At 43.9% G+C, this 288,358-nt stretch overlaps 1 protein-coding gene across 2 annotated transcripts; it reads left to right on the top strand.

The window, feature by feature from the left end:
- Positions 1-55,829: 55,829 nt before the first annotated feature.
- On the top strand, positions 55,830-269,564 carry RHBDF1 (rhomboid 5 homolog 1). 2 transcript variants are annotated; one of them, XM_075319073.1, is made up of 19 exons: positions 55,830-56,007; positions 140,629-140,767; positions 162,854-162,984; positions 165,524-165,634; positions 176,030-176,243; positions 176,329-176,535; positions 180,072-180,194; positions 180,848-181,014; positions 187,632-187,883; positions 210,407-210,518; positions 223,925-223,999; positions 234,878-235,039; positions 240,537-240,640; positions 242,580-242,643; positions 246,415-246,509; positions 246,798-246,873; positions 248,489-248,589; positions 258,196-258,349; positions 268,648-269,564. In XM_075319073.1, the coding sequence occupies exons 2-19, from the start codon at positions 140,654-140,656 to the stop codon at positions 269,065-269,067; spliced, it is 2,682 nt and encodes an 893-aa protein (XP_075175188.1). In that variant the 5' UTR covers positions 55,830-56,007; positions 140,629-140,653; the 3' UTR covers positions 269,068-269,564. The 2 variants fall into 2 exon arrangements, with proteins under 2 accessions (XP_075175188.1, XP_075175189.1); XM_075319074.1 differs by lacking the exon at positions 165,524-165,634.
- The last annotated feature ends 18,794 nt before the right edge of the window (positions 269,565-288,358 follow it).

The raw sequence follows: 288,358 nt of genomic DNA, 5'->3' as shown, positions 1-288,358 counted from the left end.
CACCACCCGATCTCCGCGCTCCCACAACGGCGTGGACCACTTCAGCGCTCTCCCTGTGAGCAGGGACTGGACGAAGGCTACCTTCGCCTTCTCGGTAGCGTAAAGAGTCGCGGACAGCTCTAAGTAGGTGGTAACTTGGTTTATAAACCCACGGCACTCGGAGCTGTCCCCGCTAAAGCGCTCTGGAAGCGCAAGGCGAGGAGACCTTCCGCCCAATAGCACAGCCTGGGTAGCCGCCTGGGTGGCGACTGTCGTCAGAGCAGTCTTGTCGGAGGAAGACTGCTCCACTGCTGCCAAACGTGATTCCAACTGCTGCACATAACGCAGCAACTGCTGCTGCTCTTCAGCCATAGCCAGACCTTTGGCGCGACCGTAATGTTATGAGGGGGACCCGGGGAAGCGTGCCAAGATGGGGAATGGACAGCTTCCACCGGTCAAGGTCCACTGTGCGGTGTAAGGGACCGCTGCTATGGTGGGTGAAGAGTGAGCGGGTTGCTGCTAGCGATCGTCTGGAATGTCACAGACGATCTATGTACACCGGTCTGCCCTAACCCGTGTGGGTTGTATGGCAGGGATCACACGGCTCGGTGTACCTGTTGCACGGGGAAGCACAGAGGTGCCCACGCACGTGTGCCAGTGGAAGTCACGAGAATATGGCACGAGGGTAGCACAGAGGTGCCCACGCACGTGTGCTTTCAATAACCAGGTGAGTCCAGTGGAGACTCGAGGAGCTCACCTGGGACAGGAACACGGCCTGTAGAAGGAGCTACTGCCGGAGCAGCAAGGCAGGGACACGGCCTGCAAACCAGGTGCTGCCTAAGCAGCAAGGGCCAAGCCCACAGAAGAAGATAATGCCTGAGCAGTGGCGTGGCAGCACGCTGCCAGACATCCAAACATAGAAGGACGGTCGCACGCCGCCATGATGGCAGGAGGAGCTTTTAAGGAGGTGTAGCTCCAGCCAAGGGCGGGCGCGAGGCGGAGATGACGGACTTGACCCAATCAGGATCCACGACATCCCAGCCTGGCCAGTCAGGATTCACCACGTCACCAGCCTTGTCATCAAGCCGTGTGACGTCAGTGGGCGAATCAGGATCCACCAAGCATAGCACATGCTCACCCTCCTGCCTCTGGGAAATAGAGGCGGGATCCTCGGTCTCACAATGTGTAGAGATAACGGGAGTCTCACTGCTTCCCTGAGCAGCAAATCTCTGCACATTGCGCAACCTCACAGACCTTCGAGGCTGCTGAGCAGGAGGAGCTGTGGCAGGCAAGGAATGGGAGACCGCCTCATTTCTTGCAACAGGAGTACCACTAGGTGTCACCCTTGTGCTGCCTCTCTGAGGAGGTTTCTCCTGCACTCTGCGCAGTCTGGCAGACCTTTGGCGCTGCGGAGCAGGAGCGCTCGTGGCAGGCAAGGAGACTGTCTCATTCCTTGCCACAGGAGAGCCACGAGGTGTAACAGAGAAGGGTCTGCACTGACGAGTTGTGCATCAATCCTCTGTATGTAGAAGTTCCTCCACTGCTTCTGCCTCCTCAACCTCGTCTGAGTCCTCCACCTCCCCCCCCAAGCCTGCCTGGTCAGGCCACCAGCATTGTAACTGCGCACAAGGAATCCCGCACACCTCCTTACTATGCTGGCAGCAGAGCTCAACGGCATCAGGCGGTGTTTACGTTGAAATGTCTGGGAAATAAGAGTCACACAGCTGAGGAGTTTTGGTCAGCTCTGGAGAGCGAGTTTCGTAAATTGTTGTCTCCACTCAACCCAGGCTATATATGCATATAATGTGGACTGGCAATAGGTGTGGGTGGGGCCAGGTTCACAAATGAAAGGCTACATGCATACCTTCTCTCCATCTAGTATAGATTTTTTTAGGTTTTTGCACCCAGTTCAGACTCAGAATGATGTTCCAGACGTTATTTCTTGATTGATTTGTAGCCTTTCATTTGTGAACCTGGCCCCACCCACACCTATTGCCAGTCCACATTATACGCATATATAGTTTGGGTCTCAGCTTCCCTTACACGGTAAGTTTTTTAACTGCATGAGAGGACACACACTAGCTAGGGACCCCAATGTAGAGAAATACTTTGGCATAGTGTTGGGGCTCTGTTGCATGGCAGTAATGCAGATTCCATTTTTCATACTTTTACTCTTACATATAGCTATTGGATTTTTCATGTCAGTATTCACACAGAATTTTCTGCTTTTCATATATTCCCCTTACATAATCACTGGTGTGCATTCCTTCTCTCCATATAGTATAGATTTTTTAGGTTTTTGCACCCAGTTCAGACTCAGAATGGTGTTCCAGACGTTATTTCTTGATTGATTTGTAGCCTTTCGTTTGTAAACCCGGCCCCACCCACACCTATTGCCACATTATGTTTAATCTTTCTTTATTAAAGTAAACAAGAGAATTTACAGGAAGAAAAAAAAGAAGATTCAAATCCGTGATTACTTCATGTCAACTTACAGAGAAGAGTTTAAGCCACATCCTAATTAACACCCCTTCTCTTACTAACTATCATAAGGCACACATATGACATGTAACTGTGCCGCCCTGGCAAAACCAGGGTGTCACAGAGGTCTGCATCCATGTTTTTGGTGCAGATCTCACACTCCCTTGGGGAGTTTCCCACACACAGAAACACACCATCCAATCACGTCCCACTCACCCCCTCCCCAGGAAAAGGGAGGGGTGGGAGGAGCTTAGAAAGAGCAGAGCAGAGTTTAGTTTTCAGTCAGTCTGCAGGAGGAGAGAAGTCTGGAAGCAGTGTGGGGCTGGGGAAAGTGGTAGTCAGGGCCTCAGAAATAGGCCAGCCGCTTGTGGGACCCGAAGTGGACCGGGAGAGGGTAGTGGCCCCCCCTGGTGCCAGCTATCGGGACCCAGTCCGGACCAGTGTGCGAAGCAGACACAGACCTCGGGCAGGAAAAGAGCACCTGAATTACACACACAGATGTGGGACCCGTCCTCACAGCAGCCGGCCGTGGGCACCAGTTACCAGCAACTTGGTTAATTCCTGGACTCGTGTCCGTTATTGCTTTATACTGTGAGTACTCCTGCACCACCCGGTCCAAGCCGAGGACTGCACCCGTCACTCCCCAAACCACCACTCCCAATTGGGCCCCGGGACTACAACTCCCCTACCCATGGAGGGGATCCCACCTTGCTGCCCCACACCATCAGTCCCGGGCACGGTCCCCAGAGGCAGCGGCGGTGCCACCACCTTATCACCGCAACCCATGGGTGGCGTCACGGACAATTTCCCCTACTTAATCCCCCTTTTATTGTGGAGCCTGGGATCACAGACCGGGTCACGCCACCGTACACCTACAAAAGTGACCCCTTGGCCCGGATCTGAGTACCCCTTATCCCTGGGCGACACATAACCACCTTTTATAATACAGACAATCTCCTTCCAAATGAGAACTACACCTCAAACAAAGCGAGGCTACTGCCGAAAACAAAAAAGAAGAGGAAAAAATTTGAAGATTTAACGAATACCAGAGAGAAAGGAAAGTAGCAAGGAGGAAAGATAAGGAAAAGAAGAGAAGGAAAAGGGGGAGAGAAGAGCAACAGAAAGAGAAGGAGGAAAGGCATGGTAGAGGTTACTTCCCCAGTACTCGGGCCGCTACATTGGACTAACGTAACACACGTCATGCGTTACCAATAAGGTTCTGAAATGGTAGGGAATCAAGAGCCAGGGTCCAGGGTGTCCAGATCCTAAGAAATGTATCCACTGAGTCATTGGTTTCTGCCGTTAAGGACTTCATCCTGTGGATGATGGCCATCTCCGCATACCACTCCCTCACAGATGGCACCGCAGTCGATCTCCAGTATTTCGGGATCACCATGCGTGCCGCCGTAAGACAGTATCTCAGAAGGCCTGCTTTCTGTGATTTAAGCGATCCCGAGAGAATTGAAAGCAGCGCCACCTGAGGGGACCCACCAACTGCTCTCCGCAAATCACAGAGTATGCTTTGAACACAGACTTCCAGAAAGGTTGTATCACTGGGCAGTCCCACCAGATATGCAGCATTGTCCCCTTTCCCCGTCCGCACCTCCAGCAGCTATCTGAGACCCCGGGAAATATTGCGTGTAGAGTATCCGGGCACCTGTACCAACGGGTCAGAATCTTATAATGTTTTTTCCTGTGCTGCACAGGCGATGGAAAATTTATGAGTGAGGATAAAGGACTTTTTCCAGTCCTCCTCAGGAATGGAAGTCCCCAAATCTCTATTTCACTTCTCGATATATTTAAGGTCTCCCATGTCCGCCTCTGTAATTAGGAAGGAGTAAACTAGAGATAAGAGATGCCCGGGAGAATCCTCCCGCAAAAACAATTGTTCAAATTTTGTGGGCTGAGCCGCAAAAAGCCCAAGTCTGTTGTCAACCATCATCATTACCTAAGTTGAAGGTATTCCAGCGAAGCCATTGGATGCCGACCCTCTGGGAGCAAAAGGTCCGAAAAAGGGGGTACTTCCAAACCGTGCAAAGTATGGGCTATCCGTGTGTCCTCACCCCTCCTCCAACATAAGAAACGCTCGACTCCTATCCCTGGGGGGAACTCTGAGTTAGAGAAGAGCAGTGAGAGTGGACCAGGACCCCTTGAGAGAGATCCCCGCCTGCGCTCAACGTCCCAGACCCTCAGTGATGCCCTAAGAAACTCCACCTCCCCATCTATCCGTCTCCTCTTCGACGGTGTGATCCACGGGAGGAAGCGCAGGGGTGTTTTGGAGCAAACCTGCTCCAGAGTCACCCATTGTTTAGTGCTCCTATTAAATTGCCAATCCATTAGTCTCAGCAGAAGAGACACATTGTGGTACTTTTTAAAGTGTGGCAACCCTACCTTCTCCTCTCCCTTAACTCTACTCAACACTCTCCTCCCCACCCAAGAGCTCCTCCCTCCCCACACAAATTTGTTAATAATTGACTGTATTCTGGTAAAGAAAAACGATGGTAGTGCTATAGGGACCGTTTGAAAGATATATAGAAAACGAGGGAGAACATCCATCTTGATGACATTAATAAGTCCAAACCAGGACAGTTTCTGTCTATTGATTTGTTTAAGCTCTCTTATAGTGTGTTCCAAAAAAGGGAGGTAATTGAGGTGAAAAATCTTGGTACTGTCCCGTGGTACCACCACCCCCAGATAAGTCAGGGCCGATGTCTGCCATCTAAAAGGAAAGTTGGATGCAATATGATCTACTTCCCTCCCAGGCAGAGTGAAATTCAAGACTTCTGAGTTATTACAGTTAACTTTAAAGTTGCTTATATGTCCAAAGTTCTTAAATTCCTTAACCAAGGAGGGAAAGGATATGTGAGGCTATGTAATGCATAGGAGAAGGTCATCTGCATATAATGCCGCTTTACAATGATGCTCTCCCACCTCTTTCCCTTTTATATCTGGGTTCTGTCTAATGGCCAAAGCCAAATGCTCTATTACAAGAACAAATAGGAGGGGGGATAAGGGAAAACCCTGTCTGGTACCATTTTTTATGCTAATTAGCGCGGACAAGGACCCATTTACCTTTATTCTGGCAGTCAGTGTACTATAAAGGGAGGCCACTCCTCTAAGGAACCTGTCACCTATTCCCACCTGTCTCAAGATGCCAACATGAAACTCCAGCTGACCCGGTCGAAGGCTTTCTCCGCATCTATGGAAAGTAAACACACAGGTAGTGTCTTTGCCTTCGGCCGAGCCAGCACAAGAAACGTCTTATTCGTGTTGTCTCTTGCCTCTCGGCCCCCCACAAAGCCCACCTGGTCCGTGTGTATCACTTTTGGGAGCAAAGGTGCCAGTCTATTGGCGATAACTTTTGAAAAGAATTTGACATCTATATTAATCAATGATATGGGACGATAATTGGAGACATTAACCGGGTCCTTCCCTGGCTTCAGAATTACACATATATGCGCCTCTAAAGACTGAGGAACAAAAGATGCTCCAGCAGGCACCGAGTTAAAGACCCGTGTCAAAAAGGGGGCAATCTGTTCCCTAAAAACTCTAAAAAATTTAGTTGTAAAACCATCCGGTCCCGGGCTCTTACCTACTAGGGTGTCTCTGATAACAGAAGATATCTCCTCTTCCGTAAAATCTGACTCCAGCGTCTCAATTTCTGTTTGCGATAGCCTAGGCAAGGCAGTCTGCTGGACATAGTCCTCGATCTTATTATGGAGTGCCGTCGGTGACATATCAGTAAACTCACCCTTTATGTTGTACAGTTTCCCATAAAAGGCCCGGAACTCTTCAGCTATTTTAAGCGGGTCCTGAATCATATGTCCTCCTCTGTCCTTAATTTTTGGGATACGATTTGTGAGTTTCCTCGGGTGAATAAACCTGGCTAATGCCCTTCTGCATTTGTCTGCATATTCATACAGTGCTGGCCAAAAGTATTGGCACCCCTGCAATTCTGTCAGCTAATACTCAGTTTCTGCTTGAAAATGATTGCAATCACAAATTCTTTTGTATTATTATCTTCATTTATTTTGCTTGCAATGAAAAAACACAAAAGAGAATGAAACAAAAATCAAATCATTGATCATTTCCCACAAAACTTCAAAAATGGTCCAGACAAAAGTACTGGCACCCTTAGCCTAATACTTGGTTGCACAATCTTTAGCCAAAATAACTGCGAACAACCGCTTCCGGTAACCATCAATGAGTTTCTTACAATGCTCTGCTGGAATTTTAGACCATTCTTCTTTGGCAAACTGCTCCAGGTCCCTGAGATTTGAAGGGTGCCTTCTCCAAACTGCCATTTTGATATCTCTCCACAGGTGTTCTATGGATTCAGTTCTGGACTCATTGCTGGCCAATTTAGTAGTCTCCAGTGCTTTCTCTCAAACCATTTTCTAGTGCTTTTTGAAGTGACTTTTGGGTCATTGTCCTGCTGGAAGACCCATGACCTCTGAGGGAGACCCAGCTTTCTCACACTGGGCCCTACATTATGCTGCAAAATTTGTTGGCAGTCTTCAGACTTCATAATGCCATGCACACTGTCAAGCAGTCCAGTGCCAGAAGCAGCAAAGCAACCCCAAAACATCAGGGAACCTCCGCCATGTTTGACTGTAGGGACCGTGTTCTTTTCTTTGAATGCCTCTTTTTTTTTTCCTTTAAACTCTATGTTGATGGCTTTTCCCAAAAAGCTCTCCTTTTGTCTCATCTGACCAGAGAACATTCTTCCAAAACGTTTTAGGCTTTCTCAGGTAAATTTTGGCAAACTCCAGCCTGGCTTCTTTATGTCTCGGGGTAAGAAGTGGGGTCTTCCTGGGTATCCTACCATACAGTCCCTTTTCATTCAGACGCCGACGGATAGTACGAGTTGACACTGTTGCACCCTCGGACTGCAGGGCAGCTTGAACTTGTTTGGATGTTAGTCAAGGTTCTTTATCCACCATCCGCACAATCTTGAGTTGAAATCTCTTGTCAATTTTTCTTTTCCTTCAACATATAGGGAGGTTAGCCACAGTGCCATGGGCTTTAAACTTATTGAAGACACTGCGCACCGTAGACACAGGAACTTTCAGGTCTTTGGAGATGGACTTGTAGCCTTGAGATTGCTCATTCTTCCTCACAATTTGGATTCTCAAGTCCTCAGACAGTTCTTTGGTCTTCTTTCTTTTCTCCATGCTCAATGTGGTACACACAAGGACACAGGACAGAGGTTGAGTCAACTTTAATCCATGTCAACTGGCTGCAAGTGTGATTTACTTATTGCCAACACCTGTTAGGTGCCACAGGTAAGTTACAGGTGCTGTTAATTACACAAATTAGAGAAGCATCACATGATTTTTTAAACAGTGCCAATACTTTTGTCCACCCCCTTTTTTATGTTTGGTGTGGAATTATATCCAATTTGGCTTTATGACAATTTTTTTATTTTTTTCATTGAAGACAAATTAAATGAAGATAATAATACCAAACAATTTGTAATTGCAAGAAACTGAGTATTATCTGACAGAATTGCAGGGGTGCAAATACTTTTGGCCAGCACTGTATAAGTATCTCTGTAAATGTACCCTTTGTGCATAGTATTTTTGATCTAAGAGCCCCCTAAGTTCCTCCCAGGATCCCACCAATTCAGCGTACAGCGAGGCCGATAAGGATTTTTTATGGGACGCCTCAAGGTCTGTATTCGCTAAACCAAAGAGGTAATCAGAGAGGCCCTCTAACGTTTAAGTCTCGATCCATGCTTTATTATTATACCACGCACCAAACATTTAAGGGCCTCCCACTGTGTCGGCAAGGCCGTCTGGTCCTGAGCGTGAAATTCCAAGAAATCACTCATCACCTGTCGTAGTTCCGCTACACATAAGTCGTCTTTAAGTAGATGTTCATTAAGACGCCACGTCCATGGTCGCCGCGAACCGTCTGGGGGAGTGAGTTGGACGAACACCGGTGCATGGTCCGATAGACATATAGACCCTATGGAGGCCTGGGCATGCCATGGCATGGCGTGTTGGCTAATCCACAACATGTCTATACGGCTGTAAGATGAATTAATTGGGGAAAAATAAGAGTAATCCCTCTCCATGGGATGCAGTGCCCTCCAAATATCAACCAATTGTAATGCTTGCAACTTTTTCCCTAGTGTCAACATCCTTTTTTGTGAAATAAAACGCCGCCCCGAGGAGGTATCAATTGCTGGTTCAAAGGTGAAATTAAAGTCTCCCCCAGCTATTAAAAGTCCCTTCTGCAAATTCCGCCAGCCGAGACAGGAGGGAAGAGCATGCCACAGTGGGTCTGGAGTTGGGTAAATACCAGTTAGCTACGGTATATACACCTACACCAATCTGGAGCTTCAGAAATATAAATCTACCCTCAGGATCCACCAAAGAGTCGATCACAGAGAACACCAATGACTTATGAAGAGCAATGGAGACCCCCCCGGATTTAGCAGTTGGGTTAGGGCTGTGAAACCGTGTTGTGTAAAATCTATCCCTAATAACTGGGACCTGGCCTGCTTTAAAATGTGTCTCTTGTAATAATAACACCTGAGTCCTCTGTTTATGCATAGCATAAAATATTTGCGCTCTCTTTTGCGGCACATTCAACCCTTTACAATTAAGGGAGCCAAAATTAAGTTGCGTCATGCCAAGCACTGGGGTCCCACACCTAAGGATAGGGGTGAAGAAGGGGAAAGAGATATGACCAGAGTAAGGAGCAAGAAACGCAGCAAGAATCAAGAAAAGATTAGGCTGTGAAATAGAGAAAAAGAAAGGGAAAACAAAGATTACAAACTGTAAGCCCAGCAAATGCGGTAATTCCTGGGTATTGCTTTCAAGCGTCACTCAATCCGCAAAGCGTAAACCCAAACTAGGCGTGTGCTTTCCAGAACGGAAGCGCCAGTCCACATTATACGCATGAGAGAGGGGAGCCAGCACGATCTGAAAATGGCATGCATCATATAAAAGGTGCAAATTCACAGATTTATTCCAACTGTACTGTAATATAAATGAGATTTTTAGCAAATAATTGATCAATTCTTTGAGCCACCCCTGCCAACGTCATGGCAAATCTCAATAGGGGGGTCCTACTCTATATTCTGTATTTCATGTGCCATGCGGCCTCCTAGATAAAGTTAAAAGCAGAACCATAATGGAGCACACATACCTGTAACCTGTATATAGCCGCTTCTATGTTGCAAAAGAGGCAATTGTGGATAGAGGCCAGCCCAGGTCCCAGCATGTGGAGCAAGCTCTACACATACCAGGACTATATCAGAACTGACCCTCCCAGTACCAGACTACCTGTATATATAACCGCTTCTATGTTGCAAAAGAGGCAATTGTGGATAGAGGCCAGCCCAGGTCCCAGCATGTGGAGCAAGCTCTACACATACCAGGACTATATCAGAACTGACCCTCCCAGTGCCAGACACTATACGCATATATAGCCTGGGTCTCAGCTTCCCATACACGGTAAGTTTTTTAACTGCATGAGAGGACACACACTAGCTAGGGACCCCAACCTCTGTATATCTCTGTATATCTGTGTCTCCTCCTCCTTTTGCTCGTCCAGCTCTTTTGTTTTCACATGACTATATATGTGCTTGTCACTTTTCCATGTGTTTGTGGTATCTTGTGAGTTGTTTGTCACCTTTTGGACACCTTAGAGGGTGTTTTCTATGTGTTTGTATGTGTTTGTGTTTGCCTGCCATTGTTTTCAATGGGGTTCGAAGGTGTTTGTCGAACGTTCGTCGAACGTTCGCCGAACTGAGCTGCCGTTCGACGAACATAACCGAACTCGAACACTAGGGGGGTGGCTCAACACTAGTGATAATCATCAAACCTAAAAAAACTATATAAATCTGGTATTGCTGTAATTGTACTGACCTGAGGAATAAAGCCGCCTAATCAATTATACTGCAAGGTGAACGGCATAAAAAAATAAAGCCAATTCTTCAACTATTGCTGATTTGTTTATTCTGCCTCCCAAAGATCGCAGTACGGCGCGGCTCATATTTATCCTGAGCTCTTACACCGGTGATTACATGTAAATCTCTGAAAAACGTGATTCAGACAAAATTCCCAATGGAAAATTCACTGTAATGAGGCAGAGGGAGTCACTTTGAACTCCTGCCTGGCTTGTGGTGCAGCGGTGTCCATCTTTTTACTCTTTTTAGATGTGCACAAAATTGCAGTCATCAACAGTTTTGTTCACCTTTGAAAAGACGGACACCATTGAACAGAGGCCAAACAGAGTCCGGAGTAACTCTACTGCCTCATTATAGTAAATTAATCCATTGTGGTTTCACCAGAATCGCGTTATTTGGAGCTGTGGATGGAAACCCCTATATGAGCGCTCAGCATAGAGCACAGGATAAATGTAACCTGATCCAAAATGTTCTATACCCAATTTGCCCTCAAATACCATTCAAGTCAACCCACAAAAACACAAGTTCCCAATCAGGCCCATCATCTGTTAACAGAAATATAGGGGAGTTCCACGTTACTGGTAGCACAAAGGCTCTGGAATAATGCTATGGCCCCCCACCTCAAAAAAGAAACCCAGCAAAATCTACTCTCCAAAATCCAAATGCCCCCCTTCATTCTGAGAACCACAATTTGCCTAATCCACAGTTAGCATCCACATTTTAGGCATTATCGTAGTGAGGAACGCACGCTTAATTTACGAGGTACAGGTCTCCATAAGCATGAGCAGCGCACAATGTATGGGCACTACAATGTACAAGACAATTTTTAATTCTGCAATATTCGCTGTGTCTGACACCATGGGTGTTTTCCAGAGACTAAAGGGCCATTTACAAACTGCGACATCGCTAATGATATATCGTCGGGGTCACGGTGTTTGTGACGCACATCCGGCGTCGTTAGCGATGTCGCAGCGTGTAACACGTATGAGCGACCATAAACGATCGCAAAAGAGGCAAAAAACGTTGGTATATGAGACGTCGTTCACTCATCAAAAATTGTTGCCTATTCAGTAGCAAGGTTGTTTGCCTTACCTGCGGCAGCACACATCGCTATGTGTGACACTGCAGGAATGAGCAACAACCTCGTACCTGTGGCCGGCCGCAATGAGGAAGGAAGGAGGTGGGCGGGATATTCATCCCACTCATCTCTGCCCCTCCTCTGCTATTGGACAGCTGCCGTGTGACGTCGCTGTGACGCCGCACGAACCGCCCCTTAAAGAGGAGGCGGTTTGCCAGCTAGAGCGACGTCGCAGGGATGGTAAGTCTGTGTGACGGGTGTTAGCGATGTTGTGCGCCACGGGCAGCGATTTGCCCATGATGCACAACCGATGGGGGCGGGTACGCTCGCTAGCGATATCGGTACCGATATCACAGTGTGTAACGTACCCTTAACTCGTCACTACACCCATCAATGAATTCCCAGAGGGGTGTAATTTCCAAACTTGGGTCACTTGAGGGGATTTCTTCTGTTCTGGGGCTCTGGAAATGGTGTTCACAAACTATTCTAGGAAAATCTGTGCTCCAAAAATCAAATGGCACTCCTTCCCTCCCAAGCCCTGCGGTGCAGCCAAACACTGCTGTACAGTCACATGTGGGGTATTGCTGCATTCAGGAAAAATTGTGCAACAGATTAAGTTTTTTTTTTACCTATTCCCCAAGTGAAAATTGGAAATGTGGGGTTAAAACAATATTTTAATGGTGAAAATGTAATTATTTTTTCTACACCACTCCATAGTGTAACATTTTGTGAAACACCTGTGGTGTGAATATGCTCACTGCCCCCTACATGAATTCATTGAGGGGTGCAATTTGTAAAATAGGGTCACTTGTGGGAAGTTTATGTTGTTCTGGCACATCACGGGCTTTGCCAATGTGATATGGCACCTGCAAACCATCCAACTTAATCTGAACGGAAATATGGAGCTCTTTCCTGTTTTCACTTTATAGTGGGCCTCAAAACTAGTTTTCACTAACATATGGGGTATTAGCCTACTCAGGAGTAGAGGTGAGTGAAGCGGCCGAGGCTCGGTTTGGATTTTCCGAGCTCAACTGTGTGAACGGTTGTCATGATACAAACTTAGGGAATTTCCGGCGTGGGGTTAAACACACACCAGACAGGGATTTTTACTAAGACAAACAAGGGGCACACCAGGGACACAATAACAATGGTGGTCCCTGATGCTAGTGAGAGGGAAGATGAACACCTCTTCCACTTACCTGCCATTGTAGCCTGCATTCCTAGCCAGTGCCTAAACAGGTTCCTCACCTGTCACCAAGCAGGAACTTAAAGCCCTGAGACGTCTTGCAGTAAGCCCTAGCTAGTGAATGGAAGGTAAGGATCACTAGTCCCACTGCTGCTCTAGAACAACACACCAAGGGACTGTAAGACAGACAGGGGGGAAAACAACAGTCTAACTCCAACAACTAGACTGCAGTCAGGCACCAGTACTGCAGCCTACACCGCTATCAACAGCAAATACTCCAGCAGTTCCTTCCACTTCCAGGCCTAGAATATAAATGAATGAGAGAATAACCGTCACCCTCTGCTGGAAGCAAAGCATATATAAAGGGATTAGGAGTGGTACCAAATCGGAAACACCTGACCAGGAGTCAGAAGCTGCTGGCAAGGAAAACTGACATTAATCCTTGTCATACCCAAAAAAAGAAAACACGTTTAATATGTAGAGTCTCAGATGACAATGAGAGACTCTAGTCTTGATCTTGGCATTAGTCTCAAAATACAGAGATAAGGCTGTGAGAACAATTCGACGAACCCAGCCAAACCCATTGGATTCAATGGGAAGCAAAAGAAAAGGCAAAGACAACGCCTTTAGGGGGGCTCAAAAGCTACCAAAAAAACTCAAACTATCTTACAGTGGAGCCACACTGTTGGGGCACAGCCATTAACTTCCCTGACTATTAATATAAGAAATTTGGATAAGTGACAGGAATAGGCCTGTTGTTCTGAAATCCCTGCCACAATAGACAAGGCAAAACTTGAAGACGCATTTTGGAGTCTCCCCATTTCCAAAAATTATGGGCAGACAGCAGGACAGTGGCATCAATTGTCCCACATTACTATTCATTCCAATGTTATACTATGGGCAGTGCTGATCATTGTTTTTTGGGGGGTTTTTTCATGCTGATTCAATATGAGAAAATAATTGCGGCATGCTGTGATTGGCGGTGTGTCTTGGATCACACGCATCCAATGCAAGTCTAATGGGTGAATGGGAAACATCAGACTGCACTCAGATGTCAGAAAATGGAGAAATTAAATTCCCCATCTTCTCCACACATGTGATCTGATTCTCGCATGTGAGAAAATCAGATCACAGTAAAATGACACTTGGCTCACGCTCGCAGCAGGGTCAGAACTGAGTATCATTAGCATATAGCATCCAAGTTTTTTGCATTGGATGCTATACTCCAGTGTGACCCTGGCTGTACAATGTAAGCCTATGGACTTACATTGCAAAGTGACTTCCGACTCATGCATAGAATGAAAACTGAACATGGACAAAACAGAATTCATCATCTTTCCTCCTCCTCACTCAACCCCCCCACCTAACATATCCATCAATGTCAATGACTGCTCACTTTCCCCAGACCCACGTGTTCGCTGCCTGGGAGTAACTCTAGACTCTGATCTCTATTTCAAGCCACACATTCAAGGCCTTTTCACCTCCTCTCGCCTCCAACTCAAAAATATTTCCTGAATCCTTACATTCCTTTCCCAAGAAGCTGCAATAATCCTACTGCATGCCCTTGTTATCTCCTGCCTGGATTATTGCAACCTCCTGTTCTGTGGCCTCCCTTCTAACAGTCTCGCACACCTACAATGTATTCTAAGCTATGCTGCCCGACTAATCCACCTGTCCTCCCACTACTCCCTGACCTCTCCTCTCTGCCTATCCCTTCACTGGCTATCCATTGCCCAACGACTCCATTTCAAAACCCTAACCATGACATACAAAGCCATCCACAACCTGTCTCCTCCCTACATCTGTGACCTAGTCTCCTCATACTTACCTGCACGTAACCTTCGATCTTCACAAGATCCATCCAAGATTTCTCGCGTGCCTCCTCCATACTCTGGAACGCCCTGCCACAACATATCAGACTCTCGCCTACCTTGACAAGCTTCAAAAGAAACCTGAAGACCCACCTCTTCTGACATGCCTACAACCTGCCGTAACCCTCTGTCTGATACAGCACTACACGACAAGCCCTCACCTATTGTATCCTCACCCATCCCTTGTAGACTGTGAGTCCTCGCGGGCAGGGACCTCTCTCCTCCTGTACCAGACTGTGTTTTGTATTGTTTATGATTATTGTACTTGTCTTTATTATGTATACCCCTTTCACATGTAAAGCGCCATGGAATAAATGGCATTATAATAATAAATAATAATAATAATACTGGACAGTTCATTGTCATTCACAACTTTACACTCCAGCTAGTGGGCACATATTTTCCAGTATGTTACATTTTCACTTTGCATTAACAGACACAGTTCCACTTCAGTCTGGGTTGCGTCTGATCTAACTGGGCTGGTGAGTCCCAGTGCAACACAGTTCAGCATTACAGTGTACACCGTGACAGTCACCTTCTCTTCCTGCAGTCTCATGTCCAGTCTCCTCATGGGTACTATAATGACTGGAGTAAATCTTTGCACACCCACAAGTCAAGTGGGACACAACTCGGTTGGTTAACTATGTCACACAGCAGTTGAGGATAACTTGGTAATTTGACAGTTAAGGGCTAGAAGTAATGGTTCCATGCTCTGGCTTCTATAATTTGGAGCTACTATGTTCAAGGATCGGTCACTAGTTACAACGCAGTTAATTCCCTGTGTCTCTGGCCACTCTCGAAATTCACGCTATCTTGCCCACTGTCTACTTTGCTCCATTGTCACAAACCACACACTTTATGCAACTTTCAATTAACTAAAAGTCTGTCACGTTCACTCACTAGCGCTTCCCTTACTGTTTCTAGAATGCACTTTCCCTTTCCCAGTCAGTTGACCCCTCCCAGGGTGGGCTAGTCCCAACACAACTGTTTCTGCCCCTTCTGTCTGTTGCTAGTCAGACTTAACCTTTCACCTAGTTCTATACAAACCTTACACATTATATATATGTATATACATATATGAGAAAAACGGGTTTAAGCCGCGCTAAAGAAACGATATTTCCAAGATGTTAAATTTAAGATCTCTTTTTTATTACAGTTCCAACGCGTTTCAGAGACATAAACCGTCTCCTTCTTCAGGGAAAAGAGAAAATGTACACCCAGTATGCAGACCAGTTGGTTATATAGGAGTCCATTAAAAGCCACGTTGATCACAGTGACGTCAATGCTCTCATGGTAACAGAATGACTCATGAGCACGTGAAGACTACAACGAAATCGTGTTAGTTTTTTTTAAAAATATATATATATACATGTATACAAGCATCTGACTTTTTCACATCATAAAAATGACTGCAAAATAAAAGATAATGATGAATAAAAGTGTAAAAATAAAAATTATTGAAACTATTTGGTTTTTTTCTAAGCGCGTAAATGTGATGGTAGACATAAAAGACCACTGTTAAATGTGGTACTAGAACCCCAAAGAAGGAGTATTTCCCTGAGTCCTAACTCCAAATAGCTCGTAACTATCCATTACTCTATGGCTGACTGCTTGTTGAAGGGGAAAGAAACAAACAACTATTGAATAACCCCGTAGTAAGGGGTTAAAGGTGTAACAGCATAACGTGCAAATACGCTGTGTATATGGATGTCAAAAACACCAAAACTACAGGTGTTAATGTGTAGTATAAATGTGTCGGTTTGATAAAGAAATGTGCATTTGGAATTTGTGCAAAAAATGACTATTTGTGTCAGTTTAATAAAAAGAATGTGCATTTGAATATCATAAACTAATGATTTAGAAAGAACGTGCGTATATAGATACTGATAAATCAGAAACAAAACTTCCGAGGGATTCCTAGAAAGCAAAGGCTATGAACTTATAGTGAAAGAAAAGTGCCTGCGCAGAGACACTAAGCTAGTTCTTCAATGAGAACCAGGGTGAACTGAGTTCAACCCGTGGGAAAAAAGGGGGAGGCGCATGCGTGAAAAACACAGTGAAGGTAACTCGGGTGCAAATGCCGCACCAACATCTTGAGTGCAGGAAACAGACATACAAAATATGAAAGAGTGAATGAAAATTATGATACGAAGATTAACAATCAAAACTTGTATAATTGTAGATCACTTAGATGAAAAATGTACATACATATGTACAACATAATGAATGTACATGTTTATATGGAAAATATATATATAATTATATAAATATATATAAAAATACATATATAGATGTAAAAAATGTGAAAAGGACATATGTATCCATATAAAAATTCATGTATAAAAATATAAAAATATATATATATTGGGATTAAATCATTTATAATTAATATTTGATGATTAGTGAGGACTGCCATTTAAATGAGACTAAGTCCACATAACATAGAAACGCGCTGGGATAAAAACTTCAATTAAAATCCAACATTCATTAAAGTTCTAATAATTATGCATAAATAATAATAATATTTAATAATCATATGACATCATGTGTATAAAAATATATATATAAATGTGTAAAAAATTCATGTGAGGAGAAATTTATGCTGATCTCCTTGAGCATCACATGAAATTCATCAATGCATATATGGAAATATATTTGCCCATTACTGAAAAGAGCAATATAAAGATATATAAACTAAAATTTATGGATTTAAAATGTAAAAATTGGTGACAATTAAAAAGGATAACTCATGATATTGTTGCCCATTAAAAACTGATGGCTAGCAGTTAATAAAACAGATCTACAACTTCATTCAATCCAAAGGGGGTTAGAGTATTTAATTTGTGGATCCAAAAGGTCTCCTTGCGACTAAGCATCTCTGATCTATTGTGAATCAGGGGACTGATCTGCTCAATTGGGGTGATCGTAAAGTCCAGACTTCTGTTGTTCTGGACTGTGCAGTGTCTGGACAAACTATGTAGGAGAAAGCCAGATCTTACATTGTGGCGATGAGAATTTAGCCTATTGTGAAGGGCTTGGCTTGTTCTGCCCACATATAACTTGCCGCAGGAACATTCTATAAGATATATGACGAAATTTGATAGGCAGGACATGCGGTCTTTTATTTTGAAACATTCATCTCCATTTGAGGAGCAGAAAGAGGTTCTATTGTGACGGATGCTTTTGCAACAAAGACATTTCTTGGATCCACATCTATATGAACCAGCCACGATACAAGATTTGGGTTGCGTCCTTATGGATCTTAATCTGCTGGGAGCCAGGATGTTTTTGATCGTGGGGGCCCGCCTAAAAGTAATTCCTGGGGTGGGGGGTAAAATAGATTTAAAAAAAGGATCATTTTGCAAGATCCCCCAATGTTTGGAAAGGACATTTTTAATTGCTCTATTGTCACTACTATACGTAGTGATTAAATTAAACCCTCGATCTTGTCTATTCATTGGGATTATTGCCCTAGGAGTCCCACAGTCTCCAGGCAAAGTGGGGATATCTATTTTTCGTTTCACCAGGTCTGACTGTTTGAGACCTGAAGATGCTTTATAAGCTTTCTTCACCAGTGATTTTGGGTAGTTTTTCTCTAAAAAACGGTCTTTTAAAATTTCCACTTGGTTCTTAAAATCAGCATCTTGGGTGCAATTCCTTCTAATTCTTTTATATTGGTTAAGTGGAATGTTATTTAACCATTTTTTGTAATGTTCACTATCGTAATGGACATACCCATTTGTGTCCACCTTTTTGAAGAAATTCTTAGTATATAATTTATTATTTTTATGATAGATCGTTAGATCCAAAAAATTAATTTCATCAGGATGGACTGTGGAAGTGAACTTCAAGCCCCACTCATTGGTATTCAGATGGTCTATTAAGAAATCCACATCAGAAAAACCCCTATCCCATATAATGAATAGATCATCGATAAATCTTTTATGATGATCTATTCATTATATGGGATAGGGGTTTTTTGATTCACAATAGATCAGAGATGCTTAGTCGCAAGGAGACCTTTTGGATCCACAAATTAAATACTCTAACCCCCTTTGGATTGAATGAAGTTGTAGATCTGTTTTATTAACTGCTAGCCATCAGTTTTTAATGGGCAACAATATCATGAGTTATCCTTTTTAATTGTCACCAATTTTTACATTTTAAATCCATAAATTTTAGTTTATATATCTTTATATTGCTCTTTTCAGTAATGGGCAAATATATTTCCATATATGCATTGATGAATTTCATGTGATGCTCAAGGAGATCAGCATAAATTTCTCCTCACATGAATTTTTTACACATTTATATATATATTTTTATACACATGATGTCATATGATTATTAAATATTATTATTATTTATGCATAATTATTAGAACTTTAATGAATGTTGGATTTTAATTGAAGTTTTTATCCCAGCGCGTTTCTATGTTATGTGGACTTAGTCTCATTTAAATGGCAGTCCTCACTAATCATCAAATATTAATTATAAATGATTTAATCCCAATATATATATATTTTTATATTTTTATACATGAATTTTTATATGGATACATATATCCTTTTCACATTTTTTACATCTATATATGTATTTTTATATATATTTATATAATTATATATATATATATTTTCCATATAAACATGTACATTCATTATGTTGTACATATGTATGTACATTTTTCATCTAAGTGATCTACAATTATACAAGTTTTGATTGTTAATCTTCGTATCATAATTTTCATTCACTCTTTCATATTTTGTATGTCTGTTTCCTGCACTCAAGATGTTGGTGCGGCATTTGCACCCGAGTTACCTTCACTGTGTTTTTCACGCATGCGCCTCCCCCTTTTTTCCCACGGGTTGAACTCAGTTCACCCTGGTTCTCATTGAAGAACTAGCTTAGTGTCTCTGCGCAGGCACTTTTCTTTCACTATAAGTTCATAGCCTTTGCTTTCTAGGAATCCCTCGGAAGTTTTGTTTCTGATTTATCAGTATCTATATACGCACGTTCTTTCTAAATCATTAGTTTATGATATTCAAATGCACATTCTTTTTATTAAACTGACACAAATAGTCATTTTTTGCACAAATTCCAAATGCACATTTCTTTATCAAACCGACACATTTATACTACACATTAACACCTGTAGTTTTGGTGTTTTTGACATCCATATACACAGCGTATTTGCACGTTATGCTGTTACACCTTTAACCCCTTACTACGGGGTTATTCAATAGTTGTTTGTTTCTTTCCCCTTCAACAAGCAGTCAGCCATAGAGTAATGGATAGTTACGAGCTATTTGGAGTTAGGACTCAGGGAAATACTCCTTCTTTGGGGTTCTAGTACCACATTTAACAGTGGTCTTTTATGTCTACCATCACATTTACGCGCTTAGAAAAAAACCAAATAGTTTCAATAATTTTTATTTTTACACTTTTATTCATCATTATCTTTTATTTTGCAGTCATTTTTATGATGTGAAAAAGTCAGATGCTTGTATACATGTATATATATATATATTTTTTAAAAAAACTAACACAATTTCGTTGTAGTCTTCACGTGCTCATGAGTCATTCTGTTACCATGAGAGCATTGACGTCACTGTGATCAACGTGGCTTTTAATGGACTCCTATATAACCAACTGGTCTGCATACTGGGTGTACATTTTCTCTTTTCCCTGAAGAAGGAGATGGTTTATGTCTCTGAAACGCGTTGGAACTGTAATAAAAAAGAGATCTTAAATTTAACATCTTGGAAATATCGTTTCTTTAGCGCGGCTTAAACCCGTTTTTCTCATATATGTATATACATATATAAAATATCCCTTCAGCACGATCATTACGGGGCCGCTGCTTGGAACCACGCTGACACTCACATGCTTTACAAGGAGTTGTGACTGGCACAACTTCATCAGGTGAGTGTTTCATCTTTACTTTCTAAACGGTTATTGCCGGGTAAGACCCTATTTGCGCCTTTTGTTTCCTCATTTCTAGCAACCTTACACATTACTATGCCTTACACCATATTATACCTTACATTATACTTGCAAATATTACACTATACAATCACAACATACATTATCAATGCTTACCACATTCTACATCACAATACAATACATTACAATATTTACAAAAGACGCAATACATTATTCACACTACACACTATTGATGTGATGTGTCTTTAGGGGTTGGAACATGACAGCCTCAGTCCACCACTGTTACACCAATTCCACTTAATGAATTAAGTTTTTAACTGTCTCAGAGTCAAACTGGATTCCTACTTTTCTTATGAGAGGGAGCAGATTTGTGCCACTTTTTCTAAAAGTTGTTTACAGTTCCCCCCTCTTCATACTCTGTGCCCACTTTTTCAACTTTTGGGAAGCATGGTGTAAGAATCAAAAATTGTGCAAGATTTATGAGTTTTGTGGCTAAAACAGTTTGATAAATGTGTGATGTTATGTTCTATGGAGTTCTTCACAAGTCCATTTTTACTTGTGGACAGTTGGTGCACTTAAAAAAAGAGAGACATGCCCTACTCCGGTGGAGCAAACTGACTGATTTCTTATGGATCTGTTTTTAGGGATGCTTGGGACACCTCCTACTGATTTTTTTAGTGTATGAGAAGAACAGATTACACATGGATAAAAGAGATGCATTGACTGCAAATGGTTGAAAAATGCATTAACTATAAAATGATCTGTTTTCTTTTGTGGATACAAAATGGACTTTTACATGTGAGTAAGGCCTCCTTCTGATCAGCCTCCTTGCATTTCTATACTTTGCCATGTGTGTCATGGCCGGCATGTTAATGTTTGCTTGGCATACTGGTTAACATGCGCTTACTGACGCAACTGTGGGTGTGTAGGGTTTCCAACAGAGACAGCTGAATTGTGCTGGTTTTAAGACTCCCTTCAACTAGTATTTGACCAATGGCTGTATGCAGCGGCGGACTGGAGTGCCTGGGGCCCACCAGGAAAAATCAATCTTGGGGCCCACCAGCACCATGCAGTTATTGTACTATATATAGCAGGGGTGGGATTCAAATTTTTAACAGGTTATCTGTAAACCCTGCCCATTTGAAAACCACACCCATTCTGTAACCACACCCATTCTGTTAGCCACACCCATTTTCACGCAATTTCCTCAACCAAAAAATACAAGTAATTTAAAGTAAAATCTCCTTCCTCTTCCTCTCCTGTCCAGCATCAGTTGTTCCAGTCACTGTCAGTCTTATTGTATTAAATGATTTTTCTACAGTTTTTAAAAATTATTACTAAAGGAGCCCTGCTAAAATTGGAATGGACGACCTTCCCCATACAGATCCCATCCCATTATGGCCTCTTTCCCCTGCAGATCCCATCCCATTATGGCCTCTTTCCCCCTACAGATCCCATCCCATTATGGCCTCTTTTCCCCTGCAGATCTCATCCCATTATGACCTCTTTTCCCCTACAGATCCCATCCCATTATGGCCTCTTTTCCCCTGCAGATCTCATCTCATTATGGCCTCTTTACCCTGCAGATCCCATCCCATTATGGCCTCTTTCCCCTGCAGATCCCATCCCATTATGGCCTCTTTCCCCAGCAGATCACATCCCATGTGCTCCTTTTCCCATATAGCTCCCATCTTATGTGGCCCCTCTCCCCATATAGCTGCCATCTTAATGCAGCTCTTCTCCCAATATAGCCACATATAGCTGCCATCTTAATGCGGCTCCTCTCCCCATATGGCCACATATAGCTGCCATCTTATGTGGCCCCTCTCCCCATATAGCCACATATAGCTGCCATCTTAATGTGGCCCCTCTCCCCATATAGCCACATATAGCTGCCATCTTAATGTGGCCCCTCTCCCCATATAGCCACATATAGCTCCCATCTTATATGGCCTCTCCCCATATAGCCACATATAGCTTCCATCTTATATGGCCTCTCCCCATAGTCACATATAGCTGCCATCTTAATGTGGCCCCTCTCCCCATATAGTCACATATAGCTGCCATCTTAATGTGGCCCCTCTCCCCATATAGCCACATATAGCTGCCATCTTAATGTGGCCCCTCTCCACATATAGCCACATATAGCTCCCATCTTATGTGGCCTCTCCCCATATAGCCACATATAGCTTCCATCTTAATGTGGCCCCTCTCCCCATATAGCCACATATAGCTGCCATCTTATGTGGCCCCTCCCCCTGCATCTTCGGGTCACTGAGCGCTTATCTGGTCCAAGCACCGGTGGCCTCTTCTCTGTCTTCCGTCCTCCTCTGCAGCTCTCTGCACACTAAGAGTATGTGCGCACTAGGTGTTTTTTGTGCGTTTTTGGCCGCAGAAAAATGCACAAAAATGCACCCGCAGTAAAAACGCGATGCGTTTTTACGTTTTTGGCTGCGTTTTTGCTCACTGCTTTTTTATGCGTTTTTTATCAGTGAACAATGCCATTAAAGATTGTTGAAAAAAAGATCTGATGTAATTTCCTTCTTCAATATGTTCTTCATTCTCCACTAGTGTATGCAGGAGAGCAGGCAGCTGCAGAACTACAAGGCTCAGCATGCTCCATCCAGGACTGTATGCAGGAGTTTTTGCCCTCCAAAAAAATGACGTGGACTTCGCCATATTTTTGTATGCTAGCCAGGTACAGCAGGCAGCTATGGGCTGCCCCCAACCCCCAGCTGCCTATTTGTACCCGACTGTGAACCAAAAATATAGGGAAGCCCTTTTTTTTTATTTCATGAATTTCATTAAATAATTTAAAAAAAAATGACGTGGGCTTCGCCATATTTTTGAGTCCAGCCAGGTACAACTAGGCAGCTGGGGATTGGAATCCGCAGTGCAGGGTGCCCAAGCTTTCTGGGCACCCCCTCTGCGAATTGCAGTCTGCAGCCACCCCAGAAAATGGCGCTTTCATAGAAGCGCCATCTTCTGGCGCTGTATCCAACTCTTCCAGCTGCCCTGATGTCGGGTGGCTCGCTGGGTAATAATGGGGTTAGAGCTAGTTGTATATTATCAGCTGGCCCTAAGCCCGAAATTCATGGTGTCACGCCAATATTAGACATGGCCACCATGAATTTCTAGTAAAGATAAAAAAAAAACCACAACACACAGAAAAATATTTTTATTAGAAATAAAACACAACACAATTAGTGACTCCATCTTTATTGAAATAAAGAACCCCCCCTCCGCAGTAATCCTGGGTCAAGGGTCCCGTGCCGTCCAATCCGGATCCAATATCAGCTGATCGGTTTGCTGGAAGGCAAAGCGATCAGATGATGTGTCAGGATCAAGGCCTGAATCACATCACACATCAGCTGATTATATAAAAGCCGTTTATACAATCAGCTGATGCATCAGTGCAAAAAAAAAAGAAAAAAACCCCACACACTTCTGTGCAGACTCCTGTCAGACCGATCAATGCAGGACCCGGCGGTAATCAGCTGATAAAGTCTCCTGACGGCATCAGCTGATAGTTTAGCCGGCCGGGTAGTAAAAAGCCGGCGTCACCGCTGTCACTATCACTGTCAGCTGATTCCATCAGGTGACCGCAACAGGTGATCAGCGCCAGGTCCTGCAGCTATCGGAGGTGTCCCGGCCGTCTGCACACAGCCGGAGCCGCGGTACCGGGAGCGGACATGGCACCGGGAGGCTGCAGATAGGTGAGTATGAGGGGCCCCTGCTCACTCCCTGGGACCCCGCACCCCCCCTCCAGGGCCCCTGTACACCCTTCCTGGGCCCCTGCACTCCCACCCCGGGGCCCCTGCTCGCTCTCCGTGCCCCCGCACCCTCCCCAGGGGCCCCTGCTCGCTCTCCGGGCCCCCGCACCCTCCCCCCGGGACCCCTGCTTGCTCCCCAGGCCCCCGCACCCTCCCCTGGGGCCCCCGCCTTCTATACTCACGTGCTGCTGCAGTCAGTGGGGTGACGCCGGTCCGTCTTCCTCAGCGCGCAGCGCGATGCTGCCGGCACCTGCACAGGAAGGAAGCAGTCATCACTCTGAGACTGCCTCCTCCTGCAGTGTCGTTGCGGAGGTGAGTCAGAGTGGCACTGACAGTGACAGCAGGGAGAGCGGGGAGATCGCTCTCCCTGCTTGCCGCTCCAGAGGGAATAAGATTGTCACTAATCATATCGGCAATGTGCCGATATGATTAGTGAAATTACCGGCCGGGGGGGCCTCTCACACACATCCATAGGGGCCCAGGAGGGGTAGGGGGGCGGGGCCTAGGGGGCATGGCCATCAATAGCAGGGGCCCATCGGGGGTTCTCCCGACCTCCTGGTGGGCCAGTCCGCCCCTGGCTGTATGCTTTTGAAACAATTTGCCAGGAGCGGGTGAGTTCAGTTTTGGTAGTTTTAACACCCAGACCCAGTAATAGGATGGCAACTTTTATCAATAGCATATACTGTAACTAAGAGGATGCCAAGATTTGTATGAGCATGTGTGACTGACGATGGCCTAATAACGTGTGTAGAACTCATGCACAAAGAGACTGTGCTACATTTCTTCCTTACTTACGCAGTATATTTAGGACCTACATGATACTGAACTGCCCCCATGAAAAATTCCATTTACAACATTAGGCATCATACTGTATGGGGAGCTGTGGGGATATCATACTGTATGGGGAGTTGTGGAGACATCATACTGTGGGGGTGCATCATAATGTGTGGAGGAGGATGTACTGATGGGACATCATACTCTGTTTGGGGCACTGGGGACATTGTATGGGGAGCACTGTGGGTATCATAGTGTGTGGAAATCTTATGGGTTTTACCAGGAGCAATATATCTATATATCTGCATGAGGTTAGGAAAGTTGCTTACTGCCAAATAAAAATTGCCATGTCCCTCTTGTCTTTCAAAATTAGAAGTTATTTTCTAATAAATCAGTACTGTGGCTACTGAAATGTCCTAGCCAGGCCCCAATTGTATATTTGTTGTTGGGGGTGAGATATATACAAAGTGCTTCCATCCTACTACATGTGGCAGCCGATGAATCATCCTTGAAAGAATTCTCACACTGTGAGTCAGGGAGATAGAGATCACATTCTCTGACTGAATCCATCTGCTATCATGGAAGCAACTCACTTTAAGAAGATGGGGGTGGGTACAAAGAAAGTTGATAAGTTTACTATGAATACTTTTTGAATTTTAATGTCTTGCTCCTTCAACTCTCTCTCCCTCTATATACTGTATATACACACACATATGTATGCACACATATATACACCTATGCACACTATACGTATCTATTATCATTAAAGTGCATGTAGAATATATAATATGTATGATCACTGCATGTTTATGACAGCTATAGAGAAGTGGTGATGAACACCAGGGAATCAGGCCAGGTATTGTGATCTGAGCTCCCTCCATGGTTCTGTTTGAATTAGGTCCAGCACCGTGATTACATAGGTCAACCACTGCTATTAAATGTCCACCTATTGGTCACACGCAAGCTAATCGGCGGTCATTTACCTACCCGTTTAGACATGCAATGAATGATCTACCATGACGAGACCATCTTTTGTTCATATGATTGTTCTCGGCAGCACACATCCTGCTTACACAGGGCAATGTGCTGCCTAGGATGATGTTTTTGTGACGCCCTGGCCTATCAGCTCGTCACAGGGTATTGTGCAATCTGCCCTTCTGCGCAGTATCCACCCTCCTTGGTTAACGGATCCCAGTCTTTTGGTGTTGTTAACAGCTTGTCCAATCAAAATCCTAGGAACACTTCCCACTTGAACCTACCGGACACACCATTGGGGGGCCTGAAGGGAATAGCGCCGCCCACATGGGGGTTGGTGAGGAGAAAGTGAGGACAGTGACAGTTAAGAGTTGAGAGTGAAGGAGAGAGGAGGAAGTGGCTCTCGTGAGGAGAGGCCACGGGGGAGAGCTCCTGTATACTAGGTGGCAGACATTGGTCTGGGCCTGGCAGAAGCTGGAACCCCGGTCACAGGGGACAGTGTCAAGGGGCACGGACTGCCGAGGAGGGCAGCCGGTGGCCTTGAGCTATCACCGGACAGGGGCCAGGGCATGACGGGGTACGTGGACCCCAGGCCAGAAAGTAGCTTCACGCGTTCCAGTAATTTACCCGACGGGGGTGAAGACTTCAAGTGTCATCCCCAACCCGCTCCAAAATCGGGGTACTACCACACCGATGGGATAGGACTTTCCCACTACAGTCCAAAGAAATCCTATGCGTGAACCCTGAGAGCAAGCTCACTCCGTTAGCCATACAGATTAGCGGGACCCAGAGAGTTTCATACCAACGGGTCCAATCGAGACTAAGGTGCCAGGGAACAACAACACCAACACCAAGGGCACGGATCCAGGCGTGCTCCCCGCAGACTACCATGGTGCTCAGAACTTTGGTTTACAAGTTGTCGGTGTGCTTATTCTGGGACTGAGTGAGTACATTGGAAACCCCCGCACCTATCCCCCAATGGCACCCAAACACCATCCATCATCTACAGGCCCCGAGACACAAACCCCCTACCCACGGAGGGGTTAAACATCAGGCTGCCACACCAACGTCACCGGGCTCCCCAACGGCAGCGGTGGTCCCTCACATTACAAAAAAATATCACAAAATCCCCCTGTACATAACTCCCCCCATTCTTTTAATCGAGTGGCCCCGCGACCCCCGGGTACGGAGACCCCTCGAGCCACAGCGGATCCGGATCTGAGCGGTGGCAGCAACATGGCTGCTTGCACGGGGGCGGTACATTTTTTATTTAAGACAACTAAAAAGTTCTAAAATCTGACGAATGAGGAACAAGCATTTTTGTTGTACCTCGAGTGTCCTATTTAGATGACCTGATTGTAGGGTACAGGGGTTTGTAAGGATGCTCGGTCATCTGCCTGTCTAATAGCAGCATAACTCTTCTGCATGCAACACCTACATTCTTATTTCTGCAGAATACAATTGATAAATATCATGTTAAGGAAGTTCAACCAGAATTTCCCTACATTCCACCAGTAGGACTAGCAGATAGTGGTTTTTTTATCGTTAACCCTCACTTTGTCAGCTAAAGCAGAACAATTGGTACCAGTTCTGCAGCAGAATACCTATGCTTTTAGCTTCTAGTTTATCTCTTCTTAAGCCTGCTTTACACGTTGCAATTTCGCATACGATATCGTATGCGATTTGCAACGCCCCCATCGTATGTGCGGCACGTTCAATTTGTTGAACGTGCCGCACATACGATTAACCCCCGTCACACGTACTTACCCGTCCATATGACCTTGATGTGGGCAGCGAACGTCCACTTCCTGGAGTGGGAGGGACGTTCGGCGTCACATCGACGTCACGCGGCAGCCGGCCAATAGAAGCGGAGTGGCGGAGCTGAGCGGGACGTAAACATCCCGCCCACCTCCTTCCTTCCGCATTGTGGGCCGGGAGCCACAGGACGCTGGTAAGAGTTGTTCATCGTTCCCAGGGTGTCACACACTGCGATGTACGCTACCCCGGGTACGATGAACAACCTGACGTTCAATCCATGAGGAATGAACGACGTGCGTGCGATGAACATTTTACCGTTCAATCGCAATCGCACGTACCTGTCACACACTACAATGTACCTTACAATGCCGGATGTGCGTCACTTACGACGTGACCCCGCCGACACATTGTAAGATATATTGCAGCGTGTAAAGCGGGCTTTAATAAGGAAGAAGATCAATGAAAATCTTCAGCTTTCATAGTGAAGGTGCCTCTACCTCGAGGTTATAATGGATATCCTATAAGAGGAAGAGTGTGAACGCCTGACATTCTGTGATTGATGACAGCGCTTTTCTATGTGTGGTGCGTGTATGGTCGCCTTGTAAATAAGGGAAAACACATAAGAAGGAGAACCTGTCACTAGAATTTAGTAGAAGAAAACAACCCAATGGTGATGTAGAGCTTTGTAATGTCCTTCAAAACAAACCCAACTATGTTAGATAACAAAAGAAGACACTACATAGACAGACGTACTGACCACATGTCTTAGTCATTGAATTTAGTTTTTTTTACTCAGTTACATTGCCTTAAACAAACATTTGTAAAAGCATGGCTCATTTTAAGCCAGGTCCACATGTAGTGTAAGTGCTGCATTTTTTGGCTGCAACTTCTTTTTGTGCAGAAAATCTGCGGTATGTAAAGCCATGTTCACTGTGCGTCTAAAGACATTGTTGAACTGTACTTTTTTAAAGAGGTTTTTTGTAAGTTTTCTATGGGAAATACAAAACATTGCGTCTTCACCAAAAACACAGCAACTAAGCAATATTAAGGGCAGATTCTCATTGCATACTTTAGCGCAGACTCCTTTAGAAAAAGATGAAAAAAAAGTAGCATTTTTGCATTTGAGAACATGGCCTTACAAAGCTCACTAAGTTCGAGAATGGTACTGTAATTACAGTAGATGATACCGTTATACCATGCTACTAAATTGTAGACCACGTAAAGTTAGAGTGAGGTCACCAAGTGCGGAGGAGCCTAGAGCATAAAAGTCACAAACGCTCTGTTCACTCAATAACCGTAGGGTTCCAAACCTCCACTGGCATCACCATCAGCCCAAAATCAGGGAGATTTATGGCATGGTTTTCAAGGCCGACCAGCTGCAGCATGTTGTATATCACCAAGTAAAATGTTTTGGATGCAATGATAGCCAGAGATTAGTCTGGAGACCACATGTGCAACGCTATGAAGAAGTCTTCATGAAGGAAGAGGTATGGTGTGGAGTGGCATAATGAACGCTGGACAGCTCCAGTCTTCCTATAGGTACACTAATGGAGGAGCTACTGCTACTACCATTTCTACATAGAGTCCCAGAAACAGTTTTCTAACTAGATAACATCGGGCTGCATGTTGAATGTGCTACTGTGAGCAGCCTGTGTGGTCTAGATGTGCTACCATGACCTGCAACACCCTTGGACTTATCTACTATCTAAGGCCCCTTTCACACATCAGTTTTTTGCCATCAGCTGGATCTGTTTTTTTCTCATTGATTTCTATTAGCGATGGATTGTGAGGGATGGCCTGACATTGCATCTATCGTACGACGGATCCGTCATAAAATCTGTTTGCGGCCGACGGAAGTGTGGCGCCCCAGGACCTGGTCACCACAACAGCATTGCCCCTCCAAAGGGTTAATTCTGAGCCTGGAGGCAATTGGGAGGTCTATTGGCCAGTAAGTTCAACATCCAACGCAGTTTCTCCCTCAGGCCAGCAGGGGGGGCTCTGAACCTGGAGTTCCAGGGAGCATTCCTTAAGTCTGACCTGAGGGAGGAGTTAGTGTTCAGTCTGTAGAGAGAAAGCAGAGAAAGCAGACGCAGAGTAGTGCTGTCCTGCAGACTGGGGCCTGGAGCTGGAGTAGCTTGGCCCAGTGAAGCAGGAAGAGCAGAGAGGCACAGAAGAGACTCGGACATCGGAGTCTGTAGCCACCAGGGCCTAAAATACTCCCTGGTAGCCGAATCCGAAGGGCAGGAGAGCTGCAAGCACCTGGCCCATAAACAGCCCGAAGGTACAGCTGCATCACCAGGGCCCGGTGTGGACTCCAGCAGAGAAGCACCAGAGAGGGCCTGCACAGCCTACCACACAGGGAGAGGGACGTGCCACCGGTCCCAGCAGCAAGAGGGCCATTGCTAAGCCAGAGAGCAGGGTCCTATAACAGTAAAGAAAGAACAGGAGTAGGCCTCATACTCATCTGGCCAAAAAGATACCTCAGTTACTTCCAGGCCGGCCGGAGCCCTCTACCACCTGTAACGGTCTCCCAGGACTAAACTGTTGCCAAGTAAAAGAGGAGAAGGTAAAGAGACTACTGTTTGTGACTGTTTCTTTCACTGCCTGTCGGCCCTGCACCGTATTATTCACACAACATCACACCATAGACTCTCACGAGCACCAACTGTTGCCCTGGGGCACCGCTCCACCATCTGCCATACCACCAGCCCCGGAGGCCTCATACAGCAGCGGCAGCTTAATAGCCGCAAACCACAGGTGGCGTCACAAAAATACAAACTTTAATCAACCCCACTGAAGCCATATTAATTGACCCCACCAGGGTACGGAGTCGGGCCCAGCCACCACTGACTACCCCCGGACTAGTCCGGCCCGGCACCGGGTGTCCAATAGCCCTGGGATGGGCGAGTCAACCTTGGCGTCACGAACAGGATTTCGTGCCCGGTCCCACCGGGTACTGTGCGCCTGCAGAAACTGTGCTTAAAAGACTGTATTACTGTTTGAAAACTGCCGCCGCCATTAGCCTCGCTGAGCGCAGGAAGAAGGGGGGCGTGCCTGAAAAAGAGCGCGAAGGGAGCGCGCCATCGGAGCAGAGGGTCGTTAACCCCGTGCTACCCGGAAGAGATTTTGAAAAGTGAACGGAGCCTGGCAGGGTTCACTAAGGAGGAGGAAGATATCCGACTCAGAGGGAGAGCAGGTGGCTGCCATAGCCCGAGACGCCGCAGCACCAGCCGAAGCAATCCCAGTCGCTGTCGCTCCAGCCCCCGCTGTAGCGCCGGTAATGCTGATCACAATGCCGTACATCCCGGGAGCAGAATGGCTGCCGCAGTACTCCGGGGAGTCACATACCCTGAGCGACTTCAGAGAAAGGCTGCACAGCTTGTTTAGAGTATATCCTCTGACTGAGAGCCAGAAGGTGGGCATATTAATGGGGCAGCTAGCCGGCGCGGCCCAGCGTGAAGTGAAGTCCTGGCCTGACACAGATAAAGGGACAACGACCCAGATACTGGCTAAGTTAAAGAGTACTTTTGACACCCGCACCGCAGCAGAAATAAAAATGAGATTCTTTGGGTGCAAACAACGGGCCACAGACAGCATACGGGACTATGCCTTAAACTTGCAGGAGGCCCTGAGAGCAATTAAACAGGTGGACCCAGAGAGTGTACGTGAAGAAGACAAGCTCCTAAATGAGCAGTTCATAGAAGGGCTCCTGTCAGACGCCCACAGGACACCCGGCAGGGAGCCACACTAGACTCTTATATAGTTTTATTTAAGTTTGTAACGTTTAAGTAATGCGCCTCCCATAAAGGGATGAAATGTTAACATGTTATATTTTATTTTTGTTTCTTCAGTCCGGGAGTACTGAGTTTAACTAAGGGGGAGTGTAGCGCCCCAGGACCTGGTCGCCACAACAGCATTGCCCCTCCAAAGGGTTAATGCTGAGCCTGGAGGTAATTGGGAGGTCTATTGGCCAGTAAGTCCTATAACAGTAAAGAAAGAACAGGAGTAGGCCTCATACTCATCTGGCCAAAAAGATACCTCAGTTACTTCCAGGCCGGCCGGAGCCCTCTACCACCTGTAACGGTCTCCCAGGACTAAACTGTTGCCAAGTAAAAGAGGAGAAGGTAAAGAGACTACTGTTTGTGACTGCTCCTTTCACTGCCTGTCGGCCCTGCACCGTATTATTCACACAACATCACACCATAGACTCTCACGAGCACCAACTGTTGCCCTGGGGCACCGCTCCACCTGTGGGGAGCAGGACCATCCGAGCTGCCATACCACCAGCCCCGGAGGCCTCATACAGCAGCAGCGGCTTAATAGCCGCAAACCACAGGTGGCGTCACGAAAATACAAACTTTAATCAACCCCACTGAAGCCATATTAATTGACCCCACCAGGGTACGGAGTCGGGCCCAGCCACCACTGACTACCCCCGGACTAGTCCGACCTGGCACCGGGTGTCCCATAGCCCTGGGGTGGGCGAGTCAGAAGCGATGTTCAGAGGAACGTTTCATGTCACCGTTGAAAAAACGGACAACGCTGGATCCATCGCCATCCGTCGACTTTTAGAATGGAAGCCTATGGGCGCAGGATCCACACTATGTTTTTTTAAACAGAGCATGCTCAGATGTGGTAAAACAGTGTGTGGCTGAACAAATCTCTCTCTCTCTTTTTTTACAGGATCCGTCGCATCAGTTTTACCACAATATGAGTCAAGTCACAATACGGATTGTGACTGATGTCAAAAGACTGAAATGTGAAAGGGGCCTAACACATCTGGGACCCCAGTAGTCTGCAATTGAAAATGGAGCTGCCAGCAGTAAATCTTGATGATTTGCCTGTCCAAATGCATTCAGAGTGGAAGAACAATCCTCAGACAACCATTAATAACCTCATTGATAGCAGCCAATAAGCGTAAGTGCAGGGATTTTTGCACATAGCACTAAGGCTATGTGCGCACGTTGCGTACTAGCCTGCAGAAATTTCTGCAGCGATCTGAAGAGCACATGTGCGCTTTAGATCGCTGCAGAAATGTCCGTAGTGAGCGCCGATTCCATGCGCTCTGCCTGCAGCTCCTGCCATAGACAGAGCAGGAGCTGCCGGCAAAGCGCAGGAAAGAAGTGACATGTCACTTCTTTTTGCGCAGCGCTTCGGCAGTAGCCGAAGCGCTGCGCACTGAGACGCCACGTGCGCACGGCCCCTGCACAATCTCCATAGACTGTGCAGGGGCCGCAGGACGCATGCAGTTACGCTGCGCTGCAAAGCGCAGCGTAACTGCATGAATTTACGCAACGTGCGCACATAGCCTAATACTCTGTACTGAGTAAATTGAGATGTTTTGAAAATATTGTTTTTATTATTTCATCATTTGAAAACAGCAACATGTCTGTCCATGATGTGATATATAGAGAAACACTGAGGCAAAAACCGACATAAAGTCATAAGAAGACAGAGGTACAATAAAAATGTATATATTTATTGAAATTGAAAAAAAACACATGATGAGCTTACAACAGGAAAAGGCACTGCACATTTGTACACAGAGAAAGTACCCACAGGGAAGCCAACCAATCATATAATTGTGTGCAGGTAAATAATGAATCTCATAGAATATATATTTACATAGCTACATAGTTACATGGGTTGAAAAAAGACCTAGGTCTATGTAGTTCAACCTTCCTCCACCAATTATATATTTTGTCATTAAAGGGAACCTGTCAAGTGCAATGTGCACCCAAAGCCATGAGCAGTTCTGTGTGCATATTGCTAATCCTTGCCTAACCGTCCCTGTATACACTAGCATAGATAAAATGATCTTTAGAAATAGCATTTCTAAAGATCTTTTATCTTATGGTAATGAGGCGCGGGGACTAGTCCCAAGAGTGTTACATCTGTAGTGACCAGAAAAGCCACTACCAATGTGTGTTCTGTATTATCTATGTGATTACATTTGTGACAACTATTCCCCACCTTGGGAGGAGGTAAATTATTTATCGTTGCGCTGCCCTCTACTGCCTTGCTTTGGTATTGCAATTGATTTGAAAGCAAGGAAGTGGCTGTTGGGGGCGGAGCTTGAGGAGGCAGTTTAAAAGAAAAACCGGTGAAATGCGGTTGAGTTGCTGTGATGCAGAAAAAAGAGAGACCTCCATTGAGATATGCGGGGAGTGTAATTATCACACTATTCGGAGCGCCCCGTTTCTGCAACAACAGAGTACTGAAAAACGCAGTTAATCCAATAGCTAGTGACATCCATCCTCCCAAGGCCGGGATAGGAAAAACGCTTGAACTAGTCCACTGTGTAAGAGATCTCTTTATTTATTGCTATGAAATGACTGTCTATTGGAAATGGAAAAAACAACTTTGATTGACTAAAGATTGATTACAAGATTTAAGTAAAGTTCCTCATTTACGTTTTCACGGAATCCTTGGTGTCTGTCTTCCTTCAGCGGCCTTATACCTGGCAGATATCACCACAACTCAGTCTCCTATCTCTGTTATTTTTCTCTTTATAATTTGCCACCTAACCTAGGGATTTGCTGAAGCCATCGGAGACACCGTGACCTGAACATCCTCTGAGGTAGTAGGCCCGGCCTCTCACAAGGCGGTGCGGCAAATTACAAGTGGTGTCACGAACAGGATGAATCTTATGTGCCTGCATGTACTGCTGTACACCAGATGAGGATTCACTACTGTCATCATATGTGAAAATACGCCTCAACGGTGAGTAAAAAAAAAAACTATACACACCTGTATATTGACAGTGAACAAGTGAAACTCACAATGGCAGACGACAATGAGAATGAGACCCTTTGCAACAGCAGTTCTGATAAAGCCTCCACTGCATTTATGCCTTTCACCATGCCTTATTATTTGGGAGCTCCCTGGATGCCACATTATAATGGGGAAACAAATACATTACGAGACTTTAGAGAAAAAATGACTGCTTTTTTTCACCTGTACCCCATGACAAATGAACAAAAAGTAGAAATCCTGAGTGGTCAACTCCAGGGTGCACTTTTGAGAGAAATCAAGTCCTGGCCCAGAGCTCAGAAAAAGACTGTAGAACAAATCCTGGAGCGGTTAGAAAGCATATTTGAGGTCCGCTCCGCATCTGAGTTAAAAATGCGTTTCTTTAGCAAAAAACAAGAAGTTAATGAGTCTTTACGAGACTATGCTTTATCCTTGCAAGAAGCTTGGAGGGCCATCGTACACATAGAGCCCCAGGAAGCTAGGATTGCAGATGAAGTACTGAAAGAGCAGTTTATTGAAGGGTCTGCCACAGAAACCCTACGCAGTCAACTAAAAATGTTAGCTCTCCAGCATGCAGATAGTTCCTTCCAGGAATTCAAAGAACTAGCTATTCAGATTTTAGGAAGGGAATTTCGCCCATCGACTAAAAAACTTGAGCTATCCACCTTTGCTAGTGATACATTAGTTCAATCTTTGCCTAATTGTCCAAGTGGTAGCGCTCCGCTATCGCAAGCCGCCCAAACGCAGGCTCCAAATGCTAATACTATGATGGACTTACAGAAACAAATGGCTGAGTTAGCTAGCGGACTAGCTGAGGTCTGCAAGAAAATAGAAAGACTAGAGGTTCCACTACTAGAATCTGCTCCCAGAACCCAAATGGGACTCCCTACTAACCGCCTAACAATAGGTCCCGAAAATGTTACTTGGTTTTCAAAATATGTAGGACCTCGTCCAGAAGTGACCATTCGCATCAATGAAGTCCCATTTACAGCACTGTTAGACACAACAGGGAGTTCTGGTTATAAATGTCCCAGAAAGACCAGATACCTCTGTAATCCTAGGTATGAATGTCCTGCGCAACTGCTATGGTGAAATGTTAGAGGCTCTTCACAAATCTGTACCTACGGCATCACAAGCACAGCAAAGAGTATTGCAGAGAACTATCAAAGTGTTGTCAGCACAGCAGCAGTTCAGTAATCCTCGAGGTGAAATCTGCCGTGCCCGCATCTGCGATGTACGTCCTGTCATTTTGCAACCCAACACTGAAACTATGCTGTGGTGTCGTGCTCGACCAGGGATCCAAGGACAAGACTATCATGCCCTAGTAGAATCCTTACCCATGGCAGAACATCCTACGCTTATGACCGCAAGGAGTCTCGTTACTGTATCTGCAGGAAGGGTACCAATTCGTATGCTAAACCTAGGTGACACTGCAGTGGAACTGAGAAGGTACTATCCTGTAGCTCAATTATCCATAATTTCCTATCAGGATGTAGTGAGCCCCACTCGAAAAGAAGTCCGACAGGCGACTCAAGTATTGGAAGAAAACAATGAAGCTCTGGAAACTCTGTGGTGGTCTGACATACATGTAGGAGAGGTGACCACCCCATCTAAACAAATTGAAGAAGTACTGAAGCTTGTTCAAGAATTCCACCAAGCCTTTAGTAAATATCCTAAGGATTATGGTAAAGTACGAGAGATAACGCATACCATCCCCACTAGTTCTCATCCTCCCATTAAAGAGCGGTACAGACCTATTCCACCGGCCTTGTATCAGCCTGTAAAAAAAATGATCCAAGAAATGAAAGATGCAGGAGTAATCCGAGAAAGCCACAGCCCCTGGGCTGCACCTGTAGTTTTGGTGAAGAAAAAAGACGGCAGTATCCGATTCTGCGTGGACTATCGCAAGATAAATAGCATTACCCATAAAGATGCATACCCATTACCTCGCATTGAAGAATCACTAACAGCTCTAGGGTCTGCTGCATATTTCTCCACCTTAGATTTAACATGTGGATACTGGCAAGTGCCTATGTCGGAGGAAGATCGTGAGAAAACAGCATTTACCTCCCCAATGGGCCTCTTTGAGTTTAATGACATGCCTTTCGGACTCTGTAATGCCCCAGGAACATTTCAAAGGCTAATGGAACGTTGTTTGGGCCACAAAACTTTTGAGACTGTTTTGCTTTATCTGGATGATGTCATTGTCTACTCCAAATCTTATGATGACCACTTACAGCACCTGGCAGAAGTTCTCCAGATTCTCATTAAACACGGCCTCAAAGTCAAACCCTCAAAGTGTCACTTATTACAGACCCAAGTACGCTACTTAGGACATGTCGTGAGCGCTGAAGGAGTAAGACCTGATCCAGACAAAACCGCCGTGGTCAGGGATTGGCCCACACCCACTACCCTGAAAGAAGTCCGGAGTTTCTTAGATTTTACAGGCTACTATAGACGCTTTATACCTAACTATGCCCAAATTGCTGCACCACTGCAAGAGCTTTTACGTGGTCATCCACAAAAGGAAGGAAAGAAATTCATTGTTAACCACTGGACAGAAGAGCAAGAAGTGGCCTTTCAACAGCTCAAAAAGAAGCTTACCACTCCACCTATTTTAGCTTATCCAGATTACAGCAAGCCTTTCCGTCTTTATACCGACGCCAGCCTAAAGGGGCTAGGAGCAGTCCTAAGCCAGAAGCAAGAAGGAAAAGAACGGGTAATCGCTTTTGCTAGCAGATCTCTTAAAGGAGCAGAACGTAATGATCAAAATTACAGTTCTTTTAAACTAGAGTTTCTCGCTCTCGTATGGGCCGTTACAGAGCGGTTCAAGGACTATCTAGCTGCTTCTCCATTTATCGCCTACACTGACAACAATCCTCTTGCTCATTTAAGCACAGCTAGACTGGGAGCTTTGGAACAGAGATGGGCGTCAAGACTTGCTAACTACGACTTTGTCATCAAGTATCATGCTGGGAAGTCCAATGAAAATGCCGATGCTTTATCCCGATTACCAGACACTTCAGATCCCTTGCCAGATGAAGATCACTGGGAAGAAGTGGAAATGCCGAACTTCTATGCTCGATTTGCTCAACAAAAGGTGGCCAGTGCCTTTTTGCAGGAAACGACTGACTCCTACTCACAAGGAGCTAGTTCAGAACCCCTACTAGATGAAACTAGATGGATACAAGTACAGACTGAAAGTAGAGTTATTGCTGAAATTTCAGAATTCTTGATAACAGGAAAACCTCCCGGGAGAATTCGCAGAGGTGATGCTGACCCTGAACTTATTCGTCTGTGGAGACAACGAAAACGGTTCATTGTGAAGAAAGGATTGCTGTACCATAGTAGCATGGATCCCATCACAGGTAGTCGTCTCCATCAAATTGTGATCCCAAGGAGAGATGTAGACATGGTTCTCACTGCCTATCATGATCAGTCTGGTCACTTTGGAGTGCAGAAGACAGAGGCCACAGTCCGTCGTCGATTCTATTGGATTGGCATGAGGGGAGACATTGAAAAATGGTGCCAGGAATGTCACACATGTGTAACTAGGAAAAAAATGAAAGCTGATCAGAAAGCACCACTGCATCCAATTGTGAGTCGACGTCCATTAGAAATGGTAGCCATTGATCATCTGAAAGTAGGGCCCAGCAGAACCGGCCATAGCTATGTCCTAACCATCATTGATCACTTCACCAAATTTGTAGTGGCCGTCCCTGTGAAAGATCTAACTGCTAAAACTACCGCTGCTATCCTATGGAAATCCTTCTTGCTACCTTATGGGTGCCCAGAGAAGATTTTGACCGCTCGAGGCTCAGCCTTTGAATCACAACTCTTCCAAGAAATGTGCACTTTCTACAATTGTCAGAAGCTCAGAACTACAGCATACCACCCGCAGTGTAACGGGCTTTGCGAGAAGATGAATCAAACCATCCTGAATTTGCTAAGAACTATTCCAGTTCACAGAAGATCTGACTGGCCAACATTACTCCCAGAGCTCATCTATATATATAACAACACCACGCAATGTTCTACGGGTTATACCCCATATTATCTGATGTTTGGACGCCAAGGAAAACTACCAGCTGACCTTGCTCTAGATGTGACCATCTCAGATGAAATTAATCCTCTGCCTGCTACTGATTGGGTGAGTGACCATCAAAGACGCCTGGTGGAAGCACAAGAAATCGTAGATGTCCGTATGGAACAAATTTGCAACAGACATCAACATAATTTTGATAAACAAGCAAAAGCTACACCTTTGCATGTTGGTGATAAGATCTGGTTGAGAAACGATCATTGTACAGGAAAACTAGATACACAATGGGAGAGACAGCCTTACATCATCCAAGGAATTCCATACCCAGGGAATGACATTTATTGTATCCAGAAAGATACCCAAGAACCCAAGGTTGTTCATAGGAATAGACTGAAACTCTGTAAGTCTGAATACCTCTATCCTGATTCACTGCCTGCAGACGAGTTGTTTGAGTATGAACCCTTCCCTAAGCCCAGAAGATCCCAAAGTTCATCTTTTCCGGAATTTGATATAAATGACCCGTTATCTTGGTGTTTTGGTCCTATGATGTCTACCCGTGGACAAAGACAGACAACTCCTGATCAAGAGTCTCTCCCTGCAAGAAGAACTAATCCCAGAACTGACCCTGCAGAGATATATCCTGATCCTATGGAGGAAACTACCCTTGTCCGACGCTCTCAAAGGATCAACAAAGGTCAGTTGCCAGCGAGATATTTAGACTAAAACTTGTAGAATGATTTTTACATTTTTCCTGTTTTCTTCTGAAAAAGACTATTTTTTTCCAGTTTGTTAGTTAATTTTTACTTAATCTAATTTTTGTTTTGTTGGTTTTAACACTTTGCTGCATCCATCCTTATTGAAACACTGGGACTAAAAAAAAACCAACAAAAAAACAAAACAAAAAACAGCCGGTGCAGCCACGTTAATGGACTGTGTGCCCCGACTCTGCACCCGGGGACCAAAACACTTACACATTTTTACACATGGCTTTAAGGCTGTTATTCAAGTTTTTAGACAGGAAGATTTCTCCATAAGAACAAGCTATGCTACCTCCAAAGAGACTCTGGTGTTTGTGTTTATTTTGTTAATTTTTTGAGTTATTGAAAATGCTACAAAGTTTTTTGTTGCACTGAAATGCATGTTTATCTGATGTTACGGTATTTTCATGATTATTAAGTGCCCTCAAAGTTTTTACAGAGAGTAGGAAGAACATTACTCTATTCCTAGTACCTCAACATCAACCATGGTACATATTTTGCAGTTATTCGGGTTTCCACCTGTATCTTAACGGGTTTGCCAACCTGAGACAGAATCCCTTCTAGGAATTCCGATGTAACCTATGGGGAGAAGTCTTGAATGGACCCCATAGATTTGCTATAGACATAGGGTTCTGCCCTAACTTAGCGCCCCACTGCAACTCACATGTTGCTTAGTTACTAAGTCTACACCCCACAATTGGGAGGTGTAGACACTGGTGCACAACCCGCTGTTGAGAATTGTGACTAAAGTAGCACTTTGGCTCAAATTTGAAGGTGACCTGTGTTATGGTATAACAGATATCTATGGTGGCAAACGCCGGGGACGGCTCTGTTTAAACTAGGGGGGTATATGTAGTGACCAGAAAAGACACTACCAATGTGTGTTCTGTATAATCTATGTGATTACATTTGTGACACCTATTCCCCACCTTGGGAGGAGGTAAATTATTTAGCGTTGCGCTGCCCTCTACTGCCTTGCTTTGGTATTGCAATTGATTTGAAAGCAAGGAAGTGGCTGTTGGGGGCGGAGCTTGAGGAGGCAGTTTAAAAGAAAAACCGGTGAGATGCGGTTGAGTTGCTGTGATGCAGAAAAAAGAGAGACCTCCATTGAGATATGAGGGGAGTGTAATTATCACACTATTCGGAGCGCCCCGTTTCTGCAACAACAGAGTACTGAAAAACGCAGTTAATCCAATAGCTAGTGACATCCATCTTCCCAAGGCCGGGATAGGAAAAACGCTTGAACTAGTCCACTGTGTAAGAGATCTCTTTATTTATTGCTATGAAATGACTGTCTATTGGAAATGGAAAAAACAACTTTGATTTACTAAAGTTTGGCTACAAGATTTAAGTAAAGTTCCTCATTTACGTTTTTTACAGAATCCTCGGTGTCTGTCTTCCTTCAGCGGCCTTATACCTGGCAGATATCACCACAACTCATAGTCTCCTATCTCTGTTATTTTTCTCTTTATAATTTGCCACCTAGCCTAGGGATTTTCTGGAGCCATCGGAGACACTGTGACCTGAACATCCTCTGAGGTAGTAGGCCCAGCCTCTCACAAGGCGGTGCGGCAAATTACACATCCCCCGACTAGCCGCCCTCTTAGCATGTTAGTACGCCCACAGGGGTGTATTAACATGCTATTCAATGCAGCATCACGAGCAATGACGTGCGTACCTGTGTTCGATGTGTTCTTTTTCTAAAGATCCCTTTATCTATGCTAGTGTATACAGGGACAGTTAACGGCGCTTTACACGCTACAATAAATCTTAAGTGTCGTAAGTGGCGCACATCCGGCATCGTAAGTATGATTGTAGCGTGTAAAACCTCCGTGCAATTGCGATTGAATGAAAATCCGTTCATCGCATGCACGTCGTTCATTTCTCAAACATTGAACGTGCGGTTGTGCAATGTTCCCGAGGCAGCACACATTGCAGTGTGTGACACCCCGGGAACATTGACAGCTTACCTCCGTCCGTGGCTCCCGCCGACAATGTGGAAGGAAAGAGGTGGGCGGGATGTTTACGTCCCGCTCATCTCCGCCCCTCCGCTTCTATTGGCCGGCTGCCGCGTGACGTCGCTGTGACGCCGAACGTCCCTCCCACTCCAGGAAGTGGATGTTCGCCGCCCACAGTAAGGTCGTATAGACGGTTAAGTACGTGTGACAGCTTTTAATCGATTGTGCGGCGCGGTCAAAAAATTGAACGTGCCGCACATACGATGGGGGTGTATCACATTGCATACGATATCATATGCAAAATTGAAAGGTGTAAAGCAGGCTTTAAGCAGGGTTTAGCAATATGCACCCAGAACTGCTTGTGGTTTTGGGTGCATATTGCACCTGACAGGTTCACTTCATTTATCAAGTCATTTATAACCGACAATGTTGTGTATACTAAGGAAATCATCCAGCCTTTTTTAAAAGCTGTTATAGTATCTGCCATTACTACCTCTTGTGATAGGGCATTCCACAGTCTGACTGCTGTAACTGTAAAGAACCCTTTCCTATTTAGCTTTTCTTCCATTCGCAGTGTATGCCTCCTAGTCTTTAGTATTGTCTTTGGAAGAAATAAGTCATGTGCCAGTCCTTTTATATTGACCACACATGTATTTATACATATAAATGAGATCTCCTCTGAGACGTCTTTTTTCTAAGCTAAACATATCTAACTTTTTCAACCTGTCATCATATGGGAGGCCTTCCATTCCTTGTAATAGTCTAGTTGCCGCCTTTGAACTGACTCTAACTTCTGAATGTCCTTTTTAAAATGTGGAGCCCAAAACTGGATCCCATATTCTAGATGTGGCCTTACAAGTGATTTATAGAGGGGTAACCATACATTGGGGTCACGGGATCCAATCTCTCTTTTTATACATCCTAAAATCTTTTTTGCTTTAGCAGCTGCTGCTTGACATTGAGTGCTGCTGCTCAGCTTATTTGTGATGAGAATACCCAAGTCCTCTCCTGTTCTGTAGTCCCGAGTTTACTTACATTTAATGTATACGCAGTTATAAGATTACTCCGTCCTAGGTGCATTACTTTACATTTATCAACATAAAATCTCATTTTCCAATTATCTGCCCATTCTGACATCTTATCCAGATCTTTTTGTAATATTGTACTATTAAGATCAATTTTTAATATCCTGCATAGTTTGGTGTCATCAGCAAAGACTGACACTTTACTATCAATCCCATCTACAAGGTAATTAAGAAAGAAATTAAAAAGAATCAATACTACCACAGATCCCTGCGGCACCCCACTGCTGACTATAGCCCATTTAGAGAATGTACCATTTGTGACTACTCTTTGTTTCTTATCTTTCAGCCAATTCCTTCCCCATTTGCATATAGTTTCTTCTAATCTCTGCTTCTAGAGCTTTAGTATAAGGCTATTATGTGGTACAGTATCAAATGCCTTTGCAAAGTCTAAATAAATCACATCAGCTGCATTACCAATATCCAGATTTGCCTTTACCTCCTCATAGAACCCCAGCATGTTGGTTAGACATGACTTATCTTTCATGAATCCATGCTGTCTGTCAGTTATTATATTATTTTCTGCAATATATTTTTGCATGTCATCACTCAAAATGCCCTCAAAAACTTTGCATACTACTGATTTCAGACTTACTGGACGGTAGTTGCCTGGATCCACCATCTTATCTTTCTTAAATATCGGTACCACATCAGCAATCCTCCAATCCTGAGGCACCAACCCTGTTACAAGTGAGTCTAAGAAGATGAGATACAGCGGTCAATTACTGAGCTCAATTCCCTCAATATTCGTGGATGAATGGCATCTGGCCCAGGGGATTTGTCAATGTTTAATTTACTCAGACGCAAGTGTACTTCTTCTTGTGTTAAATTAATTATATCAGGTGGTGAACTTTGATTTTTGACTTGTTGAATGATCCCTAGAACAGTCAATTCCTTGGTGGACACTGATGAGAAGTGACTGTTTAATATCTCAGTCTTTTCTTTGTCCTCTATAATTAACTTGTTATTATATTTTAAGGGTTGGTACCATCCTTTGTTTTCCTTTTGGCATTAATGTATTCATAAACAAATTTGGGATTTATTTTAATGGCTTTGGCGATTTTTATTTCAGTAGCTAATTTTGCTTGCTTGATTTCTTCTTTACATTTCCTATTGAGATCTTTATACTCCTGAAATGCTATTTCTGTATTTGCAGCCTTACAGATTTTAAACGCCTTTGTTTTGTTTTATTATATTTTGTACTGTCTTATTTATCCATAGTGGTTTCCTTTTATTCCTGGACATTTTATTACCAGAGGGTATACCTTTTTTACAGGACACTAGGAGTATATCCTTAAACTTACCCCATTAATGTTTGGTATCCACAGTTACCAGGAAATGTTCCCAATCTACACAATTAAGCTCTTCCCTTAACTTGTTGAAATTAGATTTCCTAAAATTGCAGGTTTAAGCATTTCCCCTTTCAAATACTCTATTGAATAATATGTTGAAGCTTACCATATTATGATCGCTGGTGCCCAAGTGCTCCCGGACCTGTACGGACCTGAAATTGTATCTGGTCTATTTGACAGGACCAGATCTAGCAGATTATCTCACCCTGTCGGTTCACCTACCATCTGAGAGAGGTAATTTTCTTGAATTGTAGATAAGAACTTACAACTTTTAGCACAACCAGAAGATTCTATGTCCCACTGTATGTCTGGATAGTTGAAATCCCCCATATAAGAACCCGATTATTATTATTAGCTGCCTTTTCAATTTGTTGCAGCATTTCACCCTCTACCTGTTCAGGAATGTTAGGAGGCTTACAGCAAACTCCAATTAGCATTTTTCCATTATTCCCTTCCCCATGTACATTTACCCATACTGATTCTACATTGTTGCAGCTCCCCTCAATGTCGTAATTGAGCACAGGTCTTAGGTTAGATTTGATCAATGTACACACCCCTCCACCTTTTTTTGTCTTTCTTGTCCTTCCTGAATGCAGTGTAACCCTCTACATTTGTCACCCAGTCATGGCTCTGATCCAGCCATGTTTCCATAATGCCCACCACATCTTAATCCATGGTTGACATGAGTCTTCAATTAATTTATTTTATTTGCAATACGTCTTGCATTTGTCAGTAGACATTTAATACTATTAACACATTCCTTACCCCTTGCCTCCCTACTTTCCTTGCATGTCCCTTCCCCCCTAAACCTATATTGACCCCTACTGTCTCACTGTCTCTATCTGCTCTATCCCCTTATTTGCTCCATTACCCTCCCTCCCCCAGATCCTAGTTTAAAAGTTCCTCCATCTGTCTGTCCATTTTCTCCCCCAGCACAGCTGCACCCTCCCCATTGAGGTGCAGCCAGTCCCTACTGTAGAGCCTGTGGCCGACTGAGAAGTTAGTCTAGTTCTCAATGAACCCAAACCCTTCCTTCTTGCACCCATTTCTAAGCCACATATTTATCTACCTAAGCTCCCCCTGTCTTTCTAGTGATGCTCGTGCACTGCCCCGCTGGCTCGTCGGTGGGTGGCTCGAGCTCTCCACGGACCCGGGGGTCACGTCGCTCTGAAAGGGGGTTGGCGCTACACGCAGGGACTTCGGTGGGAAGTTCTATGGCCGGGGCCGCAGTGGTTTGTAGGGGATTTAAGTTTGTGACGCCACCCACGGGTTGTGGTGAATGGATGGACACCACCACTGCCGTTGACTAGGCCTCCCGGGGACGGTGTTGCGCAGCTTGGTGTTGACCCCCTCCGGGGGTAGGGGAGTGATGGTCCTGGGGGCCCAAGGGAGGCTCTGAGGTGGGGGAATGGATGGTGCTGGCGTGTCGGTGCGGTGCGGCGCAGTGCGTGGCCTGAAGGCACTGGTGTACTCACTATGATACAACACACTGGAGTCTCTGGTAAACCAAACGGGATGATGAACGGTGCCCGCAGCCGGCTGCAGCTTCCCCTTAACAGGTTGGTGGTTTCCGCCTTTCTCCTGTACCTCTTCAATGTGAATGTTATGACTCCAATGCCTACTCTACGGTAGTCCGCTCCCCGGCTTGCTGGGTGCTGAGAGAGCCCTGTTTGCCTGCAGACGCTGGCTCCTTGGGTCTCTATGCCTTGGCGGTGGCTTTACCCTAATGGTTGGGCTGCTGTCTTCAGTTGGGTCTTGTGTGGGAAAGGTCCTAAAGTCCAGTCCTCAATCAGTTGATTCGACTTAGCCTAGTTGTTTCTGGGCCTCATACTGGGTCTGAGTACCCCTCCTGGTGCTCCGGTTTCCAATCGGTTCCCCGGTTCGGTACCGGCGGGCCACCGCCTGACCCCGGTCCCTATGGTTCCACGGCTGTAATCCCAGCTCCTGCAGGCGGCCACCACCGTCTGCCTCCTTGCCAGAGGTGACTGTGCTCCAACCCAGACACAGGTAGACTATGGCAGGCCTGATCACAGGTCTGCCCTTGAACTTGACTGCTCCCGTCCACTGTCAAGGCTAATCTACTTAGAAATACTGATTTTCCCACCTCCAGGCCTGTGAACTCCTTGGTGGGCAGAGCCAACCGCTTGGCTCCACCCCACTGGTGTGGACATCAAACCTAGAGGGAGGTGACAAGGGTTTTGAAGTTTGGCTGCTGTCACCTTTTTAGGGAGGGTGTGTGTGTGCGTGGGACTACCTGGGACGACCTGACTAGTCCAGGGCGTCACACTCGTGGCACCAGTATTATTTCTGAAAACACCACCTTGGAGGTCCTGGACTTCAGCTTGTCTCCTAGTTCCCTGTGATCATTTTTAAGGACCTTCTACCTGCCTCTAACTTTGTCATTAGTACCAATGTGCACCATGACCACTGGGTTTTCCCCAGCCCCACCCAGCAATCTGTTTATCCGATCCGCAATATGCCGAACCCGAGCACCCAGCAGACAACACACTGTTCGGCATTCACGGTCTTGGCGACAGATAACCATTTCTGTCTGTTTAATTATAGAGTCCCCTACCACCAACATCTGTCTGGGCTTTGCTGCACTCCTATTTCCCTCCTTCCTACAGCAGTCATTTTCCTGGTGGCTAGGAGCAATGTCCTGCTGTAGTGATCCTAGTCCTGGCCCTTCATTCCTAATATCAGCCAAACAGGCATATTTACTAGGTTGTGCCAGATTAGGACTAGGCTCCCTGACACTTTCCCCCCTACTTCTTCTTCTAACTGTTACAACCAGCTACCTACCTCTAGGCCCTGACCTTCCCCATCTCCACCCTCCTGCATAGCACTGGCCTCAGCTAGAGCCGCGCAGTGTGCTCTAAACTCCTCTCCAGGTTTGCAATGCTCATGGAAAAGTGGCCTTTCAGCACATATTGATACAGTACTCGTTTCACTTTGAACAATGACACAATCTTACCAGCTTCTGCCAGCATCTTCACAAGGTGTTTTGTTTTTGTTCTTGGGTTGATATGCACAAGTCTGATCAAAGCATGTTCATCACTGGTACACAAAACCTGTCTCCTTCCTGAGCGGTATGATAGCTGAACATTCCCATCTTCTTTGTAATTGCATATAATTGTTTGTACAGATGAACAAGGCACCTTCAGGTATCTGGAAATTGCACCCTAGGATGAACCAAATTTGTGCAAGCCCACAATTTTCTTCCTGAAATCTTGATTGATTTCTTTTGACTTTCCTATGATGCTATAAAAAGAAGCAGTGCGTTTCAGGTATGCATTCAAATACATTCACAAGTGTGTCTCTATATAACTCAGATGTTGCCAAAAAACCTATCAGAAGCTTCCAAAGGCATGGCATCACCATATGGGCTGTCCCATATTGTTTAAAGGCATAGTACTCTGACTTTTGACTGTGTAGAAATTAATAAAAAAAATGCTTTATACCATTCTCTCTCTCTCTCTCATTATTCTGGCATTTGACAAATATAAATAACTAGAAGGTGGCCCGATTCTAACGCATCGGGTATTCTAGAATTTACGTATTGTGTAGTTAATGTATGATTTTTGTTATATATATAGATGTTGTTGTGTGTAGTTGCCAAGTGTTTGTGTAGGGCGCTGTAAATGTTCTGGGTGTTGTCTGGGTGGGGGTATGTGAAAGTGGTGTTGTTTGTGTGTTGCATTGTGTGTTGCATTGTTTGTGGAGCGCTGTGTGTCTGTAGCGTTGTGTGTGTGTGTGGTTCTGTGTGTGTTGCGCGGTTTGTGTGGGCGTGTGTGTGTTTTGGGGGAGGTATGTTTTGTGCAATGTGTGTGTTGCGCGGTATGTGCATATATTTGTGTGTGCCGCGGTGTTTGTGTGTTGTGTGTGTGCAGCATTGTCTGTGTGTGTGTGGGTGTCTGTGTAGCGCGGTGTTTGTGGTTCCCAGTGTGTGGTGTGTTGTGCGGTGCATGTGTGGCGGTGTGTGTGTGTTTTGGGGGGGAGTTGTGCACCCCCCATCGTGGTCCACCCCCCATGCTGCACCCCCCATGCTGCACCCCCCATCGTGCTCCTTCCCCCATGCTACGCATCCCCCATCATGCTCCATCCCCCATGCTGCGCACCCCCCATCGTGCTCCATTCCCCATGCTGCACACCCCAATCGTGCTCCATCCCCCATGCTGTGCACCCCCCATCGTGTTTCATCCCCCCATTCTGGGCACCCCCCATCGTGGTCCACCCCCCATGCTGCACCCCCCATCGTGCTCCATCCCCCATGCTGCACTCCACATCGTGCTCCATCCCCCATGCTGCGCAACCCCCATTGTGCTCCATCCCCCATGCTGCGCACCCCCCATCGTGTTTCATCCCCCCATTCTGGGCACCCCCCATCGTGCTCCATCCCCCATGCTGCACTCCCCATTGTGTTCCATCCCCCATGCTGCACTCCCCATCGTGCTCCATCCCCCATGCTGCGCACCCCCCATCATGCTCCATCCCCCATGCTGCGCACCCCCCATCGTGTTTCATCCCCCCATTCTGGGCCCCTCCCATCATGCTCCATCCCCCATGCTGCGTACCCACCATCGTGTTTCATCCCCCCATTCTGGGCACCCCCCCATCGTGGTCCACCCCCCATGCTGCACCCTCCATCGTGCACCATCCCCCATGCTGCACTTCCCATCGTGCTCCATCCCCCATGCTGCGCACCCCTCAGAGAGGAGTATAATAGGAGGATTATAATAGGAGAAGTATAATGGGAGGAGTAGTCCTGGGGAAAGAGGAGTATAATGGGAGGAGTTGTCCTGGGGGGGAGGTGTACAGGTGCCCAACGTTTGTGGGGGGCGTGGCCGAGCGGGCATAGTGTGAGGGGACGTGGCCTAGCGGGCAGCGCGTGCGGGAGGCGTGGCCTAGTGGACATCGCGTGCGGGGGGAGTGGCCTAGCGGGCATCATGTGCGAGGCGTGGCCTAGCGGGCATCGCATGCGGGGGGCGTGGCCTAGTGGGCATCGCGTGCGGGGGCGTGGCCTGGCCAAACGGTTAATCTATGCGGGGGTCGGGGCGAGGCCGAGCCAAGCGGCCACTCCGTGTGGAGGGGCAGGGCCCAGGCCGAGCCCAGCGGCCAATCCGACGGTTGTGACTGTAAGGACACTGTCACGGTGACACAATTTTGGAGAAAGACAGACAGACAGACAGAATAAGGCAATTATATATATAGATGTTGGTTCCTAATTGACCTAAAAATGGGAAGGTTTGTTCTGACTTCATGTCAGATACTGAGAAAAACATGCAGATTTGTCTTTAAAGAGAGCGGATGGAAAGGTCTGGTTTCAACTGTATATAAAAAATTGGGTACAGCGGTTCAATGGAATGTGTGATAAATATTTTTTCATAAGAATTTGGGAAAGTTATGAAATGCCCTATAAATGTCTGTTCTACTCCTGATCAAAGAATCTAGGTATTTAGATGAGATTAATCTGTGCTGCAATTCAGCTACATGATATAAGTAGTGATGCTACCATTTTACTACAGAAAATTCAACACAAACATGAGTCATGTATGAGGGATTCGGAGTCGTCGAGTCAGAGTTGGAGTCAGAATCAGGGAAATTGAGGAGTCAGAGGTTTGGCCTACCAACTCCACAGCCCTGGTTACATCTCTCACAAAATTGTGTATAACATGTAATTGTGACGCTCTGGCCTATCAGGTCGTTACAGGTGCCATGCAATCTGCCCTTCTGCATGGTACCTGCTCCTCCTTGGTTACGGGTCCTGTCCATTTGGTGTTGCTAACAACAGGTATATACAAATCTTCGGGAACACTCTGCACCACACCCACCAAACACCCATTGGGCAGCCTGAGGGGAATAGGGCCACCCAGATGGAGGGATGGTAGAAGAAGGGCCAGAAGTGCCAGTTAGTGAATAGAGAGCTGAAGTGCAGCAGTGACAGTGAGAGGTCACGCTGCGGAGCTGGGCTCCTGTACTCGTCTCAGGTGCCAGACGTTGTCCTGGCCAGAAGGAGCTGGAACCTCGGTCGCAGGGTGTAGTGGCAAGGGGCACGGTACTGCCAAGGAGGGCAGTTCGGCAGCCTTGTGCTACAACCGGGCAGGGGCCAGGGCACGAAGGGGTACGCGGACCCTAGGCTGGGAAGTAGCTTCACGCAGCCCAGTAATTCACCCGACGAGGACAGAGTCTTTACAAGCCGTTCTCCCCCCGCTCCAGAATCGGGGTACTAGTGCAACGAGGGGGATAGGACTTCCCAAAAACGTCCAGAAAATCCCAAGCGTGAACCCTGAGAGCAAGCTCACCCTGCTAGCCCCGAGTAGTCATAGCAAAAGGGATCCAAAAACAAAGAGTTAAACACTGTGCCAAGGGACAAGGCTTAAGACCAACAAGCAACGCAAAATGGGCACGGACCCAGCGTGCTCTAACAACAGCAGCAGGATATTCCAGGTCTTTGGTTTACCAGGTGTCAGTGTCAGCGTATCTGGACTGTGTGAGTACGTTGTGCCCCCTTTGTCCAAAGGGGTCCCCAGCCATTCCTATCACCGAGCCCCGGGATACCTTCCCCCTGCCCACGGAGGGGTTAACACCTTAAGCTGCCATCCCATCGCTCCCGGGCGCTCCCTTTCCAAACGCAGCAGCGGTGGTGTCCTGCCTTACCACACACCGTGGGTGGCGGCACGAACACTATCCAATCCACCATATCCAACAAAACCCAACTTTTTATTTCGAGAGGCCGCGCGGCACCCCTTCGGATCCGGAGACCCCTCGAGCCACTTCGGCTGTCGCGGGGGCAGCACACCCTCGAAAAACTTGGCGTCACGAACAGGATTCGAGCAGGACCCACTAACCTTGGTGACCTGCGCCTTGAAAAGTGAAGTCCGGGAGTCCAAGTCCTTTTTCAAGCGACGTCCGCTACGGGGGCGGCACATAATCCCTTACTGAGCATGCAATCAGATGCTCAGATAGACCGGTGGTCCACCAGTGACACACTGTAGCGATGTCCCACTGGCGCACCCACACAGTAATGATGTCCTACTAGTGTCCCTACACAATAATGATTTCCCACTGGTACCCACACACAGTAATGATGTCCCACTGGTGCCCCCACACAGTAATGATGTCCCACTGGCGCCAACACAGTAATGATGTTCCACTGGTGTCCCCACACAGTAGTGATGTCCCACTAGTACCCCCATACAGTAATGATGTCCCACTGGTGCCCCCACACAGTAATGATGTCCCACTAGTGCCCCCACACAGTAATGATGTCCAACTAGTACCCCCACACAGTAATGATGTCCCACTAGTACACCCACACAGTAATGATGTCCCACTAGTGCCCCCACACAGTAATGTTATGTCCTTAGTGCCCGACTCACAGGAATGATTCCACAATAGTGCCCCCACACAGCTTGATACCCTATAAGTACCCCAACAATGTATACTGCTCCTTTGGTGCCTTCTACAGTATGGTACCCCCATAGTGCACAACTGCCTATAGAAACAATAAGAGGTAATGCCACTGGCCTCCTTACCACATCAAATGGAGCTACCTATTCAGTATTCCTACACTGGCCTGTGTAGTTTGCAATTATTGTGCCGTTCATTGTGCCAACCTGCAAGTCAATAACATATAAGGTTAGTTTAACATCATAAGCCCCAAAACATTATTCATACAGAATCCACACAGAGCCATGAGCATAGTGCAGCCGCAGGCCTCATTCAGAGGGCCATGTTTTACATTACGGACCGTTGTCCATCCGAGCTTTCTCATCAGTCAGGCAGTTCTGACCATCAGTGGTAAGTCACTGATTTTCCTCGAACCATAAACTTGTATGAAACCTGCAACACACATCCGTTTAATTTGTACGTGTGCGGTACGTATTTGTACGTACCGGAGACACGTACACACGGAGACCCATGTTATTCTATGGTAGATGGCACACACACGTAAAATCACACGGAACGTGTGACCGTGTGGTAAGTACGTGTGTGCGCTTTTCTGCACGGACGACATGTCCGTTTTTGGCCGGCAGCACGCAGGCACGGACCCGCTTTAGTCTATGGGTCCGTGCCTGCACATACCACACACGGAGTATGTTCAGCACGTTTCGTGAGTGTGCGTTTTTACACTAGCGATCTTATTTTTTGTTTTTTTTAAATTAAATTCAGTATACTTACCTTTTTTTCTGCTGTTCTCAGTCATACTTACATTGGCGTTCATTTTTTTTCTTCCCCCGGCTCATACCGCTCCCCGATAACCAGCGCGGCGAGGAACAGCTGTTGAGAGAATACGCGGCAACAATTACTTTGAATATGCCAGCCACTCATTAATCAATCTCGTATTCCCTGCTTTCCCCACCCACAGACGCCTGTGATTGGTTGCAGTCAGACACGCCCCCCATGCTGAGTGACAGCTGTCTCACTGCACCCAATCACAGCAGCCGGTGGGCGTGTCTATAATGTGCAGTAAAATAAATAAATAATTAAAAAAAACGGCGTGCGGTTCCCCCCCAATTTTAATACCAGCCAGATAAAGCCATACGGCTGAAGGCTGGTATTCTCAGGATGGGGAGCTCCACGTTATGGGGAGCCCCCCAGCCTAACAATATCAGTCAGCAGCCGCCCAGAATGGCCGCATACATTATATGCGACAGTTCTGGGACTGTACCCGGCTCTTCCCGATTTGCCCTGGTGCGTTGGCAAATCGGGGTAATAAGGAGTATTTGGCAGCCCATAGCTGCCACTAAATCCTAGATTAATCATGTCAGGCGTCTCCCCGAGATACCTTCCATGATTAATCTGTAAATTACAGTAAATAAACACACACACCCGAACAATCCTTTATTAGAAATAAAAAACACTAACAAATTCCCTCATAATCACCAATTTAATAATTCTCTGCACGGCTGTTCCTCGCCGCGCTGCTGATCGGGGAGTGGCAAGTATGAGAGAGGGCTGCTAACTTCAGTCACTCGGGGGATTAGCGGTCACTGGTGAATCCTTCACAGGTTACCGCTAATCAGTACGCGGCACACAGACAGAGCCGCGGCATGACAATGAAGTCGGGTGAAGTTCACCCGAGTTCATTCTCATCGCGCAACTCTGTCTGCTGTCAGCCGACATGTATCAACGACATTGTGCAACACACACATGGACATTCCACACGTACATTCTACGTACACATACACGGGCATTTTACACACAAACACGGACATTTTACACGTACACAAGGCTCGCATACGCCATCACACGGATGCCATACGTACCGGAGAAACGCCCCAAAAAAACGGAACACGGACCCGAAAAACGGACCGAGTCACAAGGACGTTTTTTTTGCGGAAGTGTGTTTTAGGCCTTAGGGTATGTGCGCACGTTGCTTTTTACCTGCTTTTTACCTGCTTTTTTGCTGCTTTTTCTTCTGCGCTGTTTAATGCCAAAATGGATGTGTTCTTCTATTCAAGCAAAGTCTATGGGAATTTGGGTTTCTTGTTCACACTATGTCGTTCAAAATGCTGTCTTTTTGAGGCAGAACTTTGGTCAAAAACTCAGCTTTTCAAAGAAGCAACATGTCAATTGTTTTTGCCATTTGGGTTTTGCACTGCAAAGCTGAGTTTTTGACCAAAGTTCTGCCACAAAAAGGCAGCATTTTGAACAACATAGTGTGAACAAGAAACCCAAATTCCCATAGACTTTGCTTGAATAGAAGAACACATCCATTTTGGCATTAAACAGCGCAGAAGAAAAAGCAGCAAAAAAGCAGGTAAAAAGCAGGTAAAAAGCAGGTAAAAAGCAACGTGCGCACATACCCTCAGAGAATTTGACCTGATGGAATTCTCCACAATTCACAATCGCTCCCCCATGTGAACAGCTCCATAGCCTGTAATTGGGAAACCGCTCCCCAATGTGAACAGCTCCATACCCTGTAAGCTCCATAGCCTTCTCCCCCCATGTGAACAGCTCCATAGCCTTCTCCCCCCATGTGAACAGCTCCATAGCCTTCTCCCCCATGTGAACAGCTCCATAGCCTTCTCCCCCCATGTGAACAGCTCCATAGCCTTCCCCCCCCATGTGAATAGCTCCATAGCCTTCTCCCCCCATGTGAACAGCTCCATAGCCTTCTCCCCCCATGTGAACAGCTCCATAGCCTTCTCCCCCCATGTGAACAGCTCCATAGCCTTCTCCCCCCATGTGAACAGCTCCATAGCCTTCTCCCCCCATGTGAACAGCTCCATAGCCTTCTCCCCCCATGTGAACAGCTCCATAGCCTTCCCCCCCCCATGTGAATAGCTCCATAGCCTTCTCCCCCCATGTGAACAGCTCCATAGCCTTCTCCCCCCATGTGAACAGCTCCATAGCCTTCTCCCCCCATGTGAACAGCTCCATAGCCTTTTTTTCCCCCATGTGAACAGCTCCATAGCCTTCTCCCCCCATGTGAACAGCTCCATAGCCTTCTCCCCCCATGTGAATAGCTCCATAGCCTTCCCCCCCCCATGTGAATAGCTCCATAGCCTTCTCCCCCCATGTGAACAGCTCCATAGCCTTCTCCCCCCATGTGAATAGCTCCATAGCCTTCCCCCCCCATGTGAATAGCTCCATAGCCTTCTCCCCCCATGTGAACAGCTCCATAGCCTTCTCCCCCCATGTGAACAGCTCCATAGCCTTCTCCCCCCATGTGAACAGCTCCATAGCCTTCCCCCCCCCATGTGAATAGCTCCATAGCCTTCTCCCCCCATGTGAACAGCTCCATAGCCTTCTCCCCCCATGTGAACAGCTCCATAGCCTTCTCCCCCCATGTGAACAGCTCCATAGCCTTTTTTTCCCCCATGTGAACAGCTCCATAGCCTTCTCCCCCCATGTGAACAGCTCCATAGCCTTCTCCCCCCATGTGAATAGCTCCATAGCCTTCCCCCCCCCATGTGAATAGCTCCATAGCCTTCTCCCCCCATGTGAACAGCTCCATAGCCTTCTCCCCCCATGTGAATAGCTCCATAGCCTTCCCCCCCCCATGTGAATAGCTCCATAGCCTTCTCCCCCCATGTGAACAGCTCCATAGCCTTCTCCCCCCATGTGAACAGCTCCATAGCCTTCTCCCCCCATGTGAACAGCTCCATAGCCTTCCCCCCCCCATGTGAATAGCTCCATAGCCTTCTCCCCCCATGTGAACAGCTCCATAGCCTTCTCCCCCCATGTGAACAGCTCCATAGCCTTCTCCCCCCATGTGAACAGCTCCATAGCCTTTTTTTCCCCCATGTGAACAGCTCCATAGCCTTCTCCCCCCATGTGAACAGCTCCATAGCCTTCTCCCCCCATGTGAATAGCTCCATAGCCTTCCCCCCCCCATGTGAATAGCTCCATAGCCTTCTCCCCCCATGTGAACAGCTCCATAGCCTTCTCCCCCCATGTGAACAGCTCCATAGCCTTCTCCCCCCATGTGAACAGCTCCATAGCCTTCTCCCCCCATGTGAACAGCTCCATAGCCTTCTCCCCCCATGTGAATAGCTCCATAGCCTTCTCCCCCCATGTGAACAGCTCCATAGCCTTCTCCCCCCATGTGAACAGCTCCATAGCCTTCTCCCCCCATGTGAATAGCTCCATAGCCTTCTCCCCCCATGTGAACAGCTCCATAGCCTTCTCCCCCCATGTGAACAGCTCCATAGCCTTCCCCCCCCATGTGAACAGCTCCATAGCCTTCTCCCCCCATGTGAACAGCTCCATAGCCTTTTTTTCCCCCATGTGAACAGCTCCATAGCCTGTAATAGGGAGACGCTCTATTACTGAAAACATACATATAGAACACGTACACGAGAGACTGACATCTCAATACGGCCTAAGATTATGCTTCCACTAAAAAGTAAAAAAAATTGTAGAGCACAATGTATGGAGCCTGAGGTGGAGGCTGAGGGCTGTGTAATGCGGCAGTTTAGGCAGTCCACGCTATAGTGGGCATGTGTCACCCTCAGCTGCGCAGGGCTCTGGGCCACTAGACTCGGGAAAGTTGGTGTGGAAAGTTTGGGACGTTTGGCGTGTCTGCCGCCCCCTGCTGGCGCCTCCGCACTCGCGGACACGATGAACTGGTTAGGCTGCTGTAACAATGTGACATTTATGAGGCTCCGCCCCTGTCCAAGTCCCGGCTGCCGGCGCTGATAGGTGGATGTGGAGGGAGTCCCTGCGCCCCACACTTGTGTGCACGGCAGAAAGTTACCAGCGCCGGCCGGGCTGATACTCTGCACTGTGCACACTCCTGGGATTTACACTGGGGAGCCCGGAGCCCGCTGTCTGTCCGACTGTCCGGCCGGAGGATGAGGACGACCCTGTGACTGGTGAGTGACAAGGCTGGGGGAGCCACGGATAGCATGGAGACAGAGCATGGACGGGAAATGGAAGGGGACTCTGCATGTACTGCTGTATACTGCTGGTGTACACTCACATACAGTATGTACATGTGGACGTACACACCACACAAATATATAAGATATACAGTGTACAGTGCATGTACTGGTGTATTCTGGTGGTGTATACTCACATATATACATCTGGATATAAGGTATACACACATAATATACACACCACATACATATATGAGCTATACAAATACAATTTACACCTCATGTACTGGTGTATACTCACATACTCTATGTACATATGGATGTACACACTACACAAGTATATAAGATATACACCACATACCTATATAAGATATACACACATATAATGTACTCTCCATGTACTGGTGTATACTCACATATGCACATGTAGACATACTCATCACACACACATTTTATACACACCACTTAACGCATACATACACACATAAGGAGTATAGTGGTATGTAGGCAACTGCTATATACATATGTACATGTACACATACGCACCACAAACATACACTCATAATGTACACTGCTTATATAGATGCATAATGGTTTTTAGTAACATATACACATACACACCACACGTATACAAACACTTTTACATATATGTATATATGCTACATATCCACACACACACACACGTACACACACACACGTACGTACACACACACACGTACGTACACACACACATGTACACACACACACACGTATGTACTAATATACACCACACAAATGGCTATGATATATACACCTATAAATATTGGCATAGATCACATTCATACAGACATACAATGTACATATAATGTACACATAGTCACACATGAACATATAGACATAGACAACACACACACACACACACACACACACACACACACACACACAGATAGTTATATAAACACCACATTTATACAGACAGAAACACATATACTATACACCAGACACTTAACATATACAAATCATAAATATACAGTATGCATTCACATTTATAATATGTACAATGTATGCAGACATACTTACACAATTAGACAATATATTGTAGTATACATACACTCTACACGTGCATACATACAGACACAAGTATACCATACACATAATAAACACATAGCACTCGGATAGAAACAGATATGTACACTTTATATAATATTTACCAATACATACCACTCATAATAAAACAGGGAAATACACACCAACATATATGTATACACAGACACACACACACACACACACACAAATATATGTACATATACAAAAGCATGCACTGATATTAAATATATATATATATATATATATATATATTACACTCATGCTCTATGTATCTAAGCACATATACACAAAACACCTGCACTAACTATACACACACTGAGGTGTTACCACTGAGTGTCCTATATACACCCCAAAATACATGAAATTGTGATTCACATGGGGGATGAATAACCCTGGATGCCATTTCCCCCAGTGACCGTCATTCATTACATCAGAATATACAGTGTACAGTGACAAGATAGAAGTGGCCATAGGTTTCTGTTCACGTTTCTGTGTATGTAAATATACAGTGGGTCGCACACTCATTCTTTGTGAAGGTTCTAGGTGTCGTGTTTCTCTCCGGCCTCCAGTCAGGTTATATGGACAGTTGTTACTATTCATTGTGTTTATTGGGCATGTTCCTGGGAATGTGTCACGTGCCTATTCTATGACCATTGTTTTGTAGCTGTGTGTACCCCTCTGTGTCACCACTGCTATGAGCCCTTGTGGTGGGTGATCCCAGCGCTGAATGCTGCAACCTCCCAAATAAAGTTTCATTTCAGAACTTTTCTCCCGATCTGTGGCTCTATGTGTAATATTGCGTTCAGTAGGGACTCCGGGCACAAGTGCTCCATGTACGTGTGTAGGGACTGATGCGTTTTCATGATTTGCACCAGGTATTTTGGTTGACCATTGCAAGGCTCCTCATTTTACGTGTTCTTCCTGCAGACTTTGGCCTGGATACCATGTGAGCAGGTTTTACACTACACACCGGTGTAATGATAGATAAGACCATTTCAGTTTCACTTAGGCAAAGGATTTCTCATCTTTAAACTCTGTGACCTTTTATGGCTCAACAAATACAGTATAGATATGTAACATGTGTAACCTCCTCATTTTATATATCATTAATATCTTAAAAGAACATAATCTGTGTATAAACCTGAAATAGTATAAAATAGTTGATGTTACTGTGCCTCCCACGGAAGACCTCTGATGTCACGGTGGTGGGTCATGCCATCCGAGTGGCGAAGTGGCCGTATTGGCCCGTGCAACAGGCTTTTGTGATGGGGTTAAAAATAATATTAAAAAGGGGAGAAAAATAATAAAAAAATAAAGAGTTTGTGACTCCAATTGGGATATTCGGCTGTGGTATGTCCGGGCACTGCTGAAGGTCCCCAGGAGTCAGGTGGTGATGCACAATGCCAGAGGATTGTCCCCTCACCCCCACATCTAGGGCTGGTTCCTGGGGATGTTCAGGTAGGGATGGTGCAGCAGAGAATAATTCAGCCAGAGACAGGACAGGGAGTTTATACCTTTTACTGATGCTCTGCAGAACAGTCCAGAACATTCCTTATAGCCTTCACAATGATAGTGGTCTGACCTGCCACAATGAGAGTTTGGCTTCTCTGCTGTGTGGTGGTAGTGTATTCCTCCTGCCGCTACTTCCCTGTCTGGGAAAAGGTATCTTGAAATCCTGTGATTTTCAAGACAGGAACACTCTAGATCCTTGATATCTTCCAGTGAGCAAGTGACTTGAATCCTGTGGGAAAACTCACTGTTCCTTCTAGAGGTTTCCAGAGCTCCTGGGTAATTTCACTGGTCCTTCTGAAAAGGCTTCAATCAGTCTCTCAGTTTGCCACTGACCTTGGAATTCCAGGTAGCCTAGGGACTGATACCATGCCAATTTGCAGCTGGCCCCTCCATAGGTTTCAACAGTTACCTCAGGACAGGACTGTCTTCATTTTACACTCCTCTCACACGCTCACCCTGACACCAACTCCAACTTTTTACCTCACACTAAGCTTGTCCCCTATCTCCTTCTAGGGTGCACACACAAGCTTTATCAGCTCAGGTGAACAGCCCTAGTAAGGGAGAGTGGGCAAATGTGTGTATGTGGTGAACAGCCCCAGTAAGGGAGAGTGGGCAAATGTGTGTATGTGGTGAACAGCCCCAGTAAGGGAGAGTGGGCAAATGTGTGTATGTGGTGAACAGCCCCAGTAAGGGAGAGTGGGCAAATGTGTGTATGTGGTGAACAGCCCCAGTAAGGGAGAGTGGGCAAATGTGTGTATGTGGTGAACAGCCCCAGTAAGGGAGTTTGGCCAATTGTGTGTTTGTGGTGAACAGCAGAGAAAACCAAATCTCATTAAAGGTGACAATACATGTTATACTAATTGAAATACACATGCAGCTATTATTTGTGGTGACTCAGGCACAGGGCGCCACATTACCTCTTGGCAACTGCTTAAAACAAAACTCCATCATTTTTTTCAGCACTAGAGTGGTGTATTAAATGTACGTCCCCTGACCCGGTCTTATACTCACCCTCCGGCGTCTTCATCTGTTTTCAGCGTCCGTCTGGTCGGTCTCTGGCAATTTCTGTCCTGCCGGCTGCTCCAGTGTTGCATGGAAAATACCGGAGGCAACAACTCATTACAAGTCTATGAAAGCCTCGTTCTGGCCTTGTTCTAGCTCTCATAGACTTGTATTGAGCACTTATGATGTAACTTTTGACTTCCAGACAGTCAGAAGTTACTTAGATAGATTATACCCGGCTCACTGTGGTATAAAGTTAGGTGCTCGGAGAAAAGAAGTCCATCCAATAATGAAAGAATAAGCTCCGGCGCACTTAAATGATGAACTGAGAATTTTTTTTTTATGCTTAAATATATTTATTTGTGCATAAGTCAAAAAGTGATGCAAATCCAATCCAACGTTTCGACCGTAAACTCGCAGTCTTTATTGAGGATAGGAATATCTAAAGGGAAACCATAACAGTAAGTGGTCGAACGACAAGTCGTCACTTGAGTACAATGGTAGGTAATGGGCAGGGATTCTTTGCACTTTTGGAGATAGTAGTGAATATGAGGAGTCGTTTCTGTGGCTGGAATCGGTAACGCTTTTTCCTTTGGCCCACACCCTGAACCACCACGAAAGAATAACCTACATTTGTGCGGTAAAATTAAAAATACCGTTTCCAGCCACAGAAACGACTCCTCATACTCACTACTATCTCCAATAATGCATAAGGATCCCTGCCCATTACCTACCATTGTACTCAATTGACGACCACTTGTCGTTCGACCACTTACTGTTATGGTTTCCCTTTAGATATTCCTATCCTCGATAAAGACCGCCAGTTTACGGTCGAAACGTTGGATTGGATTTGCAACACTTTTTGACTTAGGCACAAATAAATATATTTAAGCATCAAAAAAATGTTTTTCTTAGTTCATCATTTAAGTGTTCCGGAGCTATTCTTTCATTATTAGTCAGAAGTTACTGGCACAATATGGTGCCACGGGACCAGAGAGATACCGTAAAAGGATGAAAGTGGTGGAGGGTGAGTATAAGACCAGGGACAGGGGACTTGGATTTAAAGCGGGCAGCACTCCAGCAATGAACCCCCCCCCCCCCACTGGAGTTGGCTTTTAATGAATTAAAGGGGTTTTCTAGAACTTTGTAAAATTTTCAGAGAGAAGGGATTGCTATACAATAAGTATTTTTTACTACTCAAATCCTTCACTGGTCCAGCGCTGCCAGTGACTTCACCGCCCGGGTGACCGATGGTCCTGGCAGAGGCTACCATGGCAGCTCCACCCTGGGTCCTATCCCTGAGTAGTCTGACCGGTTGGAGGGATATAATGCCTTACCTTACAATCCCTTTGAAGAAACTGAGGTTGTTAGGCATTGTGTCCCTATTAACTGGACTGTCAAAAATATGTTAAAACTTGATTAAACCAGTGCGGAGAGCAAAGGAGAGGAAAGCTCAGCTGTCCTGTCACACCATGCTCCGTCTCATGCTGGCATATTACTCCCATCAGATTCTTCTAAAATCACGTTTCGGTGGAGAAGCTCTTTAAATGGTCACATTGGTACTGTATTCTGTAGCTGTTGCTGTCTGAAATGTTACCATGTTGTGTATGTATAACATCAGCCAGTGTTTTATATAATACAGCTTATTATTTTTTGGTGCTCTTTGGTTAAATTGTAGACCAAGAGCCATGACACAAGTTGGTAATAAGCCAAAAGGAGGATTCTTATGTCACATGCCGAGGATCATTCAATTTCATAGGTGCTGAGCTGCGGTACTAAAGAATGGCCATTAGTCAGTGTATGGTACTGTGGTATTCCCACTTGGAAGTTTGTAATAGCTGGTCAGTGGAAGTGCCAGATGTCAGACCACCATCAATCTTCCCTTTAACCCATCCCGAGGATAGGTGGTCAATATTTTTGTCCTGGACAGTACCTTAAAGGGTTTGTCCCACAAGTGACAATTGTCAGCCATCCACTGGGGGCTTCACACTGGGAACGGAGCCCTCTCTTCCTCCTCACTGAAGTCAAGAGTTTGAAAGGTGCACTGATGAAGCACTCGCGGTGCTGCTCCATTTAAAGCACTCTCACCGGAAGTGACTTTTCCACTGCAAGTATATGGTGCATCAGAACAAGGCTGCATAGACTTACATTGTAAAAAAGTCTCCCAGGAGACCAAGAGGGCAGTGTGACCTGGACAATCTGAAGAGTGGTGGTGACATCACTGAGAAGAGGAGCAGACCAGCGCTGGACTGTGGAGAAAGCGGCGGTAGGTACAAAGGCAGGCTTTCAGTTCAGGGCAGGTCATTAAACAGTGGCAAGAATAATGCATACTGGGAGGAGAGCTGATAAGGAGGGACCATCCTTTAAGAGAATGGATGGAAAGTTGTAGAGCATGAGAATCAGGACAGGTCTTAAACTTCCAAGATTGCTATGTGTTCAGGATGCAGGTTTCAATTGTTGTGGGGGATGAGGGCAGAAAGTTGTTGTTTCATAAGATACCAAACCATGTGCAGCATGAATCCGAGCCTGGCGGCACAATTACAGACAAGAATATGCGTCTATGAAGTGCTCCAGCGTTTCAGAAAAAATATAGCTAGAATGAAAAAAAAAAGGATCGGGACAATAGCCGATGACCAGACTAGTCTGACGCTGCCCCTGGATAGCCATTCACCCAGTCCAGGGGCAGGACAAGTCTAGTCTGGTCAAAGGCTGATGTTCCCAGCAATATCTTATAGCTATATTTTCTCTGAATGGCCGGAGTGCTTCATAAGAGAATATACCTGGCTACAAACAGGTTCTGAGTCAAGATGCTCATGGTTTGGCTAGCAGAAATCAGATGACAGCTGACATTTTCCCTTTAAATACAAAGAATCCATGTTGTTATATTCTTCAGCATTATTATTATAATTATTATTATTATTATTATTATTATTAAATTGGTTTCCACTTTCCATAAAGTGACCCTCAACTGATTTGATACTTCCAAAAAACTAAACACGGCATGTCCTCACCCTCCCCTGGTCCAGCACCGCCTTCCTGTTGCTGCTGTGGTCTCTGTGTCTTGGCTGCAGCAATATCTGCTGTTTGTTTTTTTACAATTATCCATTCTTTTGAGGACGACTGTTTGAAAGTGGAAAACTCCTGTAATACATTATTCCTCTCCTTTTTCCCCTCCTTTCCTGCCATATGTAAGTGATATTTTCAGGCTGTGGTTTGATTGACAGTATCCTCTTACGATTGTCTGTCCGTGGCCAGCTGCCGTCAGTGAACCTGTGAAGTGTGGAGAATCACTCCCATCAGATCGGCAATGTGTAATGTGCTCAGTAGTTGAGAACACTCCCATGTTCTCATGAAAGAGCGTTCTGCCATAGAACCTGCCCTGTCACAACACGCAAAGTGACTGGGAGCCCTCATTAAGAAGGTAGGAACTGATGCAACAGCTTTAAAAGACCAAAGATGTAAAAATGGCTTCCCTATCCTCTAATCCTCGTTGTAGCTGAGCAATAGTTGGAAAGTTCGGCTTGTTCTAGCTGGATGTATAGAAGGTTTCATGCATCTGCACAGTTCTGCATCACTAAAGAAGAATTTAGAGAAAATGTAAATGCAGTAGTTTCGCTGTACACTGGGTGTGTGTTTGGTTACTCAAGAATTTCTCACGAGAGATAGCTGGAGCCAGTCTTGTGCTCCCAGTTCCAGCCCTTCCATCACAAAGCAGATTCTGTTCCCAACATGCACACACCACAGTTCTTTTGCTGAATAAAGGGGTTTTCCATGGCTAAATTCTTTTTTAAGATACTTCTCTATATACTTGTCCTTAGAAGTGTTCCCGCTTCCCGCTCTGCGCCAGTGACTTCTCAGATGATCGTCATCATACAAACATGTAAGCAGAGCTGGCTGACAAGAACAGTGGTGGTGTACCCCCAGGAGAAGAGATAAATGTCTGATTGCCGTGGCCAAGCGTCCCCATAGATGTGGAATGGAGGCTATGGGCCCCGTGTTCAAGCGATTATAAGGGTCCCAGCAGTGGACACCCAGCAGGCAGACATAGATCATCTGTTCTGTGGATAAATGTCTGATACACCAAAACAACTTTAAAGGGATTGTCTAGTGATATCCTTATCAGATTGACACCCAGAACCCCCACCAATCAGCTATTTTAAGCTCAGGCGGCAGCTGGATGTAAACATATTCAGTATGTAGGGGCCGCTGCTGGGTAGTACAGAACAGCTCCTATTCTCTAGAATTAGACCATCACCAATCTGATATTAATGGCCCATCTTAAGGATACAGTAAGTCGTCAATATCTGGTAACCGGACAGATCCTTTAAAGTTGAAAGTATCTAATTTTCATGTATTTTTGCCATGTGTATTGCATAAAAAGAACATAAAATATCTCATTGATAGCTGTGCTGTGGAGCTGGTACCGCCAAACCTCCGACTCCTCAATTTCCCCGACCTCAACTCCCTTATACATGGCTCATAGTTGATAAATGTGCTGTATTAAAATGGTAACATCAGCCTTTTCATCACCATTATGATACAATATTCAAGCTGTTTAATAAATCATAAAATATATTTATTGGTATACAACTTTAGAACACAAAAAACTTTAATACAGTATTACCTTGAGTTAAGAGTGCACCAACTTACGAATTTTTCAATATACAAGCTGTCGCTCTATCTTTTTTTGCATCATGATGAGAGCAGAAATGTGAGGTACGAGCATCCACTCTTCCTTCGATTACTCGCAGTGCGGCATCGTCATCTGATACAGGCGACTCAGGATGAGGGGCCATGGACCAGGATGAGGGGCTATGTACCAGGATGGGGGGCTATGTACCAGGATGGGGGATCATATGTACCAGGATGGGGGGCTATGTACCAGGATGGGGGGCTATGTACCGGGATGGGGGGCTATGTACCAGGATGGGGGGCTATGTACCAGGATGGGGGATCATATGTACCAATATGGGGATCATATGTACCAGGATGGGGGGCCGTGAATCATATGTATCAGGATTGGGGTCATGTACCAGGATGGGGGCAATGTACCAGGATGGGGGATCATATGTACCAATATGGGGATCATATGTACCAGGATGGGGGGGCCGTGAACCAAGATGGGGGCCATGTATCAGGATGGGGATCATATGTACCATAATGGTGGAATCATATGTACCAGGATGCTACAAGCATTTTATACTCACCCGCCCTCCAATCACCTGCAGTGTGGCATCCTCATCTCATGCAGGCGGCTGATCAGGATGAGGGGCCATGTACCAGGATGGGGGATCATATGTACCTATTGTGAGCAGAGTTGAAAACATTGGTGTCTCTGCGTGAGCTGGCAATGTCTCTGCGCAGGCATGAGATTTTGCCCAGCTACGTGTATGACACAGGTAACGTCATCCACATCGTCAGCCAAAAATTAATGTCAATAGCACTTATAGAAATATATTTACTTAGAAAATTGGTGATGTGTTTAATAATTATGTCACCCGCCATATATTGTATCCTCATATGTTTGCTCTGCTCTATTGGTTCAACTTTCCAGTTAAGAACCATTATTAATATTTTATTACAAATTGGCCCAATTCATCATTGCATTTTCACGATTTTGTTTGTGTAAATACCTTTAGTGACTTTATGATTTGCAGCAAATTCTTCAATTTTTGCCTTTTTTAACATTGTCTTTTTTTTAGTTAATATTCAGTTCTTTTTTTACATCAATGTGGCTTTTTTGTGGTTTTCCACACTGTCATCATATGTGACTTTCTTTTAATTTGGCGCAAATTTCTCCAGTCCAACCCTTGTTGTGTACGGTAGTAATTTTTGAACAAATTTTGTGGGATTTTGCAAATTGTGTGATTTTATTTTTGCTCTGAGACATTGCAAAATCGGTTAAAGACTGAAATACTATTTTTATTTTGTGCAAAATTCATGAAACGTGCACTATTTTAAAGAATTTGGTGGAAAGAAACAGCAAAAAGCACAAGACAGTGTCAATTAGTGATGGGCAAATAGTAACTATTCGTGTTCGGATTATTCGTAACAAATCGCAAAGTGCTAGTCTTGAATAACAAACCCAATGCAGGTCAATGGCGAACCTGAGCATTTTTCCTGCCGTGACGAATACTGGAATAGTACTCGATATTTGGTAAGCATTATCCGAACACGAATAGTTACTATTCGCCCAACACTAGTGTCAATGTCTCCTTCTTGTTTGGCTGTTTCCATATCACATGTTCAGCGTCCACCCAATAAAGACTTAAAGAGTTTTCGTTTTGGCCTCCATCAGTCTGGTATTGTTAGCATATGTTAACATTTGTTTAAAAAGGTGTTGCCATTAGCCATTAATGGCATAGCCATAGGATGTATGTCCATAACGGACTAGGCTGGTGGGACTATAGGGTGGGCCATTTATATGGATACACCTAAATAAAATGGGAATGGTTGGTAATATCAATTTCCTGTTTGTGGCTAATTAGTGTATGGAAACTTTTCAAGATGGGTGGTGCACCATCACATTATGGGTGTCAGGTCTGAGCTTCCTACATGAACTGTGTCATGAAAAATGGATTGGTCATCGTGGGCCAGTTGAATAGCCACCAAGGTCTCCCGAACTGACCCCCTTAGACTTATCTTTGGGGTCATCTGAAGGCAATTGTCTATGCTGTGACGATACAAGATGTGCAGCATCTGAAACAACGGATACCGGAAGCCTGTGCTAGCATTTCTTCTGTGGTGTTGCTATCAGTGTGTCAAGAGTGGGAGTAGAGGGTTGCATTCACAATCCAACACAATGGGCATCAGTTTCAACACATTTTATAAGTGGTCATAAAATTGTAAATAACTAATGAATGAATAAAATTACGTTAAAACCAAGCACACCATGGTTTTTCTTGTGACATTTTCAATAAGTTTGATGTGTTACATGACCCTCTTCCCATTGTAAAAAATAAAGTTGGATCCAAAATGTCCGACTTCAAAATGGCTGCCATGGTCACCACCCATCTTGTAAAGTTCCCCCTCCCATATACTAATGAGCCACAAACAGGAAGTTGATATCACCAACCATTCCCATTTTATTTAGGTGTATCCATATAAATGGCCCACCCTGAACAACACACTACCGTGATTTGGCAATGTCGGGACCTGCCCAATGCACAACGGATAAAACAGTCAAACAAACAGCACCACAACTGGAAAAGACATGCAGCCGAGAGAGGGAATACAGTATAACACGCGTCTATAAGTAAGGAGCCCTCACTTCTCATTTGAGTTCACAAAAAAATATATATTTTTATAAAAACAGAGAACCCCTTCAATTGCACAGTCAGAGAATGCCAAGTAATATTTTGACTCCTTTACAAAACCGCATACCCCAATCTGTCTTTGATTAAGGAGTCTGGAATTCAGTTGATCCATTTTCAGGTGTGGCTTTGACAAATATTTCCTGAATGGATCAGTCTGTTGGGTTGGAAGATCTTACATATGATGTAATCTTATGTATATTTATTTTTTTACTTGACCTTGGAAAGGCCCTAGATTTGGATATATTCATGTAGACCTTTAGATTAAAGAGCTGTGAAAAAGGAAAACAATGCTAAAAAATAATAAATGTATGCTAAGCTAAGGTGTGCTTCATACAAGCAAACGTTACACTGATGTTCTCGTCTTCACTCCCTTGGCTTTTTCCCCATTTTGTTTACATTTATACTTGTGTTCAAATATTTTTCTACTTCACGCTGTGTGTGTTGTATCAGCACTATATAGTCTAAGTTGGGCAACTGAGAAAAATATGGGCAAAAATAAAATTTAGGGTCTAAAATAAAAATAAAAACTTGCATTTGCATATGTATTCAGCACTTTTGCCATGAAACCCATACAAATTTCTGATGCAAGCAATTACATTCATAACTCACATGCTTAGTGAAAGGAAGTCCACCCGTGTGCAATTTAAGAATATGTGCTCACAATCAGGACCTGCTGCGTCCTGGACGTGGCAGGTCCTGACCTGCGGGGCCGCGAGTCTCCTCCGCTGGGGAACGCAGGAGACCGCGGCTGCTCGTACCCACGATCATGGTTCAGTGCGCTGCGGTCTCTTGCTTGTGTTCTCCCTATGTAGGACGCATGCGACTCTGCAGCAAAGAATTGACATGCTGCAGTGTTGGAAAGCCGCACCGCAGGTCAGTTTTCACTGCAGACCACACACGCATAGTGGACATGGGATTTCTAGAAATCCCATCCACTGTGCTTGTATTGTACATTGCACCATTTTGGATGCAGCAAAAACACTCTACATCCAAAATGCTGCAAACACTGATCGCAGGCATGTACCCTAAGTGTCACATTGTCTTTCAGTATAAACACAGCTTTTCTGAGAGGCCACAGAGGCTGCAACACCATTAAGCAAGAGGCACCACTAACCAAACACCATGAACACCAAGGAGATCCCCAAATCAGTCAGAGACAAAGTTGTTTGGATGGACAAGTCAGAATTGGGTTCTAAAAATATATTCCAATCTCCCGATGCACCATCAAATCCATTATCATTAAATGGAAAGAACATGGTGCCCCAACAAACCTGCCAAGAGAGGGCTGGCCACCAAAAAGCCTGAGCAAGTAGGACATTAATCAGAGAGGCAGCATAGAGAAAGAAAGGTTACCCTGATGGAGCTGCAGAGTTCCAAGCAGAGACTGGAGCATTTGTGTATACAGCCACAATACTGTAAGCTGTATACTGCATAGAGATGGCCCTTGTGGAAGACTGGCCAGAATAAAGACTTTACTTACAGACAATAATTGGAAGGTTTGTTTTGATTTTGCCAAAAGACGTGTGGAAGACTCCCCAAGTGTAGGGGTAAAGGTGCTGTGGTCAGATGAGTCAAAAAGTAAACTTTTTGACCACCAAGGTAAACCAACATGGCTCATCACTCCATGAATACCGTCCCCACAGTGAAACATAGTGGCAGCATCATGCTCTAGGGATGTTTTTCATAGAGAGTTTGGTTCGGCACCACACCAATGAACTGGGGATACTGCTCAAAAGAAGCCGGATCGGGGACTAGAAGCCCAATAATTATGCATCAAAGTGGTCTCAACTCAAGAGCGAAACAGTAATTTTTGATCCAGTATTGTAGAAAGAAAAAGGTGGCACTCACCAATGCGTTATAAATGTCCTTTTTTGCTTAATCCATTAAAACTTGTGGACAGGTGGATGACATCAGGACCTGTTGAAGTGTGATCGTGCACGAAACGTTTGTTGTCCAGACGTGACCCGCATCCTCCTGCCCACATGTTTTAGTGGATTAAGGAATGAAGGACATTTTTAAACCATTGGTGAGTGCCACCTTTTTCTTTCTGTAATATTGGATCAAGTGTTCTGTACATGAACTGATGCAAACCCTCAAAAAAACCTGTGAAATTCCGGGTTGTTAAGTAGCAATAGACGAAAAGAGCCAAGGGAGTGAATACTTTTGCAAGGCACTGCACATAAACCCCCTAAATATACATACATATACATTCAGATTGTTATCAGATCCTGTTGAAGTCAGTGGGAATCAGTATGCATTAACATAGGGAAAACTGATAAAGGTATTATATGGGGCTAACATATTCACCTGGCATTCACCTTTGGTTCCCTTAGTCCCAGTGCCGGTTGTTGACTTGGTGGCTTCTTTCCCCTGCACCTTTCTCAAGTTGGTGGGTCCCCATTGCTTGGAGCATCTGGGGGTCCCCTCCTGTTTGCCTCTCAGTCTTGGGTCCATACGGTGGCAGTGTGAACCCTGTAGGGTCGGTGTCCTGTTCCGGTTCTTGGTTCTCCTGTTGCTGCTGGTGCCCCCGGACTTTTAAGGTCAGTGAGGTCCTGGATGGTTCCCTCACTGTGCAGATTTTATCAGGTCTGCCTGGAGCGTTTGCCTGACCTAGGGATCTTTACCCCGTTGGTGCTATGGTTTCAGAAGTATTTCGCCATACTCCACCGGCAACCACACACCTGGGCTCTCAGGTCACCGTCACACTCCCATGTCAGTCCAGTTACGTCCGTTCTCCCTCACTTCCACTTACTAACTGTCTAACAGTCTGTCCCCTCCCACTTGGTTGTTGTCTAGTGGACTGGATCGGCTCCACCCCTGGGTGGCCATCCATTGGGTCCAATTCTAGTCTGTCACCAGTCTGTGGATGGGGGGAAAACTGGGATTATAATGTGTTTTGCTGTTACCGGCACTGGTCTTCCAGGTCCCTGGGGGTAGGCCCTGCATCTTTCACAGGATGCAGTACCTTGTAGTTCCCTGATGGGTTCAGGGGCACTACAATAATATATCTACGGAATAATTCATCAATATTCTATAGGTAGGTAGGTGCCTGAAAACAGCTCATCTGCTGTTATCTTCTCTACAGTAGTGGCCGCTGCTGAGTAGTACCGTTTATCACTTGAATACGAAATGAAGTGCAGTACTTGTCAGCAGCCATTAAATAATGTATGGAGATGCTGAGTTCTGCTGTGTACATTGTTGAAGTAGCAATTCCACTAAGTTTTTTTATTCATTAAATAAGTGTATTTATGCATGTAATATAGTGTGAGTGTATTTATACACTTACCTGCCGCTGCTCTCCGGTGTCCACCGCCGTTCTTCTCTGCTTTTCTGTAGACTGTGCAGGTCATGCAGGACACAGCCTATGCGGGGTAAGAACGAAGTGCCATAGGCTTTCATTGTAAAAAAGACTTCCAGCTCACGCATAGAGCATAGAGTGAGATGGCTAGTCACAACTGCAGTGACATCACTGAGAAGCATAGAAGAACGGTGCTGGACACTGGGGAAACCGCCCGTAGTTGAGTATATTGATACATTCACACTACATTTTATGAACATATACACACATTTAAAGGGAACCGGTCATGTGCAATATGCACCCAGAACCACGAGCAGTTCTGGGTGCATATTTCTAATCTCTGCCTAACCGTCCTTGTATACACTAGTATAGATAAAGGGATCTTTAGAATAGGTGTTTCTAATGATCCTTCATGATATGCAAATGAGTGCAGAGACTAGTCGCAAGGGCTTTATATCCCCCGACTAGTTCGCCCTCTTAGTATGTTAGCGCATCTACAGGGGTGTGCTAACATGCTATTCAATGCCCGGCGTCATTGGCGGTGATAAGAGTACTTGTGTATGTTGTCATTGCTTCAGTGCGCATGATCAGAAGTCCTGGCACGTCTGTTCATGTGCACTATGAAGCCGGGTGTATGCGTCCGAGCTTCAGAGACGTCTAATGCGCATGATCGGAAGTGCAGGGATTTTGGATCATGCGCACTGAGCATAAACCCGGCGTCTGACGTGGTGACAATGGACACAGGTATGCCGGTCACTGTTGATGATGCCAGGCATTGAATACATGTTAACATGCTAAGAAACTGGACTAATTGGATGAAATAACGCCCTTACGCCTAGTCTCTGTGCTCATTAGCATATCATAAAGGATCTTTAGAAATATTTTCTAAATACTGTATTTATTTATTATGCTACTAGATACAGGGACGGTTAGGCAAGAATTAGCAATATGCACCCAGAACTACCACATCAGCTGCTGTTACTTGCAGGAGTGTAATGAGGTCGCAGATTGATGACCTCACTACTCTGCTGCACGGCCCAGTGATGAGGTGACGGCGCCCTGCTTTGCTCCACTGACCCTGCCTCCATCCAGCACATGGCTAATTTGCATGCTCTGCCCTTTCACATGCAAATTAGTCATGTCTGGTAGTGAAGCGACACTGTGTGGCCCCTCTGCTGCTGTGATCGAGGCCTGGTGAAGAGGAGGGGCCCATCCTGCCAGGGGCTTAATAAGTAATTACCCCGGGCCCAGCCGGGCCTCCCCTCTTCACCAGTCACGGTTGTAAAGCCCTGATTGCGGCCCTGCTCCCATCTGATATTTGATGACTTATTCTGAGGACAAGTCTTCAATGTGCAAATCCATCCTGGACAACCCCTGTAACCGTGAAAAAAAGTTTAGCATATAAGGATAGGCATTCAAGCCATTTTGGGAGCTAAGAAAACTTCCATCTGACTCAAAAACAAACACAGTGATGAAATGTCATCAATAATCTCCACCTCTTTAAAGGGGCTTTCAAGGGTGGGAAAATGTGATAAAGTAGCTGATTTCGTTGGAAATCCCCTTTAAACTCAGCCCCACTCCTTATGCCCTAGACAAAAAAATAGAGAGAATCAAGGGGAAGAATGCCCCATTCCTCTGCCAGATTTCTGAATGGCTGTTTGTTTCAGGTCTTTGCAGATGTCTCCACAGACTGACATATTTTCTTTTTTCATTACTAGATTTAATTTGCCTTTTTTGATATTTTTTTTTAATAAGACTGAGTGCTGTAAAGTGAAACATCAAAATCCTCTGTAGAAGGATCAATAAGTAATATATAAACGTAAATGTCAAGAGGCTTTCCGGGTGAAACATGTAATTTATCAAGGGTTTTTGAGGAGGGTGAATATGGCTTTAGTAACTGTATGGTGGTGAGTGCGAATATTTCTCATTAGAGAACAATGATTTGGTCTTAGGAAGGATCATGCAGGGAAACACAATGCAGGATCAGGACGTCAGCAGACTAATAGGTGTAATAGTAATCTTTTAGCACTGATCACATCTATAATTACTACTTAGCAGCTTGTTGTTAAACAAACAAGTTACTTAGTTTTACCTTTGAAGACTAGGCCATCTCTTTATGTCCCTTAAAAGATGCAGGGATCTCCAGGAATGGGATATTTCTAGTTAGATGTGAAGCCCTCTCTTTAGCAGGTATACATTCAAAGCAATTTACTGTTTGTATCACCAATAAAACCACGCAGATTACATAAGCTTTGGACACTGAAAAGTTATGTTTACCTCTGACCGACCTGCCTTTCTTACATTGGACGTAGAAATGAGGGCAGCCATCAGACAAACTAACAGGACTATTGGCAAAATGTATAAAAACATCTGTATGGTCAGCACGCAAAGTTCATCGCATCAAAAAATTCATTAATAAACAGTTTTTGCTATGTAAGGTGTACAATTAGGACCAATTTCAGATCGAGATATTCAGCATGGTGAAAAAGAACTTAGACTAAAGCGGGCTTTACACGCTGCGACATCGCTAATGCGGAGTCGTTGGGGTCACGGAATTTGTGACGCACATCCGGCCGCATTAGCGATGTTGCTGCGTGTAACACCGATAAGCGATTTTGCATCGTTGCAAAAACGTGCAAAATCGCTAATCGGCGACATGGGGGTCCATTCTTAAAAATCGTTACTGCAGCAGTAACGAAGTTGTTCCTCGTTCCTGCGGCAGCACACATCGCTGCGTGTGACGCCGCAGGAACGAGGAAGCTCCCCTTACCTGCCTCCCGGCCGCTATGCGGAAGGAAGGAGGTGGGCGGGATGTTACGTCCCGCTCATCTCCGCCCCTCCGCTGCTATTGGGCGGCGGTTCAGTGACGCTTCAGTGACGTCGCTGTGGCGCCGCACGGACCGCCCCCTTAGAAAGGAGGCGGTTCGCCCGTCACAGCGACGTCGCCGGACAGGTAAGTATGTGTGACGGCTGTTGTGCGACACGGGCAGCGATTTGCCCGTGTCGCGCAACAGATGGGGGCGGGTACCCACACTAGCGATATCGGGACCGATATCGCAGTGTGTAAAGTAGCCTTAAGAAGTCTTAAACCACACCAAGGTTGGTTGGAATGGTATAGGCCACTATATTATGTCAGCCAGCCTTTTGGGTAAAGTTGTCACAATTTTTAGGCCACTGCCCTTTCCTACATTAATTTTTGTCTAATTAACAGTATTTCCTGTGTAAATGTACCGCCCCGTGGGCTCGGCTGCGACCGCCGAGCCGCTCGGATCCATGCTCGTACTGTGGGTGGTGGCTCGAGCCTCTCACGGACCCAGGGGTCACGTCGCTTTGCAAGGGAGTTGGCGCTACACGCGGGGATTTGGGTGAGGAGTTCCACGGCCAGGGCCGCGGACGTTTGGTTTGGATTTCAAATTTGTGACGCCACCCATGGATTGTGGTGAATGGATGGACACCACCGCTGCCGTTGACTAGGCCTCCTGGTGACGGTGTTGCGCAGCTTGGTATTGACCCCTTCGTGGGTAGGGGAGTGATGGTCCCGGGGACCCGAGGGAGGTGCTGAGGCGGGGGAGCGGGTTGGATGCTGGTGCGGTGCAGCGCGGTGCACGGCCCGAAGGCACTGATGTACTTACTCTGACACAATACACTCGAGTCTCTGGTAAACCAAACGGAGTGATGAGCGGGGCCCGCAGCCAGCTGCAGCTTCTCCCGGTATAGGTTGGTGGTTTCCGCCTTTCTCCTGCACCTCTGTGTGTAAATGTTTGACTCCTATGCCTAGACATCGGTAGTCCGCTCCACCACTTGTATATGCCGTAGGAGCCCGTTTGCCTGCAGACGCTGGCCCTTTGGGTCTCTGTGCCTTGGCCATGGCTCTACCCTGTATGGTTGGGCTGTTGTCTTCTAACGGGTCTTGTGTGGGATAGGTCCTTAAGTCCAGTCCGCAATCAGTTGATTTGACTCGGCCCTGTCGGTTCGGGGCTTCGTCTGGGTCTGAGTACCCCTCCTGGTGCTCCAGTTTCCAATCGGCTCCCCGGTTCGGTACCGGCGGGCCACCACCTGACCCCGGTCCCTACGGTTCCACCGGCTGTAATCCCAGCTCCTGCAGGCGGCCACCACCGTCTGCCTCCTTGCCAAGGGTGACTGGGCTCCGACCCAGCCACCGGAGTAGTCTATGGCAGGCCTGGGCGCAGGGCTGCCCTTGGACACAACCTCTCTCCTCACTGTCAAAACTACTCTGCACTGTCAATTTGAACTTGTGTCCGTGTTTTCCCGCCTCCAGGCCTGTGAACTCCTCGGTGGGCGGAGCCAACCACCTGGCTCCGCCCCCCTGGTGTGGACATCAAACCTGGAGGGTGGTGACAAGGTTTTTAGTTTGGCTGATGTCACCTAATCGGGAGGGGGGTGTGGTGTTGTGTGTGACTACCTGGGATGACTTGACTAGTCCAGGGCATCACATAAACTCTACAATTAGGACCAATTTCAGATCGAGATAGTCAACATGGTGAAAAAGAACTTAGTCCAAGAAGTCTTAAACTACACCAAGGCTGGTTGGTTTGGTTTAGGCCATATACAAGAATTATGCCAGTGTTTTGGCTAAAGTTGTCTCAACTTTTAGGCTACAACCCTTTCTTAAATGAATTTTTGGTTAACAGTTTTTCCTATGTAAACTCTACAATTAGGGCCAATTTCAGATCAAGATATCCAACATGGTGAAAAAGAACTTGGACTAAGAAGTCTTATAATACACCAAGGCTGTTTGATTTGTTTTAAACCACTATATTATGCAAGCATTTTGGCTAACGTCACAATTTTGAGGCCACAGCCCTTTCCAGCTGAGCCCTCTCCCTTTCCGCTGCTTCAAGCCAGTTGCCAAGTTAGGGGAAAAAATGTCTAAAATGCATAATAAATGTGGCAGGTAAGTATGCAGAGGTTTCAGCTCATTACTCTGGTATATTTTTTCTTTGGTCTTTCACACCTGTGGTAGGTGGCAAATTATGTTTGTGTACAAATCCCTTTAATTAACTTTGTACCAGATATAATTTTTCAACTGTGCATCATCTTTCAGTTCTGTGAGATGGAATGGAAACAACCAGATCTCAGATTATTCATACATTTCCGAGAGAAAAATCATAGGAACTTCAGACTGCAGGGTTCTATGTCGTGATGCTCCAGAATTGTCCTGACATTTCAGGAGATCAGGTCATATGCAATAGATGGCTGTTGGCCGAATCCTGCTTTGACTGGTTGTTGAGCCAACAGCCATCTCAGCCAACTCTCCCATATACACATCAGCACTCGTTTGGCCTAGCACTCCTATGTTCTCAATGAGAAAACCAACAGCAAACTTGTCAACCAATGTGCTAATCAGTCCAAAATCTAACATGTGCGATCAACATCAGCATTAGTTGGCCGACGTCCCAAACCCTATTATGACTTTGGCCAACATTAATCTAATTTGTACAGGCATCTTTAGGCCCAGAGTGCGTTGTCCTATCTAGAGTATCTGTTGGGCCACTGGGAGAATTTATTAAGGACTGTTCCCCAGAATAACTGTTGAGGAAACAAAGTCTCAAGTTTTTGCACATGCCTTCTTTTTTTGGTTTTCCACCACTCTCGCAATTATAGAAGAACAAACGACTGAATCGGTTGACTGTTTACACTTTTTTTTTCTTATGTGTTATATAACACCTACATGATACTATGGGATAAATAGGTTCCTTACTTAATACAATTAAAATGTATGGTCTGGTATAATAGGATTCTTTATTTGATAGTTGGTTTTTTTTACTTCTTATTAATAAAATACTGGGACCGCTTCATGTAACGACAACCGTAACCTTCAGAGTAGGATGGAGAATTGGTTCTGATTATGTTGCAGATCAATCTCTAATTGTACAATCATAGTTGTTGGCTCTGTTCGCGAGATGGTATCATAAGTCATAATTGGCCACATTTTATGTACAAGTGACTATTGGAAGTTATCAGGCTTTGTTCATTATCATAAGTGATTGATAAAATATATTCCTTGTGTACATGAAGGCAGAAGCCCCTGAGTCTGTACACTCTCCATGTGGAGTCCCTGCAGGTTCAAGCCTGTTGGATTTGGAATGAATAATCTCTTACGCGGGTTCCTCAGAAACAACAACAATCTAGACAGGAAAACAAGTTCTTCCTCTGACTTTGATCTCTGCTCCCTACTTCCTGGTCTCTACGTCCTTGTAACCTAATGCATTACTGGAAGACATGGAAAGAAGATTTCAGCTGCTCAGTAGTGGAGTTGCAAGAGGTCAGCCTTGGAGAATATAGTAAAAATAAATATAGTCGTAGTTGTTTGAGGCCTGCTGTTCACAGAGTGACTCGAATGTCAGTTTCCTATTTTAACATATCTGTCTCGGATGTGCACATGGTACTGAATATATTTATCTTCTGTACATTATACAGAACTTGTCCAGATGTCTGAAGGTTATCCATAAAGAAGATAAAGCAGTCAGAATAATGATTACCAAATATACAGCTAGGTCCAGAAATATTTGGACAGTGACACAATTTTCGCGAGTTGGGCTCTGCATGCCACCACATTGGATTTGAAATGAAACCTCTACAACAGAATTCAAGTGCAGATTGTAACGTTTAATTTGAAGGTTTGAACAAAAATATCTGATAGAAATTGTAGGAATTGTACACATTTCTTTACAAACACTCCATTTTAGGAGGTCAAAAGTAATTGGACAAATAAACCAAACCCAAACAAAATATTTTTATTTTCAATATTTTGTTGCGAATCCTTTGGAGGCAATCACTGCCTTAAGTCTGGAACCCATGGACATCACCAAACGCTGGGTTTCCTCCTTCTTAATGCTTTGCCAGGCCTTTACAGCCGCAGCCTTCAGGTCTTGCTTGTTTGTGGGTCTTTTCGTCTTAAGTCTGGATTTGAGCAAGTGAAATGCATGCTCAATTGGGTTAAGATCTGGTGATTGACTTGGCCATTGCAGAATGTTCCACTTTTTTGCACTCATGAACTCCTGGGTAGCTTTGGCTGTATGCTTGGGGTCATTGTCCATCTGTACTATGAAGCGCCGTCCGATCAACTTTGCGGCATTTGGCTGAATCTGGGCTGAAAGTATATCCCGGTACACTTCAGAATTCATCCGGCTACTCTTGTCTGCTGTTATGTCATCAATAAACACAAGTGACCCAGTGCCATTGAAAGCCATGCATGCCCATGCCATCACGTTGCCTCCACCATGTTTTACAGAGGATGTGGTGTGCCTTGGATCATGTGCCGTTCCCTTTCTTCTCCAAACTTTTTTCTTCCCATCATTCTGGTACAGGTTGATCTTTGTCTCATCTGTCCATAGAATACTTTTCCAGAACTGAGCTGGCTTCGTGAGGTGTTTTTCAGCAAATTTAACTCTGGCCTGTCTATTTTTGGAATTGATGAGTAGTTTGCATCTAGATGTGAACCCTTTGTATTTACTTTCATGGAGTCTTCTCTTTACTGTTGACTTAGAGACAGATAGACCTACTTCACTGAGAGTGTTCTGGACTTCAGTTGATGTTGTGAACGGGTTCTTCTTCACCAAAGAAAGTATGCGGCGATCATCCACCACTGTTGTCATCCGTGTACGACCAGGCCTTTTTGAGTTCCCAAGCTCACCAGTCAATTCCTTTTTTCTCAGAATGTACCCGACTGTTGATTTTGCTACTCCAAGCACGTCTGCTATCTCTCTGATGGATTTTTTCTTTTTTTTTCAGCCTCAGGATGTTCTGCTTCACCTCAATTGAGAGTTCCTTAGACCGCATGTTGTCTGGTCACAGCAACAGCTTCCAAATGCAAAACCACACACCTGTAATCAACCCCAGACCTTTTAACTACTTCATTGATTACAGGTTAATGAGGGAGACGCCTTCAGAGTTAATTGCAGCCCTTAGAGTCCCTTGTCCAATTACTTTTGGTCCCTTGAAAAAGAGGAGGCTATGCATTACAGAGCTATGATTCCTAAACCCTTTCTCCGATTTGGATGTGAAAACTCTCATATTGCAGCTGGGAGTGTGCACTTTCAGCCCATATTATATATATAATTGTATTTCTGAACATGTTTTTGTAAACAGCTAAAATAACAAAACTTGTGTCACTGTTCAAATATTTCTGGATCTAACTGTATATTTAGTAATATAAGTTTTTATATTTATGAAAGGGGCTTTATGATGTTGGAAAATTCTGATCCGCCAGCTGCAGCTTACTTAAAACAACAAACTGTGCCTTACTCCATCTCCTCAGGTCCAGCTCTGAGTCTTTGCGCTCCTGGTTATTTGCAGAGATGAACATTAACAGCTCTTCCGCCAATTATTCAGTTCATACTACGGTATGCCTGAGTAGACTGAAGAAGCTTCTTGGAGCAGCTGAGATCACTGATTGGCTGCAGTGCTGCCGTCGTGACTTCAGCGCTGCACACAACTTGGAGCAGCAGCAGAGACTCAGTGCTGGATCAGAGGAAAGTGTATAAACAACAGTTTTTTTTTTTTATTCAGTATCATATGCACATTCAAGAAAGATATGTTAAAATAGGAAACTGACAACCGAACCGGAAAGCCCCTTTCATTTTTCTCATTTTTATCTATTTCCAGCTATTTACATAGATAAAAAAAAAATTACTAATGTCCACAAAATTATTTCTAATGTCTTAGAATTTGTTAAAATTAGTGATAAGCGAGTTTCGAAATACTCAGATTCGTGTAATGAGTACTGTCTAATACTCTCGTATTTATTACGAATAGCGTGTGTATTGCAAGTCAATGGCGAATACTCGCAATGTAACCAGTAATCTGAATGCCGCACTATTCGCTACTCGCACTAATAGTACAGCATTCGGGTTACTCGTTACATTCATGACCTATTCCCATCAGAACTTTGGGGGTTCTACACCGTCCACCCGTCACCCATAGATGTTTTAAGCACCAGTGGTGGCTAGTACTAAGCAGAAACTGAGCCGAATCTTCACAGTTTAGTGGCCATTGCTTGGAATCACAGTTAATGAGTCTTATATCTTTACCTACTGTATAGTTTATTTGTTATATCAGTATCTTGTTTCATTTTGACATAATTTTTTTATATACAAACAACTGTTTCCTAATATAATGGACACATAGAGCATAGAACAGGCGGCTTCAGCTACTACAGATCTTCAAAGATTTTTATATATATATATATATATATATATATATATATATATATATATATATATATATATACCTACAGTACAGACCAAAAGTTTAGATACACCTTCTCATTCAAAGAGTTTTCTTTATTTTCATGACTCTGAAATTGTAGATTCCCGTTGAAGGCATCAAAACTATGAATTAACACATATTGAATGAAATACTTAACAAAAAAGTGTGAAACAACTGAAAATATGTCTTATATTCTAGATTCTTCAAAGTAGCCACCTTTTTGCTTTGATTACTGCTTTTCACACTCTTGGCATTCTCTTGATGAGCTTCAAGAGGTAGTCACCGGAAATGGTCTTCCAACAGTCTTGGAGGAATTCCCAGAGATGTTGGCCCTTTTGCCTTCACTCTGCAGTCCAGCTCACCCCAAACCACCTCGATTGGGTTCAGGTCTGGTGACTGCAGGCCAGGTCATCTGGCATAGCACCCTATCACTCTCCTTCTTAGTCAAATAGCCCTTACATAGCCTGGAGGTGTGTTTGGGGTCATTCTCCTGTTGAAAAATAAGTGATGGTCCAACTAAACGCAAACCGGATGGAATAGCATGCCGCTGCAAGATGCTGTGGTAGCCATGCTGGTTCAGTATGCCTTCAATTTTGAATAATTCTCCAACAGTGTCACCAACAAAGCACCCCCACACCATCACACCTCCTCCTACATGCTTCACGATGAGCACCAGGCATTTAGAGTCCATCCATTCACCTTTTCTGCGTCGCACAAAAACACAGTGGTTAGATCCAAAGATCTCAAATTTGGACTCATCAGATCAAAGCACAGTTTTCCACTGGTCTAATGTCCATTCCTTGTGTTCTTTTGCCCAAACAAGTCTCTTCTGCTTGTTGCCTGTCCTTAGCAGTGGTTTCCTAGCAGCTATTTTACGTGCTGCACAAAGTCTCCTCTCAACAGTTGTTCTAGAGATGTGTCTGCTGCTATAACCCTGTGTGGCATTGACCTGATCTCTAATCTGAGCTGTTGTTAACCTGCGATTTCTGAGGCTGGTGACTCGGATAAACTTATCCTCCACAGCAGAGGTGACTCTTGGTCTTCCTTTCCTGGGACAGTCCTCATGTGAGCCAGTTTCTTTGTAGCGTTTGATGGTTTTTGGCACTGCACTTGGGGACACTTTCAAAGTTTTCCCAATTTTTCGGACTGACTGACCTTAATTTCTTAAAGTAATGATGGACACTCATTTTTCTTTACTTAGCTGCTTTTTTCTTGCCATAATACAAATTCTAACAGTCTATTCAGTAGGACTATCAGCTGTGTATCCACCAGACTTCTGCACAACACAACTGATGGTCCCAACCCCATTTATAAGGCAAGAAATCCCACTTATTAAACCTGACAGGGCACACCTGTGAAGTGAGAACCATTTCCGGTGACTACCTCTTGAAGCTCATCAAAAGAATGCCAAGAGTGTGCAAGGCAGTAATCAAAGCAAAAGGTGGCTACTTTGAAGAACCTAGAATATATGACATATTTTCAGTTGTTTCACACTTTTTTGTTAAGTATTTCATTCCACATGTGTTAATTCATAGTTTTGATGCCTTCAATGTGAATCTACAATTTTCAGAGACATGAAAATAAAGAAAACTCTTTGAATGAGAAGGTGTGTCCAAACGTTTGGTCTGTCTGTACTGTATATATATATATATATATATATATATATATATATATAGATATATATATATTTGGAAAAATATTATACAGCATATGATATAAGCAATAAAATGAAGTCTCTTCTTATAGGAAACTGCTTCATTTTAGCCTGTGCCACTGACATTAAGTAATGGCTATTAGCAAATGAAAACATGGAGATCTTAGGTGAAGCCTCTAATTAAAAGGAATAGATTACTACACAGCCTCTGTTTTGGAGGACAGGTGATCATGAAGCAGCATGTCACCTATGTCTCATGTTCTTACAGAGCGAGGCATGTATTGTCTCCACCGCTCAGGACAGGAGAGGCCGTCAGAAGAGCTGCTTCCTCTCGGCAATAAATCCGGACTCCTTTGTTAGACTTGCAGTTAATTCCGGTATAATTCAGGTCTGTTGGCAATTGTGCTGCTTATTATCCTTTCCTGGCATGTTCTTACTGCTGTAGAGAGACAGGAATAAGACGTTTGGATAGAAAGTGGAGTCGTGTAGCCAGCTTGTTTGAAAAATGCTTTGTAGTGAGTTAAAGAATAAACCATTATATTATTTGGCTGGAAAACACTGTCACTTTTTAACTGAATACCACCAACAGACTTTATATTCTAAAACCATAGTATGTTGGCGGACTCTGCTAATGCTGGATAGGGCTGGTTTCTATTTCCTATGTATGCTAAATAAATGCATAGATTGACTTCATGCCAGTTTTTAGATATTTTTCTGTAGTTAAAAATGGCACAATATTTACAAAATGGGCGCGTGTATTTATATAACCTTAGTATATGTCATAAAACCCATGTTAAACAATCAATGTCACTAGAGCAGGGGTGGGGAACCTCCTGACCGTGGGCTGCATACGACCCACGGTGACCTTTCCTGCAGCCCCCGGGAAGATTCCCAGAGACCGCAGTGCTCAGGTGCTAGCCGTGTCTTGCTGGCTGCTGGCCTTTGAAACCCTGCATGCATTACACACCCACCAACTTTGAAGGAGCCCATACTTTCTAGGCTCAACCATGCACATACTGTGAGGTCTATGAACCCCAGCATCCCCAGTGATGTTTATGATCCCCAGCAATGTATATTTCTCCCAACTCTCCCCTGTGATGTATATGCCTCCATCGTCTCCTGTGATGTATATGCCCTCAGCAGTCTCAGCCTACACAAACTGGTAAAGCAGTTGTGAGAAGCAATCAGATCAATATCTCCTAATATCACAGCTGCACCAAAAACAAGAAGCTCCAGCTGCCACACTGAGTTAATTTTTTTACTAAATATAGTAGGGTAATTTGCAAGTTCATAATTTTGTGCGGCAAGGTACAAATTTTCAAATGGCCCCTGGCAGAAAAAAAGGTTCCCCACCCCTGAACTAGAGGATTACAGTTTTGGGAAGTATTCACCAATGTTAATTAAGACATAGTACAGCACTCACAGGATTTTACTAGAAGACTCTACAGGTAAATGCCAACTGTGTTTTTTCCTGAAGCGCCCTCATTGGCACCTTCTCAATCCTTTTTGCGGCGTCTGACTCCGGCATATACATTTTTCCTAATTCTATATATAAAAGGGAAGCATCTTCCAAGCAGAAGTTGCCAGAAGGATGGGCAGGACGCTTGTAGCATTGTAGCAACCTCACAGAAGGCAGAATTTATGCACAGCAAGTTGTTTTGACAGTGCTGTGCATATGCTCATTTTTTTTTTTTACAATTTTTCAGGCAGGTTCCTGACTAAATCCGCTTAAGGCTGCTTTCACTACGTTTTTTTAACATGCGTCATGAACGTTTTTTTGCTGCAAAAGCGGATCCTGCTTTTACAGCAAAAAAACCCATGCAAACGCACGTGTTATTTTGCAGGATCCTGTCACTTTTTAAGTTTATGGGCGGGCATTGGAGTCTTGTGATCGGGAGTGACGGGAACTGAACGTGAAAAACTGGGAGCCGACATCTGACAGCTGTGGAGGTTCGTAACCAGGGTAAACATCGGGTAACTTGCTTGGATACCCGATATTTACATTAATTACGAGCGTCTGCAGCTGCTAGGAGCCGGGCTCCCTGCACACGTAACCAAGATAAACATCGGGTAACTAAGACCGCGGTTACCCGATGTTTACCTTGTTTACGAGCGTCCTCCGCTCTCAGGCGGGGGAGAGAGAGGGAGGGGGAGGGAGGGAGGTGGAGAGAGAGGGAGGGGGAGGGAGGTGGAGAGAGAGAGAGGGGGAGAGAGGGAGGTGGAGAGAGAGATTGATCACGCGAGGCTGATTTCTGTGCATGCTCAGTAGAGCAAGCAGGATCCTGTCTATCAGCATGCCAGCGTTCACATGCGTTTGCATGCTGTTTAGTCAGGATCCAGCAATTTCCAGTATATGGACGCAGCTCAAAAACGCTACAAGTAGCGTTTTTGAAAAAAGTAAAAAAACTGCAAGTCGCTGGATCCTGACTATAACTCACGCAAACACAGATGAACGCATGTTGACGCGAGTCCATTGCAAATGCATTGAAATGAAAACGCATTTGCACTGGATCCGTTTTTGCGTTAAAAAAACGTTCATGACGGATGTTAAAAAACGTAGTGTGAAAGCAGCCTAAGAAGAGGTTGTGTGTACCCTTAGTGTTTAATGTAGAAGAGATTAAGAGAGTTTTAAAAAGATGAATGGGGCATATGTCTTGTCTGAAAAGGGCTGAAACAGGGTGTACCTTAAATGTGACACCATGTACCAACACTGCAAAGTATTGATGTAAACTAAGCCACCCGGGAGGTGGTGTAAAGTTAGACAAAAGCATTTAATATGCATCAGATTTATCATCCTGCATGAGCTGCTGTGATAAATGTGGTGCATTTTCAGACTGTCTGGTGTAAGTTTACACTGTCTAAATATCAGACATGATTAGTAAATCTCCCCGCTGTGCTGAGTGATGACAGTAGAGAATTGTCAGTCTGCCCCCATCTATACAACTACCTGAATGTTATCAGAAGCTTTGTGATGAGGCTGAAGCCAATGCTAGAACCCACTGATCCGTTTATGGCCATTACTCATTTTAGTTTGAAGAACCACTTGAAGTAAAGGCCCAGTCACACTAAACAACTTACCAGCGATCCCAACAACAATACAACCTGATAGGGATCGCTGGTAAGTTGCTAAGAGGTCGCTGGTGAGATGTCACACTATAGGCCCCTTTACACACTGAGACTTTCTAGCGATCCCACCAGCGATCCCAACCTGGCCAGGTCGCTACAAAGTCTCTGGTGAGTCGCTGGTGAGCTGTCAAACAGGCAGACCTGGCCAACGACGCAACAGCGATCCGGACCTGCAGAACGACCTAGCTAGTCATTGGGGAAGTTGTAAAGCAGCTTTTTGAAAGGGAAGTCGCTAACGAAGGCGCTGTAAAGTCCCCTTTACACACTGAGACTTTCTAGCGATCATGCTGCACAGCGGGAAACAAAGGACCAAAGAATGGTCCTGAACGATTTGTAGCGATCAGCAACTTCACAGCAGGGGCCAGGTCGCTGATGTGTTTCACACACTGCAATGTCGCTGGGGAGGTCGCTATTACGTCACAAAACCGGTGACGTTACAGCGATGTCGTTTGCGATGTTGCAGTGTGTAAAGCCACCTTAAGCGACGCTCCAGCGATCCCACCAGCAACCTGACCTGGCAGGGATCGCTGGAGCGTCGCTACACGTGGAAGCATGCTGCGCCTGGTAACTAAGGTAAATATCGGGTAACCAACCCGATATTTACCTTGGTTACCAACGCACACCGCTTAGTGCTGGCTCCCTACACACCTAGCCACAGTACACATCGGGTTAATTACCCGATGTGTACTCTGCTACGTGTGCAGGCAGCAGGAGCCGGCTTCTGCGGACGCTGGTAACCATGGTAAACATCGGGTAACCAAGAAGCCCTTACCTTGGTTACCCGATATTTACCTTCGTTACCAGCGTCCGCCGCTCTCACACTGCCAGTGCCGGCTCCCTGTTCCCTGCACTCCTAGCCACAGTACACATCGGGTTAATTACCCGATGTGTACTCCGGCTATGTGTGCAGGGAGCAGGGAGCCGGCACTGGCAGTGTGAGCGCGGCGAACGCTGGTAACGAAGGTAAATATTGGGTAACCAAGGAAAGGGCTTCTTGGTTACCCAATGTTTACCGTGGTTACCAGCGTCCGCAGAAGCCGGCTCCCTGCTCCCCACATTCAGTTCGTTGCTCTCTTGCTGTCACACACAGCGATGTGTGCTTCACAGCAGGAGAGCAACAACTAAAAAATGGTCCAGGACATTCAGCAACAACCAACGACCTCACAGCAGGGGCCAGGTTGTTGCTGGATGTCACACTAAGCAACATCGCTAGCAAGTTGTGCCTCAGCAGCGATGTTGCTAGCGATGTTGCTTAGTGTGACGGTACCTTAACTCTTCTGGTTTGGTATTGTTTCCTAAGCCTTTGTCATCCATGTTTCTTCTTTGCATTTCTTAAAGCAAATCCTAAGATTCAGGTAGTCTATCATATTGAGGTGAAATGCAATAGAGGGTAATGTTTTGGTTGTGTTATAACTTTTTTTTATTTTAATACTGGACCGTTTAGGTTATCAAAGTGGTTCCTAGAGATTTACATTTCCGTTTAAAACTTGCCAATTCCTTTCAGCCAAAAAGCCAAATAAAACTGGTTCAGGATTCAGGACAGATTTTCTTTCCCCATATAATCCTAAATCGAATGCAGTATTCCAGCAGTGTAAAATTTGTTTCCTCCCAGCTCAGTTACATCTCTATATTTTCGCTCTTCACTGTAGACAGTTGGGTGATGTCTCAGTCCAGTACATGCTCTTCTGTGTAGACAGGATAGCAATCTGCAACGTTATGTGACCTACCGGATCCGTGCAGCTCCCCAGTCAGCTTTTCTCTGCTTATTCATCTATATGCCCCACATGTTGCAGAAGATATTATTTTTTCTTTATTTAAAGGGGTTTCCTAGCTTATCATATTGATATCCTCAGGATAGGTCATAAATTTCAGATCAGGTTGGTATCTGACACCCGGTACTCTTAAGCTGGTGTCACACACAGCGACAACGACAACGACGTCGCTGCTACGTCACCATTTTCTGTGACGTTGCAGCGACGTCCCGTCGCTGTCGCTGTGTGTGACATCCAGCAACGACCTGGCCCCTGCTGTGAGGTCGCCGGTCGTTGCTGAATGTCCAGCTTCATTTTTTGGTCGTCACTCTCCCGCTGTGACACACACATCGCTGTGTGTGACAGCCAGAGAGCGACGAACTGAAGCGAGCAGGGAGCAGGAGCCGGCGTCTGGCAGCTGCGGTAAGCTGTAACCAGCGTAAACATCGGGTAACCAAGGGAAGACCTTTCCTTGGTTACCCGATATTTACCTTCGTTACCAGCCTCCGCCGCTCTTGCTGCCAGTGCCGGCTCCTGCTCTGTGCACATGTGGCTGCAGTACACATCGGGTAATTAACCCGATGTATACTGTAGGAAGGAGAGCAAGGAGCCAGCGCTAAGCAATGTGCGCGGCTCCCTGCTCTCTGCACTGTGACATGTAGCTGCAGTACACATCGGGTTAATTAACCCGATGTGTACTGTACCTAGGAGAGCAAGGAGCCAGCGCTAAGCGCGGCTCCCTGCTCTCTGCACATGTAGCACAGCGACGTTATGATCGCTGCTGCGTCGCTGTGTTTGACAGCTAAGCAGCGATCATAACAGCGACTTACAAGGTCGCTGTTACGTCACAGAAAATGGTGACGGGTGACGTAACAGCGACGTCGCTGTCGCTTAGTGTGAACCCAGCTTTAAAAATTAGCTGATTACAATGGCGGTCAGTGGAAATGAATCAGCGCAGCTCTGTTCAGTATGTTCCTGGGTGATTAGAAGCCATACACCGCTCCGTTCACTGCTTACATCTGACCAACATTGAAAATACAGACAGATTGGTGGGGCCGCCGGATGTTGGACCCTCACCAATCTGGTATTAAAGGGAACCTATCAGATGCAATATACACCCAGAACCACGAGCAGTTCTGGGTGCATATTGCTAATCCCTGCCTAACTGTCCCTGTATACATGATCATAGATAAAGAGATCTTTAGTAAAAGTATTTCTAAAGATCCTTTATGATATGCTAATGAGCGCAGGGACTAGTCCTAAGGGTGTTAGTACCTGCTCTCATACTGCCCTCTTAGCATGGGGTGTGCTAACATGCTATTCAACACACTATCCTCAGCAGAGATGCTTGTACCTGTGTCCGCTGTCACCACTGATCAGAAACCCTGGCACTTTTGACCGGAAGTGTCTGATCAGGAGTGACAGCGGACACAGGTACACGCTGATGAAGCTGCCGTGAATAGCATGTTAGTACTCCACTATGGGCGTGCTAACATGCTAAGAGGGCGAAATGAGAGCAGGAACTAACGCCCTTGTGACAAGTCATTGCACCTGACAGGTTCCAAATAATGCTTATCCTACGAATAGGCTATATGGCTATTTTAATGGAAAAATAAAAAAAGTTATGGCTCTTTCTTCTAGAAAATGAGAAAAAAAACCTTGAATATTTGAAAATGGAAAATTATCTTGTCAAAATAGGGATCAGAGAGCAGTGATTATATTCAGTGACAATAAACAGTAGGTAGCTGGAGAGTTATAAATCTCCCCCCAAAAAGTCCATATTATTTATTAGTATTCGTTTATGCTGCACTAAGCAGGCAAAATATATTCCTTTAAAAAATGTCTCTTAAATGCAATTCTGTATTCCATGAAGTTAATAAATCCAACAGCCATGAATAGTTTTGGTAGACTATACTGGCGCATGGACACCTGCTTTGCATGCCTGAGGCCCACAAACTGTTTTGCTTCTAGACAATTATGGTTGAAGTAACAAGATCTGTTTTTAGCCTTCAGTGTTTGTATATCTGGAGGATACTAATAAATCGTCTTCCACATTCTATATTTATGTATATACATCTATACACTGTTGTGACTACAAATAAAATACAACCCTGAAGCCAATGTGCACTAAGCTGAAGCTTGTCATTGCTCGTCCATGAAAACGGAAAGTGGCGAGAGACGACAGTGTCACACATGGCATATGTGCATTATCTATGTATCACTGCCTCACACATTAACAAAGCAAGCATATTAGATAGGTTTTATATCCTATTTCCAGTTTAAGATGCTACATGCTAAAATGTTGCTGCATTCTGCTTGATGTTGAAAGGATACTTTGAAAAGACTAAGTAAACTTTCTTATAGATTCTTCACATTTAGGAGGCACTTGAATTGCTTACAAATTGACAGGATTTGGGTTCTGAGATACCCCCTTGACCGATCATCAGAAATGCTCATCAGACAGGATCATACAACTCTTCAGACAGGATAGCACAGCTGTACACCGACCAAAGTATGAAGCCTATGCTTTCTATTGACTCCATGTTTGGACTATATGCAATCCCAGGCAGGAGATACTGTGTGTGCTCCTGTTTGCTGAGCACTTCTCTGGGGTTTATTGCACAACTTTGGTGCTTAAATTAAGCTGCATTTACAGTGGCTTAAAGTCCGTCAGATTCTTCATTCATGATAATTATGTCAAGTGAGTGGATTGATTGATTGAAGTGTCCAAAAAACTTGTTTAAAGTGTATGAAATTGTGTAGGGAAGCAAGAAAGTCGTGTTCAACTTTCAAAAATTGTGTAATGTAAATGGAGATTATTTGCTCGCTCAACAATTTGCCTGTCAACAATGAGTAGTGATAATTCAAGTCCTAAATAAGGTTGATCATATTTCAAGGCAAGAAATAGTTCAGAAGTAGTGGTGAGTGAGCTCGAACTGTAATGTTCAAGGTTCGTACCAGAAACCTAGTGTCCTGGGCTCAAATACGAACATGGACTTAGAATTATAGAATGGTAGAGTTGAAAGGGACCTCAAGGGCCATCGAGTCCAACCCCCTGTGAGTGCAGGTTTTCCTAAATCATCCCAGCTATATGATTATCCAGCTTCCGCTTGAAGATTTCCATTGATGGAGAGCTCACCACCTCCCATCATAGCCTGATCCACTCTCTCACTGCCCTCAATGTCTGAATGTTTTTCTTAATATCTAATCTGAATCTCCTTCCTTTTAGTTTCATCCCATTGCTTGTTGTACTTCCTTATGTTAATGAGAATAGGGTAGTTCCCTCTGCACTGTGACATCCTTTCACATATTTGTAGACCACTATTAAGTCTCCTATCAGTTTTCTCTTTTGTAAATTAAACATTCCTAGTTCTTTTAGCCGGCCTTGATAGGACATGGCTTGCAGACCTTCTACTATCTTGACAATTGGGAAAATATTTTTGGGGTTTATATCAGCTGTGAATTAACATCTGGCATCAAGCACATGGGTTAGTAATGGAGAGGCTTCTATCAGACACCCTCATTACTAACCGAGTAAGTTAAAAAAACACACACCGAGGAAGAAATAGTTTATTTGAATGAAGACTCCCCCACACTCCCTCAATCACCAATTATTAATTAAAAAAATCCTTGCGGTTCTGATGTAATTCAATTGTGTAATGTCCCACAATGTTGATCGAATCATATGGAGCCTCATTCTGAGAATATTCTGAGAACGAGTCTGAATTGGTCACATGTGGTCAGCGGCAGGAACAGAATTTCTCATGCTCGTGAGATATTCCAGGTCTGCTGCTGACCAGGAGTGACCTTTGGAGCCTCGTTCTTCGAACGTTCTCTAAGTGAGGCACCATAAGTCACATGCTCCTAAGAAAATCCATGCCATGCCTGGACATCGTAGGACATTGCACTATTGGATTACATCAAAACTTTTAGGATATTTTTAAATTAATAAATTGGTGAACGAAAAAGCGTGTATGAGGGGCAGTCTTTATTCAAGTAAACTTTTTTTTTCACTGTCTGTGTGTGTGTGTTTTTTTAACTGTACACTTACCGGGTTAGTATTGGGTGTGTCTAATAGGATAGACTCCTATCTATTACTAGCCCCTAAGCTTGATGCCAGCTGTCAATTCACAGCTGACATCAACCCCAAAAATATTACCCTGATTTCCACTGCACCAGAGCAATTGGGAAGAACCGGGTAAAGCGTCAGAACTGGCGCTTGTGATATGATGCGTCACTTCTGAGGATGGTGTGACCTGGTATTTTTAGGCTGGGAAGGACTAAATAACCATGTGCTTTCTCAGCCTGTCAATTCCAACCTCCAGCTGTCTGTTGTACCTTGTCTGGTTATCATAAATGGGGGGACTCATTTCATTATTTTTTCTTACCCCAGAAATTCTACTCAAGTCCCTGACGAAGCACACGGCATGCATATGCTATTGAGAGGATATGCCAAATTCATTTAGCGGTGTGTGCCGCTTATTGAATTCAGTGCATCATTCTTCAGCTAGCCCTTCACTGACCCAATTGAAGAAAGAAACTTTGAGGTCAATCTTTATTGCTCCTTTCTTTCCAAAGCTGCTCAGCCCATTTAATATTTCATTAAAATACCATATTTATTCTAATCTGGGGCACCAAATTATTGATTATGAGCTCAACTCAAAAACCATGATATTTCATAAATATAAGGAATAAATCCAACCCAAGAGTATATTAAAAGCTTAAATAGTTTATTAATTCATAAGTTTTCAATTTACAGCAACCCTTGATTTTTGCAATTATAACTTACTGTAAATTTTAAACTTATGAATTAATAAACTATTTGAGCTTTTAATATACTACTAGGCTGGATTTTTCCTTGTATTTATGATATTTCAATTATTGTCATCTTTTGGTAAGATACAAATGGATGATCCTCTGAAAGTTTACCCAGCTTGTTATAACTAAGAAAATTCAGTAGTCTTTGGTTTTGTGTCATTTGCCACATTTTTCTTTCAAATTTACATTTAATCATGAAGGACAAGCAGTGTTATTCATTTTCTTTTTAAAGAGAATCTGTCAGCAGGTTTTTGTGATGTAATCTGAGAGCACCATAATGAAGGAGCAGAGATCCTGCTTACAGGGATGTGACACTTACTGAGCTGTGTTTGCCATTTAAATACAATCAATATTTTATCATCAGGGGATTACCACTACAGGGCAAGTGGCCTCCTGTCTCCTAGTCCAACCATAGCTCCACCACTGATTAGCAGTTCTGTGCCACTATACAATGTATACAGAAAGCTGTGGTGTGGGTGGGGTTATCCACAGCTCAGTAACGGATCTCTGCTCAACCTGCAGCAGAGTGGTATATTCTTGGAATCAGAGTCTGTCCCTACCTCATGCTGCTGTGAGATTACATAGTAAAAACATGCTGCCAGATTCACTTTAATATATTGGAGTAAAAATAAACTATTGAATATTCTTTTTTTTTTTTATTTTGTAAGCATTTTGGAACAAACTAATTATAAAAATAGTAACAATAGTTTCATACATTCATGACTGCTGGCAAATGCCTAGCCATTTTTCTGTAGTTATCAGTAATGCTACAAGTGACGTAACTACCGTATATCCAGACTTTTGGGGAATACAGTGGTGTCTCAGTATGATAATAGGCTGGAAATGGCTGTGTAAGGACAATAAATCTTCCTTTATTTACATTCAACTACGCCTCAAGAGACTTGTCACCCACATAAAACAGCTTTTAAAGGAACATGTCACCAGTTTTTTTGTGTATGAGCTAATTCCACCACCTTCTTTAGCACCTACGGTGCATTCTAAAAAGTGGTATATTATGCCCAGAACCCCTGCATATCCCGACAAAAACCCTTTTGAATAACTCCCCTGCTGTATGCAAATGCTACCGGTCTGGTCCGATGGGTGTCATTGCAAAGGCTCTTGTCCCTCCTCTTCACAGGTAATCTCTGTCATCCCAATGTGATTGATGTGGATGATGCGTCCTGTGCACATAATTTCATGCCTGCACAGGGAGATTGCGGTTCGCGCAGGCGCACTTTGGTCTGTACTGCTGCAGGCTGCTGCCGACGCATGTGCAGTTAGGTTGTCTGCACGCGAGCTTATGTCCGTCTATGTGCGAACGGCGCGTCATCCACATCAATCACATCTGGAGGACAGCGATTACCTGTGGAGAGGAGGGACAGGAGCCCCTGCAAAGACACCCATCAGACCGGACCGGTTGTATATGCATACAGCGCGGGAGTTATTCAAAAGAGTTTTTTGGAGATTTGCAGGTTGCTCAGGGCATAACATACCACTTTTTTTTAGAGTGTAGCATAGGTGCTAAGTAAGGTGTGGCATTAGCTCATACACTAAAAAACTGGTGACAGGTTCCCTTTAAGACACAAGTACTCTGAATGATCACAGACCGTTATGGAATCCAGTATATAAAAGGATGAGTAATGTATTAAGATAAAGCCAAGGTCACAGATGTGCAAGCTAAGTGATTCTTCCTTGATGATACAGCCTTCTAATAGAAGTATAATAAAGCAAAATGTATGTGGATTTATCCAGTTTACAAGTGGATCGGATGGAAATGATCACGTTAATATGAACATCATTTCGAATATTTTTCCTCCGCCTTTTTTGTCTTCATACTCCAAGGTTGATTACTTCTCTATATAGTTCACTTTACTGCAATGCTGGAAAATATTTACTGTACTTTTTTAAGCTATGTGCACACTGTATCTTTTCCAGACCAATTCCACTTGAAATCCAGCTGAATAAGTGCCCCATAAAATGAACGTAATGTACAGCAATGTCAAAAAGAGCTAGCTGTGCACAAGTTATATCTTATGTCACATCTTTTAACCACTTCAGGGTTGAGACGTGACATGCTCACTTTTCAGGATGCCTCAGCTAGGAAACCAAGTCAAGCTTGCTATGCGGCACAGTATAGAGCAAAACTACAAGTGAAGCCACTTGAGGAAAACAACAGGCAACGTTTTCCTTAGGCCTCTTTCACACGTCCGTGCCTCTGGTCCGTGTATGGACAGTTTTCTCACGTACTGGAGACACAGGCACACGTTGACATATGTTTTCCTATAGTTTCGGGCACACGTAAGTATTTTTGCACGGAACGTGTGTCCGTTACATACTTTCGTGTGCCCGTGTGCTCCACACGCCGACATGTCAGTTTTTCTCCGGCATCACAGGTGTCACACGTAACACACACGGACCACACGGATGTGTTCCGTGTGACAAGCACCGGAGAAAAGACATGTGTCTATTACAAAAAACAAACCTTTACTCACCTTCTCCTGCCCTCCTGTCTCTGCCGCTGCTGTCACTTGCTGCCGAATGCCGCTCATTATGCTCATTCAATATTCACTTCACTGCAGCCGGAAGCAGCAGCAGTGGGGAGTTGGCAGGTCCGGAGACCGCAGATCAGCACCACGGACAGCGATGCCAGGGACAGGTGAGCAGAAAGTTCCCGTTCTCCGTGTGTTATCACGGATAACACACGGAGAACACACGTAGGCCATGCACACAGCACACCGAGGGCAATAGGCACCTTTGACACGTCCGTGAAACACATGTGTGATTTTCACGGGCGTGTGAAAGAGGCCTTAAGCAGCTTTGCCTGGGAAAACTCGGCGACTGCGTTGGCATCTAAAAGACGCCATGTGAATTTAGCTTTATAAAGTATTTTGAGACAAAGTTTAAATGATCTTTATTATAAGAACTGGACACTGAAAATTTTGAAACAGTTTTTGCCTCTTCTTTTATGCTCAGATGTGTTTGATTGAAGTGGAGGCCCCATACACATCATATCAGTATTTGTGGAATCACTTGACAATGTATAAGGAACCTCTCAACTCACTCTCCACAGATATTTAGAAATTAAGGTTTGGCAATTTGCGTTTAAATGGCCGCCACATATGTTCTCTGAGAGATACGTCTCCACAATCTTAGCTGTCTGGCAGCAATTTTCTTCTATTTGTACATTTAACCCACTGAACGCTCAGCTGACCAGGACATTGATGTGTATGAGGGAGTCCTGAGAGATCCCTGTCACATGTGAGGCCGCCTCAAAGACTCTGATGACAGCGTGATGTCTCCCAGGAGCAGTGACGCTATCACTACAACATCAACATCCTGTCTGGTTTGACTTCTAGCATGTGTATGTGCGGATATCAGTGTGTTTGATCATTGGGCTCCAGGATTTCCAAGATAACAGTCTCCTAACCAAAATCAGAGCAGGAAGTGCTATCAGCATCGAGCTTTTAGCCTTAGTACCTTAGTAATATATTCCATTACAAATGTAGGAAGTTTCTAAGGTGCTTTCACGTTTCGTTTTCTTAAAAAAGTTCCTTTATAAGTAGGTTATTTATGCTACCCTAAAAGTCTGTAAAGACAATTGTATTCTCTATTAACATTAATAATGGCATAATTAAAAGGGTGTTTAAAGCTTCTGACAAAAATATCCACAAAACATAAGAAGGTGTTTTGTACGAGATTGGCCTACAAGCCAGACAACCAGCTACAGATATTCCATTGATAGTGCAGAGCAATGGAGGCTCTAATGGAGGTTTGTCTACCATTGTCTTAGACACAATGACAACTGGAACCATGAAGAGGCCTTCATGAGCGAATGTCACACCAGTTCTGCTTCTGGTATTATGGTCTGGGGATACATAATGTACTATAGCCAGACAACTCTTATATAAATTCCAAATTTCAGCATGGCAGAACATCCCTCAGACAGCTATTGAAGGTATTCCCGGAGAATGTGATAATCATGGTGCTTGTGACTGAAGTTTCAAGCTCTGTTTCTTCGGTGTGCAGCTGCCCTGACGTGACTAGTACGGTTGCAGTTTGAATGATGTCACAGGCGCTATTCTTCACATTTTCGGTGAACCCCTTTCATATCCTCATTGATAGCACATGAAGGCATGTAAGTGCACATATCTGCGCGTAGTGTTCATGCTCAATACCAAGTAAATTGAGATGTCCTGAATTTTTTTTTCTCCATATTTTCAACATTTACATATCATTAAAGTCTGCACCAGTATAGTCAATGGCCCTGTTGGCACAATCGTCCAAAAACCATTTTGCGGGTGGGTCGAAACGGAAGCCCTGATGGTACCACTGAACGGGGACAGGAACGCAGTGTGAAAGCGGCCTAATGCGGGCTTGACACGTTACGGTCTATCGTGCGATTGCACGAGCGATCACACCCGCCCCCGTCGTTTATGCGTCACGGGCAAATCGCTGCCCGTGTCGCACAAAGTCGTTAAACCGCCGTCACACGTACTTACCTGCTGAGCAACCTCGCTGTGGGCGGCGAACATCCTCTTCCTGAAGGGGAGGGACGTTTGTCGTCACAGCGACGTCACACAGCTGCCGGCCAATAGAAGCGGAGGGGCGGAGATGAGCGGGACTTAAACATTCCGCCCACCTCCTTCCTTCCGCATAGCCGGCGGGACCCGCGGGACACAGGTAAGCTGTGTTCATCGTCCTCGGGGTGTCGCACGGAGTGATGTGTGCTACCCCGGGTACGATGAACAACCGGCGCCATGTTAAATAAACAATTGTTTAAAACTCAGCGACGAGTACACGACTCACGATTTGTGAGCGATTCTGCGTCGCTTGGAGGTGTCACGCGAGACGACGTCGTGAACAATGCCGGATGTGCGTCACGAAAACCGTGACTCCGACGATGCATCGCACGATAGCTCATCTCGTGTAAAGCCCGCATTAGGGAGGTGATATATACCTGATCTTTACTCACAACCCTAAATCCAAATGTCCTTCCTCCGACTGAGCCAAACAATGTGCCTAAACAAGCAGTTAGCATCCACATGTTTGACATTAATGTAGTGCGGGGAGCCCGCTTAATTTACAGGTGCGTGGCTCCAGAAGCACAAGCTGGGCACAATGTATTTAATGCTGAAATGTATTGGGCACTACAATGGCATATTTGCACTCTGCAATTTCCGCTGTGTGTTTGGCCCATAGTGTATAAAAAGTCACTACTCCCATAGAAGAATTATCAGAGGGTTGTAAATTCTAATTGGGGGTTACTTGAGGAGGGTTTATATTGGGTAGGTACATCGGGGCTCTACAAATTGAGTCTGCAAGCTATTCTAGAACATTCTGCACTGCAAAAGTCAAATCGCGCTCCTTCCCTCCCAAACCTTGCCATGTGCCTAAAAAGTACTGTACAGTCACATGTGGGGTATTGCCACATTCAGAAGGAGTTGTGTTCCTCTGTGGCCCAGTGATTCACACTGCAGACTTTGCAGTGCTGGGGTCCTGGGTTCAAATTCCACCAAGGACAAAATCTACAAGGTGCTTGTATGTTCTCTCTGCATTTGTGTAGGTTTCTTCCAATTTTCTCCCACACTCCAAAGGCATATTGATAGAGAGTTTAGATTGTGTGCCCCAATGGGGACAGTGATGTAAAGCACTGTGAATTAATATGGCATTTGATAGCCATTTGCCCTTGTGAAAATAAAAATCTTGGGCTGAAACAGTATTTTATTGATAAAATTGCAATTATTAGTTGTTCACCACAAAATGGTATAAAATCCTTTTACTCACCTGTGGTGTCAGTTTCCTCACTGCATCATTTGTAAAATGGGGTCACTGTTCTGGCACTTCAGAGGCTCTGACAAAGTGACATGACCATTTCAGCAAAATGTGCATTGCATCTGCACTGTGCCTGAAATAATGTTCAATTGGCGAACTCCGTGGAAATTGCGTAACAAACTACGTGGTCCATTTCCTCCTGATAGCCCTTTTAAAAATTAAAAACTTAGAGCTAACAACATTTTAGGGGAATTTTTTTTTTCATTTCTACAGCCCAATGTTACACAATTCTGTGAATCATCTGTTGGTTTAAAATGCTCACTAAACCACTAGACGAATTCCTCAAGAGTTGTACTTTCCAAAATGGGGTCACATGTGGTTGGTTTCTGCTGTTCTGGTACCATAGCAGCTCTTCAAATGTCTCATTGCGACTACACTAGTTTGTTCCTGCAAAATCTGCGCTCAAATAGCTCTCCTTCCCTTCCAAGCCCTGCCATGCAGCCAAACAGTAGTTATGGACAAGTATTGAGGTACTCATGAAAAATTACAAAACCAAATGTATTGTCCATTTTCTCCTGATAACCTTGTCGAAATGAACAATTTCTTGCCAAAGCAACATTTTTGTGGGAAAAATTAGACTTAATATTTTCATGGCTCACCATTATAAAATTCTGTGAAGTTCCTATCGGTTTAAAGTGCCCACCACACATTTAGATAAACTTTTTGAGGGATGTAGTCCCTGTAGACTGTGAGCCTTCGCGGGCAGGGTCCTCTCTCCTCCTATACCAGTCTGTCTTGTACTGTTAATGATTGTTGTACGTATACCCTCTCTCACTTGTAAAGCGCCATGGAATAAATGGCGCTATAATAATAAATAATAATAATAATAATAATAATAATAATAATAATGTAGTTTCCATAATAGGGTGACTTGTGGGGGGTTTCCACTTTTCAGAAACATCAGGGGCTCTCCAAATGCGACATAGTGTCCGCTATCTGTTCCAGCCAATTTTGCTTTGCAAAAGTCATAGTGCTCCTTCCCTTTTGAGCCCTGCCGTGCGCCCAAATAGTAGAGTTCCACCACATATAGGGTATCGGTGTATTAAGGAAAAAACGCACAACAAATTGTACACTCCATTTCTCTTGTTACCTTTGTGAAAATATTGGGGCTAAAGCAACATTTTTGTGGGAAAAAGTAAAATGTTCATTTTTTCCTTTCACATTGCTTTAATTCCAGTGAAGCACCTAAAGGGTTAATAAATGTATTGAAATTTTTTTGAGCACTTTGAGTGACACAGTTTTTAAAATAGTATCACTTTTGGTTATTTTCTGTTATGTAGGCCTCTTAAGGTCACTTCAAATATGATGTGGTCCCTAAAATATTCGAATCACTGATCTTTTACTTGGGAATCAACCTATTAACACACTGAGCTATTAGGTAATGTAAAAACAGGTTGTAATTTGTAGTATACTTATGAAGAAAAAGATGTTTCCACCACCAGAAGCAAAACAATATCAATGTAGTGGAGTAAAGACAAAATCCCTTTCGGCGCTTCCGGAGGATAAATGGATTATCAGTGCAAGTTTGCAACAACTTCAAGAACAAGGGTTTATTAAGGGTTCAATAAAAAACGGACAATTTATTGTCCGTTTTTTATTGAACCCTTAATAAACCCTTGTTCTTGAAGTTGTTGCAAACTTGCACTGATAATCCATTTATCCTCCGGAAGCGCCGAAAGGGATTTTGTCTTTACTCCATTACCCACGTGGGAGCACCTGTTCAGTACTCTCATTGTTTTTCCCGAGGATTCGTGCTGCATACTGGAGGATTAATAAGAGAGTTGATCCACTACACGGATCATACTAGCGAAAACAGAAGAAATCTGCACGGTGAGTGTAAAATTCGTATGATCATACAATCTGTGTTTACATACATCTACACTTAGATTTGGCGCCCCGTTGTTCTCTTCTTTTTTTCTTTCCTTTATTCTGTAATATCAATGTAGTGATATGACAAGAATGTGTATAACTAATCATATGCTAAATAGTTACACGTCACATTTACGTAGCCAAGATGATTGTCTATAAAATTAAGGTCGTCTCACGTTCATAGATATAGTGGATGGAGAGCTATGGAGCCTGAAAGTTAAAACTTCAAAGCATTATTACCCTTTTCTCGTCATTGTACAGAACATCTATACATCCCTCACGCGTTTCAGGCACAACTGACCCTTATACTTACATTTCCTGCATGTAGAATCCCTCTGGTTACCTGTTTTCAACTTGAGGAAATAAATTCCAGGATTTATTTATACTGTGTTTTATTACTTTTTGCCCCGAAAAATGTGCTAGGGCTTATTTTTGGGGTAGGGCTTATTTCCAGAGAAACATGGATTAGGGGTACGTTTACCCCCAAAAAATCAGGAAACCCCCACCCTAAGGACAATCATATTTATCAGACCCCGGATGTCTGCATCACTTTCAGGCCCTCCTACGATCCTCTGTTAGCTCGCCCTGCAGGTGTTCTCAACATTGGTCCTCCCCGGCATTCACACAAGCACATCAGATCACATGCATACACACTTCAGATCGCACACACATCAGATCACATACACACAACATCCGGATACCGTATTGCTTCCAGCCAGGAGGGGGACCTGGGACGCAGTGCAGTGGAGCGTGAGGACCTGCAGTGAAATGCATTGAGGACCTCCAATGGAATGCATCAATGGGTTCCACTGCAGGTCCTCCATACGTTCCACCGCAGGTACTCGCATTCCACTGCGTCCCAGGTCCAAAGAGTAGTACGGTATCACCGGGTGTGTGTTCCACTCAAGGTCCTCCCGTTCGGCATCTGGTGAGTTTGTCTGCGGGGTTTTCTGTCTTCTTTCGTCTCTTTTTTGGGGGGGTCTGCTTTCTATAATGAAGTGTCCTTCAGAATTCTTTAACTTTTTTAGCTGCATGGACACTTCGTTATTGAACCACGACTAGGGCTTCTTTTCGGTGTAGGGCCTATATTTAAGCCTTACTGCGAAAAGGCTGAAAATTCCTGCTAAGGAAACATGGTATTAGGGGCAGGGAGATCTGGGACGCAGTGCAGTGCAGTGTGAGGACCTCCGGTGTAATGCATCAATGTGTTCCAACGCAGGTCCTCCATATGTTCCGTCACAAGTCCTCACATTCCAGTCCGTCCCAGGTCTGAAGAACAGTACGGTATCACCAGGTGTGTGTGTGTGTGTGTGTACCACTGCAGGTCCTCCCATTCAGCATCTGGTGATTTGAATGCCTATATTTAAGCCTTACTCTGAAAAGGCCGAAATAGGGAAACACAGTATTAGGTATACCCAGACATATTTATTCCTGAATGATGGTGCCAAGCGCTTACATTTAGCACTTCATTCAGAACAGGATTCTTTATTGGAATAAATATTTCAACCACAGTAATAAACAGTGAAGTTACGCGTTTCTCTCAGGTAGGTCTCACGTGTTGTGATGTTTTGCCAGGATCCTTCCTCACGCCCAGGTGTCCCTAATACATATAGAATACACTAACGGTTTAGCTAAATCCTTTTGTTTTTTTTTTTAATAAATCAGTGTTTTCGTTATTAGGGGTAGTAAAATAATGTAACATTACGTGAGTAAATATTATGTACAAAACTGCATATTTATGTCATTTATTTCATTTCTGAATACTCCAGCACTTGAATCATGACCTGCCAAGAGGAATGGCTGCTTAGTTTCAATAGCTTTCACAACATTTCTGGCTTTACAACATATTTTAAGCCCTCTCTGTCATTGGCCTGGCAAACTAAGGTGTCTTTACTATTTCAACACTCTGCTAGTGTTTCCCAGATAGGGTTCCCTAGAATACAGTCGTGGATTCCCTGGCAAAATACATCACTTTAAATGCAGGGTTTATAGTAAGTTTGTTCAAAGTTGCTTGGCATAGGCCGGGCAAGACTTTCAACAAGTCTGAGCCATGAAATGCTTTCTCTGGCCTCACATTGACTTTCTTTTATTGTGCTAAGTTTGGGTATAGTGTGCATTGTAGAGAAGAGTGTGTGTTTTGTCCTTGCAATGCTGGTAAAGGTTTGACAGCAGTTACATGGTTAAAATGTTGGGAATCCCCAATTTACTATAAATATAGGATTAAACAGGTACAAAAATGTTCACATTTTAGTGAAGTTCCTCTTGAAAATCATCTGGCATTTGAAGTGCTTTTAAGTTCTCACAGCGGGTGAAATAAGTCATCAATTTTCTAAGTAAATATATTTCTAAAGGTGCTATTGACATGAATTTCTCACCAGATGTTGGTAACGACCCATCCAATCCACACAGGCAAAGAAATAAAACTGTAGATGTCAATAAATTATATGTAATAATGAGAAATGGCACAGAGAAAAAGTATTAAACATACTTACTGAAATGTATTTAATACTTCATACAAATTCCATTGTTTGTGATGACCGCTTCAAGACGCTTCCAGTATGGAGAAACTAATCACATGCATTGCTCAGGTGTGGTTTTGGACCATTCTTCTACACAAACACTCTTCAAATCCTGAAAGTTCTATGAGCTCCTTCTATGAACTCTGAGCTTTAGTTCCTTCCATAAATTTTCTATTAGATTCAGGTCAGGCCATCGGCTCGGTCATTCAGCAGCTTTATTTTCTTTCTCTAAAACCATGTGAAAGTTTCCTTGGCTGTGTGTTTGCGATTGTTGTCTTTCTGAAATGCGCGTTCATCCTCATCATCCTTGTAGATGACAGCAAATTTTTATCAAGAATGTCTCCATACATCTGTGTATTCATCCTTTCTTTATTTATATGAAGTTTGCCAATGCTGTATGTTGAAAAACAGCCCCACACCATGATGTTCCCACCTCCTATGGTGTTTTTGTGGGGGATATACAGTGCCTTTTGGCCTCCAAACATGATGTGAATTATGGCATCCAAAGAATACAATTTTGGTCTCATCATACCAGATTATATTCTTCCAGTACTTAACAGGATTGTCTAAATGTTGTTGAGCAAATTTTAAACGCTCTTGAAATTGCTATTTTGTTCAGCAGTGGATTCTTGTGTGGTGAGCGTGCATACCGGCTGTGGAGGTTGAGCTCATTTCTTATTGCTTTCTTTGATTCCAGGTCTTTCTGTAGCTTCCTACAGGTGGCTCTTTGGCAACTCTTCTGATAATTATTTTCAATACTGTCTGAAATCTTGTGGGGAGCACCTGGTTGTGATTGATTTATGGTGAATGATTTTCTGTACACTTTCGGGCTATGGCCCCAACAGTCCTCACTGTAACCTTCAGTAGTTAGAAATTCTTCTGTAACCAATGCCATCAGTATGTTTTGCAACAATAAGGTTGCAAAGGTCTTGAAATAGCTCACTAGTTTTACTCATCTTGAGATGTTTCTTATGTGGCATCTTGGTAATGTGGGTAATGTGACACCTTTTTATAGGCCATCAGTTGAACCAGCTGATATTATTTTTCACTAAGTGGCAGGATTGTTTTCTAATTACTGATAGATTTCATCTAGTGTAATTAATTTACATGGACTTTTACACCTTTTTCTTCGTGTGTCAAAATGTTTTCCCTATGTCATTTCTCATCATTACACATATCTTGCTTGTGTGGATTGGGAAATTCATGTCAGTAGCACCTTTAGAAATATATTTACATAGAAAACTGGGGAAGTTTTCAATACTTATTTGACCCACAGTATATTAAAATGACCATTACTACCTGATATGTACAGAGATCCCAATACCAAACAGCACAGCACTATAAAAGTCAATCATCCGATTAAAGACCATTCTAGAGAGTGGGCCATTTATATGGACACCTAAATAAAATGGGAATGATTGGTGATATCAACTTCCTGTTTGTGGCTCATTAGTATATGAGAGGGGGGAAACTTTTCAAGATGGGTGGTGACCATGGCTGCCATTTTGAAGTTGGACATTTTGGATCCAACTATTTTTTCCATTGGGAAAGGATCATGTAACTCATCAAACATATTGAGAATTTCACAAGAAAAACAATGGTGTGCTTGGTTTTAATGTAACTTTATTCATTCATTAGTTATTTACAATTTTATGACTACTTATAAAATGTGTTCAAAGTGCTGCCCATTGTGTTGTATTGTCAATGCAGCCCTCTTCTCCCACTCTTGACACACTGATAGCAACACCACAGAAGAAATGTGCACAATCACATTATGGGTGTCAGGTCTGAGCATTCCTACATGAGCATTGTCCTGAAAAGTGGATTGGTCATCGTGGGCCAGTTGAATGGCCACCAAGGTCTCCTGATCTGACCCCCTTAGACTTTTATCTTTGGGGTCATCTGAAAGCAATTGGCTATGCTGTGAAGATACAAGATGTGCAGCATCTGAAACAACGGATACCGGAAGCCTGTGCTAGCATTTCTTCTGTGGTGTTGCTAACAGTGTGTCAAGAGTGGGAGAAGAGGGTTGCATTCACAATCCAACACAATAAGCAGTCCTTTGAACACATTTCACAAGTGGTCATAAAATTGTAAATAACTAATGAACGAATAAAGGTAGGTTAAAAGCAAGAACACCGTTATTTTTCCTGTGAAATTCGCAATGAGTTTGATGTGTTACATGACCCTCTTCCCATTGGAAAAAATAAAGTTGGATCCAAAATGGTCAACTTCAAAATGGCCGCCATGGTCACCACCCATCTTGAAAAGTTTCCCCCCTCCCATATACTAATGAGCCACAAACAGGAAGTTGATATCACCAACCATTCCCATTTTATTTAGGTGTATCCATATAAATGGCCCACCCTGTAGAAGAGATTTGCACTGGCATGTTTACAATAATGTGATTTCCAATTACATGAAATACATGAGCCTACATATAAAAGTTTGAAGTACGGAGCAGATCACATTTTTACCATTCACATAGAAAAAGTTCAGTTCTGCTTGTGGTGTTCAAATCGACCTTTCTTCTACAATGAGCTCATCTGTTAACTTGATTTGGGGTTCTGCCAACTTTCCAATCATTTGGCAATAGGCTATAAATTTGTCCCAGATCTGGAAGGGGTGTATAAAGATAACTTTTTTCTTACTGAATATTTCTAATTTATTAAAGAGGTTGACCAAAACACTAAAATCTTGATTACCGTACTTGTTCTCAATAGTGTTGAGCTAGTAGTTAACTATTCGTACTTGCTATGCTGTTAGTGAGTACTGTCCATTACTTGCATGTTTGTTACGAGTAGCGGGCGCAACGTAATTCAATGGGAAATACTCACTAAATAGCGAGTAACCCAAAAGCCGTACTTTTCGTGTGAGTAGTGAATAGCTTTCGGGTTACTCGCTACTTAGCGAGTATTTCCTATTGACTTACATTGTGCCCGCTACTCGTAATGAATATGCGAGTAGTGGACAGTACTCGGTAATAGCATAGCGAGTACAAATAGTTAATTACTCGCTCAACAGTAGTTCTTAATTAATTCCAGACAACCAATTGACTATAAATGTCAGAGTTCTGTTCAGCAGTCACATTCTAAAGTGTCACTGCATACAGCTGTCTAATATTACACAGCTGTGGGAGCGGGGAGGTGGCTATCAGACACAGCCACACACGACTCTCTCTGCCTTCTGTATCATTATATACACGATGCTGAACAAGCACTATGTATGCCTCATAGGAAACATTGACTCAATGTTCATATAATCGCTGGGCATAGGAAGATAAGAGGAGCTACGTACTAGACCTAGTTAGTTCTGCAATGCAGCCAGGTGTCTGATTTTCCTCCGTAACTGTAGCTAATATTCCAGCACCAGTTATCAGATTTTTAATTTTTTTTTAAATCTTTGCATGCTCTCTAAATGTCTTTCATGGGGGGGGGGGCACTATGTGTAAAATAAATGAAAAACTAAATGAAAAGCAAAATAAAAGTCAAGGCCAAATTGAATTATTAGCCCCACCCTTGTCAAAACCTTCCCATGTCCAATATATAAAAATAACTATTAAAAATACAGGAATAAACTTTAAAATGTAACAATAGCATAAAATATAGAACTCACATATGATGAAAAAAGGTGCAAAATTATCTGAGTATCTAAAGAAGAAAACCTTCTTCTTACAAGCTTCAGTTTGCTTGCAGCATGTGAGAATGCTCAGTTTGGGCCAGTAGCTCAACCATGCCATGCTGCTGGTCCGAACTGAAAATCAACAGGAGCACTCCGCTCCTAGCGAGCAGAGAGCCAGGAGGCAGCAGAGCTGCCCCATTAAGATAGCTAATTAATATCAGATCTCTGGTGGTCCAACACCCAGTGATTGTTACCAGGTTCAGTGGTTGTTGGATGGGTCTTTGGTCATGGTCACATAGGAGCAGAAAAAAATGGAAAAAAAGGGAACCTGTTGCTTAATTCATGCTATCCAAACCACATGCAACATGAAATCAGAGCCTGGCTGCATGATTGCAGCTTGTAATATTTTTCTAAATGTAGTTTGAACATTTGGTCGGGGACCACAGCCAGGCACAAAATTTGACCGTTGCTGCCCCTAGCTGGTTCTCCCAGCATTGCTCTAGATGAATAACAGGACTCCCACTAAGAGAGATCTCTTAATGTCACAGGTGTGTCACGTTTGACAGACAGTCCTGCGGTGTCCATCTGTAGAAGGTCGCAGTATTTGGCTACACAAACTGCTCTATGAAATTCTCTTCTCTGCTTGAGGTTAATCGCTTTCTGTTTAAGACCCTACGGATTTCCACTCCTTTCAGCTGTTAATCATCAGCACTTCCCTTGCTGTTCTTAAATACTCTGATTCTCCCTTGGTCTTTGCTGGTGATAGAATTAAAAACCTATACAGGCCTTGGATGCAAGCAGTCAGCTTGTATCCATCTGAAGAAAGATTATTTTTCATTGCTGTAACTCTACCTGAGTCATCCTGGAGATAAGTTGTTTCTGCTTTCCTGTATGTGTGTGCTACCTGTGTCTTCTTTAGAGCTTAGTGGGGTTGGCTAACTGCTCATACCATCCACCTCCCACCTAGGGCCCAGTTCTAGGGTCAGTCAGGGTCAGGTATCCTGCTCGGCACATTGGTGTGGAACTTATCTAGGGTGGTCAAAGTAGCCAGGGGCCAGCGGAAAGGTTTGGTCAGGGGTCAACATCTCCCCCTTTCCTAGACACAGGGTTTCCCTTCCCCTTTCCTAATGTGACAGTAAACCACCCACAGTGGCTTTAGCAGAGGCTGACTTGGGGCTGCTATGAACTAGTCTCAACTCCCGCTATTGTCCCAATTTGGATCTCTAAAGTATATTTTGTCTGAAACACTGGAGCATTTCAGAGAAAGTTATACCTGGCTACAAATGTACCGCCAGGCTCTGATTCATGTTGCCTATGTTTGGGCAGCATAAATTAGGTGACGAGTTCCCTCTAAATGTTGTGACTAATCTGTCTCATGATAGAAAATAACAAAGCCTAATGGACCCAATTGGTTAGAATCTTTTTTTAACCATCTTACCCCTCCCTATCCAAATATTTCCCTGAAACAGAGGCCAATGCAGATGTGAACCATCTTTATTCTCTTTGCGGCAGTATCTTTACTTCCACTGACCCATACATTCAATTTACTACCAGCCTGAGCCTGTGGAATTAGATTACCAAGATTTTCCACCCAAAACTCAGTCTTTGTTGAATGAATAACCAAATATGTACCAGTGACAGAGCATGCTAATGACTTAATAACATTTTGGGTGTAGCGCATTACTCACACTGAATATAGTATTCATCATAATAGCAAGAGATTACTCAGTTAACAGGCTTAATGTTCTTTGAACTTCCCCCACTTTCTTGTGCAGTTCACAAGGGTTCCTGGAAGAACATCCAATACTATTATAGTTAATACATCTGACAAGTAGCATCCAAGCTGGGTCCATGGCTTTGTGCTTGTTGTCCCATATCCTGACCTGGTTTTAACTCCAAAAACTAGGGGACATCAGGCCAAGTGAAGTCTTTTGCAGTGCACTTTCGACAGCTGCAATTTCTTGTTCTTGGCTGAAAGGATCAGAACCAGATGTTTATGTGCTGTCTAGATTAGCAGGGATATTTAACAGTTTGCGTTGTTATTGCCTCATACTCAATTGCTCAGTTACTTTTGGTCAGTCTTTTCTAACCTCAGTCATTAACCAGGGCTTTTAACTATGAGTTATGCAATTATAGTGCAGTTGTTTGCTTTTTGCTTTCTCAGACCACTAATTGCACTTATTGTGCATTATGTATATTGTAGAGATCTAGAGAATCATGTTCGCTGTGGACTATCAGGCTTCTGCCAAAGAAAGCTTTTTCCCAAGAATTGTAGTGTTAGGCAGTAGTGACCCATATATTATCTCGATCTAAATGTAGCAAAAAATATGTGACTAATGCATAGTGGTAAATTATTGTATGTTTTTGCCTAAATACGATATATATATAATATATATATATATATATATATATATATATAAAATGTATATGTGTATATATATATACTATACGTATATATATATATATATATATATATATATATATATATATATAATTTATATTATACGTACAGTCATATGAAAAAGTTTGGGCACCCCTATTAATGTTAACCTTTTTTCTTTATAACAATTTGTTTTTTTGCAACAGCTATTTCAGTTTCATATATCTAATAACTGATGGACTCTGTAATATTTCTAGATTGAAATGAGGTTTATTGTACTAACAGAAAATGTGCAATCTGCATTTAAACAAAATTTGACAGGTGCAAAAGTATGGGCACCTCAACATAAAAGTGACGTTAATATTTTGTAGATCCTCCTTTTGCAAAAATAACAGCCTCTAGTCGCTTCCTGTAGCTTTTAATGAGTTCCTGGATCCTAGATGAAGGTACAGTTAGGTCCAGAAATATTTGGACAGTGACACAATTTTCGCGAGTTGGGCTCTGCATGCCACCACATTTGATTTGAAATGAAACCTCTACAACAGAATTCAAGTGCAGATTGTAACGTTTAATTTGAAGGTTTGAACAAAAATATCTGATAGAAATTGTAGGAATTGTACACATTTCTTTACAAACACTCCACATTTTAGGAGGTCAAAAGTAATTGGACAAATAAACCAAACCCAAACAAAAATTTTTATTTTCAATATTTTGTTGCGAATCCTTTGGAGGCAATCACTGCCTTAAGTCTGGAACCCATGGACATCACCAAACGCTGGGTTTCCTCCTTCTTAATGCTTTGCCAGGCCTTTACAGCCGCAGCCTTCAGGTCTTGCTTGTTTGTGGGTCTTTCCGTCTTATGTCTGGATTTGAGCAAGTGAAATGCATGCTCAATTGAGTTAAGATCTGGTGATTGACTTGGCCATTGCAGCATGTTCCACTTTTTTACACTCATGAACTCCTGGGTAGCTTTGGCTGTATGCTTGGGGTCATTGTCCATCTGTACTATGAAGCGCCGTCCGATCAACTTTGTGGCATTTGGCTGAATCTGGGCTGAAAGTATATCCCGGTACACTTCAGAATTCATCCGGCTACTCTTGTCTGCTGTTATGTCATCAATAAACACAAGTGACCCAGTGCCATTGAAAGCCATGCATGCCCATGCCATCACGTTGCCTCCACCATGTTTTACAGAGGATATGGTGTGCCTTGGATCATGTGCCGTTCCCTTTCTTCTCTAAACTTTTTTCTTCCCATCATTCTGGTACAGGTTGATCTTGGTCTCATCTGTCCATAGAATACTTTTCCAGAACTGAGCTGGCTTCATTAGGTGTTTTTCAGCAAATTTAACTCTGGCCTGTCTATTTGTGGAATTGATGAATGGTTTGCATCTAGATGTGAACCCTTTGTATTTACTTTCATGGAGTCTTCTCTTTACTGTTGACTTAGAGACAGATACACCTACTTCACTGAGAGTGTTCTGGACTTCAGTTGATGTTGTGAACGGGTTCTTCTTCATCAAAGAAAGTATGCGGCGATCATCCACCACTGTTGTCATCCGTGGATGCCCAGGCCTTTTTGAGTTCCCAAGCTCCCCAGTCAATTCCTTTTTTCTCAGAATGTACACGACTGTTGATTTTGCTACTCCAAGCATGTCTGCTATCTCTCTGATGGATTTTTTCTTTTTTTTCAGCCTCAGGATGTTCTGCTTCACCTCAATTGAGAGTTCCTTAGACCGCACGTTGTCTGGTCACAGCAACAGCTTCCAAATGCAAAACCACACACCTGTAATCAACCCCAGACCTTTTAACTACTTCATTGATTACAGGTTAACAAGGGAGACGCCTTCAGAGTTAATTGCAGCCCTTAGAGTCCCTTGTCCAATTACTTTTGGTCCCTTGAAAAAGAGGAGGCTATGCATTACAGAGCTATGATTCCTAAACCCTTTCTCCGATTTGGATGTGAAAACTCTCATATTGCAGCTGGGAGTGTGCACTTTCAGCCCATATTATATATATATAATTGTATTTCTGAACATGTTTTTGTAAACAGCTAAAATAACAAAACTTGTGTCACTGTCCAAATATTTCTGGACCTAACTGTATATTTGACCATTCCTGTTTACAAAACAATTCCAGTTCAGTTAAGGTTGATGGTCGCCGAGCATGGACAGCACGCTTCAAATCATCCCACAGATGTTCAATGATATTCAGGTCTGGGGGCTGGGATGGCCATTCCAGAACATTGTAATCGTTCCTCTGCATGAATGCCTGAGTTGATTTGGATCGGTGTTTTGGATCATTGTCTTGCTGACATATCCATCCCCTGCGTAACTTCAACTTCGTCACTGATTCTTGGACATTATTGTCAAGAATCTGCTGATACTGAGTTGAATCTATGCGACCTTCAACTTTAACAAGATTCCCGATGCCGGCATTGGCCACACAGCCCCAAAGCATGATGGAACCTCCACAAAATTTTACTGTGGGTAGCAAGTGCTTTTCTTGGAATGCCGTGTTTGTTTGCCTCCGTGCATAACGCCTTTTTGTATGACCAAACAACTCAATCTTTGTTTCATCAGTCCACAGGACCTTCTTCCAAAATGTAACTGGCTTGTCCAAATGTGCTTTTGCATACCTCAGGCGACTCTGTTTGTGGCGTGCTTGCAGAAACGGCTTCTTTCGCATCACTCTCCCATACAGCTTCTCCTTGTGGAAAGTGCGCTGTATTGTTGACCGATGCACAGTGACACCATCTGCAGCAAGGTGATGCTGCAGGTCTTTGGAGGTGGACTGTGGATTGTCCTTGACTGTTCTCACCATTCTTCTTCTCTGCCTTTCTGATATTTTTCTTGGCCTACCACTTCTGGGCTTAACAAGAACTGTACCTGTGTTCTTCCATTTCCTTACTATGTTCCTCACAGTGGAAACTGACAGTTTAAATCTCTGAGACAACGTTTTGTATCCTTCCCCTGAACAACTATGTTGAACAATATTTGTTTTCAGATCATTTGAGAGTTGTTTTGAGGATCCCATGATGCCACTCTTCATAGGGGATTCAAATAGGAGAACAACTTGCAAGTGGCCACCTTAAATACCTTTTCTCATGATTGGATACACCTGCCTATGAAGTTCAAAGCTCAATGAGGTTACAAAACCAATTTAGTGCTTTAGTAAGTCAGTAAAAAGTAGTTAGGAGTGTTCAAATCAAGAAATTGATAAGGGTGCCCATACTTATGCACCGGTCAAATTTTGTTTAAATGCAGATTGCACATTTTCTGTTAGCACAATAAACCTCATTTCAATCCAGAAATATTACTGAGTCCATCAATCATTAGATATATGAAACTGGAATAGCTGTTGCAAAAACCCAAATTGTTATCAAGAAAAAAGGTTAACATTAATACGGGTGCCCAAACATTTTTTTTTATATATATATACATATATATATATATATATATATACACATGTTCAAAGTTGTTGGTATCCCTCGTTTAATGAAAGAAAAACCCACAATGGTCATAGAAATAACTTGAATCTGACAAAAGTAATATTGTACTAAATTAAAAATCTATGAAAATGAACAAATGAAAGTCAGACATTGCAGCTTTTCTGCTTCCACAGAATTTTTAAAAAAATAAAACTCATGAAATAGACCTGGACAGAAATGATGGTAACCCTGAAAATAATGTGACAAAAGGGACATGGTAAATCAAGGTATGTCCACTAATTAGTATCACAGGTATCTACAATCTTGTAATCAGTTAGTGGGGCCTGTATATAGTGCTACAGATACTCACTGTGCTGTTTGGTGACATGGTGTGTACCACACTCAACATGGACCAGAGGAAGCAAAGGAAAGAGTTATCTCTGGAGATTAGAAAAAAATTATATACACGCATGTTAAAGGTAACGGTTATAAGACCATCTCCAAGCAGCTTGATGTTCCTGCGACAACACTTGCACATATTATTCAGAAATTTAAGATCCATGGGACTGTAGCCAACCACCCTGGCGTGGCCGCAGGAGGAAAATTGATGAAAAATCTTAAGAGATGGATATTACGAATGGTAACAAAAGAGTCCAGAAAAACTTCTAAAGAGATTAAAGGTGAATTTCAAGCTCAAGGAACATCAGTTTTAGATCGCACCATCTATCATTGTTTGAGCCAAAGTGGACTTCATGGGAGATGACCAAGGAGGACACAATTGTTGAAAAAAAACTCATAAAAAAGCCAGACTGGAATTGGCCAAACTATGTGTTGACAAGCCACAAACCTTGTGGGAGAATGTCCTATGGACAGATGAGACAAAAATTGAACTTTTAAGGGGGCTTTACACTCTACGATATCGTTAATGTTTTATCGTCGGGGTCACGTTGTTAGTGATGCACATCCGGCGTCATTAACGATATCGCAGTGTTTAACACTTACCAGCGACCTTAAGCGACCTCAAAAATGGTGAAAATTGTTCACCATGGAGAGGTCGTCCCAAAACCAAAAATTGGTAATGGTTGATTATCGATGTAGTTCGTCGCTCCTGCGGCAGCACACATCGCTGTGTGTAACACCGCAGGAGCGAGGATCGTCTCCTTACCTGTCGCCGGCCGCAATGCAGAAGGAAGGAGGTGGGCGGAATGTTACGTCCCGCTCATCTCCGCCCCTCCGCTTTGATTGGCCGGCTGCTTAGTGACGTCGTGGTGACGTCGCTGTGATGCGGAACGTCATTGTTCGGCAGTCACAGTGACTCCGCCGACCAGGTAAGTACGTGTGACGCTGCTGCAGCAATAATGTTCGCTGCGGCAACGATCACACCATATCGTACACACGACGGGGGCGGGTGCTTACATGCTCGATATCGCTAGCAATTGCTAGCGATGTCGTTGCATGTGAAGTCCACTTTAGGCAAGGCACATCAGCTCTATGTTCACAGATGGAAAAATGAAGCATACCAAGAATAGAACACTGTTCCTACTGTGAAACATGGAGGAGGCTCAGTAATTTTCTGAAGCTGCTTTGCTGCATCTGGCACAGGGTGTCTTGAATCTGTGCAGGGTACAATGAAATCTCAAGACTATAAAGGAATTTTAGAGAGAAGTGTGCTGCCTAATAACAGAAAACTTGGTCTCAGTCGCACGTCATGGGTCTTGTAACAGGATAATGACCCAAAACACACAGCTAAAAACACCCAAGAATGGCTAAGAAGAAAACATTAGACTATTCGGAAGTGGCCTTCTATGAACCCTGACCTAAATCCTATGGCGCATCTTTGGAAAGAGCTGAAACATGCCGTCTGGAAAAGGCAACCTTCAAACATGAGACAACTGGAGCAGTTTGCTCTTGAGGAGTGGCCAAAATACCTGTCGAGAGGTGCAGGAGTCTCATTGACAGTTACAGGAATCATTTGATTGCAGTGATTGCCTCAAAAGTTGTGCAACCAAATATTATGTTAAGGAAGGAACCATCATCTCTGTCCAGGTCTATTTAATGAGTTTTATTTTTCTTAATTCTGTAGAAGCAGAAAAGCTGCAATGTCTGACTTTCATTTGTTAATTTTCATAGATTTTTAATTTACTATTACTTTTGTCAAATTCAAGTTATTTCTGTGACCATTGTGGGGTTTTCCTTCATTAAATGAGGGGTGCCAACAATTTTGACCACGTGTGTGTGTGTGTGTATGTGTATATATATGTGTGTATATATATATATATATATATATATATATATATATGTATATATATATACAGTACAGACCAAACCTTATTCAAAGAGTTTTCTTTATTTTCATGACTCTGAAAATTGTAGATTCACAATGACGGCATCAAAACTATGAATTAGCACATGTGGAATGAAATACCTAACAAAATATTGTGAAACAACTGGAAATATGGAAATAGGTCTGATATTCTAGGTTCTTCAAAGTAGCCACCTTTTGCTTTGATAACTGCTTTGCACACTCTTGGCATTCTCTTGATGAGCTTTAAGAGGTAGTCACCGGAAATGGTTTTCACTTCACAGGTGTGCCCTGTCAGGTTTAATAAGTGGGATTTCTTGCCTCATAAATAGTGTTGGGACCATCACTTGTGTTGTGCAGAAGTCTAGTGGATACACAGATGATAGTCCTACTGAATAGACTGTTACAATTTGTATTATGGCAAGAAAAAAAGCAACTAAGTAAAGAATAACGAGTGGCCATCATTACTTTAAGAAATGAAGGTTAGTCAGTCCGAAAAATTGGGAAAACTTTGAAAGTGTCCCCAAGTGCAGTGGCAAAAACCATCAAACGCTACAAAGAAACTGGCTCACATGAGGACCGCCCCAGGAAAGGAAGACCAAGAGTCACCTCTGCTGTGGAGGATAAGTTTATCCGAGTCACCAGCCTCAGAAATCTCAGGTTAACAGCAGCTCAGATTAGAGACCAGGTCAATGCCACACAGAGTTCTAGCAGCAGACACATCTCTACAACAACTGTTAAGAGGAGACTTTGTGCAGCAGGCCTTCATGGTAAAATAGTTGCTAGGAAACCACTGCTAAGGACAGGCAACAAGCAGAAGAGACTTGTTTGGGCTAAAGAACACAAGGAATGGACATTAGACCAGTGGTGATCTGTGCTTTGGTCTGATGTGTCCAAATTTGAGATCTTTGGATTCAACCACCATGTCTTTGTGCGACGCAGAAAAGGTGAACGGATGGACTGTACATGCCTGGTTTGCACCGTGAATCATGGAGGAGGAGGTGTGATGGTGTGGGGGTGTTTTGCTGGTGCTTTGCTGTGTTGGGGATTTATTCAAAATTGAAGGCATACTGAACCAGCATGGCTACCACAGCATCTTGCAGTAGCATGCTATTCCATCCGGTTTATGTTTAGTTGGACCATCATTTATTTTTCAACAGGATAATGATCCCAAACACACCTTCAGGCTGTGTAAGGGCTATTTGACTAAGAAGGAGAGTGATGGGGTGCTACGCCAGATGACCTGGCCTCCACAGTCACCAGACCTGAACCCAATCGAGATGGTTTGGGGTGACCTGGACCACAGAGTGAAGGCAAAAGAGCCAACAAGTGCTAAGCATCTCTGGGAACTCCTTCAAGACTGTTGGAAGACCATTTCCGGTGACTACCTCTTGAAGCTCATCAAGAGAATGCCAAGAGTGTGCAAAGCAGTAATCAAAGCAAAAGGTGGCTACTTTGAAAAACCTAGAATATAAGACATATTTTCAGTTGTTTAACACTTTTTTGTTAAGTATTTTATTCCACATGTGTTAATTCATAGTTTTGATTCCTTCAATGGGAATCTACAGTTTTCGGAGTCATGAAATAAAGAAAACTCTTTGAATGAGGTGTGTCCATAACTTTGGTCTGTACTGTGTATATATATATATATATATTGGCGAAAAATCATGAATAATCAAAAACGTTTACAGTGGACAGCATCAGCCATTGTATTTCTTTGACAATTTGACAAACAGCTTAGGTCAGGACAAATTTTTAGCCTATAGATACAATCAGTAAGTTTTGCATTTCCAACTCCAGTCCTTACGTTGAACAGAGATTGCTTTTACGGATAGACATACATATTTGCTGGACATTCTAAAATGCATGGTACTATTGATAGCACATTTCTGAGGACTACAAGAGTTAAGCCTGCTTTACACGGTACGACCGATTGTGCGATTTCACAATCGATCGTACCCGCCCCCGTCCTTTTTGCGTCACGGGCAAATCGCTGCCCGTGTCGCACAAAGTTAGTAAACCCCGTCACACATACTTACCTCTCGTGCGACCTCGCTGTGGGCGGCGAACGTCCACTTCCTGGAGTGGGAGGGACGTTCGGCGTCACAGCGACGTCACACGGGCGCCGGCCAATAGAAGCGGAGGGGCGGAGATGAGCGGGACGTAAACATCCCGCCCACCTCCTTCCTTCCACATAGAGACGGCGGCGGCCGCGGGAGGCAGGTGAGCTGCTCATCGTTCCCGTGGTGTCACACGGAGCGACGTGTGCTACCACGGAAACGATGGTCAACTAAAGTAAACGATATTATGGAACCTAACGAGCAGTACCCGACTCACGATTTGTGAGCGATATTGCGTCGCTAGGAGGTGTCACACAGGCCGGCATCGCCAGCGATGCCGGATGTGCGTCACAAAAACCGTGACCCCGACGATCTATCGCACGATAGATTGCCTGGTGTAAAGCAGGCTTAAGGTCCTGTTACAAGGTACAAGGACCTGTTGGCTTTTGCCTGTTTATGTGTGCTGCACATTGAGGCTACAGCTTGTTCTGCTTAGCAGTTACTTGTAGGTTGCATCAGTTGCTTTGTGTAGGTCCAGACATAACACCTATTAAAGGGAACCTGTAATCTGATTCATGCTGCCTGAACCATGGGCAGCGTAAGGCAGAGCCTGGCTGTGCTTTTCCAGCTGTGTATGATTTATCATAAATTGTGGTAGGAGTAAAGACATTTTACTTTGAAATACTGGGCAAGGACTACTAGATTTGGGGGCGTACCTAACTATTCGTACTCACTATACTCATAAGGACTACTGTCTAATACTCGCGTATTCATTCCGAATAACGTGTGTAATGCAAGTCAATGGGGAAAGCTCACAAAGTAATGAGTAACCCGAATACCGCACTATTTGCCACTCGCACGAATAGTAAGGCATTCAGGTTACTTGTTACTTTGCAAGTTTTTCCCCATTGACTTGCATTGCACACACTATTCGGAATGAATACGCGAGTATTGGACAGTAGTCGTTATGAGTATAGCGAGTACGAATAGATACGCTCTCATCTCTAAGGACTACAGTGCCTACAAGTAGTATTCAACCCCCTGCAGATTTAGCAGGTTTACACATTCGGAATTAACTTGGCATTGTGACATTTGGACTGTAGATCAGCCTGGAAGTGTGAAATGCACTGCAGCAAAAAAGAATGTTATTTCTCTTTTTATTTTTTTTTTTAAATTGTGAAAAGTTTATTCAGAGGGTCATTTATTATTCAACCCCTCAAACCACAAGAATTCTGTTTGGTTCCCCTAAAGTATTAAGAAGTATTTCAGGCACAAAGAACAATGAGCTTCACATGTTTGGATTAATTATCTCTTTTTCCAGCCTTTTCTGACTAATTAAGACCCTCCCCAAACTTGTGAACAGCACTCATACTTGGTCAACATGGGAAAGACAAAGGAGCATTCCAAGGCCATCAGAGACAAGATCGTGGAGGGTCACAAGGCTGGCAAGGGGTACAAAAACCTTTCCAAGGAGTTGGGCCTACCTGTCTCCACCGTTGGGAGCATCATCCGGAAGTGGAAGGCTTATGGAACTACTGTTAGCCTTCCACGGCCTGGACAGCCTTTGAAAGTTTCCACCCGTGCCGAGGCCAGGCTTGTCCGAAGAGTCAAGGCTAACCCAAGGACAACAAGGAAGGAGCTCCGGGAAGATCTCATGGCAGTGGGGATATTGGTTTCAGTCAATACCATAAGTAACGTACTCCACCGCAATGGTCTCCATTCCAGACGAGCCTGTAAGGTACCTTTACTTTCAACGCGTCATGTCAAGGCTCGTCTACAGTTTGCTCATGATCACTTGGAGGACTCTGAGACAGACTGGTTCAAGGTTCTCTGGTCTGATGAGACCAAGATCGAGATCTTTGGTGCCAACCACACACGTGACGTTTGGAGACTGGATGGCACTGCATACGACCCCAAGAATACCATCCCTACAGTCAAGCATGGTGGTGGCAGCATCATGCTGTGAGGCTGTTTCTTAGCCAAGGGGCCTGGCCATCTGGTCCGCATCCATGGGAAGATGGATAGCACGGCCTACCTGGAGATTTTGGCCAAGAACCTCCGCTCCTCCATCAAGGATCTTAAGATGGGTCGTCATTTCATCTTCCAACAAGACAACGACCCAAAGCACACAGCCAAGAAAACCAAGGCCTGGTTCAAGAGGGAAAAAAATCAAGGTGTTGCAGTGGCCTAGTCAGTCTCCTGACCTTAACCAAATTGAAAACTTGTGGAAGGAGCTCAAGATTAAAGTCCACATGAGACACCCAAAGAACCTAGATAACTTGGAGAAGATCTGCATGGAGGAGTGGGCCAAGATAACTCCAGAGACCTGTGCCAGACTGATCAGGTCTTATAAAAGACGATTATTAGCTGTAATTGCAAACAAGGGTTATTCCACAAAATAGTAAACCTAGGGGTTGAATAATAATTGACCCACACTTTTATGTTGAAAATTTATTAAAATTTAACTGAGCAACATAACTTGTTGGTTTGTAAGATTTATGCATCTGTTAATAAATCCTGCTCTTGTTTGAAGTTTGCAGGCTCTAACTTATTTGCATCTTATCAAACCAGCTAAATCTGCAGGGGGTTGAATACTACTTGTAGGCACTGTACATGTCATGGAGGAAATAGTCTAACAAAACAGCCATAGAACGTTTTCTTATAGAAAGTATACTAGAATGTTGTATTGCGCTATTAGAGCAGTGAAGCATGTGTTAGTGATTGGTACATCTGTAGAGCCAAGGCCTCTGAGTTTTCATGGCAAATCCTTTTGATAAACTTGCTCAGTAACCCAATGCAGAGACTGTAAAATATGTATATTGCCCAACTCTCACTGCAGTAAGAGCATTATCCAAAGGCCGCATGGTGCCTCTAGTCTTTAATCCTTTTTTTATATAAGGGTTACCATCTGCTTAACCACTTTTTAGTTAGGATACATAAACAACCCAATTACAACAGTACTGCAGGCATTATCTTACAGGTTGATGTTGTTCCTGTACACGTGAAGAGGGTTTTCATACAAAATAAATATATAAATTACAGTGAACAAATTAACACTGACACACTGGTACAGAGGGGAGAGGACTCTTCCCTCTCCGGCTTACAATCTACTAGGTCTAGAGCAGGGGTCTCAAACTCGGCTGGGTGTATGGGCCGCACAGAGGAAAAAAAATAATTTGGGGGGCCGCATTCTTTGCAGGACAAAGTGACATTTTTATTGGTACTATATATAATATATATATTTTAATTTTTTTTACACACCTTGGGATCACTGATTTTGAACTTTTTCACTTGTTCATTATAGCAAACGTGCACATTCTTTGTTTAAATATAAACATTTTTTTTTTTTTACATTTTATTCCTTTCTTGTAACTAATAGTCTTACAATTAGCACTATATAGAAATTTTGACCAACATCTTTTAGTAATGTTCCCCATATTGTTGTAACGTGCCCATCCTTGTCCCCTTGTAGTATTGTTCCCCATCCCACAGTAATGTGCTCATCCTTGTCCCCTTGTAGTATTGTGCCCCATCCTAGTCCCCATCCCACAGTAATGTGCTCATCCTTGTCCCCATCCTAAAGTAATGTTCCCCATCCTTGTCCCCATTTTGGAGTAATGTGCTCATCCTTGTCCCCATGTTATAGTAATGTGTTCATCCTTGTCCCCATGTTATAGTAATGTGTTCATCCTTGTCCCCATCCTATAGTAATGTCCCCAATCTATGGTAATGTGTCCATCCTTGTCCCCCATCTTATAGTAATGTTCCCCATCCTTGTCCCCTTGTAGCAATGTCCCCATCCTATAGTACTGTCCCCATTCTATAGTAATTTGCCCATCCTTTAGTAATGTGCCAACCTTGTCACCACCCTATAGTAATGTCCCCAGCATTATCCCTATTCTATAGTAATGTTTCCCATCCATGTCCCCTTGTAGTAATGTCCCTATCCTACAGTAATGTGCCCACCTTGTCCCCATCCTGTAGTAATGCCCCCATCCTATAGTACTGTGCCCATCCTAGTCCCCATCCTATAGTACTGTGCCCACCTTGCCCCTATCCTATAGTAATGTCCCCAGCCTTGTCCCTATCCTATAGTAATGTGCCCATCCTAGTACTTATCCTATAGTAATGTGCCCATCCTAGTCCCCATCCTATAGTACTGTGCCCACCTTGTCCCCATCCTATAGTAATGTCCCCAGCCTTGTCCCTATCCTATAGTAATGTGCCCATCCTTGTCCTTATCCTATAGTAATGTGCCCATCCTAGTCCCTATCCTATAGTAATGTGCCCATCCTAGTTCCTATCCTATAGTAATGTCCCCAGCCTTGTCCCCATTCTATAGTAATGTGCCCATCCTAGTCCCTATCCTATAGTAATGTCCCCATACTATAGTAATACTGTCTCCATCCAATAGTATTGTACCCATGCTTGTAATGTCCCAATCCTATAGTAATGTCCCCAGCCTTATCCCCATCTCATAGTAATGTGCGCACTTTGTCCCCATCCTGTAGTAATGGGTCAGCAGCTCCCCTCACCTTCAACAGACGCCGGAGTGAAGCTGAGGGGAGTGGTCTCCGGCCCCAGATCCACAGTGATTGGAGAGATCAGTCACAAGGCCGGTCTCTGCAATCAGAGCTGGGGGCGGGTGAAACACAGGTCACCCAGCTCCAGCCAATGATCAGGGCTACAGCTGCACTGATCAGGGCTGGATTTCAATGTTTCAGCGATTTTCAATGGCTGAAACATTAGTGGCTGTGATTGGCTGAGCGGCGTTCGTCAGCCAATCACAGCCTCTGTAGGTCCGGGGAGGAGACACCACCCCTCCTGAGGTCCCCTCCTCCCCGAATCTAAGGTATTTGCAGCGATCGCAGCCACCGGGGCTGCGATTTCGCCATGACATACCGGGTATGTCATGGGTCCTTAAGTACCAGGGAGCCATAACGTACCCAGTACGTCATAGGTCGCTAAGGGGTTAACGTCCAACACACACACACACACACACACACACACCATTCTTCTCACCTGTCCCGCGCTGCTCGGCTGCCTCATCTCTGCTTCATGCGGCTCCCAGGCCCGTGCCCCTGTTCACTATCGCGGCTGGAGCAGTGTCACTGTCAGTGATTTATGTGAGATGATTGCATTGCCGGCGTGAGAGCGCAGCGCCACCAACACATTCATCTGACAAAGTGCAGACAGTGGCTGCGGCCTCTGCACCTGCCACGATAGTGAATACGGGCACGGGCCTGGGGGCCACACGAACTACCCTGAGGGGCCGCGTGTTTGAGACCCCTGGTCTAGAGGAAGGACACAGTAGGTTGGGGGTTGCTGCATCTCTGGTGGTAGTGAGATGGCAGCAGGGTTATTTCAGGCTGTTGGATTTTCTGAAGAGATGAGTTTTTAGGGTGATTTTGAAGGTTTCAATTATGGAAATCATTCTGCCATCCTGAGGCACTGAATTTTAAAGATGGGGGATACTTGACAAAATCATGGAGGCGATTAGATGAGGAACGTATAAGAACAGAAGGAGAAAGTTCTTGTGAGGACCTTATATTACATATGAAAAGGTATTGGGAGATTAGTTTGAAGATATATGCAGGAGACAAATTTTGGATGGCTTTGTAAATCATTGTTAGTCATTTAAACTATTGATTTGTCGCCTTCAGCTATGTATGACATGGTTGAGCAAGTCAATAGTTGATGTGATTTAGCTGTTGTAGATAGCGGCGTCTATGTCGTAGAGTGAAGATATTTTGGACAGCGGTAGAAAACATAAGTTAAAGAATCCGGCACTCAAACGTATTAAAATGAAACAAAAGATCAACTAAAATAAACTAAATAAGGATGTCGCGGGCGGCGGGGCGCTGCGCTCGATAACGCTCGGGTCCGGCGCTGCTGCTGCTGCTCGGTGGCTCGAGCGGTGGGCCGGATCCAGGGACTCGAGCAGCGCTCCTCACCCGTAAGTGAAAAGGGGGTTGGTTGGTTTGGGGATTTAGTCCGTGACGCCACCCACGGGTTGTGGTGAAGATGGGCACCACCGCTGCTGGTGACGGGGATCCCGGGAGCGATGTTAGGGAGCAGCTAGGATGTTGTTTTCCCCCTCCGTGGGTAGGGGTTGGTGGTCCCGGGGCCCGGTGGTGTGACGGGGAGGCAGGGTCGGTGAGGTGCAGGCTTGCAGGGACAGCGCGGTGCGGTGCCGGATGGCACGGGTGTACTCACTCAGCAAGAGATGCACAAAGTCTCCGGTAAACCAAACGGCTGGATGGACGGGTCCCGGAGCTGGCTGCAGTGTCTCTCCCCGGACAGGTGATGACGGCTGTCTTTCCCTGCACCTTTGTGTACTGTCTTGACTACGATGGGTTCCCAACGGTAGTCCGCTCCCCGGTGTATGGATGCCGGAGGAGCCCGTTTTGCCCGCAGGCGCTGGCCCTTGGACTTCTAGCCGGTGGCGGTGGCTGTATGTCCTCGCGGTGTGAGCTGTTGCCTTCAATCGGGACTTGGTTGTTAGGGAACCCCTGGGGTTCCGGTCACACTCGGATTTGACTTTTGTCGGCGGCTCCAAGCCTGGTCGGGGCCTGTATGTGCTAGCTTCACTTCGCTGCCCGGTCGGTACCGGCGGGCCACCGCCCGACTCCGGTCCTAGGCTACGGTTCCGCGTTGATCCACCACTCCTGCAGACGGCCACCACCGTCTGCCAACCTTGCTGTCAGTGCCTGGGCCACTAACCCAGACACTCTCCACTTTACTCCTCTCACTTCAACCTCTCAAACTACTCTGCTCCTTTTCCCGCCTCCAGGTCTGTGAAATCCTCGGTGGGTGGGGCCAATCGCCTGGCTCCGCCCCACTTGGTGTGGACATCAGACTCTGGAGGGAGGCAACAAGGTTTTTGTGTCTGGCTAATGTAACTGTCCGAGGGTGGTGGTGTGTGTGTGTTACCTGTGATGACCTGGCTAGTCCAGGGCGCCACAAGGACAAGGGTGACTAAAAGAAAAATACAAGAAATCATAACTAAGGAACATGATGATTTTTTGTATTTTTCTTTTTGTCAATCCTTGTCCTAATTTAGTGTATGTTTAAGAAAGGTCAGTGAGACCGAAACGTCATGTTATTTGTACACAACTCACAGTGTACACAATTAAAAGGATGTTTTGTTTCATTTTAATACGTTTGAGTCCTAGATTCTTTAACTTAAGTATTATGGAGTTGGACCCTATCCAGGCACCAATCATAACTCCAGGAGTGCCGTACTTCCAGTCTTAGCGGTAGAAGACAGTCAGTGTGTGTGTGTTTAATATAGACAGGTTTCTGCGGGAGGTACTAACTGCTGGACTTAAGGCCACTTTACACACAGAGATAAATCTGCGGCAGATCTGTGGTAGATCTGTGGTAGATCTGTGGTTGCAGTGAAATTGTGGACAATCAGTGCCAGGTTTGTGGCTGTGTACAACTGGAACAATATGTCCATGATTTCACTGCAACCACAGATCTGCCAAAGATTTATCTCTGCCTGTAAAGTGGCCTTTAGGCTAAGTTCATACAGGGCATCTTTTGCTGCATTTTTGGTACGTTTTTGAGGTCACAAAGATGCACCTAAATCCATGCATTTCCTTCTCCCAGCAAAGTCTATGACATTTTGATTTTGCTGTCCACACTGGGCATCTTTTGTTGGCTACATCTTGGCTGTGTTTTTGAAGATGCAGCATGTCAATTCTTTTTGCGTTTTTCCAGCGTTTTTCAGCTGTTGCAGTCAGTAGATTTGACTTAAAAACGCATTGGGCAAAACGTGGTAAAAATGCATAACAAATGCATTGTGTTTTTGCCGCAGTGCGTTTTTGGTGCGTTTTTGGGACAAAAAGGCTGCATCTTTGTGGTAAAAAAAAGATGTTGCGTGTGAACATACCCTTAAAGGCTTATTCCCATCGCCAAAATCCTATCCCAAAATGTAATAGGTGTAATAATAATAATAATATTAGCAAATACCTCCAATTAGAAATGTAGCATAGTTCTCCTGATTCACTATGTTGTTTACCTCATATCCAGCGACATAATGAATCAGAAGAACTATGCAATATTTCTAATTGGAGATATTTGCTATTATCATTATTATTATTATAATAATACCTACTACCTACATATTGGGATAGGATCTTGAAGAGGCAGTGGAAGAAGACAAAATGAGAATGCAAGTAGATGGTGGTTAGATAAGAGAAGGGGTGAGGTTATAGGGTTAGATTGGAAACCGGCAAGATAAGATGAGAGTTAAGATTTGTCCATCTTTATGGGTGGATGACCACTGTGTGACTCCAAAAGATGACTTGAGTAACAAGAGTTTGGAGGTTGGTGCTTGATGGCTGTTATTTGTAACGTGGAAATATCCCATGATGATGGTGGGAATTTCCGCAGAGAGATAGTGTAGAGACCAGATGCTGAAGTGGTCCATAAAGGTTGAGGAGTGTGGGTGAAGTGAAGACCACCATAACACAGTGCTCCAGGGTAGACTGTCAGAGGGAGTCAGCCTTGTTTCTGTGAGAACCAGGAAGGCTAGTTTGCAAGAAGTAAAGAGGTCATGAATAACATGGAGTTGGTTACAGATGGAGTCGGCAATCTATAGAGCTCCCGGGAGAGGAGCAGGGTTAAGCAAATAGGTTTTAGGCAAAAGAGGTTCTGGGGATTCTGAGTCGCTGGCAAAAGAATGAAAGGAGAAATATTATTAGTTATTAGCTGAGAATGTCCAAGATTGGGAGATTCTACATCTAAATTTACATAGGAGAATGCATTACACTTTGAAAGGACCTGTTACCGGAACAAGTGTCCAGTTCTTGCTCTTATTCTCACTGCTTCCCTGAGTAATCCATTTTTGTTTGTGGCTATACGACTTCTTATCTATTGCTAATTTATATGCTTTTTACCAACTAGATGTTAAGAGAATTCTATAAAACTTCGCTTTAAATAAAAAGCCCTATAGCTCTGAAACCTTATGGCTGATTTAGAAAAAAAATATGGAAAACTGAAGGGAGCAGCCAGAATAGACTAGCAGCAAATACTGGCCACTTTTGAGCTGATGACAGTTCCTTTTTAATGATTTAGTTTAACTTCCAAATGCCTCTTGGGCTAGCCTCTCCAACTGCCTGTGCCAAGTTAATTTTACAGAACTGGATCTAACAGGCCATTTTCACAGGCCAGAGAATACCCAATCTCACTCTATTTCTTCATTGCTATTTCTCACACAACCTACACTGACGCAGCTGCAGTTTCTCCCAGGGTGCTCTCTCACCCAACGCCCCAAATCTTGCTTCAGGCAGAGTCACAATTAAGAATTCTGCCCATTTGGAGAGAAAGACCTCTGAGCGGGCCCCCAAACTGAGTAACACTTGTTTACAAGTTCAGAGGTACACATTATTTAGAGTGGCTTTAAACACCCCAGTAGGCACCTACACATACCGTGTTTCTCCGAAAATATCAGAGGCTCACATGTTTTGCTAGGGCTTATTTTCAGGGGATGTCTTATTTTTTTTTTGCCATAAACAACAATCCTCATTTATTCTTGAACAAAAGAAAATAACCATTTATTTAGACTCTTGCAATTAAGAGACCTTTTGTCACATGACTTGATGACACAAAGGTCCTTAAACAGGCTTATCATCAGGATATAAATGCTGGGGCCCCTAGGAGAGAGAGGGCCCTGTGAAATTGCTCAGTTTGACTCATAACTGTAACTAGGGCTTATTTTTGGAGCAGGGCTCATATTTCAAGCTTACTTCATAGGGCAGGCACAGAAGTATGGTCTACCATGCTTTTATGCCTGCTTAAAAAGACTGACTCTACTCATGGGGTAGCCATGAAGCTGGTTAATTAAGAGGTCTGGGGTCAGATACCAGAGGGCTCGTAATTACGAAAGGCGTAAGACAGAGGCATAGTCACGTCAGTCTATGGTCAGAATTCAAGTAAGGTAGCGGATAAAGACAAAGGGGCTAAGCAAATGGGTAGTCAGGAGACAGGTCAAAAATCGGGCAACAACTGATCAGAGACTGAGCGCAGGAACAAGGCACGCAAACTGACCAAGTTTAAAGTTACAACTGGCAGTGACCTAGCCACTGCCAGCCAATAAATGGACAGGTAATCACTCTAAAGGGTGACATCTGGTGGAAGCCCAGCACTCCCAACCCATCATAAGGCGGCAAGTCAATCCTCAATTTACATAAGAACGACGCAGCCCGTTCCAGACCCAGATTGGGCAGCATTGATGTCACTCAGAATCTTGACAGCCCAGCATATCTCTGCCATCTATTTGGCAACTGAGCTTTCACTCAGTGTCCTTATGACACACTGAGTGACTGATTTGTCACAGAGGCCAAATGGAGCACAAAGTGATTCTGTCTGCCTCATTATAGAGAGTTTCTTCATCTGGGGTTCCATTCAAATCACATTGTACAGAGCTGAAGATTGAAGCCTTGACGGAGCCACAAAGGAATGGCAGAAATGTGATGTGAACATAGACTAAAGGCCCTGTCACACACACAGATAAATCTTTGGCAGATCTGTGGTTGCAGTGAAATTGTGGACATTCAGTGCCAGGTATGTGGCTGTGTATAAATGGAACAATATGTCCATGATTTCACTGCAACCACAGATCTGCCAAAGATTTATCTCTGTGTGTGACGGGGCCTTTAGGCTACTTTTACACATCCGGTTGTAGCAGTGCGGCACAATACGGCACTCTGCTGAAAAAACAAAACCGTTTTTTTTGCCACCGGTTTTGTTTTTTCCAGCATTGACTTGCATTGGCGCCGCATGGGCTTGCGTTCCGTCCGTTTTTTGCCGCATGCGGCAGATTTAGCCAATGCGGCGGCCGGATGGAATGTTCCCTGGTACGTTTTTTGCTCCGGCAAAAAAACCGCATTGTGCCGAATCCGGCCACTGCGGCACATTTCACTGAGGAGGAAACCAGGTGATCCAGCTCTACTGGGGCAAAGTCCGGCATGCACGGATACACTCTGACAGTGCAAGGGTCCAATGAAAGAGAAGAAAAAATGTCCAGCTTCCGGAATATTAGTAAAACTGCTGCAATTTTATTTTAAGGACGTGAAAATTGACACAATGACAAAAATAGGGAGCCCATATGTGGCGTAAGGCTACGCGTTTCGAACGCTGCCTGCGTTCTTTGTCAAGCCTAAGTGAATAGATCTTGCTCACAAGTATTTAAACTCACTCCTACCAATGGGAGGAGTGTGCTTAATCAGGAAACACATGTGCCAACATGGGGTAGATAACATACAAAGCAACAATACAAAAATTCAACAATAAAAAATATATAAATCTTTTTTATATATATATATATATATATATATATATATATATATATATATATATATACATACACATAAAAGAAGAATTTTTAACATTAAAATTCCACATAAAAAAAAAAAAATTCTTTTTTTTTTTTTTTTTTTTCCATTCTTTCCATCATCCGAAAAATAAACCTGTTTCCACCTGGCTTGAACACAAGGGATTTTTTAAGTGTGGCACTTCACGCTGCCGCACATGTGAATTTGCCTTACCTTGTAGCTCATTTTCAAATGCTGGTGAGACTGCCACATATTCCATTTTGAGGTACATTAATTATAATACCACTAATGTGGTTTACTGCATTAAGTGCACCAGCTGTAATTTACTTTATATTGGTTGCACAATGAGAAAACTCAAGGTGCGTTTTAATGAACACATCCGGGATATTTATAATTCTAAGGGTACTGTTATTCCAGCCAGAAATTTCTCATCGGCATCCAGACATTTCATTTCACATCACAATTGCAATACTGACTCCTTGCGTGTTTTTGGTTTAGAAAAAGTTAAAATCTCTCCTCGTGGTGGTGATATCCAACATCAGGTTCTCACACGTGAGGCTTTTTGGATATTTCATTTGGAAACTAGAATTCCTAATGGTCTTAATCTGAGACGAGATGTCATGTTTCATTATTAAATCTTATTAAATCTTGGTAGATAATGTTCATATGTACATTTCGGATGATGGAAAGAATGGGAAAAAAAAAAAAGAAAAAAGAGAATTTTTTTTTTTTTATGTGGAATTTTAATGTTAAAAATTCTTCTTTTATGTGTATATATATAAAAGAGATTTATATATTTTTTATTGTTGAATTTTTGTATTGTTGTTTTGTATGTTATCTACCCCATGTTGGCACATGTGTTTTCTGATTAAGCACACTCCTCCCATTGGTAGGAGTGAGTTTAAATACTTGTGAGCAAGATCTATTCACTTAGGCTTGACAAAGAACGCAGGCAGCGTTCGAAACACGTAGCCTTACGCCACATATGGGCTCCCTATTTTTGTCATTGTGTCAATTCTCACATCCTTAAATAGAATTGCAGCAGTTTTACTAATATCCCGGAAGCTGGACATTTTTTCTTCTCTTTCATTGGCACATTTCACTGCACATGCTCAGTAGCCTGCCGCAACCGGAAAAAAATGGACGGGCCGCATGTAAAAACTTATGCAAAGGATGCGGTCTTTTCGCCGCATCCGTTGCATAGGTTTCACAGCCGGATTGAGCCGCACTGCTCAAACCGGATGTGTGAAAGTAGCCTTACCCTTTAAACATATAGGCTGTCTCCCTGAGAATGATGATGAGGAGACGGAGCTGCCCCATAGAAAAAAGGTAATTGGACATGATTCAAATTATCTTTCACTTTCTTCTGTTTTAAAAATGTATTATTTATATCACTCCATATTACTGGGCCCACTCTGCCTCCCCCCAACCCTCACCATCTACTCTGGTAGCAACACTTCTGGGGACAGCTTTGGTGTCTATTACAGTTTGCTTGACTCAGAATTAAACCCACACAGTCTTTAAGACACCCACTCCCAGCCAGCGCATCAAATGTCCTGTGTCAATATGTGAGACTCGCTACTCACTTCTGGTTTCTGTTTTAACTTCAGGAGATCCAATGATTCCACTCATCACATATGCACTGCCCCCTGCTTAAAGCTCACTAACAGTCTCAAGTATAATAAGTTTAGACGTACAGATCACAGGCCATCAATATGTTCTCCAGGCACCTCAGGCATCTATCATGGTCATGTTCTCCCCACTAGCATATAAATACTGCCCTTTATTATACCTACTGCAACAGAGTCACCTGGTAGTAACCGTTAATATTACAACATAAACTGTGTTTAATGGGTCACATACAAACAATAGTCAAAAGTGGCGAGCCTTCTTTAAACATTCACTAATATAAAAAAATATAAATGGAAACTTCCTTTAATTAACTTCCCATCTCAGCTCTCTATAGACAGAAATATTAGAGATACCAGTCAGAGCAGAATAGAAATACATGAAATTGTATATGTATGCTTTAGTCGTGATGTGATTGTACTGAATTGTATCGATATTGCAGGCAGGACAAAGTGACATTGCTACAAGCAGGACAACGTGACATACTGTAGCTACTTACTGCTACAATTTGGTGGCGTTCAATATAGAGACTATGTGTAATATTCTCATATACGTTGTAGACATCTGCATTGTGGCTTCTGTTTTTAATGAAAGCTACACTACTCTGCCAAATCCATTGCATGACCCACTCCAGCTGCTTCCATCTGACATCATTGATCATTGATTTATTAATGGTCCATCAGTTTCTAGTTACTTGTCTTTCATTTTGAAAAGAAAAAAACCTTTGCCCATGTGGAAGCGAAGAAACCATTTTACGGATACGATTTTTATTTTCGTTTAGTAGATGGAAACAAATGAATTTCAAGCCAAATTGAATTCTCCTGGACTATAACAAAAAATAAATTGGTTTTGGCTGAATTTGAATGTCCTTGCTGGTGGTGTTCCATTGCCAACTAGACTTCAGTGATGCACGTTGTGACACCATAATGTCAGGATGTCATGGCGTATATCTCCCAAGATCCGGCACCCTAGGCAGAGCACATTGTGACACTTTGAAGGTGTTACATCCCAACAATACGACATGTTTCGCTGAGGCCTAGTTTCCAACAGATGTGCTGGCAAAGACTAAATATCTGGAAGAGGACATCCATGTCCACACAATGGGTGGGGTGCTGCAGCAGTGGGACAATTGCATGACGAGGTCAGTATAATTTTTTGAGGTTGAGATCTCTATATTTACTATGCTTGGGAATCTGGGGAAATCTCAGAACTGGATATGGTTCACTACTTATTTTTTACAAGCCACATCGATATAATGTTGACAAACAAGGCTTCTCTCAAATACCTTGGGTTGCCAATAGTGCCTGTGAGCAGTGCTATTGCAGTCTGTTCATCCCCATCATGTGACCCCCCCCCCGGGCTCCGTGACCGCTGGGATACGGTGATGTCATGTCAACTTCCAGTTGACCTGACATTGGCGCAGTTGGCCCCAGTCTTCCTGAGTGACTAGTCTGTGGGTGGCGTTTCACAGCTCATCACAGCCAGGCGTCACAGCCCAGCATCACCCTGCTCTCTCGTTCGCTGCATAGCGCCGCAAGCAGGAGGGATGCTGGGCTGAGACGAGCAGTGAAATGCCTCCCACAGCCCAGTCACTCACGGAAGTCTGGGGCCAGGCTCGGTAATGTGAGGTCAGCTGGAAGTTAACATGACATCACCGGACAGCAGAGGTCATGGAGTCCAGGGGGTCATGAGATCGGGTTGAGCAGACTGCAATAGCACTGATCACAGGCACTATTGGCAACACAAGGTATTTGATAGAAGCCTTGTTTCTCAATGTTATATCGATGTGGCTTAGAAAACTAAGTAGTGAACCACCCCTTTAATAAAGCACTTTAAATTTAATATCAAATGTATGTAATTGTGTTATAAGCCGATCACACCCTACACAAGGATAACCTAATTTGTGCGTAACCCTGGATTCTTGTAATGTAGGTATGAGTCTCCACAGACGCCATTTCTAAGAATGTCCTGGAGAGAAGCACACATCTCTGTCATACTTCTCCACACTGTGTTGTGATGACTAGAGGTCACCGTCTAGGACAGGATATAAACCCTATCTAATGATAGACCTTGAATACACAGTTTCTCTGGGAAAGACAAGCCGAGAACATAAATAAAACACATGACATAAGCGTCACAGAATGCAACTATTATGTCAACTTTTTCCTAGAGCCACAAGCTTCCATAACTTGTTTTCTTTTCTCATGGCTGGGCTTGTGTGGTCTTCTTGCAAATGCGATGTGATTTTATGTCCTTGTCATCATTGGCTATATCATGTAATTGTTGTAATCTTGCAGTCTTTCAAAGGATTAATCCTTTCGGTGCCTACAGTGACACATCTTGTGGGTTTCAGTTGAGGGAGGTGGTATTACTTGTGATTGTAAGTTGTGAGTAAAGTTAATCCGGTGCAAATAACCCTTTCCACCTAGGGTACAATGCAGCGTAGTTCATACTTCTCTACTTACAGAATCTATGTAATACTGTATATTAAATTAGATAATGCAGCTATATTAGTAGTGTGTCCTCATCCTTCCCTATAAGCAGAGCCGGTATTAGACAAAGTGGGGTCCTGGGCAAAAGATGAAAGAGGGGCCCTAAATGCTCCCATATTGCACCATCACACTCAGCAATTTAGGTTCCCAGAGCCATAACTTTTTTAACTTTCCTGTCCACATAGACATATCAGGGCTTGTTTGTTGCAGGACGAGTTGTACATTTGAATGACTCCATTCATTTTACCACATAGTATACTGGAAAATGGGGAAAAAATTCCAAGTGTGGAGAAATTGTGAAAAAAACCACAATTCTGACATGTTTTTTGGGATTTGTTTTTACAGTGTATATTTAGCGCTACAAATTTCCTGGCAAAATGATTCTTCTCATCAGTCTGATTACGGCAATACATAACATGTCCAGATTCTTCATTATGTTAGTGGTGAAAATAAATCAGAAGTTAGAAAAAAAACCCAAAACATTTTGGGGGTTGTGTTGCAATTTTTCAAGACCTGTAATGTTTTCATTATTTGGTCGATGAAGCTGTGTGGTGGTATGAGACAATGTTTTTATTGATACCATTTGGTATAGATATGATGTTTTGGTCACTTGTTACAGCATTTTTTATGGTATTGTAGCAACCAAAAAACTTAATTTTCGTTCATCTTTTTTTTATTTGCTCTGTTTACCGATGGGGTTAATTATTTTCATATTTTGATAGAATGGAGTTTCCTGAACAATATGATACCACATGTGTATTTTTATATTTATTTTATTATCTTCATTTTTAATAAGACAAAAGAGGGGTGATTTTATATAATATATATTTATTCATTTATACAGTGCTATTAATTCCACAGCACTTTACATACAATGGCAACACGGTCCCCATTGGGGCTCACAATCTAAGGTCTCTATCTGTATGTCTTTGGAGTGTGGGAGGAAACTGGAGTACCCAGAGGAAACCCACGCAAACACGGGGAGAACATACAAACTCCTTGCAGATGTTGCCCTTGGTGGGATTTGAACCCAGGACCCAAGTGCTGCAAGACTGCAGTGTTAACCACTGAACACTTATATTTTTTTTTCAACATTTTTTTTTTACTTTTTACTGTTCTTAGATAGGCTAACGCGATGTAGTTGGGGTCACGGAATTTGTGACACACATCCGGCCTCATTAGCGACGTTGTTGCGCGTGAAACACACTAACGACCCGTTAACGATCAAAATTACTTACCTAATCGTTGATCGTTGTCCAGTCGTTCTAATCCCGATTATCGTTGCTGTTGCAGGACGCAGATTGTTCGTCGTTCCTGCGGCAGCACACATCGCTATGTGTGGCACCGCAGGAACGAGGAACATCACCGTACCTGCGGCCGCCGGCAATGAGAAAGGAAGGAGGTGGGTGGGATGTTCAGCCCGCTCATCTCCGCCCCTCCGCTTCTATTGGGTGGCCGCTTAGTGACTCCACTGTGACGCCGAACTAACCGCCCCCTTAGAAAGGAGGCGGTTCGCCGGCCACAGTGACGTTGCTAGGCAGGTAAGTATGTGTGATGGGTGTAAGCGATGTTGTGCGCCACGGGCAGCGATTTGCCCGTGACTCACAACCGACGGGGCGGGTGCTTTCACCAGCGACATCGATAGCGATGTCGCTGTGTGTAAAGCCCGCTTTAGGGGACTATAACCTGCTATCGTCTGATCACTTGTGCTACGAGTATTTGTGCCAGAGCATTGCTGCATAGAGTGAAAATCACAGTCTCTTTTGAAGCCCGGACACAGGCAGGATTCAAAGGAGTGCTGCTATGACAAGCACGGGGGTCTTCAGCTGACCCCCTGATATTATAGCAACCCATAGGCGATCCGTGATCATGTCACGGGCACACCTATGTGTGCCTAAAATGGCATGCCCCCACGGTGGCACATGTTAAGTAATGTTATCAGAGTGCTTAAAGGGCACACTAGTCGGGGGAAGTAATGCCCTTGTGACTTGTCCCTGCGCTCATTAGCATATCATAAAGGATCTTTAGAAATACTTCTTCTAAAGATCTCGTTATATATATATATATATATATATATAAAATATATATATATATATATATATATATATATATATATTACAGTGCCTACAAGTAGTATTCAAACCCCTGCAGATTTAGCAGGTTTGATAAGATGCAAATAAGTTAGAGCCTGCAAACTTCAAACAAGAGCAGGATTTATTAACAGATGTATAAATCTTACAAGCCAACAAGTTATGTTGCTCAGTTAAATTTTAATAAATTTTCAACATAAAAGTGTGGGTCAATTATTATTCAACCCCTAGGTTTAATATTTTGTGGAATAACCCTTATTTGCAATTACAGCTAATAATCGTCTTTTATGAGACCTGATCAGGCCGGCACAGGTCTCTGGAGTTATCTTGGCCCACTCCTCCATGCAGATCTTCTCCAAGTTATCTAGGTTCTTTGGGTGTCTCATGTGGACTTTAATCTTGAGCTCCTTCCACAAGTTTTCAATTGGGTTAAGGTCAGGAGACTGACTAGGCCACTGCAACACCTTGATTTTTTCCCTCTTGAACCAGGCCTTGGTTTTCTTGGCTGTGTGCTTTGGGTCGTTGTCTTGTTGGAAGATGAAATGACGACCCATCTTAAGATCCTTGATGGAGGAGCGGAGGTTCTTGGCCAAAATCTCCAGGTAGGCCGTGCTATCCATCTTCCCATGGATGCGGACCAGATGGCCAGGCCCCTTGGCTGAGAAACAGCCCCACAGCATGATGCTGCCACCACCATGCTTGACTGTAGGGATGGTATTCTTGGGGTCGTATGCAGTGCCATCCAGTCTCCAAACGTCACGTGTGTGGTTGGCACCAAAGATCTCGATCTTGGTCTCATCAGACCAGAGAACCTTGAACTAGTCTGTCTCAGAGTCCTCCAAGTGATCATGAGCAAACTGTAGACGAGCCTTGACATGACGCTTTGAAAGTAAAGGTACCTTACGGGCTCGTCTGGAACGGAGACCATTGCGGTGGAGTACGTTACTTATGGTATTGACTGAAACCAATGTCCCCACTGCCATGAGATCTTCCCGGAGCTCCTTCCTTGTTGTACTTGGGTTAGCCTTGACTCTTCGGACAATTCTGGCCTCGGCACGGGTGGAAACTTTCAAAGGCTGTCCAGGCCGTGGAAGGCTAACAGTAGTTCTATAAGCCTTCCACTTCCAGATAATGCTCCCAACAGTGGAGACAGGTAGGTCCAACTCCTTGGAACGGGTTTTGTACCCCTTGCCAGCCTTGTGACCCTCCACGATCTTGTCTCTGATGGCCTTGGAATGCTCCTTTGTCTTTCCCATGTTGACCAAGTATGAGTGCTGTTCACAAGTTTGGGGAGGGTCTGAATTAGTCAGAAAAGGCTGGAAAAAGAGATAATTAATCCAAACATGTGAAGCTCATTGTTCTTTGTGCCTGAAATACTTCTTAATACTTTAGGGGAACCAAACAGAATTCTTGTGGTTTGAGGGGTTGAATAATAAATGACCCTCTGAATAAACTTTTCACAATTTAAAAAAAAAAAAAAGAAATAACATTCTTTTTTGCTGCAGTGCATTTCACACTTCCAGGCTGATCCTACAGTCCAAATGTCACAATGCCAAGTTAATTCCGAATGTGTAAACCTGCTAAATCTGCAGGGGGTTGAATACTACTTGTAGGCACTGTATGTATATATATATATATATATATATATATATATATATATATATATATATATATATATATATATACACATATATATATATGCTCCTATATACAGGTTTAGGGGATAAAATTTAATTGAAGGGCTTCTTCAATGATAGTAATCGTGTGTGTATATGCTGAAGTTGCGCAGACATTTTTCATAACTCCCTCTTTCATCTCTTTTCACGGTGGCAAAGCTCATCACCTGCAGCATTTTTTACAAATGTCCCCTGACTAGTAAACAAACAATTGTTTGATGTGGAAAGTGATACCAGACAAAAATGATGGCATAGCAAAGACATTTGTGGGAAGTGGAGGGTAAATATAGTTCCAAGATTGTGAAGCCCTGACATAATGTTGTCCTAAGCTTCCTCGTGTACTGTTATAGCTCATACCCAAGACTGAGGAATCTCTATCAGTGATTGTGTTACTAATATTTCACATCGGGTCTGCTACGTTGGATTTTTTACCAGTTTCATCTCTAGCACCAGGAATTAACGTCAATCTACTTGAGCTTTATAATTTACATTTATTCTCCATACATAAATGTGTGTACAAGACTATGGGTACACTTATAAATGGAAGGTTATGTATAGTTTTGCATCCTATCGGAGTCCACCTAAGAAAAAGAGGAAATAAATAGCTTGCCAAATAGCTTGGATTAAAAATAGACAACATTTTTGTCTACAGTTCTTTTGTCTCCATGCTTGCAGACTAAAAACAACCACCATATAGTCTGATATTGGAGTCATACACCCTTGCAAATTTATATCACCATAAAATAATGGACTGATTTAAAGAGGTTATCCAGGAATAATTTAGTTTTTTCACAAGGGCCTGGGAAATAATAATGACAAAATATATAATTGATGGAGGAGGTTAAACTAGATAGACTAGGTCTTTTTTCAATTTATGTAACTATGTAACTAACATGCAGGTAGTTGTTAAATATCTGCCTGTCCTACCTGGTGCTCATTCAGAGCGGTCATAGATCGATCCTGCCAGCGATCTGTCAACAGAACAGGTCCTCCTCTTCCCGGCTGCTCTGTCAATGGGGCAAGACTGCTGACGTTATGCTGATTGACATCAGGCTCCCCATAGATAGGCTGGGAGCCGGCTGCCAACCAGCACAAGATCATCAGTAACGGAAGACAAGGTGCTCTTCCTTCAATATGAGGCCAGTGGAAGATGCACAATTGCCGGAAGGAGCGGTCAGTGAATGCTCTGTGCCAGTTGACATCGGCCCCGGGCAGAACAGGATATTGATAAGCAACTACCTGTCCTGTAAGTTCTAGATAACCCCTTTAATGTGGTCTGTAACCATGGAGACGTGTAAATAGTGGCTTGAGAATGTTTTGACCTCGACTACTTTCAATATATTTTGTATATTTTTGTAATGTCTGCCCGGGACCACAGTCTCAGAATGGCTGTCACGGATAGACTAGAGGCTAGCTGCCCACTCAGCAGGATCCCAAGAACCCCGATCCCTTTAACCCCTATACAGGGATTTGGAGTTACACAAGGTCCAGGAGATTGTTGCCTATGGAAGGCTGCAATCCAGGAAAGAGTAGTCACGCAGGAGGTGCAAAAAAGAACAAAATCGGCAGGCAAGTGGGTGCTCAGGAATTCAGGCTAAAGTCAAACTGGACATGGCAGCGAAGTACAGAACATAGCAGGCAAGAGAGCAGTCAGTGAACGGACAGAGGTCAAATACGGGGATCAGAAGTTCAGGAGCAGGGTGTAAACCAGAGATAAGCAGAACTACAAAACTATATCTGGCAGGAGACCAGCAGACTGAAGGGGGATTAGAAGGGTGTGGTGTCTTCCCATTGGTTGTAGCTGAAAGGTGGTAACTTCAGCTGGAAGACACACGCCACCTACAGTCAGCCAGTAGTACTGCAGGTCCCAGAAAAACCCAGCTAAGTGGGTGGGTGGAGCTTGTGCCCACCAGAGCCACGGGCACCAACTGCTCCTCTAGCACTGTCCGCGGCGGGAATATGGCGGCGCCTGGTGACCAAAGCAGAAGTCGCAATAGCGGACTCCAGTGTGGACGTGACAATTTTATTTTAGAAGCATTATGGAAAGCTGATGTACACACGTACCATATGCATGCCATGAGTCACCTGAGTCACCACTAGACAAAATCCAAAGCGTGTCAATCCAATCCTCATTTAATTTTTCACTCCAACTGTACATTAGGGGAGAGATTTTTCACAAAGTGCATCCTTTTGAGAGCACTACGGATACTAAATTTTGCTGAAAAGTGAAAGACTGCATGTTCCAATTAAATTAAATGGCCGTGCATTGTATTATTGCCCTCCAGAGCTTTGACATAGCTCATGGTTACATCTTGCAATCCACCTCAACCTCGGAGTATATAAATTAACTTTACAGCTTGCTGTGTCTTTTTGTATTAGGCTCTTGTTCTCAGAGTGTCTTCTAAATGATTTCATTGAATCGCTCCACTCGTCATCCCCTTCTCCACCCCCACCTCCATAGTTCTCTTCCTCTCTTTGGCTTTCGCCTCTTCCTTTTTCTGATTTCTCACCCCATGGGATCCCCCAGATCCACATACCCTTTCTGCTCTCTTAAGGGCTTGGTTTGTTTGTGGTTCTGGTTTCTAGCTTGTATTTTATTATATAAAATATGTCAATGTCATTATATTGAATCCTGCTGTTGCTTTCTTTTACTAAATAAAATAATGTAAAAAAACTGGACTTTTATAACACATTTTGTAACCTAAGGAAATGCCTGTATTTGGGAGGTGAATTGTGAGTTTAAAGATGTTAGACGGTGTGCAAATCTACTACATAACCCGGAAACATTCATTGGGAGTTCTGAAATCTTTCAACGAGTCATGCTTGGTAACAAGACCAACCAGTTTTAAGGTGGATTAAGCAGAAGTTGTCTGGGTCATGTACCAGCTTGTATACAATGTGTCCATTGTAAGGCAGAAAGGTGGAAGCATTGCAGGAGTCGTCTTCTGAATGCTCTTACAGGATGAGATTGATTTAAATGTAGTTCATGTCAAATGATCAATTGTTTCCCAGTGCAATTACTTCAGGTAAAACAATTATTCTTGTTCTGTCCTGGATCAAGACAGATGATGTCCTCTTCTGCTACAAGTGTACTTCTAATTTCTCCTTAGGAAATACAAAGGTGTTTGTGTTTATGCATAAAGGATAACATGTATCTAACAATTTCTTCATTGTAATGTGCAACGTGCAGTACGTCGTACATGATACATCTAAGCTGCATATTCTAAAATGCTAGATATAGAAATATATTGTATTTTATTATTTTATCCAACACGTGTAAAATTGTGTTCATGTGTATATACCATTATATATATACAGTACAGACCAAAAGTTTGGACACACCTTCTCATCTCTAGAACAACTGTTAAGAGGAGACTTTGTGCAGCAGGCCTTCATGGTAAAATAGCTTCTAGGAAACCACTGCTAAGGACAGGCAACAAGCAGAAGAGACTTGTTTGGGCTAAAGAACACAAGGAATGGACATTAGACCAGTGGAAATCTGTGCTTTGGTATGATGAGTCCATATTTGAGATCTTTGGATCCAACCACCGTGTCTTTGTAGAAAAGGTGAATGGATGGACTCTACATGGCTGGTTCCCACCGTGAACCATGGAGGAGGAGGTGTGATGGTGTGGGGGTGCTTTGCTGGTGACACTGTTGGGGATTTACTCAAAATTGAAGGCATACAGAACTAGCATGCCTACCACAACATCTTGCAGCGGCATGCTATTCCATCCGGTTTGCGTTTAGTTGGACCATCATTTATTTTTCAACAGGACAATGACCCCAAACACACCTCCAGGCTGTGTAAGGGCTACTTGACTAAGAAGGAGAGTGATGGGGTGCTACGCCAGATGACCTGGTCTCTACAGTCACCAGACCTGAATCCAACGAGATGGTTTGGGGTGAGCTGGACCGCAGAGTGAAGGCAAAAGGGCCAACAAGTGCTAAGCATCTCTGGGAACTCCTTCAAGACTGTTGGAAAGCCATTTCCAGTGACTACCTTTTGAAGCTCATCAAGAGAATGCCAAGAGTGTGCAAAGTAGTAATGAAAGCAAAAGGTGGCTACTTTGAAGAACCTAGAATATAAAACATATTTTCAGTTGTTTCACACTTTTTTGTTAAGTATTTCATTCCACATGTGTTAATTCATAGTTTTGATGCCTTCAATGTGAATCTACAATTTTCAGAGTCCTGAAAATAAAGAAAACTCTTTGAATGAGAAGGTGTGTCCAAACTTTTGGTCTGTGCTGTATATAGATATATATAGTTAAGTCCATAAATATTTGTACAGTGACCAGGTCTTTGTGATTTGGGATCTGTATGCCACTATTTGTTACTTAAATTGAAACAAACAACTGAGATGCTATTGAAGTGCAGACTTTCAGGCTTAATTTAAAGGGAACCTGTCACCAGTTTTTTGGCCTATAAGCGGAGGCCACCACCAGTGGGCTCTTGTAAAGAGCATTCTAACATGCTGTATATAAGATCCCAGGCCGCTATGTAAAACAACAAAAGCACTTTATAATACTCAACGGTCGCGCTGCGGAGGATACTAGTCAGATCGGTGTCTCCGTTCTCCGGTGCCGGCGCCTCCTCTTTCGGTCATCTTTGTCCTCCTTCTTAAGCCTGTGTGCATGACGCGTCCTACATCATACATACTCGCCGATCCCGCGCAGGTGCACTACAATGCTTTGATCTTCCCTGCTCAGGGCAGGTCAAAGTGCACCTGTGCAGGACCTAAATGCCGTCATGTGTGCATGACGTTGGACACGTCATGCACGCGGCTACAGAAGGACGACAAAGATGGCCGAAAACGGAGACGCCCATCTGACTAGAATTCACTGCAGCACAACCGTTAGGTGAGTATTATAAAGTGTTTTTTTATGTTTTACACAGTAGCCTGGGCTCTTATATAAAGCATGTTAGAATGTTGTATATAAGAGCCCACTGGTGGTGGCCGCCACTTATAGCCCGAAAAACTGGTGACAGGTTCCCTTTAAAAGGTTGAACAAAAATATCCTGTGAAATTCTTAGGAAATGCAACCACTTTCTGGAAAGTCTCCTCCTTTCAGGGGCTCAAAAGTAATTGGACAAATTTACTTTACCATAAATAAAATGTTCATTTTTAATACATTGGAGAGAATCTTTTGCACACAATGTCATGCTTGAAGTCTGGAAGCCATGGATGTCACCAAATGGTGGGTTTCCTCCTTTGTGATGCTTTGCTTTACTGCAGCTGACTCCAGTTGTTGCTTGTTTGTGGGTTTTTCTGCCGTAAGTTTTGTCTTAAGCATGTGAAATGCAACTCAAAGGGGTTGAGACCTGGTGATTGATTCAGCCATTGCAGAATATTCTTTGCCTTAAAAAAAACTCCTGGGTTCCTTTCGCAGTATGGTCTTTACTGTGGAGCACCCTCCAATCAACCTTGTTGCATTTGATTGAATTTGAACAGAAGTACAGCCCTGTACTCTTAGGAATTTATCCGGCTGCTTCTGTCTTCAGTCACATCATCAATGAACACTAGTGACCCAATGCCATTGGAAGCCATGTGTGACAGAGGATGTGGTGTTCTTTGTATCATGAGCCATTCCAAGCCTTATCCATACTTTCTTCATCCCATCATTCTGGTACAGGTTGGTCTTAGTTTAATCTGTCCAAAGAATGCTTTTACAGATCTGAGCTGGCTTCTAGATGTTTTTGTTTTTTTTTAGTAAAGTCTAATCTGGCCTTTCTATTTTTAAGACTGATTAATGGTTTCCACTTTGTGGTATTTGCTCTCACGAAGTCTTCTCTTTATGGCAGACTTAGATACTAAAACACCTACTTTCTGGAGAGACTTCTTCACTTGGATGAAAGGATTCTGTGATCATCCACCACTGTTGTCTTCCGTGTATTCGTCCAAACCTTTTTGAGTTTCCAAGCATACCAGTGTGTTCTTTTTTCAAAATGTACAGAACTGTTCATGTGGCCATTCTTAACATTTCTGCTATGTCTATGATAGCCCATGTTGTGGGTTCACAGCAACAGGTTCCAAATGTAAATGCCACCCCTGGAATCAGCTCCAGACCTTTTTACCTGCTTAATTGATGGTGAAATAATGAGGGAATAGCCCATGCAGCCCATTAAAAGGCTTTTGAGATAAATGTCCAAATACTTTTGTTACCCTGGATAGAGGCACATATGGAAGAGCTGTAATTCCTAAACCCTTACTCCAATTAGGATGTGAATACATGAACATGGAGGGAATATGCAAACTTCTTTACAACGTATTTTTCAATTCATCATGTATGGAAGCATCTCACATACGATAGGGTAAAATAAGATGCATTTTGATCACTGGTAGATAAATGTCTGCAAGAGTTATAAGATGAAATGTAGAAACAAATGTTTTCCAGTGAAATATGAGACAAGGTCAAATATTCATTTGACGTCAGATTTTTTTTTTCATGTATTGCTTAAAAGGCATGCTACATATTTTCTCCAGTTTGTGTGTCTAATGTTTTATTTTTACCAAAATGGCAGGAAATACATTGATGCTTTTAATGCTAAGAATACTATTTTTTTCTTTTCATAATAGGTACAGCAAGTATAGCAGAACAAAGATGACTGAAGTGCGTCGGGACAGTACAAGCAGTTTACAAAGAAAGAAGCCGCCATGGTTAAAATTAGAAATACCATCTGTAACTACTACAAGCGAGGAGCCGGTGTTTGTTCCGGTATGACATAATACTGGTGATTTACTGCTTTTCTACTTTGTTAGCTACAGGCAGAATACCGTGTAAAGGTGAATGCACATGAATATAGATCATGATAACGGCATGTTTTTAATTTTGGGTTCCTAAGTTTTACTTCATGGCTGGTAGTAAGTTATGCGCTAGAGTAGATATTCTTAGCCCCAAATATTGGATGAAACCTCATTGAATTATAATTATGCTTTTTTTCTATTCACAATGTCCCTATGCTTTTAAACGAGCATACATACCATAAGTATAGGCAAAGCTGTTGTAATGAGACTCATGTAGGAAGTGTGCCCAAATCAGGATTCTCCATGCTTTTGTATAAGTGACTTCCTCTACGACAGGGGTGCACATCCTTTTCTGACCAAGGGTCGCATTATGTTGAATCAATCCAAAGGGGAAATATACATTTTTTTATATTTAGTTGCATAGTAATTCTGCACACTTATAGTTGCCCAATAATTTTGCACACATAAATATTCTCCTAAGAAAGACAAAACCTCATTATTTTTACTTCCTAAATTATTTTTACTTTCCTAAATTTTCAGGTTTATTAACATTTTTGGATTGACCAGCAGCATTGTAGTTGTTTAATAATGAAATGAATCATGAAAAATAGAAAAATACAAATTGGCTAATAATTGTTCACACATTGTAGCGATATTATCCACTGCTAGCACTTAGGAGAGAGGAAAGGACATGTGTGAGTGTTGCTGTCCTTTGTAAATTTAAATGCCATAAATTCCAATGTAAAGAATCTTAAGCATATATAACCACCTTTAAAGGGAATTTACGTGTTCTAACTTAGTAGCAGTGTGATGTGTGGCCTAGTAATCCCTTCCTACCCATCCCTGTGCTTTAATATTGTGTAATGTGAATGTATAAAAATATGTTTTATTACTTATGTGTACCCTATGTGAATTGTGAATGAGCAGGGACTCTAGCCCCATGGGTGTCGCATCGCCCTGTGGGAGTTTGCATGCTTTCCGTGGTATCACGCCCCTGTGGGCATGATACCAAGGATTTACATCGCCGACGTCCCGTCGCTCCTTGAGATCCCGCGCATGCGCACTTACCATTCCCGCAGCCTTGTTATTTGGGTGCTTGCTTATCATCTTCAGACGCGCACTGCACTTGGTCAGAAGACTCCTGTGGTTCCGGTCATGCGCAGTGCGCGTCTGAAGACGAGAAGCGAGCACCCAGATAACAAGGCTGCGGGAATGGTAAGTGCGCACGCGCGGGATCTCAAGGAGCAATGGGACGTCGCTCAAGTAAATCCATGGTATCACGCCCACAGGGGTGTGATACCACAGAAGGCATGCAAACGCCCACAGGGCGATGCGACGCCCAGGGGGCTAGAGCCCCTGCTCATTTACATGGTACACATAAGTAATAAAACATATTTCCTTTCTCGCCTTTTCATTGGGGGACACAGACAGTGGGTATTATGATGTCTCCAGGGAGGCGTGACACTAGATTTGCAAAAGTGTTAGCTCCTCCCCCCACAGCATATACCCTAGCTAGGCAGGAAACTAGCTCAGTTTTTTCTAGTGTCAGCAGGGAGGCTGACATGTCTTCCCTCGCCCTACCAGGTGCCTTGGGCCAGCTTATTTTGTTTTTATTTTTTATTTTTATTTTGTTTTTTTCTTAATCATTCTATTTTTTATTAAGGGGCAATACCGGGGTGCCTTGCCACCCTCGTTCCCCCCGCGTACGGGCAGAGGAAACCTGGCGTGCACAAGCCGTCAGTCTTCCCTCGCGCCCAAGTGGTCGGGTCTGCGTACCCCTCCAGGCTCCCTGGAAGCACCTCACACCAAGGTAGCTCCAGAGGGCTAAGCAGAGCCGAGGACCTGCTTCAGTCTTGAGCCGAAGATGCGTCCCCGAGATCTCCGCATCACCGGACCGACGCGTCTTCAGACGGAGCCAGGAGCAGGTAGGGAGACGACGAGTCATCTGTCCCCTGCATCCAAACCGCCGCCTGAAAAGGCGCCGGTGGGGCGATGCAGACCGTGATCCCGGGGAGCCTCATTAATTTAGCCCCCGGCGTCGGCCTGCATTCCAGCTACGCCCCCTCTCACTGCTCTGGAGGCCGCTCCCTCAGTCGCAGCGGCTCTCCTTCTGATTGGCCGTTACGTTAGTCCCAGCCCTGGGACCAATCAGCCTCCGGGGGCCGTCTTACTCCTCCATGCTGCCAGGAACGCTGGACGCCATTTTCCACGTGGGGAGCAGACACGGGTGAGATCGCCTCCTTGGCTCTGCACTTCTGCAGCACTATATACCGCTCTGCTCAGCGGTATATCGCTTTTTCTCTAGCAGTGTGTGCCTGCTGGCTAGCGGTGTATATCGGCTATTAGCGGTATATACTGGCTCTGCCTGCAGGTATATGCCGGCTGTTTGACAGTATATGCCATTTTGCTACGGTATATACCGGCTGTGCATAGCAGTCACTTTATAATACTGCTAGTGGCTCCTCACTCATATAACTCTATCCCTATAGAGCTGTAGGACTCTATTGCTGACATGCGTAACCGCAAGGGTGATAAACCTTCCCAGGCGTCCTCTACGGACCTGTACTATGTCTGTACCACCTGTGGACGCTCGTTTTCTAATGGCCGAAGCTATCCACTATGCCGGGGCTGCGATGCCCCTACTACCGTGTCACAACAGACCCCGTTGCCGGACCAGGATGCCGTGCAGTCTTTGGATTCTGCTCTGGCCACCGGCCAGGCAGCACCCCCGTCTGATGATGTAATGCCTGCATGGGCTCTTCTAATGTCTAAAAGGTTAGATGATCTTGCCGCTCAGATATCCCAGCCGTCCTCAGGCTCCCACAGCCTTCCTCCGGCCCAGCTCCCTCAGAGGAGCCCGCCTGCTTCGTCTGGTCCCTCTTCCCCAGAACGTAAAAAGGCTGTTTTCAAAAGGCGCCATTGCGACCTCTACGCCTCATCCAACTCGGTCGATAGTCAGTCTGTCCGAGGTTCCGTGACCTTTAGTAGTCACGATTCTCAAGACTCTGACTCTGATTCAGATGTCCTTTCTGAGTCTAGGCATATAGAAGACACACTAATTTCGGCTGTCAATCACTTTTTGTCGATCTCTGATCAGCCTCCTGACCCGACTTCTCAGTCGGCAACCAAGCGGGCCAAGAAGCCTCCTAAATCCTTTGCTCAGGATCCGGTTTTTCGGCAAATTATATCTAAACGGTGGGATCATCCTGATAGAAGGTTTAATAAAAAACCCTTCTCTTCATTCGCTTATCCCTTTCCCTCTGAAATTGTTAAGCCCTAGTCAGTACCCTCCGTTGTGGATCCATCAGTATCCAGACTGGCTGAACACACGGTCATGTCTGTTTCAGACAACGCGTCTCTCAAGGACTCGTCCGACCGCACAGTTGATGCTGCAGTCAAATCTATTTTCCAGGCTTCAGGCTCCTCTCTTCGCCCCCTGTTTGCCTTAACATGGGTCGCGAGAGCTATGGAGATGTGGAGCAAGAACCTACGCAGGATGCTTTGCTCTTGAAATATTCCCCCGGCGGCTTTTGAGATCCTTGATTTGTTTTCTCTAGCCTCTAATTATTTTCTTCACGGCTCCCTAGATGCAGCTAGTTTGTCAGCCCTATCGGCGGCCAATGCTGTCTTTGCCCGCAGAGTCCTTTGGCTAAAAATATGGAATGCGGACAGTGCCTCCAAGAAATCCTTGTCCACACTCCCCTTCCATGGCCTGCGTCTGTTTGGAGAATCCTTGGACAAACTCATATCTGAGACGACGGGTGGTATAAGTACCATTCTACCTCAAAAGTGGCCTGTATCCAGGAATTTTAAAAAATCTCCTTAGCGCGGGCAGTCCTTTCGCCCCGCCCCCCAAAAACCATCAGCCCAAGGATCGTCCCAATGCTCAGATCGAGGATCCGATCCCTCAAGGGGCTCTTCCTGGCGTTCCCACTCCAAGCAACCTAAACCCAAAGGACCTCGCTCTGTACAGGCCCCCTCAGCATGACGCCAGGTATCCCTCAGATCCGACTCCTGTTGGATGGCGGCTTCTGTTTTTTTGGGATATCTGGCTAGACCACACTCACGATGCTTGGGTTCGAGAAATCGTCACCTCAGGTTACAAGATCGATTTCCATTCCCTGCCGGCCAACAGGTTTCTGCGTTCTCGTCTTCCCAAGTCCAAAACGCAAAGCCAGGCCTTATTTCAGGCCATAGCCTCTTTACAGAAAGCAAATGTTATCATTCCAGTGCCCCTGGAACAGCGCGGAAAAGGTTTCTATTCAAACCTTTTTGTCGTTCCCAAAAAAGATGGCTCTGTCCGCCCTATCTTGGACCTCAAACGGCTGAACAAATTCGTACGGATTCGGACTTTCCGAATGGAATCTTTGAGAGCAGTGCTAGCCGCCATGGAACCTGGAGAATTCCTAGCTTCCATATACGTTCAAGATGCTTATTTACACATTCCCATATGTGTCTCTCATCAACGGTTCCTTCGTTTTGCCATAGGACACCGTCATTTCCAATTCAGGGCCCTCCCCACTGCGCCTCAGGTCTTCACAAAGGTCATGGCGGCCGTCATGTCCATTTTACACCCCATAGGCGTCCTGGTCATTCCTTTTTGGACGACCTTCTTGTCAAAGGGAGCTCTCTTCAAGTTTACTCAGAAAGCGTGCAGATTTGCCTAGACACGCTGTCAAGGCTAGGGTGGCTTATCTACTTCAACAAGTCATCCCTCATTCCTCATCAGCGCATTACCTTTTTAGGTATGCTGATAGACACGGCTCAGTCCCGGGTTTTTCTTCCAGGAGACAAGAGGTCTTCCCTGATCCGGGCCGCCCAATCCCTCCACTCTCGCCATCAGACATCCCTTCGGAACGGAATGAGAGTGTTAGGCAAGATGGTGGCGGTCATAGAAGCCGTGTCCTTTGCCCAATTCCATCTGCGCCCTCTACAACTGGATCTTCTATCCTCCTGGGACAAGAATCCAGCTTCCCTAGACCGGTCAGTCCGCCTCTCTCGGGCTGCGCTCAGTTCCCTCGTCTGGTGGACTCAAGCCTCTTCCCTATCTCAAGGGAAGTCCTTTCGCCCGGTCCACTGGCAAGTAGTCACGACGGATGCCAGCCTGATAGGCTGGGAGGCGGTGTTTCTCCACCACACTGTTCACGGACGCTGGTCTCTTTCCGAGCGCTCCCTGCACATCAATGTTCTGGAGATCAGAGCCATATTTTTGGCCCTTCAGAATTTTCAACCCTTACTATTAGGCCTCCCTGTTCGGATCCAGTCAGACAATGCCACGGCCGTGGCTTACATCAACCGTCAGGGAGGAACTCGCAGCAAGGCAGCAATGAAAGAAGTATCCAGGATTCTTCTTTGGGCAGAGAAGCACATCCCCATTATTTCAGCTGTCCATATCCCAGGGGTAGACAACTGGGCCGCAGACTTTCTCAGCAGGCAAGGTCTAGCGGCAGGGGAATGGTCCCTCCATGACGAAGTGTTCCATCAGATCACTCTTCGTTGGGGACTTCCAGATGTGGACCTCATGGCGTCTCAGATGAATGCCAAAATACGTCCCTTCATATCCCAGTCGAGAGACCCGCTAGCGATCGGCTCCGACGTTCTAGTCTTTCCGTGGGCGCAGTTCCGCCTACCCTACATCTTCCCTCCGTTTCCTCTAATTCCGAGAGTAATCAAGAAAATCAAAGTGGAGGGAATCCCGGTGATCCTCGTGGCCCCGGACTGGCCCAGGAGAGCCTGGTACCCAGAGCTTCTCCAACTGCTCGGCGACACTCCCTGGCGTCTTCCCGACCGCCCGGATCTTCTGTCGCAAGGTCCAATATTCCACCAGAATACAGCACAGCTGCATTTGACGGCGTGGCGTTTGAATCCTTGATTCTAGCCAAATCAGGTATTTCTTCTAAGGTAGTTCATACCATGCTTAATGCTCGGAAGTCCTCCTCTGCCAGTATCTACCACAGGACCTGGAAGACCTATCTTTCCTGGTGTGACCGTCATAATTGGTCGCCCCTTACCTTTTCAATCCCTAATGTTCTTGCCTTTCTGCAAGACGGTCTGGACTTGGGACTAGCTCTCAGTACCCTTAAAGGGCAAGTTTCTGCCTTGTCAATATTTTTCCAGAAGCAGCTGGCTTCTCGCCCTCAGGTCCGTACCTTTCTTCAAGGGGTAGCGCATTTGGTTCCTCCTTATCGTCACCCCTTAGATCCCTGGGATCTGAATTTGGTTCTCGGAGCTCTTCAGCTTCCTCCCTTCGAACCTTTGAGAGAAATCTCTCTTCAACGACTGTCTTGGAAGGTTGCCTTTTTAGTCGCCTCTATCAGGCGAGTGTCCGAACTAGCGGCTCTTTCCTGTCGCTCACCTTACCTGATATTCCATTATGATAAGGTGGTCCTTCGGCCTTCCCCTGCTTTTCTCTCGAAGGTCGTATCTTCTTTCCACTTAAACGAGGACATTGTGTTGCCGTCATTCTGCCCGGCCCCGGTCCACTCCTTTGAAAAAGCCCTTCACACTCTAGATCTTGTCAGGGCTCTGCGGATCTACATTTCCAGAACAGCGCCGTTGGGCAAGTCCGATGCCCTCTTCGTCCTCTCAGAAGGACACAAAAAGGGCAATCAGGCTTCTAAATCCACAATTTCTCAATGGATTAGGACTGCCATCTGTGAGGCTTACAAAGCACGAGGTGTTGTTCCTCCTCAATCTGTGCGGGCCCACTCTACGTGAGCAGTGGGTGCTTCCTGGGCTATCTACCATCAGGATTCAGCGGCCCAACTTTGCAAGGCCGCTACCTGGTCCAGTGTGTACACGTTTACAAAATTCTACAGAGTGCATACGCATGCTTCCGCGGATGCTGCTCTTGGAAGACAAGTCCTTCAGGCGGCAGTGGCCCATTTATAAGTGGCCACTGCTCGGTTTTTTGACAGTGTTTGATATATGTTCACTGCAGTTGCGTCGTTAGTCAGCTCTTAGTCTGATGTTATACACTGTTAATAGTTCAGCTCCCACCCAGGGACTGCTTTGGGACGTCGCACTGTCTGTGTCCCCCAATGAAAAGGCGAGAAAGGAAATGACATTTTTGTGTACTCACCGTAAAATGTCTTCCTTGGAGCCTTTCATTGGGGGACACTGCTCCCACCCTTGTGGTTTTGGTTGTCCTTCTCCTACTGCTTTTACACCAAACTGAGCTAGTTTTCTGCCTAGCTAGGGTATATGCTGTGGGGGAAGGAGCTAACACTTTTGCAAATCTAGTGTCACGCCTCCCTGCAGACATCATAATACCCACTTTCTGTCTCCCCCAATGAAAGGCTCCAAGGAAGACATTTTACGGTGAGTACACAAAAATGTCATTTTTATACATGCACATTACACATTATTACAACACAGGGATGGGTAAGAAGGGGTTACTAGGCCACACATCACACTGCTACTAGGTTAGAACACATAAATTACCAGATAGGTTCCCTTTAAAACTCTTATACATAGTTTTGGACTAAGAAATGTGTCTCCTAAAATTTATCGGGGACACAGATGAATGTGCCCCTATCCCCCTTCAGTTTTTTTTTAATTTAGTTTACATAACAAATTGCCATGTGTAAGGAAGCATTTCTGTGACTAGATGGAGGGGGCCACACAGAGTGGCATAACGGGCCACAGTGGCCCTCGGACCATAGGTTTTTCACCCCTGAGCAGAGTTGTCTGAACTAGCAAACATGAAGGAGAAAGCAGTCAGAGGGCCACAAGTCCCTTTTGTAGAGCAAGAAATGGGTAGGACGATCAACAAGACCGGACTGCCCTGTTTTAGTTATGGTATAGCAATGTGAATCAGCAGCAGGAGCTTATAGCTTACACCTCTGCTGTTTTTGGGTTAGAAGAGACCACTGGGTAATGAGTACATGGAGGGCCACTGATGTATTAGGAGCAGCTGATGTGTTTTACCTTTTCAGCCAGATATTACAAAGTTAGGAACGTTAGGATAGACAAACAGCGCAATGGAGAAAAAAGGAATATAAATGATCATATATGCTCACCTCAGTGAAAGAAAAAAGACATATAGATGACCGCTGCTGCAGATCCACAGGCTCAAAGATCTGATAAGTAGGAGAGAGGGATGATTAGTGGTTATTCCATGCTGCTGGTCAATGACGATGCTGTGCGTTATTCAAAAAAGATTGTTTATTGATTCAGCGCGTTTCGAAGCTGCCTTGCTTCTTCATCAGGATAAAAGAAAAACCTCTTTTTCCTGGTGAAGACGTGAGGCAGCATCAAAACTCGTTGAATCAATAAACCACCTTTTTGAATACTGCACAGCATCATCATTGACCGGCAGCATGGAATAACCACTAATCATCCCTTTCTCCTTAAGTTATGAATGTAATTTCTTAGAAACAATGAAGTATTATCATTGAGTTGTCATCTCAGGTTTTACAATATGGCGGAGACATGCTGTGTCATTACTGCAACCAGTGAATATACTAGAGAATACTTTAGGAGAACTTTGAATTTTGCTGTTTTTACTCTATTACTACATGCCGTTTAACTCTTTTACTGCCATGCTCAGTGCGTTTGGATGTTCAAAGGGAGAGTCTGTGATGTGATCACCCATAATACTTTTTATCAGCAGACAGTGTTGAGTCCATTATTGGGCCTATGAATATTTGACCATATTCATTAATACTTGGCTATAGTAAAGTAAGTCTCAACAATTACTTGTGGACTTTTATCACAGAGGCTAATATATAGATACATAATTCAAATCAAAATTATAATTATAAATCCCTCAATGCGATAAAAAAAGATAAACTGAACGTAAAAGAAAAAAAGTAAAAAAAAATTAAAACACACATTTTTATCACTCCCAAATGCTGTCTGCAAACTGAGGTTCTGATCTGGCATAAATTCTGTCATATGACAAAGCTCGTTAAAGGGTCACTTTTGACTTTTAGGATTGCTACCTCCAATAGGTGGCGCTAGAGTTTGTCTACTTCCTCCCTGAAGAGACAATTTGCTTATAACACACTGTTGTTTTTGCCTAAAGTCTTCGGTGAGGAGCCTGAAAAATATACATATGAAGACACAATTGCATTTTTAAATGTGCAGTTGTGGAATTTTTGCACTAAAAATACTTTAAAAAGCTGCTCTAAATCTGAATAATAAAGTAGAAATGAAAATGCATAAAAAAAGGCAACAAACAATTAAAATTGGCATACTTTGGAGCTGCCACCTACCGAAAACATGTGATAATGCTGCATTTCTGCCGATGGAAACATGTCCTAAATCTTGATGTTATCGTTAAATGGCTTATCCACATTTTGAAGTGGAAAACCCCTTTAACCAATTTAAAGTGCACCAAAAAACAGGATTTTCGTATATAACCTAAAGCCAGTGCTATACTGGCACTATCAGGCTGATTCTAAACATACCTTTAGTTGTCAGCTTGGATGTATAGGTTTTGAAACACAAGCAAGTAAAGTTTATAAAATTGGTAACTTCTTGAGTGACGGCAGCTGTGGATCAGATAATATCTGGGGGGGTATTCATACGTATCCCCTCTCCCTGTTAGAATTAGCATAAGTATTATACAAGTGATTTACTTTTTCACTAGCAGGACCTGTGTGAGGTCATACCCATGTGACCAGAAGGGGTGGGGCCTCAGCAAACAGAAAAATGTTGCTCCCTGGTATCAGCTTTGTTGGCTGAGGTTTGTAAAATGAGCAGGTTTGATTGGCAGCAGCTGCCGATCAGCTGAAAGCTGGAGTGGATAATCATAGTGCTTCCCTTCCCCCTGCCTGTCCGTCCTTCCCCTGTTATTTATGCTAATTGTATTATAGAAGCGTTTTACTAATGGTTGTGGCTAGAATTACCTTGCTGATGTCATACCCATGTGACCAGAAGGGGCGGGGCCTCAGCCAACATAGCTGATACCAGGAAGCAACACTATTTTTCTGTTGGATAAGGCCCTGCCCCTTCTAGTCACATGGGTATGACATCAGCAAAATCCTTCTATCCACAGCCATTAGTAAAACTCTTCTATAATGGAATTAGCATAAATAAAAGATAGGGGGAAGAACAACAGAGAGGGGTGCGGGAATCACTATCAAAACCCACCCCTGCTATTAGCTGATCCGCAGCTGCTGCCAATCAAAAAACTGTTCATGTTACAAACTTTACTTGCTTGTATTTCAAAAATGATACATCCGATCGCACAGCGGAAGTTATATATAAAATCAGCATGATAGTGCCAGTATAGCACTGGCTTTAGGTTATATAGGAAAATCCTGGTGATTGGTTCGCTTTAAGCGTATGCTCGGGAATACTTCACTTGCCAGCAGTAATAACTGAGGAGCATTGTTTAGATTGTATCAGAACACCCAGGAAGCTGGTCGGGCACAGTTTAGACAAGCACAAGGCTATTTTGATGGTTGCCCACATCTAAATAATACATTCCACTAGAAGGGTTTTCAGCAAACACCTGCATTACCTTAGCACTACTGTTTGTACAGACATACAGATCAATCACTCCCCATTCATGTGTGCTATATATAGTGAAAATACATGATGTACATCATTGCCAAAAATATTTTTACTTAATAGAAAGTAAATAAAACTAAGGTCATGATCTCAGTGAAGCAAAACTGCAGAATGGAAATGTGGAAATGTAACAACAAAAAAAAATCATACATATAAAACATTGGATAATAAAATAGTGGCCAGAGTCCTACCACTAATGGCTACCACTAATGGCAGCATTGAACTTGCGCTTGTGTACACGTTGCTGTGGTTCAACAGTCTGCAGTCACAGAGATAGTTTTGTCCCCAAGCCTGGACAACCCTACCATATTGGAATACTTTTTTGTGAAAATCATAAATTTGGACTGGATCACCATTTCTTAAGACCTGTAAGGCCGGTTTCACACATCCGGCTTTTTGCCGTTTTGCCGGATGTGGCGCTCTCCCGTACAGTTAATACAGTACAATGACAGCGCTGTAACTTCCAGGTCACATGCGCCGGTCACATGACAGCATGTGACCGGCGCTTGTTGCGCTGTCATTGTACTGTATTAACTGTACGGGAGAGCGCCGCATCCGGCAAAACGGCAAAAAGCCAGATGTGTGAAACCGGCCTAACTTTTTCCTTTTTAGCCAATGGAGCATTGTGTGGGCTGATTTTTGTGTGTGATGAACTTATGTTTTGATTATGGTAATTCCAGTTTGGGCTATATTTGTTTTTATTACTTTTACATATTTTGGATGAGTCACGGTTACTGAAAGATGGCAATTCAGTTTACATAATTTACACTGTTTACCTTATTAATTTGTTAATTTTACATTTCCTTAGTTTTTATTTTTACAAATTTTTATCACCATGGTGATACCAAAAAATGTTTTTCCTTAAACCTCCATATAAGTAGGGGAAGTAGTAAAACTTTTTAGACCATTTTTTTGTATTAATGTTTACTTTATGTTTTAAGTCCTCATGAACCCATGACCATTATTAAGCAATAGACCTCAGCATTTAAGCAATTACTGACAATGTAGGGTAAGGGTTAAACATCCGCGCTGCTGTGTGAAAGGAATGAAAACATACTCTAGAAAGTGATTTTATTCAATGCATTTCAAAGTAGAACTCAGTCATCAGGATATCCACAATTCCATGGTACAAAAAAGTTTGTCGCATAATCTTGGGGTCTAAGGTTTGGGCTGTACATGAGAGGGTCATCAGTTCAGACAATGGCTGCTTCCAGAACATGATTCACATTTAAATAAGTAAACAGCGGTAATCTGAGCAAGCTCCATTCACTGCTATTAGTTTATTATTATGCTTTGCATAAAGCTCCATCACAATCCACAGCACTTTACACACTTCTTGACTCCTGTCCCTTTGGAGCTCACAATCTAAATTCCCTCTGTATGTGAGGAACCTCAAGTATCAGAAGGAAACCCATGCAAGTACAGTCAGAACATACAAACTCCTTGCAGATGTTGTCCTAGGTGAGATTTGAATCCAGGACCCCAGTGCACTGTGCTAAGCACTGAGCCACAGGGCTGCTGATGAGATACAGTTAGGTCCAGAAATATTTGGAGAGTGGCACAAGTTTTGGCATTTTAACTGGTTACCAAGACATGTTCAAGATACAGTTATATAATCAATATGTGATTAAAGTGCAATCTCTCAACTTTAATTTGAGGTCGTACACATCCTAATTGAAGTAAGGGTTTAAGAATTATAGGTCTTTAATATGTAGAAGCCTTTTTTTCAAGGAACCAAAACTATTTGGACAACTATCTCAAAAGCTCTTTAATTGGCCTAATGGGCTATTTTACTACTTCATCAGTTAAGCAGGTAAAAGGTCTTGAGCTGATTCCAGGTTTGGCATTTGCATTTGGGAGCTGTTGCTGTGAACCCACAAGATGCGGTCAAAGCAGTTCTCAATAGAAGAGAAATAGACCATCATTAGGCTGTAGAAAAAAAGTAGAAATCCTACAGAGAGATATCAATAGTGTTAAGAGTGGTCAAATCAATAGTTTGATGCATTCTGCAAAAAGAAGAGCACACTGGTGATCCTGAAAACTCAAAATGGCCTGGACATCCACAGAAGATAACAGTGGTGGATGATTGTGCAATCCTTTCCATAGTGAAGAAAAACCCCTTCACAAAATCCACCCATGTAAAGAACTCCCTCCAGGAAGTAGGTGTTTCAGTATGTATGTCTACCACAAGAAGAAGACTTCATGAGAGCAAATACAGAGAGTTCTCCACAAGCTGCCAATCATTAATCAGTCTTAAAAATTGAAAGGCCAGACTAGACTTTGTAAAAGAAAAATCTAAAGACGCCAGCTCAGTGTTTGAAAAGCATATTATAGACAGATGAAACTAAGATCAACTTGTACCAGAATGATGAGATGGAGATAGTATGGAGAAGGCTTGAAACGGCTCAAGATCCAAAGCACACCATATCATCTGTAAAACAAGGTGGAGGCAGTGTGATGGCCGGGCATGCATGGCTTTCAAAGGCACAGGATCTCTAGTGTTTATTGATGATGTGACTGAAGTTAGAAGCAGCCGGATGACTTTGAACAGAGCTATATGTTCTTCTTAGATTCAACCAAATGCAGTAAGGTTGATTAGACAGCTCTAAACAGCACAGATGGACAATGACCCAAAACTTACTGCGAAAGCAACTCAGGAGATTTCTAAAACACAGTGGAATATTCTGCAATGGCCAAGGTAGTCACCAGAGCTAAAAGGGAACCTGTCAGCAGAAATGTCCCCTAAAACCTAACAGATTCCCCCTCTGCAGCTCCTGGGCTGCATTCTATAAAGGTCCCTGTTATGATTGTGCCCACTTTCTGACCGAAAAAAAGTGTTTATAAAGTTGTACCTTTTTGGCTTCTGATTCTGTAAATCCGTCACGGGGGCGGGCTGCCTGATGGCCGTTATTCTGCCCCCTGGTCCTGTATGCCGCCCCCATCGCTGATTTCAATACTTTTGGACGCCGCCCACTGCTCCAGCCATCCCCGCGCATGCCCAGTGCCCATCTCTCGGGGATGAGCACTGTGCCCAGCGTCACCGCTGGTGACGTGCACGCAGGGTTAAGATTATGGGCGGTGCTGTGATGTTTATTCCTAAGCAACCGCCCATAATCGCGGGACCGCGCTTTCCCCCTCGGCCTGCTTCTTTCTGCGCAAGCGCGCTGCTGCTGACCTCACTTCGCCTCCTTCCCATCTTGCCCCGAGGCAGGAAATAGATGGGAAGAGCGCGGAGCAGTGACTACACCGAAAGCGCGGTCCCGCGATTATGGGCGGTTGCTTAGGAATAAACATCACAGCACCGCCCATAATCTTAACCCTGCGTGCACGTGACGCTGGGCACAGTGCTCATCCCCGAGAGATGGGCACTGGGCATGCGCGGGGATGGCTGGAGCAGTGGGCGGCGTCCAGAAGTATTGAAATCAGCGATGGGGGCGGCATACAGGACCAGGGGGCAGAATAACGGCCATCAGGCAGCCCGCCCCCGTGACGGATTTACAGAATCAGAAGCCAAAAAGGTACAACTTTATAAACACTTTTTTTCGGTCAGAAAGTGGGCACAATCATAACAGGGACCTTTATAGAATGCAGCCCAGGAGCTGCAGAGGGGGAATCTGTTAGGTTTTAGGGGACATTTCTGCTGACAGGTTCCCTTTAACTCCATCAAGCAGCATTGCACAGCTGCAGTACAATCTAGCAAGGCATCAGAAAGGAGGAAACCCAGCATTTGGTGATGTCAATGGCTTCCAGACTTCAGGTAGTCATTGCCTGCAAGAGATTCTCTACAAAGTATTAAAAATGAACATTTTATTTATGGTTAAGTTACTTTGTCCAATTTTGTAGAATAATAATTGCAATTCCAAAGTGTTTCACAGGATATTTTTGTTCAATCCTTTTAATTAAACCTGAAAGTCTCCACTTCAATTGTATCTTTGCGGTTTCATTTTAAATAAAAAAAAATAGTGGCCTGCAGAGCTGAAATCACGAAGACTCGGTCACTGTCCAAATATTTCTGGACTTAACTGTATGCCACCTGTATAACACAGCCAGCACCCACCATCAACTTCAGAGCCCGCTACACACACTCTCTGGACCCATGTGGTCACAGAGGGATTAATGATGATTAATGCAACATCAATATAGTTATCTAAAGTCTTAATGGCTAAATATTAGGAGGCTGCCCATTTTTTTAGGTTATGGTAGTATACATTAGTTCATTTTAACAAATCTTAGAGGCATAAATATATAGCTAATAGATATACTGATTGTCATACATATGCCATTTTATTATCTGTAAAAAAATAGTATCTATAGTATCTGTAAATAGTTTTCTAGTTGTAAAGGGTACATTATATAGAGGCTGGCAATGCTCTGACTTGTTGGTTCCATGTCTTTCCCTAATAAATTACAATAACCAATAATGGTCTCTCTGTCACATATTATTATTATTATTATTGTTTATTTATAGAGCACCATTGATTCCATGGTGCTGTACATGAGGGGGTTACATACAGAATACATGTACACGTTACAATAGACAGACTAGCACAGGGGGAAGAGGGCCCTGCCCTTGCGGGCTTACATCCTAAAGGATTTTGGGGAGGAGACAGTAGGTGGGGTGTAGGTGGGGCGGCAGCTCCGCACGGTGGTGGGGCGGCAGCTCCGCACGGTAGTGGGGCGGCAGCTCCGCACGGTGGTGGGGCGGCAGCTCCGCACGGTGGTGGGGCGGCAGCTCCGCACGGTGGTGGGGCGGCAGCTCCGCACGGTGGTGGGGCGGCAGCTCCGCACGGTGGTGGGGCGGCAGCTCCGCACGGTGGTGGGGCGGTAGCTCCGCACGGGGGTGGGGCGGCAGCTCCGCACGGGGGTGGGGCGGCAGCTCCGCACGGGGGTGGGGCGGCAGCTCCGCACGGTGGTGGGGCGGCAGCTCCGCACGGTGGTGGGGCGGCAGCTCCGCACGGGGGTGAAGCAGTGAGGTCATTGAAGGTTATAGGCATTTCTGAACAGATGAGTCTTTAGGTTCCGTTTGAAGCTTGCGAGTGTAGTAGATAGTCTGACGTGTTGAGGCAGTGAGTTCCAGGAGACTGGGGATAGAATACACATAGAATCTGCATTGTTAGCAAAAAGGTGGAGGATTGGACCAATTGTCATGGTAAATGAGTGACAGAGAGAACAAACGTGAAAGCCTTCTCTTCTGAGAGTCATATGTAATGGATTACCTAGTTTGACCTTTGCCATGCCCACCAACTCCCCTGGTTTTCAATATGTATATTACTGCTAATATTTCTATTTTGAAGTTTACTAAATGGAAAGAATAGCTTTTAGGAAGCATGCTTAATTATAATGTAAATGTAAGCTGTGTTTTATAAAGCCAAAATATGCCCCCATCTCTTCTGTCATGGCCAATACTCAATGCCTCGCTGTAGGACCACAGACAAAGAGAGGAAATGGGTGCTCAAAAACAAATTCTGATATTGAAATTGGAGTGCCCGAGTCACCAGCTTTCCATTCATTTGTGTTTTATGCTTTCCATTGTACAGCAGGCACCACTTACACAATATCATACTGTTAGGAAAAAACAACTATTAATGGATTATATTTTGTACCAAAATAGTGGGGGGTAAAGCTCTTCAACAAATATCACGGTAATTCCAGATCATGGGGACAGATCATGGTTACTATGTATTACAACATTATTAATAGTATATATTATAATGGACAGAGTGACAATTAGAGGAAGAATACTGACCCATTTATTAGCCTAGAAGGCCACTAGAGAAATGTGACATATAGATTGTTCCCTTTTGGCTGTCAATGTGGTGTAGTGCTCAGAATGAATCACCACTAAGTGGTTATTGTAAATGATGTTGTTGGGCGCTGGTTGAAGTTATTTACAGAAAGGTTCGACTTCGGTTCAGTTCATTGAACGGAGGCCCCGTTCGAGTTCGGTTCGACGAACCGTTCGACGAACCTCTCGAACCCCATTGAACACAATTGGAGGCAAACACAAACACATAAAAACACATTATAAATGTACACATACAGTTCATAAACATTGTCATTACACTTACAGGTCCCCGCGATGCGTCCTGCACTCTGTCTCCACCGCTTTTCCTTCCGATAATCGCTGCGTCCTCCCGGTAACCAGCACTGATGATAGAACCTTCCGTGACGTAAAAAAAAAGCATGTGACCAGTCACGTGTCTATTATCTCATTGGCTACAGACTGGTCACATGGCTATGACGTCAACCTAGGTCCTGTCATTGCATCTCTCCGGTACGCGGTGATCGTTCAGCATCTCCGTATACCGGCGAAATGCTCTGGCACATGGTCGGCTTCCCCGTTCTGCTTCCTCTTTCTGTTATTCACCGGCTGCCATAGCCGGTCAATAACGGCGATCACCTTTGCTATAGCTTTGCACCAGGAATCACGTGATTGGAGCACCGTTGCTATGGTAACCTGCTTGTCAGCGGTGACGTCACCGCTTACAGCCTGCAGCCTCTACTCACTCTCACCGAGTGAATAGACTGCACGGGAGCAGCAGCGTTCTTTCTCCCATGCTGTGCTGTCTGATGTAGCAGAGCTGCATGAGTTGAAGGAGAAAGAAGACAGAAGAGCAGGATCATGGAGGGCTGACAAGGAGTAATAAACATGGAGTCTCTAAGTGTGTCTGTGTATTTATTTCTATTAAAGTATTTTTTCTCTTTGTGGTGTCTTTTTTTTTTTAACCCTTTATTGGAGATTCTTAATGGCCGGGTCAAACTTGCCTGACATTAAGAATCTCTGGCTTAATTCTAGCTAGTAAAACAAAGCTAGTATTAACTCATTATTACCCAGCGGGCCACCCAGCTTCAGGGCAACTGGAAGAGTTGGATACAGCGCCAGATGATAGCGCTTCTATGAAAGCGCCATTTTCTGGGGCGGCTGCAGACTGCAATTCGCAGCAGAGGGGCCCAGAAAGCTTGGGCTAACCTGTGCTGCGGATTCCAATCCCCAGCTGCCTAGTTGTACCTGGCTGGACACAATAATGGGGCGAAGCTCATGTCGATTTTTTTTTTATTATTATTTCATGAAATTCATGAAATAATTAAAAAACGGGCTTCCCTATTTTTTTAGTTCCCAGCCGGGTACATATAGGCAGCTGGGGGTTGGTGGCAGGCTGTACCTGCCTGTTGTACCTGGCTAGCATACAAAAATATGGCGAAGCCCACGTCATTTTTTTGGTGGGCAAAAAACTTCTGCATACAGTCCTGGATGGAGTATGCTGAGTCTTGTAGTTCTGCAGCTGCTGTCTGCTCTCCTGCATACACTAGTGAATGGAGCATAGTGAGCCTTGTAGTTCTGCAGCTGCTGTCTGCTCTCCTCCATACAGACAGACAGCAGCTGCAGAACTACAAGGCTCAGCATATTCCATCCAGGACTGTATGCAGGAGTTTTTTGCCCCCCAAAAAAATTACGTGGGCTTCGCCATGTTTTTGTATACTAGCCAGGTACAGCAGGCAGCTACAGGCTGCCCCCAACCCCCAGCTGCCTATTTGTACCCAGCTGGGAACCAAAAATATAGGGAAACCCTTTTTTTTAATTATTTCATGCATTTCATGAAATAATTAAAAAAAAAAAATGACGTGGGCTTCGCCCAATTTTTGTGTCCAGCCAGGTACAACTAGGCAGCTGGGGATTGGAATCCGCAGCTCAGGGTGCCCAAGCTTTCTGGGTACCCCTGCTGCGAATTGCAGTTCGCAGCCGCCCCAGAAAAGGGCGCTTTCATAGAAGCGCCATCTTTTGGCGCTGTATCCAACTCTTCCAGCTGCCCTGGTGACGGGTGGCTCGCTGGGTAATAATGGGGTTAGGGCTAGCTGTATATTATCAACTGGCCCTAAGCCCGAAATTCATGGTGTCACGCCAATATTAGACATAGCCACCATGAATTTCTAGTACAGATAAAAAAAAACACAACACACAGAAAAATATTTTTATTAGAAATAAAACAACACAATTAGTGACTCCATCTTTATTGAAATAAAGAACCCCCCTCCCCAGCAATTCTGGGTCAAGGGTCCCGCGCCGTACAATCCGGATCCAATATCATCTGATCGGTTTGCTGGAAGGCAAAGCGATCAGATGATGTGTCAGGTTCAAGGGCCTGAATCACATGACACAGCAGCTGATTGTATAAACGGCTTTTATACAATCAGCTGATGCATCAGTGCAAAAAAAACAACAACAAACTACACACTTCTGTGCAGACTCCTGTCCGACAGCATCAGCTGATAGTTTAGCCGGCCGGGCGGTAAAAAGCTGGTCTCACCGCTCGACTTATAGTGTCAGCTGATTCCGTCAGGTGACCACATCAGCTGATCATCGCCAGGTCTGAGAGAGAAATAAGAGAAAAAAGTGAGAGAAGAGAGAGAGAAGAGAAGAGAGGGAGAGAGAGAGAGAGAAGAGAGGGAGAGAGAGAGAGAGAGAAGAGGAGAGAAAAGAGAGAGAGGGGAGAGAAGAGGAGAGAAGAGAGGAGAGAGAGAAGAGAGGAGAGAGAGACTGACTCAGACTGAGACTGACTGACTGAGACTGACTGACTGACTGAGATTGACTGACTGACTGACTGAGACTGACTGACTGACTCTGAGACTGACTGACTCTGAGACTGACTGACTGAGACTGACTGACTGAAAGAAAGAGAGAGAGCAATGCAGCCTCATTCCGTGAACTGCTCCGATTTTAGAGGTGTGGCTCACAGCTGATGTCCGGCTCCTCCCCTCAGTGCATAATTAAATTAAATTAGAATTATAAATAAATAATTCTAATTTAAAATTAAAAATAAATTAAATTTTTTACCAGGACGGCCGGGGCTAGAACTCGTGAAGTACTGCTTCTTAGGCGACTGCTCTATCCATTCAGCCACTGGCTCCAATGAGGAGCATAGGCAGATTTCGTAGTCTTGAGGTCTGCAAAGCAGACTGAAGTCTGAGGTGACAGAGCGGCTTACTTCAGGTGCTACGTGGAGGGGACACAGGTTGCTCCCTGTCATCTTCATGTAGCAGAGCTAGCAGAGCTGACAGTGTCGTGTGGATTACGTCGGACCTGGATTGTTGTTTTGGGATTAATAAAAAGATAAATGAGGGTTTTTTTGTCTTTTATTCCAAATAAAGGATTTTTCGCTGTGTGTTTCTTTACTTTCTCTTTCAGTTTAATCATGGAAGGTGTCTCGGGGAGACGCCTGGCATGATTAACTCCTTATTACCCCGATTGCCACTGCACCAGGGCAATTCGGGATGAGCTGGGTGGAGTCCCGGGACTGTTGCATCTAATGTATGTGGCAATTCCGGGCCGGCTGCTGGGTGATTTTGTTAGGCTGGAGGGCTACCCATACCGTGGCGCTCCCTATCCTGACAATACCAGCCTCCAGCTGTGCGGCTTTATCCTGGATGGTATCAAATATGGGGGGAACCTCATTTTTTTTTTTTTATTATTTATTTATTTTACTAAACGATATAGACCCGCCCACCAGCAGCTGTGATTGGTTGCAGTGAGACAGCTGTCACTCATCGTGGGGGCGTGTCTGACTGCAACCAATCATGGGCGCCGGTGTGCGGGGAAAGCACGGAATAACTGATTGAATAATGAAGCAGCAGCCATTTTCAAAAGAGGAAAAGACACTGCAGATTTGTGACAGCTGTGCAGCGAGACGCCTGTGATCGGTGAGTAGGAAAGAGAGAGGGATTGTGCTGGGGACGCAGGATGCATGCAGACAGCAACGTGTGCACATAGCCTTACTGTGAAAAGCCACGTGTTTGGTGCTCAAACCGTTCTCGAACGTAATTCGAACTGTCGAGCTTTTATCAAAAAGCTCGAGTTCGTCGAACGTCTCGAACACCCCCCAAAATCACTCGAACATGAAATTGGCAAACCTTGAGCCTCGAACATCGCTCATCTCTAGTGTTAAACCTCCTAGTGCTCCAATTGTTCACGTCCTGTCTCATTAGCCTTCTAGCTCTCCTGCAGTGGTCATCATGCGACCATCACCACTGAGGCGTGTAAGTTCCTTCAGCAGTCACTTGCAGGTAGTCAGAAAGTTAATAGTATAGAACTATTAGCAAAGACTGAGAGGACTACCAGATTTTGGGGGTTTAACAGACTGCTCCTTTGTATACAGAGAGTCACTGAAAAAAATATATAGCATGAAGTATACTTTTTTTTTTTTTTACAAATCATCAGTAGACGTGGTGCAAATTTATTTGTATGTCTCATGCCATCGTCCGCTGCTTTTGTTTTAATTAACTGGCCTAATGTGATATTGTTGCGGCATGACACATATGATGTTACGCCAGGTCAGTAATCAAAAGATGATTCGCCGACACCAAGAGAGGAAAGTGGTTATGCTCCATTTTCAATTTTAGCAACCCTAAAACACTGTCATGGCCCATGGCAAATTGATTGGCACTAACTCCAGATGTACTTTGGTTGATGGCATCCATCATAGATCTGTGTTTTGAGCGTATATGTCCGACAGAAGGCTTGACTGTAATGTATATAGATCCTCAATTATTCATTATTTTACCACATCACCTTCTATTCAAGCATTTTTTTAAAGTCTTGGACTCCCCCTATAAGCATGTTTCATAAGCACACAATGAGTGACTGTTGCTGTACCTATGGAGTCAGGGTGTGCTGAGCTGTCAGTTTGGTGAGTCACAGCTCATTCGTCCAATCTGGTAATGGGGCGAGCTGAGTTGTAGAGTTATATTACAGCTCTATGGTTTACTCTGATTCTGGAAGGTGCTGGGTTATTCCTGCCTTTTACCGGTGATTGCCCAGCTACTTAGCTGAGCAGTTTCTCCCAGAACTCAGCCAGTTGTAGCATTCTGGTTAAGTTGTGCTGTTTGGCCTGCATTTCTGTGCTCTGTTTGATTGATCAATGCCTTGGACTTTGTTCTGACTGTGCGTTTATTTAGCCAATTTGCTCTTACCCGGAACTCTCCAAGTATACTGACTTTTTACCATAACCTGACTATGCCTTTATTTATCCCTTTAATCCTTGATGTGCTCTCCAGGTATCTGACCCCAGAAAATGTGACTACTCTGTATCACGACTTGTCATTTGTGACAGATGTCACACATACCTTGCTGCTAGAGTGTGACAATTCCTGTGTCAGCATTAGTCCTAGCAACTGTTTTTCCTGCCTATGCCATTTGAAATAACAAGAATTTAATGATGATAATACATTTCCATAATTTCCAGTCATGTACAGTTATCTTGTGAATTTTATGTACAGATTTGTATCAGTCATTGTTATAAGTCATGCCAGATTTTTGGATGTGAGTGAATGACTTTACTTTGATAGGTATTATTAATTAATTTGGAATTAAAATTATTGTGTATCTACAGTAGGTAAAAAGTGAATAAAATGTTGGCAATATATTGTGATATATTATGTATTTCTTATATACTATATAATGCATTATAATTTGCTGACTACAATATTTCATAAAGGTCAGCACATTCAACCCTTGTTACAATAAATACATTTCTCCTTCCAGCCCATAAAGCGGCAGACATTTTTAAGAAGTGTGAGTATGCCAGTTGAGAATACAAGAATCCCTTCACCTCCTAATGACCCGAAGCGGCCAATCTTACAACGACAGACCTCAATCACCCAGACCATAAAAAGGTAAGAATACAATGATAATATTTGATAGTATTTTTATAAAATCTAGTAGTATTCTCCAAGATAATTTTTCTAAATACAGTAGGAATACATATCTGATTAAGACATAGATTGGATCGATTGTAAAAAAATATGTATACCATGGCAACCTCCAGGGCATTTAAAATGATAAAATTAAGCCACATTGCAAATAATCTGGATTAAAAATAGCTTATAGCTCCATACAGACCTACAGTGCCTTGCAAAAGTATTTGGCCCCCGTTAATTTTTCAACTTTTTCCCACATTTCAGGCTTCAAACATAAAGATAAAAAATGTAATGTTATGGTGATGAATCAACAACAAGTGGGACACAATTGTGAAGTTGCAATATTATTCGTCTCCTTTCACTTAATACTTTGTAGCGCCACCTTTTGTTGCGATTACAGCTGCAAGTCACTTGGGGTATAGCTCTATCAGTTTTGCACATCGAGAGACTGAAATTCTTACCCATTCTTCCTTTGCAAATAGCTCAAGCTGAGTGAGGTTGGATGGAAAGCGTTTGTGAACAGCAGTTTTCAGCTCTTTCCACAGATTCTCGATTGGATTCAGGTCTGGGCTTTGACTTGGCCATTCTAACACCTGGATACGTTTATTTGTGAACCATTCCATTGTAGATTTAGCTTTATGTTTGGGATCATTGTCTTGTTGGAAGACAAATCTCCGTTCCAGTCTCAGGTCTTTTGCAGACTCCAACAGGTTTCCTTCAAGAATGGTCCTGTATTTGGCTCCATCCATCTTCCCATCAATTTTAACCATCTTCCCTGTCCCTGCTGAAGAAAAGCAGGCCCAAACCATGATGCTGCCACCACCATGTTTGACAGTGGGGATGGTGTGTTCAGGGTGATGAGCTGTGTTGCCTTTACACCAAACATATCGTTTGGTATTGTGCCCAAATAGTTCGGTTTTGGTTTAATCTGACCAGAGCACCTTCTTCCACATGTTTGGTGTGTCTCCCAGGTGGCTTGTGTCAAACTTTAAACAACACTTTTTATGGATATCTTTGAAAAATGGCTTTCTCCTTGCCACTCTTCCATAAAGGCCAGATTTGTGCAGTGTACGACTGATTGTTGTCCTATGGACAGACTCTTCCACCTCAGCTGTAGATCTCTGCAGTTCATCCAGAGTGATCATGGGCCTCTTGGCTGCTTCTCTGATCAGTCTTCTCCTTGTTTGAGATGAAATTTTTGATGGGCGGCCGGGTCTTGGTAGATTTGCAGTGGTATGATACTCCTTCCATTTCAAAATGATCGCTTGCACAGTGCTCCTTGGGATGTTTAAAGTTTTAGAAATCTTTTTGTAACCAAATCCGGCTTTAAACTTCTATTTATCATCATCAGTCATTTAGGACAACATTGGATCATTCAGAGATCCTCAATGAACTTCTGGAGTGAGTTTGCTGTACTGAAAGTAAAGTGGACGAATAATATTGTACACCCCACTTTTCAGTTATTCATTTTTTTAAAAAGTTTAAAATAAGCAATAAATTTCGTTCACCTTCACAATTGTGTCCCAGTTGTTGTTGATTATTCACCATAACATTAAAATTTTTATCTTTATGTTTGAAGCCTGAAATGTGGGAAAAGGTTGAAAAATTCAAGGGAGCCCAATACTTTCGCAAGGCACTGTATATATCTCATAGTAGCAAGCTACCCTAAAGACTGATGTCTACAACATGGGGACAGATGGAAGTGAATATGACTGCAGAATAAGACCATACTGGTAGGTACAATGAAAAAATAGGTCTGTACAGGGGCTTTAGATGCAGGACAGTTGCACATTATGTAAGCTGTATAGAGATTGAGCAATTGTGTTATACATTGTTATATTGACAATTGATATTCAGTTTGGTCAGAAATCTCCTTGTCTATAAAGACCCTTAAGGTCCCCACACATATGATGGCTGTCGGCCTAATGATGCTGCGGACGATTGTTCAACTGACAGCCATCTCAGTCAACTCTCCCGTAGACAGAACAATACAATTGTCGGCCTTCAATAAGACTTGCTGATCGACATCTTCCCCCATCAATAAATCGGCCGGTGGCCCCATACACATTATAGTGTCACCGAACCCATCGATAATGGCAGGTTAGTCTCATGTGTATGGGACCTCTATCCCCGTAAAGTGTTAGTAAAATACACCCAGTTCATAGAGTCTATACTGGTCTGATTGTCTTCTGACCTTTATGTTTTTGTTGGATTTCTATAGCCCTAGGTATGTCTATGGGACCCAATTGCAGATCAGTTCAAAACTGTGGTGGAATATGGCAATGTACATGAGACCTTATAGTTATAATTAAGGCTAGTCCTAAATAATGCCAACTGGAAGAAGCACACATGCAAAGGTCCCAAGTGGGATATTGGAGGCAAAGTGCAGTCCTTCATATATAGCACCCAGTAGATTTTTTTGTTCTTAAATATTGATGGTACAGGATTTACTGCTTCATTATAAGTTAGAATTGTGGTATATTCACCAATATTTCTCTTATATTTTTCCTGGAAGGAAGCATGTCACATTTGACAGAATCAGTACTATGCCAGTTAAGGGGCACCTGGCTCGCAGGAGACCTATATATTATAGGAAACGACAAACACTCTCTACATTTTTTTGCAGGTAGTTTTCGAAGTGCATGTAGAGTGCTCAATTCTGCATGACTTTTGAATGAATTTTTTTGTTTGAGGATATTTTCATGTAGTTAAAGATATTCTGGTATATCTAATAGCTAACATAGCTAATGAATATTTGGCTTGGCGTGAATTAACTTTCTTGCATGTTTGTTGATTTCTGAAAAAATACTTTAATTAAAGATGTAAAAGACACTTAGTCATCCAGGGTTAGAGAAAACGTTTTCTAGAATAGAAAAAAATAGTACTACTGTTGTAGATTCATTATCTTAATTGTATTATTAGTTGTCTTATCAGTTAGACTGAAAGCAGAATTTCCACTCAACCAGTTAAATAGGCTTAACGTTTCATCCTAATATAAGATTAAAAAAATACATTAATAACAAAACAAACAAAATAATTGGTGGTCTGAAGGCAACATAATTTTAATTCTAAATTCATATCTATTTAGTGCCATAATCTAAATTATTTTGTAATATACTAGCATTAAAAATTCCCTATCCTTCCCTAATTACACTATTTAACTGCTTTTCTGTTTGTTTCCTACTTCCTTTTTTATGACGCTTCGTTTGAGATCCCCAGTGCATGCTGGGATATTCAAACAAAGCGTCATGAGGGGGCAGCCCCACAAGTGACATCACTGGTCCATACACGCCAGGGATTCTGACACCGCTCTGTTGCTGATTTATTACTGCTGATCTGAGCTGGCAACAGAGTGAGTGCTGTCCTTGTGCACATTGTACAGTGCATAGCATGCAGGGACTAGCTCAGGCCCTGAAACAAGCATCACTGGTGACTCTTTATTTCAGGGAGGGGGCAGGGGCTGTGGTAGTGACTGCAGCCTCTGTCCCTTATGACAATTTGATTGAGTATCCCACCATTGACTGGGATTTTCAAACGAAACGTGATCAAAAAGAAAGCACGGGAATAAAATAGAATAGCAGTTTAAATGGAGTATTTAGGGACAGATAAGGAATTTTTAATGCAAGTATATTAGAAAATAGTTTAAATTGTAGCACTAAAGAGATAGGGATTTAGAACAAAAATTACTTTGGCTTTCAGACCAAAGGATAAGCGATAAATGTATGATAACTAGAGGTTTATTGCTGCAACCCCACCACTCTGAAGTACAGAGATTAGCTATTCTATGCCCATTAACGAGCGCAGAGTGAATATATAGAAGTCGTTCTGCACTCCTTTACTCACAATTATTTTTTTGCCATTATAAACTATGCAATTAGCCAACAATCAAGCCTTTTGTTGGCTCATTGATTGATCGCTGGGATGTTTACAGATAATTGGAAATGAGCATTTCCCATCTAAGTGCACCTTACGTGAAGTTGATAATTGTCCCTCAGGTTATTTCTAAAAGTTGAAGGGAGCATAATACAAAATACTAACATTATGGCACTATATGCTAAGTCTTCCAAGTCTAGAGCATTTTTTTTCTGGCCAATCACAGTTTTTAATTAAGTATATAGGACATGTCTAGACAACAGTTCTATTTTTTGGTTATTTTTTCAGTCATTGTTTGGAAGGACAGTGGACCTCCTTTCGAGTGGAGATACACTGTACATATTGGAGTACATTTAACTTTAAAGAAGCACTCCCAGCAAAATGTATATTCCATAATTCTGTCTATAGGTGTATGTACTGATATGTAAGTGCATTAAAATGATTACCGATTGCCACCTTCTCCATTTTCCTGAGTCCTTCTGGTTCATTGTCACCGCTTCTTAGCTTTGCCTGCACACACAGGGACAATTGTAAGGGGCGGTGCAGGAAACCAGGAATGATAGAAATCGGTAAGTATTTTAACGGAGCGGCACTACATTATATTCATGTGTAGAAGCATTTATTGCATAAAAACTGTGCTGAGAGTGCTTCTTTAATACATAATATTAATCACCTTCTTCCTTATTACTGATTTGTCACTCCTTTCATTCAATGTTAGGCTCCAGTGTTCTCCAGCTATAATAGGATTTGGATGATCCTTGCTATTTAACTATGAAATGCATTTAACTATTGTTCTTGAATACATCTTCCCCTTATGCATCAGATTGTTACATATGATTATAACATAATTGAGTTACTTCTCCACCCACAGTCATTTTGGGATTTTGTCATTCTTTCTCATGTCTTTGTACTTTTGTTGGACAAAGTTTCCACAAGGTACACACATGATGATCTTCACTAGGGTTTACCTATAAGGTTGGGAATATTTCATTTTGGATTGGTAAAGTCAAATCTTTGGTGACAGAAAATCAGCCCAAATTATCTCCTGACGTGATAACATTGTATTGCTGAAGTCTGTCATCACCAATCAGCATAATATCTAGAATGCAGGGTTCATATAGAGTGCTTAAAGGGAACCAATCACCAGGATTTTCGTATGTAACCTAAAGCCAGTGCTATACTGGCACTATCAGGTGATTCTCTACATACCTTTAGTGGTCAGCTCGGATGTATAGGTTTTGAAATCCGAGAAAGTAAAGTTTATAAAATCATCAGCTTTATGAGTGACAGCAGCTGAGGATCAGATAATATCTGGGGGGGAAATCATAGTTATCCCCTCCCCCTGTTGGAATTAGCATAAATATTATACAATCAATTTAATGTTTGACTTGTAGGACCTGTGTGAGGTCATACCCATGTGACCAGAAGACGCGGGGCCTCAGCCAGCAGAGCTGATATCAAGAAGCAACATTTTTCTGTTGCCTGAGGCCCCGCCCCTTCTGGTCACATGTTATGACCTTAGCACAGGTCCTGCTAGTGAAAAGGTAAATTGATTGTATAATACTTATGCTAATTCTAACAGGGGGAGGGGATATGTATGCATACCCCCAGATATTATCTGCTCCTCAGCTGCTGTCACTCAAGAACCTATTGATGTTATAAACTTTACTTTCTTGGATTTCAAAACCTACACATCCGAGCTGACCAATAAAGGTATGTGGATAATCAGCCTAATAGTGCCAGTATAGCACTGGCTTTAGGTTACATCCGAAAATCCTGGTTATTACTTCCCTTTAAGCTACTATTGCACAACCGTGAAAGCAAAGTGCCATTAGTTTTTTTTGCCAATGTTTTGAAATATCAGAAGATAATTTCACACGATTTCTCCTTTAAAGAGAAATTGGGTTTGGATATTCCTATGTTGTTTTTCAAGTCCCTTTAGATAATTTTAAAGTATAACTAAGTATAACAATTAGAGAAAGAATTTTCTGTTACACATTGTGAATAATTGAAGAGTTTTATATGTGTCTTGGTAGATTAGCCATATTTAGACTTCTTAACATTTATACATGTTTCTGGCTGTAAGGCAGCTGGCTGCAGCAGAAGCCCTCACATCCTACAATGCCTGGAAAAGCAGATCTGGCACACTAAAGGCTGCTTTACACGCAGCGACATCACTAGCGATGTCGTTCGTGAAAGCACTCGCCCCCGTCGGTTGTGCGTCACAGGCAAATCACTGCCCGTGGCGCACAACATCGCTAGGACCTGTCACACAGACTTACCTGCCTAGCGATGTCGCTGTGGCCGGCGAACACCCTCCTTTCTAAGGGGGCGGTTCGTGCGGCGTCACAGCGACGTCAAACGGCAGCCGTCCAATTGAAGCGGAGGGGTGGAGAGCAGTCGAAAGAAAGTGACGCCCACCTCGTTGCCGGAGGACGCAGGTACGGTGTTGTTCGTCGTTCCTGGGGTGTCAAACGTAGCGATGTGTGCTGCCTTAGGAACGACAAACAACCTGCAACAGCAACGATATTTGGGATTAGAACGACGTGTCAACGATTAACGATTAGGTGAGTAATTTTGATCGTTAGCAGTCGTTCATACGTTTCCCGCGCAACGACATCGCTAACAAGGCCGGATGTGCGTCACGAATTCCGTGACCCCAACGACATCTCGTTAACAATGTCGTTGCCTGTAAAGCCCCCTTAAGTCCTGCAATGAGAAGAACCAGCCAATATATTAGGGTGTAAGAGGAAATGATTGTTCTTCGCAAGATTTCTCTAAAACTGCCTGTATTTTTTTTTGTAAGTTTTGTTTGAGTATTGCTCTCCATAGAGGGAAGCTCTAAAGATATGTGCATGTGGTGAGAATTTATATTAGGCATTGTTCATTCTTCAATACTAAAACATATGAAAGATATGTAGGGTATTTTACTAAAGCTAATAGAATCAGAGTTTCCCTTATATTAGTTCTATGTGCCTTTAAAGAGGCCCTGTCACCAGTTCCAAAGTGGTTAATTTGTGCTCTTACTTTATTCCTGCTGCTTTCCTGAGTATTCCAGTTTTTTTTTCATTTTTTTTAATTAGCCATACATTTCTAGAGATTTTATTTAGTGTATAAAAGATAGAAAAATTCCAGCTCACCACCTCAGACCATGTTCATCCACTTAGAGCTTTGAAGCGATTTGCCACAGAGTGTAGAGGTAAATATGAAAGATGAAATCCGGCCCACCAGGCTTCTGATATTTTTATTCGTTAGAGTGCAATACAGAGAGCACACTCCAAATCCCCTTTTGGCTCAAAACAACACGTTTCAGATGTTAATTTGTCACGACTAAGAATGCTTGACATCTGAAATGCGTTGTTTTGTGCTAGAAGGGGTTTTGACGTGAACTGTCATTTTTAAATAGTACTAACTTTTGCAGTCCTTATAAAAGAGTGCGTGGCTCACAGGGTAATTAGGCAGAACAAGCTAAAGACCCGCCCCCAAAGAGTCCCGTGAGTCACGCCCCTTAGAAAAGATTATAATATTTAGCGCTAAATAAAAAGGCACAATTCTCTGGAATCATATGGCAAATTTAAAAAAAAATAACAAAAAAATGATGTATTCAGGGATGCAACAAGAATAAAATAAAAGCAAAAACTGGTGACTTTTGACCTGATGGCAGATCTTCTTTAAAGGGAACCTGTCACCAGATTTTTCCCTATACATACAAATCAAGACTGGGGGACGGCGAACAGCGACAGGAGGAGGGACAGAAGGCGAAATAGAGCCCGCCCATCTGGCCAACCAAACTAATTTGCATGCAAAAAGGTAATGTTTTATAAAGTTGTTTTGGCGGTCTGAAAAGGGGGTCAGCAACAAGGTGCACCTTCATAGAATGCAGCCCACTGCATAACTGCAGAAGGTGATATTTTTGGTTTAATAGGGAAAAATCTGGTAACAGGTTCCCTTTAAGGCCATGTTCACACGTTGAGTATTTAGTGAGTTTTTCAACTTAGGCTGCTTTCACACTACGTTTTTTTAACATACGTCATGAACGTTTTTTAGCTGTAAAAGCGGATCCTGCTTTTACAGCAAAAAAACGCATGCAAACGCATGTGTTATTTTGCAGGATCCTGTCACTTTAAGTTTATGGGCGGGTATTGGAGTCATGTGATCGGGAGTCAGTGGAACTGAACGTGATAGACTGGGAGCCGGCATCTGACAGCTACAGAGGCTCATAACCAAGGTAAACATCGGGTAACTTGCTTGGATACCCGATATTTACCTTGGTTACGAGCATCCGCAGCTGTTAGGAGCCAGGCTGTCTGCTCCCTGCACACGTAACCAACGTAAACATCGGGTAACTAAGAGAAGCGCTTTGCTTGGTTACCCGATATTTACCTTAGTTACGAGTGTCCGCAGCTCTCAGGCGGGGGAAAGAGAGGAGAGGGAGGGGGAGAGAGGGAGGGGGAGAGAGACAGAGAGGGAGGGGGAGAGAGAGAGGGAGGGGGAGAGAGAGACTGATCACACGAGGCTGGTTTCTGTGCATGCTCAGTAGAGCAAGCAGGAACCTGTCTATCAGAATGCCAGCGTTCACATGCGTTTGCATGCAGTATAGACAGGATGCAGCAATTTGCAGTATTTAGACGCAGCTCAAAAACGCTACAAGTAGCATTTTTGAAAAATGTTAAAAAACTGCAAGTCGCTGGATCCTCACTATAACGCACGCAAACGCATGTGAATGCATGATGACGTGAGTCCATTGCAAATACATTGAAATTAAAACGCATTTGCATTGGATTGGATTTTTGCGTTAAAAAAACGTTCAGGACGCATGTTAAAAAAAGTAGTGTGAAAGCAGCCTTTGGCTGCTTTCACATTACGTTTTTTTTAGCATGCGTCATGAACGTTTTTTGCTGCAAAAGCGGATCCTGTTTTTGCAAAGAAAAACGCATGCAAACGCATGTGTTATTTTGCAGGATCCTGTCACTTTAAGTTTATGGGCGGGTATTGGAGTCATGTGATCGGGAGTGTGGGGAACTGAACGTGAAAGACTGGGAGCCGACATCTGGCAGCTGCGGAGGCTCGTAACCAAGGTAAACATCGGGTAACTTGCTTGGATACCCGATATTTACATTGTTTACGAGCGTCTGCAGCTGCTAGGAGCAGGGCTGCCTGCTCCCTGCACACGTAACCAAGATAAACATCGGGTAACTAAGCCCGCGGTTACCCGATATTTACCTTGGTTACGAGCATCCTCCGCTCTCAGGCGGGGGAGAGAGGAGAGAGAGGGAGGGGGAGAGAGAGAGAGGGGGAGAGAGAGACTGATCACGCGAGGCTGGTTTCTGGGCATGCTCAGTAGAGCAAGCAGGATCCTGTCTATCAGCATGCCAGCGTTCACATGCGTTTGCATGCTGTTTAGTCAGGATCCAGCAATTTGCAGCATTTGGACGCAGCTCAAAAACGCTACAAGTAGCGTTTTTTAAAAAAGGTAAAAAACTGCAAGTAGCTGGATCCTTACTATAACGCACGCAAACGCATGTGAACGCATGTTGACGTGAGTCCATTACAAATGCATTGAAATGAAAATGCATTTGCACTGGATCCGTTTTTCCGTTAAAAAAACGTTCATGACGCATGTTAAAAAAACGTAGTGTGAAAGCAGCCTTAGTATTTGTAAGCCAAAATCAGAGATGAAGCCTGGATTGCCAGCTCTTCATCAATTCTAGGACGAACCATAAAAATAGGGCACTTTTTGCCCTATCTGTATTTTTTTTAAGGCATCTGTGAATTTTTGAAGCTGAGGAAATTTGTAGACATTATTTTGACCGCAATTATCATCGTTTTACAGTTTACAGTGAATATAGCTGATGTCTTAAGGGAAATCTGTCAACAGGTTTTTGCTACTTCATCTGAGAGCAGCATGATGTAGGCAAAGAGGCTCTGAGTTCAATGATTTATCACTTAGATTACTGTGTGCAGCCGTTCTGACACAGTAAAAGACTGTAGATTTTGCATGTAGCAGAGCTCTGAGAGTTTCCCCTGCCCACAACAGGCTTTCAGTTTACAATTCCATAGACAAAAGCTGCTAATCACTGAGGGGGGCAGAGTAGGACTACAACTCCAGAGCTGCTGAGACTCACTAATGATAAAGATAAGAGGCTTAAGTTAACACACAAAAAAAGACTGAGATTACAGATACAGGGCTGATGTCTCTATTTTAACACTTGCAGCATGCTGTCTTCAGATGGCATTGCAGAAATCTGCTGCCAGAGTCCCTGAGTCCCATTAGAATTATGGGCTGTAGACATGGATCACTTGTAATTCTAATGATTTTTTTTACGAATTTCCAATTTGCCTATAAAAAGTATTGACTGTTGGTGATTTTTTGATAAGATGTCCAGACAAAAATAAAAAATAAAGTTGAAAACCCTGAGTAGAAAAGTCAGGAAAAGTATAATAGAAACACATCACCACTTCTGCGTTTTTTACTCATTCCTGGTTTTCTCTTACAAATATTGAGGTAAAAGCTCACCAAATACTGAACGTGTGCATGTGGCCTAAGGGGTTCCTTGTGCTTTGTGTTAACCAGAATTAGGAAACAAGTCTTTCTCTATCAAGAACTGTCGAAACTGATGTTTGTGGAAACAATGATTGTTGTCAAGACCTGTCAGATGATAATCTGTGTAATAAATCATTCCTAGATGATAACATATGATAGATACACTTCCTTTACTGCTGACAGTGTATCAAAAGGAAATTTAGTATGTCTGACGTTCTTAAACATATTGTAGCTGCAGCCAGTAATCACCATTCAGGAATTTTTTGCAGCTGGCAGTTGGCCTAGATCATACAGCACATGACCATCATCTGAATGTCATTCTGAAGGTCCTGAGAACAGAAAATGAATAGTTTACTGGAATATACATATATATGACAAGACAACTGTTGTAACATGTAGTATTATTATTTATTATTATCGTGCTATTTATTTCATGGCGCTTTACATGTGAAAAGGGGTATACATAGTATGGACAAGTGTACAAATGGATAATCAAAACAAGTCACAGACAGGTACAGAAGGAGAGAGGACCCTGCCCGCGAGGGCTCACAGTCTACAAGGGATGAGTGAGGATACAGTGGGTGAGGGTAGACATTGCCGTGCGGTGTCATAGCGGACTGAGGGTTATGATAGGCTATAGACTTGTCGGAAGAGGTGGGTCTTAAGGTTCCTTTTGAAGCTTGTCAGGGTGGGCGAGAGCCTGATATGTTGTGGTAGAGCATTCCAGAGTATGGGGGAGACACGAGAGAAGTCTTGGATTCGGTGGTGGGAAGAAGAGATGAGAGGGAAGCAGAGAAGGAGATCTTGTGAGGGTCGAAGGTTACGTTCAGGTAAGTACCGGGAGACTAGGTCAGAGATGTAGGGAGGAGACAGGTTGTGGATGGCTTTGTAGGTCATAGTTAGGGTTTTGAACTGTAGTAGTTGGGCAATGGGAAGCCAGTGAAGGGATTGGCAGAGAGGAGAGGTTGAGAAGTAGCGGGGGGAGAGGTGGATCAGTCGGGCAGCATATATAGTGTAGTATAGATTGTAGGGGTGCAAGACTGTTAGAAGGGAGGCCACAGAGCAGGAGGTTGCAATAGTCCAGGTGGGAGATAATAAGGGCATGTACTAGGGTTTTTGCAGCTTCTTGGGAAAAGAATGTACGAATCTGAGAAATATTTTTGAGTTGGAGGTGGCAGGAGGTGAAGAGGGCTTGGATGTGTGACTTGAAAGAGAGAGCACAGTTACTCCCAGGCAGCGAGCACATTGGACTGGGGAGAGTGAGCAGCCATTGACTTTAATGGATATGTAAATGATATCAGTGGTTTAGTCTATAATGTGTAAGGATTAGCGCATATGCATTTACTATTACTGCACCATTTTTTTCCAAATCAGGTAAGTAACAAAGTGGCATTAAATCTTCGCCTTTGTAGTTACAATTTTGTGAATTATACCTAGATATCATTAGCACTTAATTGTCTGAAATGATTTCCCTAATGTTATATTCTCAGCATTGTCATTTGCATATTCTAGTGGAAACTTGATAATTGCCTCCGACACCAAATTTATAGCTCTAAAACTTTATTAACTAGAATGCTAAACATAACTTTCAGTAGTTTAAAGTGGATTTCATGTGGGAAATGGTAAGACATGTGCCAAGTAAGTACACATTTTCAGAGCCGAGAGTAGAAAATAAACCAGAGCATTTCAAAAGCTTCTTGGTGCAGAATAATGAAATAATTAATGTAAAAGGTTTATTTAATCTCCTACTATCCTTTGTTTTGATTTGTTAAAATCATCATAGCCTGGAGCTGCAAAACTGATGAAAATATATATATTTTTGATTATTTGATATGCCCTGTTTAGAGATGAACGGACTTGAACTTTAAAGTTTACATAAAAATCAGAGATCGGGTGCTTTACATATGTAAACCACCCTCACAAGCAACACTGTGCTCGGGTACTCTTTGTCCTACGCCCAGTGTGAGCTACTTGCACTCTCTGAATGCCTCGCACTGGGGGGTAAAAACAGCGTTATCAGACGTATTGTGCCAAGGCCCCCTCCCCCCCCAAAAAAAAACACCTTCCCATCCCTGGAAGTGTTTCATTTATGGCTGGCGGCATATGGGTGGAGACCCGAACTGCAAATCAGTGACTTCCAATAAGTTTCGGGTCAAGTCTGGGTCCAGAACAGAACTTTATATGAAGTCCGACTGAACCTGCCGAACCCGAGCTTCCATGGGTGTACTCAACTCCCGCTCCGTTGACTTGTAAATCTAGTTTGGCTGAGTCTTTAGTCTCCTTCAAACTCATTGAGAATGTGTGTTGTTTTCTTAACTTGCAACTAACATTATTGAAAACATGGATATTTTTACCATGTTTTTTGACAGCTGGAGTCAATGAAATGGAAGGAAGTTGGGTTTATAAATAACTCAACATTTACTTACAACTTTGTTTTTTCTATAGTGCAACACTGTACCCAGTGTTTTTTTTTTTGCTTGATCTTGATCATCAGTATTTATGTGTTGTGAGATATTTGCATTCATTCCCATGGAGAACATCATTAGTTTTCTTGTATCTACCGTACGATTGTTGCTATAACGTTTTAGCTTCTTTTTTTTGCAGGGGTACTGCTGATTGGTTTGGAGTAAGTAAAGACAGTGATACCACTCAGAAATGGCAACGGAAAAGCCTCAGACATTGTAGCCAGAGATATGGAAAGTTAAAACCACAGGTCATAAGAGAAATGGATCTTCCAAGCCAAGATAATATATCTTTAACCAGCACAGAAACACCACCTCCTTTATATGTGGGACCAACTCAGTTTAATATGCAGAAGGTACGGTTTATAGGAATGGACTGTATATATCATCGACTTGCTGTCTTTTCTTTTTACATTATAATAATTATTTATATATTTGCAGATTATAGATCCTTTGGCGCGAGGGCGTGCTTTCCGAATGGTGGAGGATACTGATGGCTACAGTATGCCACATACACCCATTACTCCGGGAGCAGCTTCTCTTTGCTCCTTTACAAGCTCAAGATCTGGATTTAATCGGTTTCCCAGAAGACGGAAAAAAGAGTCTGTAGCCAAGATGAGCTTTAGGGCAGCAGCTGCACTTGTAAAGGTAAGGACTCCTACAATTCGGGTATACTCTGCACTAACTGTACTAAAACTACTCTGATTGAGAATAAAAGTGAGAAGGGATCAAAAGAATAAAGATCAATAATCTTCTGTATTGACATAGACATACACTTTGGATGAACAGGTGGGCCAGACATCAGAGTACCCTTATTCTCATTATACAATGGTCTAAGAAACCACTTCCTTAAAGGTTACCTAGGACTTCGGTAAGGTGGACCGAGAATCAAGACATTACAGAAACGGGACAGTTGGTGGAGCAGACGTAGGAAATGCACAATTAATAAACGATGAAGGGAAAATTACTTCACACTGATGCATGCCACCTTGCATGATTTTAATATACGGCCATCCCATAAATTTCCAAGATCAGATTACAGAACACTCAACGTGTCAACTCCCCTCACTGACTTGTGGTGTAGGGTATGGGAGTGTATGGTCAAAAATGGAATTGGAGAGCGGTGTCATGCATGCATTGAATGATGCATGCATTGAATGATAAATGTCCTCCTTACTGCACAGGCAATGTTAGTTCACCGTGTTAGGCCTCTTACACACGTCCGTGAAAACCACGCATGTTTTGCACGGACGTGTAGAAGGTGTGTATTGCCCACTGTGTCCCGTGATTTTGGCACACGTGTGTTCTCCGTGTGCGATCCGTCATAACACACAGAGAACAGGAACATTCTGCTCATCTGTCCCTGGCGTTGCTGTCTATGATGCTGATCTACGGTCTCCGGCTCTGCCGACTCCCCGCTGCTGCTGCTTCTGGTCCTCTGTGCCGTGCATATGCGATGAGCATAATGAGCGGAGGTTGGAAGCAAGTGACAGCAGCGGCACAGACAGCAGGGCTGGAGAAGGTGAGTATAGAAATTCATTTTATATCACAGACACGTGTGTTGTCCCTGGTACATATCACATTGATGTCACACGGATCACATCTGTGCTGTCCGTGTGACAAACTTGCTTCCGCAGAAAAAAGGACATATCTATGTGTGGAGCACACAGATACACGTATGCTCCATACGGACACACAGTCCATGGGAAAACACGCACGTGTGCGCAAACCCATTGATTTTAATGGGTCTACGTGTGCTCGTGTCTCTGGTACGTGTGAAAATGAACGTCACACATACTGGAGACACGGATGTGTGAAAAAGGCCTTAAGGTACCGTCACACTAAGCAACTTACCAGCGATCCCAACAACGATAGGGATCGCTGGTAAGTTGCCAGGAGGTTGCTGGTGAGCTGTCACACTGCGACGCTCCAGCGATCCCACCAGCAACCTGACCTGGCAGGGATCGCTGGAGCGTGGCTACACGAGTTGCTGGTGAGATCACCAGCAACCAGTGACCAGCCCCCAGCGCCGCGTGGAAGATGCTGCGCTTGGTAACTAAGGTAAATATCGGTAACCAACCCGATATTTACCTTGGTTACCACTGCACGGAGCTACACGTGCAGAGAGCAGGGAGCAGCGCACACTGAGCGCTGGCTCCTTGCTCTCCTAGCTACAGCACACATCGGGTTAATTACCCGATGTATGCTGCAGCTAAATGTGCACAGAGCAGGGAGCAGCGCACAATGCTTAGCGCTGGCTCCCTGCTCTCCTACTTACAGCACACATCAGGTTAATTACCCGATGTATGCTGCAGCTAAATGTGCACAGAGCAGGGAGCAGCGCACAATGCTTAGCGCTGGCTCCCTGCTCTCCTACTTACAGCACACATCAGGTTAATTACCCGATGTGTCCTGCAGCTACATGTGCACAGAGCAGGGAGCAGCGCACAATGCTTAGCGCTGGCTCCCTGCTCTCCTACTTACAGCACACATCAGGTTAATTACCCGATGTATGCTGCAGCTAAATGTGCACAGAGCAGGGAGCAGCGCACAATGCTTAGCGCTGGCTCCCTGCTCTCCTACTTACAGCACACATCAGGTTAATTAACCCGATGTGTCCTGCAGCTAGCTATATGTGCACAGAGCAGGAGCCGGCAGCACAGGCAGTGAGAGCGTCGGAGGCTGGTATCGAAGGTAAATATCGGGTAACCAAGGACAGGGCTTCTTGGTTACCCGATGTTTACATTGGTTACCAGCCTCCGCAGAAGCCGGCTCCTGCTGCCTGCACATTTAGTTGTTGCTGTCTCGCTGTCACACACAGCGATCTGTGCTTCACAGCAGGACAGCAACAACTAAAAAATGGCCCAGGACATTCAGCAACAACCAACGACCTCACAGCAGGGGCCAGGTTGTTGCTGGATGTCACACACAGCAACATCGCTAGCATCGTCACAAAAGTTGTTCGTTAGCAGCGATGTTGCTAGCGATGTTGCTTAGTGTGACGGGGCCTTTAGACCCAGAGATGATGGTGTAGGTGCCAGTGCCCTTTTTCCAAAATGGTTCATATGTTAGTGGTAGCTTTACGGTGTCTCTTCCATCAGTGATTAGGACCAAAAAGTCTGAAAACGGCAGATATCAGAATTAATCTTGAAGCTATTGTTCAATATAGACCGACTTGATACAAAGAGACATAAAGAACAAGATGCAAGTACATGCTTTAGAATGTGGAAAACTTTTAATATCCACTACATCAGGGAGGATGTGCAAGATTTATTCTGCACATTTGGGAATACAGAGTGGTACCTCAGGACTTGAAGGGTACTTTGTATCTTGATCCAGAGACCTGAAACTAATTTAGGACCATGACAAAGGAATGTCGCTTAGGTTTCCTGATGGAAGGCAGATGTGTTTGAGTCTCCTACAAGTTTTTCATGTGTGGGACAGGTGTTTCTCATATAATCATCCTCCATGTATTTACTGTGACGTGGCTTACAGATCTTATGACTTGTCATTTTCTTTGATATTCCAATATTTTGTAAACTGTTATATATATCTTTTTATTGAGTGCTTGTTACCTGAAAATGATTAACAACTAAATAAAAAGACTAAAATTATATATATTCATAGAGCACAAATTGGTTGTATCTTCTTGAGCATTTAGTAGGTAATTAAACAAATCTTTGCTCATTTTGTGGGCAATCAGATTGTTTATGTCGGCAAAATAATGATTGTTATTGGCAGCTTTGTGCCCCCATGTAAACAAGGGATGTTCTGTCAATAACATGATACTCTATGGACAGAGAACGAACATATTAGAGATGATTCTGCCCCAACATTGTTTATCTGGCTGTGTAAACTGGTTAGTAAAGCATCAAACGTCTTGTATATAGCTGAACACCCCTCATTTAATGACCTGGAATTGTCCTGTGTAAGCGTATCATTCCTCCGCTCAACACCTAAGTACAGTCTGACCATGAGCAATAATTTGCGGTAACCAGGAAAAGTAAGCAGTTCCCAATTCTGTATTTATAGAATGTAAATCAGTATGTTTTACGTGGAAATGCCCCTCATCATGTTTGCAAGTGTTTAATCACCATCTAGATGCATGACTGTTAGAAGCTGTATTCTAATTTGGTGACTTCTATCATGTAAGGATTTTTTTGTTATGCTTTAAAAAACTATAGGGGCGCTCTGTAAAAGAAGGTACATTACGAAGGATACAGCGAAGAAGCTTTACCCCAGTTAGTTTCCTTGAAGAAGACACTATGGACTTTCCAGATGAATTAGATACATCATTTTTTGCACGGGTGAGAGCTATTTCATTTTAACTTTATTGCATTTTAAACTTGTTTTTGAGTAATTGATGAAGTTTCAAAAACACTTTGTGCGGTGAAGAAGCCCAATTTATGGACCTCAATTCTATAGATTTTTTATCAAGACGTTGACAAGCTTCAATAGTTGTTTCAAGATTCATGCAACCGAAAACTCGAGGGGCTGACTTGTGCCAAAGTATTAATCCTTTAAAAAGGTCTATAACCTGGCATTAATTAACAACAAAAACAAGTCTTTGGCTTTTTACTTTAAAACCTTCTCTTATGAGGTTAGAAAAAAAAACAGGCTCTCTTTATTATTATTATTATTATTATTATTTATCTTTTGAGTATACGAGGACATATCTTTTATAAAGATTGTCCATATGTGACAACCAGCAATCCTCACTCAATAAGGAATAACAATATTTTTTTACTTTCTTGGAGATTGGTAAATGGTATTAACGATATTTGTTCTGATCTGTGGGAGAGATTTTCAACTTTTTTAGTACCAGACAATACATTTATCCAATTGTGTATTGTAAAGCAATCATAGTACATCCTTGTTTAAGGACCCCGATAATGGGACATGCCGGCATGAATGATTACTCCTAGCATATCATGTCCTTACTGTATTGTCTGTTTATCAGGAAGGAGCTCTTCATGAAGATATGTCAAGTTATCCTGATGAAGTGTTTGAATCTCCATCAGAGGCGGCCATCAAGGAGGATGAACAGAACACAAAAGCAGAGGACACCGTTGAGCGGACTGGAAGTGCTCTGGACAAAAGTGAACTAGAAAAGAGCCATTTAATGCTGTAGGTGAACATCTGAATATGGAAAAGAGATGTGTAATTATGGAAGCAAAGACCAAACTTTAAAAGACAACTCTTTTTCCATCTGCATGTGGATACAGTTAGGTTATGTGCGCACGTGTGCGTATTGCATGCAGTTACGCTGCGTTCTGCACCGCAGCGTAACTGCATGCGTCCTGCGTCCCCTGCACAGTCTATGGAGATTGTGCATGAGACGTGCGCACGTGACGTATTAGAACGCAGCGATTCGGCTGCTGCCCGAAGCGTGCGTTCTAACAAGTGACATGTCACTTCTTTTGTGCGCTTTGCATGCTGTCTATAGGCAGCATGCATAGCGCACAAATTCTGCAGGCACCAGGCGCTTGAGAACGGAGCTATTCAGCTGCGCTCTGAAGCGGACCTTTTGTGTGCGGTGCAGAGCGCACACGTACGCACATAGGTTGGGGACCTCTGCCTAAGACTATCTGACCTTTAGGGCCGCGTTCAGCTTTGAAAGAGGTTCGTGAGTCACATCCAGCTCCCCTCACAGTAGTGACTCCAAGATCCTCCATTACCAGTATACTGACAGCAAAAGCCTTTCCCCAGAAATCATACCGAGGCAGTAAACAAAGATCCAGAGGTTCCTATATTACTCCATTCAGACGTGCTCTTCTATGTGGGGCTACTAACAAAAGTCACCATCAGGAGGCCTGCTTTTCATAGCTGATTGCTAGACCTGGTGCTTATGCACCAAGCTGTAAGACAGCTGTGAGTCATAGATCATGGGTCCGCGAGCCACATGTGGCTCCCGAGCCACTGGTTGCGGACGCCTGCTGTAAGTGATAGTCCCCCTCCTGGAACCTCCAATAACCAGAGGCTCATGCACTGGCTTAACTGGTCCTTATTTATTTTATTTATTTATTTAATTATTTAATTAATTAATTTATTTATTTAATGTATCTATTTTATTTTACTCACTTTGTATAGCCACATTAATTCTACAGCACTTTATAGACATGATCATCACTGTCCCTATTAGGAATTACAATCTAAATTCCTTGTATTATATTAGTTGGCTAATTTCTCATTTCCAGTAATTGTCTGTTTGAAACAGATTATGAAGCAATGAGTTATTTCAGCAGGATAAAACAAGTTGTACAGATTCAACTTTTATCAAGCTAAAAAAACTAATTGCAACTGAATCCTTTTACTTTAAAATTGAAGGCTGTGAAAACAGAGACTGTAAATATCAATTTTTTTTAACTATTTGAAAATGATCTGTTATATGCTTACTGGATCAGATTGAAACACTTACTGGACATGTTTACCTCATTAGCCTTTCATGGACAATTGATCATTCAAATAACTACAATATAGTCTTTAAGAACCACTTACGGGGACATTGAATGGCTGAGTGCAATTTCCCATGTAACCATCTTTGCCTTTGTTGATAAAGATAGACTCGCTTCCATCAGCTGACCTCCAGGCCAACATCATTTCCAAAATTGTAGCCTTCATAAAACAGTTGTTTCTTCATGTAACGACTTATCAAACACGGTAGAGTTGATGCAGAAATTTCTAGATCTATAAATTTGAATGGAGTTGTTTCTGTAGCAGGTACTGGGATGCCAAGTTCCATCAGTAATAATTCTGCCACATTCAGTTCCTGTGAGTAGTGATGGGCGAACCCGAATGTAATGTTCTGGGTCTGTACCGGACACCTAGTGTCCATGCTCGGACCCTAAAAAGGACTTCTCAGGGAAATCTGTGTTCCTTTTTGGGTTTGGCCACTCAGATTAAAAAAAAAAGTTAAAAGAAAGCCAAATAGAGATTAAAGCAGGATAATTCTACTTTCTGAGTCTCCTGTACGGCTGTCACACTGCTTCTGGCTCCGATCATTAATTCTCATGCATATTCACTGCTTCCCCCACCCACCCTTTGTGACAGCATCTATTAGTTGGGACAATTCCAGTGCTTTACCCAGCTTATCCCGGTAGCACTGGTGCAGTGAAAATCGGGGTAATATAAGGGGTTAATGACAGCTATGATTTGTCAAAAAAATCACAGCTGTCATCAAGCTCGATCTTGGCAATAGTATCCCTGTAAGTAAAAATAAATAAACACAGAGAAAAATTATTTATTTAAAAAAAACACACCCTTTTTCTCCAATTTATTAACCCTCAAAACACCCCTGTAGGTCCAATGTTATCCACACAAGGTCCCACAACAATCCTGACTCTGCTACATCTGAGGTAGCAGGTTGCGGTCACATTAGAAAACATGACCTCTCACTGCAGCTTTGGAGAACAGAAGGACAGAGCTACAGCTGTGAGTGGTGACGTCACTGAATTCACCTCAGGTCACCACTGGAGGTTTCCACGGTACCCCAGGTGTGACCTCAGGTGAACTGACCTGAGGTGAACTCATTAAAGGGAACCTATCAGGTCCCATATGCATTCTGAGCTATAAGCAGTGTGTTGTGTGGTCTAATACCTCCTAGGTACGTGGTCGTGATACTGCTCCTTCTGCGTGGTGAGGGCCAGCTGGCCTGTGCAGAGAAGGAGGCAGGGGGACTGTGCCGAGGGGCCGCAAGACCATATTTGAGCAGGGAAGTTCTGCATCTTTGTCAGCTTGTGGGGGACGTTTTCATGTATATTTTGACTCATCTGGTGTATGCTGGATTGCCCCATGGATGTATAGGATGATAAAAAGCCTCCTGATGAATCCCTTTACTGAGAGTGGGGGAAATGCGTCGAGGTGGATAAATCTCAGAATTATATGAAGTGGAAGAATTTATGTTCTCCCTATACATTATCTCTATCTGGTGACCAGCCTATATCACAGTAAATTTTTGCAGCATGGACTAACAAGTACTAACCATAGCTATGGTGGAGGATCCTTCTAGCACTGCAAACCGCATACGAATTCATTAACATCAAAGACTTTCTGGAAGGCCTGTCTGTTATTAACACAAGAGAATATATATGCTGGATTTGCATTTGCTATGATGCTAATGTGTATCTGATGTACCTCTGTATGGTCATTTAGCAGATGGATTGTATATGATAAATGATGTTTACTCCCATCTTAATATCTCAGCATCTAACCTGTGTTTTTCCTGAGGGACTCTTTTGGGCATAATATGCTGATGATGTCTATCAGAGAAAATACGGATAACCATCCTTGTATTGTATAGGTGTATGTGCTGACTTATATACTCATACATTGTGTGCTATAGCACTACCTTAATGGATCCCTATAATATAATTTTTATTTATCAGATGGTATCCATTGAGGTAGTGAGCCTTGAATTAATTGGCTAAACGAATCTAAGATTATTGCTGCAATAATTTAGGTTACCTAAAGTGGGGGTGTGCATGCCAGGTCTAGCCTCTAAAAAGGCCTCCTTTATATTCTATCCTTTCTCCCCTTTATTCCTCCTTAAATTGTGTGGATGTCTGGGATCAAGATTTGATGGGGAGTTTTTTGGTTTTTTTTTTGAGGGAAGTAATAGGGTGAGTCACCTTTGTAATGAGGGAACTAATAGTTAGGGGAAGAATTAGGATGGAATTTATTTAGATCTTCATATCCCCCTCCCCCTATATTGTGTATTAAGGCATGTTGAAACTTTTGTGCACATCCCGTTACCAAGTCTTTACAAGTGGGTGTTTTTTGATCTGATTTTATTCTATTAAAACAATAAAATAAATTATTGGGGTATTTTGCATTTTTGAAAAGTGGTCTAATACCTCCTTCCTACCCATCACTATGTTGTAATATTGTGGAATATGAAAGTAATAAAAAACGTTTTATTACTTGCATATTCCCTATGTAAATGAGCAGGGTCTCTAGCCCCATGGACGTCACATCACCCTGTGGGCGTTTGCATTTATTCCATGGTATCACGCCCCTGTGAGTGTGATACCATGGATTTACATGTGCGACGTCACCATCAGCATCTTCAGATCCCGCACGTGCGTACTTACCATTCCCACACGCGTCATCAGGGTGATCGCTTCTCTGCTTCAGACGCGCTCTTCGCATGCTCAGAAGACTCCTGCACAGATGCGCAGAGCGCATCTGAAGCAGAGAAGCAAGCACCCTGATGACGGCTGCGAGAATGGTAAGTACGCACGTGCGGGATCTGAAGACGAAGATGGTAACGTCACACATGTAAATCTATGGCATCACGCCCACAGGGGTGTGATACCACGGAATACATGCAAACGCCCACAGGGTTATGTGACGCCCATGGGGCTAGAGACCCTGCTCATTTACATAGGGAATATGCAAGTAATAAAATGTTTTTTTTATTACTTTCATATTCCACAATATTACAACACAGGGGTGAGTAGGAAAGAGGTATTAGGCCACACAACACACTGCTTATGGCCTGCGCCACACATCCGTGCCTCCGGCACGTGTTTGTCATTTTTTACACGTACCGGCGGCACGGAGACATGTACAGCAATGCTACCCTATGGTAGCAGGCACACACACGTAAAACCACACGGAACGTGTGTCCGTGTGCGTTTGTACGTGTGTGCGATTTTCAAAGCGCTGACATGTCAGTGTTTTCTCCGGCAGCACGGGTGTTACACGGCCCGCACCCGTACCACACGGGTGTAGTGTGGATGCGGTCCCGTGTGACACGCGCCGGAGAAAACACACATGTCAGGGAAAGAAATAAAAAACATTAACTCACCTTCTCCAGCCCTCCTGTCTCTGCCGCTGCTGCCTCTCGCTGCCGACCGCCGCTCATTAATCTCATAGAATATTCACTTCACTGCCTGGCAGCAGCAGCAGCGGGGAGACGGGAGGGCTGGAGACCGAGGATCAGCACCACGGACAGCAGCGCGGACATCAGGAAGGACCAGGTGAGTATAATAATTACTGATTCTACGTGTGCTATCGCGGATAGCACACGTAGAACACACGTGTCACGCACGTACCAGAGACACGTACTTACCTGCACGCAACACGCAGGGGAAATACGTGTCTCTCGGCACGTGCGTGAAATTCACGTGAGTGTGGCAGAGGCCTATAGCTCAGAATGCATATGGGACCTGACAGGTTCCCTTTAAACTCAGTAACCTCACCTCAGGTGAAGTCATTCAACTCAATGCCGGATTGCCAGATTAGGCAATGTGTGCGCATTGAGTATTTGGTTGCAGACATTTCTGCACCAAATCTGCATCTCCTGGCATATGATAATAATACTGCACCAAAACTGCATGTGAGTTGATATGGTTTTGGTGTGGGTTTTTTTGCCAGGAGATGTCGTATTGGTGCAAAATGTCTGCACCCAAATACTTTCTGTGTACATATTGCCTAATCCAGTAATCTGGTATTGAGTACAATGACTTTACCTGAAGTCATAGCTGGGATTCCCACGGTTCCCCAGGTGTGCCCTCAAGTGAACTGACCTCAGGTGAACTCAAATCAGGTGAAGTCATTGAATTCAATGCCAGACTACTGGATTAAGCAATGTGTGCACATTGAGTATTTGGGTGCAAACATTTCTGCACCAAATCTAAATCTCCTGGCAGAAAAACATATCAAAACCGCATCGCATATTAATGTTTTTTTTATCCCAGGTGATGCAGGATTGGTGCAGAAATTAGTTGCAGAAATCTGCACCAAATCCGCATCTCTTGGCAGAAAATCGCATCAAATTGCACCACGTATTGACACATTTTCCTGCCAGGAGATGCAGGATTGGTGCAGAAATTGGTTGCAGAAATCTGCACCAAATCTGCATCTCTTGGCAGAAAAATGCATCAAAACTGCATCATGTTTTTTGGTGCGTTTTTACAGTTGTACATAGATGTACAAAAAGTTCCAGAAGAAAGAAATCCAGCCCCAGGGAAGAAATAAAATTCAAAGCTTTAATATGCAAAAAATAGTTAACATCCAAAAAACAAAAGTCCAGTGCAAAAATAATTATGCTGAACCCATGGCGGTGGTTGAATTACCGGTGACTGAAGGTAGCAAGTGTGAACAGCTATGCGTTTTACACGACTCTACATCCTTTATTAAAGGACGTGGAGTTGTCTGAATCTCGTAGCTGTTCACACTTTGGATTTAAAAGTATTTTTTTGTATTTTTTTCATATTAAACTTTGAATTTTATTCCGTCTCTGGTGCTGGATTTCTTTCTTCTGAAACTATTTTTACGCCACAGCAGGGCCTTCATCCGGGCTCCAAATGTGGGACACGAACTCATGTCCGCTGGCTACTTTTTATCTTTCTGATGTACTAAAAGACTACAGAAAAGATGATTCAAGTAAAACTCCACCGAGATTTTCCTGAAGCATCTTAATACAACAAAATCTTTATGGATACATAAATGGAGCCATTTTCCCATACCCTGTGACCTTCTGATATCCTGCTTTGCTGCACCTGGAGCTATGTCTGTGGTCAGGCACATAACAGGAATAACTGCTATGTTGTCATTCTGGGTAGACGATGTCGTAGTTTTGAACATAACATTTCCATTTTACTGCCAGAGCATTTGTTCTTTGCTTAGATGCCAAACTTCTGCAGTCATTTGTGCCAGTGTAACAGGTTTCTTCTTTCAATTAAAGTATGACTGTGTCATAGCCTACAAATGCATAAAATGTACATTCTGTGTGTTTCCAGGCCATTAGAAAGAGGGTGGCGTAAGACAAAAGATGGACATCTCGTGCAGCCAAAAATCCGACTGTGCCAAGAAGTTGTCACTGTTGGTCCTCAAAAGCGAGGGCAGCGTATAACTATCCCAGTGAGGAAACTATTTGCAAAAGAAAAAAGGCCGTATGGACTGGGAATGGTGGGAAGATTAACAAATAGGACTTATCGCAAAAGAATAGATAGTTATGTAAAAAGACAAATTGAAGATATGGATGATCACCGGTAAGCGCAATTTAAAGGTAACAGAATAAGTTGCTATGTAGAAATTGGTGTGTGAAGAACTGTTATAAGTCCAGCAGATAAGCAGTGATTGTGAGCAAGTAGATGATTTGTAGTGTGTTTTTCTTAAATTTATTTGCTTTAAAGAGACCCTCTGTGACTGTTGAAGTTTGGATTGTATTAAAATGATCAATGGTTATTTCATATTGTATTAATCAGGGACAGATTTTCCGGCATCTTTGGCCTGTACACTGGCAGCACTGCTGAGATGATACTGCTTTACATGCTTTACACCTGTGACATGGAAAAAATATTTTCACTTATGGTACTGGTTACATATAGGTTGTACTGTTGTACTATTTTTCAGCCTATAATCGTCATTCCTTCAATGATCATTCCTTCAATCATTTAAAGACCCCATAGTGTAGTCTACAGCTTGAACCAAGTATCAGATTTTTCTCTTATGGAAGCTTCTTTTTCAGAATTACGCGCTGGATGTGAGGAACCGTAGTAATGCTTTCTGAATGTGAGGCCTGTGTGTCTTTAGCGCTGGCATCTCTGCTCCCCTCCCCTCAGGGACATTCGCTTACTCACTCACTGCCGCGGCCGCCTCTCACCATGCTACCCGGAGTCCCCACAGTCCTCCATGTGGGTGTGCTTCCTGCTTCCCTCTCCCAGAGCCTGTACATCCTGTGCAGGTCCTCCGGGAGTACTCCTAGGGAGTGCGTGTGCACCGCTGCCCTTCTCTTAAGGGGATAGCGTGTCATTCCGTAGAAGTGCCTCTCAGCCACTCACTGAGAGGTACTGGGTACTTAAGGCACTCTCCCACTAGGGGAGGTGCCTGATCAACTTTTCAGTTAGTGGTTTTGTGCCCTAGCCAACTAGTTGTCAGGTCCCCTTGTCCATCTTGTCCTGCACGTATCTGGTTCCTGTCCGTCCTGCCCGTCCTGCCCTGTTGGTACCCTGTTTGTGTCCATCCTGTCCTGTTGGTACCTTGTACATGTTCGTCCTGCCCTGGCAGTATCTTGTACCTGTCCGTCCTGCACAGTTAGTACCTGGTGCCTGTGCGCCCCAACTATGCCATCTGCCTCAACCACTCCAGTGGTCCCAGCTTTACTAGTGGCTGTGTTCATCAAGACCGGCCGTGCCAATTGTCTCAGCTACCCCGGTGATTTCTGTCCTTGTTAGTGACTCTGCATGTTGGTCCTGGCTGTGCTGTCAGCCTCATCTATCCTGGTGCTACTTTTCTACACTAGAGACTCATCCTGTCTATTCCATTGTCCCAGTCTCTGCCCTGGGAGTAGCACCTGGTGTCCGCATCACAATGGGTGCTTAGTCAAGCCTCTCCCATTAAAGGGTAATCCCAGGGACCCCCTGTGGTCCAGTGGATCCACTTCAGCTCACCGCTTTACTATCTTCGGCAGTGAGCTTTAGTGTCCCTCAATGTAATGTAGACTACATGTGAATCCTGTGTGTCCCTCCCAGTAATATAGGCTGAATATGAGGCCTGTGTGTCCCACCCAGTAAAATAGGCCGAATGTGAAGTCTGTATGTCCCTCCCGATAATATAGGCTGAATATGAGGCCTGTTTGTCCCTCCCAGTAGTATAGGCTAAATGTGAGGCCCGTGTGTCCCTCCAGTAATATATGCTGAATGTGAGTTCCGTGTGTCGCTCCAAGTAATATAGGCTGGATGTGAGGCCTGTGTGTCCCTCCAGTAATATATGCTGAATGTGAGTTCCGTGTGTCCTTCCCAGTAATATAAGCTGGATGTGAGGCCTGTGTGTCCCTCCCAATAATATAGGCTGAATGTGAGGCTGTGTAACCCTCCCCGTAATTTAAGCTGAATGTGAGGCCTGCATGTTCCTCACAGTAATATAGGCTGAATGTGATGCCCATGTGTCCCTCCCAGTAATATAGGCTGAATGTGAGGCCCGTGTGTCCCTCCCAGTAACATAGTCCAAAAGTGAGGCCCGCGTGTCCCTCCCAGTAATATAGGCCGAATGTAAGGCCCATGTGTCCCTCCCACTAATATAGGCTGAATGTGAGGTCCGTGTGTCCCTTCCAGTAATATAGTGAGGAGTATGCTGGGCTCACTACTATATGCCTGGTGCTCAGGAGAAAAAAAGTCCATATAAACAAAGAGAATCCCGGCACACAGTATGAAAAGAGGAAAATAGTCGATGATTCTTGTTGTATGTTGTAGTTTTATTCAAGAAAAAGTTCTCATAGCAAGTTGTAATAAAGTCTTTTCATGATAACAGGAAATTGCATAAAAGTCCGACGTTTCGGCTCTAAATTAAGCCTTCATCAGGGACCAAAAGATACTGGATATAAACAGATAAAATCACAAACGACATAATTACAATAATATCATGTTCTGAATAAAAACATAACAACAGAGTTTTATCAGGTGATGTGATATACAAACGTGAAGACAGTGTACGTGAGGCTAAGTGAGTCAGATGAACATCCGATGGGAGGAAGGGTAGGGAAAAAGGGAAAGGGGAGAGAAAGAGTAGACATAAAACAAAGAGAGAGGGGAAAGGGGAATAGAGAGAGAAGGAAGGAAGCAACGGAGGAGAAAAAAGGGAAAATGAAACATACCCGTACTGATGTTATCATAAAAGAGTCCTATTAGCAACGCTAGAGACTAAAGCGCTGATGGAAGAGAAAAAGGAAATTGTAAGAACCCAGATGCATATTGAACCCATAACTCGTTTTTAAGTTAGCCTATTAAACAAAACAATGGCCAGTGGACTTACATTCAGAAAAATATGAATCATCCAAAAATGGAGAGCTTCGGTTATCAGGTGTAGGTCACTATAGAGTGCGGCTACTGGATAGAGAGAGAGGGGAGGAAAAGAGGGAAGAAGATAGAAAAAGAGAAGAGATTATGACAAAGGGCATTATACGTTAAGGTTGATACAAACGGGAAATGAGAATTAAGGGACACATACCTATGGAAACCACCTTATCCTATGAGTAGGTGTCAGCCCCTATATCAATGGGGAATAGAGTGTATTCCTGGTACGTATATGTATTAGCTAAAATAGAGTAAAGGTCAGGAAGATGAAAGGAATTGAACTGTAATTGAACCATATGAGACAGAATGTAACAGACTGCAAACATACCGCTGTAAGTGGAGGAATTATCTCAGGGTAAACGTAGGAGGACGCTTGTTATGATTAGGCAATGGGTAAAATGCCCAATGAAAATAGAAGGAGGCTAGAATATAACATGACACTATTAGAATCATATGAATCGATTGGCATATAGTATGGGCACCAGTGGTCACATACCTAAAATGTCCGTGAGACATCTAAAAGGCCGAGGTGAAGTCCATCAGTCATATAGATGTGCGGTTTGCCATATATAACGTGTAAGGACAAATATATGTGTATTGTGCCGCTATAGGGAATAAGGGGAATAGAAGAAAATTAGTATCACTAGTGAAAAGCGAGCCCTAATGTACGTAGGAGGGTAAAAAGGACAACATACCGCAGTATGACAGAACACTGTTGGCAAACCGCACATCTATATGACTGATGGACTTCACCTCGGCCTTTTAGATGTCTCACGGACATTTTAGGTATGTGACCACTGGTGCCCATACTATATGCCAATCGATTCATATGATTCTAATAGTGTCATGTTATATTCTAGCCTCCTTCTATTTTCATTGGGCATTTTACCCATTGCCTAATCATAACAAGCGTCCTCCTACGTTTACCCTGAGATAATTCCTCCACTTACAGCGGTATGTTTGCAGTCTGTTACATTCTGTCTCATATGGTTCAATTACAGTTCAATTCCTTTCATCTTCCTGACCTTTACTCTATTTTAGCTAATACATATACGTACCAGGAATACACTCTATTCCCCATTGATATAGGGGCTGACACCTACTCATAGGATAAGGTGGTTTCCATAGGTATGTGTCCCTTAATTCTCATTTCCCGTTTGTATCAACCTTAACGTATAATGCCCTTTGTCATAATCTCTTCTCTTTTTCTATCTTCTTCCCTCTTTTCCTCCCCTCTCTCTCTATCCAGTAGCCGCACTCTATAGTGACCTACACCTGATAACCGAAGCTCTCCATTTTTGGATGATTCATATTTTTCTGAATGTAAGTCCACTGGCCATTGTTTTGTTTAATAGGCTAACTTAAAAACGAGTTATGGGTTCAATATGCATCTGGGTTCTTACAATTTCCTTTTTCTCTTCCATCAGCGCTTTAGTCTCTAGCGTTGCTAATAGGACTCTTTTATGATAACATCAGTACGGGTATGTTTCATTTTCCCTTTTTTCTCCTCCGTTGCTTCCTTCCTTCTCTCTCTATTCCCCTTTCCCCTCTCTCTTTGTTTTATGTCTACTCTTTCTCTCCCCTTTCCCTTTTTCCCTACCCTTCCTCCCATCGGATGTTCATCTGACTCACTTAGCCTCACGTACACTGTCTTCACGTTTGTATATCACATCACCTGATAAAACTCTGTTGTTATGTTTTTATTCAGAACATGATATTATTGTAATTATGTCGTTTGTGATTTTATCTGTTTATATCCAGTATCTTTTGGTCCCTGATGAAGGCTTAATTTAGAGCCGAAACGTCGGACTTTTATGCAATTTCCTGTTATCATGAAAAGACTTTATTACAACTTGCTATGAGAACTTTTTCTTGAATAAAACTACAACATACAACAAGAATCATCGACTATTTTCCTCTTTTCATACTGTGTGCCGGGATTCTCTTTGTTTATATGGACCTTCCAGTAATATAGGCTGGATGTGAGGCTCGTGTGTCCCTTCCAGTAATATAGGCTGGACGTGAGGCTTGTGTGTCCCTCCCAGTAATATAGGCTGAATGTGAGGCCCTCGTGTCCCTCCCAGGAATATAGGCCGAATGTGAGGCCCGCGTGTCCCTCCCAGTAATATAGGCCGAATGTAAGGCCCATGTGTCCCTCCCAGTAATATAGGCTGAATGTGAGGCCCGTGTGTCCCTTCCAGTAATATAGGCTGGATGTGAGGCTCGTGTGTCCCTTCCAGTAATATAAGCTGGATGCGAGGCCCGTGTGTCCCTCCCAGTAACATAGTCCAAAAGTATGGCCCGCGTGTCCCTCCCAGTAATGTAGGCCGAATGTGAGGCCTTCGTGTCCCTCCCAGTAATATAGGCTGAATGTGAGGCCCTCGTGTCCCTCCCAGTAATATAGGCCGAATGTGAGGCCCGCGTGTCCCTCCCAGTAATATAGGCTGAATGTGAGGCCTGCGTGTCCCTCCCAGTAATATAGGCCGAATGTAAGGCCCATGTGTCCCTTCCAGTAATAAAGGCTGGATGTGAGGCTCGTGTGTCCCTTCCAGTAATATAGGCTGGATGTGAGGCTCGTGTGTCCCTCCCAGTAATATAGGCAGAATGTGAGGCCCGTGTGTCCCTCCCAGTAATATAGGCTGAATGTGAGGCCCGTGTGTCCCTCCCAGTAATATAGGCTGAATGTGAGGCCCGCGTGTCCCTCCCAGTAATATAGGCTGAATGTGAGGCCTGTATGTCCCTCCAGTAATATAGGCTGATTGTGAGGCCCGTGTGTCCCTCCAGTAATATAAGCTGAATGTGAGGCCCGTGTGTCCCTCTTAGTAATATAGGCTGAATGTGAGGCCTGTGTGTCCCTCTCAGTAACATAGGCTAAATGTGAGGCCTGTGTGTCCCTCCAGTAATATAGGGTGAATGTGAGGCCCGTGTGTCCCTCCAGTAATATAGGCTGAATGTGAGGCCCGTGTGTCCCTCTCAGTAATATAGGCTGAATGTGAGGCCCGTGTGTCCCTCTCAGTAATATAGGCTGAAAGTGAGGTTCGTATGTCCCTCCCAGTAATATAGGCTGAATGTGAGGCCTGTGTGTCCCTCCAGTAATATAGGCTGAATGTGAGGCCTGTATGTCCCTCCAGTAATATAGGCTGAATGTGAGGTTCGTATGTCCCTTCCAGTAATATAGGCTGAATGTGAGGCCTGTGTGTCCCTCCAGTAATATAGGCTGAATGTGAGGCCCTTGTGTCCCTCTCAGTAATATAGGCTGAATGTGAGGCCCGTGTGTCCCTCTCAGTAATATAGGCTGAATGTGAGGTTCGTATGTCCCTCCCAGTAATATAGGCTGAATGTGAGGCCTGTGTGTCCCTCCAGTAATATAGGCTGAATGTGAGGCCTGTATGTCCCTCCAGTAATATAGGCTGAATGTGAGGTTCGTATGTCCCTTCCAGTAATATAGGCTGAATGTGAGGCCTGTGTGTCCCTCCAGTAATATAGGCTGAATGTGAGGCCCATGTGTCCCTCTCAGTAATATAGGCTGAATGTGAGGTTCGTATGTCCCTCCCAGTAATATAGGCTGAATGTGAGGCCCGTGTGTCCCTCTCAGTAATATAGGCTGAAAGTGAGGTTCGTATGTCCCTCCCAGTAATATAGGCTGAATGTGAGGCCTGTGTGTCCCTCCAGTAATATAGGCTGAGCAGAGAGAGCAAATTTTGATGAATTTGTAACACTTTTGTATAGATTTTGCATTTTGGGGCTCTTGTCCACTTGCGATTTTCCTGTGCAATTTCGATCCGATAAAAAATTGGATCGCACTCACACCAGTGTTAAGCTATGAGGCATTGTCCACTAGCTCAATTTTATATGACACATCTCGTGCTCTCGGTGAAATCGCAGCATGCTGCAATTTGCACCGAGTCTCAGCTCTTGCACAAAAATCAGAATACAGATGGCATACGCATGTCACACGGATCCTTGAAGTTAACAATCTACACACTTGCATACAGCGTCGGACTGGATACCGGAGTAATCTCCAGTAATACCAGGCCTGGCCGCGGTTACATGCACTGAACTCCAGAGCTCTCACCTGAGCTCCGGAGTGCAGCCTAGACTGAACAGCGAGTGCCGAGTGATTGATTCCCCGGCGATTGCTGTTCAGTTCATGATAGCTGCAGACAGGCTGGGCTGAACTCTGGAGCTCTGATGACCACTGCGGAGATCAGTGCAGGTAACCGCGGCCAGGCCTGGTATTACTGGAGATTCCTCCGGTAGCCAGTCCACTGCTGCTTGCATAGCACTCACATTGCACTCGCATGACGCTCGCATGTCATATGGATGCTATGTGAGAAAAAAAACACACCATACGCAGACCATACACAGGACACTCGACTCACTTTTCTGGCCAAGTATTGCAGGGATTTTTTACTCGCAAGTGGAAAAGAGCCCTAACAGACACTGCAGCAGCAAAATAGTTAAAACATTTTGTTTTAACAGAGTATTTTAAAAACTGCTTAATTTTTAATTTAGAAATCAAAATAATAATAAAAACAATTCTGTGTGAAATTGTACCCAACCTTTAATCCATTGTTTAAAACAGTAATGTACAGTAGAAGAGCATTGTCAGAAGAAGAAGTTAGTATCAAAGATAATTTTTTTTAGGCTACGGTCTTGTAACTTCAAGACAATGTACTGTATTTTTCGGACTATAAGACGCACCGGACCATAAGATGCACCCTGGTTTTAGAGGAGGAAAATAGGAAAATAAAATTTTAAGCAAAAAAATGTCATGACACACTGTTATGGGGCGAGGATCTGCTGCTGACACTGTTATGGGGGTATTGTACCCAAATTCTCTGCTAAGGTACCCCATCCTGGTATATGCCCTCATCCTGCTAGATACCCACATCCTGCTATATACTGCCATCCTGGAATATGCCCTCATCCTGCTATATACCCCCATCCTGCTATATACTGCCATCCTGCTATATACCGCCATCCTGCTATATACCCCCATCCATCCTGCTATATGGCCCCATCCTGCTATATACCCTCATCCTGCTATACGGCATGTATCCTGTATAAAAAAAAAATCAATAAACGTTTATACTCACCTTTCCTCGCTCCGTGCAGCATCGCTCCTCCTCCTGTCTGTGGCAGCAGCAGTGCCGCTGATCTGTGTGAAGCCGTCACCGGTCACTTCCCTGCAGCATCGCGATGTCCACCTGTCTGCCGGTCAGCTGACTTGCGTGGACACTAGTGGTGCGCACAGCGATGACGTCATCGCTGTGCTCACCGCTCTCTACACAGATCAGCTGACCGGCAGACTGGAGGAGATCGCGATACGGAAGTGGCCGGTGAGTATACCGTACTTATTCACTGCCCCCGCGCTGATGATGATACGTGGGGGGCAGTGAATACAGCCGCACATGATCACTCCAGGCTGTAGTTGCCAGGGGTGATCACGGCCTGCTGTTAATTATGCGCGCATCCCCTGCCCATCATCCCGCCCACCTGTCAGCACCGGCTTCAGTGCTGAGGGATAATGGGAGGGAGGATGGGTGTGCATATGTAATGAGCGGGCCCACATGGTCACGGCAGGCGCTGCTACAGCCTGCTCGTGCCCCCGATGGCCTGCTCCACCGCAGCACCTTCATTTCCGGCCGCAGCACAATATTCAGACTATAAGATGCACCCCCAACTTTCCCCCAACATTTGGGGGAAATAAAGTGTGTCTTATAGTCAGAAAAATACGGTAAGAGTGCCTCATGATAGTGTGAAGAAGGTACTTGGTATATGAAGCTTGCACAATTTTTTATATATGGGTATTGTCAAAGTTACATGCATGATTGTATGGGCACTGATTTTTTTGGGACACTGCATTATGTTGCAGCATCCTTGAGTAACTAACATTTATATTCATATACAAATGAGACATTAGGTGTTCTGAACATAACTAAGCAGTTAATCAGCCACATCTTCTCTAGGTTGTTTCAACGCCCAAAAGCATCTGCTTTAGTTTGCTTTATAGTTCAGTGCCTGTGTGATGTCAGGAGCCTGGCAAGGAAATCAGACAGTGAGCTATCAATTTTAGCCTAAGAGGCTGAGTGGGAAAAGATTCTCAGGAAAAAATGGTTCCTTAAAGGGGTTGTCCAGGACTTTTATATTGATGGCCCATCCTTAGGTTAGGTCATTAATATCTGATTGGTGGAGATTTGAAATCAAAAGGGGGTGGATGTGCAATACCTTCATCCAGCCACTATACAGTTGACAGAGCTGTGCAGCTCACAAATTAAGCATTTCTTCCCGCCACCAGCACTGTGAACAGCTGAAAAAGAGGTGTCGGCAGTTGCACCACAACTGAACAGATGGGCCATCAATGTAAAAATCCTAGAGAACCACTTTAAGTGCTATGTCATGTCCAGAGCACTTAACACCTAGTTTGCATATGAATAGAAATGCTAATTAAAGGCTGAGCTTCACTGGAAACTACCATTTACACTATAGATTTACAGTGAAGAAAACAAGTATTTGATACACTGACAATTTTGCAAGTTTTTCCACTTACAAGAATAGAGAGGTCTGTAATTTTACACTTCAACTGTTATAAACAGAATAAAAAAAAAATTCAGAAAATCACATTGTATGATTTTTAAATAATTAATTTGCATTTTCTTGCATGAAATAAGTATTTGATACAATAGAAAACCAGAACTTAATATTTGGTACAGAAACCTTTGTGATTACAGAGGTCAGACGTTTCCTGTAGTTTTTGACCAGGTTTGCACACACTGCATTAGGGCTTTTGGCCCACTCCTCCATACAGATCTTCTCCAGATCTAACAGATTTCGGGACTGTCACTGGGCAACATTAAGGTTCAGCTCCCTCCAAAGATTTTCTTTTGGGTTCAGGACTGGTGACCGGCTAGGCCACTGCAGGACCTTGAAATGCTTATTATTCAATCACTCCTTAGTGGCCCTGGCTGTGTGTTTCAGGTTATTGTCATACTTGAAAACCCAGACACAACCCATCTTCAATGTTCTTACTGAGGGAAGGAGGTTGTTGGCCAAAGAAGAAGGGGGCAAAGTACCCTCGAAATGTACATCAGGGTCGTGGGGTTTTCAAGTGTGCATGCGCTCATTTAATATATGTGGTAATCTGTTGGCAGTGTTTGTTATTTATTTGTTAGCACATGCCTGCAACTGTTCCATTTTATTCATTACACTGTTAAATACCTTCCCACCTATATTTCTTATTAATCCTGATGATACTCACACCAGGTTTTATGATAATCTGTGAGCTGTAGGCACTTGCATTTGTCACCTTATTGTTGCACCAGCACCTTTCATATTCTGTTATTGTTATTGTTGGATCATAAAGATAGTGTGTTGCACAATCAACTTCACTGCTCCTCCTTTCAACATTTACCTATTGTCCTGTGTCCCATCCCAGCTTTGTGCAGGTCTACAATTTTGTCTCTGGTGTCCTTAGACAGCTCTTTGGTCTTGGCCATGGTGGAGAGGTGTGAGTGTACAAGCAATCATATTGAAATGGCAGGATTATCATACCACTGCAAATCTACCAAGACCCGGCCGTCTCTCAAAAATTTCATCTCAAACAAGGAGAAGACTGATCAGAGATGCAGCCAAGAGGCCCATGATCACTCTGGATGAACTGCAGCGATCTACAGCTGAGGTGGGAGAGTCTGTCCATAGGACAACAATCAGTCTTAAAGGTACTTTACACGCTGCGATATCAGTACCGATATCGCTAGCGAGCATACCCGCCCCCGTCGGTTGTGCGTCACGGGCAAATCGCTGCCCGTGGCGCACAACATCGCTAACACCCGACACACGGACTTACATTGCCTGCGACGTCGTTCTGGCTGGCAATCCGCCTCCTTTCTAAGGGGGCGGTTCATGCGGCGTCACAGCGACGTCAAACGGCAGCCGTCCAATAGCAGAGGAGGGGCGAAGATGAGTGGCCGGAACATGCCGTCCACCTTCTTCCTTTCTCATTGCCGGTGGATGGCAGGTAAGGAGATGTTCATCGTTCCTGCGGTGTCACACACAGCGATGTGTGCTGCTGCAGGAACGACGAACAACATCGTACCTGCAGCAGCAACAATATTTGGGAAAGGAGCGACGTGTCAACGAGCAACGATTTTTCACGTTTTTGCGCTCGCTGATTGTCGCTTCTTGGTGTCACACGCTGCGATGTCGCTGACGGTGACGGATGTGCGTAATGAACCACGTGACCCCGACAATATATCGTTAGCGATGTCACAGCGTGTAAAGCACCCTTTACATTGCACAAATCTGGCCTTTATGGAAGAGTGGCAAGAAGAAAGTAATTTCTCAAAGATATCCATAAAAAGTGTCATTTAAAGTTTGCCACAAGCCACCTGGGAGACACACCAAACATGTGGAAGAAGGTGCTCTGGTCAGATGAAACCAAAATCCAACTTTTTGGGCACAATGCCAAACGATATGTTTAGTGTAAAAGCAACACAGCTCATCACCCTAAACACACCATCCCCACTGTCAAACATAATGGTGGCAGCATCATGGTTTGGGCCTGCTTTTCTTCAGCAGGTACAGGGAAGATTGATGGGAAGATGGATGGAGCCAAATACAGGACCATTCTTGAAGAAAACCTGCAAAAGTCCTGAGACTGGAACAGAGATTTCTCTTTCAACAAGACAATAATTCAAAACATAAAGCAAAATCTACAATGGAATGGTTCACAAATAAACGTATCAAGGTGTTAGAATGGCCAAGTCACAGTCCAGACCTGAATCCAATCGAGAATCTGTGGAAAGAGCTGAAAACTGCTGTTCGCAAACTCTCTCCATCCAACCTCACTCAGCTTGAGCTATTTGCAAAGGAAGAATAGGCAAGAATTTCAGTCTCTCGATGTGCAAAACGGATAGAGACATACCCCAAGCGACTTACAGCTGTAATTGTAGCAAAAGGAGGCGTTACATAGTATTAACTTAAAGGGGCCAAATAATATTGCACGCCCCAATTTTCAGTTTATTATTTTTTATAAACGTTTAAAATAAGCAATAAATTTCGTTCAACTTCACAATTGTGTCCCACTGATTCTTCACCATAACATTACATTTTTTTTATCTTTGTTTGAAGCCTGAAATGTGGGAGATGGTTGAAAAATTCAAGGGAGCCGAATACTTTCGCAAGGCACTGTGTATATATATATATATATATATACTGTATACAGTACAGACCAAAAGTTTGGACACCCCTTCTCATTCAAGGAGTTTTCTTTATTTTCATGACTCTGAAAATTGTACATTCACATTGAAGGCATCAAAACTATGAATTAACACATTTGGAATGAAATACTTAACAAAAAAGTGTTAAACAACTGAAAATATGTCTTATATTCTAGGTTCTTCAAAGTAACCACCTTTTGCTTTGATCTCTGCTTTGCACACTCTTGGCATTCTCTTGCTGAGCTTCAAGAAGTAGTCACCGAAAATGGTCTTCCAACAGTCTTGAAGGAGTTACCAGAGATGCTTAGCACTTATTGGCCCTTTTGCCTTCACTCTGTGGTCCAGCTCACCCCAAACCATCTCGATTGGGTTCAGGTCTGGTCACTGTGGAGGCCAGGTCATCTGGCGTAGCACCCCATCACTCCTTTTCTTAGTCAATTAGCCCTTACACAGCCTGGAGGTGTGTTTGGGGTCATTGTGCAGTTGAAAAATAAATGATGGTCCAACTAAACGCAAACAGGATGGAATAGCATGCCGCTGCAAGATGCTGTGGTAGCCATGCTGGTTCAGTATGCCTTCAATTTTTAACCCCTTCAGCCCCGGGGCACTTTCCGTTTTTGCGTTTTTGTTTTTTGCTCCCCTTCTTCCGAGAGCCGTAACTTTTTTATTTTTCTGTCAATCTTGCCATATGAGGGCTTGTTTTTTGCGGGACAAGTTGTACTTTTAAATGAAACCATAAGTTTTACCATATGGTGTACTGGAAAGCAGCAAAAAAATTCCAAGTGTGGAAAAATTGCAAAAAAAGTGTGATGGCACAATAGTTTTTGGGATGTTTTATTCACGGTGTTCACTATATGGTAAAACTGATGTGTAGGTATGATGCCTGAGGTCGGTGCGAGTTTGTAGACACCAAACATGTATAGATTTACTTGTATCTAAGGGGTTCACAAGTTTGTCCAATAAAAGTGGCGTACGTTTTGCGCCATTTTCCGAAACACGTAGCGTTCTTATTTTTTGGGATCTGTGGCTCAGTGATGGCTTATTTTTTGCGTCTCGAGCTGATGTTTCTAATGGTAGCATTTTTGCGCAGATGCTACGTTTTGATCGCCTGTTATTGCATTTTGTGTAAAACTTGCGGCGACCAAAAAACGTAATTTTGTCGTTTGGAATTGTTTTGCCACTACGCCGTTTACCAATCAGATTAATTGATTTTATATTTTGATAGATCGGGCATTTCTGAACGCGGCGATACCAAATATGTGTATATTTATTTATTTTTTAACCCTTTAATTTTCAATAGGGGGAAAGGGGGGTGATTTGAACTTTTAGGTTTTTTGTTTTTTTTTAAATTTTTTAAAACTTTTTTTTTACTTTTTTTATTTTATTTTACTAGTCCCCCTAGGGGGCTATAGCGATCAGCAATCCGATTGCTGATCGCTATCTGCTGATCACAGCTATACCGCTGTAAACAGCAGAAATAGTCACTTTCTTTTTTCCTCTGCTCCGTGCCGAGGAAGAATGAAAGTGAAACTTGGTAGCAGCAGGCATCATCACGTGACCCTGTGCTACGATGGCAACCACCAAACGTCACGTGATCACTCACGTGACGTCCGGAGGGGGCGGCGGTAAGTAAAAAACTTGGCCGCGCGCATATAGATCTCGCTGCCAGACTTTGGCAGCGAGATCTAAGGGGTTAATGTTCCGGGTGGAATGCGATTCCACTCGGAACATGTAGGCACACATGTCAGCTGTTGAAAACAGCTGATATGTGTGCCGATCCACGCCGCCTGCCCGCGGCAGTGGGCGGGGCTTACCGGGACACGATCCATGACGGAAAGATCCGTCCATGGTCGTGAAGGGGTTAATAAATCCCCAACAGTGTCACCAGCAAAGCACCCCCACACCATCACACCTCCTCCTCTATGCTTCACGGTGGGAATCAGGCATGTAGAGTCCTTCCGTTCACCTTTTCTGAGTCGCACAAAGACACGGTGGTTGGATCCAAAGATCTCAAATTTGGACTCATCAGACCAAAGCACAGATTTCCACTGGTCTAATGTCCATTCCTTGTGTTCTTTAGCCCAAACAAGTCTCTTCTGCTTGTCGCCTGTCCTTAGTAGTGGTTTCCTAGCAGCTATTTTACCATGAAGGCCTGCTGCACAAAGTCTCCTCTTTAGGCCTAAGCCACACTGCGAGAAAAACAGTGCGAGTGGAGTGCGATAAAACATCGCATTCCCCTCGGACCAATTCTAGCCTGTGTGTCAGCACACATGAGCGATTATTTTCTCAGCCCTAATCGGACCGAGAAAACAATCGCAGCATGCTGCGATTGTAAGCTGAGACTCTTTCTCTCGCACCCATTCAAGTGAATGGGGCGAGAGAAAAATCGCACTGCACTCGCGGTACACCGGTTTACCGCTAGTGCAGTGCGAGAATGGCAATAGCCGACTATGCAGGAGAGAGGGAGAGAAATCCCTCCCTCCCTTCCTGAGTGCCGGCCCGCCCCCTGCAGCTGAGGTCTGCTTGCACGAACGGACCTTAGTTGCAAGGACACACGCTTGACACTCGGCTCTGCTGTACTGCCAGCACGAGCCGAGTGTCATGCAAGTGGATCGCAGTAGTGCCCGTGTGGCCCCAGCCTAACAGTTGTTCTAGAGATGTGTCTGCTGCTAGAACTCTGTGTGGCATTGACCGGGTCTCTAATCTGAGCTGCTGTTAACCTGCGATTTCTGAGGCTGGTGACTCGGATAAACTTATCCTCTGCAGCAGAGGTGATTCTTGGTCTTCCTTTCCTGGGGCGGTCCTCATGTGAGCCAGTTTCTTTGTAGCGTTTGATGGTTTTTGTCACTGCATTTGGGGACACTTTCAGAGTTTTCCCAATTTTTTGGACTGACTGACCATCATTTTTTAAAGTAATGATGGCCACTCGTTTTTCTTTACCTAGCTGCTTTTTTCTTGCCATAATACAAATTCTAACAGTCTATTCAGTAGAACTATCAGCTGTGTATCCACCAGACTTCTGCACAACACAACTGATGGTCCCAACCAATTTATAAGGCAAGAAATCCCACTTATTAAACCTGACAGGGCACACCTGTGAAGTGAGAACCATTTCCGGTGACTACCTCTTGAACCTCATCAAGAGAATGCCAAGAGTGTGCAAGGCAGTAATCAAAGCAAAAGGTGGCTACTTTGAAGAACCTAGAATATAAGACATATTTTCAATTGTTTCACATTTTTTTAAGTATTTCATACCACATGTTTTAATTCATAGTTTTGATGCCTTCAATGTGAATCTACAATTTTCAGAGACATGAAAATAAAGAAAACTCTTTGAATGAGAAGGTGTGTCCAAACGTTTGGTCTGTACTGTGTGTATATACATATACTTGAATCACCCACCCTTTCCCCATTAGTACTACGGATATTGAAAGAAAATAAAACATACTTAGTGTCATAATATCCATAAAAGTCTGGTCTATTAAATTGCAAAACAAATTAACCAGTATTGTAATTGCCCTAAACAGAAAAAAATTTGAAACACCAAAATTGCATTTTTTTGGTCTTCAGACCTCCCTAAAATAACACAATAAAAAGCGTTGAAAATGCCCCATGTACCTTAAGATGGTAAAACATGAAAATGTCAAGTTGCCATGGAAAAAAAAGGTTATTTTTATTACATGCTTCTGAATTTTTTTTCATCACTTCAATTCAAAACAAATAAAGAAGCAAGTGTGGTATCGCTGTAATCGTACTGGCTTTGACAGTCATGTTTTCTGGTCATTTTTTTAACACAAAATAAACTCAGTTTTAAAACAAAACCCCCCAAAACAATGGCAGAATTGCATTTTTTCACCATGTCATCCAGGTCCAATGGCTACAAAACATGCCTAGATTATCACCACTCCACCATGGTGCTTGATAGCTAGTTTGACCAAAGAAAAAGGAACGGCAGCACTCTGCGGTGTGACTTGGATTGTTAATAAAGCTTCATGCAGACGGGTGGGACAAACACAGGGGAGCGGAGGGAGGAGAGCACGAGGACGACGGTGACAGCTAGTTTGAGGTGTTTGTCCTGATATGCTGTGGCCTTTAGAAGCAGAAGCTGTAGCTCTTGGTTTTTTTTTTTTTTTTTAATCTTCCTGGACATTGCATAGGAATAATATTGGGTTGAATTTGCCAGGAAAGATTAAGTCTTCTGAATGTTCTCTACTTGTGAATAATATATCTCACTGTAGAATGCTAGACTCCAAATTGTTTTTGAATAGCCTTGTCACCTTTCTCTGATTTATGGTCCGTAACAATTGTTTCTCTAAGATCATTGCTGTTGTCTTTCTTCCACGGCATTATGGTAACACTTGCCTAAATGTCTCAGACCAGCAGCTGCCAATACTTCTGCTCTTATTGAGGTGATCACATTTGTTATTGAACAATTAAAAGGAATTTGTCAGCAGGTTTTTGCTACCTCATCTGACAACAATATAATGTACGCAATGAGATTCTGAATCCAACAGTGTATCACATAGATTACTGGCTGATAAATATAATATTATTTGAAATTATTAAATGTACTACAGGGGACAGATAGCTGTTTTGTTCTTAAATTATTTTAATCGTCTAGCTGTGTTTTGTATGTTCCGGACATAATAAAATGTATATACCTTGTTTATATATTGGAGTGCACTTGTTTCTATGGAGGCCCTTTCTCTCCTCTCCCCTTTTTTCTTGGTTACTCCTCCCCATAGTTAGAACAACCAGAGCAGTACAAATGGACTTCATTAGGAATAAAGGCAACAACTTCAAGGAAATGCACAAATAGAAGAAAATAGAAGTCTTTAAATTTGCCTAAGTGTTATATCCCATGATAAATAAATAACAAGTAATGAGCGCAATAGTGCACATAAAGTTTTATTCAACACAATATACATGGGGTATATAATATATTGGAAAAAGTTTTGACAGGTTCAGACAGAGAAAAGCGACAAAAATCCCCATATGGGGCCACATGCAAGGTGATTCCTATGAGATCTCCCTGATGTACACAGTGCTAGGTATTAGGTCCAATTCCTATGTATAAACAGATACCAGCCATTACTAATACACAATACTGAACAGAGTCAGATAGTCACATGCTGGAGCGCAAAAAAGTCATAGAAAATACCATCAGCACCATGAAATCAGACAGGGAGCTTACCAATGAAAAGCAAATGTCATGTGGACACACATGGGGACAGTCCCAACACGTGTTTCGTGTGACTTCCTCAGGGGACCGTGGACAACAGAGGGTAAGTGGGTTTATATACCTGCCGAAATCGCATGTAATTTGTAACACCTGTCGCAAATCAAGGGTCTCGGGGATGAATAACGCTGGTCCGGGCGGCTACTCCGGTGTCACCTGGGTAGGGAAAACCCCTAATGACGTCCGTTTTCCCAGAAGACACTGAGAGGAGAGCCGCTCCAACCGCGCATGCGCAGTCCCCGCACCCGGAAGTGCGATCACAAATGCCATGCCAAGTACTGGCAGGGATAAGGGCAAGTCACACCGCTACAGGAGGAGGCATAGGAGCAAGATGAAAAACAAATATACATAATGGAAGTAGGTCCAGAAAGGATCACACAATCTTTTGACACAATTGTTCAATAACAAATCAAGTACAATGCTTTTTCTTGATAACATCCGCTTAGATTTACATGACAATAATATATTAATAGTCAACATTGTGCAGGATCAGCTAGGCAGAATAGCGTGTTCAAATAGATTTTTTCTCTCCTCTCCTTTATCCTCCTCCATTTTGTTGCCTTTTTTCTGAGCAGCGGGACAGATCCAAACTTAACATGAGAACATCCGGCAAGGACATAAAAAATGGGGGACACAGGACAAGTGACTGTGAAAAAAACAAAAAAGACCACTTAAAAAATTTTTTTTAAAAACATATATGAATATACGTGATTAAAAGACTCGAGAGCCAATCATTACAGGAAACAGCAACCAAACAATACCAACATACATCCCAGTAGGGAGAATTGGGGAAATCCAACCGCAGAAGGGATATACTGGGATTACAAGAAAGACGTAAAGGTCTGTCTCTCGTTCAACCCATTGGGTGTCACAGTGCCGAGGACACTGTGACACCCAATGGGTTGAACGAGAGACAGACCTTTACGTCTTTCTTGTAATCCCAGTATATCCCTTCTGCGGTTGGATTTCCCCAATTCTCCCTACTGGGATGTATGTTGGTATTGTTTGGTTGCTGTTTCCTGTAATGATTGGCTCTCGAGTCTTTTAATCACGTATATTCATATATGTTTTTAAAAAAATTTTTTTAAGTGGTCTTTTTTGTTTTTTTCACAGTCACTTGTCCTGTGTCCCCCATTTTTTATGTCCTTGCCGGATGTTCTCATGTTAAGTTTGGATCTGTCCCGCTGCTCAGAAAAAAGGCAACAAAATGGAGGAGGATAAAGGAGAGGAGAGAAAAAATCTATTTGAACACGCTATTCTGCCTAGCTGATCCTGCACAATGTTGACTATTAATATATTATTGTCATGTAAATCTAAGCGGATGTTATCAAGAAAAAGCATTGTACTTGATTTGTTATTGAACAATTGTGTCAAAAGATTGTGTGATCCTTTCTGGACCTACTTCCATTATGTATATTTGTTTTTCATCTTGCTCCTATGCCTCCTCCTGTAGCGGTGTGACTTGCCCTTATCCCTGCCAGTACTTGGCATGGCATTTGTGATCGCACTTCCGGGTGCGGGGACTGCGCATGCGCGGTTGGAGCGGCTCTCCTCTCAGTGTCTTCTGGGAAAACGGACGTCATTAGGGGTTTTCCCTACCCAGGTGACACCGGAGTAGCCGCCCGGACCAGCGTTATTCATCCCCGAGACCCTTGATTTGCGACAGGTGTTACAAATTACATGCGATTTCGGCAGGTATATAAACCCACTTACCCTCTGTTGTCCACGGTCCCCTGAGGAAGTCACACGAAACACGTGTTGGGACTGTCCCCATGTGTGTCCACATGACATTTGCTTTTCATTGGTAAGCTCCCTGTCTGATTTCATGGTGCTGATGGTATTTTCTATGACTTTTTTGCGCTCCAGCATGTGACTATCTGACTCTGTTCAGTATTGTGTATTAGTAATGGCTGGTATCTGTTTATACATAGGAATTGGACCTAATACCTAGCACTGTGTACATCAGGGAGATCTCATAGGAATCACCTTGCATGTGGCCCCATATGGGGATTTTTGTCGCTTTTCTCTGTCTGAACCTGTCAAAACTTTTTCCAATATATTATATACCCCATGTATATTGTGTTGAATAAAACTTTATGTGCACTATTGCGCTCATTACTTGTTATTTATTTATCATGGGATATAACACTTAGGCAAATTTAAAGACTTCTATTTTCTTCTATTTGTGTCCTCCCCATAGTTGTAGCACCCATTTAAATTGAATTGTTAATCTATCTGGCATACGTGCACCTTGTCTTCTTATTATTAAGGTGCTGTATGTGTGTCTATAGTGTAAAAATAAAGAAATAAAGAAATTTGCATAGAGTCCCCCTATATTATGATACCCATCACAGATAAAGTATATGACTACAGGTCGCAGCAAGCAGCCATGCGCTTATCTTGGCTTTGTGTCAAAATAAGAGGGACAATCCTGGGTGGCTGCAGGCTGCTATTTTTAGGCTTGGGGGGCCCAATAACCATGGGTCCTCCCTAGCCTGAGAATACCAGCACCCAGCTGTCAGCTTTCTCATGGGTATCAAAATTGGGGGCACCGTACGCCGATATTTTTTTTTTTTTATCATTTATCTAAATAATAATTAAAAAGCCACATGCAGTCATTCTTATTTTGATACAAAGCCATAATGTGTAAAGAGGGTGTACTTAGATTTTTGTCATGAATGTATACATAGTTGGTTGTCCCGGAAAAGGTAAACAGTGTGCTGCAATTTTTGTATGGAGGTTATGTTTATATTGAAATCATTGCACTGTAAACCTGTTTGCTTTATGAATTTTCTCTATGTATTGTACAGACATTTGCACACTGGGGTTTGCAAATATTTGCTCTGCTAAAATGGGCTAATGTTATAGTCTTTTGTACAGACAAATTCAATTGAATAACCAGGGTTGGAAAAGGGGTAGATACTTTAAGGAATTCCAAGGTTACTTTGCTCAGTGATGCACATTAATCTGTTTTTAAGTGATTACATTTAGATCTTGTGTGTCCGGGTGTGCATTGAAGCCTATTAAAAAATGCTTATATAAACAAATACACAAACAGGTAGTTTCTTGTGGCTAAATAAAACATTGAAGAGAATACAAAACAAATGTGAAACAAGTAATTTCTGCAGTAAAAAGGCTGCCATTCAGAAGAGATTACATGTAAACAAATTCGAGCACTCACCCCAAGGTTTTAAATATACCAATGGGTCAAAAAGTGATTGATGCAAAAAAAAATAATAAATCATTAAAAGTATTAAAATTAAATCTTTATTAAACACATATAGAAAAATATGTACAAAAACAAGGGACACTAACTCCCAAAAAGGACACAGCCTATACCTGGTTGCATAAATAGCTCAATTCATTTAGAATAAATATATAGTTCAATAATACCAAAAGCATAATTGTGACCACATTTCATCAGAAAGAAAATGCATGGATCTCTATCAGGTACAACTACATATAAAGTGCATCAGCACATAAGCACCAGCTAATGATAGCTAGATGCAAAGTGCACTAGTGCATACAACATCCACCATATTAATAAGTCTAATGCACATTAGGTAAAGTTAGGTCACTATATGTACAGTCCAATAATGAGGGCATTTATGCTCTACATAAGAAGCTCAATAACAAGAATATGGGTTCCTTGTATAATGATCAAATTGCATAGTCAATCATCTACCATGCTTACCTGAATATAAAGTGCACTAGTGCATAAATATTGCTATACCCCAGTAGTTAACATATACAGTAGGTCTCCTTTTGCAAAATCCTAATACTACACCCATTCTGGGCACCACAAAAGTTTGTATATTAATTAGTATTACCTTATGAACAATGAACTATGAGCTCCAGGTAGCATGTCCCTCCACCTCCACGCACGTTTCGCCCAGTTTCTTCGATAGGGCATGAATTGATGAAGGTCTTAGTGAAGATCGAAACGATTTCACCCATAATTGGATTCACTGCACTGTTAAATAAAAACCATTTTCACGCCATTGGTAGTGCTCGGATTTGTTTACATTTGATATTATGGGTTTGGTACCTACCAAAGTACCTATTACCCAGAAGTGCTACATTATATCTTATTGATACAGAAGATTTTAGGCTCCCCTTCTAAATTTTGCATCATGTATTTAGTATTAGTCATTTTTAAAGTTTCTAAACTCAAAGGTTCTCTGAACTGGACATATATATGTAAGGGAAAGCAGTGATCTTAGGGCCAGATATTTTTTTGATCTTGGATGCCTATTTAATTGACAGCTATGACTCCTGACTCCACATGCACATGAATTACCCATTGGGTTTATTGGAAAGAGGAGGTAAGCTAATGCTAGACACATTTCCATGAGGATGCCACTAAACATCAGATGGCCATATGGTTCACACAATCTCTCGGTTCAGCTGATTTCATTTTCCGTGTATCAGGACCTTTAGTCGATTGTACCCCACTGGTCTGAATTGGCTGCTTAAACATAAACTACTTTAAAGCCCAGACAATATAGAATATTTTTTAGAATATAATCAAGACAGTATGGCACTGTGCTGCACACTGGTGCCTGGATAGGGTACAAATCCTTAATATAATTACTGAAGAAATCCGGCACTCAAACAAGAAGATGCGTGGTAATAGGTGCTTTAATACAACTCAACGTGTGAACAAGTGATTACAAGTAATTGACATTTCGGTCATTTATTATGACACGTTTCAGTCATTTATTATGAATATTTTTTAGAGTCTGCAAAAAAAAAATGTTAGTAAATAGTAAATTACATGTGCCGATAGAGCTGATATGTAGAGCTACAAAAGCATCTCCAGTGGCACTCAATAATATATACTTTGCATTGCATTAGCTCTGTAGGAATATTAGAAAAAAGGGATAACTATATAGTTATATAGAACTATCCTACTCAAGGAATCAGCTTATTATACTTATTGTTGGGCTCACATGTATAGGATGGGCCATAAGTATGGATACACCCTGATAAAATGGAAGTGGTTGCTGATATCACCTTACCGTTTGTGGCATATTAGTACATGGGAGGGGCAAAACATTTGAGGCCGGGTGACGCCATGGGTTTATCAGGGTGTATCGATACTTATGGCCCACCCAGGACGTATCTATACTTCTGGCCCACCCTGTAGTTTGTATCTAGACAGATTAGCATTTCAGAGTTACATTTTAATTAGATTTTTTTTCATTACACCGTTCGGTGACATAGAATTCTGATAATGAGTAAGATTTCTGTCCCTTTAGGCCGTTCTTCACTTATTGGATTACAGTTGTGCATCTACTGATAACCATCTTGACTGTATGCATCTATGGCATTGCACCGGTTGGATTTTCCCAGCATGAAACAGTAGAATCAGTAAGTAATTCTACCTCTCCGGTCCTTTATTTCAGAAGGCTTGATTTTCCACTATGCCGCTGACTGTAATTGTATGCACTTGCGCTTTTGTGCCATTGAATGTAATGGAATGCACTGGTGGATATTAGTTTACCCATGTTTCTTGTCTTGTTGAGTAACACTGCATACCTGAGATAGCTGATACGTCAGTAAGATGTTACATTGTTTATGCTACTGATACAAACACATAATCATTAAGAGAACTTCCACAGATCACAGACTTTGCCTACCCCAACCTCTGCAGATAAAGACACATTACACAATGCAGAGTTTATTTATTTACAGTTACATGGAACAGTAAGGGTACCTTCACACTTAGCGATGCAGCAGCGATCCGACCAGCGATCTGACCTGGTCAGGATCGCTGCTGCATCGCTACATGGTCGCTGGTGAGCTGTCAAACAGGCAGATCTCACCAGCGACCAGTGAACAGCCCCCAGCCAGCAGCGACGTGCAAGCGACGCTGCGCTTGCACGGAGCTGCCGTCTGGAAGCTGCGGAGACTGGTAACTAAGGTAAACATCGGGTATGGTTACCCGATGTTTACATTAGTTACCAGCGCACAGCTGTGTGTGCAGGGAGCAGGGAGCCGCGCACACTGAGCGCTGGCTCCTTGCTCTCCTACCATAGCTACAGTACACATCGGGTTAATTAACCCGATGTGTAATGCAGCTACATGTGCAGAGAGCAGGGAGCCGCGCACACTGCTTAGCGCTGGCTCCTTGCTCTCCTAGCTGCTATACACATCGGGTTAATTAACCCGATGTGTACAGCAGCTACATGTGCAGAGAGCCGGAGCCGGCAGCACAGGCAGCGTGAGAGCTGCAGATGCTGGTAACTAAGGTAAATATCGGGTAACCACCTTGGTTACCCGATGTTTATCTTGGATACAGCTTACCTCAGCTGTCAGACGCCGGCTCCTGCTCCCTGCTCGCTTCATTTGTCGCTCTCTTGCTGTCACACACAGCGATCTGTGTGTCACAGCAGGAGAGCGGCTTTGAAGAAAACGAACCAGGGCTGTGTGTAACGAGCAGCGATCTCGCAGCAGGGGCCAGATCGCTGCTCAGTGTCACACACAGCGAGATCGCTAATGAGGTCACTGCTGCGTCACAAAAAGCGTGACTCAGCAGCGATCTCGGCAGCGAGCTCGCTGTGTGTGAAGCACCCCTAAGTGAATATTTTGCAATGAACTGAATTGTCACAATGATTACTAAGAAAAAGAAGTGTTACAAATAATCACAAATACAATCTCACTATATTACTTCATTACAGGACTATTTTCCTTTTTTTTTCCGTTTCTTCCTTCCGTCTTCCAAAGGCCATAACTTTTTTTTTTTTTCCATCCACATAACTGTATGACAGCTTGTTTTTTGCTGCACAAGTTGTACTTTTAAATTGCACCATTCATTATATCATATTATGCAATGGAAAGCAGAAAAAAAATACAAATACTTTGAAATAAAAAAAAAGTTACATTTCGAAATTGTCTTTTTTTTTTTTTTTTAATTTACCATGTTCACGATCTGGTAAAACTGACCAGCAATATGATTCTTAAGGTCCCAACAATTCCGTATATACTAAGCTATATACTATACCATATACAATACTATATATTGTTTGTTGTTTTTTTTTTTTTAATTTAAATGGTAAAATAAAAATAGTTCAGAAATCTATTAAACAAAAATCTTGCTTATGTCACCATTTTTCTAGCAAAAAATGTAATATTTTCAAATTTTTGGATCTGGGGCTGTGTCCTGGATTCATTTTTGCATCCTGAGCTGACAATTTTATTGATACCATTTTGGGGTAGGTACGATGTTTTGATTGCCTTTGATTGCAATGTTGTGGCTACCAAAAAACAGTAATTATGACTTTTTGATATTTTTTTTCTGATTATGTAGGTTATTAATCAGATTTATTGATTTTTTATTTTGATAGATAGGACTTTTAAGAATGCAAAGATTCTAAACATTTGTATCTTTTTTTCTAATTGCTTTATTTTTAGGCTGCTTTCACACATCTGGTTTTTTCAGTGCGGCTCAATCCGGCTCAAAAACCTTTGCAACAGATGCGGCGAAAAAAACTGATCCGTTGCATAAGTTTTTCCATGCGGCCCGTCCGTTTTTTGACGGATGCAGCTTGATACTGAGCATACGCAGTGCAAAAAACATCATCCGGCGGCCCGATGCGGTTTTTGGCGCAGGACGCCGCATCCGGCGTCCATAGGCTTGCATTGTAAATTGCGCCACATCGCGCCAAATCCGGCGCGATTCTTTTTTTTGCCGCACAAAAAAACGTGCCGGGCAACGTTCCATCCGGCCGCCGCATGGGCTAAATATGCCACATCCGGTAAAAACCGGACGCAACGCAAGGCCATGCGGCACAATACGGCGCTAATGCAAGTCTATGCGGGAAAAAACGCAACCGGCGGCAAAAAAAAAAACGGTCGCGTTTTTTCTGCAAAGTGCCGTATTGTGCCGCTCAGCAAAAACCGGATGTGTGAAAGCAGCCTTAGTAGCACAAAATGGGGGTGTTTTGATTTTTTATTTATCCATTTATTTTTTCACATTTTTAAAAGATTTGTTTCACTTTTTACTATATTTGTTAGTTCCCTTAGGGCAGGGTTCCCCAACTCCAGTCCTCAAGGCCCACCAACAGTGCATGTTTTCAGGATTTCCTTAGCATTGCACTGCTGTTGGAACCAGCACCTGGGCAGGTAATTACATTAACACCTGTGCAATACTAAGGAAATCCCAAAAACCTGCACTGTTGGTGGGCCTTGAGGACTGGAGTTGGGGACCTCTGCCTTAGGGGACTTGAACTTCTTATCATATGATATGCTTTTACTATACATAGCAGTACATCAGCACTGCTATGTATAGTGAAAACACTGGATTTCACAGCAGAACTGTTGTTACACACATGGGGGCCTTCAGTAGACCTCCGGTTGTCATGGCAACCCATGGGTGCCCTCCAATCACTTTAGGGGCGCTCAGATGGGCTTGAGCAATAATGTGCTACCCTCTCCCCCCCACCAAAGCACATTAAATTCTGCTGTTAGATATTGACAGCAGCTTTCAAAAGGGTAACAGCTGGAGGTTGATCACTGCTCTACCTACAGCTAAAAGAGGGAAATAATGGCTGAAAAAGGCTGCTTTCACACATCCGTTTTTTGCCGTCCGGCACAATCCGGCAAAAATACTGATGCAACGGATCCAGCGTAAAAAAGGATCCGTTGCATCAGTTTTTTCCATGTGTTCCTTCTGTTTTTTTGATGGATCCGTTGTGCTACTGAGCATGCGCAGTTCAAAAAAACGGATCCTTCGTGGGATTCCGTCATATGCCGGTTGATGACGGATCCGGCGCCGTGAGTTACAATGAAAGCCTATGGGCGCCGGATCCGTCATCAACCGGCATATGACGGAATCCCACGAAGGATCCGGCGCCATGCGGTTTTTCGCCGGAGACAAAATCCTAGTGACAGATTCCCTTTAAGGATTCATCAGTCAGCTTGTTCGGACCACTGAAGGATTCTCAATTTAAGAGATTGCCCATTATTTGACAATACTTTTTGAATGTCCCTGAAGGGCTGATTGTAATACTATAAAAAGCATACTTGCCTCCTGGACCAGCTCCACAACCTTCCTTCGAGCACTATGCAATCTCATCACATTGTGTATGTCATGTGAATGAAGTAGCCCACCAGCGATGGGCTGCAGCGCTAAGGTGATAAAGACAAAGTCACGTCTCAAGATTACTGAGGAGAAGAGACAAGAGGAGAGATGCCACTAGTCCAGGAGTTAAAGGGAACCTGTCACCAGATTTGGTGACTATAAGCGGCGGCCACCACCAGTGGGCTCTTATATACAGTATTCTAACATGCTGTATATAAGAGCCCAGACCGCTGTGTAGAACATAAAAAAAACACTTTATAATACTCACATAGGCTGGTCACTGCGGTGGATGTGGCTCAAATCGGCGTCTTCGCCCTCCGGTGCCGTCGCCTCCTCTTTCGGCCATCTTTGTTCTCCTTCTGAAGCCTGTGTGCATGACGCAGCTACGTCATACACACTCGCCGGTCCCGCGCAGGCGCAGTACAATACTTTGATCTGCTCAGTGCAGATCAAAGTGCGCCTGGGCAGAACATGAATGCCGGAGAGTGTGTATGACATTGGACGCATCATGCACCGCGGCTTCAGAAGATGGAGGACAAAGATGGCTGAAAGAGGAGGTGCCGGCACCAGAGGACAGAGACACCCATTTGACCCATATCCACCACAGCGACTGGTTTAGGTGAGTATCATAAAGTGTTTTTTATGTTCTACACAGCAGCCTGGGCTCTTATATACAGCATGTTAGAATACTGTATATAACAGCCCACTGGTTGTGGCTGCATCTTATAGTGCAAAAAACTGGTGACAGGTTCCCTTTAAGTGTGTTTTTATCTTATTTCATTTGGCACACTGGAGGCTTTCAGAGGGGGTTATCTGATGGTGGACCACCCCTCTTACCTTATTCAGAAACCAGCAATGTGTGGGGATATAAAGAACGTGTAAAATCCAAAACCTACAACAGTTTTAATGAATTCCAGTTGTAGAAATGATTTTGGCCCCTCATACGTGCTCCCCTAAGGTGTACATATCTATTCAATGTTGTCTAGTATTGATAATCTTAAGTAAATATCACTTAGCGTAAATAGACCCTTGTGGAACAATATAATGTAATGATGAATTCACCTTTGAGGGAAGGAAGGAAGGAAATAAGGATATTTATATGTACTGGTACTTCAGGGATAGGTTTGTAGCTTACACATGAAATGACAGCTATAATTACCACATTAAGATGTGCTTCTTGGTGGTGTCATCCTGCTGAAGGCTAACCCTCTGCTTTATGTGAGCCAGGAAGCATTCCTACAATTATGTTATGTTATATACTGCAACATAGACAGTTTAAGGCCTGCGACACACATCCGTGCCCCCGGTACGTGTTTGGTACGTTTTTGCACGTACCGGCGGCACGGAGACATGATAACCAATGTTACCCTATGGTAGATGGCACACACACGTAAAATCACATGGAACGTGTGTCTGTGTGGTTAGTACGTGTGTGCATTTTTCCACACGGTCGACATGTCCGTTTTTGGCCGTCAACATGCAGGCACACACCCGCTAAAGTCAATGGGTCCGTGCCTGCACGGACGGCACACGTAGCATGTCCGTGTGCAGCACGTACCGTCCGTGTGCGTTTTTAATCGAAACATCAGCAACACTTGTTTCCAATCTATCAGGTCAATTGTCAAATTGTCAAAAGTCCTGATGTTTCAATTGGTGATGCACAAGGCCAAGGATGTTGTCAAAGGACGTTATGGTGATATGGCAGTATGCTTGAAATTTTGGCGGAAATATGCGCATTTCACCATAAAGAATGTTAAAATGTCCATGCGTTTTCCTTAGCTTGACAAGGGGGTGGAGCCACATCCTTTTTTCAACAGGTGGTTTATAATCAAGCATATGTCGCCTAACACCAAATCTCCTAGATATCAACCATAGCAAATACATGGTTGTTTCATTGGAGAGAGACATTTTGGAGTCTGTATAAGGCTATGTGCGCACGTGTGCGCTCTGCACCGCACCTAAAAGGTGCGCTTCAGAGCGCAGCTGAAAAGCTCCGTTCTGAAGCGCATGGTGCCGGCAGAGAACGTGCGCTCTGCATGCTGCCTCTCCCTATAGACAGCATGCAAACCGCACGGAAGAAGTGACATGTCACTTCTTAGAACGCAGCGATTCGGGCAGCAGCCGAATCGCTGTGTTCTAATATGCCATGTGCGCACGGCTCCTGCACAATCTCCATAGACTGTGCAGGGGACGCAGGACGCATGCAGTTACGCTGCGCTGCAGATCGCAGCGTAACTGCATGTAATACGCACACGTGCGCACATAGCCTAATGAGTGGAAGACCCCAGAAACAATTAATTTAAATGATGTTTAACCTAATAAACAGATGAGGGACGGTAATTGACCAATTAAACCCACCAGAATCGCATGATGAAGTATTAACAACGTAATTTGGGTATGAAAGCGGATCTTAAAAAACGGAAGTCACACGGACAACACACGTACGTATTTAATGCCAACACAGACGTTACATATGTACACACGGCGAGCATACGTCATCAGAGGGAGGTCATACGTACCGGAGAAACGCCCATAAAAAACGGAACATGGACCCGAAAAAAGGAACGTGAGACACGTACGTTTTTTATGCGGAAGTGTGTTTTAGGCCTAAATCCCTTTTATTCAGTCTGCACAATGGTTTTTTTGTTGCTTGGTATCTTGTCACTGCACTATCTAATTTGTTTGCTATTTTTTATTGCTTAGTATATATTACAATAAACTTAGCTAGGGATACTAAGCAGATTTTATATGGAAAATTGTCATGTTTCTCTTTAGGTCTGCCAACAAGTTGTAAGATTAGATTGCTGTTTATGTTCATTTTACATATTATCCAGGTTTAATACTGTTGATTTTGGCACATGTGGATAACATTTTTATTCTTGGATCCTACTAGATGAAAATATTTGGTTCTTGCTGTTAATATGTTTCTAATGAATCCAATTTTGAAGGAACATTTTACATTATTCCCACAATATCAAACATATATCAGATGCTTAAAATCCACACGTCAGAGGCTTTTGGTCTACCTTGTTTCCCATGGATACATCCTGTAGTTCTTTCATGGCAGGGCACACATGCTCAGTCAGTAGATACCATGTATTTTTAATAGTGGGCATCAGTGGTGTAACTAGAGTTCGATGGGCTCTAGTGCAAAATTTGGACCTGGACTCCCCTCCTTATGTTGATAAAAAAAAATGTTTTTGTTTAAAAGAACTGAAGTCCTCAGTGGTTGATACCTTTTAATGGCTAACTGAAAAGATGGTAATAATTACAAGCTTTCGAGACTACTCAGGTCTCTTCATCAGGCATGGTATAACACAAAATCTGAAGAGTCACATATTTATACACAACAGGACATAGAATAGTGCAGTAAAAAAAAAAAACAAAAAAAAAACAACCAAGTTATATAAAACAGAACTATCACTATGGCAGGGGGGCAAACTGTTGTGGCCATAAATTTTGCTGCAGTTCAGTGTGAAAGTTTTATTGTCCTCTGATCAAGGTCTGGTCCAGGCTGTGACACGCTCGGCCATCGCTTGACCATCCGAGCGTGTCACAGCCTGGACTAGACCCTGATCAGAGGACAATAAAACTTTCACACTGAACTGCAGCAAAATTTATGGCCACAACAGTTTGCCCCCCTGCCATAGTGATAGTTCTGTTTTATATAACTTGGTTGTTTGTTTTTTGTTTTTGTTTTTGTTTTTTTTACTGCCCCATTCTATGTCCTGTTGTGTATAAATATGTGACTCTTCAGATTTTGTGTTATACCATGCCTGATGAAGAGACCTGAGTAGTCTCGAAAGCTTGCAATTATTACCATCTTTTCAGTTAGCCGTTAAAAGGTATCAACCACTGAGGACTTCAGTTCTTTTAAACAAAAAAATTTTTTTTATCTCTACTGGCTAACACGGTACAAAGATATATTCTCCTTATGTTGGTCAGATGTATGTATATGTATGTATACCTTTATCATTCTAAATCCTATAAAGACATACAACTTGCTCCCCAACCCCATTATGTAGTAATGTCCTTCACCCTGTTCTAATGTCCGCTATCCTGGGCTCCTTCTTTGTAAATATGTCCCCCATCCTTGTATATATGCCCCCCATCCTGGTATGTTCCCCATCATGACATGTATGTCCCTTATCCTAGTATATATGTTCCCCATTTTAGCCCACATCATGGTGTATATGTAACCCCATCCTGGTATATATGTCACCATCCTGGTATATATGTCCCCATCCTGGTATATACTGTCCCCCTCCTGGGGCCCTCCTAGTGTATACTTTACCCCTACTGGTTCTCTCTTGGTATATACTGTCCCCCTCCTGGTGTATACTTTTCCCTTCCTGGTATCCACTGTCCCCCTCCTGGTATATATGTCCCCATCCTGGTAAATATGTCTCCATTTGGTCTAATGCAAAAAACAACAATATTGTACTCACCGTCCCTGGCTCTTACGTCATGCAGCGTCCTCCTGTGTAGCCAGCGCACAGTGGCCAGCAGCTTTCTTCAGTGTCGGTGTTATTGCAACACATGATGTCATTGCCATGCGCTGCCCTCAGTCACTGGGACACAGATGAAAGCTGCCAACTTCTATTTGGCTGGCAGTGTGTATCGCAGTGCAGGGACCCAACAGGTCTCTGCACTGTGATGCATTTCAGCTGGATGTGCAGCCTCGGACACACATCCAGCTGAAGCAGGATCTGGTGCCAACGGGCTCCCTGCACCCTCGGGCCCGGTGGCGGTTGCGAACCCTGCGACAGCGCTCATTTAGCCCCTGGTGGGCATCCTTTACTTACTTTGCAGAGAAATAGTGCAGGCGTGGTTACCTTATCCTTACTGAATAGAGCAGACAAAGGTACAGTACTCTTCCTGCTCTCAAAGGTGAACCAGCTACCCACCTCTCAGAATGGACCTCTTGGCTGTGTAATATACAAGGCAGAGCAAGTGGTTATGAACGTAAACACTACAAATTTAGGTGCAAACTCAATAGACGTTTCCTTTAAGCGTACATTTTTTGAGGATACCCACATATAATTCCTCCACCTTAACAGGAGCCTTCCTATGTCTTCAGTTGCCACCTTTTTTTTCCAGTTCACTAGCTATTAAAAGACCACTTTTGACCTCCTTCCATACCCTAATTAATTTTCAATATGAGCTATGAACTTCAGGTATATTGAATGTGGTCTTCCATTTGGCACCCTGACAAACGTGTATAAAGTTTTATGCCTCTCTCAAGTCAAGTTTGGGAAACCATTTTGCACCCTAGCCGCACAACTCAAAACATTACCTCAAACCTGTATCTCTTAAAGGCCGTTGAGGGGTTTCTCATACTTCATGAAGATCTAGAGGGGATGGAGGAAGGTGTGCAGGAAGATACAAAAGTCCAGAATGAGAAAATTAAAACACCTTTATATAAGGTACAGAGGGAAAGCTAAAGATAGCTATGAATAACCAGATCAAGTAAAACTGGTGTTTACTCAATAAGCAAAACACCTAAGCTTAAAGGTTGGAATCCCTAAACACAAGTCCTTCTAGAGCAGTCATGGCGAACCTTTTACAGGCCGAGTGCCCTAACTGTAGCCCTAAACCCAATTTTTTTCCGAAGTGCCAACCAATCCTATTATGTAAATAATTGATTTTAGTCTTACCTTTCCAGTCTTCTCCTCAGCAGCGGGCATCATGCTCATGCATGCTTACCACACATTGAAGCTCAGCCACTCCCAATGCCCTTTCCAGACACAGCAGTAGGATTGATTTTTGTGGAAAAAATTGCAGCAAATTAGACAGATTTTAGCATGGAATGCAGTCAGATGTTACCCTGTAATCCACATCTACATTTCAAAGTCTGAACATCTTGAAATCCCATAAAGATGTACGAGTTGCTCCCCTCCCCCTTCATTGTGTAGTTATGTCCCCCTTCCTGGGCCACTTCCTGGTAAACATGTCCCCCATCCTGATATATATTTCCTACATTCCGATATATTTGTCCCCATCATGGCCCCATCCTGGTAAATGTTCCCCCATCCCAGCATATTCTCCTCCCTCGTAAATATTCCTCATCCTGGTAAGTGTACCCCATTCCTGGCATGTTCCCCCATCCTGGTAAATGTCCCCCTTCCTGGCATGTTCCTCTTCCTGGTAAATGTTCCCTATCCCAACATGGTCCACCATCCTGGTAAATATTTCCCATCCTGACATGTTCCTCCATCCTGGCATGCATGTTTCCCCCATCCTGGCATGCATGTTTCCCCATCCTGGCATGCAAGTTTTCCCATGCTGTCATATTTGTTTCCTCCATCCTGGCATGCATATTTCCCCCATTCTGGCACTGGCCCCCACATCCCACCTTGGCATAGCCGCACACAAGTTAAAAAAAAACCCAAAAAAACACAACTCACCTTCCAGCACCCACTGCGCGCCGCTGGGTCCTCGGTTCCCCGAGCGGCCAGATGACGTCATTACGCCGGCGCCACTTACTGACGCTCCTCCGTCTCCTAGGCAATAGACCTGTGGTCTAGGAGAGGAGGAGTGTCAGAGCAAGGAGAAATGTCCCTCCGCTTCAACACAACTTTGATCTGCCGGCGCCACCGTGCCAGCAGTTCAATGCTGCAGGATGAGGCGACAGCTCACGTGCCGGCAGAAAGGGCTCTGCGTGCCCCGGCTGGCATGCGTGCCATAGGTTCGCCATCACTGTTCTAGAGGTATAACCAGCAAGGAAGTGCAGGAAAGGTGAACATATAAAACCCAAGCCAGAATGTGATAGGGCCGACCAAAATGGTAAAATGAGAAACACCTGGAAAGGATCAGACCAAAAAGGGAGAACAAAGACAGTTGGAACCATCAGCATTTGGACATGAAAGAAAAGCCAATATAGCCCAGCAGACAGAAACCAACCATGTATCAACAGGTCACAGATCAAATGCCCAAACAGAGCCTTGACACAAGTGCAAAGTTACAGACCGCTAATCCACCAATGTGCTTTTTTTAATTAAAGCATGAATACATACTTCAATATTTGTTAGTGAACTCCTTCTATCCATTCGTATATAACAAATTCTAACTGGGTAATTTTGCTGTCTGAAAGAGAAACTGTCTATGTTGTCCACAACAAGCAATTGGAACTCAGCTTCCATTTTTTAAACAGCTCAAGTAAAATGATAGCTGCACTGTGATTGGTTGCTATGGGCAATCCAGACATATTTTGGAGCTAGGAGAGAAGATATAAAGGGAAATAAGATTAGTCAGAATATAGAATTGGAGGATTAGAAACCTTTACATAGGTTGGTAGGGAGAGACAACATTTACATTTCTTTATATAATATTTAAAATTATGCACAGTACCATGTGTCCTTTTTTCGGCTGTGCCTCAAGGGCCACTGTTAGGGATGAGCAAACCTGTAAACTGTAAAGTTCGGTGTTCATACCGATCAAATCCGAACACGTACCTGCAATGGAAGTCTGTGGTTGAGTTTGGAGTTTGAATGCTGATCAGATACTGAATAAAGCACAGCCAATCATCAAGGTTTTTTGCTGTGGGTACTTCCGTGGCATCACATCCATGCTGAGTATTGGCATTGAAGTGATTGGCTGGCACACCACTTGATCTCGCTTGTAGAACCATTGGATCATGTGTGGCACCGCCATTGTGCTCTGACTAACGTAGGCCGCTGGTTGAGAGAGGCACAGTATTAAGTTACTCCTCTGTCTACATACTCATAAAACAGGCTTTGTGGGGGCACTGTGCACTATGCTCTATAGGGGTACTTATTAAAAAAGGCTCTCTTGGAGTACTCTGCATAAAGGATCTGCATGGTTACTCTGCGCCAGGCTCTGCGGGCAATACACTTAAAGTAAAAGAAGCTCACCACTCAGTATAAATATCCATCCATGGAAGAAGCCAGACGGTGCACGGAAAACAAACGCTGTAGAACTTTCAGAAAAGGGGGTGGAATCCAGCAACAAAAAACGTCTTCATTCAGGGAAAATATCCATCATAAAAATCCCGTTTATTAGTGCTAATTACAATCCATTACACATACAGACATGGGGACGGGTTGACGCGTTTCGGAAGAGAGTCTTTCTTAGTCGTAACCATCATCCTCTCTACATACAGTATATTGGAATGTGAAATTACACCACAATGGTTTAATGTGGGATAGTTCCCATCTTACCTCCACCAGTGTGCAGTCCTGGTACACCAGGTAGTAATCCCCCCCCCAAAAAAAGTGCTCTTCCATAAGGTTTAAAAGTTCTCAGCCTTTATGTGGATCCATATTAAAAATCCATGACAGACAAATATAGCATGACACAGCAATGAGTTTGCAGTCCATCTTGTCTGAATAAACAGCTCAAAATTGTGTTTCTCAGAGTGGATAACTAGATAGAAGGGGGGGGGAGTAAGTCCCCTGTAAACATTAGATACCTGCCAAATGATGGTTCACCCGATTGCTTGGCAAGCAGCTATGTTGGCCGACTCTCCCATACACAAAAATGCTTGCCGTGCCCCCTGTGTTATCTATGGGAGAGTTACAGCCATTCTGACAGCGGTTTATCTTTAGAGAACAAAAAGATTGGACATGCTGGATTCTTAAAGGGAACCTGTCACCTGGTAACATGCTATTAACCTGCAGATATGGGGTTAATCTGCAGGTTAATAGCGTTCTGAACCTGCACGGTGCCTGCACATTGAACCCCTTAACTAACATATATCACAAAGTTTCTTTTATTTCTTTGTACTGTTGTATTAATGGAAGTTGTGGAAAGTACAGTTCCAATTTAAAGGCGTGGTCCGGTCTAAAATGATAATAAGTCTGCAGGTACTCTATGAATCACTCTATGGGACTGTAGACTTATGCATCCTCCCAGTGCACACACTGTGTGAGGATTTGCCAATTTCTGAGCAGGGAATGACAGTTACGTGACCATAATTGTGCGATATGCATGTTCCCGACCAGAACCTGACTAGTGGGCGCAGCTTCACTCAATACAAATGTATTGAACATGGTCGCACTCACTAGGTGGACGCACCCACTCCATACACATGTACTGTGTGAGGCCTCACCAACTAGTAGTTCTGGTCGGGAACATGCATATCACACAATTACGGTTAGGTGATCGCCTTTTAAATACTATAGAGAAACTGGACACAGTGTGAACATGCTTCTATCTGGGCTTTCATACTAACTTATGCTCCCCCTCATGTTTTTTTTTTTTATGTATGTACAAGTAGGGGCATGGTCCTCCTCTGCTTGAGCTTTACATTTATTTATGTGGCTTCCTATGGCGGGGTGCCTGTACAGTTGGGCCGAGATCCTTTTCTGCCCCATCTACATTGATGTCGTTTGACGCAAAGTGAGGATTTAATATTTGATTAGGGACTGCCCTGATTGGGGTACACCTTGTCTCGGTGGGATGGTTTTACACCTATTTTCTTCAAAACCAGTGTATAAGTACCGTATGTTATTTATGCATACTATTACTATTTACATGCAATGCATGTGCCCATTTTGTTTCTACCTTAGGTCTTGTCTATTAAATAGCCACAGTGTGAACATTCTCCTATCAGGGCATGTATACTGCAACTTATACTTAGGTTCATGTTTTTGTTTTTTCCTTTCTAAGACTATGTATATTACAAATATGTAAAAGATGCTTTAATTATGATTTTCTCTATTTTAATTTACAGGTTCTAAGAAATAAAGGAGTTTACGAAAATGTCAGATATATCCAACAAGAAAACTTTTGGATTGGGCCAAATTCAGTAAGTTACAGATTTTTTTTTTTTCAACGCGAAAGAGTCCCAAAGTAGATCATTCACTGCTATCTACAATGGAAATGATCATGGCTGTTACTTCTACCTTTCTTACTAATTATTACAAAAGCAGCTTTAGGCCTCTTTCGCACGTCCCTGAAAAACACGCACGTTTTTCACAGACGTGTCAGACTTGCGTTTTGCACTCGATGTGCCGTGTGTATCCGTGTGTATGGCACACGTGTGTTCTCCGTGTGTTATCCGTGTTAACACACAGAGAACAGGAACTTTCTACTCACCTGTCCCTGGCGTCGCTGTCCGTGGTGCTGATCTTCGGTCTCCGGTCCTGTCGACTCCCCGCTGCTGCTGCTTCCGGCCGCAGTGAAGTGAATATTCAATGAGCATAATGAGCGGCAGTCAGCAGCAAGTGACAGCAGAGACAGCAGGGAGAAGGTGAGTAAAGGTTTTTTTTCTCACAGACACATCTCTTTTCTCCGGTGCGTGTCACACGAAACACATCCGTGTGGTCCGTTAGCATTACATGTGACACGTTGCATCACGTGTGACACCCGTAATGCCGGAGAAAAACTGACATGTCGGCGTGAGAAACACACGGACACACGTAAGTATGGAACCGACACACGCTTCGTGCGCAAATACTTACGTGTGTCCAAAACCATAAGAATCCATAGGTCTACGTGTGTACATGCTTCTGGCACGTGAGAAAACTGCCAAACCCGTACCAGAGGCACATACATGTGAAAGAGGCCTTAAGGGAACCTGTCACCAGATTTTTACCTATTAAACTAAAAGTATCACCTTCTGCAGCTCCTGGGCTGTATTCTATGAAGGTGCACCTTGGCCCTGACTCCCCTTCCAGACCCCAAAAATAACTTTATAAAACCTGGCCGCTAGGTATGCTAATTACCTGATGTAGTCAGATGGGTGGGCTTATTTTATGCTCCTGTCCCCCCTCCTGCCACTGATCGCCGTCCTCCTTTCTTGATTGACGGGATGACGCCTCCGTCATCCTCCTCGTTGCATTTTCAAATCTCGCGCCTGTGCAGTTAGGTCGGCTCGTGCAGGTGCAGTTCGCTCTGCCATATCGCGGGCAGAGCAGAAAACATAGCTGCCCTCGCTCGCGCCGGTGAGTTAAATGCGCAGGCGCGAGATTATGAGCGGGTACGAGGATGGCGCTGGTGAGGTCATGCACAACACCGTCCATAATCTCGCGCCTGCGCATTTAACTCACCAATGCTAGCGAGGGCAGCTATGTTTTCTGCTCTGCCCGCGATATGGCAGAGCGAACTGCGCCTGCGTGAGCCGACATAACTGCACAGGCGCGAGATTTGATTATGCGACGAGGATGATGACGGAGGCGTCATCACATCAATCAAGAAAGGAGGATGGCGATCAGCGGCAGGAGGGGGGACAACATCAGAAAATGAGCCCGCCCATCTGGCCAACACAGGTAATTAGCATACCTAACGGCCAGGTTTTATAAGGCCCTGTGCGCACTTGCCGGTTTTTGCCGCGGATTTCCTGTGGTTTTGCTGCATGTTTCGCTGCATGTTATGTTCATAACATCTCTGCAGTGATTCACCAGCAAATCCTATGGGAAAAAAATGCTGTGTGCACTATGCGGATTTTGACAGCTGCATGTTTTGCTGCGGGATTCCCGCAGCAAAAACAATTGCATGTCACTTTTTTTCCGCACGTCGCTGCGGGATTTCACTCCATTGACTGCAATGTAATCGTAAGATCCCGCAGGGAATAACGCAGGCAGCAAATTCTGTGCGGTTCATTGCGTTTTCCTGTGTTATTCCCTGCGGTATTTCGCGTTTTTGGGACATAATGTTCATCACGGCCTGCATTTTGCAAGGAAGTGATGTCATTATGACAGGAAGAGGAAGCGGAGCAGAGAGTAAACACACACACACACATCACACAGACATAGAACACACACATATCGCACTCACACACAGACACAGACATATAGAATACACATAGAAATCAAACGAACATATAAAAATAAAAAAACGTGGGCTCCGCCGTATTTTTACCTTCCAGCCGAGGTATGCACACAGCGGTGGCCCGGTATTCTCAGGCTGGGTAGGGCGAGGGCCAGGGTTAATGCCCCCCCCCCTCCTGCAGCCGAGAATATCAGCCCGCAGCTGCCCCGGGACTGTCGCATTCATTATGCGGCAGTCCCAGAGTGTCCCCGACTCTTCCAGATTGCGTGATGCGCTGGCAATGCAGGTAATAACGAGTTAAATGGCAGTGGATCGCTGACATTTAAATCCTGGTTTAATCATGGCAGCGTCTATGAGACAGCTTTCATGATTAACCCATAAGTAAAGTGAAAAAACACACACCGAAAATCCTTTATTTTAAATAAAATAACAAAAAGCCCCTCTTTCACCCCTTTATTAACCCCCCCTCAAAACACACAGCTCTGGCGTAATCAACGGAGGTCCCACGATGCTTGCAGACTGATCCAGCCGCGTCTGACACACTACTGAATGCAGCCTCGTAGCGAGACAGACTGCAGAGAGGTAATTACAGGTCATTTCCCACGGTCGGTAATGTGAGCAACACATTACCGCACGGTAGACCTGCAGTGATCTGTCCTCTATCTATCTATCTATTTATCTATCTATCCATCCATCTCAGAAGGAAATTACTTTTTTTTTTTTTCTCAATGTGCTTTATTGCATTGAATGCATTAAAACACATGTACCAACCTGCGGAAAAACCGCACCAAAACCGCACGAAAACCGCAACAAAACGCGGCAAAACGCATGCGGATTTCGGTGCGTTTTTTTGCATATTTTTTCCGCGGGTGCGGTAATCTTTCAGTGACTGCGGAATTTTCTTAAGAAAATTACGTTTTTCAGTGCGCACAGGGCCTTAAGTTATTTTTGAGGTCTGGAAGGGGAGTCAGGGCCAAAGTGCACCTTCATAGAATGCAGCCCAGGAGCTGCAGAAGGTGACACTTTTAGTTTAATAAGGAAAAATCTGGTGACAGGTTCCCTTTAGTTAGAAGACGACCAGTGCCCTAAAATGCCTCCACGCCCTCAATAAGATTTAACTCGTACATATGGCTGTGTTGTAGTCATACACTCAGTGGGACGGGATCCCATCCTGTGAGATCTGTGGTCAGTGGTGAAGCTAGGAATTTTCTGGATTTTTAGTACATTAGAATGGATAAATAGACAACAAAAATAGCAGTAAAGTTTATATTTAGTCACTTTTGCTTTTGACTTTCTGGTTGACCTAGAGAGTGGTACAGATTATGTAAAAAAGATGACTCTTTATGCAAACCATGTCTATTGTCTGATATATATATATAAATGTTCTACTTCATAAATACTACATATGGTAGACGGAGTAAACATGGCTTTGTTTGCACTGCATAATTTAGGATATATTACAGAATGCTGGATGTTCATATTTTACAGCTGCAAAGTGAATATTTCCTTCATAAGGAACAGCACACTGACAAAACGCAAGACACATGCTGAAACCCCCATTTTCCAATACTTAGTTGAAAAAATGGTCCGGTTTAGGAAATGAAGAAATCCTAGTGTGCGATTCTCAGTTAGGCACTCTTCCCACAATGATGTATCACTTGCCATGTTTCACAGTTTAAATTACTTGCAAGATCACACCAAAAAAATGGAATGCGGAATGGGCATTGCAAATTTGGAACCTATGGGGAGAGAAAGCACTTCTGACTTGCAAAAATAGAACATTGGAAATGCGTGACATCACATTTACACATGTACTGTCATTCTCCCCCACTTTGTTTTTGTGGAGCCCTGGTCTTGAATCTGTCAGCAGGTTTTTGCTATGTAAGCTGAAGCCAGCATTCTGCAAGGTTTAACACAGAAAGTTCAAGCATGCCTGTTTTGTCACAGTCCGATCTTTTGCTTATTTGCTAAGTTAAGCAGTAGGACACTTATCATTACAGGGCTAGAAACTCACGTGTTTGGCAGTCCAACACTCCCCCTGCTGTGATTGACACCTCACTCTTAATGTACAATCTCTATAGAGAGCCTGGTGTGGGTGGGGACAGCTCTCTGGACTCTGCTACATGACTAAATCTAAAAATTCAAATTGTAGCAGAATAGCTGCATCCAGTAATGTAAGTGATACACTGTTGGATTTAGGATCTCTTTGCCTAAATCATGCTGCTCTCAGATGAGGTAGCAAAAACCTGCTTACAGATTCTCTTTAAACAGTAACTGTCAACTCTTCCGAGATAACAGAGCCTTGGTTTGTTCCAGGTCTTCTATGTTTGGAGTCTGTCTTTTTAAGTTTATGCATCTGCATGTGTGCTTAATCCTTGCCATTTGGTGACAGCTAGGGTAGCCGTATTATATGGTTAGAAGCGTATTTAACTATGAAGTACAGCCCCACCGATTTATTGTTAGTACAGACTCTAGCATTATTTTGCTTCTATCGCTGTTTCTGTGGGACCACCAATATTAATTAACCTTTTTGTTCTATGAACTAATATTCCTTCCACTCCTGAAGAACCTCAGCCCTATGAGGGGAAACGCGTCGGGTGGTTTCGTCTAGGGACCGCAGGAGTTTATTGAGTGGGCTCTGGGTTATTGTGCCCATAATTGTTTTCAATTAATTATATTGGACATTGGTTATTGAGATTATCTCTTATTCTTGATATTTGGTTCATTTGAATGTGTGAATCCTTCACAGTACTATCACCTCACAGCTCCTAGGGCCATTGTAGGGCCAGGAGGGAGAGACGACGTGGAGCGGGGGCGCCAATTGCCCAGGCTCATAGGGCGTCGACCTCCGCGGCAAGGTAGGGGTGGATCCAGGGCATAGTGAGGGTTAGCTTCCCTCCCCCTCCCTTGTGGTTGTTTTAACATTGACACATTTGCATTTTTGTTAGGATTTTTGATTGGTTTTGGAAGGTTCCCTTCCCTTTTAATCGAATTATATTAAAATTGAATCTTAGGAGTTTTTCTTTGTTTTTTCTATGACTGCACTTCTAATTATTGATTTTTAATTACTAAGCTCTTCCGAGATGTCAGTTTTTGCAAATATTTGCATTACGCATTAGAATAACAATTCTGGAGTATCCTAGAACTCCTTGTTATATTCCTTATTACGCAGTGTCTGAAGAGATTGATATCGAATGTGTTAGATATTGAATGAAGTAGATATGATTACACCGACTCTCCCACCTAAATACACTTACAGCTACAGTAAGAGGCACGCTATCTGCCTAACGTGCCTGAATATAGACAATATACCAGATCGGGTATGCAAACTACGCTATTGTGTACCAATGATCCTAATATGGCATGGCACATGAAGCTATGGAAAACCTTCAGATAGAGATAACCCCTATCGCTGGATGGCATAACCAGACTTTAGCCACATCAATAGGAGCCCTCTATCTTATTATATAGGGGTTATCTCTATCTCTGAAGGTTTTCCGTAGATACAGAATGAACATTCCAGTAGGTGCTAATAATTCATATTATGATGCAGACAGTAAAGGGCCCCTGTATAAGAGAAGTATATAGGTCCTTTTTCAGTGTAATAGTGTATCGGTGATCGAACCTGCTTGCTTCTTTGGAGTTGCCCCAATGGTATATTAGACACTTTATTGCTAAGGTCATCTCTACAAACTCTTTTGTACAGGTGAAAATAAGGACATTCTAATTTAAAGGGTTTGTCCACTACTCGTATTAACTCTTTTTAAGTACTATGGCCCATACTCATCAAAGCAATCTTTGACGTTCCCTACACCAGAAATCTTACTTAGTGACGCACACCGCTCCTCAGACCCTCCAGAGGCGTGGACTTCTTCATGAATTAGAAGCATCTGACTCCACCACGGCGTCGAGCAAATTGCTGGCCTTGATGAATCGGGTGATGTGCTCCTATATTACCCCAGTGTGAAATAGAAATAATAGATATCTTCCAAACCAGCACTGTACTGGCATTGTCACCCAGTGCTGGCACGACACTTTTATGCCATGTGATGTGCTGTAGCCAATCAGTGGCCACTAATGAACTACAGTTCTCATAGTTACGGTATTTGTAAGTCGTAAAGAAATGTGAGCAAAGTGGCGACTGCTGATTGATTATAGTGCCCACATGACATAATATTTAAAAAGGGTCCATGGAGCCAATGTTAGGAGTCTCAACACAGAAAAATAGCCAGAAATCCCTCCGGGAAGGACCTAGCCAAGGAATGGCTCTTTTTAAGAGACCACAATATCCACCATATTAAGTTTTAGTCAATATCCAGCTCTTGACGTAATATTGGCACAGGAAACCAAATGCCGACATCTCTAGAACAGCGCCAGTGTAAAAGGTATCTGTAATTTTAATTTTGCATTGGGTAATATAGTATTTCATAATTGGTTGTCTGAATAGTGGACAAAACCTTTAAGGATTTGGAACAATGAACATATGAGAAGTATTATTGTTTTAGGTTTACAGTGTCCTGAAATGATCTTTTTGTTTGTATTTTTAATTTATTATTGGCATATAGACATTCTCTGAAATATTTACAATTAAGGAATTAATTTAAATGTTTTGTTACAAGAGTCGACAATTGTGTTTCTTGGTTGAAATATTTGGGCCTCTGCCAGCGTGAATGAATTTGGATGCACATGCACACAGAACAATTTGCCCCAATAGCGCACTGTGTACATCTGACATCCCGTATTGTATGCAGTGGAACTTTATGTAACTTTCTGAAGGTCATACCATGCTAATCATGTGCCCTTCTCCCAAAATATAGACTGTACATGTTAATAAGTTGTGCTCCTGTGTCTTTAGCTCATATTCATCCCTCTTAGGACTTGTCGGTTTCTCTAACATGTCTATTTTAGTAAATATATTTTTCATTAAATAATGATGGAGCATCTTTTTTATAAATCTCTGCTTTGTGCTTTTCCTCTAATATTCCCTTTCAAAATGTAAAGATAATTTGTCAAATAGGGCATTACTATTGCTATGAAAGTATGATAAGGTCAGCTTGGATTGGAGACAGTGTGTAAGGGCACATTCATTGAAAACAGGATACCTACTGTTGACCGATTGAATCTTTAGAGAAGAGACCATGAGACATCGACCATGCAAGTATCACGGGAGACAGATAATCATGTGGTTTCTGGCAATAGAAGGGCACAGAATTTGGCGGCGCAACATGCTCCCTGACTTTCCATTGTTCCTGCTGTTAGTATTTATTGTACGAGGTAGCCATCCTGTTGGATTTTCATTTCTCCCTCTTTTGGACCCAGTGGAGGCCTCCTTCCACCCAGCTGCTGATTATCAGTATTCTCTAGGTGCTTAAATACTCCATTCTTCCCTGGACTGGTGCTGGTGATATTATTCAGTTCATTCTAGCTCTGGTTGCAAACAGGTGGCTTATGCTCATCTGTAGTGTCATTGCTGAAGCTTTGCTGAACTCCTGCCTGAGTCATCTGTGGATAATTTGTTCATGCTTTTCCCCCTGTGTGTCCTCCTTGTGTCTTCCTTTAGCGTTTAGTGGGGTTGACAAATAGCTCATCCCACCCATTCATTAATTAGGGTCCAGCGCTAGGGAAACCTAGGGTCAGGTGTCCAGCTCGGCGCATAGGTACTGAACCTATATAGGGTGGTGATGGACCCAGGGACCAGCAGTAGGTTTGGTCAGGGGTCACTATCTCCCCCTTCCCTAGATGCCGGGGTCCCCTTCTCTTACCTTTCACCACTCGCTTAGTACTTCCCCGTATTTAGCGTGACAGCAAGTGCTCTACATAGGGGCTTCTTCTTAGTTCCTGCTACATGCTAGCAAAAAGAGAATTCTACATCTTTCAATACAAGTGTGACTGTGCCTTCAGACACTTTATGAGGATATTTAACTAACAGCATTAAATCGGATTACTTTGTCCTGTGTTCAGCTGCAGCTTATCTCATCTGTTATTTTCCTATGACTCACTTGAAAGCTATTCTTCACATTCTTAAATTCTTTAAAAGTTTTGCATATACTAATCTGTCATGCTTGAATGCTTGCTTTATAGTCCCAGTTAGGTTTAACCATTTCATGACCTGATCTACCTTCAAACATTTCTCTCTTTAAAATCTAACAATGTAAACAAAACTGTACATAGCTGTGGAAGCTTGTCAGCATCATTAATGTTTATATTTCATTAGAATCGGCACTTTCAGATTAGTTAATACAATTATCAGCCTTATATCTACATCCAAAAAATGCCACAAAGTATAAAAACTTTAAAAAAAAGTGGTAAAAGTTTATTTTTTAAACAAAATGCAAAGTGATTGAAAAAAAAATGTAAATCTAAATCAAATAAATATTTGCTGTGACCAAATTGGAGTAGCATCTTGGTACACTTTCATACTATTTTTGAAGTAACATGTAGGGAGGTTGTTCAAAACGTCTTGGAGAGCTAACCACAGATCATCTGTAGATGTAGGCTTGTGCAAATCCTTATCCAGGCCTACACAGACTCGATGGTGGTCAGATCAAGGCTTTGTAGGGGTCAAATAACCACTTCCAGGACTCCTTAGTCTTCTTTATACTGGAGACAGTGCTTAATGATGCTGGCTGTATGCTTGCGGACATTGTTCTGCTGCAGAGTAAGAATAAATTTGGAGCCAATCAGATGCCTCCCTGATGTTATTGCATGGTTGATAAGTAAAGAAGAAGAGGAAGTCCTGGAAGAGATGATATAGCCCCCACAGAACCCTGATTTTCAATATTATTTATGTAGGGCTCATAAAGAGGGCTCAAAGTATTTAGGAGGCCATGTGAGGGTTCATAATTAGTGTTGAGTGCACCCGGATCTGAAAAATTCGGATCCGCACGGTTCGAGGTTCCGATCCGAGTCCGACCAGTACCCGGAATCCGGGGTGCACGATCCGGATCCATTTTTTTTTTTTTATTTTTTTTTTCTCTCTCTCTCTCATTCTCGTTCTCGTTCTGGATCCCGTTCCCCATTGATTTATATGGCCGCGGATTCCGGATTGGATCCAGACTTCGGCTTCAACCCGATCCAGATCCGCCGGACCCGGATTATGACCGCTCAGCTCAACTCTAATCATAATGTATATAGGAGGCTATGTAAGGGCCCATGCTGTATTTAGGAGGCTATGTGCTGGCTCATGCTGTATTTAGGAGGCTATGTGCTGGCTCATGCTGTATTTAGGAGGCTATGTAGGGGCTCATGCTGTATTTAAAAAGCTCTGTGGGGGCTCATACTGTATTTAGGAGGCTGTGTGGAGGCTCATGCTGTATTTAGAAGGTTATGTCTAACTCATGCTGTATTTAGGAGGTTATGTAGGGGCTCATGCTGTATTTAAAAAGCTCTGTGGGGGCTCATACTGTATTTAGGAGGTTGTGTGGGGGTTCATGCTGTATTTAAAAAGCTCTGTGGGGGCTCATACTGTATTTAGGAGGCTGTGTGGAGGCTCATGCTGTATTTAGAAGGTTATGTGCTAACTCATGCTGTATTTAGGAGGTTATGTAGGGGCTCATGCTGTATTTAAAAAGCTCTGTGGGGGCTCATACTGTATTTAGGAGGCTGTGTGGAGGCTCATGCTGTATTTAGAAGGTTATGTGCTAACTCATGCTGTATTTAGGAGGTTATGTAGGGGCTCATGCTGTATTTAAAAAGCTCTGTGGGGGCTCATACTGTATTTAGGAGGTTGTGTGGGGGTTCATGCTGTATTTAAAAAGCTCTGTTGGGGCTCATACTGTATTTAAGAGGCTGTGTGGGGGCTTATACTGTATATAGAGAGGCTATGTGTAGGCTCACACTGTATATAGAGGGGCTATGGGGGAGCTCATGCTATATTGAGGGGCTATATGGGGGGATAATACTTTATATATGGGGCTATGTAGGGGTCTCATACTGTATATAGGAGTCTGTGTGTGAGTTTATACGGTATATAGGTGGACTAAGTGGGTGCTTAGTCTGTATATATGGGGTTATGTGAACTGTACTGTATGTAGGGAGCTGTGTGGAGGCTCATACCGCATGTAGGGAGGTGTGGGGGTTCATACTATATATAGAGGGCTGTGTGTGCTCATACAGTATATAGGGGGATGTCAGCATATTTAATTCTGCTAAATATTAAGTGATATAAATAATATCACTATAAAATAATAATAATTAGAATTAATATGTTAATATTAATTTTGAGCAGAATTAATTTCAGCCTACTGATTTGGCGCTCCTTCGCAGTCTCTGATGTGGCCCTTGGGGAAAATTAATTGCCCACCCCTGCTTTGGTCACAACATCATCAAAGGCGGATGAATGAAGACCTCTAGTTATTCTGCTGTCTAATTGTTGTGAAGTTTACATTGCATTGTTTCCAGCTACTTTTCCTTTAAGATTATACTTGTCATGAGTTCTTGATGATAGTGGTACTGTCTGAGATGGAGCAAATATTGGGTCATCGTAACTTATCTGGAAAACAATTTTGCTCGGAAATAAGCATTAGATGTGTAATTTCCTGCTATTGTGAAGATAACTAGTAAGAGGCCGTCTTGTCTTCTTAATCTTATGCTTGGAGCTCCATATCTACATGGCAAAGAACGGAGTTTTTTACACAAGTTTGTTCTTTTGAGTCTGAGATTTAATTTGACTTCTTTAACATTACTGCTTATTCTGTTTGCATTTGGCAAATCATGTAGTAGAATATGTTGTGCCGCTAGCTTCTAGGATTCCTTGTGCCATGTTGTTGACAGCCATAAAAGATGTAATATATCAGCAGTCAGGGTTCTCCAGGGCAGATGGTCTTCCTTACAAGATGTTCTGTGAAGAAATTAAATGTATCAAATATATTATATGAATATTCTTACATTGTTTGTGAATTTTCATGTCTTCCAGGAAGATTTAATACATCTTGGAGCAAAATTTTCACCATGCATGAGACAAGATCAGCAAGTATACAATCTGATTCAGATGAAAAGAGAGAAAGAGCGGCACTCTGCATGTTGTGTGAGAAACGACAAATCTGGATGTATTCAGACCTCGGAAGAGGAGTGCTCGGTATGACATTATATTTAAGAATATCACTGTCAGGATATTAATTCATAATGCACAAATGAGAAACTACATAGGTACTTGGGCACTTGATTTACTGCTAATATTAATAATAATCATTTTAATATTTAGTTGTTTTCCAGAATTTTGGCCCTAAGTAATAGGCATAACGACTGTTATGGGGCCAGAGCAGCCAAAAATGTCCTTTTCCACTAAAGTTTAAATGGAGTCTGTCACCAGGTTTTTGCTATTTAATCTATTAGCAGCATGATGTAGTGGTAAGGAACCTGATTCCAGTTATGTATCACTTACTATTCTACAGTCATGGCCAAAAGTTTTGAGAATGACACCAAAATTATTTTTTCACATGATCTGTTGCCCTCTGGTTTTTAATTGTGTTTGTCTGATGTTTACATCACATACAGAAATATAATTGCAATCATATTATGAGTACCAAAAGGTTATATTGACAGTTAGAATGAGTTAATGCAGCAAGTCAATATTTGCAGTGTTGACCCTTCTTCTTCAGGACCTCTGCAATTCTCCCTGGCATGCTCTCAATCAACTTCTGGATCAAATCAAATCCTGACTGATAGCGGTCCATTCTTGCATAAGCAATGCTTGCATTTTGCCAGAATTTGTTGGTTTTTGTTTGTCCACCCATCTCTTGATGATTGCCCACAAGTTCTCAATGGGATTAAGATCTGGGGAGTTTCCAGGCCATGGACCCAAAATCTCTATGTTTTGTTCCATGAGCCATTTAGTGATCACCTTTGCTTTATGGCAAGGTGCTCCATCATGCTGGAAAAGGCATTGTTGGGCGCCAAACTGCTCTTGGACAGTTGGGAGAAGTTGCTCTTGGAGGACATTCTGGTACCATTCTTTATTCATGGCTATGTTTTTAGGCAAAACTATGAGTGAGCCGATTCCCTTGGCTGAGAAGCAACCCCACATATGAATGGTTTCAGGATGCTTAACAGTTGGCATGAGACAAGACTGGTGGTAGCGCTCACCTCTTCTTCTCCTAATAAGCTGTTTTCCAGATGTCCCAAACAATCGAAAAGGGGATTCAGCTGAGAAAATGACTTTACCCCAGTCCTCAGCAGTCCACTCTCTGTACCTTTTGCAGAATATCAGTCGGTCCCTGATGTTTTTCTTCAGCTTCAGCTTCAGCTTCTTTGCTGCCCTCCTTGAAACCAGGCCTTGCTCAAGCAGTCTCCGCCTCACAGTGCGTGCAGAAGCTCTCACACCAGCCTGCTGCCATTGCTGAGCTAGCTCGGCACTGCTGGTAGTCCGATCCCGCAGCTGAAACAGTTTTAAGATATGGTCCTGGCATTTGCTGGTCCTTCTTGGGCGCCCTGGAGCCTTTTTGGCAACAATGGAAGCTCTCTCCTTGAACTTCTTGATGATGCGATAGATTGTTGACTGAGGTGCAATCTTTGTAGCTGCAATACTCTTCCCTGTTAGGCCATTTTTGTGCAGAGCAATGATGGCTGCACGTGTTTCTTTAGAGATAACCATGGTTGACTGAAGAGAAACAATGATACCAAGCACCAGCCTTCTTTTAAAGTGTCCAGTGGTGTCATTCTTACTTAATCATGACTGATTGATCGCCAGCCCTGTCCTCATCAACACCCACACCTGTGTTAATGGAACAATCACTAAAACAATGTTAGCTGCTCCTTTTAAGGCAGGAATGCAATGCTGTTGAAATGTGTATTGGGGGTAAAGTTCATTTTCTTAGCCAATATTGACTTTGCAAGTAATTGCTGTTAAGCTGATCACTCTTTATGACATACTGGAGTATATGCAAATTGCCATTAGAAAAACTTAAGCAGTAGACTTTGTAAAAATTAATATTTGTAGCATTCTCAAAACTTTTGGCCATGACTGTACTTGCTGCAGTTTTAATAAACTCAGTGTTTTATCAGCAGGAAATTATCACTAAAGGACTAGTTGCTTTATTCTATTTAGTCCTCCTGCTCAGTGTATAACAACCCCCATCACTGATTAGCAGCTTTCTGTCAATTTACATTGTATATAGCTTCCCGTCAGTGGTGTGGGAGGGGTTATACAGAACTCATCTTTCAGAGAACTGGTAGATTTTCGGCAGAGTAAACAGACATTTTATTAAATGACAGCAATGCAGACCATAAAATGACACATAGCTGCAGGCAAGATCTCTGGCCGTACATCATGTTGCTTTCAGGTTATATTTCGTCCCTTTAACTCCTTCACCACCTTTCGATTTTCTGTTTTTTTGTTTTAGTTTTTTCCTCCCTTTCTTTCAAGAACCATAACTTAACTTCTTTTAATTTTTCCGTCAATATAGCCATATGAGAGCTTGTTTTCGTGGGAAGACTTGTACTTTTTAATGACACCATTCATTCTGCCGCATAATGTACTGGAAAATGTGAAAAAAAATTCCAAGTGCGGTGAAATTGCGAAAACAAAACTGCAATTAAACAATATTTTTTTTTTAGTTTTTTCTTTACCATGTTCTCTATATGGTACCTGGCATTATGATTCCCCAGATTAGTACAAGTCCTTAGATACCAAACATGTTTATTTTTTTTTCTTATTTAAGTGAGGAAAAAAATTTCAGAAATTTGTCAAAAAAAGAATGGCTCTTTTGGTGCCATTTTCCGAGCCTTCTCATTTTTTGTTATCTGGGGCTATGTGATGGTTTATTTTTGTATCCTAAGCTGATATTTTTAATTATACCATTTTGGTGTAGATGAAATGTTTTGATCGTCTCTTAGCCGGGCTTTACACGTTGCGACATCGCTAGCAATTGCTAGCGATGTCGAGTGCGATAGCACCCGCCCCCGTCGCACATGCGATATGTGGTGATTGCTGCCGTAGTGAACATTATCGCTACGGCAGCTTCACACGCACATACCTGCTCAGCGACGTCGCTGTGACTGCCGAACAATCCCTCCTTCAAGGGGGAGGTGCGTTCGGCGTCACGGCGACGTCACTAATCGGCCGGCCAATAGAACCGGAGGGGCGGAGATGAGCGGGACATAACATCCCACCCACCTTCTCCCTTCCGCATTGCCGTCGAGACGCAGGTAAGGAGATGTTTGTCGCTCCTGCAGGTTTACACACAGCGATATGTGGAGCTGCAGGAACGACAAACAACATCATACCTGCGGTCGAACCGACATTATTGAAATGAACGGCGTTACACAGATCAGCGAGATTGTACGCTTATGTGCTCGCACCTAGGATTTACACGTTGCGATATCGCTACCGGTGCCGGATGTGCGTCACTAACGACGTGACCCCGACAATATATCGGTAGCGATGTCGCAACGTGTAAAGCTCGCCTTATTGTGTTTTGGTGCAACGTTGCGGAGACCAAAACAATGTGATTCTAGCATTTAGATTTTCTTTTCCATTACAATCTTTACCAATTTCTTTCACCCAAGTGTGGAAGTAAAACAAACAAATGTGAAACACAGAATGTACAGTGATGAAGCCTGTCCTAGTTTCTCTTCAAAAGGAAAAGGGGTACCATTCTAATTCCTAAGCTTCAAAACCATAATGTCCTGCAAGTGTGACAAGCTGCAGAATGTACCCTCCTCAACATTGAAAAGTAGATAAAAAGAACTGAATAAAGCAATTGAGTCAACGATATTTGACTTCATCAGTTTTAAATCAGAAAAATGATCCAATATTACAATCTTGTACATGTAAAAAGAATGTCAACCTATAGGATTAGCAGATAATTTAATGGTTATATTAGAAGCTTGTGTTTTAAATTAGTGGGATGACAAGTGTGAGTGGGCAACCTCTTTTTTTTTTTTTAAAAGAACAGGGATCTATCAAACTCTATTCTTCTCAACGCACGTTTATGGCAGGTGTATCATGGCACCAACAAAGGAGATTTCTAAAGAATGTGAAAGATGAGTAGTTGATGCTCATCAGACTGGAAAAGGTTACAGAACCATATCAAAAGAGTTTGTACTCCACCAATCTGCAGTCAGACAGATTTTGTACAAATTATGGAAATGAAGGACCATTTTTACCAGCCCTGTGAGTGGTGAACCACAAAGATCACTCCAAGAGTAAGGCTAGTTTCACACATCCGGCTTTTCACCGGTTTGGCAGATTCGGAGCACGCCAGTACAGTGTATACAGCATAGTGGCAGCGCAACAAGCTCCAGTCACATGCTGTCATGTGACCGGAGCATGTGACTCTGAAGTTACAGCGCTGCCATTGTACTGTATACACTCTACTGGCGTAAGCCGAATCCGCCAAACCGGTGAAAAGCCGGATGTGTGAAACTAGCCTAAGAGATACAGTATAATAGAGAGCAAGGTCATGAAGTAACCCAGCTTGACCAGTAAGCCACTAAAAGTCTCTATTTCATTAGCTAAGGTTACTGTTCATGCGTCCTGCAACAAGAGGACACTGAAGAATAAAGAAGACAATGCTCTCAATAAAGAACATTAACACCCATCTGCAGTTCGCTAAAAATCACCCAAAGCAGACAAGTCATTCTACAAGAGTGGTTAAAGAAGAATAAAGTTAAAGTTTTGGGATATCCAAATCATAGGCCTTGCCTTAATCCTATAGAAATGTGGTTGAAGGACCTGAAACAAGCTGTTAATGGCAGAAAACCCACCAATATAACTGACCTGAAGCTGTTTTATAGAGAGGAATGGATTAAAATTCCTTTTAGCCTATGTGAAGGAGTAATCAACAATAAACGGAAACATTTAGATACAGTTATTGCTGCACTAGGGTATCACACCAGATACTGAAAAGCTAAGGGTCACATACTTTTGCCCCTCACAGACAAATGACATTCGATAATTTCCCTCATTTAAAAAATGCCAAAGTCTAATATTTTTTACTTATTTTTTTTATTTGATTCTCCTAATCTTAGTCTGATGTTACTTTAGGTCAAATGTCTGCATTGTTTAGGCCTCACTACAACTTTGGTTAAAGGAAATTTGTCAGCAGGTTTTTTGCTATATAATTTGGTAGCCCCATAACATAATGCAAGAAAGCCTGATTCCAGGGATGTATCATTTACTGGACTGATGTGTGTAGTTTTGATTATTCACTGTTGTCCGATGGGGACATAGCAGAGCTAAGCTTTCTGTGCTGTGTATAGCCCACCCTCACGCCTGACTGGCAGCTTCCTGTGAACACTGTACATTGTCAGCAAGCTGCTAATCAGTGAGGAGGCAGGATTACAGATTAACCTGGCTGCCTGTCACATGAGCTGTAGTCCGTTAGTGTTAATCTCTTGATTAGAAATTGCTGACTACATTTAAACTACAACACACAGCCTAATTAGTGGCACATCCCTGGAATCAGGCTCTCGTGCCCTATATTATTCTGCTCTGAGATTAAATGGCAAAAAACCTGCTGACAGATTCCCTTTAAAAGGAGTCCTATAGTAATTTGTATGCTCGTGAATTGGAGAATTTTTTCCAGCTCCATCAATTTCCATACTTTGCTGATTGTGTTCTTCATGTTTTTCAGTCCACTCTTGCTGTGTGGGTAAAGTGGCCATATCATTCAAGCACGCCTCTACTAGCAAACAAGAGTGAAAGACATTATGGCTCAGTTTGTCGTCAGGACCCCAGGTATCGGAATTCGGCAATGTAACTTATATAAGTTTTCACAGGGGCGCTCTTTCATGCACACGTCTTATCTTACACACCTATATTTTTAACCTAGCATTATTTTCCATTGGACAAACATAATAAAAAAATAAATGAGAATATATATTTTTTTAATAAAAAACAAAGGGTTTATTTTTCCAAAAGCGGAAATTTATCACTAATTCATGTGACGCCCTGGGCAAGCCAGGGGTCACAGGTCACAACACCACACGCACCCCACATTCCCTGCAGGTACACACTAGGTCAAAACACAAATCCTTGTTGCCTTCCTCCAGGGGCTGGTGTCCACACCAGGGGGTGGGCCAGGTGGTTGGCTCCGCCCACCGAGGAGTTCACAGCCCTGGAGGCGGGAGAACCAGGCAGAAGAGAGTTGAGCTAGGGAAGTGAAGGAGTAAAGATAGAGTTTGGAGGAGGAAGTGGAAAGAGTGGAAGTTGAAGTCTAGCTGAGGGCTAGAGAGGAGTCAAGAGAAGTGGAAGTTCAAAGTGAGAGGAAGTGGTAGAGGAGCTAAAGGAAAAGCAACAGAGAAAGTGACAGAAAGAAGCCTGAAGTTAGTCCGGGTGTGTGCCCCGGACTGAGACAGCAAGGTTGGCAGACGGCGGTGACCGTCTGCAGGCGCGACTGATTGGAGGTTGCCGAAAGGACCGTGGACGGGTGGTGACCCGGCGGTACCGGAGCGGTATACGAAGATTAGTCAGCACCAGGGCAGGGGACTTTCGGATCCCGGCAAGGCTAGGAGTCGCCGAATTTGCCAAATCGGTCAGTGAAGGGGACGACTGTCTCCCAACAACCAAGTCCCGTTTGAAGGCAACAGTTCAACCGTTAAGGGGAGACACCGCCACCGCCAAGGCACCAGTTTCCCAGGGCCAGCGCCTGCGGGCAAGAGTGGAGCTCCTCCGGCTCATATCCAAGCTGGGGAGCGGGTTACCGGTGGGAACTCATCGCTACCAAACAACAACACATAGGTGCAGGAAAGAGACCGTCACCGTCAACTGCAGGGGATATCAGCAGCGCAACCGTCCGAGGGACCCGTCCAACCAGCCGTTTGTTTACCGAGAACTGTGTCGTGTTTACTGGCTAAGTGAGTACCTCCGTGCCGTGCGGCACAGCGCTGCCCCTGCGCCCCTGCACCTCCACAGGCCCCATACCCGCCTGTCCACCATCCAACCCCATCACTGGGCCCCGGGATCACCAACCCCTACCCACGGAGGGGCAAGACAACAACTGGCTGCTCCATACCATCACTCCCGGGATCCCCAGCCAGAGCAGCAGTGGTGTACACCTAATCACCACAACCGTGGGTGTCGTCACGGACAATAGACTATCCCCACACCCAAACCCCCTTTCACTCACGGGCGAGGAGCGCCGCTCGAGTCCCCGGGATCCGGCCCATCGCTCGAGCCACCGAGCAGCGGCAGGCCGCAGCAGCCGCGGCAGCCGGACCCGAGCAGCAGAGGGAGAGCGCGGCGTCCCCTCCTCCGCCCGCGACAATTCACAGGACAGAAGATTATAGTCTGATCTCTAGGAACCCCGACACTGAGACCCCAAAGCCATCATTAGAACAAGCGTCCTGAGCCGCCTTTTCTATTTACTGCAGTAGTGCAATGAGGGGGAATGGGGAGTCCAGAGTAATGATGGGGTCTCCGCAGTAAACCCCTACTGATCAGATATTTATCGCCTATCTACAAATGTCAATTGTTCTTTAATGGGCAGACATATCCAACTATACAGCATAAAGATGCCTATCTTTGAATACACATAGCTATGCATTTTTCCAGTAAAAAAAGTTGCATACCGCATTTGTATTAGAAACATTGCCTAATTTAGGGTTGAATTGATGTGAGATATACCGTGTATTACCTTCATTTTAAAATTACACATATATGTAAAATTGTATCGTAGGTTTTGTGCTGAACCAGCTTCTGTTCCTCCTCATGAATGGCCGGATGACATCACAAAGTGGCCGGTAGGTATCTGTCCATGTCTGACAATCAGTTTGTACAGTACATGTACATCAGTCGTGGTTTTAGTGAGTATACTTGAAGAGGGCATCTTTGTGGCAAGCATACTACAATGCTGGTCTCATGGGCACGGCTAGTGTGCCTGTGCAATCTTCAGCAGTGTGGTGGCAGTATTAGACAGTGGCAACCTTGCTCTATTTTTGAGGGGACAACACTATAATTTTTGAGTTTCTTACTGTTTATGTAGTTGGAGAATATTTTTGGAGTATTTTTACTTTCTCTGACAATGTCTCAGTCTTTGCTGCCTTGATTTGCTTTTTACAGAATTTATTTTCTATAAGTATTTAATGTCTTCTGACTGCCCTCTTGCTTTAATTCTCTAAACACTTTGTTTTTGTCATTTATTGTGCCCCTTACAGCTCTATTTAGCAATAGTGTCTTTTTTTATTTCTAGCTTGTTTATTTCCATAGACTATATATTGTGCACATGTGATATTCATGATGCTTATAAAAGTGTCCCATTTTCTTTGTATACTTTTTTTTCCGAGGACATTGTTCCAGGTTATGGCACTAAGGCAACATACAACCGTTCCGTTTTTGCAGTCCACAAAAAACGGTCCTGTTTTTCCACGGATGCATCCGTGTTACAACCACACGTATACGGTCTGTGTGCCATCAGAGCGACTTACTTTTTTTTGCGGACCGCAAAAAATATGGAAGAAGCATTACATACAGTCCATGGTATCTGGAAAGATGCTTTCCCCATATAAAGTCTATGGTGAACAGAATCCGGCGCAAAGGGGGTAGGAGCAAGCGCTACATACTCACTGATCACCGGGGTGTCTCACACTGCTCCTGCAGCAGCCCTTTCTTCCCAAGCCGGTCGCTCATTAAGTTCATACATTTTCACTGCTTCCCTCGCTCACCGACGTCTGTGATTGGTTGCAGTCAGATGTGCCCCCATGTTGAGTGACAGCTGTCTGACTGCAACCAATTACAGCCGCCGGTGAGCGGGTCTATCTCATATAGTAAAATAAATAAATAAATAATAATAATAATAAAAAAAAAAACGACGTGTGGTCCCTCCCAATTTTGATACCCAGCCTCACAGCTGGGGGCTGATATTCTGAGGCTGGGGGGACCCATGTTATAGGGTGCCCCCCCAGCCTAAAACTATCAGCCAGCAGCCGCCCGGAACTGCCGTATCTTTACCCGGCTCTTCCCGACTGCCCTGGTGCGGTGGCAATCGGCTTAATAAGGAGTTAAACGCAGCCCATAGTTGCCACTGGCAGGCATCTATGAGACACCCCCTCATCACTAATCTGTAAGTGAAAGTAAATAAACACCTAAAAAATACTTTTTTTGAAATAAAGGACAAAAAAGCCACCCTCTTTCACTACTTTATTAACCCAGCAAACACCACTCCAGGTCCAACGTAATCCACACGAGGTGTCCAGGACTGTAACATCTGAATCTTACAGTGAGAGCCATAGAACATGACCGCCTGCTGTGATATTCAGGCTGCAAGTGAAGTGAGTCGCGCGGTTAGCGGAGATATCACTTAGGTGATTTCCGGTCACCGGTGGAGGACTCCAGCTGTGACCGCACATCACCTGAGCGACGTCACCGCTAGTCACAGCCCGCGATACTTGATGTGAGAATGTGGCGGACCATGGATTTCAGTGAGGAACGCTGACATCATGAGTTCAGCGGAGCTCATCACCGCAGGTAATGAATTTGGCTAACCTCATGATGTCGTCGGCGCTCGTCATAGATATATAAATGAGAAAGACATATATAATTTCCCACTCCCCTGCATTTTGAAAATTGTGCACCCTTTAGTGCCTTTCATGTGGCACTAAAGGGTGTTTAGCCTTGTACTTAACCAAAAAATAAATAAATAGTTAAAAAAAACTATGCCTGGTCCTCTCTATTTTTTGTGGCCAGCTAGGTTAAAGCAAACAGCTGCAGCCTGCAGACCACAGCTGGCAGCTTCACCTTGGCTGGTAATCCAAAACAGAGGGCACCCCACGCTGTTATTTTAAATTAGATAAATAATTTTAAAACAAAAAACGTGGGGTCCTCCCCAAATTGGATTACCAGCTGACAGCTGTGGTCTGGTATTCTGAGACTAGGGAGGTGCACGGTTGTTGGACCCTCCCCAGCCTAAAAAATAGCAGGCCGCAGCCGCACCAAAAGTGGCGCATCAATTTGATGCGCCAATCCTGGTGCTTCGCACCAGCGCATCCCATTGTCCTGGTGCGGTGGCAAACAAGGTAATATACGGGGTTAATGCCAGCTGTGTAATATCACCTGGCATCAAGCCCTGGGGTTAGTGATGTCACAGTGTCTGTCAGATACCCAACATCAAAACCCAGTCAGTAATAAAAAAAAAATAGACGGCAAATTTTTATTTGAAAAAACACTCCACCAACTTATTCCCTCTGTCACAAATTTATAGGAAAGAAAAATCAAATCCGGGTCCGGCGTAATTCAACAAGGTGGTCCCACGACAATCCATACTCACAGTTCCAGTCATTGAAGAAGATAATGTTCCCTATTGGCTGGGAGAGCAGTGCAGTGACCCGAGCTAACAGCAATAGGTCAGCTCAGGTCACCACAGGGGATGATGACTGCTGCCATCAAGAGGTTAGCTCAGATCATTACCTGTGGTGATTAACTCCACTGCACTCCCGACATCAGCACTCAGCGCTGACTTCCATTGTCCACTACATTCACAAGTGAAGTATCACAAGCTGCAAGTGACATCACCGCTAGTCACAGTCTCAGGTCGCTTGCGAGACTTGATGTGAGAACGCGGCAGGCATAGACGTCAGTGACTAGCACTAACATTATGAGTACAGCGGACTTCCTCACTGCAAGTAATGAACTCAGCTAACCCCTGATGTCGGCACTTGTCAACGCATGGCTGCTTGCATTGCCGTGCAAGCAGATGCTGACACACAGCAGTGCAAGCAGCTGCGGAGCTGGCGCGGGAGTGGGATACAGACTGCAGGGGCACCTGACGGAAGCCACACGGAAGCAGCAATTCTAAAAGTCCATATCGACCCTTTAACAAGTCTTGCCATATGACTTAGGATATTAGCCAAACCAAATACTTAATTTGCAGACATGGTGTTTCGGGTCTCATTAAAGGGTCGATATTGACGTTTAGGATCACTACTTCCAATAGGTGGCACTAGAGTTCAGGTACTCTGTCTCTCTGAAGAGGCAATTTGCAAACTTAAACCAAATCACATTTAGAAACAAATTACAATCGCCAGCTCTATCACACTCGCAATGCAAGATGATCTAAATAATTTCCTTTTTCCTTCGCTGCAATATGACTTGCAACTCACTTCAGGTCTTCCGCTCAAAAAACTTTGCTTGTTGTCCTGAGATTAAAAGATGTTGTGTGCACATACCTGTCCCAAAACATAAAATAATGCAAACATTTTCAGTGATTTCATGAATGTCTCAGCCTATACAATACATTTTCTGCAAAATGTATAATGATTGGAGTATGAGATTAAAAGGCACACATCGGAATTCATCTTCTGCCATGTCATACAGATTCTAGAAGATTTATGGAATTCTAAAATCACAAATGGAACCCTATCTTTGTAATCTAAATGACACTTCAACAGATGCTTTTAGGTGGATTGCATCTTTTCCCAATATGATGTAATTGTTGCAAAATCAGCTGAAATAATGATATCTGAGAGCTTGAAGTTGATTTTTTTTTAACTAAATGTATTTGCAATTGTTGTTTGCAGGTGTGTACAAACAGCACAAATGGCAGCTACCCTAACCATCTTCACATGAATTGCGAAATAACAGGCAGGCCCTGTTGTATTGGAACAAAGGGAAAGTAAGCATATTATTGTATTAATAGTACAGTTATTGAGAAGAACATATACATGGTAGGATGACTGTACACAGCCTAATTGGGCCATAAAGTTGCATATAGCGCACTGCATGTTCTCCAAGAATTACATCACATCCTTACTGGTTTGAAGACAGATTGTTATTTTTACATAGTCATTTGCCAGGCATGTCATCATTCATCACATCCATGATTTGTCTTTAAAATGTACACTTATGGGAATCTATAAAACACTCTAATTAGACATCAATAATTTGTTTCCTGTTTGTCCAGCTGTAAAATAACTTCAAGAGAATACTGCGATTTCATGAAAGGATATTTCCATGAAGAAGCAACTTTGTGTTCACAGGTAAGATTTATATTTTCATAGGTTTTAACTGTTCCACTGAATGTATAGGCATTGTGTATGTTCACGTAACTTACCCCAGTGTACAATACTGCTTCTTTAATCATTTGATATTTATGTAAATTGCCATACTGCTTATATGCGCATATAGGTCTTTGATACATAAGTGCCATTTACACTCTGCGACATCGCTAACGATTTATCGTCGGGGTCACGGTGTTTGTGACGCACATTCGGCGTTATTAGCGACATCACAGCGTGTGACAGGCTGGAGCGACCTTAAACGATCGCAAAAGAGGCAAAAATCGTTTGTCTGAGAGAGGTCGTTTATTTATGAAAAATCGATGTCTGGTCAGTAGCGAGGTTGTTCCTGGTTCCTGCGGCAGCACACATCGCTATGTGTGACACCGCAGGAGCGACGAAATCTCCTTACCTCCGTACACTGGCAATGAGGAAGGAAGAAGGTGGGCGGCATGTTCCAGCCGCTCATCTCCACCCCTCCTCTGCTATTGGACGGCTGCCGTGTGACATCGCTGTGAAGCCGCACGAACCGCCCCCTTAGAAAGGAGTCGGTTCGCCGACAACAGTGACGTTGCAGGGAAGGTAAGTCCGTGTGATGGGTGTTAGCGATCTTGTGTACCACAGGCAGCGATTTGCCCGTGATGCACAACCGACGGGGGCGGGTACGCTCGCTAGTGATATCGGTACCGATATCGCAGCTGTAAAGTACCCTATAAGGCAATCTGTTACTTTAGTTATAGGGATTGTCCAGTCTTGTGGTGAAAGTCTGCAGTCACTCCATGTGACTACATCCTTTTGAATCCTTACAGTGTGCACACTGCATATATGCGGTCACATTCCAACTAGTCATGCTGGGCCTTGCTCAGTAAAGGAATTGAGTGATGCCAAGCACATCTAGTCTGATTTTGGCTGGAAGTATGCAAATCGCTTACTTGTGGTCACCCACTCACCAGCAATAACAGTGAATCCAGACAATGTGCAATGTGCATGCTTTAAGGATTGAGATGTCAGAAGTCACATATAGTGATTGACTGATTAGGTTTCCCGATTTGTTATTGAATTTGCACCTATTTTTTTATCTATTTTCTTTTCTGTTTGAAGACTGTTTTAGGTTTTGCACCAAACTTTTCTAAGGTGCGTCTATTTTGACGTCTATTTTCTACTTATTCATCTGTTCATTTTTTCTCTGTTTACCAATGTGGGCTTACTTTTTGTAATCCAAATGTTTGCAACTGATTCATTGTTTGGAATTTTCTTTTGTGTATGTGACAAATGTTTGTGGAAATGTTAGAGTTGTCTGCAACATTTTAACGGGGAATGTGAATTTTTGCTCTAAAAAGTTAAAACAAAAATAAAAAAAACATTTTTAATTTTGCAAAAAACTTCGCAAACCCGCATGCACTATTTTTTCTTAATTTAAAACTGCATCAAATACCAAAAGATACAAAAACTTTAGTAAGTAAAAAAATAAAGCAAATGCAAAGCTTGGTCCATAATATCCATTTAGGACTCCCTACAGAGATCACTTGAGTGGAGGAGAAGGTTTGTGATATATAATTTATTGTGTCATTTGATGAAATGTCCATATGATTTCTAGGTTCACTGCATGGATGATGTTTGCGGTCTGCTGCCATTCCTGAACCCAGAAGTTCCAGATCAGTTTTATAGGCTATGGCTTTCTCTGTTCTTACATGCTGGGTATGTAAGATTGTATGTTGTCTTTTTCAGCAATAGTTTGAAGAAATATTACGTATTGTACATTGTTAAAGAGGACCTGTCACTTGCTCAAAAAAATGAGTTAAAAGGGTGGTCCACCCATATTTTTTATTGTCTAGTTCGATATTATATTGAGAAACAATGTTTCTCTCAAATACCTTGTGTTGGCAATACTGCCTGTGAGAGGCGCTATTTCAGACCGCTGTTCCCCGCTCTGGTGACGTCACGTCAAGTGCCGCACACGTCACATCCCTGCGGCCGGCTGCAATCTTCCTGGCTCACTGAGCGTTGGGCGGTGTTTCACCGCTGTCACAGCACAGGGCGTCTCCTAAAAAATATGGGTGAACCACCCCTTTAAGTACCTTGAAAATATTCCTGAACTTCCCTGATTCTCCTGGTGTTTTCTGTTTTGTCCTGTGTCACTCCATTGCAGAGATATTCATGTTTATTTCGTCTGGAGCACACTATGTGAAATATCTGTTTGCAGGTCAACTGGGCATTTCTTCGCAGTCTTCGCAGGGGGCATGTATTTGTACCCCTCAGTCTAAGACGCTGTGTGAGGTAAATCCGGAGATATGACGATAAATCATGACATTCAAGTCATGTCAGGAAGCCCTCTCCTGGTGTCACTACCCCCTTCCCTTCACACAACTGGTTTAGCAACAAATCCATGGCCATGTCCTGTGATATGGAAATTAGGTGGCTTTAGGACAATGGATACAGGATGACTCCCTGCCGTCACCCTGTAGTAGGAGCTGCTAGCTAGTTAGCAAGGCTATGGAAATAGCCAGACAGAACGACTCCAGTAAAAAATGGTTCATATCTCGCAAGCCATATCTCCGATAAATATGGCAACCATAACAATGGTGTCTCCGCATGTGGACGATGCTGGCACACCCTTTTTATGGAAGTAGGACATTGGGAAACACACCAAACGTGATATCAGCCATATGGGAACTCGTAGACAGGTCATGAGTCCCCTCGTTCTGCAGCTAAATTCATAACTGTCACAATGAGAGCATTGGCGTCCGTCTACGACGCTCCCAGGCACAGTTATGGCCAAAATCCCCTTTTCTGGATAATTCTGATCCATGCAGGGGGAGTGGCAGTGCTTCCCCGTGAGGTCACTAAGGTAGGAGGAGACCTGGATTTGCCCAGGTTGATAACCCTGCTTCGGCCATTTTCCAGCGTTCTTCTGCTCGGGGGCCTGGTTGGGACAGACCTGTGAGAGAGTTCCTGGAAACCTGGTCTACAGCGCCCCCCTGTGGCCAGACACACAAGGTAACTGATGTAATTGTATACCTGTTTGTAACCCATGCTTTATCTGTAACTGTACTCTGACATATGTATATTCTGTAGATTCCCTATTGTATATATTGTAGTTTCTAGTGTGCTTTAGGCGATTAAATTATATAATTAATCTTGGGCTGTTCTGTTATCTCGATCTTGAATCCCACGTCTGTGTGTTCGGCTAATAGTTACCGTGAAGCGGTTGGTGGCAGCGAGTTGTGCCAAGGATTATTGTGGGGAGGCCAGTGAGACTCGGGAAGATATTATATATTCCGCCCGCGGAGGTCGGGGGAATATATACCTTACTCTCACCGGGGACCCTTCAATAATCGGCATAAGTAGTATAGCGGCCTCCTTGCTTATTGTCGGGCAATTCCATAATTGGCCTGACTATAAGAGGGGCGCTAGAGAGCGCGTCACGTGCTCTGTCTGTCGGTCGGGAGGTATAAAGTAGGGGTGACCCCCACTTGTTACCCCCCGATTGTGACGTACTGGTAGCCAGCGCGGGGGATTTCTGAGTGACCCCCCGGTGGTTTGTGACATATTGGTGGCAAGCGGTGGGATCGAGATAATAGTGTGTGTGAGTGTGAGACCCATACTCCCAGACACTAAAGACTGCCTGCAGCAGCTGTGGCTGCTGGGGTCTTCAGACTAGCTCAACACTAGAGTGTCAGAGTGCAGATACTGTAAGGTGTGTGGAGGCATCAGGTGTCAGTTCTGTGTCAGTGACCAAAAGTCTGCAAGAATGGCTGAGAGCACCAGGAGCAAAGCCAAAGGAATGGCCGATGCTCAGGCCAGAGACGATGATGAGGTTGTCCACGAGTCCTCCAGGAGCTCGACGCCAGAAAACAGCTCTGCAGAGGACATTGCACAACCGGGCACTGCTGGACCAGATGAGGAGCAGCTCGCCCAAGGGTCCTCAACGAGCCAGATGCCAGCCCTCCGCTCTGCAATGGACAGTGAAGCACCAGGCTCCGCAGCGGGCCGCAGATCACCACGTGCCATTCCACCGAGCCTGGGAGGCTCGGATAGCCTTCTTCAAATGGCTATGGCCCTTCTCCAGGCTGGAGACCGGGATACCTACGAGATACTCATGGCAGAGCGCAGGGCAGAGCGGCAGGCAGCGCGTGAAGAGCGCCAGGCAGAGCGTGACTACCAGCTGCAGCTAGCTCAGCTCCGGCCCTCATCAGCCACACGTGACCTTCAAGACACCAAACTTCCAAAGGTCCGTGTTGAGGACTTCCCAGTGCTGGAGAAGGATGGAGACTTGGACTCTTTCTTGACTGCTTTTGAGCGGACTTGCTTGCAGCACCATCTGAACAAGGACCAGTGGGCCAAATACCTGACCCCCCGTTTAAGGGGTAAGGCCCTGGATATCCTTGGGGACTTGCCTGCTGAGGCAGATCAGGGCTACGACACCATCAAGCGGGCCCTGATCCAACAGTACAACCTCACCCCGGAGTCCTACCGCAAGAAGTTCCGGACGCTGCAGAAGGGACCAAAGGACTCCTGGGCTGACCACCGGCGGGCACTTGCCCGAGCTGCCGACCACTGGACCCAAGGCCTGCAGCTTTCCACCGGACCGGAGATCCTGGACTTGTTCATCACGGAGCAACTCTTGTGGAACTGCCCTGAGGATCTCCGCCAGTTCATCCGAGACCAGAAGCCAAAGGGATCCACGGCTACAGCTGCCCTTGCCGATGACTACACCAACAACCGGGCCCCTGAGGCCAGGAGAGCGGCCACCAGCAGCACCTGGAGAGGGGGTAAGATGAATTCTGCGACTGCCCCACCTGCCCCTAGACTGCAGGGGGTGTCCCCCTCAACTCCCCTCTCCAGGCCCGTGGCGGAACCAAGACGGTGCCACCAGTGCAACCTACCTGGACACTTCAAGGCCATGTGCCCTCAGCGTCCCAAGGCCCCGGCTCCGTCCCCGTCCCAAGGGCCGCCCAAGGTGTATTGTGTGGGTGGGGGTGGTGGTAGGTCCCTGGACAGCTTCCAACCTGTCACCGTCGGCCAGTCTGTGACCATAGGACTGCGAGACAGCGCCTCGGAAGTGACTCTGGTGCGGCCTGAGATGGTGTCCCCCCAAGACTTGATCCCTGGAAAAACCCTCGCTGTCTCCGGGATTGGAGGCATTGACCCGGCGCTGCCTGTTGCTGACATTTATGTGGACTGGGGCGCAGGGCGAGGGGTGAGGGAGGTGGGGGTAACTGATCGGATCCCTGCAAACGTGCTACTTGGGACAGATTTGGGGCAGATAACCTCCCAGTTTGGGCCCCCCCCAAGGGCTGAACCTTCAGCCAGTACTGACATGACTCCTGACAATGTTAATGTGTTATCTATGAATGATGTAAGGGAGGAGGGAGTGAACTCTGATATTTCTGCTTGCACAGACACCATAGACACACACGCAGCTGCAGCTGTGACAGGAGGGGAGGGGGTCAGAGAAAGGTGTGACAATGCCTCTACAAGTAACCAGCCTGTGAGCTGGGATCTGCTGCCCTCTGCAGGGATAAGCAGAGAGCAGGGTGCTGCAGGGGGAGGACCAGTGTGTGGGGTGGGGGCTACCACAGCAAATGTGGGGTCCCCAGAGATTTCACAGCGGGGTTCTGTTGCTGCAGGAGGGGAACAGGCAGGTGAGATTGGGGCCGGTCCAGGAGCGGAAGTGCTCCCAGGTAAGATCTCGGTGCATGGTTCCCCCACAACCGGGGTGTCAGGAAGCCAGGTAGGTCTGCCTGAACCGGCGACTTGGTCAGGAACGGAGGAGGAGCAGGCACGACCCACGGTCGCAGCGGCTGTGGCCGCTGTCACCCGCAGTGGGAGTGCTGGAAGCCAAGGGGCCTCCCGGAGGTCCGATAGCTCTTCCCCTTCTGACCAAGTGGCAGCCGAGTCAGGTGGAGGCCAGGACACAGGTCCCGGGGTACTGACTGAAGATGTGACAGTCTCGTCGATTCTGGCCACATCTAGTCAGGAGTTTCAGGCAGCGTTAGAAGCTGACGACAGCCTGAAAGCTCTAAAGGAGCAGGCGGCACAGCCTCCCTCGGACTCGGACCCGGAGCGAGTGGTCTGGGACCAAGGACGGCTGTACCGGGCCACGGTCCAGCAGGGTTCACCGGAGGCGTGGCCCAGGGACCGACAGTTGGTGGTACCCTATCCGTTCCGGACGGAGTTGTTGCGGATCGCACATGAGATTCCGATGGCCGGACACCTAGGGATCGCTAAGACCAAGGCCAGGTTAAACCAGCATTTCTACTGGCCAAAAATGGGGGCCGATGTGGCTGCCTACTGCCGTTCGTGTGAAACCTGTCAGAGAGTGGGGAAGGCGGGGCCACACCCCAAAGCCCCACTAGTATCTCTGCCAATCATCGATGAGCCTTTCAGGAGGGTGGCTGTGGATCTGGTCGGCCCGCTGGCCATCCCCAGCAGCTCCGGGAAACGCTTCATACTGACGGTAGTTGACTATGCCACCCGGTACCCAGAAGCAGTGGCCTTGTCGTCCATTCGGGCTGACAAGGTGGCCACCGCATTGCTGGAGATTTTCTCCCGAGTGGGTTTTCCCCAGGAAATGCTCACCGACCGGGGGACCCAATTCATGTCCCAGCTGATGGAGACCCTCTGTAAGCAAGTCCAGGTGCGACATCTGGTGGCCAGCCCGTACCATCCACAGACTAATGGCCTGTGCGAGCGGTTCAATGGCACCTTAAAGCAGATGCTTAAGATGTTGGTCGACTCCCATGGGCGTGACTGGGAGCGGTATCTCCCACACCTGTTATTTGCTTACCGGGAGGTTCCACAGGCCTCAACAGGATTCTCACCGTTTGAGCTCCTGTACGGGCGACGTGTGCGGGGCCCCCTGGCTCTGGTGAAAGAGGCTTGGGAAGGGGATTTGGCCACCCCTGGAGTGTCGGTTATCGAGTATGTCATGCGCTTCCGGGACAAAATGCAGGCCTTGACGCAACTGGTACACGACAATATGGCTCAAGCCCAGGCCGATCAGAAGCGTTGGTACGACCAGAACGCTTGTGAGAGGACCTACCAAGTGGGTCAAAAGGTGTGGGTACTGGTCCCCGTACCACAGGACAAGCTTCAGGCAGCCTGGGAAGGCCCATACCTCGTGTACCAGCAGCTCAACCCTGTGACGTACCTGGTCACCCTGGACCCTGCCCGTGGAAGGCGGAAGCCCTTCCATGTGAACATGATGAAGGCACATCATGAGCGGGAGGCATGTGCGCTCCCCGTGTGCAACCTGCCCGAGGAGGGAGAAGCGGAAACCCTCTTGGATATGCTAGCCCAGGTTAGGGCAGGCGGATCCATTGAGGATGTGGAGGTTGGCCACCAGCTCTTGGAGGACCAACGGTCCCAGCTGTGGGCCACCCTACACCCCTTCCGGGGGTTGTTTACCAACCAGCCCGGAAGGACTGACTTGGCTGTCCATCACGTGGACACTGGGGATCATCCCCCGATCCGGCGTTCAGCATATCGGGTCTCCCTGGAGGTGCAGCAACACATGCGCCAGGAGATTGACGAGATGCTGGAGCTGGGGGTGATCCAGGCATCCAACAGCGCTTGGGCCTCGCCTGTAGTCCTCGTCCCTAAGAAGGACCGAACCACTCGGTTCTGCGTGGACTACAGGGGGCTCAATGCTGTCACGGTCGCCGATGCGTACCCAATGCCACGCATCGATGACCTGCTCGATCCGTTGGCCGGGGCTCAGTACCTGACCATCATGGACCTGAGCCGGGGATATTGGCAGATCCCCCTGACTCGCAAGGCCAGGGAACGCTCTGCCTTTATTACCCCATTTGGACTGTACGAGTCCACGGTGATGCCATTCGGGATGAGGAATGCCCCTGCCACTTTCCAGCGGATGGTCAACACCCTGCTCAAGGGACTTGAAGGGTACGCGGCCGCGTACCTGGATGACATTGCCGTCTTCAGTCCCACCTGGGAAGATCACCTAGAGCATCTAGCACAGGTGCTCAGGCGGATCCACCGGGCAGGTTTGACCATCAAGCCGGGAAAGTGTCAGCTGGCCATGAGCGAGGTCCAGTACCTCGGTCACCGGGTAGGTGGGAGAACCCTGAAGCCCGAGCCTGAGAAGGTGGAAGCCATCGCATCCTGGCCCACCCCCAGGACCAAGAAGCAGGTGATGTCCTTCTTGGGGACCGCTGGGTACTATAGGAGGTTTGTTCCATGCTATAGTAGCCTGGCAAAGCCCTTGACGGACCTCACCAAGAAGAAGCTGCCCTCTGCAGTCGATTGGACAATGGACTGCGAGACAGCCTTCCGGGCCCTAAAGGACGCCCTGTCCAGCCCGCCCGTGCTACAGGCAGCCGACTTCACGCGGCCGTTTGTAGTACAGACCGACGCCAGTGACTTCGGCCTCGGTGCGGTGCTCAGCCAGGTGGACTCTGCGAGCCAAGAGCACCCAGTCTTGTACCTGAGCAGGAAGCTGTTACCAAGGGAAGTTGCCTATTCCATGATGGAGAAGGAGTGCCTGGCCATAGTGTGGGCCCTGCAGCGTCTGCAACCCTATCTATACGGGCGCCACTTCATCGTGGAGACGGGCCACAATCCCCTCAGCTGGTTGCACACCGTCTCTGGGACGAATGGGCGATTGTTGCGATGGAGCCTTGCGCTCCAGCAATACAACTTCACCATTCGCCACAAAAGGGGCCGTGACCACGGTAACGCAGACGGGCTGTCCCGACAAGGAGAGGTCGCGGACGGGCGCACGGGGGAACACCGGAGTGTGCTGCCCCCTAGCGCCCTCAAAAGGGGGGAGGTGTGAGGTAAATCCGGAGATATGACGATAAATCATGACATTCAAGTCATGTCAGGAAGCCCTCTCCTGGTGTCACTACCCCCTTCCCTTCACACAACTGGTTTAGCAACAAATCCATGGCCATGTCCTGTGATATGGAAATTAGGTGGCTTTAGGACAATGGATACAGGATGACTCCCTGCCGTCACCCTGTAGTAGGAGCTGCTAGCTAGTTAGCAAGGCTATGGAAATAGCCAGACAGAACGACTCCAGTAAAAAATGGTTCATATCTCGCAAGCCATATCTCCGATAAATATGGCAACCATAACAATGGTGTCTCCGCATGTGGACGATGCTGGCACACCCTTTTTATGGAAGTAGGACATTGGGAAACACACCAAACGTGATATCAGCCATATGGGAACTCGTAGACAGGTCATGAGTCCCCTCGTTCTGCAGCTAAATTCATAACTGTCACAATGAGAGCATTGGCGTCCGTCTACGACGCTCCCAGGCACAGTTATGGCCAAAATCCCCTTTTCTGGATAATTCTGATCCATGCAGGGGGAGTGGCAGTGCTTCCCCGTGAGGTCACTAAGGTAGGAGGAGACCTGGATTTGCCCAGGTTGATAACCCTGCTTCGGCCATTTTCCAGCGTTCTTCTGCTCGGGGGCCTGGTTGGGACAGACCTGTGAGAGAGTTCCTGGAAACCTGGTCTACAGCGCCCCCCTGTGGCCAGACACACAAGGTAACTGATGTAATTGTATACCTGTTTGTAACCCATGCTTTATCTGTAACTGTACTCTGACATATGTATATTCTGTAGATTCCCTATTGTATATATTGTAGTTTCTAGTGTGCTTTAGGCGATTAAATTATATAATTAATCTTGGGCTGTTCTGTTATCTCGATCTTGAATCCCACGTCTGTGTGTTCGGCTAATAGTTACCGTGAAGCGGTTGGTGGCAGCGAGTTGTGCCAAGGATTATTGTGGGGAGGCCAGTGAGACTCGGGAAGATATTATATATTCCGCCCGCGGAGGTCGGGGGAATATATACCTTACTCTCACCGGGGACCCTTCAATAATCGGCATAAGTAGTATAGCGGCCTCCTTGCTTATTGTCGGGCAATTCCATAATTGGCCTGACTATAAGAGGGGCGCTAGAGAGCGCGTCACGTGCTCTGTCTGTCGGTCGGGAGGTATAAAGTAGGGGTGACCCCCACTTGTTACCCCCCGATTGTGACGTACTGGTAGCCAGCGCGGGGGATTTCTGAGTGACCCCCCGGTGGTTTGTGACACGCTGCCAATCACAACTCCGCATCATCTGAGATTGATAGACTGCTGGATCAATTGTTGAAATGTGATTGGCAGCGTCTCAGATTGAGGGGTGAAGGCATGCACTCCCAGAAAAGACTGTGCAAGAACCTAAAGTTGACCTGTAGGCAGAGATTTCACATGGTAGACTCCAGAAGAAACAAATGTGAATATCGCTGTAATGGAGCAACGCAGCACAAAATGGAAAAAAGAGCTAATACCATTGGGCTGTGTATAACACCACCCACACCTCTGATCGGTAGCTTTCGGTATAAACTGTGATTTGTTCACAAGCTGCTAACTAGTGGTGGGGGCTGGGTTACACAGATTAGTTGGACTGTCTGTAACGTGAGCTGTAGTCCCATAGTGCTACTCTCTTGCTGCTAAAATACTGATTGTATTGAAACTACAACACACAGCCTGTATTTTATTACTGTGTTTGTTTTCTAATGCTAAACTTGCCGGGTTAGTAACATGGGTGTCTAATGGGTGCCTGTCCATTATTAATTCCTGGGCTTGATGCCAGCTGTCAATTCACAGCAAACATGAACCCTAAAATTATTACCCCGACTGCCCCCACACCAGGGCAATCGAGAAGAGTCTAGCAAAGCGACAGAATTGGTGCATCTAATGGATGCGCCACTTCTGGGGGGGGCTGTGGCCTGCCATTTTTAGGCTAATAAGGGCAAAATAAACATTGACCTTCCAAGCCTGATAATACCAGCCCTCTGCTTTTTGCTATACTTCGGCTGGTTATCAAAAATAGGGAGGACCCCACATAGTTTAAAAAAAATTAGGTAAATTAAAAAAACGGCATGAGGTCCAGTCTATTTTTGATAACCAACCAAGGTGAAGCAGACAGCAGAGGGCTGCAGTCCGCAGTTGTCTGCTTTACCTTTACTAGTTATCAAAAATAGGTGGGAGCCCACTTAATTTTTATTTTTGTTTCTTAACTGTTCACAGCAACATTCAGGCATCATCCCTATGCAATAAAGTTTTTCAAATGGTTGTGCTGCAGTCTTTAAACAAACTTTATTAGCATACGAACAGCACCGAAACTTGGACACAGACTTTTTAAAAGGCTATGTTCAAGTTCGATCCCCTGAAATCCCGAGGCTGGCACGAGCCCCAAACTTTACTATTCGGATTCGCTGATTTCTATTAGTGAAAAAACATGATCTGCTCCTGTTCATTTTTTATATGTTTTTATTTGCAGCATCTTGCACTGTTTGGTGTCCATGTGTTTGCAGATGACAATACTTCGAGATTTAGAAAAGCTGGCCGGCTGGCATAGAATCTCCATTATTTACATTTTAAGTGGCATTACTGGTAATCTTACTAGTTCTATTTTCCTGCCTTACAGAGCTGAGGTAAGCATAATTTGCAAGTGTTGTTTTTGTAGTTTGATGCACCATTTATACAGATAGAGTAATTCAGGATAAATAACTAGGCACTTATATATATTGTGGTAATGTGAACTTAGCCTAAACCAAGACATGCAGTTCAGAAATGCACATTGGCCCCTAACATAAAACTTGATGCAAAAGTGTTGTGATTTTTGACATTTTATGCCAGACCCAGCTCTGTTATGTCAATGTATTGAAAAGCGGGTGTTGCTTGGGTGGCATTATCAGGCGCACAACAAAATCATCATGATTTACTCCACAATTGTGATGTATACTGTAACAGAAATACAGTTCCTGATGGCAGCTGAAAAATGGGCCAAATTCATTGTTGTTCACAATTTGGGTATCTTATTCCAGTGTACAGTTCATTAAGACTGGCATGCAAAATGCCAGTCTTGAGAAACTGATGCCATATTTGTTCCTTCTGTTTAAGGCCCTCTTCACACGCACGTGTCTCCGGTACGTGCTAGGTCCGTTTCCGCATGTACTGGAGACACAGGCACACGTAAACCCATTAAAATCAATGGGTTTATGTGCACGCACGTGTTCAGCCATTGGCCCATGCCTCCGTGTGGAGCAGACGTGAGCCCGTGTGCTCCATACGGAGGCATGTCTGTTTTTCTCCGGCAGCACGGGTGTGACGCGGCCCGCACACGTACCACACGGATGTAGTGTGGATGCGGGCCCACATGACACGTGCCGGAGAAACACACATGTCATTGTAAAAATAAAAAAAACACATACCTCCATCAACCCTGCAGTGTCTGCCACGGCTGTCACCTGCATTCGACTCTCAGTGAATTTGAACAACGCATCTTCTTCACTGGGGGTCGGAAGCAGCGTCAGTGGGGCGTGGCCTGTGCCGGACACTGTCATTCAGCACCACAGACAGCTCCAGAAGAAACAGGTAAGGCGGGACTTTCCGTTCTCCATGTGTTATTACGTATAACACACGGAGAACATGCATGTGCCACAAACACTGCACACGGGGAGCAAACCACTCCTTTAATACGTCCGTGAAAGAACGGTACATTTTTTTCACATGCATGTGAAGGGGGCTTAAGGCTAAGTTTACATGTTCAGTAATCATCTCTTAGAACAGATCCAGCAGCAAAAAAGATGTACAAGCACAACATTTTTTGTCCCTTTTGAAAAATTTGAATTTTTCAGGATCTTTTTTTTTTAACATGGGAGACTATGGAGAATGGATCCGTTAACTTTGCAACTTTTTTGCCAATGGATTTCTGCTGGAGCCGTTCTAACGGATGATTACAGGACATGTGAACACAGAGTAATGGGGATGGGTAATAAGAAGAGCAGATAAAACTGGGAAACTGTGAATGAAGGCGTCTATAGACATACACAAGTTTTCTGAGCTGGTGACTTTCTTTCCATTTTACATTCTGGAGGTCAAAAGCAGTTACATTGCTGTATAAGTATCAAAAAGAATGAGAAAAGTATCCCAACTTCTGTTTGAATGGCTTGTCTTGAAAGCTACATATGAATCAATACAAAAAAGCAAGACAAAATAAAAATATTGGACCCGTATAAATACATTTTCATATGTACATCACATTAAAAAAGTGAAAGCTTTTAACGCAGAAATTTTCAGTACTGTGCAAAAGTTTAAGAAGGCTGTTGAAAAAATGCTGCACAGTATGAATTGTTTAAAATATAGAAGTATTGACATTTTAACAATTTACAAAATGCAAAGTGAATGAGGAAAAGAGAAATCTAAATGAAATCAATTTTTGTTGTGACCACCCGTTCCTTTCAAAACGGCATCAAAACATAAATTCTTCTTGGTACTCAGGCACACAGTTTTTGAAGGGACAATGTAGGGAGGTTGTTCCAAACATTTAGTTGAACTGACCACAAAAGATAAGAGAATAAATTTACTGCCTCCTGTTCTACAGCAATCCGTGTTCTATAGCCACTGGATTGGAACCCAACAAAACACCTACTACTTTACAACATCCGCAGCTCTTTTGATTAGCCAACATAGTGCAACATCGTGTGTGCATCACACCGCAACAATGTCGTTAAGTGAAAAGTGGATAGTAGTACAGTCTTAGGGCGGCTTTGCACGTTGCAACATCGCACGTGCAATGTCGGTGGGGTCAAATCGAAAGTGACGCACATCCGGCGTCACTTTCGACATCGTTGTGTGTAAATTCTAGATGATACGATTAACAAGCGCAAAAGCGTCGTTCTCGTATCATCGGTGCAGGCTCCGACTTTTCCATAATTATGCTGCAGCGATGGTACGATGCTGTTCCTCGTTCCTGTGGCAGCACACATCGCTGTGTGCTATGCCGCAGGAGCGAGGAACATCACCTTACCTGCCGCCGGCGGCTCTACGGAAGGAAAGAGGTGGGCGGGATGTTTACATCCTGCTCATCTCCGCCCCTCCGCCGCTATTGGCCGCCTGCCGTGTGACATCGCTATGACGCCGCACGACCCGCCCCCTTAGGAAGGAGGCGGGTCGCCGGCCAGAGCGATGGTCGCAGGGCAGGTGAGTGCATGTGAAGCTGGCATAGCGATAATTTTCGCTACGCCAGCTATCACAAGATATCGTACCTGCGACGTGGGCGGGGACTATCGCGTGCGACATCGCAGCATCGGCTTCCAATGTCGCAACGTGCAAAGCCCGCCTTAGTGTGCGTGTACAAGGGGCTGCTGATAAGTCTTTGGCTTTACCCAGAAAGAGACGAGATAGGATGATGAAACTTTACATTTATTCCACATACTCTCCACTGATGTCAACACACATCTTACATCGGTATTCCAAGTTCTATAAGGTTGTTCCTCAAACCAGGCATCCGTAGCAGCCATGGCATCAGAAATGGTGTGAAATTTGATACCCTTGAGCTGTTTCTTCAGGTTTGCAAACAGATGATAGTCGGAGGGAGCTAGATCTGGTGAATAAGGTGGGTGGTCAACCAACTGGAAGCCCAGCTCTACCAGTTTTGCTATAGTTGCTTGTGCAGTGTGAGCGGAGGCATTGTCTTGCAGGAACAAGATTTCTTTGGACAACTTGCTGCCCCTTTTGGCCTTCAGAGCTGCCTTCAATTGGTCAAAAAGTGCAATGTAATACGTTGCATTGATGGTGGAACCCTTTTGAAGGTAGTCCACTAGCAGCACACCCTCCTTATCCCAGAACACTGACACTATCACCTTAGTGGCTGATTTTTGCACCCTGAACTTCTTTGGACAAGGAGAACCACTGTGCCTCCACTCTTTTGACTGCACCTTGTTTTCAGGGTCATACAAATAAATCCAGGTCTCATCCATAGTGACCAGTCGATCCAGGAATTCTTATCAGTCCGGAAACGCTGACAAATGGATGGGAAGTTTTCACTTGCATGCTTCTCTGATCTGTTTTCAAACATTTGGGGACCCACTTTGCAGATAGCTTCCTCATGTCCAAATGGATAATGACACAAACATGTTCACGGGAAATCCCCATGATGTCTGCTATGACTTTAGCTGAAACTTGTCGATTCCCTAGTATGAGGTTGTGCACAGCATCGACGATCTCTGGAACAACAACCACTCATGATCGTCCAGAACGTTCCTCATCATTGGTGCTGAAGTGGCCTGTTTTAAATTTGGCAACTCAGTTCTTAACTGTGGAATATAAAAGGCATTGATACTCCAATGTCTGTGACATATCACCATGAATATCGTTCACGGACTTTACTGAAGAAACAAGAATTTTATCACTCCTCTGCTCTCAGTTGATGTGAATATCGCATTAGACTCTGCTATTTTGTTTTCCCGCGTGCGTAGAACACTGTTGCCATAAGCAACAAACACAAAATTTTAAAAACATATATTAGACACATAACGCTTTCATGTGATGTAATATTCATTACCATAGTGTCATGTCTCCACCGGAGTCCGCTCCTGCGACTTCTACTTCGATCACCAAGCGACGCCGTGTTCCCGCCATGGATAGTGCTGGTGATGGGAGAGGAGTCGTGCCCATGGCTCTGCTGAGCGCAGGCTCCGCTCATCCACTAGGCTGGGTTTCCCTGGAACCTGCAGTACCACTAGCTGACTATAGGTGGCGTGTGTCTTCCAGCTGAAGTTGCTATCATTCACCTGCAGCCAATGGGAAGACACCACACCCTTCTTATTCCCCCTCCTGTCATCTGAGCACTGCCAGAGATAGTTCTGTATTCCTGGTTCCTGTCCCTCCCTGTTCTGTTTAGTGATTCTGGTGTTCTGACTTCTGCTTGTTTGCTGATTACCCTCCTGCCTGCTGTTTATGTACCTCGCTGCCCTATCCGGAATTGACCACTGCTTGTTTTCTGATTACGTCCTTGGCTGCCGATTCTGTCCCTGTTCTGCAATTCCTGGTTTGACCCTGCCTGACGACTACTCTCTCGGACTGCAGCCTTTCACAGGTAGTGATCTCCAGGGCCCTGTGTAATTCCAAATCCCTGTATAGGGGTTAAAGGGTTTCAGGGTTCTGGGGGTCTTGCTTGGTGAGTGGCGTCCCTCTAGCTTGTCCATTACAGCCCGTCTGAGTCTGTGGATCCAGGCGGGCGTTATAGATAGAAACCAAAAAATATCACAAAGCCAAAGACTTATCAGCATCCCCTCGTATATATAGTCATGGCTGTAGGTGTTGGCACCTTTGATATTGTTCCAGAAAATGAAGTATTTCTCCAGGAATATTATTACAATTACACATGTTTTGTTATATGTCAGGGCCGAGAGGACTGGTAGGCCCAGGAGGTGGATCCACTGGACCGAGCACCCCACCAGAGGGCAGGGTACACGGCAGCCGGAGCACTGGCGTAGCAGGGATGGGTCCCTCCGGGAACAGGTCGAACAAAGTCACACGGTACTAGGGGGCCAGCGTCCTTCCGGGGACGGGTAGAACAAAGTCACCGGGGTCACAGAGTTCCTTGAGACAGTGCAGGACACTGGTACAGGTGCCGGGTAGTAAAGATAGGCAGTAGTACAGGACACGGCACAAGGGGACCTGAGCACCTAGCTCACAAGACAAAGCTTCAAGACACGTTGATCAGGCGCCGCCCACATGGAAAGGCCAGTCTTATATACCCAGCACAGCCTCATGTCATTTCCTGCTGCAGGTGTGCTGGGCCTATAAGACCAGGAGAGTGGGCGCGGCCCGGTCCTATACAGAACCATGTGGCTAAGACTCAGAGTCAGACTCATAAGACCAGGAGCAGGACACAGGAGAGCACGAGCGGGAGCGGCAGCCATGACCAGTGGACACGTGGACTGGATCAGTGAGCAAGGAGCGGTGGTGCGATGGCGATACTGGATCAGTGGGTAAGGAGCGGTGCCTGGATGGTGAGACCGGCTCAGTGGGTAAGGAGCGGTGGTGTGCTGGCGATGCTGGATCAGTGAGTATGGAGCGGTGGTGCGATGCAGGGACCGGCTCAGTGGGTAAGGAGGGCTGTCGGGACACCGGGAGCGTGACATTATACACGTTTATTTATTTTCTGTATATTGGAACAACAAAAAAATAACATTGTCAAGGTTACAAGTCCATCTCCAGAGGCTTTGATGTTCCTTTATCCATGGTGCATAACATAATCAAGAAGTTTACAAACCTTGGCAATGTAGCTAATCTCCCTGGACTTGGACAGAAGAGAAAAATTGATGAAAGATTGCAAAGCAGGATAGTTCGGATGGTGGATAAGCAGCCCCAAACAAGTTGCAAAGCAATTTCAGCTGTCCTGCAGGCTCAGGGTGCATCAGTGTCAGCTTGAACTATCTGTCGACATTTCAATGAAATTAAATGCTATGGCAGGATTCCCAAGGAAGCCCAAAGCTGACACAGAGACATAAAAAGCTAGTCTGCAGTTTGCCAAAATGTGCGTGAGTAAGCCAAAATTTTTCTGGGAAAACGTATTGTAAACAAGTAAGACCAAGATAAAGCTTTTTGGTAAAGTTCATCATTCTATTGTTTACCAAAATGGAATGAGGTCTACAAAGAAAAGAACACAGTACCTACAGTAATGTACAGTGAAGGTTCAAAGATGATTTTGGATTGTCTTAACTGTGTTCAAGGCATCTTTAAATCTGAAGATTACCAAAGGATTTTGGGTTGCAATGTAGTGCCCAGTGTTAGACAGCTGGCTTTGCTTCCTAGGTCATGGATCTTCCAGCAGGACAATGACCCCCATAATACTTCAAGAAGCACTCAGAAATTATGGAAAAAAGTGCTGGAGAATTTTGAAGTGGCTGGCAAATAGTCCGGATCTAAATCACATTGAACACCTGTGGAGAAAACTTAAAATTGCTGTTAGGAGAAGACCTGGAGCAGTTTGCAAAAGAAGAATGGTCCAAAATTCAAGTTGAGAGGTGTAAGAAGCTTGTTGATGGTTATAGGAAGTGATTGATTGCAGTTATTTATTCCAAAGGCTGTGCAACCAAATATTACATTGAGGGTGATAACAATTTTGCCTGGCCCATTTTTATGGTTTCTATATTTTTTATAGTTTTGTGTGAAATCATGTCCACTCAACCTTTTTTTCTCTCTTTTTTTTGTGTTATTCAAATACAAAGGAAATAAATGTGTGACAGAAAATGTGTAAGTGCAATAATTTTCTGGGAGAAATACTTCATTTTTTGGAACAATTTCAAGGGTGACAACACTTTTGCCCATGACTTATATATACAGTGAGTACAGAAAGTATACAGACCCAGATTTGCAAAAAATTCTACATTTCTGTTTTTTTCTGTCAAGATGGGGTGCACAGTGTACATTAATGAGAAAAAAAATGAACTTTTTTTAATTTACCAAATGGCTCCAATGAAACAAAGAATGAAAAAAGGGGTCTGAATACTTTCCATGCTCACTGTATATATATTTGGATATAATCAGCTGACCAGTTTGCATGGCAGTATTCCTAGGTGCACGTCAGTTTGTGATCACCATTTATGTAGAGCAATAATATAGCCAGCATCTCCATTCAGTGAAAAGATATAGTGTCCTCTTTATTTCCACTTACGCAGAAATACAAATAAAGCCATGAAATCACGTGTGTCTACTCCAGGACACGTGTTTACAAAGCAGTTCTTTATCAAGCCTACTTACTAAGTCAAAGTTCACTCTAAATCTTTCCTCCCTCCTAAAACTGACATGTGAATATTAATTAGCCACGGTTCAAGTCAGGTTAATACTTTACCATTTGTGTAACTTGAAAAATGACTTTGTATGTCTTCTGTGCCATAACAATGGTAAATTAAAAATATTAAGAATGCAATAGAAAATTATATTATTGCTATATTACACCAGAAGAGATATATTTAGATATAATATGTATAATATTGTGTAGGCATGTATCTAGGTAAGTATTTATAACTATATTTAAAACCAGAAGTTTACATATACAATCTAAAAAGACACATCTGCATGTTTCTCTCACTATCTGACATGATATCAGAATAAACCTTTCCTGTTTTAGGTCAATTAGTAATACCAAAATTATTTATATCTGTCAAATGTCAGAATAATGAGAGAGAGAGAGCGAGAGAGAATGTTTAAGGCATTTTTAATACTTTCTGCAAAGTCAAAAGTTTACATACATTTGATTAATATTTGGTACTTATCCCCTTAAACTGTAGGACTTGGGTCAAACGTTTTATATATCCTTCCACAAGCTTCTCACAATAGTTGGTAGGAATTTGGGCCCATTCCTCCTGACAGAACTGGTGTAACTGAGCCATGTTTGTAGGTCGCATTCTTCTCACCGGCCCTTTCAGATTTGCCCATACATTTTCTATAGGATTGAGATCAGGGCTTTGTGATGGCCACTCCAAAACATTGACTTTGTTATCCTTAAGCTACTTTGTAACCAGTTTGGCAGTATGCTTCCTGTCATTATCCATTTGGAAGACCCATTTCCATCCAAGCTTTAAGTTCCTGGCTGATGTGTTGAAATGTTGCTTCAGTATTGCCACATATTCTTCTTTCCTCATGATGCCATCTATTGTGTGAAGTGCACCAGTCCCTCCTGCAGTAAAACAACCCCACAACATGAAGCTGCTACCCTCATGTTTCACATTTGGGATGGTGTTCTTACGCTTTAAAGCTTCAACATTTTTCCCCCAAATGTAACGATGGTCATTATGGCCAAACAGTTCAATTTTAGTTTTGTCAGACCACAGGACAGGTCTCCAAAAAAATTAAGGTCTTTGTTCCTGTGTGCATTTGCAAACATTAATCTGTTAAAACAAAAACAAAATCTTTTTTAAGTTTCTTTTGGAGTAATGGCTTCTTCCTGGCAGAGTGGCCTTTCATCCCATGTTGATACAGTACTCATTTCACTATGGATAATGACACAATATTACCATGTTCCGCCAGCATCTTCACAAGGTCTTTTGCTTTTGTTCTTGGCTTGATACACACGTCTGACCAAAGCACATTCATCTTTGCTACACATAACTCATCTCCTTCCTGAGCGGTACGATGGCTGGACATTCCCATCTTGTTTGTACTTCCGTATAATTGTTTGTACAGATGAATGAGGCACCTTCAGATATCTGGAAATTGCACCCAAGGATGAGCCAGACTTGTGCAAATCCACAATTCTCTTCCTGAGATCTTTACTGATTTATTTTGACTTTCTCATGATGCTACACAAAGAAGCAGTGTGTTTCAGGTGTGCATTACAATACATCCACAGGTGTGTCTCTAATTAACTCAAATGTTGCCAATAAATCTATCAGAAGGTTCCAAAGACATGGCATCATCATATGGGCTGTCCCATATTGTTTAAAGGCATAGTACTCTTAAGGCCCCGTGACACTAAGCAACATCGCTAGCAACATCGCTGCTAACGAACAACTTTTGTGACGTTGCTAGCGATGTTGCTGTGTGTGATATCCAGCAACAACCTGGCCCCTGCTGTGAGGTCGTTGGTTGTTGCTGAATGTCCTGGGCCATTTTTTAGTTGTTGCTGTCCCGCTGTGAAGCACAGATCGCTGTGTGTGACAGCGAGACAGCAACAACTAAATGTGCAGGCAGCAGGAGCCGGCTTCTGCGGAGGCTGGTAACCACAGTAAACATCGGGTAACCAGGAAGCCCTGTCCTTGGTTACCCGATATTTACCTTTGTTACCAGCCTCCGCCGCTCTCACTGTCAGTCCTGCTCATGCTCTGTGCACATGTAGCTGCAGGACACATCGGGTTAATTAACCCGATGTGTGCTGTAACTAGGAGAGCAGGGAGCCAGCGCTCAGTGTGCGCTGCTCCATGCTCTCTGCTCGTGTAGCTGCGTGCGCTGGTAACCAAAGTAAATATCGGGTTGGTTACCCTATATTTACCTTAGTTACCAAGCGCAGCATCTTCCACGCGGCGCTGGGGGCTGGTCACTGGTTGCTGGTGAGCTTACCAGCAACTCGTGTAGCGACGCTCCAGCGATCCCTGCCAGGTCAGGTTGCTGGTGGGATCGCTGGAGCGTCGCAGTGTGACATCTCCCCAGCAACCTCCTAGCAACTTACCAGCGATCCCTATCGTTGTTGGGATCGCTGGTAAGTTGCTTAGTGTGACTGGACCTTTAGTGTATGTAAACTTTTGACTTTGCAGAAAGTAATAAAAATGCCTTAAAACATTCTCTCTCATTATTCTGGTATTTGGCAAATATAAATAATTTTGGTATTACTAATTGACCTAAAACAGGAAAGGTTTATTCTGATTTCATGTCCTATAGAGAGAAAAAAAGGCAGATGTGTCTTTTTAGATAGTGTATGTAAACTTCTGGTTTCAACTGTATATTCTATGAGCTGAAATCGGAGATGCATATAACATATGCTCACTAGGAGTTCCCCCAAAACTGGCTTAGTAGTGAAAACTTTGTCACCTCGTTTATCAATCGTCAGTCAATTGCTTATTGTCCTGTCTAATGGAGCCTGCGGAGTACTATTCGTGGAGGCAGCAGTGGGATATCTGTGTGTCTGTGTGATCATATCTGTGTGATCAGCAAATGGTGACAGTAGTGGGTTATCTGTGGGATTTCCCTGTCTGTCCCCGTGTTATTTATATATATATATATATATATATATATATATATATATATATATATAATTTTTTCTTTTATATATATATATATATATATATATATATACATACACACACACACACACACACACACACACACATATACAGATACAATTTTCTGTTACGACATAGATGTTCTGATTTTTTATCTGAAATACTGTGTAGAGACCTTTGTTTCTTGTGTGTGGCATTTAGACTATGTCTTCTTTTTCCAGGTTGGACCGGCCGGATCTCAGTTTGGAATCTTAGCATGCCTTTTCGTTGAGCTGTTCCAGAGCTGGCAAATTCTAGAAAGACCTTGGAGAGCATTCTTCAAACTCTTTGCTGTTGTCATCTTCCTCTTCACATTTGGCCTTCTTCCATGGATTGACAATTTTGCTCATATTTCCGGTTTTATTAGTGGTTTCTTTTTGTCTTTTGCATTTCTTCCATACATCAGTTTTGGCAAATTTGACATGTACCGAAAAAGGTGTCAAATTATTATTTTTCTTTTAATATTTTTTGGACTTTTCTCAGGACTTGTGGTTTTATTTTACTTTTATCACATAAAGTGTGAATGGTGCGAGTATTTAACCTGTATTCCATTCACAGACAAATTTTGTGAAAAGTATGACCTTGACGCTCAACTTCATTGACACTTATTAACTAGAGATTTTATACAGAATGATACTTTTTCTATGGTTTAGAACTATTGTTATATTGCCATTATTAAAGGTACTGAAGGAATAACATAGCCATTTTATCCCACAGCCTGCTGAATTTTTACATTTTAAGTAATTGAACTCCTCCATGTAGCAATCGTTACACAGCACGTATTCAAAGATGGTCATTATTTGCTGTGGGAAATTAAACATTTTTATATAAAATATATATAAAAATATCCATATTAGGAAAAGCAATATTCTTAAAGTGCACATTGAAAGTGCACATTGATAATTTAATGTGTATATAGTATTTGATAACCTTGTTTAAAGTGTCTCAGATGATTTTACTGTCTGAAAACAGAACTATTTGTTTCCTTGTTCACTTTTATTGAACAGTGTGATGTCTTTTTGATGGACTAATTCAAAAATTATGTTTTTTAATATTTTTTGGGCCTGCAGAGCTTGCTGCAGTAATACAGCTTCATAGTAGCGTTTTAGCTACTTTATCAATAATAAAAAAAAAAAAAAACTATTGAAAATATGACTTTAGTGGTTTTTGACCATGTACTTTAATGTTTATATTATTAGTAGTTGAAGCAAAGCTTGAATGCATAAACAGTTTTAAATATTAAAGTGGACAAAACTACAGTATGAGCAGGGGTTGCAAAAACAACAGGGCACTGAAGCTTAGGGCCTATATTAAAAGATCAATGCTAATAAAGACTTGCAATAATTGGGGGCCCCGTTGGAGCTTTTGTCTTGGGGTCTGTGAGCTTCAAGTTATGCCACTTCCTGCCTCATATTATGTCAGGTCCATATTAGAAAGTATTTTGAGTCTTCATGAAATAATGCTGGAACATAATTTCTTAGACCTCTACATTGTAGTGTTCCTCTGTTATCCCTCCTCGAAATCTATGAATAGATTAACAACTACGTATATGTTACCAGTTAAGGTTAAGGCTGTGTGTCACGCTAGATATGGTGAAGTACTAAGGGAGCTGCCAAAGGTATGGGAAGGGGAGCCCTGTGTCTAGGGAAGGGGAGATTGTGACCCCTGACCAAACCTACCGCTGGTCCCTGGGGTCTCTCGCCACCCTAGATAGGTTCCGCATCAATGCGCTGAGCCAGATACCTGACCCTAGGTATCCCTAGTGCTGGACCCTAAATAGGGAACGCGTGGGATGAGCTGTTATTGATCCTATTAAACTCTAAAGGAAGACAGAAGGGGGACACATGGAGGACAAAACATGAACTACTTATCCACAGATGACAGGCAACAAGGTTCAGCAACAATACTACATATGACAGCAAGTCACCTGCTTGCAACCAGAGCTAGAATAAACTGAATATATCATAAGCACCAGTCCAGGGAAGAAGGGAGTGTTTAAGCACCAAGAGAATACTGATGATCAGCAGCTGGCTGGAAGGCGAGCTTTTGCTGGGTCTAAAAGGGGAGAGATGAAAATCCAGCAGGATAGCTACCTATTGTCACGCTGCCCGGTGCCCGTGCCATGCTCCCCGGTGCCCGTGCGATGCTCCCCGGTTCCTCTGCCACGCTCCCCGGCTCCCCTGTCACGCTCCCCGGCTCCCCTGCCACGCTTCCCGGCTCCTCTGCCACGCTCCCCGGCTCCTCTGCCACGCTCCCCCGCTCCTGGACCTCGCATCCCCGCTCCCGTGCCACGCTCCCCGGTCCCCCGCTCCTCAGCCTCCATATTCCCTCACCTGCGTCCTCCAGGCAACCCGGTCCTGGCACCCGTCTGCTGTCCTGAGCCGGCCCGGCACTCCTGCCTCCTGTACACCGCATCCTGCTCTGGCTTCTGGCACCCGGGCCTCGCAGATGCGCATTAGGGCGCGCGCGCGGTCATTGACCTTTTCTTAAAGGGCCAGCGTCCTCCAACAGGATATTGAAGATGCAGGTACAGGGTATATAGGGGGTTCCTTTCCAAGTAGGCGGGGCCTGTTCTTCGTGTTTGCTAAGCTAGGAGTCAGGTCTCCCTGTGCCATTGTCTCGTACTCACCTATCTCTCTTGTAGAGCCGCTCCTGTCCCGCCAACCGGTCCTGACGATTCCAGAACCCCAAACGGTAACTGTCCGCCATCTCGTCAGTCCCTACCATCTCCGATCTCTGGATCCGTGTGGTGACCCACCTCCTCGCTCCGTTGGTTCCGGATTCTGCCTGACATCATCTCGGCCTCCGAACCTGAGCTCCGTCACCCTGACTACCCTCAGAGACTCCGTGGTCCCAGGGACTTCTTCACTCCACTCCTCTGTACGGACTGTCCTGCTACCCGTAGTGCTCCGGCTACCGGGCACCTTGCCCTTGGTGAGGTGTTCAGCCCAGTGGATACACCTCCTGGGCCTACCCGTCCTCCTGGTCCTAACACCTATACCAATGAATACTGACAGCAGGAACAATAGAAAGTCAGAAAGCATTTTGCGCAACCAAACGCTGGACCTACTATCTGAAACCACGTGACTGTCTGTCACCTATGACACACCTGTGACTCTGTCTCACTATCCATTCAGTGCTGACAATTAGAGATGAGCAGACTTGTGGAAGTTCAGTTCAGCGGGTTCAGCCGGACTTTACATAAAGTGACCTGAACCCTAATGGACATCACTAATTGGGCAGTTTGGGTCTCGGCCCACATGCAGCCAGCCATAAATGAATCACTTCCGGTGGCAAGTGGGCTGGGATTTTTCATTTGTTTTTTGTGCATGCTACATCCAATCACGCTGTTGTTACCCCCAGTGTGAGCCATTCAAACACTGCAAGTGGCTCGCACTGAGCTGAGCACCAAGTGTGCCCAAGCACTTGCTTGCGTGAGTGATTTGCATACGTAAAGCACCCAAACTCTGTTTTTTGGTTTTTTTTTTAAAGTCTGTGTTTGGACGAACACCGAACCTCGGGTTCACTCATCTCTACTGATAATGGCAGACAGTAAAGACACACCCCTTTGACAAGGGGAATGGTAACATCTGAAAGGTCTCCTTTAACCACTTCACGACCGGACGACTTTTCGCTTTCCGTTTTTATTTTTTGCCATTCTTCTTCCGAGAGACGTCACTTTTTTATTTTTCAGTCAATATGGTCATGTGAGGGCTCATTTTTTGCGGAACGAGCTGTACTTTAGTTTTACCATATAGTGTACTGGAAAACGGCAAAAAAATTCCAAATGCAGAAAAATTGCAAAAAAAAGTGCGATAGCACTATTGTTTTTAAGATATTTTAATCACTGTGTTCACTATATGGTAAAACTGATGTGTGGGTGTGGTGCCTCAGGTCAGTGTGAGTTCGTAGACACCAAACCTGTATAGGTTTACTTTTTTATAAGGGGTTAAAATAAAATCGAAAGTTTGTCCGAAAAAAGTGGCGTACGTTTTACGCCATATTCCGTGACCCGTAGCGTTCTCATTTTTCAGGATATGAGGCTCAGTGATGACTTATTTTTTGCGTCTCGAGCTGACGTTTTTAACGGTACCATTTTTGCGCAGATACTATATGTTGATCGCCTCTTATTGTATTTTACGCAAAATTTGTGTCGAACAAAAAACTTAATTTTTGCGTTTGGAGTTTTTTTCCGCTATGCCGTTTATGGATCAGATTAATTGATTTTATATTTTGATTGGGCGTTTCTAAACGCGTCGATACCAAATATGTGTATATTTATTATTTTTTTAACCCTTTAATTTTCAATGGGGCAAAAGGGGGGTGATTTGAACTTTTAGGGGAGTTTTTTTTATTTTTTAAAACTTTTTTTTTTACTTTTTTTTTTAGTTTACTAGTCCTCCTAGGGGGCTGTATGGATCAACAATCCTGTCACTCTGCCATATCTGCTGATCACAGCTATACAGCTGTAAACAGCAGATATGCTAATTTTCTGCTTCACTTGGCTCCGGGCCGAGTGAAACCGAAAGTAATTCATGTGAGCTACAGGAGTCATCACATGACCATGTGCTACCATGACAACCACCGGAAGTCACGTGATCATGTCACGTGACTTCCGGTATTGGGCGGTAAGTAAATGTTTACTGCCAATGCCGTTATAATGGCATATTGACAGCGCCATTTAAGGGGTTAAACGGCACGAGCAGATAACGATTCTGCTCGTGCCTAGCAGGCACACATCTCAGCTGTGAAAATCAGGTGAGATGTGCGCCGATCGCGGAATGCTGCAGGCGGCAGACCGCGGGCAGTAACACTGACCGCTGGGATGTAATATTACTGCCCGCGGTCGTTAAGGGGTTAATATACCGATGTGTTGTACATTTTCATTTGTAAATAATCATTAAGCAAAATATAAAGCCATCTCAGGTGCTGAGCATGCTGTATACTATGCAGATGCCATCTGTGTTACATAGCCAACATCTCCTTGTAACAGCAGAGACCAGAGATTGCTCTGCTTGCTGTAGTTCAACCATTTAAATGCTGTTGTCAGTATCTGACAGCAACATTTAAATGATGTAATTGCCAGTGCATGTGCAAGTTAGTATGGCAACCCAAAATCATAGAATCATACAATGGTAGATTTGGAATGGACCTCCTGGGTCATCTAGTCCAACCCTCTGCTCAAAGCAAGATTCACTAAATCATCCCAGACAGATGTCCGTCCAACCTCTTTTTAAAGACTTCCATTGAAAGAGAACTCACCACCTCTCGTAGCAGCCTGTTCCACTCATTGATCACCCTCACTGTCAAAAAAATGTTTCTAATATCTAATCTGTGTCCCCTCCCCATCAGTTTCATCCTATTGCTTCTAGTCTTTTCTTGTGAATATGAGAATAAAACTGATCCCTCTATAGTGTGACAGCCGTTAAGATATTTGTAGACAGCTATTAAGTCTCCTCTCAGTCTTCTCTTTTGCAAGCTAAACAATCCTAAATCCTGTAATCGTTCCTCATAGGACATGGTTTACAGACCAGTCACCATTCTGGTCTCTCTTCTCTGAACTTGCTCCAGTTTGTTGATGTTTTTTTTAAAATGTGGTGCCCAGAACTGGACACAATATTCCAGATGAGGCCTGACCAAAGAGGAGTAAAGGGGGAATAATGACTTCACGTGATCTAGACTGTATGCTTCTGTTAATACATCCTAGAATGGTGTTTGCCTTTTTTGCTGCTGCGTCACACTGTTGACTCATGTTCAGTCTGTGATCTATTAGTGTACCAAAGTCTTTTTCACACATGCTTTTGGATAGCTTTATTCCTCCCATGCTGTATATGCTCTTTTCATTATTCTTGCCAAGATGTATGACTTTGCATTTCTCCCTGTTAAAAATCATTCTATTAGTTGCTGCCCACTGTTCTAGCTTGTTTAGATCTTTTGAATTAGCTGAAGGCCCCTGTAACTACTATGTTTGTCCACCTGTGAAGCTCAACCACAAGCTGGGCTTCACAGGAGAGCAGCAATTTTTGCTGTATACTGCAATACTCTGTTATTGCAAAATATAGTATGTGATTGAAAAATCGCAGGTTCAAGTCACTTAGGGGAATAAAAAATAAAGTAAATATAAAGAAGTTTAAACATAAAATAATATAAAATAAATAGAAGTTTAAATAACCCCCCCTTTCTCCCTTCAAAAATAAAGAAATTTAAAATATTATTATTAAATTATAAGAAAGATCTTGAAAAAACATATTTAGTATTGTCATTTAAAGGGAATCTGTCACCAGGTATTTGCTCTCCCGTCTGAGAGCAGCATAATGTAGAGACAGAGACACTGATTCCAGCGATGTCACTTACTGAGCTGTTTGCTGTCATTTTGATAAAATCAATGTTTTCTCTGCTGCAGATCTAACGGTTCTACAGAGCTCATGAATATGCTGGACTACCTGACAGCACACCGAGTAGTCCTATAATAATAATCTACTGCTGATTAAACATGATTTTATAAAATAAGGAAAAAGAATCCGGCACTCACAATTGATTGCATGGAAAAAAACAAGAATTTTTTATTTATTGGCTCATTTGTGTGAAAAAAATGTTTCACACTAAACATAAGAAGAAAAGAAAAACATGCTATATTATACATTATACATAGTAAAGATTGATTTTATAAAAGTTACACTGATCAGCCCAGTAAGTGACACATCGCTGGAATCAGGATCTCTGCCCCTATGTTATGCTGCTCTCAGATTAGGTGGCAAAAACTTGTTGACAGATTCACTTTAAAAAAAAAAAAGGCTAAAATCGTCCTCTCAGGGAAGAAAAAAACAAGAAAAACAAGCCCTCATACTGCTCCATCAACAGAAAAAATGGTATAGTTCTCAGACAAATGGGAACACAAATAATTTTTTCGAACAACTAACATTTATACCTCTAAAATAATAATAAAACTGAACATGTTTGCTAATGCTGTAATTGTACATGCCTGGAGAATCATGTGGCCAGGTCAATTTACTGTAGAACGAATGCCGGGAAAACAAAACCCAAAAAAACCTATGTAAATCCTTTTTTTCCCAGTTTCATTGCACTTTGAATTTTTTCTCGTTTTTCAGAAAATTGTATGGTAAAATGAATGGTGGCATTCAAAACCACAAAGTGTCGACCAGTAGCATAGCTACTGAAGGGCAGAGAGGGCGGTTGCCCCGAGCCCATGACCTAGGGGGGCCCACCCAGAGCTACTGCCACCCAGGACCATGTTAAGACACCAGTTTTTTGTTGTTTCTTTAAACCCCACTCCCTTTTGCCGGGCCAAGAAGCAAATCCGACAATTTTTTTTAAGAGGGAGTGGAGGAAAGATTAACACATGAGTGCACTGCAAAGGCAGGGAAGCTCTAATCTGCTCCCGACCCAGACAAGAAAATATCGGCATCTGCAAAGGGTGCAGGACCTGCGAGATGTCAAGCCCATGTAACCCATGTGGGAGGAGCCAGAAGATAACGGAGAAGCTGCAGAAGATGAGGGCACATGACAGGTAATGATTGAAGAGAATGAAGAAGGACATGAGGGGTACAGGGTGTGACAGAGGGATGCAGGCTGTGACAAGGGTGCAGGGTGTGATGGGTGCAGGCTGTGACAGAGGGGTGCTAGGTATGAAAGAGGGGTGTAGGGTGTGATAAGAGTGCAGGGTGTGACGGGTGCAGGCTGTGACGGGTGTAGGCTGTGACAGAGGGGTGCAGGGTGTGACAAGAGTGCAGGGTGTGACGGGTGCAGGCTGTGACAGAGGGGTGCAGGCTGTGACAGAGGGGTGCTAGGTATGAAAGAGAAGTGCAGGGTGTGACGGGTGCAGGCTGTGACAGAGGGGTGCTAGGTATGAAAGAAGAGTGCAGGGTATGACGGGTGCAGGCTGTGACAGAGGGGTGCAGGCTGTGACAGAGGGGTGCTAGGTATGAAAGAGGAGTGCAGGGTGTGACGGGAGGAGGCTGTGACAGAGGGGTGCAGGCTGTGACAGAGGGGTGCTAGGTATGAAAGAGGAGTGCAGGCTGTGACGGGTGTAGGCTGTGACAGAGGGGTGCAGGGTGTGACAAGAGTGCAGGGTGTGACGGGTGCAGGCTGTGACAGAGGGGTGCAGGCTGTGACAGAGGGGTGCTAGGTATGAAAGAAGAGTGCAGGGTGTGACGGGTGCAGGCTGTGACAGGGGTGCAGGACAAACAGCATAAAAAAGATAATACAAAAAAGTCAGTAAGATATTAAAATATGATATTGAAAATGCATATAAAAATATGAAAAAATAAATCGCATTAAAGAGCATATATCATCCAAAAAATAAAAAATATATCATATTAAGTGAATACAAGTGTATACTGGATGTATATAGACCAAATGACTAGTGTACAAAAAAATTGCTCAATGTAAACTCTAAAACCAATACTGACTTTTATTTCAAGCTGTATTCTATATTATGTCCACAAGATGGCGGCAAAGTATAACAAAACAAATGTCCAAATGATTGATTGCTCTCAGTGAGAGAAACAAAAATAAAATTTTGTAGTTCTGATACCTTTTAATGGCTCACTAAGATTAAAATAAAATATGATGTTATAAAGCAAGCTTTCGAGACATCTCAGGTCTCTTCCTCAGGCATGGTATGACAAAATAGCTGAAGAAACACAAATCTATACACAAAACAGGGCAGAGTGATGCATAGTAAAAGGACATTTAAATAAACAAACACTGAGCTTGGAAAGTGAGTCCTTAATTAGCTTTGATTAGTGGTGTGAGTTTTATTGTCCAAAATATCCATGTAGGATCAGAGGCCTGGTGCCCTTGTAGTCTCTGCAGGAGAGAAGGGCAATTCACAGCCTGAAGAAAAACAAGGAGAGCACTATTAAGCCAGCAGATAAAGGGGGCTCCATAGTTCTCCTGAATACAACGGACTACATTAAAGAAGCAAACAGACAACTTATGGATATACAGTACTACACCAGACTGGATGATGACCGAACCCCAAAATATACAAGGGAGTTGAAAAAAGTCATCAGATGTCTGGGTACAGATTCCACAAACCTTCTGGACCTAATACCTGAGAATCCAAGGATGGGAGTTATCTATAAGCTACCCAAGATTCATAAACCAGGTAACCCAGGGAGGCCGATAATCTCAGGGGTGGGAACGCTCACTGAAAAAATCTCTGGGTGGGTAGAAAATGTCCTTAAGCCACTGGTAAGGAAGACCGCCAGCTATATACAGGACACCACTGACCTTTTAAAAAAAGCTATCTACAATAGGTCCTCTACCCGAGAGTACCATCTTAGCCACCATGGATGTGGAATCCTTATACTCTAACATCCCACATGAAGATGGACTAACCGCCTGCCAAATGTTTCTTGAAGCTAATGGGATCCCTTCTGAGTCTGTATTAAGACTCACCAGATTCATCCTCACACACAACTTTTTCTCTTTTGGCGAGGAGCTATATCTACAACGCACAGGAACTGCTATGGGAAGCAAAATGGCACCACAGTATGCCAACCTTTTCATGGCTAAACTGGAAAATGACTTTTTAGCATCCTACAACCTTAAACCATTGGCCTATTTCCGTTTCATCGATGACATCTTAATAATCTGGACCGAATCTGAGCAAGAGCTTCTAAAATTTCATGAAAAATTCAATGTATTTCATCCAACTATAAACTTGACATTGGACCACTCAAAAACAGAAATCAACTTCCTGGATACCACCATCAAAATTCAAAATGGCTCAATCCAGACATCAGTGTATCGAAAGCCTATTGACCGTCCCACATACCTCAGATGGGACAGTTTCCATCCTAAACACATTTAAAAGTCCATTGTCTACAGCCAGGCCCTCAGATATAATCGTATCTGTTCCAGCCCTGCAGACAGGGATGAACACTTAACCCATCTTAAAAAGACATTTTTAAACCAAGGCTACCACCCCACCTCCATTGATGATCAGATCATTAGAGCCACAAGGACCCCTAGAAGTGAACTGCTTCAATACAAACAAAAAGAGGAAAATAGTCGAGTACCTCTGGTGGTGACCTACAACCCACAGCTTGAGGTGCTGAGAAGTACGGCCAAGAAACTTCACCACATTCTACACAAGGATGACCGGTTAAAAACAATATTCAAAGATCCTCCATTACTGTGCTACAGGCAACCTCCTAATTTAAGGAGCATCATGATACGAAGTTCTATGCCTTCAGACACACCAAGAGGAACTTATCCTTGAAATGTAAAGAGCTGCAAAACCTGCACTCATGTAGAGACCAAAGACTGGATACAGATCCCTAACACACAGAAGGACTATAAGATTCCTGGGACATTCACATGCTCCTCTTCCAACGTGGTGTACTTAATCCTGTGCACTATATGTCCTATTGGGGGCCTTTATGTTGGAGAAACAGGACAGAGACTGAGAGCAAGGATGAGATCTCACAGGCACACAATTACAGACAAAAAAATCCATTTACCTGTGGCCAAACATTTCTGTGCTCCAGGACACAACATAAACCACATGAAAGTTGTCATATTAAAAGGCAACTTCAGATCACAGAGCCATCGCAGGGTCTGGGAATACAAATTCATCACACTGTTTAACTCTGTGGACACAGGACTCAATCTCTCAGAAGGATTTATGACTCATTATAAAATCTGAGAGGTCAGCTCCAGAGACTACAAGGGCACCAGGCCTCTGATCCTACATGGATATTTTGGACAATAAAACTCACACGACTAATCAAAGCTAATTAAGGACTCACTTTCCAAGCTCAGTGTTTGTTTATTTAAATGTCCTTTTACTATGCATCGCTCTGCCCTGTTTTGTGTATAGATTTGTGTTTCTTCAGCTATTTTGTCATACCATGCCTGAGGAAGAGACCTGAGATGTCTCGAAAGCTTGCTTTATAACATCATATTTTATTTTTATCTTAGTTAGCCATTAAAAGGTATCAGAACTACAAAATTTTATTTTTGTTTCACTGAGAGCAATCAATCATTTTTCAAGTGGCTAACACAGTACCAAAACCTTTTTCTTTTAACTAAAAATGTCCAAATAACATATCCTTATTAATGTAGAAGCGGGTAAGCTTCATTAATATGTATGGCACCAAAGCCAAGTACAACAACGGACAAATTATAATAACATAGGTATAGGCCAAATAGCTACCTTAGTGATAAAGACAGAGGCTGAACAGTCCCTCAACCCGACGTGACATCCGTTTCATAAACCTTCAAGGGGTGTGTTAGTTTGAAAAGGAAGAGGGCTTTAAATACTCTCCCTATCCAATAGGACTACATCCTAAAAGTGACGTGTGCTGTAAAAAGCAAATTGCAGCGCATGTACCTACATATGATGCCGCCACCTAAAAATGACTTCCCCTATCAGCGATGGACCGCACGCTGCGTGTCACAGAACGGAAGCTGGCGGCTTGCTCGTGCCAATCCATATATCACTCTTTCAGAAGTCAAGGCTCGCATCTTGAGGGCGCATGCGCATAGGCTAGAATCATACCGCTGGAAAGAGGGACCGGAATATCTCTGAATATCCAAAGCGGGCATTCATGCATAGAATGACACTAGTAATATTAAAAGGGCTATTACATTAATAAATAGATGGCAATATGTTGTGAAATTAATATAATTGTTAATGTATAAAATTAAGTGAATAGTGAATAAAAATATAATGAAATCTATACTATATACTGTATATCATCAAGTATAAAACATCAACTTACAATATGTTACATCAAAATATTATAGTGTAAATAAATCTAAATATATATGTTTAATAAATTAATTATATAAATATATACATACGAGTACATATACATAAATTCATGAATACACTGTGTGCAGAATTATTAGGCAAATGAGTATTTTGATTACATGATACGTTTTATACATGTTGTCCTACTCCAAGCTGTATAGGCTGAGAGCCAACTACCAATTAAGTAAATCAGGTGATGTGCATCTCTGTAATGAGGAGGGGTGTGGTGTAATGACATCAACAGCCTATATAAGATGTGCTTAATTATTAGGCAACTTCCTTTCCTTTGGTAAAATGGGTCAGAAGAGACATTTGACGGGCTCTGAAAAGTCCAAAATTGTGAAGTGTTTTGCAGAGGGATCAAAAATAGCAACAAGAAGAGGAGATAAAAACTCCCCCAAAAATGTATTATAAAATGTACTCACAGCAAAAAAGGGCAACCAGTCCAGTTAGCCCAGGCCAACATATCTAATGCACAAACAGGATGCAGACAAGCCTCTCAACATGGACACTTCACAGGTGCAAGGTAAATTGCACACTAGTGGCGCGCATAGGGCACTGTTCACACTTGTATGCGCATGGTGTCCAGCCAGCAACCTATTACCACGCCCTTACTATTAGATTAGGCGGGTTACTCGGACACTACTCACTGCAGCACACAAGGGACAGAAATTCCACTATGCACGGCCGTATTAAGAGGCCCGGCTGCACCCCGCATAATAAAAGTGCAAAAAAATACAAATAAAATATATGTGAGGTATTAGTTTGTAATTTGGCCAATGTACGTAAGCCCACAATCCTCATCACGGATCCTCACGCTTGCGGGTCCCTACACTGATAAATATCAAAAATAGCAACAAGAATAGGAGATAAAAACTCCCCCAAAAATGTATTATAAAATGTACTCACAGCAAAAAAGGGCAACCAGTCCAGTTAGCCCAGGCCAACACATTTAATGCACAAACAGGATGCAGACAAGCCTCTCAACATGATGGACACTTCACAGGTGCAAGGTAAATTGCACACTAGTGGCGCGCATAGGGCACTGTTCACACTTGTATGCGCATGGTGTCCAGCCAGCAACCTATTACCACGCCCTTACTATTAGATTAGGCGGGTTACTCGGACACTACTCACTGCAGCACGTAAGGGACAGAAGTTCCACTATGCATGGCCGTATTAAGAGGCCCGGCTGCACCCATCATAGTCAATGTGCAAAAAAATACATATAAAATATATGTGAGGTATTAGTTTGTAAATTGGCCAATGTACGTAAGCCCACAATCCTCATCACGGATCCTCACGCTTGTGGGTCCCTACACTAATAAATATCAAAAATAGCAACAAGAAGAGGAAATAAAAACTCCCCCAAAAATGTATTATAACATGTACTCACAGCAAAAAAGGGCAACCAGTCCAGTTAGCCCAGGCCAACACATCTAATGCACAAACATTGGCCAATTTACAAACTAATACCTCACATATATTTTATATGTATTTTTTTGCACTTTTTTATACGGGGTGCAGCCGGGCCTCTTAATACGGCCATGCATAGTGGAATTTCTGTCCCTTACGTGCTGCAGTGAGTAGTGTCCGAGTAACCCGCCTAATCTAATAGTAAGGGCGTGGTAATAGGTTGCTGGCTGGACACCATGCGCATACCAGTGTGAACAGTGCCCTATGCGCGCCACTAGTGTGCAATTTACCTTGCACCTGTGAAGTGTCCATGTTGAGAGGCTTGTCTGCATCCTGTTTGTGCATTAGATGTGTTGGCCTGGGCTAACTGGACTGGTTGCCCTTTTCTGCTGTGAGTACATTTTGCAGAGGGATGCAGCAGTCTTGAAATTGCCAAACGTTTGAAGCGTGATCACCGAACAATCAAGCGTTTCATGGCAAATAGCCAACAGGGTCGCAAGAAGCGTGTTGGGCAAAAAAGGCGCAAAATAACTGCCCATGAATTGAGGAAAATCATGCGTGAAGCTGACAAGATGCCATTTGCCACCAGTATTGCCATATTTCAGAGCTGCAACGTTACTGGAGTATCAAAAAGCACAAGGTGTGCCATACTCAGGGACATGGCCAAGGTAAGGAAGGCTGAAAAATGACCACCTCTGAACAAGAAACATAAGATAAAATGTCAAGACTCGGCCAAGAAATATCTTAATACTGATTTTTCAAAGGTTTTGTGGACTGATGAAATGAGAGTGACTCTTGATGGGCCAGATGGATGGGCCAGAGGTTGGATCTGTAAAGGGCAGAGAGCTCCACTCCAACTCCGACGCCAGCAAGGTGGAGGTGGGGTACTGGTATGGGCTGGTATCATCAAAGATGAACTTGTGGGACCTTTTCGGGTTGAGGATGAAGTGAAGATCAACTCCCAGACCTACTGCCAGTTTCTAGAAGACAACTTCTTCAAGCAGTGGTACAGGAAGAAGTCAATATCGTTCAAGAAAAACATGATTTTCATGCAGGACAATGCTCCATCACATGCATCCAACTACTCCATCACATGCATCCAACTACTCCATCACATGCATCCAACTACTCCACAGCCTGGCTGGCCAGTAAAGGTCTAAAAGATGAAAAAATAATGACATGGCCCCCTTGTTCACCTGATCTGAACCCCATAGAGAACATGTGGTCCCTCATAAAATGTAAGATCTACAGGGAGGGAAAACAGTACACCTCTCGGAACAGTGTCTGGAGGCTGTGGTGGCTGCTGCACGCAATGTTGATCGTAAACAGATCAAGCAACTGACAGAATCTATGGATAGTAGACTGTTAAGTGTCATCATAAATCAAGGTAGCTATAATGGTCACTAATTTTTTGGGGTTTTGTTTTTGCATGTCAGAAATGTTTATTTCTAAATTTTGTGCGGTTATATTGGTTTACCTGGTGAAAATAAACAAGTGAGATGGGAATATATTTGGTTTTTATTAAGTTGCCTAATAATTCTGCACAGTAATAGTTACCTGCACAAACAGATATCCTCCTAAGATAGCCAAATCTAAAAAAACCTCACTCCAACTTCTAAAAATATTAAGCTTTGATACTTATGAGTCTTTTGGGTTAATTAAAAACATAGTTGTTGATTAATAATAAAAAAAAACTACTCTAAAATACAACTTGCCTAATAATTCTGCACACAGTGTATATACAAATACATACAGTGGCTACAAGTAGTCTTCAACCCCCTGCAGATTTAGCAGGTTTGATAAGATGCAAATAAGTTAGAGCCTGCAAACTTCAAACAAGAGCAGGATTTATTAACAGATGCATAAATCTTACAAACCAACAAGTTATGTTGCTCAGTTAAATTTTAATAAATTTTAAACATAAAAGTGTGGGTCAATTATTATTCAACCCCTAGGTTTAATATTTTGTGGAATAACCCTTGTTTGCAATTACAGCTAATAATCGTCTTTTATAAGACCTGATCAGGCCGGCACAGGTCTCTGGAGTTATCTTGGCCCACTCCTCCATGCAGATCTTCTCCAAGTTATCTAGGTTCTTTGGGTGTCTCATGTGGACTTTAATCTTGAGCTCCTTCCACAAGTTTTCAATTGGGTTAAGGCCAGTAGACTGACTAGGCCACTGCAACACCTTGATTTTTTCCCTCTTGAACCAGGCCTTGGTTTTCTTGGCTGTGTGCTTTGGGTCATTGTCTTGTTGGAAGATGAAATGACGACCCATCTTAAGATCCTTGATGGAGGAGCGGAGGTTCTTGGCCAAAATCTCCAGGTAGGCCGTGCTATCCATCTTCCCATGGATGCGGACCAGATGGCCAGGCCCCTTGGCTGAGAAACAGCCCCACAGCATGATGCTGCCACCACCATGCTTGACTGTAGGGATGGTATTCTTGGGGTCGTATGCAGTGCCATCCAGTCTCCAAACGTCACGTGTGTGGTTGGCACCAAAGATCTCGATCTTGGTCTCATCAGACCAGAGAACCTTGAACCAGTCTGTCTCAGTGTCCTCCAAGTGATCATGAGCAAACTGTAGACGAGCCTTGACATGATGCTTTGAAAGTAAAAGGTACCTTACGGGCTCGTCTGGAACGGAGACCATTGCGGTGGAGTACGTTACTTATGGTATTGACTGAAACCAATGTCCCCACTGCCATGAGATCTTCCCGGAGCTCCTTCCTTGTTGTCCTTGGGTTAGCCTTGACTCTTCGGACAAGCCTGGCCTCGGCACGGGTGGAAACTTTCAAAGGCTGTCCAGGCCGTGGAAGGCTAACAGTAGTTCCATAAGCCTTCCACTTCCGGATGATGCTCCCAACAGTGGAGACAGGTAGGCCCAACTCCTTGGAAAGGTTTTTGTACCCCTTGCCAGCCTTGTGACCCTCCACGATCTTGTCTCTGATGGCCTTGGAATGCTCCTTTGTCTTTCCCATGTTGACCAAGTATGAGTGCTGTTCACAAGTTTGGGGAGGGTCTTAATTAGTCAGAAAAGGCTGGAAAAAGAGATAATTAATCCAAACATGTGGAGCTAAATGTTCTTTGTGCCTGAAATACTTCTTAATACTTTAGGGGAACCAAACAGAATTCTGGTGGTTTGAGGGGTTGAATAATAAATGACCCTCTGAATAAACTTTTCACCATTTAAAAAAAAAAAAAAAAAAAGAAATAACATTCTTTTTTGCTGCAGTGTATTTCACACTTCCAGGCTGATCTACAGTCCAAATGTCACAATGCCAAGTTAATTCCAAATGTGTAAACCTGCTAAATCTGCAGGGGGTTGAATACTACTTGTAGGCACTGTTCATATACAAAAACACATGCATAAAAAATGTGCATATATACAAAAATATGTGAAATAAATTAGTATAAATGTATAAATATGAGTACATACACATAAATTCATGAATATATACAAATACATAGAGAAAAATATATACCTACTGCGCTAACATTCATAAACAATTATATAATGTAAGGGATTAAAATATATAGTGGTTACCTGTATATGCTTTAGTCTATTCACAAAATACTAGTAAGATGAAGACCTGAAATGATGTATTAAATATTAGTCTCCAACCAATGCAGGTACCAATTTAAATAATATAAATTGATAAAAAAAAGTTTTTCTAAAGATGTATGAATAATTGCAAAATAATTCCAAGTGTGCAAGTAGAAATAATGTAACGATAGCAATAAAAAAATATACCAAAACTGGCAATGTTATAATGCAAAAAAATAAATAAATATTTTTTTTTTCTTTCTTTTTTTCTTTCATTGAATTGCATATTGCTTCTATTCTACTTATGGGTACTTTACATGCTGCGACATCGCTGCCGATATATCGTCAGGGTCACGTTGTTAGTAGAGACGAGCGAACCGGTCGCGGTTCGGCTCGAGGTCGGTTCGCCGAACGGAGGTCCCGTTCGAGTTCGGTTCGTCGAACGGTCGACGAACCGAACTCGAACTGCATAGGAAACAATGGCAGGCAATCACAAACACATAAAAACACCTAGAAAACACCCTCAAAGGTTTCCAAAAGGTGACAAACAACTCACAACACAACACAAACACATGGGACAGTGACAAGGACATATACTCATGCGAAAACAAAAGAGCTGGACAAGGAAAAAGAGGAGGAGACACAGATATAGGCATGGCACGCCCTTCTAAAATCATGTAAAACACCGCAAGGTGACTCCAAGCGGAGTCTCCCTTTTTTCTAAAAATTGGGCCACACACACACCCACCCCTTCAGTGGCAGCACTTGTGCCCCAGTTGTACACTTCACAGCTAGATTTGCATCAAGCACATTAAAAAATACGCCATACTTAACCGTCCCCAGGATGACACCGGGGTAGGTAGCAAAGTCTTTCCTGATCCCAGCTGCATGCATCTTGGATCATTTTTAAAAACACTGTAAGTAAGGGTTACTCCAAGCGGAGTCTCCCTTTTTTCCAAAAATTGTGCCACACACACACCCACCCATTCAGTGGCAGCACTTGTGCCCTAGTTGTACACTTCACAGCTAGATTTGCATCAAGCACATTCAAAAATACGCCATTCTTAACCGTCCCCAGGATGACACCGGGGTAGGTAGCTAAGTCTTTGCTGATCCCAGCTCTGTTCATCTTGGATCATTTTTAAAAACACTGTAAGTGTTGAGGAGAGCCATAAGATGAAATACTTAATTAACCTCTGGACATAGAGCATTGTGGGAAATATGTCGATTTGTCTTACATAATTCAGGTTTCAGATCATATGCATGACACAGATATAAAGGTGGCTGCCATTGCCTGTTTCTCCACACCTTGCCTGGAATGCAAGGAATGTCCAGATGAAAGAAGATACCATATAAGGGAAGATCCCTGGTCAAGCTGGAAATCACAGACCAAACCATCAGCATGGATGCACCAGATGACGTCCCTCCCATCGTCATGGTTTCGTCCACTGGAGTCAGACCTGCCCATCAACAGCAACACGGATCTCCCCATTGGCTAGCCCATGAACTGTCCCACTAAATATGCATATCTGAACTTGTGTACGCCCCTAGCCTATATCAAGAGGACGAACGAGTCTCTCTGTCTGTTTGGTGCCATTTTCTACTGTGACCAAGAAGAGATTACACATCCGACTGTGTCTGGTGTGGATTCTTTTATGCATGCACTTGGCCCATATCAATTCGGCCAGGCAGTAGGCAACTAGTGATCTCTGGTTATGAGTTCACCTTAACATTATTGGCTCCCAACGTGGCGCCAATAGACGGAGACACCTGAAATCCTGATGAACCGGCAACTGGAATGGCATGACGTGCTGGACACCCCAGGAAACTGATCACTTCCGAACGAGAGTACGGTAGGTCTGCTGATTTTTCATAATCTGTAGTCTTCCCGTGGTCTCGGTGGGGTGTGTGGCACTGATTGCCTGACTGTGTCCGGTTTGTTGGGGTATCTGTTGACGGGCAGACGGGTCTCACGGCTATTGGCCATATTAATCTCGGAAGAACCGTCACATATTCAGTTGCCTGCTGCCTGTTGTGTATTTGTGAAGAGAGCATGTGGGTTTGTGAGTTCTGTTAGTTGTCGCCTGTGATATGGTTTGTGGTTCTAGTGGAAACTTAAGTAGTTAATACGGTTTGGTACAAGACCTAGAGATATAGGGCAGGTTTTAATTGGTCAGGTTAGGCACGTGTTTTTCACGGGCTCTCAAATTTGTTGATATGGTAAAGGATATTGTCTGTGGTATAGTATACGGTTGTCGCCTGTGGTACAGTTTATGGCTCTGTAAGGAAATACGTGGGACTGCTGGTACGTGGTAATCTTGGGGCCTAGCGCAGTGTAGCGTGGAATGGCTGGTACGGATACCATTGGGGCATAGCGTTTAAGTTGCGCATTGTGGCTGGTACGTGGTAGTCTTGGGGCCTAACGCTGGACGTGACATGGCTGGTACGGATACCATTGGGGCTTAGCGCAAGCTTGGGTGATATAATTGGTATGAGGTGTCTTGGGGTCTAGAAAAAGCGCTGGACGTGAATCGGCTGGTACGGGCACCTTGTAGCCAGGGGTGACACCATTGGTGTCTTTATGAATTATGGACCATGTAGAAACTGGGCAGGGACACCGTGACGAGGCGCCTGCTGCAGACTTAACAAAAACTTTACTTAGTGTTCAAGTTGTGTGTCAGTTGTGAGTCATCTCCTCCTGTGTTTGTTTGTTGGTTTTGTTGGTGTTGTTTATCTTGAGAGAAAGATGGAAATATTGGTGAAGCGGTGTCTAGTTGTGCCGGAAAGATCCGGATGAGTGGACTGTGTTGAGATGTGGGGACTCTAGGCCGCAATCCTGTGATAAACCATGTGCTAGTCATGGAGGCAGACATTTTAGGTAAGATTTTAAAATGGTGGATGAAGCACATGGCTGAATGGAGTAGTACATACTTAGACAGAAAAATTAGTGTTTTTAACTGTAGTTGGACCAGGACTGTGGATATGTAAATCTGTGTGTATATGTATAGAGTATGGAATATAGGCAGGAAGGATAATTGGTTAAACTTGTAAGTTTAGCAGAAGTAAACTCAGTTTCTCCCTTCCCCCTCTCATGTGGTTCAACCGCCCTTATACAAAGAAGCCATGTGCTATTCTGGCAGTGGCC

The sequence above is a fragment of the Anomaloglossus baeobatrachus genome, chromosome 7, assembly GCF_048569485.1.
Source record: "Anomaloglossus baeobatrachus isolate aAnoBae1 chromosome 7, aAnoBae1.hap1, whole genome shotgun sequence".
NCBI classification, from domain to species: domain Eukaryota; kingdom Metazoa; phylum Chordata; class Amphibia; order Anura; family Aromobatidae; genus Anomaloglossus; species Anomaloglossus baeobatrachus.
This window is presented reverse-complemented; position numbering and strand designations above follow the sequence as displayed.

Coding starts and splice junctions, on each gene's coding strand:
- RHBDF1 (XM_075319073.1), top strand. CDS start 140,654: ATGACTGAAGTGCGTCGGGACAGTACAAGCAGTTTACAAAGAAAGAAG. Junction 176,536..180,071: donor CAGCAGCTGCACTTGTAAAG/GTAAGGACTCCT, acceptor AAAAAACTATAG/GGGCGCTCTGTAAAAGAAGG. Junction 246,510..246,797: donor TGTATTGGAACAAAGGGAAA/GTAAGCATATTA, acceptor CTGTTTGTCCAG/CTGTAAAATAACTTCAAGAG.